This window comes from Ptychodera flava, chromosome 8 (genome assembly GCF_041260155.1).
Source record: "Ptychodera flava strain L36383 chromosome 8, AS_Pfla_20210202, whole genome shotgun sequence".
Lineage (NCBI taxonomy): Eukaryota > Metazoa > Hemichordata > Enteropneusta > Ptychoderidae > Ptychodera > Ptychodera flava.
Window position 1 is genome coordinate 37484803 of NC_091935.1, and position 262295 is coordinate 37747097.

Sequence of the window (262295 nt, forward strand, 5' to 3'; positions counted from 1 at the left end):
AATGGCAAGAACTGATTAGTTTTTGGTGGGTCTGGCTTGCATACTTTTTGCTCATTTTTATAATTAAAAAAATGGATATACATTAAAAATGACTGCACACAATTTGATGAGATTTGCTACAAATTTAAACACACCAAGATATATCAGCAGTGGGAACAATTAAGGGGTGATATGAAAGATAGTTGCTAATTTGCATATTTAATGAACTTTCCTAATTAGGGATATATATCTGATTTGACTCGATCAAAATTGACCAAACTTGGTATGTATATTGAAGATACTATGATTTAACATTCTTGAAAGTCATTAAGCATTTTTACTTCAGCCAATTCCGAATTTGCATATTTAATGAACTTTCCTAATTAGGGAGATATATCTGAATTAACTTGATTGTAGTTGTTGAAACTTGCTATAACATTATTGAAAATCAAAAGACATTTTTACTTCAGCCAATTCCTAATTTGCATATTAAATGAATTTTCGTAATTAGGGATATATCTGAATTGGCTTGATCAAAATTGATGAAACTTGCTATGTACATTAAAGACACTATAATACAATATTATTGAAAGTCATTAAGCATTTTCTCTTCAGCCAATTCCTAATTTGCATATTTAATGAACTTTCCTAATTAGGGATATATATCTGAATTGACTTGACCAAAGTTGACAAAACTTGCTACATATATTGAAGATAATATGATACAACATTATTGAAAATCATTAAGCATTTTTACTTCAGCCAATTCCTAATTTACATATTTAATGAACTTTGCTAATTAGGGATATATATCTGAATTGACTGGACCAAAGTTGATGAAACTTGCTATATACATTAAAGATACTATGATACAACATTATTGAAAGTCATTAAGCATTTTTTCTTCAGCCATTCCTAATTTGCATTTTCAATGATCTTTTCTAATTACGGATATATACTGGGATTTACTTGATCAAAGTTGGCAAAACATGCTATGTACATTGATGATTATACTAGGTTAAAACAATATTGAAAGTCATTTCACATTTTCATGTCAGCTAATTTATAATTTGCATATCTAATGAGCTTTCACAGTTTGGCATATATGGCTTGAAGGACTTGGCCAAAGGTAATTATACTTCCTATATAAAGTGGTGATACAATGACAGCAGTCAAAGAACTTTAATATTTTTTTCAGCTAATTACATATTTGTATACTTCATGACCTTGTAGAATGAATCGGCGATGAATACTGTTCATTATGTTGATCATAATACTTTCAATGAAGTTGCAAACATGTGGCAAAGGTTTAAATTTACACATAACTGCAATATATAATGAAACACGTGAGCATTTTCAGTTCATTGCTCGTTTTTGTCAATGGGTTTCTAACACTTGCCGAGACGCGTAAATGACCGGGCAGCATATTTTTGATTGACACCATTAACACGTATACCGTCTGTACTTCATATTTGGAAGTTTTGACCTAGACAAGTCAATGAAGACCTCATTTTTGATAGTAGAAATAATCGGCTGGTTTTAAGCTCACGTATTCAGACGTGTGTTCTTAGGTAGCACCATAGACAGTAGAGGGGGACCCCCTCTACTGTCTATGGAGCACCAATATCTGCCTCTTTGTGTATATTTGTCTGTCTGCCTGTCTGTTGGTACGATATCTCAAGAACGTCTTATCAGATAGGAAGCAATCTGGTACATAGATTCTAATGATTTGATTAGTTTTGGGTTGGTGTAGGTTTCACATTTTTGTTTATTTGTATAATTAAAAATTCATAAAAAAACATACTTTGAGGACGACTGATCGATCACACTTGGATGTATCAGCCGTAGAGGATGTAAAGGTGTGACATGAAAGTAAATTTCTAATCGGCATATTTATATATATATATATATCTGATATATATATAAATTATACTTCAGATTATCACTTATTTGCATATTTAACTATCTTTCTTAATTTGGGATATCTCTGGATTGACTTGATAAAAGTTGAGGAAACTTGCTGTGTACAGTATACATACTATTATATTATATAATGGAAAGTCGGCTTAGCACTTTCAGATCACCAAATTCTTAATTTGCACACTAGACTTTTTCTTATTCTGAATAGACTTGATCACAGTTGACAAAACTTGCTATTACTTTGAAGATATTATGATAAAATACTAATGAAAGTCTTTTAGCTTTTTTACATCCAGCTATGGTTATTAACTTGCATATTTTATGAACTTTCCCTATTTGGGACATAAGAGTGGAAGGACTTTACAAAAGTTTATGTAACTTACTGTGGATATATTTAAGAGACCATGATCAGTGAAGGACACTTTGCAAATTTCATGTCAGGTTATTGATAATTCACACTTTAAATGAACATTCGAATTAGATACATTAAACTGGAAGGATTTGACCGAAGCTGATGAAAGTTGCTGCGTTAGCTGAATGGCAAATTAATGATTGTTTTCAAAATAAATGATAACTTGACAAAAATGATGAAAGTGCTATCTAAATTGATGAATCGAAATTGATAAAATTATATAATAGTAGTGAAGGACATTTTACATTTTTGCATTCGCTAATTTATAATTTGCATATTTAGTAAGCTTTCAAAGTTTGGAATATATATAGTTTGATGGACTTGACGCCATGCAATTTTATTTGCTATATAAAGTGGTGATACAATGACGCAGTCAAAGAAATTAAGTAATTTCATTTCAGCTTAATTCATAGTTGTATACTTGTTTGTATACATAATAATTTTTGGAATTCATCTATAGTTTATTTTGTTTGTAATGTTGATCATAACAGTTTCAATGAAATTCAAAAGTTGTAGTTTGGAGACAACCGCAAAATATACTGAAGCACGGGAGCATTTTCAGTTTATATTTGTTTTTTTTATGTAATGAACGAACATGTACATGCGAGTTTCAAATTAATCACTGCCATTCATTGTTAAGTTCAATAACTACCAAGCCAAGTCATGCGGCAAAGATACCTTGGAACACTAGTAGATTTTGGCTACTCTGGTTGATGAAGTCTTCCATTTTCATTACGTTCAACCTTGAGTACAGACACTTTTGCACATTCTGCTTTCAGGGTCACATGGTGCGAAGACCTGTGGAAATGACGACTTGTTAAAAGCGTATCCGATCGATGCATTTGTTCATGTTAACATACGCGAGGTTCGTATACTGTTATATTATTTAAAGTCATTATTTCTTATGGACTCTTTCATCTCTATAAATGGGCTATTGGTTCTTCTTGTACCGACGGATAGGATAGTCGACCATGCAACAAATGAAATGAATGTTAATTGTCCGAAAAATTTTAATGATATATTATGTTGCATTGATTTTGAATTTTGATGGCCTTTGAAATGACTGCTATCTTGTTGTTGCAGGATGTCGGTCTAGGAATTCCAATTTTCAACGTCTCTGAATTTTTAGATGGCGAATATCTCAAAACCTTTTCCTCTGTTGAGATTTTTTTCGGTAACAAGGTCAGTAAAGTTTATTGAAGACACTAAGTGCTATGATATCTTCCACACACGAAATATTGTAATTCCATCTGGGATCATGGATAAGGAACCCAGTACTTAAATAAGGCCGAAAAAATATTTTTCCAATAACCCGGCCTATTAAACCGAAATCATTCTTTCTATCTAGTAAATATCAGGTACACGCTCAGATCTTTTAGGCGAAGGTTGGTACAACGAACTCGTAATGCTGGAATAAGAGAAAGGACATCGTGAACTCTTTTCTCCATGTTCTCAGTCGTTCTAGTTCACTATCAGCCACACCACGCATGTCGATTCAATAAATACCCATGATGCACGAATGTAAATTTCTTATTTCTGTACAGTAAATGTACAATATAATAACAACATAGCCTCTATAAGTTGATTCAGTTTACAAACAGCCACACCACCTTCGGTACATTAATTTGTAAAGTACAGTTCATCAAATTTTAGGAAATAAGACGGAACGAATGGCAATGAAGTCTTACACAGATTATTTGAAAAACTATAAGGTCCAATTTTATTTTTACCATGAAAATATTTTATCATATCGATATTTGCATTCAGCATATGACTGTGCGCATCTTAAGACCATTTAATGCATTTATCACTGCATTATAATGTGGTTTTGTACTATTATCGGGTGAATCCATCCAATCATGACAACTATTTCGTGCATCGTTACGGACATTTATGGAATCGTTTGTGCACATTGATTATGCCATTTTGTGCATTTGCCAAATCTATGTATGCATGTATCATATCTTTCTTCTCATTCATTATATCGTGTTCATTTGAAACATAATGTGCTTCCAACAATTCAAGATGTGAATTGTCATATCATCATGTGCATTTATCACGCCAATAATTGGGTTCGTCCGTCACTTTGTACGTTCATGGTGTTTATTGTTTAAACAAGTGCATTTGCGAAATCAATATTATGTTTTTATCAAATAACGGTGATCATTGACCACTTCGTTGTGTACATTTATTCTGAAAAGAATGACTACATCATCATATCTATTTAATCATTAAAACTCTCTGTGTAGTATTACATTAACATTATGAACTGTAACATTATTTTCTTCCAGGATTTCTATTGCCTTTTTTGTAATGAATATATTATTATGCACATTTAGAATGCACAATTACGTCTACTCATGTTATTTTGGCTTACTGTTACCCATATCATGGAGTGCATTTGGTTAAAATCATCTGGACCATTTGTAATTCCGTCTCTTTCCCGTTCTAGCTGCAGATAGCTATTTGCTAAATGCACGTAATGTTGTTGCCAATCATACAGGGATCGGTAAATACTCTCATCGATTTGTCAAATGCCCCTATTGATTTCACAAATGCCCAGTCTCAAATTGATTTAAGCAATGCAGATCATGATTTTCAAATGGCAAGAGTGGATATGGTAAACGCATATTCTGATATAGAAACAAACATAATGATATGATAAATGCACACATTTATATGCAATTATTATAATATAAAATAAAATATAATACATATGCAAATATTCACGTGATAAATGCACACGATGATATGACAAGTGCGGAAAGTGGAGGGATAAATGCATATAATAGGTTTTTAATTGAACATACCAATATCGTATGTAGCTGTAATGATATAAGATTGGTCATCGTCAAATGAAACTGGACATCATGACTTTAAGCTTGTATAAAATGGAGACAGTAATGGTGTTCCATAAAACAACAAATAACTGGAAATAGTTATTTGCCTCAGTGATTCGTCTAGAGTATAGAGCGTTCTCTAAATTTCTCTCAGGATGTCAATAGCTGGCACACAAAGCGGCCGGTTCTCCGACACCTTACGGTAATGGAACTAACTGACGTCAGGGGCTGTAATAGTTATGGGGGAGATATTTTATTCGTTAAAGTAATATATCTTATTATGGAAACAGTCCAAGACTCGTTTAGATTTAGCTACATTACCAATAATATCATTTTCTTGTAATTCCGAGAAAAGGGGTTTAAATCAAGGCAATATTTTATAATCCTGTTTTAAACTGTTGCAGTACAATCGCTTTGGTGTGAGCGAAGATAATAGCCGGATTATTGTGGCTACATTTCTGTCAGCAGACACTACCCCAGAGTTTAACTTGACAATACACACAACAGAGGTGGGTGCTCATGGTACTTCCTGCGATCATCCTTGACAGCTTGGACGCTTGTAGTTTTTCCTGCATGGTTTTAGTAGTTCAAATTGACATCAATATATCAACTAGTCGGTGAACGATTTAATCTTCCAGTTGGCAAGATATATACATGAAGTAAGACTTTGACACTCAAGGTAACCATGAACAAAGTCTAAATGTCAGGCTATGTTCAGATGTCAATTACTTTAATATCAAACAACATGTAGGCCAACAAGGGCTTTGGCCGAGACGAAATTGATCAGAAATCGTAATTTCCCGCTCGAGCAGGTTGTCATGCTTCTCCAATGCCTTTTCTATTTGTAAAACTATAGAACGGAGCTACGAAAGCGTTTAGGTTGAATATCCAAGTTGCTGATGTGGATCATTGGCCGCCATACTACAACAGGACGTGTGAATCACAAGAGAGGCCGACTGTAAGTTGTCGCTTAGTTGCTATACATTGCATAATAAGCAACCATGATTGTTTCTGAACTTGTAGACATCAGGTACTCGCGACAGATGTCGGGTGATTTCGTAATGACAAATTGAAAACGTAGTGTAGACACTAAATGGTATTTGTAACAGTGGAATTAGCGAGCATTCATTTTTACGGGGAGGGTCCGGTGACGGTAGAACTTAAGCGACAAATGAAATGCAAAAATCGACCCCTGCAAATGAAGTTTCTAAAATTTGACCCCAAGTCATCAATTGTAAAATGTGACACCCCAAAGTTTTTCATCTGATTTGATTCATTAACCCTTTGCATCCAAACGCCCTATAGGGTGAAAAATAGTTACTCTTCAAATGTGTTTGCAGAAAAAGAAAAGAGTGACCCTCCCCAATTTTCATACACAAAACACAGTGACCCTCATCCAGATGTCACAGTCGTTGACATATATTTTCTTATTTGACCTTTGAACTTTCAAAGAATCCTTTTTTAACTTCATAAATAATCACTTAGGTGAAATTCCAATATCATATTTGTTGTTCACATCTGGTCTTTCAAACACCCTATTCTAAAAACGTACATTTATATCAATTGTCAAACATTTATAAAAGCACAGATTTAGCTAGTTTTGCATTGGAAAAAAATATTCATAGTTCCCTCATAGACTACAATGTATAGTGAATCAACATTTCGGTGAAATTCAAAAGTCAAATATCTTTCAAACACATGCACTCGTAACCACCCTTGTCTAATAAGTACAGCAATATCTATTATCAAGTGTCTATAAATACACAGATTAAGCTATAGTTTTATTTTGGAAAAATATTGTTCATAGTTTACTTGCAAAATCGCAGAGAATAAAAACATAGACGTTTAGGGTTCAACCATTCGTCAGCACGAAGGGTTGCTGACGAAGGGTTGAACCTGAAACATCTATGTTTTTTTCTCTGCTTTCTCTGCTTTTTCATCAAGTATTTTATCTCCCGCTTGTCGGCCAGCATTTTATTAACGATTATGATGACTCTGCCTCCGCCCTGTTCTCGATGTCATATCTTATGAATAAGGAGGACGGTCCTCGTGCCTTCGACACTACGCTTGCGAATCCTCCCGTATAGACGGAAAAGGCACGAGGGACTGTCGACAGTCTAATTTGTGTCTACTCTACTATAGTAAACTTTGGTAAATCATGTGTACACTACCTTTATGAGGCGCAAACCTAATTTTAAGCACGGGCCACATGCCACGTGCCGCGTGCCAAATTTTCATGAGTCACGTTCAGCAGTTTAAGCCAGAAATAGATGCATTTCCAATTAACTTTATCGATCCTACTACAAAAATAAATCACCATTTGCGCCTTCTAAGGGACCGTTCAGTTTTTACGGCCGGGGGGGGGGGCAAAATCTTGTCGCCGGTGTTCAAAAAAATATAGACCCCCCCTGCATTTTTCGCGAAAAAATGATTGTCAGACGAAAAAAATTGATGACACCCCCCCCCCCCACTGAAAAATAACCAAAACCCATATGTCAAATTTACCCGCACGGTTTGGATTTGAACTCCGGTACGTGGCGCACTTTATTCGTGTAGCAGAGATGCCAGAGCACAAACTTCTCAGCCACATCCATGCAAACGTCTGTTAATTGGGACGACTGTAAGGCAATTTGAACTTCATTTCCATAGACAACTTATGTCCATGGACATTGTATAAAGTAAACTTTATTGGAGTGGTTCGCCAAAGGCAGCCCTCCGGTTAAGAGGGTCATGGGCCATTACGTGAAGTCAACTTTATTCTAGTGGGCAACCAAAGGTGGCCCGCTGGTAAAAAGAGGGTCAATCATGGCCATGGCATAAAAGTGAACTTTAATGTAGGTATTATGTTTTTGAAAATGTGGTGACCCCCTCCTTTCCTACCAGTGAAAAAGTGATGACCCCCCACCCTTCGCGGATTCCAAAATTATGATGACCCCCCCTGGATTTTGCCGGCCCCCGGCCGTAAAAACTGATCGGTCCCTAAATGCATGAAATGGTGACCTGCGATATGTGTTCACGAATTCAGCAATGTGCTGGGCTAGGTTATTATAGTAAGAGACTGGACAAAAATTAGAGGAAGGGAGGGCTGGTGATTTTCAAAATGATGCTGCTCGTAAAAAAGTGACCCTTCAAAAAGAGTTTGAAAGGAATCAAGTGACCCTCCCTCATTTTTACGTCAAACAAACATTGACCCTCTCTGTACATGTAATTGTCAACATCAGTATTTTATTTGACATATAACTAATGAGGTTCAGTATGTAATGCCTCATCCAACCAAATATTAAGGCTGGAGCACTTTTCTAATTGAACACGATTGGAACTAATTTGGGATATTTGGATCTTCATATTTTTCAAATTTCTCAAAAGTGTTTGGTGCCATATAGCTGAATGTTGCAATATTACAAATTACTCATAAAAACAAGTGTGCAACTTAAAGTCCCTGTAGCTGTAACTCTTGAAATTTGTGGACCTGAAAAAGGCTTTCTTTTTTCTCTGGTTTTAAATTCTACAAATTGAAAGGATATAGTCTTTTACCACTGAAAAATTGGACAAGCAAATTTAAATTTTAACCGTTATTTTGATTTCCCGCCATTCTTAAAATTGATGATATTACAACGAAAACAAAGCATATGGTGTCCCGGTGGAAAACATTCAGCACTACGCATTATATTGGACTACTCTGTTGTTTCTGTAAAGATTCCAATGCATATATGCACTGCGTACTGTGTTTTTGCTTTATTTGCATGAGGGCGCCATTTTATGTTTGGGCAAACATTTATTATTTATCTTGCTCAAAATTGCACATGCAGTCCCAGTGGACAATTTATTCTACCTGTATAAACACCCCTCAATGAGTACATTCCCGTGAACTTGTTTTAGTTTGGAAGTAAAATCACATAAATAATGCGAAAAAGATCAGCTATCGGGCCTTTAAAAAAAGCTTGCATTTGCAGGTTAAAACGACCTTACTTTACCATCCGATTATCCCAAATTAGTTCCAATCGTGTTATTCATACTTGTAGGCATATTTGTTGAATCAAGGTCAAAGATCATCCTGGTCATGTGACATTCTAGCAGAAGCTTAGCTCACATAATCATCCCCGTCCACAGAAAAATCAGGCATCTACCTTGTTGGTTAGCCCTCGATTGTATATGTACATAATTAATGAGGTACATACAGGATGAGTTGAGGGTCAAAGGTCAGTGGCCCGTACCGGCCATAGTTCAATAGACACCAGCCGTCTTAGACTCTTATAATGTAGGGTAGGATATAGCCACAGCTTAGCTGTAGAGGTCAAGGGCTGGTCAAAGGTCATAGAAATTCTGAATAATAATACTTTGTTTTTCAATTGACATGGCTTAACACCTTGACATTTGAAATGTAGCCTGGTCATATGGTCTGTCTGTCTGTCTGTCTGTCTGTATGTATGTCTGCATGCATACATGTATGTATGTATGTATGTATGTATGTATGTATGTATGTATGTATGTATGTATGTATGTATGTATGTATGTAGGTATGTATGTATGTCCACATAACAAAATTCCGAACCGGGAAGCCTACGGTCTTAGTATTTGATGTGCAGGTGCATCATAAGGTCGAGATGTGAAATTGGTCAATTGAACAGGCTTTTGTCAAAATATGCAAATGAATTGAAAATGGTAAAATTATTAAAATTATTAAAATTATTAAAACTCTTAATTCGTAGGTCAGACATAAGTACTTTTCACAATTCCTTTTCAAATGTGTAATTTCGTTTGAATACTTTTCATTTCGTATTTTTTATGAATATTTTTGGGATATTTGCTTCTGACTACGGTAAATGACCAATAGCAACATTAAACATGTTATTAATGTAACATTGTCATAATTGGTATCAATTTCAAGGTATATTTCGATCCCCTAATTATACAACTTCAAGTCCACTGTAGTCTCATCGGTAACCCTTCCTGTCGAAGTAACTCTGCAAAATTATATGTGAAGCGCCCTACATAGCCACTTTTCTTCTCATTTTCCATTATCACTTACTCAAATGGGCACAAGGCAGTTTCAAAATATTTCAACGCTTGTACCCTGACAAAGTGTATACGAAAACACACTTGTGACTATCTCCCACTACTGGACTTACGGTGACTTGAAAGTGCATTTTTTTCCAAACTCATTTCCACACCTTCATCGCAGTACATTTACAAAATTCATATTTGGCGGGGACTATGTCAATGAAAATGACTTGTTATATGTGTAACTCTTTCAATGTTGGCGGCCCTGTAGTGACCATCATGTGTGCGATGGATTCATCAATACAAATGAAGGAGGTTGGTACTCGTTGAGCAGTTTAAACCTGAATGTGTATTTATTTATTATTTATTATTCTTAAAGATTCCAAACTGGCCTTGGCTATTTGACTACAAAATCGTTGACGACTGGGCATCAAAGGTTGCGAACACAATAGCAAACGGATGGATCGACACTTACTTTCAGATAGAAGCCAGTAATTCCGAATGTAAGTATCGTATCAAGAAGCCGATTGATACGTTTGTAGTTTTAAGCAAAAATGAATGGCTTGTAGTGAAGGGGCTATACTACTTTGGAATGTTGACGCCCATTAAAAGATCTCGAGAACACTACAAATATGCCCGGAAAACATTTTTAAAAGGTCATTCAGGTAATAGTAGCCAATGAGTTACACAGTTTTACCTTTTTTTTGTATTTGAGAGAGATAGAAAGTGGCATCAGTATTAAAAGGCTTGTCTAATTAATTCTCCTTAATGTTATTTGTTGTTGTGATGTTCATTTCCTTGTATTGTTTGCTTTTGTTTGTCTCGTCGTTAACGTCAATGAACTGTGTGTCTTCCTATTATTGTTAATCTCTTGAATTTAATTGTTTCTGGTGTATTTTATGATGTCTCTACCTTCGTGAATAGAGGTTTTCATGACCTATTGAGTTTTGTAGGTTAATAAATAATCAAAGATGATAATTAATAAAAACTATAGTATAGAAATAAAAAATGCAATTATGTGTCCGATTTTTATGAAACTTACAGTATGTGGTAATTTTAGAAGCTGATATCAAAAACGCCATCCATTTTTGTGGACAAAAATACTACGGCAACCGTTTTAGTTACAATTGCAATTTTTTGAAATCATGATAAAGGAACTTGGATATTCATCAAACTTGCATAACAAATGTATTTAATGTTTCTTATTGCAAATATGGCATCCATTTTGTAAGCACTGTAGCCAGTTTGTGCCATCAGAAAATTAGTATCGTTTTTCTTGTTTTGTAGGCCATCACAATTACACAAATATTTCCAATATCACCTGATATTGTGAAGTGCAAAATGGGGTCATGTTTGTTTTCAAATAGCACAAGGGGATCACTTGATTAATAAAAAAATCCGTCCTGCTAAAGAGCCTTGTTTCAGTGTATAAAAACATTCCAGGAATTAAAAATGATCCTCCGTGTGTTTCATTCTCTCCATTCATGATGATAGGAATACAACAACTTATGTTACTGTATCAAAGTAATAGTTAACACACAATATTTATTCCAAATTTCAATAGTAACAGCCTTCTAATAAAAAAATGGGAAAATGTTTACTTATGAGGCACGTCTACCCTATACATTATACATTGGGCCCATGACGGTTATCTGCATATCCCTGGAACAGATTATATTTGCTCGATGATGGATTTATATCAAAGTATGATCTTAGGATGATACTCATATTGCACTATATTTAGTGAAGTTTGGATTTCAATTGCAATGGCTTCCAATAAAATAATTTGTATCACTACAATTTGTCTTTTTACATTTGTACTTTCATTATCAAAACTTAAGAGAGTAAGCATGACATTAAAACACTTGGAATACACGTCAAAGGTTAACGAGTTAAATGTGTTTGTAAAATTGCATATTTACATCATTAGGAGATTATAGTATTAGTAAGGTTAACATTTTTCCATTATTTGGTAACGACAAATGATCTTTATTGTGATTCACACCTGGTTCACTGTCTCTGATATTTCTTTCTGGATTACATAATTTGGTGACAAGAGATAAACTAAATGTTTTATTTAGGAAGAGTTAATCTACGGTACATGCCGGGGGTACATGTTTTACTTGTTTGTGTACATCTTAAAAAAGTAAAAGTTACTCAACCAAAACCAATATTTTTATATTTCATAACTTTTCAGTTATACAAGACCCACAACTTAACTGGGACCGTCATAAGTCCCATACACATTACAATATTTTTTTGTGTAAACTACATCTATGTAATGCTTAAGTCACCATTCCAGAGGCTGTTACTGTTCTTTTCTACGTTCGAGGAAAAGCTGAGAATTCTGAATAATCAATGTGACATATCCGAGTGTAGTTATTAACCTGCAGGCTTTCAGCCACGTCAACGGCCAGTTAGGTCCAGAATCAGTTACTCGACGAGGACAGAGGGCGCTGTGAACCACATTCTTTACGGATAATCCGATTTCCTGAAAATTCACTGTAAGCGCTGTTACCGTAGACACTCATTTCCGTCAAACTAAGGGATCGTCTCAGATTGTCGCATAAGTTCAAGAAACGAAATTCCTTCCTTAAGGTCAAAACCCCCTCCACCTAAACGAAAGTTCAAAAGTGCGAAAGGTTGATGTCTGCTTGCAAGTACAATGTGGCATTTTGCTGTAGCTACTGAAAAATATGTATCCCTGGCCACATTACATCGTCAAGTAATTTATCAAGTTTGAATACTAATGCGATGTTTTGCCACATAAAGAGTGTCATGATTTTATTTATTTCCCCTTTCTGCATCTCATGACTTTCCTTTTCTTTTTGTTCCCTTTTCTTCTCGCCATAGTCAGTCAAATATTTTTTCAGCTTTCCGGCGTCAAACATGTATACCCTATTCCAATCTTCCTGTGCATCTCTGTGCTTTTTCAGTTGTTCACAAGTAACCCTGGTGTACAAACTTGTAGGCTTCCACAATTTTTTTGTAGCCATATGCATTACGGTGCATTAGGAGAAGAATTGCTTTAAGGCAGCGACTAGTTTACAAAATAGAGTCATTTGTCCTGCTATATGGAGTGTTTTTACGATATTTTAAGTTAACTGAGCATTATGCGTCTCGTGAAGACTACAGTATTCAGTGATGTTTCGTCAACACAGTGAGAGTGAAATAACAAGGTGTGGCTAGAGCAAGCGGACGCTTATAGGGCATTTAAAAGATACTTTTTGATATCTTTATAATTTAATGAATGAAATGTTTGGGATACAATGTTAATGTGTTTGTGACACGAACGAGTTGGAAACAGTGTAAAATATGTTGGCACGAGTGTGCAGTTTTTTATTTATTTTTATACACAAAGAACTTGTGATCACAAAATAAAAGTGCGAAATCGAAGTTCACTAACTGAATAGAGGTCAAACCCCTTCCACCGTTAAAGAACGAATTTCACTTTTTGAACATATGCGACAATCGGAGACGTTCCCTAGGCGCGTTTTCATAAAAGAACGGTCGAGATTTGAGAATGCACTGGAGTCTAACCCAAGGCGTGACTGTGCGCACTGAACTCAATTGCGCATCCTAATACCAGCAAACTATACAAGACGCAGCTAGCGAAGTCATAGCATAGCGAGAACGCAACGCAGAGAAACTCAAAGTGGCTTACGCGTTCCGTCGTCGTCATCATCATCATCATCATCATTATCATCATCATCATCATCATCATTATCATCAAGATTATGAACTAAAATTTGACCTTTTTTCGCAGGTTCCCTCTTCATAAGCTCGGCACCTCAGCGCAGATATCCTCCCGATTTTGACATAATGAACACCGTAGCGACCGTGACAAACTTAGTTACTGGAGACGTGGAGGAATTAAGGATAAATGGAACTGAATCCGAACATTTCCGAGTAACTGCGTACGAGGCAAGCAAGATCGACCCAAAGATTATCAAAAGTTCGGCAAGCTTCCCCTAAATACAAACTGTTGCTCCAACAATTTTATCCTCAATGTCTCTAATCATGTTACGTCTGTTTAAACTGCAAACGACATGATGGCCCACTTAAAAATCCTTTAAAATGTGTATGAATGTTACCTGGCCAGTTAATTCTTACTATCAAACATAGTAAAAAGGGCCAGTAGCTCTCAATTTTGATGATTTTTTTCAATCAGTAACATGTGTTTTGTATGTCAATAGCAAATTATTGTTCTACTTCCAAAAGCATATTGAAATACCAATTATTTTACTCATCAATAAAATGCACTGCTTTTGTCGAGATTTGAATTCTAGTCTAGACCAGATTTTACATAATTTTGATAATAATGCAGTGTACACATGTGCTTGCTTAGCTAAACACTTCGTCTCTCCTCGTGCTTTCGGGAGTAAAACATGAAAGTGTATTTGACAGTGAAACACAAATATTGGGAAACATTCGAACGTTACAACTACTGACCCTTTGTCTTCAAAGTCTCTTAGTTTCATTGTTTTCGTAATATTCGAGTGTTTTGAAGCTTTTTTTACTCTTGCAGTGGAAATACCCGAAAGCAAACAATTTGATGAAACAAATTTTATCATCCGGAAGATTATCAAAGACCTATGATGATTATGCTTCCGAAACAATGTTTGTTGAATTTACTGTCAAGGGAATAGACGCTAATATTGGATTAAAGTTGAACGTTTTGCTAAGACAAGAGACGAACAGTCAGACCAATCCCTTGCCATTTTTAACAATTACATCATTACGAAGTAAAATCATCGGTGGGTATCGCAGACTCCATGAGTGTTATATCTTTCCAAAATATTGTATACCGTGAGAAGAACGGCACACTGAGCTTTAGTCTTTACATCATTGTTCACTTTTTTCTGGAAAAACTTTACTGATAAACGTTCTTTATAAAAAATCATAATACAGAAACTAGAAAATGGAAAAGCTGGTTTCCTTTCTCTTTATATATAGCATATTTGCCATTCATCAAAATGAGGACAAATGGAAAACGCCAGCGACAGACGACTCGATCAGACTCTTAAGACGCTTTTTGATCTTAAGCTATTACACAGATAGAACTCGCACAAACGCAAACAAACACACATACAAACATACACATACAAACACACGTACATGCACGCCAGCACACATTACACGCACGCAAATTAATCAAAACTATGGAAAATTTTGTTCTTTCAGGTTGTCCTCATGGTACGTTTGGAGCCAGATGCGACAGGAATTGCATTTGCAAGAACGATGCAACGTGTCATGCATGGAACGGTGCTTGCAAATGTTTGCCAGGATGGCAGGGAGCAGCCTGTGACATCCGTGAGTACAGAAGTGTCCGACACTTACCATAGTGACAGTGTGCAGCAATGTGCAAAGTATCCTATTCATGCCGGAAAATGCCGAGAGAGTTTGACCGGTTAAGAAGGGCTTGACTACGCAGTTTCTGCGTAGTGAAGCTTCATTACGTATTCATGGTGACCCCTGGCCAGCTGTCAATAACTTTGGGGGCTTTTGTCTTTTGGCCTGCTTTGCATATGCGTCGTTGGACCGACCTGCCAATCACACAGGTAGTCAATTAAACTATTAATTGACTGTTTACCGACCCAATTTACACTATCCAGATCAGTCATATTTTAATCGCGTGGCCCGGGTGGGCACAACGTAGGAACGCGTGTATTTCTATGTGTACGTTTCACTTGTGGTGTCGTTTGTATCATCGTGCGTTTGAAGTCCTTGTTTCACTTACAGTATTACCTTCAAGGTGACGGGCTTACTATTAATGTTCAGTATCATTGCACCGAGTTCTGCCCACGGTGAAAACCACCTGTTTTGCCTACTAATTACTGACCGTCGCTGCCCGTCCTGAATGTAGCCTATCATAGCTACAGTAATCAGTCAATATATAATACCCCGCGCCTTATACTTTCTATATACACTTGTAAAATCATAGTCCGAGCCGTAAAATTTTTGACTTTCGATCCGATATACAGGTTGATCGTTGAATCGCACCGGCGCATCCATGTTTACTTGCCCAATAAGCTTACTACTCTGCAAAGGGTGGGTAGATGGAATTCCAGGGCCAAAATGAACACCGGGGCGAAACTTTTTGTGAATCCATGTGAAAACACAAATCATTATCTGTTTTGATATATACTCCTTAATTGTAAGTTTGATCAAACCGAGACCACATTCAAGGGCTATGTAGACTGTCCATGTACGCACACACAGGCAACCAACGGTGAATATCAGCGTCAGCGGCATAACTATCGGGTCGTAAATCGATCGGCGGTTTGGGGGCCCTGGACTATGATTTTATTAGTTTATATCACAAACAAATGTTGTGGAATATTAAAATATCGACCTATTACTGTATTGAAAAGGCCAATTTCGTGACGGGCATTGCTTGAAGAATGAAGGGCAGGGACGGCAGTAATTAGTAGGACTGTTTCTTTGAATACTGTTCGATATTAAGTGACGGTCAAACTTTTGGGTGGTGCGCGTGACAGGCGGCACTGACACAAACTGGTTTGACAAGCATATAATTCAGGTTTTGTTCAGTGTTGTTACCATTTGTCCGTGGTGGAAAACATTGACGGAAAACCAGAGAAAACGGTCCCGCTCCGAGAACAGCCCCGAGACGGGGACGGCCACACACCAAAAACGGCCTCACAATAAAGTTTGGCAACGCAACTTAACCCGCCTCACTACGAAATGAAAGCCTCCCATCCGACCCTTGAAAACTTAGATTTGTATCCAAACATTCATCTTAATAATTATATTTTATGTGGGTGGCACAGCGGGAAAAGACGCTAGATCAAGTAAACCAAAGCGAGCTTTGTGTCTCCGCACCAGAGCCCTGTCGCCAGGGATCGCTGTCAAAACTAAGCTACACGTGTATTTTGCATACTCGATTGATTACTTTCTTGTCATCGAACACAGAATATAGTCTGTGCAGCTACGGCTTCGCTTTTTGCTATTACTTTTTATTGAAATTCGTTTGCCTGGTACAAGCAGGCTTTGTCATCGCGACGATTCACGTGCTGCCGCGGGGCCGTTTTCTCGGACGAGGCGTGGGGGCCGTTCTCACTTGTTACCTTATGACGCATATCAATAGCGGGCACTTAGGTTTTGGTCAAGGTACTTGGCAATTTATTCGAAGTTTGACACCAGAACTATAAAACCAATAACTTCAGGGATAAAAACAGCAATACTGCCACCGCTACCACCAACAATAAATCATCATCAACAACATTAACAAAACGGGTAGACATAAAAAGCCAAAAAATGGTTTTTGGATGCCGAAGATGGCTCTTGCCATATAAAATCACTGACAAACAGTAATTGAAAAAAAAAAACCAAACAAATGTAAAGGACGGGTGCGGCATGTGACGAGATAACGTATCGCATTTTTAAAGTGTACAATATCAACTTACCTCGCACTTTCGGTCGTGTAAACACTTGGGGGAGCCATTGAGCCATTGAACTCTTCTCTTCTCTTCTACCATAGACAGTTCTCGCTATACTGTCTATGTTTATAAAAATAAAGTCATCTGGCATTTTGAAATTTCTGTAGGCTCATATCGAAGTCGGGCGATTCCATGGCTCTTTGGGGCAATTAAGTGTACGTCGAGCTTGTTTTATTCGAAATTTATTCTAGGGCAAATGCACACAATTTATGCCGTTGGAAATACTGGCCGCTCATAAACAAGACAATAAACTCAATATGTGTGCATCTTTACTTTTATTGTCAAAGTGCCAACGACACCTACAAAATACAGAATAGTTCAGTCCAGGTATTTGCAACTGTGCCATCAGACTGGTCAACCAAAAATCAACCATAGGTGTCTTTTGGCACGCGTATACGCCAGACACCTAGGCGACGGTAATCCGCACCACTTATCACTATCTTGAAGGTACTCCTCCCCCTATACCACTGGCTATCCCGCCCTCAAGGCAATACGTCATTCGACCAAGCATTGTTATTGTAATTTCCTGCATAAAATTAACAGCGAGGTCAACCGGTCAAACTCTCTCGGCATTTTCTCTCATGTTACTTAATATATACCTTTAGAAAACACGACATTTACTCATATTCTCAATAATATACGCATAAACATTTCATAGACCTATGTGCCCACACACACACATACACAGATATATATATATATATATATATATATATATATATATATATATATATATATATATATATATATATATATAGTAATACTTTAGGTATAAAAAGTAATTACATATAGTTGCATGAAACTTAAAGAGCCATTATTTGTAACTTTTGACCATTTTTTACCTCGGAAAATTCCATGTTGGAGGCTCATATTTGTTGCAAAATGTTGTTTTACGAAGAAACAAACATGATTAGTGATGTTATAGCCACATAAAACTGCTAATTTTTGTTCAAACGTGTTGCCCTTCCGAGTTCGTTTGTTGACGTCTGGCATGTACAAGTTCACGCTTATTGCGGGATCAAAACAACATTGCGTTGTGGATTGCCAGACATCTGGCTACGCAACGTGCTCGGACAATGGACTACGACGTAAGTACCGGGCATAAGTAATGAATATTTATTTTGAAATTGCTGTAAATGGCTCGCACAGGTGCAGAAGAATGGCTACATTGCAATCCGCGTGTCAACAGAGTTTGTATTTCTGTCCGGACAAAAATTGAAATTTTCGTCGTAAAATCACATGTTATTTAGTTGTAGGGCACGTAATGTTTCCGAATAATATGCGATTCGCTGTTATTTGACAGGCTTTTCAACATGAGCCAGTGATCATTTCAATCAAAACTAACGGAACAATCGCCAGAAGATACAGCTAATGGAACTTTAACTAACAGATGTTATTACTTTGTACTTGAAGTAATTATTTCGTTAAATCGATATCAATATGATCCTGCACTTGCCTATTTTTCTGTCTTATACTTTCGACATTTAAAAAAATTATTTTACCCACCACAAATTTCAGCCGAAGCACCAGAAGTCAGATTATCTGTTACGTCGAGTGCAGTACCTATACATGGGGCCATCAGTTTGATGTGCGTCTACAAAAATATTATGAATACTTACAGGGATGTCGATCTGGAACACAACGGTAATTTACTTAACATTACCAGTCGTGGGGGAACAGTAACGAAGCCTTATAACAGGTAGGTACGCTAATGTGCTTACATCGAAATTCACATATGTTTGCTACCACTCGAGCTATCGTGCACATTGTGTCCGGTTCTATGGCGAGACTGACCTAGTCTGCCCAAATGTTTAAAGTTTCACATTAATATACAATAAAACAGTGCTTACATGTCAAATCTGTAGCCCGCTATAAAATATTCTGATAATGCATTTGGCAGGCTGTATTCTTTATCAAAGACTGTCAGACAGACCTAGTTAACGGTTAACTAGAGCTGCCGGGGCGTCAAGTTACTTACAGTTTGTATACTTACACTTTGTATTATCTGAACTTCAGAATGGTAACGATGGTCACGATACCAAATGCAACATATGAAGATTCCGGAAAGTACAGATGCATTGCGTATGGCTATGACAAAGACGCCTACTTCAAATCAAATTCATTACGGATTGATGTAAAAGGTAACATATACGATTTAAAGGGAAACCTAAGTCAAGCGACTTTGACAGTTTATCCCTTCCAAAATCACCCTTGAGTAAAATGCAGCTCAAATTTGCAACATAATTGCACGCGCTGACGACTACGGCGCGACGAAAAGAGAAGTTCAAGTAGACGACATTTATGGAAATGACCCGGAATACCATGGGCGCGAAAGGGCTCATGGGAGAAGCGTGCGTGACGTCATCGGCGATACAGACGATTGTAGCTTGCAGCTGGAGGAGTACTGTGAACAGTTCAGCGCGTTCGTAAGACGACTATGGAGAGTTCGGACAGCGATATTTCTGACATCGAGTATTACTTTTCCCTGACTGAAATCAAACCAGAATAATTTGAGCCTGTCCAAGATATGTAATAATTAGAAAGCATCTCAAAACATCGTTCATATCTTGGTTGCTTGCGTTTTGTGTATGATTCAGCGGAGGGAGTCACTGTGCTTGTACAGACCCCGAACTGGATTGGAGACACTGAGTGACCCTGCGATCCTTCAACGCTACGTTTCTAAAACAGAGTCTTCTGTATCAGTCGCTTAAAATTAATTTTTGGTTCGTGAATGATACGGAATGATTGACTGATTGTATGTGTTACCGTGCAAGCCGAGCCTGGCCAGATCTTTAAGGTTACGAAATCTCCGATACGTATCAGAAAATATTTATTCGCGATTTGACAAATCTATTATAGTGTCGTCTGTTTTTCGAAGCTGGTGTCGAACTTAGGAAGTCGGACTTACTCAGATCTACAAAGTGATGAAATCGCCGATATAATGAATATTTGCCCGCTATTTAAAAAATTAGTATCGTCTTAAAGCTTGTTGTAAGGACTGTGTTTCATACAAGACCAGCCCAAACTCCCGATGATTTCCGATATGTCCTCTGTTCAAGTCCCGATCGCCAAGTAAAAATGTTTACATGTAAAGAATGTAATTTGTGCAAGGGCCTCCCGAGTCCCGATGATATCCGATCGGCCCTCTCGACGAAGTCCCGAGGGACATTTAATGAAAAAAATGCTTTAGGCCTACATGTGAAAAATGTATTTCGTGCATTAATAATTAATCTAATAATGTAAAACATACAGTATTCTTGACTTCCGGCCATGGATGCTATTTTTGAACTAAGAGTCGGACAGAGGTATCAGGGTGGTCAGATCTGTTAGGTGGTGAAATCTCTGATATACATCGGATATTTACCCACAATTTGACAAAGTATCGTCCAGTATCAGAGTTAAAGTCCTAAGTCGCCGATATTTATCGGATAAATATCCGTGATTTCGTAGACCCGGCATGCCAACACCATACAGTGCAAGTAAATCTAGGATCGTCTGGTATCGATATTAGCCTAGGAGTTCCGGCGCAATTGATATTTATCGGGTAAATATAATATCGGCGGTTTCTCACACCCAGCGTGCCGATACACAGTAGGCAAAAAGTCATTCCAATATCTTGTAATATCAATATTACAAGGTATAGTCCCGAAATTGCCTATATTTATTGGTTATATATCGGAGATTTGGCAGACCCGGGATGTCAAGATAAGAGACGCTTTGTGTAGTTTCGTCTTCCGAGGATTTTAGAGTCCCGAAATCGCCAATATTAATATTTATCTGGTTAAAACCGGCGATAGTAGGCTGACTCAGCATGTCAAGATACGAACCGCATTGTGTAGTATCGTCTTGTATCGGTATCAGAATCGCGAAATCCCTTATAAAACAATCATCCTGAAAGAATTAGAACATAACGTTTATCTTTTACAGATTTTTAAACTCGCCCGACTTTCTTTAGCCACTGTCTTCGAAAAAGCTGTTCTGTGGGAAGACGGTAAAAGCTGACTCCGTTTGTTCTTCCCTGAGTGATTTTTGCACTCAACTGAACAACAGTTAACTATTTTTTATGCTATTGACAGTCGTAACGTGCAGAACTGCACTCCTGCAGTCATAGACTCCAATGCTTTGGTAGGTTGTCACACACGTTCGTGTATCGCCGATGACGTCCCGCACGCTCCTCCCATGAGCCCTTTCGCGCCCATGGGATTCCGAGCTCATTTCCATAAATGTCGTCTACTTCAATGTCTCTTTTCGTCGCTCCGTAGTCGTCGGCGCGTGCAATTATGTTGCAAATTTGAGCTGCATTTTATTCAAGTGTGATTTTGGAAGGGATAAACGGTCAATGTCGCTTGACTTAGGTTTCCCTTTAAGGTATTTCGCACCTCAAAACTGAAAACTTTTGCTAAATCATTCCATGAGGTTACCGTAGCTTTTGGTACTTGAGAAACAAATAATCCATTATTAACAATACTTGAAATTCAAAAATGGCCGCCACACCCGGTCAACTGTATGAGGAAAAATTAGAGTTTCAATTTTCACAAAACTAATCTGGTGAAAACTTTCAGCCCCCAACAGGTGGTAGAACAAAACCGTATTGAAAGGGCGCATCATCTTAACTGTCGGACTAAATGTCAGAACATCGTCTTACGAAGAAGACGATTTATTTGAAGCGTTCAGTCATGTAAACTGGTTAAAATGCGTCCTCCTTAAAGTATGAAAACATAACACAGCGTCTTTTGCCCAAAACCTCTTTTTTTGTAAAGATGCATTTATTCTCAAGAATTTCTATACATAACATTAAGTGAGATATTGGTTGGGTTCATCGTTTATCATGTCAAACAGCATTAAGTTGGATGTAAATTTATGTACATTTAATGACAATTACCCGATTTCCTGGCTTCTTTTTCTCTTGTTTTCAACATTTTAAATAGACTTCTATTTTAAATAAAAGCCATGTCAATTTTGCTTATCATGATTTTAATTACTGTTTTTGAATGTCAGCCATTCAACTTTTGTCATTTAAAGGTATACTGTCACTTGTTCCAATTTTGCCATAGTTACCATGGAAAGAGTAAATTTTAAGCGGGTCGCCGCTTTTTTAAAACAGCGCCCTCACATGGGCATTTTGAATACCAAGGACCGCCCCTTTGACCATATATGGGCATATTTAGATTTCAGGTGACTGTATACCATTAAGAATGAGAAGAGATGGTGCAAATAAAAGTTGTCGTTTTTGCTTACTTATACACAAGGTTAAAATGAGATATTAAACTTCATGAATTAGTATCAGGTTTCAGGTTTAATTAATATTCATCATAAATACCAAGATTGATCATTTCTACCCTAAATACGTACCTTTTTCCTCCTTTGTGTAAATTATTGCCACCATACTAAAACTTCAGATTCTCTGCTGTTTGACAAAAATATATATACAATGGGGGTTTTCATGTCATCTTTGATAAGAAATATTTATTTGAAAAAAAGTGTTGTTAAGTGCTTTTAAGTGATTTTGCAGACCACGTGATCGAGACACTGTGAAGGTAAAACACTTAGCTCCTCTACATTTTGAATTATCTGTGTACAGCACTTTAGGTATTTAAAGTTATAACAATTTTCTTATACCCTACTTACACTTACCCTAACATTTTAGTAGGAGTCACAAGTTAATTTAAACAGGAACAAAATTGCCCGTTAGCGACAAGGTTCTACTAGTTAGGAAAGAAACTTAGCTGTTGATTGTCGCAAAAAATAGTGTGGAAAGTTTTTCTTTCCGGTAGGATTCAAAATGAGTCTTTACGTCGACTATTAGCAGAATATATGATTTGAAATGGAGGGAAATGCGGATTGAGGATTTCAACTGTCCCGATGGTCCGTGCAAAAGTTACCCTTAAATGCATCGTTTCAACAGGTTGCCTGGACAACCTTTGGGGAGATAATTGCAACAAGAACTGTGACTGTGTTCATGCCAATAAATGTACACAATCGTATGGATGCCAGTGTATACGAGGTTGGACTGGAGCAAATTGCGACAGAGGTAAGTACACTCATATTAGACGAAAATAGGCTTTTCAAGTAAGAAATGTTTTCACAAAAGTTACTATAGTTTCAGTGTTTCCATTCGTATTGTGTAAGACTTTGTAATGGCATCAAGATTTGCTGTCTGGTGTTTTTGACTTTGTGTGTGAGGCATGTAATCAAACGTAGTTTAAACAAGAAGATTTAAACCGACCATATTATTGTACAATCTACTTGCTTTTTGAGCACTGTGAAAAGCATTGCAGTGTACGAGAGACCACTTTTCGTGCGCTTGCTTCTTCACATACGATTATATTTTACCAGACTCCCTGCAGCCGTTCATCCATAATTGTCCAACTATCATAACAAGATTGGTTCATAGAGCCTCCGACCTGACAAACGTGACCTGGCTACCACTAAGAGCATCTGACAACGGTGGAATAAAGAGTATTCAGTCTACCCATGAATCGGGTCAGCTCTTCCCTGTTGGCGACACTATGGTCGTTATCTCTGTGTTCGATCGTTGGAATAACTCAAACACATGTACTTTTATGGTGAGAGTCAAAGGTCAGTGATTTTACAAGTAAATTTCACCAGAATGATATGCTCTTGTGAAACAAATTCCTACCTGTCTTCGTTAGACAATTCACGATAAAATACTAACTCCGTTCCTTTAATTCAGCAACGTTGCTCCCTACCCTTGCAAAGTCTTTCAATAAACCAGAGATAAACTAGATGTGCCTCCGTTTTTCTAAAGAAAACTTACATCTTGCTGTGCTAAGAGGTTTAAATAAGTGACCTTCAAGAAGTTATAGCTGCACGGTGATTTTTACTGTAAACAAAGAAAAACAATCTGACGCTATTCGGTATTACTTAGATTTGTATGTTTATTTTCTAAAACACTTCTGTAATCCCCCACTTGCATTTGGACCGGAGACCTTGAAACGCAATAAACTGAACTCTGACCTCTATTTGATATGCAAACTAGTTTAAAGGGCCAGTAATGCTAACTTTTGATGATTTTTTTTCTTTGGTATGCCAATTGCAAGTTCTAATTCTCCTCCCAAATGATTGTAATATTTTCTTGTAGCTAAATACTTTGTACTGCACCGGAAAATTATTTCTCTATCCAGAACTTTCGACTACTACCCAGCCGACTTTGTTAAGGATGTTATCAGCACAGTTGATAAAGCTCTGGATGGAGAAATAATTCTCCCGCGCAGTACAAAGTATTTGGCTACAAGAGTATAGTATGTCTACCTAGATGAGTCTGCATCATTGGATTGTAATATTGACTACTTCAAATGAAATCGATAATTCTATTACAATATGAATGGGGAGAAATAGCTAAATCGAAGTACAACACATGCAAATTACGTGGAGAAGCAGTACAGATATTCTGACGATTTTTGGACAAAACATTCAAAAATAGAAAATTCAGTAGCATAAATGGCGTAGTTTTGACCAAAATTGACAATTTGGTAAAATTATTTAACAAGAGCAAAGTGAATAGCTTTAGATCAAAAGAAAGTAATATTTAGGGACAAAATTTCAAAAGTGCCATGTAAGTTGTGTCAGAGAAGAAAGCATTTGACGGAAAATTAGAAAAAATCTGTTAAATCCATGTTAAATTTTTTAGTTTATTTGTCTGAATTAAATCATCCCGAGCAACCTATTCACAAACCTAGATGCTATCACAAAAGCTGTATAGAGAAATTTAGATTTTCAAATTGTCTGATTAGTTAAACCTTCATAATCGCATGTTAAACCGAATCCAAGAACTGTCCTAGATTTGATTACAGAATAATGTTGAAGAAATCTCAAACATTCACATACATTTAGCATATTTACTCTATTTGTATAAATTCTATCGAAGACCATCCTTAGAACTAAAGCCATTTTGAAAGCTGTCGGAAAAATCATTTTAGTGCATCTGGTATTTTTACTCTTTTGTTTTCATAATCTGCTATTATATTTGGGGTTATTTGGTAAACACGACTGCACTAGCCACATCTAGTAAAATTTGTCTGATAGATAAATTTTATTCTAATCAGTATTCGAACCATATAAATGGATGTTTCACAGACAACTTCAACAAACATTACTATTATCTCTTTCTGTAGAACATGAAACATGAGTTTATCAGTTTGCATTGATGAGAAATCATTCCGATACAACAGACACACAAGCAGACAAACGGATAGACAGAGGGTTAGACGGACGGGCAGAGAGTATTACACACGGACAGACAGCTGTGGAGAGAAACAGACGTATCGCATCCGCTTAATATGAGAATAGGGGAGATGAGTAATTCTAATAGCATTTTTGATCTCCGAATAATGACATACCGACCCACGGCCATGTGCTTGATGCTTCAGAAGATTGTTTTAAATCAGATCACCTGATTTTATTATTTACAGCCACATCGAATAATAGCTTGGATGCTACTGTAATTGCCTCCATCGCTTTTGGCTGTGTGTTATTTGCTGTTGTTTCTATGGTGTGTGCGTGCAGTATACATTCACAAATATCAAGGCCTCCACGACACAAGTACTCCCGCATCAATAAAGTGAACTGGAAAAAGGACATGCCGGTATATAGTCGCCATATTTTCTTTGGCACATTACTTTTGACTTTTGCGAATGACATACTTTAATCAATTCTATTTTATCACCAGGCTTTTATACTTTTTTTTTACTTTTCTCTACGTTATCATTTCATAGGTTGATGTGAAAATAATTCCAAAAAGTCGGCTGATGATTCGTGATATACTCGGAGAAGGGGAATTTTCTAAAGTTCATAGGGCACGCTTGGTTTTGAGGAACGGCGGCACAACAATGGTCGCGTTAAAAGTGATCAAAGGTTTGGTGATTTACAAATATCAGTCACTCATATCTAAAGCGTTTACTCTTTTGAGAGTACACTTTGTAACTGATTAAAGATTTCAAACTATAATCAAGCAACGCATTCCTCCACGATGCATTTACAATTCGTTGCCATACAACACGATTGACAAATGCGCTGCTAACCATCATGGTTTATAAGTCAGAATTTGTGGTTCATTTTTCTCGAACAAAATATCATTGATCATCACATGCTTTCTTTTCTTTAATGCGATCAGACGAAGATGAATACTGGCACCAATACGTCCTCGAGGTCCAACTCCTGCACAAACTTCAAGATAATCCTAATGTCGTTCAACTCATTGGTGTAATCCAAGACCAACGTGAGTGCATGGGTTTTTATCGATGAAAGCATACTCCTTGTCTCTCTGTGGAAGTAGCGCTGTCTGTCTGTCTGTCTGTCTGTCTGTCTGTCTGTCTGTCTGTATGTATGTATGTATGTATGTATGTATGTATGTATGTATGTATGTATGTATGTATGTATGTATGTATGTATGTATGTATGTATGTATGTATGTATGTATGTATGTATGTGTGTCTGTCTGTATGTATGTATGTTTGTATCTATGTATTTGTTTCATCAAAGTTAGATTACTGTAATAGCTTATTTTATGGTGTACCTGCATACAAATTAAGCAAACTTCAACACATCCAGGATTCTGCTGCTCGGTTGATAACCAGGCGGAAGTTCAGCAGTCATATTACACCCATACTTAAGGAATTACACTGGCTTCCAATTGAACACCGTGTACGTTTTAAAATCTTGTGTCTTATTTTTAAAGTAATTCATTGTAAATCAGCGCCATCATACCTAGCAGAACTTTTAAGTGTTGAATGTCCAGTTCGTAATACAAGAAACAGTGCAGGTGTTAGACTCTGTCCGTTTTCAATCAAAGATCATGGAAAGCAACCTTCAAAAATATATGGTGACAGGGCTTTTAGCGTTTACGCACCTAAACTTTGGAATAGTCTGCAAATTGAGCTCCGGATCGTCAAGGAATTTGTTTATTTAAGAAATCTTTGAAAACTTTTATTTTTCGCGACTGCTACTGCTTATACTAGACTGTGTGATTTTGTATGGTTTTAGTCTATTATGCCAGTTCACATTTTTTTCTTATGATCTTAAATTTAATTTTTTTATTTAATTTCTTTCTGAATCGTTTTAATTTGATTGTTACACTTTCATTTTACTATTTTAATTTATCTTTTAATTTTCTGTAATGTACAGACCACTGAGACAAGGTGTGTATTGGTCTTTAAACAATAAATTATTATTATTATTGTACTTGGGCCTCAGCCCAAGTACATTTGTTTTCATTCCGTGGGAAAAAACTCTGTAAGGTATAACCATTTCTGGCTGAGACCAGGGAGGGCAAAATGTCTTGGCTTCATCTTTCTTGGCATAATAAATGGCGTAATGATGTTAACTGAATGGAAGTGCTGCTCTCAGCCAGTCTTGAATAAGTGAGATGTGAATATTAATGCTTCTCTATCTGAGTTTTTGCCACAAAATCTTCTGAATATAATCAAAATGTGCATCGAAATGCAACAATGAATGCACCCTCCGTTTCCTAGGCGATGGCACGACCCTTGCTACACCCACTGGACGAGCCAAAGTGGGAGGGGTAATTTCAGTTTGGTCGAACAAGAGGGCTCGAGACCAGAATTTAACATTTAAACTTGAAACATGTTTAATCGCTGACAAGATGTGGACTAGTGTTAGTCAAAGTAAAAAGTGTGAAAAGGAAAGGTTTTATATCCCGGACACAATGAAAAACATTACGACTGGAAACTGTACCCCCAGTTGAGAATAGTATTGCCCACAGCGATGAAGAACACTTATCCTTGAGCTGAGAAAACCAGACCATCATTTCGAAATAGAGCTGCAGATTCGAGAAGCTCGTTCAAAATAGCTAGGTACACCCCATATATAAAAGGGGTGGTTTCGAGTTTTGAGGGCAAATTTCGCCTCCTTCATATAGAAATCGTACGTTTGTTTTTCCAGGAGAACACACCATTTGACACAAAATTTGCATGTAAAGGGGTCGCCAGTAAGCACGCGGTCAAATCTGGCATAAGAAACAATATGAAATGTTGGGTAAAGCCAGTCCAAAATAAACTGATTTGAACTTTTGTGTTTTGTAATTTATACCACTGCAGTAACATTACCTTTTTTTGACAACATCACACAATGTAATACGTTTTGAAAATGAATACTCCGACGTATTCTGTGTCTCCTTTGCTAAAAAATACGGTATGCCGATTACCATGTAAGGAGATGATGACGTCAAGACAGATTTGTAGTGCGTTTGGTCCTGGATGGTGCACGAAGTTTTGTCAAGGTAGCTTGTGTATTTATTTCCTAAATGGGAGAGATTAGGGTCGATCTAAACGAAGGCCGAAGAATGTTATGATACTCTAAGCGAGCTGAACTCTAACGCGAATGGTTGGATAATTTGGAGGATGTCTAGAATGATCTCGTCTCATTAAGATTATTTGGCAGTCAGTATTGAATTTCGACTGCGTCACAAGTTTGCGAAATGAGTATTCCGTCGAACGGTCAACGAACGATATTTTAGAAATCTGGAGACATTGCACATTGCACTTTTATTTTAGTATTTTACATTTTACAAGAGATTTAAGAAGCAATGATTTTGTCGAAAATTCTGAAAAAAATACAGGAAGATTTGATCGCGAACACATTTTCACTTGGGGTCAACTAGCCCTGCGTACGATGCTGTGTGTTCCGCTACAGCTAATCGCCCCGCTCACCAAGCCCTGCAAAGACCCGTACGTAGGGCCAGTGACTTCAAATCCATTTTGGGACTTGACGTAAAAAGCCAAATTACTGTCGAAATTCAGCGTTCTTGGGCCCAAGTCGTATCCCAGCCTACCTCAGCTACTCGATCGCTTCCAAAAATGCCAGTCTTTTATTCACTTCTCGTAAATAACCGTCGATGTCGGCAACTCTCTCGCTAGCCCTGCGTACGATGCTGTGTGTTAGCTGTAGCACATAGCATCGTACGCAGGGTTAGGGGTCAACATGGGGTCGCAGCCATGTTGCCTCAAAACTTATTTCTGTCTGCACTCAAAACTCAAAAATGTCGGATATGAACCTGAAAAATCGATGCAATTTTGTCAAACTTCGACGAAATTTCAGCCTATAGACAAAATTTCATCTAGGTAAGGTAAATTTACTGAAATTTGATCGACAAATAATCCTGAGCTTGAACATGACAGCTCGCCTTCTCCGGGAAGTCAAGCATCCAGCTAGCTGCCCATACACAGTTGCCCATATGGCCAGGTTTATGAGATTGTTTTCAAGCGACGGCGGCAGACCGTACGCGGGGCTCTGGATATGAACCTACCGCCGGTGTAGCTGTAATAACTGTTGCGTTGTTTTTAGTGCCCACGGACAAAGTCCTGGGGGAGTTATAGGTTTGGTCATGTCAGTCCGTCCGTCCGTCCGTTCACGCAGATATCTCAGACATGCCCTGGTCAATTTCTTTCAAACTTTGCACAAGAATAGTACCCAACCCCATAAAGATGCACGTCGATTTGTTTCACAATGCGATCGAATTTGGCCGTGTTAGAGGACTTTTTAGTTTTAACACCTCCATAGACTCCCATGTATAAGGCAGTTTTCCATAGATTCCCATGTATAAGGCCAAGAAAAATAAAAATTTAGTTTCTCATCATATTCATATTGCCTAAAGGATGCAGTGACACAGTTTTTTGTCCCCACGGATAAAGTCCAGGGGGCTTATAGATTGGGTCATATCCGTCCGTGAGTCCATCAGTGAGTCCATCGGTTCACGCAGATATCTCAGACATTTTTACAAAATATCATGTGACCTTGGTGACCTTTGACCTCAAATATACAAGTGCTAAACCTTTCATATTTGGTATGATGGGACACCTTATGACGCCACATATTGTACCCTATTAATTATGCGCATATCTAATTTTGAGCGAGCCAATAGAGCTAGAGGTCTGATTTTTGGTATATAGGGATAAGTTAACAATATAATTTGTTTGACAAAACGTCACGTGACCTCGGTGACCTTTGACCTCAAATATACATATTTGTCCACAACTCAGTAACCACAAGTGCTACACCCTTCATATTTGGTATGATAAGACACCTTATGACACCACATATTGTACCTCATTAATTATGCGCATATCTTATTTTGAGCGAGCCAATAGAGCTAGAGGTCTGATTTTTGGTATATAGGAACAACTTAGCAATACAATTATTATGACAAAATGTGACGTGACCTCAATGACCTTTGACCTCAAATATATATATTTGTCCACAACTCAGTAACCACAAGTGCTACATCCTTCATATTTGGTATGATAAGACACCTTATGACACCACATATTGTACCTCATTAATTATGAGCATATCTTATTTTGAGCGAGCCAATAGAGCTAGAGGTCTGATTTTTGGTATATAGGAATAACTTAGCAATACAATTATTTTGACAAAATGTCGCGTGCCTCAATGACCTTTGACCTCAAATATATATATTTGTCCACAACTCAGTAACCACAAGTGCTACACCCTTCATATTTGGTATGATGGGACACCTTATGACACCACATATTGTACCTCATTAATTATGCGCATATCTAATTCTGAGCAAGCCAATAGAGCTGGATGTCCGATTTTTGGTGTATAGGGATAACTATAGGGTAGAAATCTAAATATGCCCATCTAAATATTAGACATCTACCATCGAGAACAAAAGAAATTTGCTGTAATTTGAATATTTAAGGAGTTTAAGCAATTTCCACTATAAATAAAGAACCCCTGCCTCAAACTCCACAAAAGTTGCTAGACATGTTTTGCCGTTGTCATGCCATTGCTTCGTTTAATAACCAGTTAATCAAATGCCTAATTGACAGGAGGAAATTCAAGACCATATTTGAATAGTAGTATATATTGTCCTCAAAATTACTCTATCACGGCCCAAGTACTCATTGCCTTCAGCAATACTGCCTTGTTATTATTATTATTATTATGTATGTATGTATGTATGTATGTATGTATGTATGTATGTATGTATGTATGTATGTATGTATGTATGTATGTATGTATGTATGTATGTATGTATGTATGTATGTATGTATGCATGCATGTATGCATGCATGCATGCATGTATGTATGTTTGTTGTATGTATGTATGTATGTATGTATGTATGTATGTATGTATGTATGTATGTATGTATGTATGTATGTATGTATGTATGTATGTAATCATTACGTAAGGATAAAGCTCATTTTACCACAGCAAGGTATCTTTGTACACAGGGCTAATACAGTTGTTCTAAAACAAACGGGTTATTTTTCTTCCTTTCAGGTTTATCTGGAATTATAATAGAACTCATGAAAAGTGATTTACTGGGTTTTCTGAAAAACTGGGAGAATATCAGAATTAATGTACATAACCTTAATGGGCATCTTTTAAAGTTCGCTTCTGACGTTGCAAGGGCGATTGAATATCTTTACAACAAACAAGTAGGTACTTGGTCTTGCTACTTTTAAAACATATTCGTATAATGATTTTTGTCCTATGACGTATGATTGTATTTATAATCTTGTGACACACTTCTGTGATTGTCAGCGATAAATGCTGATTGTAGTTGGCCAATCAGTAAAATACCTAAGAAAAATTAACTTTCAAGACACATCTTCATTGAGACTTTTCAGTGGAATGTACTGCTCGACATTAGCAAACCACTACTTTATCAGCATAAAACAAGCTAAGATTCATTTATCAGTTCTATTCTTGTGTGTCAAGTCATTTAAAGGTGTCATAAATGCTAACCTCAACGAATAACAGTCGTTGTTCAATCAAAGTGGCCTCAATCAAAAATATTTAATTAGGTCCCGCTTTGGTTTTACAGAAGTTTTTCTTTTGCTCCTTCTTCTTTGCTGTTAGTCTTTAAAATTGATTTGATGTCTTATTTTCTGTACAGGAGATCAATTTTGGCATTCAACGTTCGTTTGAAAAATATTCTTCTTCAATCTATTTCTTTGTCAGTCTTGATCTAGAAAACCGCTTTATGCAAGATTGTAAAACTTGACATTAAGGTCAGGGCTAATGATAAATCGTGCATCAAACCCTGACACTACGGCTGGTTATGTGATCTGGCGGTCATATTGGATTTTGTAGAGTGACTATGAATACATTTGTAGTAAAGCTCAGGTATTAAAGGGCATTTGACACCTTTTGACGATGTATTTTCCTCAATGACTGTTTAACCTGATTAATTAAATAGGCGAATTCATAAGATTCGTCCTCTTTTGGCCTATGTCAAAATAAAATTGCTTTTTGCCAACCTGCCTGGGCCAAGCATTGCTGCTTGCAGCTATATTTGTACTTAAAATGAATAAGTGCAGTTACTTTCGTATGGGCTAATGATTCTAATGTTGTAGAAAATGTTACGTCTCTGAATCGACACGTTGCCATTGATCAACACTAATACAATTCTGATGGCAATGTTATCTCAGAAGATATTTGAAGTTCATAACAAAATGCAATTGACGAAAATTTATACAGAAAATTTCGTAGAGGTATAATGAAAAAGACAATTAACGATTTCTGTACGATAGAAATTATTCTCAGTAGATTTGTATTCATCTACAGGTCGTCCACCGTGATATTGCAGCCCGTAACATTTTGATCTCTTTTGATGACGTCGCGAAGATTGCCGATTTTGGTCTCTCACGAGATGTCTACCAAAAGGGACAATACCACAAACATCCAAAGGTATGAAGAGAGAGAGAGAGAGAGAGAGAGAGAGAGAGAGAGAGAGAGAGAGAGAGAGAGAGAGAGAGAGAGAGAGAGAGAGAGAGAGAGAGAGAGAGAGAGAGAGAGATGATGATGATGATGATGATGATGATGGTGGTGGTGGTGGTAATGATGATGATGATGTTCTAGAGAAGTGTGTTATTATTCGTCTATCAGTTTATCTATTTATCTAATTGCAACAATAATTTGGTCTTGTTGGTGTGGTAATCATTTCTTTTTACCCACATATACAGCAGGGGATGTTGGTACCTATTCGTTGGATGGCCCCCGAGTCACTGGTGACTGGAGTGTATTCCTACAAATCTGACATGTAAGTGTTACAAAACAAATACTAATCAAGTCTGAATCTCTTCAGTCAAATGAGACATTGTGTTTAGTTGCAAGATTGTCGTACAATCATAAGAACATTCATTTGGACTACAGTCAAACTGCAAATACACTACCGATTCTCAGTAAAAAATCGTAAGGAGAATGTTAATTTGTTAATGACGTAGTGAGATGTTTGTAACGTACTTGTATTTTTTGCTCACGTTTCATTGGTAAATGAATTTCATCTATACTTATTTAATCTGTAATGTCGGCTACATGTATTGATTATTCATTAAAACTGGTCGCGTTTCAAATTAACCGGACTCACTTTGGCGTGTTCTTTGTGGGTTATTCGAGACATGACGTTTGTTTGAGGCTTAGTTTGCATAAATACCTCTGTATTTGAGGCTTAAACGTATTTGCAATGTACTGTAACTCCCTCTTTTGTAGAGATTTTGTAAAGATTCTATCTCGAAGGGCCCGTCACGTGGCCAAAGCGTGTGAAGGCTGGTTCAAGATCCTACGATAAGGAGATAGGAGATAGCGTCATACTTTTAATTTACTATTGGTAAAGATTTCAACGAGAACAATAGAGAATGGGATATTTCATGGTGTGATCTTGTTTAATCTTAAGACAATCAAAGACTGGCGGGGAATTTCCACGTAATGACCATTGTATAATGATGATAATTTTGTAGCTATGTAAGTTTAGAAACGTATACAACTTTGTAGAAAATGTACATTAGGGACACATATAGATCAGAATTTTAGACGTGGAGTATCACGTTGTCATCTACGAATAAAGATTTAAAGTGGAGCTGCAATCAACATCCTGGTGTTTGACTTCAGTTACTGAAAGCATGATTACGATTTCAGCTAGTACCTCAACTCGTATTCCCCTAGGTATGAGCGCAACAGCACATATAAACTTTTTCTTTCCTCTCGCAAAATTACAAACGTGTCTCGAGTTAATCAAAGAGTCGGTTGACATTGCGAACAACAGTTCTAGACTATGCATAAAAATCTGGCAGTCATCTCACAAAAAAACAGTAACACTTGTAATTCTAAACATTAAGTAATATAAAGTTCTTGCTCTAATCGGCCATGCTCTCCGTCACTTTATGGTACGCTGTCTATTGTGTGTACGCTGCGAATTTCTAATGCCGTTTGTAACTAACAACGAATTTGAAGAAAGGCCCTTGACTCGAGCAGATTAAGTAATTAAAATGAATGACGGTTTACTTTCTTCTCGACTATGCTTAGTGCGAAACAAGAAAACGCTGGACGAAATGCAAAAATATCACAATTTTTGTCTTTCCTCCACAGATGGTCTTATGGAGTGTTGTTATGGGAGATGGCTACATTGGGTATGACTTTAAATAATACGTTAAAATTAGTAAACCGCCTCCTACTCGTCCGCTTACCTTTAGTAAATAGTCGTTTACATTTGTCCGCAGATTTTTTATTTAGATGGTTAGAATGGTTTGCCATATTAATAGACTTTTCTACATTGTCAAATATCATTTCTCACTGAAACGTCTCTAAGAGTGCGTGTTTAAGGAATTATTATAAAGTTCCCGGGGGCGCTTCGTGTAAGATTAATATGAGCGATTAATTACCTTTATTAGGTAACACTCCTTATCCGGAGTTTCAACCGCTGGATTCTGACTTCTTAACTAGGCAACTATGCACAGGTTATCGAATGCCCAAGCCTTGTCACTGCACAGATGACATCTATGGTATGATGAGACACTGCTGGAAAAATGACCCCGAGGAAAGACCCGAGGCTATCGGCCTTGTCAACAATATATCAAGATTTGAAAACTCTAACAAGGTAACGCCTCAAAAATAGGTTACACTGCTACAGAAATAAAAATCAAGATGGTAATGCTAGTGTATCGGCCGATGGTGTATCAACTCGAAATTTGATGTTGTTACTTATGTGATGGATATGACAAAAGTGATGGGAACGACGTGGCATTAGACGGTATTTCCTTATCAGTAAAAAACAATTAATCTATCAAAACACCATAGTCGAATTGAACTATTGTGTTTTGGACTTTATTTGTAGGCATACTGCGATTATTGCTACCAAGGCATCGTTCATCTGCAATGAAATGTTTCGAAGAACTAGATTGTGCAGTTACTCATGACATTGTTACAATATCTTGCCCCGAAGTATGCATCGTCATTCGCGATTTTTTCTGAAATATCTCAAAGCACTTACTTTGAGTCGAGAAACTTTTGAGCAGGAACATTACATGAGAACAGAAAAATGGAAACCAAGATCTCAGAGGCATTGCAATTCATTAGTAGATTTTAAACGGTTTTGTCGATGAAGTCACCGGAGTTTTGAAGATAAAGATTATTTTTGTTAGTTACAATGGATTAAACTCGGCCTGTCTCTACATTTTGCTCTACAGGGATTTTTCGAGATCGACGGACCGTAGAACAGCGTCATTTTGTTCCTAGGATAACATCGTTAAAGAAGAAGTTGAGAATGCATTTGCAACTGCGGCTCACAAGGGCGACGAATATGAAACATATTTATCACTCACTAAACCCCTTAACAAATCAATTACAGTAACGCTTGGATATAAGAAGCTTCTTTTTGTCATGAATTAGTTTCCTCTATGCCCTTGGCTTTACCTTGTCAATGACGACAAAGAGTCACATTGGTACTAAATATAGTTTTTGTATGCGTATAGTTCTTGAGCACAGACATATTTTTCTGACACTGCTCGCTGAAAGCTTTCAAGTTGGTTTGTAAGTTTCTCATTTTGTCTTCTGTGTGATGAACATTCAAATCTTGAAGTTATTTTAACGACTTTTGAGTTGTCGTCATACTTTATTGCCGGGTGCCATTCACTTACTCAGATATTGTCCGTCATTCTGTATGCTGGCATTTGTGTCTTTGTTCAGTCTATATTCAGGGTCTTTGGGAATACAAGAAAACATAAAGATGGTATTACACGTAACGCACAGTATTTTGTTCTCAATTACTAGTTTGCAAAGATCCATTTAAATTCCACAAATTTGTTGACCAAAGATCAAAATATTGGTTGGGTTCACCTCATGGCATGGCAACAAGTCATAAGTTTGGTGAGAAAGAAGTGCAAATTTATAAATTGTTTGATAATACTGTAACGCCTTCACTTGTGAACGTTTTATCTCGGAGCGTCCCTCACTTTGTCAAGGCCGTAAAGATTGGCCTAAGATTGTACGAGAAATATATAAGAGATAGGGTCCTACTTTTAATTAGTTAATGGTAAAAACTTGAATGAGAACAATCAAGAACAGGATATTCCATGGTGTGATCAAAGACTGGCGCGAAATTTCCATGTGATGAACATCGTGTTATAATGATAATTTTGTAGTTATTGCACTATTGTTCAGTCAAATTTGTGTAAGTTTCACATTGTGCTTTTTAAATAATATAAGTAAACCAACATTTTGTTTTGATAATGCAGTTCTCTCATTTTGAATGACACTCATATCAATTTTGCTTATCATGAATTTAATTACTTTTTTAATGTAAGTTTTTCAAGCTTTTCCATTTAAGAATAAGAATAGAGAATTGCAAAATAAAATTATTGTTTTCCCCTAAATGTTAGTGTCAAATGAGAAATTGAATTTCATGAAGTAGTGTCGAGTCTTTGGACTCAAATTAAAAAATGCCAAAAATCGAGTTTTATACCCCAAATATGTTCCCCTTTATCCTTCGGGTAAAGTATTGCTACCATACTAAACTTTAGATTTTAGAAAAATAAAATATGAGGGGATTTATATGTCATCTTTGATAAGAAATGTTGCTTTGAAAAAAGTGTGTTGGTTAATATCTCAGTGTGGTTGTATCTTTGTCATGGTAACCTATCTCATCTCAAAATATACTAAATATATTACGACAACCGATACTACGAATTTGGCTTATAACTCGCGGAAATATGTTGCATAATGTTAAACAAAACTTAAGAACCTGGACATATGTTTAATAGAAGTACGATACTGCAAACCTGTACCAAAGTTGCATTCTCTTCACTGCATGTTCGGTTCGCACATTCGACACAGGCGTATTACATGTACTACACTTTTATCGCATACCCATGCCCACATCACTGCATCATGGACATGTGCACGCATTATCATTTGACAGTTACTGTAAACGTTGAGATAGTCATGTTTAAGCCTATACGTTCCGCAAACTACAAAACCTACTTGTGATGCGAATGAGAGGAAATGGCTGATACTATACATGTTGCCGACCCTTGCGTTTTAATACGGCAGAGGAACAGGTATAGCTTGGGCGGTTAAATGCTTTGAAAGTATCTTGTATAATATGCCTGTTTGTTTCATCGAAGACCTCGTAGCCTTGGAACACGATCGAGTAAAACTTTCAAAGTACGTGAATATGCGCGCGCGTTTCTTTAGGCCTAGGCCTACTGCAGTAGGGACATAAGAAAAGCCAACTTGTATTTAAATAAATATTTGCATATCTATGCGCACGGTTGAACGAAAATGAGCCCAAAATTTAAGGTTTTCCTGTTACTTGTTAAATTCTTGGCATTAAATCGATTCTTGCCAAATATTTGAGTCTCTTCCCTCGTGTGATATCATCATGAGGATCATGATTTCATTTGTGCTGCATAAGACACGCAATTAAAATTGCGCGAGGTGATTTTGCGACCAGATATTTTTCTAGTTTGGAAAGAGAAAACGTTTGTGTGTAATCGGCTTCAAATTGATGTTTAGGAGTGTTGAATAGCAATATTGCGCATGAAGTAGTTGGTCTTGTGCTATGTGTTCTAAGTTATGTGCTACAAAATTAAATTTGATTAGCACCCCCTTATTTCGGACATGCGATTTTCGATATTAGTTTTTGACCCGACCTAGTTTACATTATAGTAATGGTCCCGACAGATACCAATAGACGAACGTTCATCCGTGCCGCGCCTCTTGAATTGACGTTTTCATAGCTGATCACTAAAATAAAAGCGTTTCTTTCTGCTGACGTAATACTTTCTCAGAACTGATAAAACGGTAATGTCTATGCTGAGACACTGTTTACTCGGCCAGAGGCTGATCATACACTCTGTTAAGCGATTGAATTGCCGACAAGACTTCACTAAAGTAATACTATGATATTATTTTCTTCTCTGTTTGTTATGTTGACGTATTTTCATCAAATTCCATTTTCCTAAGCGTTCCTACCACTACAATAGGTATAACTGGCAGTAGCTGGCAACACTTTGCTTTATAGTTATACGATATTGTGCATTGGTTTCACTTTGTGTTAGCAATTTTCCTGAATACTTTGGTGAACATTTACAACACAATGATAATCACATAAGGACAATACACGCAGACCGTGAAGTGATGAGCATGCTGACATGAAATAATGTGTTGTTCAGTGCCGCATTGCCATGGGTTAGCAGTGCTTGTGAGCTTACAAGCTGAAGCCTTTGCAATTTGCCTCGTTATAATCAACATTTACCAGAAGCCATAAACGAAGCCAACACGAGATATATTTAGGGAGCCTTCAGTAATTACAGGTGGGATTGGGGGAGGGTCACATTTTAGAAAAGTGTCCAAGGGGAGGGTCATTTTTTCATAAAACTATCTTTGGAAGGGTCACTTTGAACAAAAGCTGATTTTACGGCCAAACCTTCGATTGTCCATGTGATATTTCCTCGATAGGAAATCACCAACGAAATTTCACATTGATTCCTTTAAATGCATACTGACATTACACATTATCGACAAGCTTCACAAGCAAAGAAGATGCAGTGGTATCCTACATTAAACAGCTTGAACAGTTAAAACTGATGAAAGACAAAAGACAAAAACATCTGGGACAGATGTCAAAGTGTATATCAATTATCAAATGTGTGTATAGGCACAGATATTTGTAGTTTTGTTTTATATTGGAAAAACATGTCCGTAGTTTCCTCATAGACTACCATGTATAGTGGATCAACATTTCCGTGAAATTCAAAATCCAATTTCTTGCACAAACATCCACTTGTAACCACACTAGTCTAATTAAGCACATTAATATAAATAATCAAGAGTATATAAGCTCAAATGCACAGATTTACCTAGTTTTGAATTGGAAAAAAGTTGTTCATAGTCTTCATAGACTGCCATGTATAGTGAATCAACATTTCGAATAAATTCCAAAATCCAATTTCTTATACACAAATCATACAAGTTTTACTTCCCCAATCAAGCAAGTCTAATTACGTATATTTCAAACATATATAAATGTACAGAACTGATATAGCTGGTTTTGCAGGGGAAAAGTGTCTATAGTTTGCCTGATAGACTCCCATGTATTATGATTTGATAGTTTTAGGTGAAGCACTATATCAGCCACAGCTTGCCTTCTTTTAGTTGCGCATAATATGGTGACCCTCCGACAAATGTATGATACTTAAAAGATGCTTGCTTGATAAATTGCAACCCGCCCTCCAAAAACGCCAGCCCTCCCCTGTAATTTCTGTCCCTAACTTACATAACAATTAAACCAATTGTTATGTAAATTAACTGGTGCTGGTTCAGTTATTCCTTGGAAGAAAATTGCAATGATTTGTGTGGGTCAAGGTTTAGAATGTCTGACAAGGGAGAGGGTCACATTTTAGACAAGAGGTCAGGGGGAGGATCACATATTACAGTACAGGTGCGCACGGAATTCCTACGGCCCGTCGCTGTGATTACTGAATACTCCCTTCTCATGCTGTTGGAGATATCTTGACTGAAAAAGTTGAGAAATGTTAAATCAAACGAAAAAGTGAAGTCATCAAGTGTAATAACCAGAGGAAAGAAACTCCGAACAAGGTACGAAGCAACAATTGACCCGACATATGGGTGAAAGGTCACTTAAACTGAAAGGAAATGAAATTATGTGAACAAGGAAGTTAAAACTGATGGGGACGTTGGAGCAAGATTGTGAGTTCCCCCATGGCAATTCGTCTACACCTGCTTTATTGACAAATCATTTCAGCAAATATGATGAGACATTCTGCGAAGATTAGCCATTTGCTGCTGTTCGTCTTCGTCATGCGACATCGACAAACAGGTAGGTAATACCTAAATGGGCAAGTGATCGTGCGCATTGCTGTCACAATGACTCAAGAGGAACAAACGTATATGGTGTTATTTCCGGGTGTAAAAGTCCTACGCAATACCAATACCAATTTCATAGAAAGGGAATGTGTGCAAGGGTTGAGCAAGCAAACCTATCAGTTCAATCTTAATCACCAGCTACTGCGTTGCATTCTGTAATGAACATGGAAAATGCATGTTTTCCTATGGCAGTAACTGTATCAATAATTATACCATACCAGTACATTGATGTTGCAAAACAGCCATCTTATTGGTCGAGACTAGAGTAAACTGAAAGAAATTTATTCTGGCAGACTGTTGCGTAGATCGTACGGTGGACGCGATGATCTTGCCAGAAACTGCTGCCGTGAAAAGCCAAGCGACTGGGACCAGTCACTTTAAATGTGTACTCGCTATCGATCATGCATGTAACCTATGTGGTGAATGGCATGGTCACAATGTCGTAAATTACCCGTCGCTCGGATGATGTCGTGCCTAAACAAACCAGTGACCGTGCACTACCAGGGTCACACTACGCAAAATCTAGTCTTGCGGCAAGACTATGATATTAATGTAGGTATTTTGCGTACTCTAATATATAGACGTGACACGAATAATAATCATGTTGTCTTCCCTTCGGCGGCCTGCTATAGGACGATACTGGCCAGGCTCCTGTTTTATCTGGGTACTTTTCGAATATCAGCTGAGAATGAGTAGATGTACATCATAGTTCGCTGTACGACGGGAGTCACTCTCGCGCCTCTGAAGCATATACGCTCGCACTATTAACCACAGACAAATAGTATAGCGAATCTGTCTATGTTTGTCTGTGTATTATTAACTAAGACTTTGAAGAATTCCAGAGGTCACGTGACCCGTGCCTTGCGGCATTTGAAGAACCCACATTCATATTCTAGTTAGAAAGCATTGATCACCCAGCGCATGTAACAGCTTGGTAGAGTCCCAGTGAACTCAGTGGTGAGGATGACAAAATCAATCTAGCAAGACTCTTGGTGGGCAAATAGTGTACATAGTTGAATTCATCATAATATATGCAAACAGATGACAATACGTTTCTATTGACATGTACAACAATATCAAGAGACGACTTCTTGGAGTTCCACCTTTTAGTAGTGCTTCCAGTATGTCTGCACCAAATGACATGTCACTTGGTGAAATAATTAGACAGAATATTTATAAGTATATATGCAGGATGGAACAGTCCACGAATAAGCTTCTGAAGGCAATATGTGAGTCAGATAGGTACTTTATGAGTAAGTCGCTACAGTTTTGGAGGAGGCAGCTGTATATACATGTAACGTATGAAACCTTAATTTTGAGTATGATTACCTTAGACTACACGGAGTCTGAGATCAGAGTCAACAATCAATATTCTTTGTGAGTTTATGATCTTTCTTTTTCTTTTCTATGGACTGTTTAAGTCTGAAATAAACATAATAATAACAAGGCAGTATTGCTGAAGGCAATGAGTACTTGGGCCGTGATAGAGTAATTTTGAGGACAATATATACTACTATTCAAATATGGTCTTGAATTTCCTCCTGTCAATTAGGCATTTGATTAACTGGTTATTAAACGAAGCAATGGCATGACAACGGCAAAATATGTCTAGCAACTTTTGTGGAGTTTGAGGCAGGGGTTCTTTATTTATAGTGAAAATTGCTTAAACTCCTTAAATATTCAAATTACAGCAAATTTCTTTTGTTCTCGATGGTAGATGTCTAATATTTAGATGGGCATATTTAGATTTCTACCCTATAGTTATTCCTATATACCAAAAATCGGACATCCAGCTCTATTGGCTTGCTCAGAATTAGATATGCGCATAATTAATGAGGTACAATATGTGGTGTCATGAGGTGTCCCATCATACCAAATATGAAGGGTGTAGCACTTGTGGTTACTGAGTTGTGGACAAATATATCTATTTGAGGTCAAAGGTCATTGAGGTCACGTGACATTTTGTCAAAATAATTGTATTGCTAAGTTATTCCTATATACCAAAAATCAGACCTCTAGCTCTATTGGCTCGCTCGCTTGAAAACAATCTCATAAACCTGGCCATATGGGCAACTGTGTATGGGCAGCTGGATACTTGACTTCCCGGAGAAGGCGAGCTGTCACGTTCAAGCTCAGGATTATTTGTCGATCAAATTTCAGTAAATTTACCTTACCTAGATGAAATTTTGTCTATAGGCTGAAATTTCGCCGAATTTTGACGAAATTGCATCGATTTTTCAGGTTCATATCCGACATTTTTGAGTTTTGAGTGCAGACAGAAATAAGTTTTGAGGCAACATGGCTGCGACCCCATGTTGACCCCGGTATCTGCTAAAGTGCGGGTTGCGGGCTGCGGGTTTTTAGAATTATGGCTAGATTTCTAATATATGTAATATGGCATTAGTATATAAGAAATAAAACCTTTAGAATGTGTCTATTATCAATAATGATGATCAGGTCTATCGTACAGTATCCCTTTTCCTGCGAAGTCCATATTTCACCATCAGGTCAAGATGGTTAAAACCCGGGTTAAAATTAATGAAACACTACTATATGGTGTATTTTAACGTAATACTGTATATTTGAAGGCTGTTGAAAACATCAATGCTGTAAACTTGATTTTTTGGACTAAAGATGCTATAACAGACCAAACCAAATGGGTGAAAATACGTCATGTTTCTGAAAAAAATCAAAATCTGCTAAACTAAAAGCGGCGATTCCGAGGACCAATTTATTTATTCCGAGCTGCCTGGCCATTACAAATAATTAGGGATCTGAATCACTTTTCTTTCTTGCCATGGATGTGAGTGAGAAATATACGTAATACCAGACTGACAAAAAAAAAATCGCGCCTCGGAAATGTCGCCACTTATCGCGGAATGAAAATTGTTACATTTCTAGTATCAGGCCATAGGAAGTAAATTCTCTGTAATGCATCCATTCACAATTCGGTTCCAGGGCAACTCATACAGAAAATTAAACAATGCCTAGTTAAATGCAATGCATAAGGAAAGATTTGACTTAAAAAAGCGTAGAAGTGATGTGTATTGTAAATGCCGTGTATTTTTCATGAAATCTTTAAAAAGAAAAAGACGTACAACAAAGGACTTAGTTTACTTTGCCGTTTCGGTTCAAGCGAGGTCGCGACCTCAGAGAACGACATTCTGCTAACATTTTACGCGAGAATTTCAGTGGGAAAAACACGCCGGTGCGTTGCCTTATTTTCAGGAATCGATCTAATAGGAATATTTTTGGATGAGTTTGTGTTCTGCAGCTCTCAATAATTTGCTCCTAATATCATGAACGTATGACTTGCACCTGCAGTATGATAGTCGCTCCATGCCGGTATGCCCCCTTCAAGCATTTGATCCAGCGTGACTTTGAAAAGTTTCCTAGGACTGTAATCGTGTTCACCACAATAAAATTATTTGAAACGGCGTTGAAAACGATTTTGAAAATTGTGCTTTTATCGGCGGTTGAACTAATCTGAAGTGTGAGAAGGGCGAAAATGATATAAAAAAACACACATTTTTTCATGCCCGCAACCCGCAACCCGCAAAATAGCGCATCCGGTTGACCCTGCCTAGCCCTGCGTACGATGCTATGTGCTACAGCTAACACGCATCGTACGCAGGGCTACCGAGAGAGTTGCCGACATCGACGGTTATTTACGAGAAGTGAATAAAAGACTGTCATTTTTGGAAGCGATCGAGTAGCTGAAGTAGGCTGGGATACGACTTGGGCCCAAGAACGCTGAATTTCGGAAGTAATTTGGCTTTTTACGTGAAGTCCCAAAATGGATTTGAAGTCAACGACCCGACGTACGGGTCTTTGCAGGACTGTGAGCGGGGCGATTAGCTGTAGCGGAACACACAGCATCGTACGCAGGGCTAGTTGACCCCAAGTGAAAATGTGTTCGCGATCAAATCTTCCTATATTTTTTTCAGAATTTTCGACAAAATCATTGCTTCTTAAATCTTTTGTAAAATATAAAATACTAAAATAAAAATGCGATGTGCCATGTCTCCAGATTTCTAAAACACATCGTTCGTTGACCGTTCGACGGAATACTCATTTCGCAAACTTGTGACGCAGTTGAAATTCAATACTGACCGCCAAGCAATCTTAATGAGACGAGATCATTCTAGACCCCGCTTCTAGACATCCTCCAAATTATCCAACCATTCGCGTTAGAGTTCAGCTCGCTTAGAGTATCATAACATTCTTCGGCCTTCGTTTAGATCGACCCTAATCTCTCCCATTTAGGAAATAAATACACAAGCTACCTCGACAAAACTTCGTGCACCATCCAGGACCAAACGCACTACAAATCTGTCTTGACGTCATCATCTCCTTACATGGTAATCGGCATACCGTATTTTTTAGCAAAGGAGACACAGAATACGTCGGAGTATTCAGTTTCAAAACGTATTACATTGTGTGATGTTGTCAAAAAAAGGTAATGTTACTGCAGTGGTATAAATTACAAAACACAAAAGTTCAAATCAGTTTATTTTGGACTGGCTTTACCCAACATTTCATATTGTTTCTTATGCCAGATTTGACCACGTACTTACTGGCGACCCCTTTACATGCAAATTTTGTGTCAAATGGTGTGTTCTCCTGGAAAAACAAACGTACGATTTCTATATGAAGGAGGCGAAATTTGCCCTCAAAACTCGAAACCACCCCTTTATGGGGTGTACCTAGCTATTTTGAACGAGCTTCTCGAATCTGCAGCTCTATTTCGAAATGATGGTCTGGTTTTCTCAGCTCAAGGATAAGTGTTCTCCATCGCTGTGGGCATTACTATTCTCAACTGGGGGTACAGTTTCAGTCGTAATGTTTTTCATTGTGTCCGGGATATAAAACATTTCCTTTTCAAACTTTCACTTTGATTAACACTAGTCCACATCTTGTCAGTGATTAAACATGTTTCAAGTTTAAATGTTAAATTCTGGTCTCGAGCCCTCCTGTTCGACCAAACTGAAATTACCCCTCCCACTTTGGCTCGTCCAGTGGGTGTAGCAAGGGTCGTGCCATCGCTTAGGAAACGGAGGGTGCATTAATTGTTGCATTTCGATGCACATTTTGATTATATTCAGAAGATTTTGTGGCAAAAACTCAGATAGAGAAGCATTTATATTCACATCTCACTTATTCATGACTGGCTGAGAGCAGCACTTCCATTAAGTTAGCATCATTACGCCATTTATTATGCCAAGAAAGAAAGATGAAGCCAAGACATTTTGCCCTCCCTGGTCTCAGCAAGAAATGGTTATACCTTACAGAGTTTTTTCCCACGGAATGAAAACAAATGTACTTGGGCTGAGGCCCAAGTACAATTAATTAATATAATATAAGTATTATATAGAAATAATAACGCGAATAGTAATAAGTTAAATTTCCTTGAAAATTTCACAATTTATTTGGGTCGAAAAGACCAAATATGATATTGATTTCACTGCCCCATGTTTCCATGGTAACCGTTTTAGGTGTTGAAAATTTGAGTTTTTCTAATATCCCATGAAAGTTACTTTGATTGATATGAAAATTATCTAGTGGGGAATCTAGTGGGGAAATTCGGGTCAGAGAACACAAAAACCAGACTTATTTTAATGTTTCGAGTTGCCACGGTAACTATTTTGGGATTGAAAATGTTACCTTTTCCCTGATTCATATTAAAGAACTATTGATTGATGTAAACAATTGATCATAAGGGCTTTTCTGGTTAGCACACCAAAAAATATCAGACTCATTTTAATGTGAGATGTTTCCATGGCAACCATTCAGGAGTAAAAATTACCAGTTTTTTAAAGATTCCACCTAAAATCCAGTAATCAACAGAATGTGTTATATCAAAGAGATATTTTTGGGTTAGAAAGACCAAATATCCAGTGTAAAAATCCAGTTATCAACAGAAATATTATACCAAAGGGTTATTTTGGGTTAGAAAGACAAAATATGATATCCATTTTTACTACCCTGTGAATCCATAGTAACCTCTTTGCGTTTTAAAATTTCTATTTTTTTTCCAAATTCCATTAAAAGTAATCCCAGTTACTATGAAAATGCTCTCCTAAGTGTATTTATCACAGTATGAACTCCATGTTCATTTTCGTTTCATGTTGCAATGGTAACCATTTTGGTAACCACAGTTTTTTTATTGAAAACCATAGACCCTGGAGAGGGTCTGTGTTAAAACATAATTAACTGTTTTTACCTCCCATTTGCCATACATATATGGCAATTTGGAGGCTATATGGTTGAAAAAAGTCTGTATGTGAGATGTCTGTCTGTATGTCTGTATGTATGTATGTATGTATGTATGTATGTATGTATGTATGTATGTATGTATGTATGTATGTATGTATGTATGTATGTATGTATGTATGTATGTATGTATGTATGTATGTATGTATGTATATATGTATGTTTGTATGTATATGTATGTATGTATGTATGTATGTATGTATGTATGTATGTATGTATGTATCTATGTATCTATGTATGTATGGATGTCTGTCCTTCCAACGCGAAAACTTACGAACCGCTGCACTTATTAAGCTGATTTTTGGTGTACTGATGCCATACATGGTGTAGATGTGCCGTTGTTAAAATGAACTTTTTAGTCTCATAGATATGCAAATGAGGTAGAAAAAACAGCGAAAATGGTCAAAAATCAATAACTCGGGAACTGCTCATCTGATCATTGTCATATTTGGGTTTCAGGTACCTTACGCGCAACTCATTTAAACATATAGATTTGATGTCAATATTTGATGTTTTCTATTTTTTATGATGTTTTTTTCTTTCTTTTTTTGCCATTTTAGTAAAATTATTTTTCTCTTAAACAAATGGTCGGATCGCTTTAAAATTTGACGTACAGGTGCCTTGTGATAACTCAAAATAGAATTCATCAAAATTATGGCAAAATTTTCATATTTGTATTTTTGGGCAATTTTTGCCAATTTTGGTTCAAAAAATCTTCTTTGAAACTGTGCATGCCATTAACTTTCTAATTGGGTGTACAGGTTCCTAGGAGTGACCTGAAGATGACTCTGTGAACTCAAGCTGAAATTTGCAAATTTTTGTGGTACTTTTTGTCATGCTTTCAAATTTGGTACATAGGTGAAATGTAGTAGGTCATTTATTCAAAGTCAAGTACTGCCTGTGTGAATGAGCAGATTATGATTGTGCTGTTCTAGGCTGAGGTGCTATTTATAGGAATGATGCAATTTTAGACGGTAATTGATGTTTTAACTGAATTTGACTGATATTGTATGTAACTCTTGTACTGTATAAACCCTATCAATTCACCCAGAAAAAATAATTCATATGATTTTAAACAATTGAATTAATTAGGAAATCAACAAAGCCAAAATAATTTTAGTGTAGAAATATTAGAAAGTTCAACTTTTTTGACAGTTCATAGTGAAATGCTTACCATCTCGGAGGATTAAAACATTTAAAGGCAACTTTCCTTAATCCCAACTTTGACATATTCTGAACCGTCATATATTGTGCTCTGTATGTTATCTAAAATTGCTCATAATAGTTTGTCATGATAGGTTGGTCAAATAAATAGAGAAAGTTCTAATTTCCATTTATGGCTGTCTTGGTGAGGATATAAAATTACTTTTTGAGGAAAAAAATAGAGTGGTCAATTAAAAGAGTGGTAAAGTGATAGGGTTTTTATGGTAAAGCTGGGCTGTAAGATTCCTCATGTGCTATTTATAGCAGTTATGCAATCTATGTAAACAGTGCAATGAAAGTGTTACATGATTCCTTATAATGCTTTTGATGACCTTGAACCTCTTAAGTTGCAAACATTTGCCTCTTCTGTGTGCTTACTCTGAGTACCTACAGGCTCAAATTAATCAACATAACTTACTTGCAATGTTAATTTGAAAGTTAAAATGTGCTTGGTTAATAGGATGAAAATACTGATAAAGATAGCCAGCTCAAGATTCTTTATAACCTGACAGATATGCTGTTTTTATGACGTAAATCTTGATAAGCAAGTCTTGTTTACTTTAATTAGAATGTAATTAACACTCGTTAATATTATTATAAGCAGTAGTATCAAGTTGAACAAGCTGATATTGTCGGCTGTTGGAGGTTAAAAGCTGTAAAAATAAATGTATGTATGCATACATGTCTATCTGTTTGTCTGTCTATCTGTCTGTATGTTAGTTAGTATGTGCGAATGTATGTCCGCCCACATTAAATACTCCTAAATCGCAGCACCTACCATCTTAGTATTTGATGGACAGATGCACTCAGGGGTGGAGATGTGACTTTGTTGAAATAAACATGTCAAAGTCAAAAATATGCAAGGTAAGAGAGATTATATGGAATCCATGGTCACAAAAGCAAACTTTGATGAGGGCGGATTATTAAGTTTGGTATTTTGCTCAATGTATATCACCGCCTGTTGCAGCGTCACGCTCCCCTCAAAAGAGGCTCCCTTGGAGTGGAGACGAGGGTGCAACCTCCATGTGATCCCACCCCCACTTACATTGTAACTGTTGTAGCCAACAAACAATGCACTTTTAAAAAGGTCCTTACTATGATAAGATATATTGTGCATGACAAATAATGTGAACTGACTAATTTAAGTCAAGAGGGTAATTAATTAGCTGTTCATAATTTGCCCTCCCACAGAAAATTTTTCGACTTACCCTCCCACACTCAAACTTCATTTTTACCCACTCCCCACTTATTTTTGCCTGTTCCCCCCCCACTGTGAATTTTTGAAGCTCCCTCGCCCTGTAGCGAAAACAACTTGCCAATTTTCCCTGCCCTGGAAACAATTCCCCTCAAAAAGTTTTTCGCCAAGCCCTGTCCCCAGGAAAATCAACCGATATCCGCCCTGCCCTACAAAAAAAAAACTAAAATTTGCTCCCCTACCACCTAAAAACATGTCCCCTGCCCTAGCAAAATTAAAATTTCCCCTGCCCTCAAAAATTGCTCCTGGAATAGCTTTTTCGATGAATAGCTCCGTTGGCTGCACCTGTTGTAAATATATCAATCATCAATTGCTGATTAGTACTGTTCATCAGGCGCATTCACTCACACAAGTGAACTGTACGGATGTAAGTGTTTGGTCTCATGTAATTGATCTGCTTAAAAAGCCAAGGTCAAAGACGACATTTATTCCGTATACACCATGCTCGCTCAGCATTTGGAACTATTCATTCAGCACTGGTGAACACCTATTACATGGTCATGAGGGCTACAGCGCCCTTCTATTACCCCGAGGGGCCGTGTTTTACCAGAAACACATTGCTATTCCCCGAGGCCGTAGGCCGAAGGGTATAGCGATGTGTTTTTGGTAACACACGGCCACGAGAAGTGATGAACGGGCGCTATAGCCCGAATTAAGACCAGATTATAGGGGTTTTACAACACACCACACGCTCATGTTTTATTATAACACGCCATATGCTCATTCCGTGTCGCGATTCGCCAGAATACGTCACGTGACGAGAAAATAGATACGTCTAGTCCCCACCGGATCGACAAAAGTGACGTCAGAGGGTATTTTTTGAAAAGCTATTTCCCTAGGGAAATAGTTTTTTGACAAAATTTGGAAAAGTACCCGGTCACGTGACCGTAGTGTCGTCTGCAGCTTTGCAACAATGGCGGGTGACTGGAAGGTGATGTGCGTCCGGGATAGGTAACGACACATTCTCTAAAACAGATTTTCCAACATTTTCCAACATTCCAACAGCGTAGGAACTTGAACAGCACATCGACGGAAAAGATTAAAGTGCAACTAAGGATGTCGCTAGGTATGCTTAGAATATTTTTAAAAGAAAGTGGTACTACGTAAACTGAAACCGCTGTGGAGACATCGCCCAGTAAACTTGTCACAATGGATTGTTGCGGTGCAAAATATTAAAACACATTAAAAATTATATAACAATACAACATGAGCATGTGGTGTGTTATAAAACACCTATAGCCTGGTCTTTATTCGGGCTATAGCGCTCGTCTATTACCCCTCGTGGCGTGTGTTACCAGAAACACATCGCTATACCCCTCGGCCTACGGCCTCGGGGAATAGCGATGAGTTTCTGGTAACACACGCCCCTCGGGGTAATAGACGGGCCCTATAGCCCTCATGACCAGGCAATAGGTGTTTATTATGTTATAGTTTTTAATGTGTTTTGATATTTTGCACCGCAACAATCCATTGTGACAAGTTTACGTGGCGATAATTCCATAGCGCTTACAGTTGAAAGTGATACCACTTTCTTTCAAAAAATATCCTAAGCATACCTAGCAACAATACTTGGTTGCACTTGAATCTTTTTCGACGTTAAACTGTCCAAGTCCTACGCTGTCGGAATGTTGGAAAATGTTGGAAAATCTGTTTTAGAGAGAGGCTAGTCGCTCATCCCGGACGCACACCACCTTCTAATCACCCGCCATTGTTGCAAAGTTGCAGACGACACTACGGTCAAGTGACCGGGCACTTTTCCAAATTTGGTCTGAACTATTTCCCTAGGTAAATAGCATTTCATAAAATACCCGCTGACGTCACTTTTGTCGATTTAATGGGGACTGGACGTATCTATTTTCTCGTCACGTGACGTATTCTGGCGAATCGCGACACGGAATGAGCATGTGGTGTGTTATAATATAAACTATGTCAAGTAATCAAGCAAGAGATCTATAAATCGTCCTATTAAAATAGGTCAAATAGTAGTAAAGACAAATTGCAGCCACTCTTTGGATATGATTTAACTAACCATGCGGAACGGAAACTTCTCGTCGGTTGAGTTCCTGTTGTGTCAATATAATGTCAATTCTACAACGAAAAGATATTCTATTGGATTAATAACTTTTAAATCCGTTAATTTTGTTTATCTTGCGAGTGTCATTTGTTCTGTGTTTAGCCATTCTTTAGAAAATATCGCTTTCAATCCATATTCCTTCAACAAAAGTGTTAATTAGATGATGCAAATAATGAATATGTAAATAATACTCAAAACCTTAGAAGAATACAGAGTAACAATGAAATGGGGATGGCGCCTTTACTGTCCTCTCAAGAGTGACTTTGCAACCGATATAACCTCAGTTCTTCATAGATATTGATTGCCACTGCTACCATTAAATCACAGGAGGACTCACCTTTTGACTTGTGCATTGTGCCATGGTCTGACATCCTCTGTAGTCAATGTAGACGTTAACAGTCCTGCAAATTGCCACACTTAAATATCACTAAATTGTTGCTAGAACAGCAATAAACCTGTTTAACCTCACGAAATCCTGGTTATTGACTGAGAATACCAGTGTCTCCTTATCCCTAATAAACATGAATACCAGGTTTTCCACGTCTTTCACTCCTTTATAAACAAAGATGTCGATTTTACAGTAACAGTGGCAAAACTATAAATAAGCTGATTTAGCATTCAGGAGGTCGTTTATGGAACAGAGAGGTTAACAAAACAAGCAAAGCCGTTCAACATGCGCCTTTCGGGCTTATGACGATGCCGTAAACTAGTGACTTTCCGTATTTTAAATACTAGTAGTCTGATAAAAGTGCTAATACAAGGCCATAATTTCATTTTTGCAGTCATTAAAAGTTGCTAACCGCGGGTTCACCTAACTGCAAGGTTATGAATGACACCAATTGGGCGTGGTACTCAAACCACAGAGAATTCCAACATAAAGCTGGTCTAAAGTTATTATCTCTATGGAGAGATGATTGGGAGAACGGAGATGTTGTGTTAGATATCGGCTGTGGAACTGGAGAATTGACAAAGATGATAGCACAGAGAGATAATGTCAAATCTGTAGTAGGTAAGACATGCGTAAGTAGACATACACAAGCGATTAGAACATGCCTAGTGAAATTAGATGAAATCAATATGTGAAGCCTTAATTTCAGGCTTCACAAAAGATAATATAGCTACTCCTCCTTTGTATGATCACTGTCTAAGAGGGGGTCTTCCGTCTATTGATATGTTGGCAGACATGTCAAATGAAAAACCAAATTAGCCTGCTTGTAGGGAAAAATCAAATCTAAACCAAGGAAGTGCAGATTATGTCCCTAGTACCTAATCTCGTTCTCACACACCAAAATAGCCATCACCATGATAAGATTCGGACACACAACTTGTTTTCCATCGAATGCAAACCCTCCAATTGTTCCTTGTCATACCAATTTATTAGATGGCCAGTCATGTTTACGATATGCTGCAGCATGCCTTTTGACCAGCGTATTAAAAAAATTCATCGTTATAGAGGGTTTGAAATATCGATTTACTGGTGGCATCGTTGTCACTTATTCCACCTGCCTGGTATAGTGTATTGCTCAAGCAAGGCTTATCCTAAGTCAATTTTCATCAGAGCAGAGACTCGTTTTATAGTAATATCAGGGCTTCAATAGAGAGCCAATCCAAGAATGTGAACACCATATATGAGAAAACAAAATGCTCGTCAAAAAAAGAAACACCCTACATGAGAAAAAAAACGTGTTGCATCGTGGCTGTGTTTAAGATGGCAGCCGCCATGACAGCCTACACTGAAAGCTATGGTGAGTACATATTTTAGTCACTTCAACAATGGAGAAGTATTATTTAGGAAAAAATCAAAACATCAGAGTATGCACCAGTGTTTCAAGTGTCTATGCACACGGTTCATTACATATCAGAAGCTCAAACCAAAAAGATTGCTTCAAAACACATTTTTTCATAGGTGATTGACTGCTATACTGATGTGTGCTGAAGTAGTGTACGGCGTAGGAGAGACAACTTGTATTGCCTCTGAAGCAATGCAAAAAGGTTTTCATACACCAAACAGAACACATGCGTGTAAATTTACAGCTGCAGTCATTGAAGCATGGTCCCTCAGGAATCATGGTAGAAGAAATATCTGTAGCTTGAGCTACATGCATTGCCTATGAAGCAATGCATGTAATCTCCTGTACACTAATCAGCCCGCACGTGTCGAAGTTCATAGCTGCAGTCATTCACCTGCTGAGGGTTTTGGTGTTAAAGTAATCTTTGTAGTTTGAGTGTCTGTGATGTAATGAACTATGTGCATATACACTTGAATGAACAGTGCACAGTCAGGTTTTGTCGACCATAGACATTTAGATGGTTTGGAAATACGTCACGTTTCCTTCAAGATAAAGACGTTGAAAAATTCTTTAATATATAAATGTGCTTCTATTTTTGTCATATATCACTGAATGTTTATGTGAACCTCACTATTTAGCAGAGAATTAGAGTACGATTGAAAAGATATAATTTCTATTATTATCAGGAATATTCAGTACTACACACAGATTCAGAAAGGCACAACACTACCCTTTCATTATTTCCAGCAATATTCAAGTGCCGGGCAAACGGTGTAGCTCCTACAGTTGCACTAGCCAGCTTTAACCACTCAAATATAATAACTATATTATCTGCAGTCTCTCGTGCAACACATGTATGTAAACAATATTAGAGAAGTATAACATTGTGATGATGATGGTAACCCTCACCCACCAATGTTAACGGGGAAATTTACCCAGACTTTCTTAGGTAATCAGGTCGTTATTTAGTGAAAAATAAACAAAATAGCGTTGGTTTCATTCACTTTCACTTGCGCGTATTAGCGCAGTGGCCACAAGCTGAACGCACGGAAACCGGAAGTGACGTATCAAACTTACTAGTCACAGAGGTAGTCTGGTTCGCTGACCCATTTCCCCGGTAGAGGGCGTGGGGAAATATAGGGTCAGGTACCGGGTAGCCATCTTGAACAGAATTTTGTTCAAGATGGCGGAGGTTAGTCACCTGACAGAACATGCTGCAACAAATATGGCTGCTACCATGAAAACGCCGGTCAAAATTCGACTGGATCAGAATTATGTTCGAACACTGGTATCCGAACCAAAAACATTGGCACACGAGACGGGAAATATAAACTGAAAGGATTAATCCAGAAGTACGGGGAAATAGAGGTGATTGAAGGCTGGCTGTGATATCGATATCGCAGCAGTACTTGTGGCGTGTATCGAATGCGCTAGGGTCATTGAGGTCATCGCCGACTGTGGCGTGACCCCAATGACCAGAGCACATTCGATACACGCCACAAGTACTGCTGCGATATCACAGCTAATTGAAAGCAAACTTTGTTGGAACTGTGAACGACGATTGATTTCGATGGATAGAATGGTGTCCGAATTTCGTGAAAAATGCCAGGCATCATGTCGACGTTCTAAAAGTATCAAGAGGTGTGCTAAATCACAGTGGCTAAATCATGAAGGTAAAAAGTCTTTCTTTCTACCTCCACGGCTTTGTGGTACAAACACGAAGTTGGTGTCAAGTGAGCCAGAAAGTGCGAAACCCAAGAAACATGAGAAAAAGTTACAAGTGTTACTTTCATCCAATCACAGCTTGTTTTATTTTAACCCAATAGCGTCCATGTTTACATTAGCCGGTACCTGACCCTATATTTCCCGATGCCCTCTACCGGGGAAATGGGTCAGGGAACCAGACTAGTCACAGAGGCTTCAAAGCGAGGTCACTTATAACCAAGCTCTTCTACGCCAAGTAGAGTACGCGTACGCGGTACGCAAACCTCAGCGCTCGACTGAAAATCATAATGGCGAAGATAATCGGTATAACTGCAAACCTGAACGAGCAATCGATGATCCAAGACTGACATCGTCAGAAAGTTACAGCGACTCGAGTTCGGAAAGTGACTATTCTAGCTCCGATGACGAAGTTCAAATTACTCTCGGCGATCAATCATGCCTGTCACGTCATTGTCAATCCAATCGCTGTGAAATCATGCCGAGACCGAAGTAAAGCCAATGCTCTAAAGAGATCGACATTAATTCTAAAAGTGCAAGCATTTTTAATGTGTTACAGAACACCCTGATGTAGCCATGATTAGTCTAGAACCATCGGTCCTGTCTACAACGTTCAGTTTCTAGTGCCTGAGCGTACGCACAGTCCCATATGTACAAGCAAAGCACTTGGGGCTGGATATGCCCCGGGCAGTTTTCTTTTAGGCTTGTAGTTCAGTAGTTGGACTTGCAACTTTCGCTAAAAGCAGCCCTTCTCAAAGTGGTATTCGCAGAAAACTTTATTTCTGCTCGACTTAAACATCGACACCGAGTGCTTAGCCCCTATATTCTGTAGTCATTCTATACACTGTAAGTGGAGAAGTTTACAGTTGCACACGTGCACACGTCGACTGCTTCAATGACCAAGTTTACGACGTCACTTCCGGTATTTTAGTACACCGCTGTTTGTTAGCCAGTGAGTGAAAGTGAATAAAATCGACTCGAAAGCCTTTCAATGACCATGTCAGTTTAATATTCCAAAATTAATTTTCAGGGTAAATTTCCCCGATGTAGCTAGTAAATTCAGGCAAAATATTCTGCTTCCACCTATACTTTTCCCATGTGTTTAGATCAATTGAGTCAACACTTCCATATTACCATTTATAATATCACCTTTTACACACAATGTACAGTAAATCGGAAATGATCTGACAAATCATTGGAGCCCACAGTAAAATCACATTTCAAATAATGAAGTGCTAACTATTATATAATCAACTACACTTGCCCCGTTATTTGTGCAACAGGTGAAATTACCATCACTGTCACTTTGGAAACGTCCATTTAGAAGATGTAAGTACGAATGGCAACAGAAATCAATTAAAGTTCGACCAAAATTATTTACAATACTATCTCGACACTTTCTGTTCATACAAAATCGTCAATCTCATAATCAAGTTGATGTATTTCATTCTCTTCTGATGAATCTACAGAGTAATCACTTAAGTTACCCGTTTTAGTGTTAAAGTCACCCTCTAGTATGAAATCGGGATTGAGATACCTTGCTTTAAGCTCTGGGATATAATTTTCTAGACTGACATTACCATTAGATTCATCATTATAAGTTGATGCGCCCTCAGGGGGTACATATATACTTCCAAAAATGATATCTTTTGGTATATGAAATGCTTTTTGATTTGAAGAAATACTGCATCATCAAAATCACCACGAACTCTTGTAAAATAATTGTTTAGGTTATGTGACACAAAAATACATATTCCACCAGAGTACCTACCACGTTTACGGATTCTTTTTTTAACATTGGAATAAGGTTTATGAGTGGGTTCAAGCCAATTGGTGAAATCACTAGTTGTTTTAGCCCACGTTTCGCAAATACTGACAATAGAAAATGTGGAAAAATAACGTTTCAATGAGCAATTTTGAATGTGCGACTTAAACCTCTGGCTTTCCATGTTACTATAGTATAGGAAACATTTTGGTTGCTACTGATACCTGGATTATCTCTCTGAATATTATGCAGTTGCCGAGCCTGGCCACACCTCTATATGCCCACCAAGTTGTTAGTTTCAGCATTGTATTTGAAATTTTTGTCGTCAATAACTAGTTTATCATAATTTAAATATGATTGTTTTTCGTCTTTACGCGCTTTCATTGTGAACGGAATCAAGTTCTTTCTTGTGCGACGAACTGTAAGCGGAAAGTCTTCCGTAATGAAAAGACCCGATTCTTTAGTCAAAATCTGACACGCGAGTTATAGAATTCTCGTACTAGCTTTAAACGACAAAAATTTAACAATAATCGGGCGCGGAGTTCCAGCCTTGGGTCTAAACTCGAGTCTATGAGCTCTCTCTATTCGTATTTCACGCTCGAGTTCTTCGCCAGATACACTGAGCTTTGCCTTTAAGACTTTGCGTACAGCCGTTTCGCACTCTTACCAAGTTTCATTTTGCTGCTCCTGAATACCTCGAAATATCAAATTGTTCCGACAGGTCTGTGAACGAAGACCGACTGCTTCTCTTTCCAACACTTCGATTCTTTCCGTTAACTTTTTATTTTCTCTTACCAGCTCGTCCTGTGTTTTCTGTATATTTTCAACAGTTTTTGTAACGTGCCTCATTTCTTTCTTCAAGTCTTTCATGTCCACCTGTATTGCCTTTAAAATTGTTAGAACTAATTCCGCACCCTCTTCTTCTTGTTCTTCGATGTTAATCAAGTCTCCACTTGTCGAAAGTTTTATTTGTCTTTTCTGGCGAGGGCCTGGATTCAGTTCCACGTCACCATCGAGTTGTAAAAGGCGAGGGACACACGGTGTGACTGCAGCATCCACATCCACGTCTATGAATTTTGTCAACCTTAATGTGGCAAATGTGCGGGTTTGCGGTTACGTAACTGGTATGCCATCCGTACATGTACAGCAAATTCAATTCTTCAGTTTCCCGCGACATCGAAATAATTTTCATTTGCCAACCTACCGCTAGTTTGTAACCAGTTCTGATATTGTTCAATACCATAAAGTAACGTAAATGTAATGTTCATTGTAAAATAACTTACAATCATGTGTTTTATGTAATGGTGGCTTAACAGACTATTTTGATCGTACTGTAGGCACAAGGCAGGGATGGATGCTGAGCCCTTTTTATTTTCCTAATTTGTGAACGAATTAGCTTCATATATGAATAGAGATTGTAACAGTGGTATTTTTTGTAAATAACGACATTCCTAATATAGGAATGTTGATGTATGCTGATGATGTGACCGATGTGGACGATTTACCCATTGACTTGCAAAGAAAGCTAAACCATCTTGAACGTTTCTATAAGCATTGGTGTATGTTCGTCAATCTCGAGAAAACCAAAGCCATCGTTTTTAGAAATGGTGGTATTCTGAAGAGTTATGAACGGTGGGGCTATAATGGAGCGGAGGTTAAAACAGTAAAACATTACAATTATCTAAGGATTTTATTGTCATCAAGGCTGTCTTGGTCACCTGCCAAACATCAACTAGTCACGAAAGGAAAAAAAGCATTGCATCAAATAAAAGTAGTTATAAAGAAATTGGGTGGTCTCCCTTTAGGGGAAGCGTTTAAGCTGTTTGACACTTCAGTTGTACCTGTAATTTGTTATGGGGCTGAAATCTGGGGAAATGAATACTCTCCCCATATAGAAAGGGTTCAGCTTGAATTTTGTCGTTTTTCGATGGGAGTTAATACAAATGTAAACGCTGAAGCTTTTTGGGGGGACTATGGTAGATTCCCCCTGTCATGTATTGATATGAAATGCCGTGTTTCTTATTGGTTGAAACTTTTAGAAATGGATAATGCACGTTACCCGAAAGCTTGTTACCTTATGCTAAGAAGATTAGATTGAGTAGGAAGGATAACATTGGTAACAAAGGTAAAAAATTTACTTCACAAATATGGCTTCGGTTCTGTGTGGATTGAACAGCAGGTTGGTGATAAAAAAGGCGTTTTTACTTTTGTTTCAAACAAGACTTCAAGACTGCTACAGACAAGAATGGTCAACTGCTGTACATCAATCTCGTAGACTTTGTTCTTATGTGAAATTCAAATCATTACCAGAACCTGAAATGTATTTATCTTCAATTACTATTATGAAATTTAAATCTGACTTGGCAAAACTTCGTACATCAAACCATAATTTAGCAATTGAAACAGGTCGTCACAGTAGACCAGTCGTTCCAGTTGTGCAAAGATTATATACTTTCTGTAAGAGTAAATGTATTGAAATTCTGGAGGATGAGTGTCATTTTGTATTGTTCTGCCCTTTGTATCAGCAACACAGAATAGAATTGATACCAGAAAAATTTCGACTGTGTCCCACTCACGATAAATTTATTGGTTTGTTATCTTCAAAAAAATCATTCTGTTTAGTACAAATTGTCTCTGTATGTGCATAGATCTTTTAAAGTGCGAGAAGAGTTTCTTCTTAAGACTGATACAGATTAGGAATTGTTCACTTGTGATAAATATTTCCCCATCTCTCTGTTCAGATGTATACATATTTTGCGATGGGCTGAGGCCCAAGCATTTGAAATAAAATACCAAAAAATAAAATACCAAAACTTGTAAAATTGTCAAAACTTGAAAATAAACCTTGTAAAATCAAACTTGAGGACAGTGTATTACATATAATACCAGTGAAAGCATACTGAGGAGATAATGCAACAGTGTCTGCTATGGAAGTTAATAATGTTTTTCTACTGATAAAGATTGTACATTGCAGAAATGATATGATCAGTGTGCTGCAGTTCTGATAAACATAAGTTATTGGTAGCTCCTGCCTTTACTATAATCATAACTCCAATCAACAAATGATCATATTCGGGTAAGCCAATTACATAATGTCCCTGGCGTGTTATCTGGTACCAGGTCGGAGACAATAGTGCGAGATGCTAAACTCAGACTACGTCAAGAAAACCGAAGATAGATACGTACTAGACTAGTTACATATAGAATGACATGAAACTGATTTCAAATATAGTGACTTTGCCACCAATTCACCAACATTCTCACATTTTATAGAATACCAGAAACTAGTATTATTTTATGGAAAGATTTTTCATTTATGTATTAAAATATATTTACTGCTTCCAAAGTAAATTAAATCATATTATAAAAACGAAATGATATGAAATAAACAGAAATAATAATGTAGAACAGTATTGAACACCAAGTGTAGCCCTTTCCTTGAAAGAACATCTTCATAAAACTACAAAAACTCAACTGACTTAAGCAGACTATGATGCTACAGAATAATACAAAACAACACTTAGTCTATGTTGTCTTTTACTCTATCAGGATAAATACAGCCCCGTTTTCGAAAGAACTGTAAACTATAAACAAAAAACACTAATTGAACCACGTTATGGTAGCGGGGTAAATAAAATCGTATATTGGAATGAAACATAAAATAATAAACAGAAAAAACATTTTCTCACGGTCTTTACCATACAGGACACAAAGCTCCTTTTTATACAAAGAGTCTCTCTATAAAAGTTTAGAAGTACAACAGTTGCAACCTTGATGAGTTTTTCGGTATGTTTGCTCTGTATATTTTACTACAGTATCTTGTTCAACTCCCTAAAGCATATTACAATGGCCATCGTTTAGCTTCTTAACACAAAGGATATCTGTAAAAGTGTTGACATTTGAATTTTAGTCTTGATTAAAATTCATTTTTGGACAATAAACAAGGACCGTTACACATACATTGGCTATGCTGATAAGCTTGGCGTTATAAAATACAAAACTTTAAGAAGATACTGAAATTAATAAATACAGAGGATAAACATAAGATAATCATCAAAAGTTGCAGCCACTGGCCCGTAAACAAAGTCACTGGCTGTATCACACAATGGTGATTACCTTCCTTGGTTTTGTGAGATAAATATATCCTTTTTTGTACGTGTTATTGCCTGTTGTGACTTATGAAAGTATATTAGGTATACCTTTATAACGGAAAACACGGAGCAAATTACAATTATGAAGATAAGTTATAAACTGATCACTCAATGCCGAAGCTGATTGAACTGTAAATTTCCAGTCTTTGTGAACGTATAGCTTTTGTGAAAAAAAACCAAAGAGATTCTTTCCTGTCTATTATTGTTCTGCTCTTTATCTATATAATAACGGGTGCTGCTACAAAGCCCTAAACATGTAAAATAACCTAGACTGTCTTTCGTGTTTACTGGATTGTTAGAATCACATCATTTTCATCGTACCAATAGCTTCATGAGCTATTACAGTTTTATTGTTATTGTTGTCATCTTGGTTTTTAGTGACGTTCTTATTGCGATGATCTTCACCTGACGACACATGATCATCGATTTCCAGCAAGGTATCTAGAGCCGCATGCAGTTGTCAATAAAGAAAAAGTTTAGGAGCTTTTAAACCATCGAAATGTGACAAATTTTGACAGCGTACAGAAAGGTTTAGCATCAATACTTGTGTTATGTAGGTCATTTCCCCCACACTCATCATGACCTGAGTTCAATTAGTCTAGAACATTCTCAAGGTCACTGCCCTTAATGACCTCACAACCTTGAATTCAATTAGTCATGTTTTGAATGTTCTAGAAATTTAGTTAGTTGTGTAAGAGAGATAATTTTAGAACAGTAATTAGCATGTCAATAAAAGTTCTAGATTGTTCTTATATGCTTATGTAAGCACATGAGTATAAATACTGGGACAGCAGGCTTGCAGTCAGACTTTTGGGATCGTGTCTCTTGTGTGTTACTAAACTCCAGCAGTAGTCATTCTCAAGACTTTTCAAGACCTTCACTGCCAACGCTGGATTTATTCTGTGGACTTTGTGCAGTTTCAAGCCTGCAAGCCAAAGGACTGTTCATTCATCCGACTGACTGTTACAACTCTGAGACTGGAGCTCTGCCGTCCCAGCTGAGATAAGTAGTCTGTACACTTTTAAAGCTTGTACTCTATCCCTGACTGAGCAATTAGTTTTATTTTCGTAATAAATTTTGTTTAAACGGAAACTGCTGAGTTCACCCTTTTGTTCGTTTTCTCTGCACGTAACACTTGGATAAAACAAATAGAACTATATCTACAAACGGGCATACGCACAGGCTTTGTACATAATTTGAATGGTCTTCAGTGGACTTGAGTTGTTGGAATTGACCAGTGGAGCTTAATAAATAAATAATTCATGCCAACAGTAATGAATGGTTTTGCCATTCTCTGGCCATATGGCATTCTCAAAACACATATCATGATTACATGTAATTATTCATTTTATAACAAACTAAGTTCATATAAACAAGCTCAAGATGGACACATTAAAAATAGAATTGACATATAAGATTTTGAAACTTCATTTCAAGATCTGTATCTTACATGAAACACGAGGTAATTTAACACATGGAGGAAATAACCTGTTTATGATCCAAAGAAATACCCGCAAACATGCACATGCTTCTGTTATGTAACGAACTATGTGTATAGGCAATTGAAATACTGCTGCATTCTCTGATGTTTTCATTTTTCTTAAACAATTCTTCTCAATGGTAGAATCTCCCAAAATATTTACTCACAAGGGATTTCAGTGTAGGCTTTCATGGCGATTGCCATCTTAAAACAGCCACGTTTTTTCTCATGTGGGGTGTTTAATTCTTTATTTTCTACGAGAGCGTTTTGTTTTCCCATGTAGGATGTTCACATTCTCTGTTTAGCGCTCTATGGGAATCCCGAATATGCCTCTTAAGTGCAGAATCGTACAGCCCCGGTATGACCTTATCCGGTAAGGGCATGGGTGATATGATTCTATTCATTACTAAAATTGCTATCGTTTTTACTAAATAAACGAAAATTAGAAAATGATCAGTTAGCTAAATTGCCAAATCAAAAATAATTTTCTCACGATGTAATTGTTGTTACCGTACCTACATGTCTTTTTAACTAACCTAACCTGGGTTGGTAGCTCTACTGGTGGACGAAGTAGTATCCGGTGTCATGTGATGTATTGTTAAGCGATGTATTTATTACAGTATGTATGTGCAACTTAGTACTTAATGTCCCCTACAGCACGTGAAAGTGCAGTCAGAAAATTGTAACAGTATAGGTCGGTTGTTAACCATTCTCATATAAGAATGAAGATTTATTGAGTGGTTTTGACTGTGATGTCGTCGCTAGGTAGCTACGAGGCGTGTGTTAATAATTCTAATCCGATCGAGAATTTTCTTAATTCAGTTAACAGCTGGAAACGTTTTTAAACCAACATATCGTTTATTCATATTTTCTCATTTCGGCGATCAAATAATTAGATTTAAATTTTCTTCACATATGAAATACTTTTTGTGACAAAATCTGTATGTATTGTTATTAACTCGCAAACTACAGTTTAAATTGTATCCATGTCATATTTATGGCAACATGTATCAGCGACCGGCATATCTGATTACCGGCTTACTGTTCAACTTACATAATACATATTTCTAATTTCTAGGTGTTGACATCTCCGCTAATGCTATCGATTTTGCAATTAAGAACAACTCTGTCTATGGTAAGACAAAGTATCTTGCTGCTGACTCTATGATACTTCCGGAGACCTTAAGTCACTTTGAAAATACTTTTACAAAAGTGTACTGTATGGCAGCTCTCCATTGGATGGAAGACAAACAGAAGGTATTTCAAAATGTTCGCTGGTGTCTGAAGGAAAATGGTTCATTTTAGTCGATGTTCTTCTGAGCGAAAACGTCTTGACGGATGTTTATTACAAGAGTATAGAACTGCCTAAATGGATGAAATACTTAAAGGTGAGAAACTTTCATTATGTAGACAATGTCAACGTTCATGAAAATAACTTCTTTAGCTTTTAGATTGATCTTTGCTGTTACAATTGTTACAATTTAAAGCCTTGGAGGAAATTTAATTAAATCCCTTTGAATTGCGTATGCGTTGAAAGAAACGAAGCTGTGCACAGTTTCATATGAATGAAAACTTAGAAATGGATTGCTTTAATAATCTTATCACAGTCAAAGTTGCCAAACAGGGCTGACTTATTATGACAATAGTTACAGGAAATGTAACATTTCTTTGCATTTCAAATTATTTTGTCGCTGTCTTTAATTTTTACTGAAATACAGGATTTTCAGCCAACGTTCTTTCCACTTGTTGGAACTTTAGAAGGTCTACACAATTTGGTTTCACAAAGTGGTTTCAAGAAATACCAACACATTATCGAACCATACAGCTACAGCCTTTCATCGAACACGAAAAACAAATACATAGGTAACATGTTTACGCTCTTTCTCACTTAGAACTCTCACTTATTCAACATATATATATATATATATATATATATATATATATATATATATATATATATATATATATATATATATATATATATATATATATATATATATATCGAAGTATACAGGTGTCCTCGTGGGAAATTACAGTGCTCGATGTTAAAGCAGAGCGTTCTTAATAATAACACAAAATTACTTCAAGTACAAAGTAATGATATCTGTTACTTAAGTTTCATGCATCCTGCGATCATCAGACAGATTGCAGGATGCATGAAGTGAAACTTAGGAATGATATCATTACTTTGTACTTGAAGTAATGTTGTGTTAATTTATATACATACATACATACATACACACACACACACACACACACACACACACACACACACACATATATATATATATATATATATATATATATATATATATATATATATACGTTGACACGCTAGTTATTTCGTCTAGATAAAAATTTCTCGCGTCTGACGTTCGCTCATTAGGAAGAGCTTCTTGTGAAGAGAGTGATAAAATAAACAGATCTCAGTGTGTTTGGATATTCCAACTTGACAGTGGAATGTATTCAATTTGGCGTACACACAATTGAATGCTTTTGAAAGCTGCAAAATATGCATCGCTGGTGCACAGTACTAGAGATTTCCCATAATACATCATGATTTGTACCAACGTAGATTCCCCTGTGAAGTCTACCATGTCTCCCATGTGTAGACAAATTCCTGGACTAGTTGTAAAAATTCTGAAAACGTACTTTTAAAAACACCTTTCTTCTCAATACCCGTTTTAAAGGATTAAGAAAACAGTGCTTGATTGAGAGAAGAGAAAGGATTTTTGTAAATTTTCTGCTGATTGTGTCATCAGCCATACATAATAAAGTGATAGAAAGTAGGGAGACTAGTTCCAGCTGTTTTATGAAACAAAAGGATATTGATTTTTTCCAAATAGAAAAGACAAGAGAAATTTACATGCTAACTTTTTTTCAGAGAATGACCCCTTCAGTTGGTCATAACTTGCTTCCCAAAACTGTGACATTTGTAGTACTTGCAGAATGTGACTTTTATGGTTATTTAATGGTTTCAAATGGTACAAATCAAACAGCATTGTGGGTAATTTATTGTACTGTGTGGTGTACAAGAAAATGACATTGCTTATGTAGAAGACTGAGAAAAAGTAGGAGTGGATTTGACTAAAAAATGTTTACATTGCAATCTGGGTCGGAAACAAATGTCTAGAATACAGAATAGATTAGAACGTACCTGATAAGTTATGGGACTTATCTTGGTGATACCCGGGTGATGGAAAAAGGTATGGTGAAGACAAAGGAAATCCCGAATTTATACAATTTGGTAGGGTGTATAGATGTCGTTTAACAGGTAATCGCAAAGGAGTGTGGGAAAACATTTTTTTGATGTTCGATCCTCTTAGTGTGATATTTTCAGTTTATGTATCCAGATGGTTTCAAGTTTTTTTGCGGAATTTGTCATCTTTTTTGTTAACCTGTATGATAAATATGATTGAAACATCATCAATACCATGCTCATTCCGATTAAAGTGTAATGCTACAGTTGTGACTTTCATGTGGCGTATCGTGTATTGTGCAGTCTACACAATTCTTTCCAACCCAGATTGCGATGTAAAAGTGTGTTTTTAGTCACATCCACTTCTAATTTTTCTCAGTCTTCTACACAAGCGATGTATATTGAAGCTTTCAAAAACATTCACTAACTTCCGTTTACGCTAAAGTGAACGAAGTCCACTGTCAAGTTGTAATTTACAAACATTCTGAGAACTGTAAATTTCATCACTCTCTTTAGATGTACGTAAGGAAGCTCTACCTATAGAACGAAACGCCGTACACCACAAGTTCGAATTCGTCTAAGTCCAGACGGAATGACCAGGGTGTCAGCATGATTATATATATATATATATATAATATATATATATATATATATATATATATATATATATATATATATATATATATATATATATATAATATTATATACATATATATATATATATATAATATATATATATATATATATATATATATATATATATATATATATATAATCTAGGAACTTGTAGTTGTCACTCTACAGGCTGTTTCATGCGCTAAGTAATCATCAGGAAAATATATATATATATATATAATATATATATATATATATATATATATATATATATATAGTTTTAAAAATTATATACAATTAATAAACCATATAAGAAAAAGAATGAATAAATTATTCGATGTCATATTTTGCATACTCCAACTGTGGCTTCGTATGGTTCTTGTTCGATTGTTGCCTGTCATGGGTAGATTAGGAGCATACATTACTTGCTGTCCTCAGCGTAGTTGCCCACGGAGTCGTGCTCATCTGTGCATTGTCCATTTCCATCACCATTATAAGTAGGAAATACATTAAATAATTATGTATATATATTTTAATATTTACCATGTACATGTTCAGTGGTAATAAGACCAGCGCAACAGAGAGCCACCATTAGTCCGAACATAGGAGGTATATGCCTTTTTACTGTTTGTATTTAATCGGCGAGAATGAAATCTCTCTGAAGATCGTCGCTAAGTTCTCAGGCAGAATCAACAGGGTGTCATACGCTTATTTCCTTACTTACTGAATTTAAAACATATACTGCTCCATGACTGGTTACAAGTGGATGCCGAATAAAATTGCACACATTATCCATACGCCAGGAAAAGCAAGTGAGTCACCAGCATTTGTCCGTTACGGGAGGTCTGTGAGATGCATATATAATTCAAAAAGAGAAACTGACTGAACCTGTCAGCCAGAGGCGGCTAACGCTTGCCGCCCTTATTACACACCTTTGATTAACAGTGGCAGAACTCGCTACTGCGCTTGCATACCACCACTTTGAATGCACTCGCAGCTATGAACGCAGTGGAGCAGGCGCAGACAGAGTTGGTGAAGCCGCAATCATAACTGACAACACAGCCAAGATTGTTGTGAGAAAGTTAACAGGAGTTTATGAGAAAGATGTAAAGCGGAAAGCTTCGAACTCCAGCTATAGTGAGTCAGGAAAAACAACTTCAAAGAAGCACTTGTGATTGCATTTCTATTTTACCAATGAAGCATAGCATATCTATATAAACCAGATTCTCACTTGTATCAGTATATATTGCAGTTGCATGTTCATTTCAACTTTTGCCACATGTTTGTTACGCAAAAGTGTTATGGTCAACATCATGAAAATGTTCGCCACAAATTAATTCCAAAGGTCATTAAATATACAAAATATGTAATTAGCTGAAAAAGATGCTAAATTTCTTGACAGCTGTCATTTGGATTTCAAGCAGGAAAGAAATTGTAAGTACAGTTTAAATCAGGTGAAAACACCTTCAGCGACTTTCGATAAAATCACTGTAGTTTAGCAATTCATTGATAGGTCACTTATTAATATTTCTTAGTATAGGCCAGATGTCTTCCACCTTCATATATGTAGCAAGTGTAATCTGATCAGGTACACTAATTTTGACTCATATTTCTAATTACAAAAGGTCATCAAATATGCAAATAAGACCTTAATTGACACGGCTAAATGCTTCACAGAAGAGTAAGATATCTGTCAGATCAATATCTGTAGCAGCTTCCATCAAGTTTAATGCTGTAATTCCAGAGCTATATCACTAATTACAAAGTTAATTAAATATGCAACTGGACCCTTAATTTATTTAACACTGCTGAGTACTTAATGAGACAACTAGATACTCATCAGATCAATTTCTGTAGCAGGTTACAACAAATTTGACGAGCAATAATTTCAGAGTTATATCACCAATAACAAAAGTTTATTAAAATGCAAATGAGCAGATAATTGACATGACACTTACAGTACTGTATCATCATAATGTCGTGAGATTGTCATCAGCGAAAATTTTAATGAAATTTTATGCTCTCGTTGTCATTAATGTCTCCATAGGAACCATTATATGAAAAAATTAATATTTCATAACTTAATAAATATGTAAGCCATACTAACCAAATCTAATCAGTTCTTGCCATTAGCATATGGTATCTTTCTACTAAATCTGACTTCAATCTGTTTAGGCGTTTTTGAATAATCATGTAAACAGACAGACAGAGAGACAGACAGAGAGACAGACAGACGTCGGTACGATATTATCTAATGTTTGTGAAACCGTGAGCTAAAAGGGCATTCTTTCATGCAACGTCTCCGCTGTTGTTACATATTTCTTCTCTAAATGTCTTCGTTGAGACTCTGAGTGGAACAATATAGCAGTCTTTCATCATGACAGCCCTGCCCTCTGAAAGTCCCTTTGAATGAAACATTTTTAAACACTTGTAAATTGTTCTCTACCTTTTGACACAGTCTACAATAATCATCTTTGATTAATTCCATCTAACAGCTTACTTGAAACCTCTGATGACACACTTGGACTTCATACCAGCTAATTTACATGATGAGTTTCTCGAAGACTGTTTTCAGATGTTTGGACGTGGGCCAACCAACTCAGAAGACCGTGTCTTTAGTTGGGTTTTTAATGGATTCAACGTAAAATTGATAAAGTAGTATCATACTGGACTAAAGTAATTCGAAATTATGAAATATGTTTATCAAAGCTCTTACAATCAAATGACTCGAAAGAAGCTAGTTAAATCGGCCAAACATTATATACAAGGAAGGAATAACATTGTTAATATGTATATATTAATGTTGACCAACAGTACTTGTTAGAGATGTAGCTGGTTATGTTTGTTTCCCAGCTAGTGATATGCAGACGTGTGATTATTATCATTCTTCAGAACTAATGTAATTGTATAAGTCTATATCTTCCCAAAAGATCGTCGCATACGATTTAGTATAGCGAATAGATATCAGATAAAGGAACCTTATTGGGCTTAAAAACAGATATTTTAAGAGCGATTGTTGGCAAGTTCAGTAAATAAGGAGCAATTCTGTTTGGATAGGATAACGTGTATTATTGTATTCCTGAAGTAATTTGACCATTGGGTACGTATCCCATATAGTATTAGTGATTAACAGCAGGAAACTAATGTTTCCATGTGCTTTTTCGCGACATGTCATATTAGGTTGTATGGGTTACTTTATTTGAAGACAATTATCTTGTAACACCTTGTCGATAAATTGTAAGGTTGTAAAAGTGGTACCTATTAATCTTTCATGAGCTGTTCATTTGTTTGTTGTAGACTTTCATTCTTTATTGTACCAGTAATTAAATAGCAACTTCACCTACTTTATTGCTTATTGTTTCATCCCTACAATATTTGACTGCTATCCAGCATACAAGTTTATTCCCTCCACCAAGTTATCGAGCCTTTTTTTTCCAGAGTACAACCATATAAAGGATTACTTTTAGATCTCTACAAGACAATTTCCATATTGTGGTAACCAAAACACTGTGTGAACGCCATTTTTGTCATAATTTAGCATATGATGGTTTTTCGATTTTCTATCGTTTTACGTCGATTTATGAGTTTCAATTTTCGTTTATATATATATATATATATATATATATATATATATATATATATATATATATATATATATATATATATATATATGATCGCTACAGAGAACACATGTAGCGTGAAATCTGAGTAACCCCTAAGTCCTGTTTTCTACTTGTTGTCATTTTTTGCCATATATATATATATATATATATATATATATATATATATATATATATATATATATATATATATATATATATATATATATATATATATATATATATATATATATATATATATATATATATATATATATATATATATATATATATATATATATATATATATAGGAAGCTGCGGAAGACCAAAACTCAAAACGTTTTTTTGGTCCATGATGAAAACTTATACTCCAGGACCATCCGAATCGATAACTTTTGAAGATTAGTTTATTTATTTTTATTCTTTGTTTAACACACCTGGTAATGTTGATGAAGGTTATAAAGATTTTTACGCCCAAGTCAATGTTTTTGTTAGCGAGTCATTTTCGTTACATAACTCTGTGAGTGATATTTCAATAGAGTGTGTTGATGTGTATATTAGCATTTTAGACAGAGAGATAACATCCGGTGAAATTGATTTGGCAATTGGTAAACGTAAACTTGGGAAAGCAGCCGGGGTTCACGGAATACCTGTAGAATTTTTTAAGTACAGTGGTAAAGATTTTCGACAAATTCTGTTAAATATTTACAATTGCATTCTTAACAGTGGCTGTTTTCCTTTTCGTACGATTTACAATATTTTTGTATTAGGTACAGCAATATGGAAATATCTGTCAAGACACAAATCAAGTTTATACTGTGCATTCGTTGACTTTGAAAAAGCCTTCGATAGAATAGATCACCATTCCATGTTTTATAAAGTGTTAAAGTTGGAATGCAGGGAAAATGTTAACAGTTTTAAAGTCTATATATACAAATGTCAAGTCATCATGTTTAAGAAAACCTCATGGCATCACTGAATTCTTTAACTGTACTTATGGTGTACAACAGGGTTCCGTTCTCTCTCCTCTTTCATTCAACATTACACAAATATTTCCATTATCACCTGAAATTGTGAAGTGCAAAATGGGGTCATGTTTTTTTTTCAAATAGCACAAGGGGATCACTTGATTTTAAAAAAATCCGTCCTGCTAAAGAGCCTTGTTTCAGTGTACAAAAACATTCCAGGAAATAAAAATTATCCTCCGTGTGTTTCATTCTCTCCATTCATGATGATAGGAATACAACAACTTATGTTACTGTATCAAAGTAATAAGTTAACACACAATATTTATTTCAAATTTCGATAGTAACAGCCTTCTTATAAAAAAAATGGGAAAATGTTTACTTATGAGGCACATCTTACCCTATACATTATACATTGGACCCATGACGGTTATCTGCATTACATTGGGCCCATGACGGTTATCTGCATATCCCTGGAACAGATTATATTTGCTCGATGATGGATCTATATCAAAGTATGATCTTAGGATAATACTCATATCGCACTATATTTGGTGAAGTTTCGATTTCAATTGCAATGGCTTCCAATAAAATAATTTGTATCACTACAATTTGTCTTTTTACATTTGTACTTTCATTATCAAAACTTAGGAGAGTAAGCATGACATTAAAACACTTGGAATACACGTCAAAGGTTAAAGAGTTAAATGTGTATGTAAAATTGCATATTTACATCATTAGGAGATTATAGTATTAGTAAGGTTAACATTTTTCCATTATTTGGTAAAAACAAAATAATCTTTATTGTGATTCACACCTGGTTCACTATCTCTGATATTTCTTTCTGGCATTACATAACTTGGTGAGAAGAGATAAACTCAATGTTTTATTTAGGGAGAGTTAATCTACGGTACATGCCGGGGGTTAATGTTTTACTTATTTGTGTACATCTTAAAAAAGGTAAAAAGTTACTCCACCAAACCAATATTTTATATTCTTATATTTTATAACTTTTCAGTAATACAAGACCCACAACTTAACTGGGACCGTCATAAGTCCCGTACACATTACAATATTTTTTTGTGTAAACTACATCTATGTAATGCTTTAGTCACCATTCCAGAGGCTGTTACTCTTCTTTTCTACGTTCGAGGAAAAGCTGAGAATTCTGAATAATCAACGTGACATATCCGAGTGTAGTTATTAGCCTGCAGGCTGCCAGCAACGTCAACGGCCAGTTAGGTCCAGAATCAGTTACTCGACGAGGACAGAGGGCGCTGTGAACCACATTCTTTACGGATAATCCGATTTCCTGAAAGTTCACTGTAAACTTAGAGATCGAGCTGTTACCGTAGACACTCATTTCCGTCAAAACTAAGGGATCGTCTCAGATTGTCGCATAAGTTCAAGAAACGAAATTCCTTCCTTTAGGTCAAAACCCCTCCGCCTTTTTGCTGTAGCTACTGAAAAATATGTATCCCCTGGCACATTACATCGTCAAGTAATTGATCAAATTTGAATACTAATGCGATGTTTTGCCACATAGAGTGTCATGATTTTATTTACTTCCCCTTTCTGCATCTCATGACTTTCCTTTTCTTTTTGTTCCCTTTTCTTCTCGCTATCGTCACTCACATATTTTTTCAGCTTTCCGGCGTCAAACATGTATACCCTATTCCAATCTTCCTGTGCATCTCTGTGCTTTTTCAGTTGTTGACAAGTAACCCTGGTGTACAAACATGTAGGCTTCCACAATTTTTTGTAGGCATTACGGTGCATTTCGAAGAATTGCTTTAAGGCAGCGACTAGTTTACCAAATAGAGTCATTTGTCCTGCTATATGGGGTGTTTTTTCGATATTTTAAGTTAACTGAGCATTATGCGTCTCGTGAAGACTGCAGTATTCAGTGCTGTTTCGTCAACAGTGAGAGTGAAATAACCAGGTGTGGCTAGAGCAAGCGGACGTTTGTAGGGCATTTAAAAGATACTTTTTGATATCTTTATGATTTAATGAATGAAATGTTTGGGATACAATGTTAATGTGTTTGGGACACGAACGAGTTGGATGGCACTTACAGGAGCCGTCAGTAATATCACATACCCTATTAGTTGGGCATTTACAAACTCCACGGCAGTTCACACCCCAGTTCCACTTTTACACTCACACCCGGAGACAGAATTACAGACAATACCATCGGGACACGAACACTTGTTTTCACAGATTTTACCATAGTAGCCCCCTTTACACGTACAAGACTTGAATATTCCTTCATCGTAGTTACATGTACCGCCATTTTCACATGGACACGTAAGTGTACAAACTGCACCATAATATGATTGAGGGCATACACACGACCCGTCAGTTTTATTGCAAATTCCTCCATTTTGACACGTACAGTAATACAAGCAGTCTTTGCCATAACGACCATCGTGGCACTCTGAAAAAATATTTCCTATATTTTACTGCAATGAAATATACACATCGATAAACACCCATACTTGGGCAAAAATTAACAAATATTTTCTAGTCCAAGGAGAAAACACGGTGAAAATTGGTTAGAATTAAAAAGAAGGAAAGGGACAAAAAGTGAAGAAAACGTATGTAATAATCTACAATATAATATTTCAGAAAATAAACTATTTATTCATTTAGTTACCGACAAAAATGGCGACAGTGTTTTAGAAATCAGATTCTATGTTCTTTAAGTTAAAATAAATTTTGGAGCTGTAAGGAGACAACAAAGTATATGTCACTACTTGCCTAAAAACGAAGCTTAGGATGAAAGTATTTCCTTTGAATGTAAATGACCTTCTCAAAAAGCACAGTCTCAAGATTATTCATAAAAAATAGATCAAAACGTCTATGTTATATGCAATTTTTTCATAAAAACTTGGACGGGTCTAAACTGTGCTATATATAGTTTGACAGTTAGAGAAATCAGATCTCTGAATTTTCGAGATCATTTTACCGGTATTAACATAAAGTAACGTGGCTATCGTAATTTGCTAACACTCAGTCACATGGCATATCTCGATTTGACGACTTCTGCTTAGTTATTTCACTAACTGCGCAAGAGATTGAGTTTTGCGAGCACCATATATTTTGCGTACAGCAAATTGCCTTGGAAGGGAACACGAACGCCTCCTGGCGAAGTCTAGCTGAATTAGCGACAGTTTGACAATAGAATCTGAAGACAAGTTACACAATGCTGTCCTCATTTATAAAAATTGTTCGACTTTCGATGTTAACGCGTGGCGATCTGAAAATAAGCCGTTCAAAAAACCGAACCTTTTGTTCTGTGCAATAAATTCAATAACTCATCATAGCGATGGTGCTTGTGGAAGTACCATTTGACGTATCAAAACTATTACCGTCACGAACACCATAACTTGGCCGGACAACAAATAGTAACCTTCCCATTAAAGCTTGCCGATACCATGTTTTATTCATTATACGATACCACCATGTTGATCGCGCAAATATTAATGATTGGCTCAGTAAATGGTCGACACGTGAACAGATCGTGAGATACTGGAGGTGGAACTCATGCAAGCTCTCAGCTAGACACAAAATATCGCTATCGCTCGTCCATAATTTTTTCGTTTAATGTTCAAATCCTCATTGTACACCTGTCGCTGGGTGTGGTTTACTGCTTAAATCTATCGCCTGATGATTTCAACGTTTGACTACTTACCAATACACATCGAGTTATTGAGAAAGTATCCATCACAGCATCTATATACCCTGTAACTAAGTGAAAATGAACATATGATGAAACAAATATTAACCGGACGATAAACAATGTAATAATGTACAATTACTCAAAAAATACTGTGTTTTTCCCTAGGTTCATAGTAAAACTGAAGATAAAAAACAAAATCGTGAGGACAATACCGTAGCATTATATATACAAGGACATAAATCCCTTTATTCTGTAAATAACCATATTATTATCCACACTTTAAGGTCGAGTTTACGAGCAACTAGGACAAAGTACCGTTTCAGAATATTATAATCGTATAGCCAGTTGGCCGACAGCGCGTGTAATCTAGATACCCGTCCTAGCTAGTGAAAATCGTAGTTCAGCAGACACATCAATACATTATTCATAGGCTTTTTCTGGGTTTCTTACACTGCTGGTGAAGTATGCATTTTGTATCAAAAAATGAAACAATGTCAGATTTTTTCAGTGCTTGTATAAAACAGCTTTCAGGTCAAAAGTCAAATAGCGTCCAACAACACCTCAACTTATTCGACCCATCGTCGCTGTTATAGTACCCGGCGTCTACGGAGAATAAGATTTACTGCACGGTAGAACTCAATAGTTTACAGAAGCATATGTATCACAGTTCTGCTTTAAATGCAGGATATGTTCGTCGCTTCTCCACTTGGCACTATGTTCTTCAAGTGTCTGAAATACTTACGGTTTTTCTCCGACGTAATAAGCAAAGCAAGCATGGGGATCACCCTGCTTCACGCTGGTAAGCTGCGTATTTGAATATCCACAGTAGAGGATAAACACAAGCAGATATGGAAAGGATACACGGAAAGCATGTCCTGATTTCATAGCTGGAGTTTTGAACTTTCCAGCAACGCCAACAATGACTTAACGCTGCGTGTAACGTGTATCAAGAAGGGTAAAGTCCAACAACCCTGAATAATCCTGAATGTGGCAGACAATCTGTAACTGCACGTCTGGCGAAGGATATTCACACGGACATTTGCAAACTCTAAATCGTTCAGGATTACCTTTGATGTTCCCCTATTGGTAAGTATGAACTTAAACAGTTGTCTTCACTTTTCGTGATCAATTTTGGTTTCGAAAGGTCAAAGTTCAACGAGGAAATGAAAACGAACTGTAGAACAATTGAAACCATACAATAATACATTCGTCTGGTGTTCCCCTTCAATGGAAGTTCAGCAAACAATGCACTCAGTTGTATACTACACCGCTAAAACGAATAAGATTTTACAACGTTTGGAATACTTCGGTTTAGTCAACAATAACCTGGTTTACCTAAAGTCGGTGAATGAAAAATTACATGGAAACACACTGTGACGCAATTGACCGGTTGCAGCACGTACCTTCAGCTTTTCTACAAAACGGTTTTATACTCGTGCATTAATTTATTGGTGGAATGTTTTCCAGTATGTGGTGGCGTATTTCAAGTAGCTTCAACATATGATGACGAAAAAAATGAATAGCCATATATGACAGAAATGCTGGTACTTCTTGTGACAATACCAATTAAAAGACATTGTCAAGCATTTTAGACAGAGAGATAACATCCGGTGAAATTGATTTGGCAATTGGTAAACGTAAACTTGGGAAAGCAGCCGGGGTTCACGGAATACCTGTAGAATTTTTAAGTACAGTGGTAAAGATTTTCGACACATTCTGTTAAATATTTACAATTGCATTCTTAACAGTGGCTGTTTTCCTTTTCGTACGATTTACAATATTTTTGTATTAGGTACAGCAATATGGAAATATCTGTCAAGACACAAATCAAGTTTATACTGTGCATTCGTTGACTTTGAAAAAGCCTTCGATAGAATAGATCACCATTCCATGTTTTATAAAGTGTTAAAGTTGGAATGCAGGGAAAATGTTAACAGTTTTAAAGTCTATATATACAAATGTCAAGTCATCATGTTTAAGAAAACCTCATGGCATCACTGAATTCTTTAACTGTACTTATGGTGTACAACAGGTTCCGTTCTCTCTCCTCTTTCATTCAACATTACACAAATATTTCCAATATCACCTGAAATTGTGAAGTGCAAATGGGGTCATGTTTTTTTTTCAAATAGCACAAGGGGATCACTTGATTTTAAAAAAATCCGTCCTGCTAAAGAGCCTTGTTTCAGTGTACAAAAACATTCCAGGAAATAAAAATTATCCTCCGTGTGTTTCATTCTCTCCATTCATGATGATAGGAATACAACAACTTATGTTACTGTATCAAAGTAATAAGTTAACACACAATATTTATTTCAAATTTCGATAGTAACAGCCTTCTTATAAAAAAAATGGGAAAATGTTTACTTATGAGGCACATCTTACCCTATACATTATACATTGGACCCATGACGGTTATCTGCATTACATTGGGCCCATGACGGTTATCTGCATATCCCTGGAACAGATTATATTTGCTCGATGATGGATCTATATCAAAGTATGATCTTAGGATAATACTCATATCGCACTATATTTGGTGAAGTTTCGATTTCAATTGCAATGGCTTCCAATAAAATAATTTGTATCACTACAATTTGTCTTTTTACATTTGTACTTTCATTATCAAAACTTAGGAGAGTAAGCATGACATTAAAACACTTGGAATACACGTCAAAGGTTAAAGAGTTAAATGTGTATGTAAAATTGCATATTTACATCATTAGGAGATTATAGTATTAGTAAGGTTAACATTTTTCCATTATTTGGTAAAAACAAAATAATCTTTATTGTGATTCACACCTGGTTCACTATCTCTGATATTTCTTTCTGGCATTACATAACTTGGTGAGAAGAGATAAACTCAATGTTTTATTTAGGGAGAGTTAATCTACGGTACATGCCGGGGGTTAATGTTTTACTTATTTGTGTACATCTTTAAAAAGGTAAAAGTTACTCCACCAAACCAATATTTTAATATTCTTATATTTTATAACTTTTCAGTAATACAAGACCCACAACTTAACTGGGACCGTCATAAGTCCCGTACACATTACAATATTTTTTTGTGTAAACTACATCTATGTAATGCTTTAGTCACCATTCCAGAGGCTGTTACTCTTCTTTTCTACGTTCGAGGAAAAGCTGAGAATTCTGAATAATCAACGTGACATATCCGAGTGTAGTTATTAGCCTGCAGGCTGCCAGCAACGTCAACGGCCAGTTAGGTCCAGAATCAGTTACTCGACGAGGACAGAGGGCGCTGTGAACCACATTCTTTACGGATAATCCGATTTCCTGAAAGTTCACTGTAAACTTAGAGATCGAGCTGTTACCGTAGACACTCATTTCCTTCAAAACTAAGGGATCGTCTCAGATTGTCGCATAAGTTCAAGAAACGAAATTCCTTCCTTTAGGTCAAAACCCCCTCCGCCTTTTTGCTGTAGCTACTGAAAAATATGTATCCCCTGGCCACATTACATCGTCAAGTAATTGATCAAATTTGAATACTAATGCGATGTTTTGCCACATAGAGTGTCATGATTTTATTTACTTCCCCTTTCTGCATCTCATGACTTTCCTTTTCTTTTTGTTCCCTTTTCTTCTCGCTATCGTCACTCACATATTTTTTCAGCTTTCCGGCGTCAAACATGTATACCCTATTCCAATCTTCCTGTGCATCTCTGTGCTTTTTCAGTTGTTGACAAGTAACCCTGGTGTACAAACATGTAGGCTTCCACAATTTTTTGTAGGCATTACGGTGCATTTCGAAGAATTGCTTTAAGGCAGCGACTAGTTTACCAAATAGAGTCATTTGTCCTGCTATATGGGGTGTTTTTTCGATATTTTAAGTTAACTGAGCATTATGCGTCTCGTGAAGACTGCAGTATTCAGTGCTGTTTCGTCAACAGTGAGAGTGAAATAACCAGGTGTGGCTAGAGCAAGCGGACGTTTGTAGGGCATTTAAAAGATACTTTTTGATATCTTTATGATTTAATGAATGAAATGTTTGGGATACAATGTTAATGTGTTTGGGACACGAACGAGTTGGAAACAGTGTAAAATATGTTGGCACAAGTGTGCAGTTTTTATTTATTTTTATACACAAAGAACTTGTGATCACAAAATAAAAATGCGAAATAGAAGTTCACTAACTGAATGTAGGTCAAACCCCTTCCACCGTTAACGAACGAATTTCACTTTTTGAACATATGCGACAATCGGAGACGTTCCCTAGGCGCGTTTTCATAAAAGAACGGTCGAGATTGGAGAATGCACTAGAGTCTAACCCAAGGCGTGACTGATTTCATGCGCACTGGTCTCAATTGCGCATCCTCATACCAGCAAACTATACAAGACGCAGCTAGCGAAGTCATAGCATAGCGAGAACGCAACGCAGAGAAACGCAGAGTGGCTTACGCGTTCCGTCGTCGTCGTCATCATCATCATCATCATCATTATCATCATCATCATCATCATCATCATCATCATTATCATCATTATTATCATCATGATTATGAACTAAATTTTGACCTTTTTTTCGCAGGTTCTCTCTTCATAAGCTCGGCACCTCAGCGCAGATATCCTCCCGATTTTGACATAATGAACACCGTAGCGACCGTGACAAATCTAGTTACTGGAGACGTGGAGGAATTAAGGATAAATGGAACTGAATCCGAACATTTCAAAATAACTGCGTACGAGGCAAGCAAGATCGACCCAAAGATTATCAAAAGTTCGGCAAGCTTCCCCTAAATACAAACTGTTGCTCCAACAATTTTATCCTCAATGTCTCTGATCATGTTACGTCTGTTTAAACTGCAAACGACATGATGGCCCACTTAAAATTTTTTAAAATGTGTATTAATGTTACCTGGCCAGTTAATTCTTACTATCAAACATAGTAAAAGGGCCAGTAGCTTCATTGACGATTTTTTTAATCAGTAACATGTGTTCTGTATGTCAATAGCAAGTTCTTGTTCTACTTCCAAAAGCATATTGAAATACCAATTATTTTACTCATCAATAAAATGCACTGCTTTTGTCGAGATTTGAATTCTAGTCTAGACCAGATTTTACATAATTTTGATAATAATGCAGTGTACACATGTGCTTGCTTAGCTAAACACTTCGTCTCTCCTCGTGCTTTCTGGAGTAGAACATGAAAGTGTATTTGACAGTGAAACACAAATAGTGGGAAACATTCGAACGTTACAACTATTGAACCTTTGTCTTCAAAGTCTCTTAGTTTCCTTGTTTTCGTAATATTCGAGTGTTTTGAAGCTTTTTTTTACTCTTGCAGTGGAAATACCCGAAAGCAAACAATTTGATGAAACAAATTTTATCATCCGGAAGATTATCAAAGACCTATGATGATTATGCTTCCGAAACAATGTTTGTTGAATTTACTGTCAAGGGAATAGACGCTAATATTGGATTAAGGTTGAACGTTTTGCTAAGACAAGAGACGAACAGTCAGACCAATCCCTTGCCATTTTTAACAATTACATCATTACGAAGTAAAATCATTGGTGAGTATCGCAGACTCCATGAGTGTTATATCTTTCCAAAATATTGTATACCGTGAGAAGAACGGCACACTGAGCTTTAGTCTTTACATCATTGTTCACTTTTTTCTGGAAAAACTTTACTGATAAACGTTCTTTATTAAAAATCGTAATACAGAAACTAGAAAATGGAAAAGCTGGTTTCCTTTCTCTTTATATATAGCATATTTGCCATTCATCAAAATGAGGACAAATGGAAAACGCCAGCGACAGACAACTCGATCAGACTCTTAAGACGCTTTTTGATTGTAAGCTATTACACAGATGGAACTCGCACAAACGCAAACATACACGCATACAAACATACACATACAAACACACGTACATGCACGCCAGCACACATTATTCGCACGCAAATTAATCAAAACTATGGAAAATCTTGTTCTTTCAGGGTGTCCACATGGTAAGTTTGGAGCCAGATGCGACAGGAATTGCATTTGCAAGAACGATGCAACGTGTCATTCATGGAACGGTGCTTGCAAATGTTTGCCAGGATGGCAGGGAGCAGCCTGTGACATCCGTGAGTACAGAAGTGTCCGACACTTACCATAGTGACAGTGTGCAGCAATGTGCAAAGTATCCTATTTACTTAATATATACCTTTAGAAAACACGACATTTACTCATATTCTCAATAATATACAAATAAACATTTCATAGACCTATGTGCCCCACACACACATACACACACACATATATACACACACACATATATATATATATATATATATATATATATATATATATATATATATATATATATATATATATATATATATATCTCACTGGGCAAAATGCTGGATATACAACAATATATACATATATACTGATTCTGTACATGTGTCAAATACGTTCAGTACACAGCACTTATGGTAATAAAATGCAAAAACTACTGTTTACACTTAGTGTGCAAAGATCTGCATTACGTATACTCATGATCTGCATAGAAATACGCTACGCATATCAACATATTGGAATGTTCCATTATACGCTGCTTATGCAATGAATATTGTGTTCCATATACATCAATATACGTAAATATGCTAAGCGCATATCAAGCATTTTGTCTAGTATATATACACACACACACATATATATATATATATATATATATATATATATATATATATATATAATAACAAAATACTTCAAGTACAAAGTAATAATATCTGTCACACCAATCTTCACAGAGAAATGACAGGTTTTTCAGCTCTAAACTCTCATTTTAATTGACAAAGCCCACAAGTTTTTCAGATCTGCGTACTTTTCCTTTTACAAGATTTTGATGTTCATCTCTGCTGAAATCCCTCAGAGATTGGTATGGGCGTTTGGGTTTAATATCGGCCACAGCGTAATCAGAAGTATCTTTCTTATCACTGTCTCTGTGTCTTGATATAGTTTGACCTGAAAATATTAAGGCATATTCAAAATAATAATACCTTGGACGTTCACAAGAATGCAAGGGGAGAGGCAAACATCGATGTTAGAAAACGACGCAAACATTTTCTTCTGCTACCAGAATTATTCAATTGAATTGGCTTAACACTCATATTCAGTAGAAAATGCTGCATGTTCTTGGGGAAAACACCATTACAGCAAATGCAGTCAGCAATGAGACAGATTAGCAGATTTGTAACGTATAATGTGTTTACCTAATGCTCTGTTCAGTGAGAGATTGAAAACTAAATAGCACGAAATACTACTTAGAAAATAGCCAATGCCAATGCGTGACAGCCGTGAAACACAGAGATCGTAACATCTAATGTTAGAATTTGTACTGAACACTTGGCTTCTTTATTGTACATTAATGCTCTTGGAAAATTTTGAAATTATTTCAACCGACATTTTTTTCTGTAGTATCAAAGAGCAATTTCTGGACCTCAGAGGTGTAAGATTGCTGTTCCTATGTCATCTTTTCAGAATTATTTATTTCTAATATGTTGTTCTATTTCAGTGAAAGAAAAATGTTTCGCAGAACCCAATCACAAAGTTTAACCATGAATTATGCAAAATTAACGCGGAAATCGATCGACCTTATAGTTTATCACAAAGATAGCAATTCCGAACCTTGATAAATACTTCACAGATTTCATACATTGTTTTCATGCATATGTCTGTGTCGTGTGTTCGACCCATCATTGTCGATGCTATCTGATTAGTGCTGGCTTACCTTTCTGTACAGATGCACTTCCCATTCGCATCAGTACAATTTATTTCGTTACCATCTTGAGGCAGGGGAAGCTCACAGTTCGTCCCTGTCCATCCTGGCACACACAATATACAGTCACCAGTGTCCTTTTTGCATTCTAAACAGTTCTCAGGACATGTTTGGTCACATGATGGCCCAAAGTAACCCGGATGACATGAACACCCTCCTGTCACATGATTACAACGTTCAAAACTTTCGCAAGGACATTTCTCAGAGCAGTTGTGTCCATAGTAACCAGTCTCACACGGCTGATCACATCGATCACCATGCCAACCAGGTGTACAGTTGCATTTTTTGTTCTCAGGCCTACAGTGATTTCCGTTGTAACAGTGTAGACACTTATCTTCACAATATTCGTTTCTCTTGCCATCAGATTCATAATTGTTACAATCTGTACAGTCTAGTCCTCGCCAGGTAGATAAATATTCACAGACGTTCCGATTTGCCCTACTACATTCCCCTCCATTGAAACAATTACATCGATGTTGACATTTATCCCCATAGAAACCTGGATGGCACTTACAGGAGCCGTCAGTAATATCACATACCCTATTAGTTGGGCATTTACAAACTCCACGGCAGTTCACACCCCAAGTTCCACTTTTACACTCACACCCGGAGACAGAATTACAGACAATACCATCGGGACACGAACACTTGGTTTCACAGATTTTACCATAGTAGCCCCCTTTACACGTACAAGACTTGAATATTCCTTCATCGTAGTTACAAGTACCGCCATTTTCACATGGACACGTAAGTGTACAAACTGCACCATCATATGATTGAGGGCATACACACGACCCGTCAGTTTTATTGCAAATTCCTCCATTTTGACACGTACAGTAATACAAGCAGTCTTTGCCATAACGACCATCGTGGCACTCTGAAAAAATATTTCCTATATTTTATTGCAATGAAATATACACATCGATAAACACCCATACTTGGGCAAAAATTAACAAATATTTTCTAGTCCAAGGAGAAAACACGGTGAAAATTGGTTAGAATTAAAAAGAAGGAAAGGGACAAAACGTGAAGAAAACGTATGTAATAATCTACAATATAATATTTCAGAAAATAAACTATTTATTCATTTAGTTACCGACAAAAATGGCGACAGTGTTTTAGAAATCAGATTCTATGTTCTTTAAGTTAAAATAAATTTTGGGCTGTAAGGAGACAACAAAGTATATGTCACTACTTGCCTAAAAACGAAGCTTAGGATGAAAGTATTTCCTTTGAATGTAAATGACCTTCTCAAAAAGCACAGCCTCAAGATTATTCATAAAAAATAGATCAAAACGTCTATGTTATATGCAATTTTTTCATAAAAACTTTGACGGGTCTCAACTGTGCTATATATAGTTTGACAGTTAGAGAAATCAGATCTCTGAATTTTCGAGATCATTTTACCGTATTAACATAAAGTAACGTGGCTATCGTAATTTGCTAACACTCAGTCACATGGCATATCTCGATTTGGCGACTTCTGCTTAGTTATTTCACTCACTGCGCAAGAGATTGAGTTTTGCGAGCACCATATATTTTGCGTACAACAAATTGCCTTGGAAGGGAACACGAACGCCTCCTGGCGAAGTCTAGCTGAATTAGCGAAAGTTTGACAATAGAATCTGAAGACAAGTTACAAAATGCTGTCCTCATTTATAAAAATTGTTCGACTTTCGATGTTAACGCGTGGCGATCTGAAATAAGCCGTTCAAAAAACCGAACCTTTTGTTCTGTGCAATAAATTCAATAACTCATCATAGTGATGGTGCTTGTGGAAGTACCATTTGACGTATCAAAACTATTACTGTCACGAACACCATAACTTGGCCGGACAACAAATAGTAACCTTGCCATTAAAGCTTGCCGATACCATGTTTTACTCATTATACGATACCACCATGTTGATCGCGCAAATATTAATGATTGGCTCAGTAAATGGTCGACACGTGAACAGATCGTGAGATACTGGAGGTGGAACTCATGCAAGCTCTCAGCTAGACACAAAATATCGCTATCGCTCGTCCATAATTTTTTCGTTTAATGTTCAAATCCTCATTGTACACCTGTCGCTGGGTGTGGTTTACTGCTTAAATCTATCGCCTGATGATTTCAACGTTTGACTACTTACCAATACACATCGAGTTATTGAGAAAGTATCCATCACAGCATCTATATACCCTGTAACTAAGTGAAAATGAACATATGATGAAACAAATATTAACCGGACGATAAACAATGTAATAATGTACAATTACTTAAAAAATACTGCGTTTTTCCCTAGGTTCATAGTAAAACTGAAAAAAAAAACCAACAAAATTGTGAGGACAATGCCGTAGCATTATATATACAAGGACATAAATCCCTGTATTCTGTAAATAACCATATTATTATACACATTTTAAAGTCTAGTTCACAAACAACCGTTTCAGAATATTATGATCGTACAGTTGGCCTTGGCATCGCGTGTAATCTAGATACCCGTCCTAGCTAGTGAAAATCGTAGTTCAGCAGACACATCAATACATTATTCATAGGCTTTTTCTGGGTTTCTTACACTGCTGGTGAAGTATGCATTTTGTATCAAAAAATGAAACAATGTCAGATTTTTTCAGTGCTTGTATAAAACAGCTTTCAGGTCAAAAGTCAAATAGCGTCCAACAACACCTCAACTTATTCGACCCATCGTCGCTGTTATAGTACCCGGCGTCTACGGAGAATAAGATTTACTGCACGGTAGAACTCAATAGTTTACAGAAGCATATGTATCACAGTTCTGCTTTAAATGCAGGATATGTTCGTCGCTTCTCCACTTGGCACTATGTTCTTCAAGTGTCTGAAATACTTACGGTTTTTCTCCGACGTAATAAGCAAAGCAAGCATGGGGATCACCCTGCCTCACGCTGGTAAGCTGCGTATTTGAATATCCACAGTAGAGGATAAACACAAGCAGATATGGAAAGGATACACGGAAAGCATGTCCTGATTTCATAGCTGGAGTTTTGAACTTTCCAGCAACGCCAACAATGACTTAACGCTGCGTGTAACGTGTATCAAGAAGGGTAAAGTCCAACAACCCTGAATAATCCTGAATGTGGCAGACAATCTGTAACTGCACGTCTGGCGAAGGATATTCACACGGACATTTGCAAACTCTAAATCGTTCAGGATTACCTTTGATGTTCCCCTATTGGTAAGTATGAACTTAAACAGTTGTCTTCACTTTTCGTGATCAATTTTGGTTTCGAAAGGTCAAAGTTCAACGAGGAAATGAAAACGAACTGTAGAACAATTGAAACCATACAATAATACATTCGTCTGGTGTTCCCCTTCAATGGAAGTTCAGCAAACAATGCACTCAGTTGTATACTACACCGCTGAAGGAATAAGATTTTACAACGTTTGGAATACTTCGGTTTAGTCAACAATAACCTGGTTTACCTAAAGTCGGTGAATGAAAAATTACATGGAAACACACTGTGACGCAATTGACCGGTTGCAGCACGTACCTTCAGCTTTTCTACAAAACGGTTTTATACTCGTGCATTAATTTATTGGTGGAATGTTTTCCAGTATGTGGTGGCGTATTTCAAGTAGCTTCAACATATGATGACGAAAAAAATGAATAGCCATATATGACAGAAATGCTGGTACTTCTTGTGACAATACCAATTAAAAGACATCCAAATACGAATTCTTGCAAAATTTGCAATGAAGACAACCAACATGAGCTAAAGAAATTATTAAGCACTGGTGTCAAAACTATAAAGCAATGATCCGAACTTGCTAAAGGGATGCAGTGAATGAGGTCGTAACAAATTGTATAGGAAGTTTTACGTAGATGTTAATATCAAGAAAAATAGTGACCACGAAATTGTTCTTGTTTATTTGCTTATGTACCATTAACAAAACAGAAGAACAGACAGCAACATCGAGACCCAGTAGGTCCTGAGAAATGGACTCATTCTCAGAGAACATGACGTTGTGCCCCTGAGCAAGACCCTTTATTTCTTATTACTCAATTCGGAAGTGGGCGATGGGTATTTCATTCTGTAATTGGGCATACGCCTGTTGGATGATGGATAAGTAAACTACAAAGAAACGAACTGGACAAAGCTAAATGACATGCTAATATTAATCAACTTTACAAAAACACCCTTCAATTACTTACTTTTTTATGAAAGCGGTTTTATTTCAACTGTTACAAAACTTTCGATCTTGTAGAGGGATATGAGTTAAAATTCAAACTTTCCTATAAAATATGGAAACGATCCATCGGAAAACTTGCATCAGTAATAGTTAGCCTTTGCATTGTATCAACGAGCATTCACAGAAACCAATATTATTTTTATAAAGTGCAAAGTGTAATTTCCTATTTCCAAAAACAAGCTGTTTTTATACAGTCCATATCCTTTTCATATATGTAGTTTCGGAAGAAAAGTTGTTTGACCTCTTAAACATGCTACCTAATTAATACACGCGTACTCAAGTCATTCTATAGCGGGTATATGAGTCCTAGATGTCATGTCTTAACAATATGGCTCTTGTGCGAAAGGGGATTCCTCCAAGCGTACTCTTGACTATACATGTCTGGCAGGGTTCGACGGATGCTGAGTATTATATACTGACATTACATTTACATTTCACGAAAAGCATGTCATAATCTTAAATGTGTTAAGTGCTACAGTTTTCGTCTTGTAGAACATCATATTTTTTCCAAAGTATTCGGATACATTCTATATTATTTGTTCAACGTATTCTCATTGTTATCTGTATTTCCTAGTTCGGACCTCTTCGAAAAAATGTGTAACACAAAAGTTGTGTTTCTAAATTCAGCTTGCATTCCCATGCCTTACACAATCGTTTAATTTGCATATAATACATGTGGTTTCTTTGTAATCTTACACTAATGGCTTTTCTTTCAGTCCTTGAGGAATACTGTCATCGGTTTTATCAATCCGTTCGTAATCATTGAAATAAAGTTATTTAGGACACAATATCTCAATGTATAATGTACAGGCATCGTGTTGGCTGTATTTCAGTCTTGAAGTCGGAATCAGAGTAATTTAATGAGTCAATTTTTTGCCCTAGTCACATATTTGAAGACGTTGATATCTAGAGTTTGTTGAACATTCTCTGTATTTCTTCCCTCGCGATGTCTACGTTACAATCTTTATTGCGTAGAATTCTAGTCAAGTTTATAAAATTGCTCTGATAAAAGCAATCATTGTCAGGTAATTTCTCGCCACCTCGTTTTCTGTCCGCCCACCGCTTTGACCATTCTGATAAGATATGTTGAGTAATCGATTTTGGAAAGGCTGTCTCTTCCCAGCCTGCAACTTCGGCATGTTCGAAACCCATTAGGTCTGCCATCATTCTGTAGTCTCCTCCGAAACTCCTCCTTTTATCCATTATGATTGAAAACTTCTTCAGTGTATCTCCAAGCATCCATTTAACATCACTTTGGTATCCAAGGCTTCGAAGAATTGTAGGATCACAACCGACGCAAAGTAAGCTACTCGTTTCTTCTACTTTATTTTCTCTTTCATCGAACACTTTTATGTTCTTACGTTCCGCTTCTATGATTTGACTCATACTGTAGTAGCTGACGTTTTCAGGGTCGCGGTGATTTTTCAGAGAATTTACACTCAGAATATGGACGTCGATATTGGTGCCAGGGCAACAGGTATTTATGACATCGTATACGTCATCGGTAACCGATTCAAGCATTTTGTAGCATTCTCCAATTTCTTCTTCTCTCTCTGCCCGTACACAGAGATGGATAGCTCTCCATCCTTTGGTCATGTAAATCAAACCCTCTACATTACAACAAATTTTAATGCCATTTTTCCAAATGCCTTGGGTGGGGTTTTCTAAATCCCTGAAGTGCCTCTCCAGCCTGGTTTGAAGTCGTGGAAATAATCCTGGGGAGAAACTATCTGTCTCATTCCTACATTGGAACCTTCTTCCATAGTAGATCTTCTTTGTTAGATCTTGTTTCCACTGATCTTCCGGTATCTCGTTTTCTAGCAAACCAGGGATTATATAGCTGATGTCTGTACCTGCAGCTGTGTTGATGGTAACCTCAAATAGAAGTTCAAGTTCTTGAAGAAGGCCTATCAATGAGTCAATATCAGCAAAGTCTTTGAAAACGACCTCAATGTCATTTCTTGTATACATGGTCTTCTTTTCCAGCCTTTTTGAGTACTGCACGAATATCTCGGGGGCCAGCATCGGGCCAATTACCCGTGTACATAGCCATTGAGGGTCGAGTACAATTATATCACCACTTTGCGTTAAGGTACCCTCGATGTAAAGAATCTAGTCAATAAAAATTGCGAAATGATTAAGGGTTATATAACCTTCAACAAAGATGAACAGAGAGATAGAAATGCTATAATATTATCGTAGGTAAGTGCTCACAAAGAATAGAGTTTGTGTCACAAGTATGTTATCAACTTCTGGTAGATACTAGTGTGTTAAGCTCAAAAGTTTAATTCGGCATGACAAAATAATGCAAGGTAACAAATTCTTAGCATATCAGAGCTAATGTCGAAGGAGTGAAAAGTGCAATGGTTTCGTTCACACTGATGTGTCAATTAATGAACCATATTCAAAATATACCAACATTACTCATGTTGTTGTGGTTCGAACTTTATCATAATATATAGCATTGGTACAAAGTTACAAAATACAGATTTGGAGAGATATGTGATTACTCATATTTTATTGAATGTCCTGAAAAACAAAATATTCATATGGTCTAAAGTATACTTATTTAAGTGTCAGAGAGAGAGAGAGAGAGAGAGAGAGAGAGAGAGAGACGCCCTATATAGCATGGCATTGATTACGTCTATAAAATGACTGTGATTATTTAAAGGTAACAATCAACACAACAATGATAGTTATCGTTGTAATGTGTTGCCCTAACCTTTATCCAAATGGTGCTAGTTATCAGCAAGTAAGTATAACTACAAACCTCGCCTACATAGTGCAGGAATCTTGTGATTTTCTTTACTGGCTCTTCATAGATGAAGGGTTTCAACTTTTGCACCTTCTGAAGATATGAATCCCATTTCATGACTGGGAAGTCGGTACGAATCCATCCCATTTTTTCTGCACTTATATATTCGCATATTTTTGGTACAATTTCTTCCCTCTAAAATTGCAGTGAAGACGTTGAATGTTAATTACGTTAAGTAGACTAGTTCAATTCGGTAAACATTCTTGGGAATGTTTCCACAACAACTATGATGAATGCTAAAGTAAGGTTCGTCCACAAAGAAGAAACTGTGTAGTCATTGTGTAAAAACGTATATATTCAATTAATATTCTTTCCCAAGTGAAATTTTTGCAACAAACATATTCTGCTTTTTAAATCTGGCCTGTAGCAATACCATTACCATAATAATGTAACAAGTACCTTTGCAAGTTTAAAGCATGCTCGCAGTCTCTTCATATCACAATGTTGTGAGTCGTGACAATTCAGTATAAACGTCTCATTAAGTATGTTCAGATACTCCCCAAACATTTCCTGAGCTGAGTGAAGGATGCCACGATATGTAGCCTCCGCTGTAAAACGAATATAAAATAAAATATCAATAATATATGGCCCGAGAAGGAATGAAACATTTTAATGACAATAGAGGGCTTAACTGTTCGTTAATTTAAAGATATATATATATATATATATATATATATATATATATATATATATATATATATATATATATATATATATATATATATATATATATATATATATATATATATATATATATATATGCAAAATGTATACAATGTGCCCTCCCGGTTATCACCATAATGACTTTATGGCAACCTCTGAACTTGGGCACAGAGAGTTCGTTAAATTAAAGTATATGTGTGTGTGTATTAGTGTGTGTGTGTGTGTGTGTGTGTGTGTGTGTGTGTGTGTGTGTGTGTGTGTGTGTGTGTGTGTGTGTGTTTAATTGGTCTGTAGATGATCATGCCAATGAATCTTCACCTACAGAATTATGAGGTATGAAGTTTAGAAAGTCCCTGCAGAGTTTGGCGTGTCTTTGCCAATATTGTCGCGGAAAACATATGCGGACCCACTCTTCTATTCGATTGACTTTCAAATTCAGATTTAGCAAAATCATGTGTGGAGTTGGAGTCGATTGGAAAAAACGCTAAGGAAACACAGCAGAAATGACCAGTTAATGGCCTTAGTGTTTTTAAGGTATATCTCTTTTCGGAGAATTAATATATGGTCCTGACAAGGACCGTTTGGCTTGGAGTTTTTAATGGTATATCTGTTTTTGTCCCCCTCACAAAGAAACCCAATTAAAGCGCTTATTTATTTTTTTAGCCCCTCACACATGTCAGCCACCCCTACAAAGTAACGGTGCAGTCAGTTTGGTAGCTCCATGACAGCATAACTTGACACAGTCCGCATTTGTCAAGTTAGTATTAATACTATCGAGGAAAAGCTTCATTAGTATCTGTGATATCTTTGTTCAATGTTGCAAACTATTCCTCCCTTCTTCCATATAGTTTTACAGATTTTTGTCTACTGGAAAATGTTTCCTAGGCTGTTTTACGGAAATTACGGAAATAATGAGAAAAAGCCTTTCATATTCTGGTGCTGTCCTTTGGAATGAACTCCCCTCGTCTTTGAAAAACAGCCCAAATCTGAGATCTTTCAAGTTGCAATTGTATAAATTTCTCATGGATCGGGTGTGATATGTTCTTGCCTTATGTTTTATTGTATTGTTAGTTGTCTGTTATTTTCTTGACCTGATTTTTGACTGGTTTGTTCCTTGTATTAGTACTTGTATTTTTTTCCTCGGTCATTCTGTAAATTTTTAATGTCGACCTTGTGGAAGATTGGCCATATTGGCCGAACTTGTTATCGACAGTAAATAAAGTTAAATAAATAAATAAATAAAGAAGTACCTTGCATCCTTGTCCCTTTTTTCAAAAAGTCTGCTCTACTCGCTATCAATATCACAGTTGGCTTCACACGGTCTTCTTCAATACATTTCATGATGACCGCTTTGATGAAAGCAAGCCATGAGGTAACCTTGGTAGAAATAACAATTTAACATGTATTCACTTATGGCGAAGAATACATTATAATTTTATGATTGAATATGTCCATTGAAACGTCCACACATATTTGCATTATTTTATTGCCTTCTGAAGCTCAGATCACTCAGTGTCAATTCTGCAATTTTTAAAACGTTTTATCGTAATCGAATCCGTGTTAACATTTTCATTTTAGGCTTGTTTTGATGTTTGATTTTGTGTGGCAAAAGTTAGAATTGTGAAATTATGCAGAAAGATTGTTTACGGGTTGCAAAGTGTTGAGCTGTGAGAACGTAGCTGTAGTTTATTCCGAATTCAATTTCAATTTTAAACAAGTTACATTAGGATAATGTCCAGTCATAAGTATCTTATGTTTCACTTCTATAACCGTTTGTGTGCATTGCGTGTTTAGTGTTAAAGTGGCACTCACACTTGGTAACATTTTTAAAGCATATTTCTTTAATGCCAACGATAGATATTTGACGAGGCGACTGCGCGCGGATCGCGAGATATCGATAAAAACATGTCTTCAAAAAAGTAAAAGTTTGAATTCCGGTGGCCCACTTAAATTCAGCTTCCGAACATCGAACGTTCGGCACTTGGGCCATTGTCAACTAAGCTATGGAGTACGAGTCTACGCTGACGCTGCTGTACGCCACAGTACCACTGGCGTCGGTGATCGGTCATGGCCTGTTGGAGAAAGCTGAGTCTTACTGACTAAGGCGTATAAACGAAAAATAATTTTTGCTGATTCCACAAGAATTGGCAAAGGTGACTAGCACAGTTACGTGCGGTTGATACATAGCGGCCGCCGCGTGATATGCATAGACGCATGCCACACGCGCATAACCACGCGCGCGGCGTACTGTGTGGCAGACGACAAAATGTAGTCATCGGAGGCGGCTAATATTTGACATGTAAAAACTGATGTTTATGTGGTATTGGTTAAAAATATAATACAACCGATTTAGAATAATGAAAACGACAAAAACTAAGGAGAACTTTTTAAAACTTACCTGAGGTAATGGCATAATATTATACATCTACCATCGAGAACAATAGAATTTAGCGTGCGCTAAAAAAGCCGTACGGAACTCGCGTCCGTTCCGTACAGCACGGTTTCAAGGCGCCCCATTCCCTGCGGCTGTATCTGCGCGTTCACTGTAGAACGGTTTCAAGGGACCCCTTGGACGAGTGCCAGAACAAGTCTCGCGCGCGCTCTGTACGTCAGTGTGTAGTGCACTCTCGAACCAGAGTTCTTATCACGCGTACGCTAATAAGTATCTCTGGCACAGGCAGATTAATATTCATGTGACCCCGAGGTCATTGGAACGTCAATGAACTACTTTTTTACCTGCCACGCACTGTAGCTATGGTATTGCCACAGTAACGCGCGGCAGTTTGAATTCGTTCCAGCACGCGCACAGTTATCTACAAATTGAAATAAAAACGCCATTTTCTCCTTTCAGTGTTAATTTATTGTTCTTTCTTGAGTATTCATATATGCGCCTTGGTAAATAACTTTGAGTGCAGGAGGGGTCACAATTCAAGAAAATACATCATCAGCAGACGATACAGGGGATTCTCACAAAGGTCAGAATAGGTCACAGCCTTGTTTCTTCCCGAATAATTGCACTATTTAAAAGTAGTTCCAATGGTAATTATATTTTTCCAGTTCGTGTTTTGCTATAAACTTATAGTAATTTGTTTTCAAACCGATGAACATTTTTGCATCGAGGATGGACTTCGTATTTTCGGCGAGATCGTATCGGTGTTGGTTTTCGAGGTGACTTTCGGTTTGCGGATCGGTATGTGGTGATTTACCACGTAAACAAGACACCTGTGGCAGAGTCATTATCGGCGACAGCGCAAGGAATTGTTGGAAAGACACGCCGATAAGAACTCTGCTGTGGAGATTGTGTGTAGTGCACACACTCCAAAACTTGCAGAAGCGCGTCCGAGGAAGCGTTCCACACTGGCGCGATAAAATCGGAAGAAAAATTGTTGACATTGCACGAAAACGGTCACTACTCCGACATTTTGATGCCCCGATCAGGAATGTAAGATGTATAATAATAAGGTTATTACGAAAATACCGCAAAGGATGCACGAGGACATTGGCGCAGCGTATCGCCCGACGCGAAGCGGAGGGCGATGCGAGGCGCCAATGTCCGAGTATGTATATAAAGTCTTTGCAGTGGGAAGTAAATTAATTGCGTAGTTCGAACTTATTGTAGACTCCCTAGAATATCGTCAATCAGCACAACAACAAACCTTCGGGGATTTCAAGTCAAAATTAGAACAATCGTAAAACTTCGGGATGTGAAAAATACGCTCTGGAAATGACATGTTTTTATCGATATCTCGCGATCCGCGCGCAGTCGCCAAGTCAAATATCGACCGTTGGCATTAAAAAATTGTGTTTCAAAAATGTTACAAAGTGGGAGTGCCTCTTTAAGAACCAAATAAAAATTTCTCTAGAGGAGATAATAAAGTTTTCCGAATCTGAATCTGATTAGTATATATTACAGTTATGCAGTAACACTATTGGAACTAATTTGGGATAACTGGATGGTAAAGTAAAGTAGGTTTAATCTGTAAATGTAAGCTCATCTGCTTTTCTTTTTACATTATACTCTTTTATGAATATTTTGTAATATTAAAACATTCAGCTATAGGGCACCTAACACTTTTGAAAAGCTCGAAAAATGTGAATATTAAATTATCTGAACTTAGTTCCGATCGTGTTTTAATAAACTATGTATGCGTTATTCAGTATATAAGCCTCTAGATCATGCCTCTTTGAACTTATAGCCAATGAGAAATGGAGTTCCGGGTCACCCAATAGGTTGTATGACGTCACAAGCACGCATGTGGCCAGAACTTTTTCAGAGGCAGCTCTGTACCTTGATGAGTGTAGGCGTTTATTTGTTGCCCGGCTGAATGTGATATATCGACATTGTATGCTACCAGAACGTATTGTATTGTCTTGTTTTTTTATTCCCGGTCATTGTGTTGCGTAGTCTATTGTATCAAGGTTGATCTGGACTACGCTTATAGGAATGTTTGCTGTAAACTTTTATTCGAGTGGATCTGAACAGTTCACGGGGGTTTGTTGTGCTCCGACTGGCGACACTATCGAATATATTACACGACAATATAATTTCGTCTTGGTTATAATATTAAAAGAAGCTTGCTTTGTGATAAGATCTTTAATTGACTGAGTAAAAGAATAAACAATCAACAAATAAATAAATAAATACAGAAATAAAAAACGAAATAAGCAAATAGACTTAATGAAATAAAAAGAACAAAAATATCATGTAAGGTCTTGCGGGATGTGTTGGTCTTTTACCACTCTTAACGCTGTGTCACTTAAGTTTCGACAATCAAGGAACGATATTAACCTATGTTGAAATGACCGATGTGTCGTTCATTCTATTATTACAACATTAAATTATCGATCTTGACTTAGACTTAGTCCCTTTACACACTTAAAAAGTGATAAAGTATGGAAAAGTAGGCTATTTCTCTATTGATTGCTGTGCGCGTATATGAGCTTTATTTGCGTTGATTTTATGCCTGGTGAGGTAATCTTACCGGTGCGGGGACGTGCCTACGTTTTATTCTTATATTATCTGCGCATAGTATATTTTAGTATATTCATGAAGGTCATACCAAGGTAATGGTATTATATTTGATTAAATCATACCAACATATTGATGACGCAATTACAGCGATCTGATTGGTGAGACAGGAAGGCGATCGTCATGGTTGTATATTCGCGATATTGCACGGCTGTAACTTGCGTGAGTTATCGGCAACAACTAAAATCCTTTTCTGACGCTCCATACCATAATTTCAATATACTGTTACAATATAATAGAAACAAATCACATTGGCGACGGTATACGCACTCGATATTGCTCGTGTATATGTCACAAACTGTTCAAAATCGCGTAGTACATCGTCGCTCGTTGTGGTCTATTGCTTACATATTCGACGCATATGGTCATTTTAACACATGAGTACAGGTGTATGCTATGTAAATTGTAATGAATCAGGTGACATTATAATTCAATTTAAGTGTTAGTGCCTAAGACTTTAAACAGACAATGACACATGTCACCAAAGGTAGCAATTTTTTAAGTGTTCGCGACGGTCATATTGATGACATCTCGCCTTCGTCCCAAGCATCATTCTATAAATACTATCATGAGCAACACATATTTGACAGGAACCAAATCATAATCTTGCACTTGCGATAATGTATTATTACAAAAAAAAATGTTCCTTCGCATGCACTGATCGAAATAGGCTTTCGATGATGTCGCATAACTTGGAGTATATTTTTCAAAATTGATTATTAACTCAAATTATCTCCTTTACTGGAAGTTTCCTATGTATGTACTGTTTAAACATACACCATAAGTAAGTGGACACTCACCTCTTTCTTTTGCTTCTCAGGTTTATCGGTGATTCTGAAAACAACAGCGAATATGGAATTTTCAGCCGAGAGGAACATATTGTGGGTGACATAATATTCCGTCTGTCCTGCGAAATCCCATACCCTGAATGATCCAGCTTTAATGATTGCAACCGTGACCATATCTATGCCAGGTGTTGGTTCATACTCTTCATTCCCAGAAGCGGGCGCTTTTTCTGTAGACCGTCTTAGAAGTTTCGCCTCAATGAATCCCTAGTTAAAACATGTGTTTGACAATATTGTTACATAAGTAAGCTCATTTAAAGTGACAACTACATGTTTTGTTACACTCAGTAACTTTTGTAGTTTAATATTTGGAATTTTCAGGGTTTGAAAGAACACCTTTTAGTTCTAAGCTTACCCCAAAAATTCATAGTGTACAGTTGTCAAATAAATTACTACTCGTTTTTTTTCTTGTAATATCTCATTACCTCATCTTTGCCTGCTTTTAATCATGGACTCGTCTTATCTTGCTGAGAGGTACTGATAATCTTCAATTGACTATTGAGATGTTCATAGTTCGTTGAAAATACATATACTTTATTTCTCTGTAGACAAGTTTGAAAGATGCTGTCGCCCAAGATACGCTTTTCCAATTGTCTAAATGCCATGGAATACTCTTTGGTCGTTCTGTCCTCCTGCCCTGTCTGTTTTTTTCTCTCTCTTGTTCTTGGTATTCCCTTTCCCGTATTATTTTAGAATGACATTTTAAACTTTATCTTTAAAGCTTGGTTTTGATCATATGATAGATGTGAATAAAATATACGTCCAATCGTAAACATCAATGCAGGTCTCGATCTTAAATGACATGTCATAATTATTAAACAAATGTCACTTAGACACGTTGCAACAGTGAACCCATTACGTGAAATTCTTATGTTCCTTCATTAAGTGCTGATTCAAATATATTTAGCTTTCTTCAAAACTTCGTAAACATCCTCGTAATACGTAATTTGTACCTTTTTTACATTTGTCGCAAATATGCTTTGTATTCATAATTGAGATCTTGTTATTTTAATTAATACTTTTACTAGTGCCTATGACCACCAAGTGCATAAACCTCCGTCCGAGACAAACTATAGATCTTCGTAACACAACCAGTTGATTACAATCACACTGTACATGTTGTACATTATGTAGTGGTAGTGTGTTTATTGCCATTATTTATTATGGAATGTTTGTTCAGACTCACAGTAACCTAACTCTAAGGATGCTTGTTGTACTTATACGAGTATAACCTTCGTTTCCAAGCATTGCTTTCAACGTGCTAAATGAAAAGCATAAGAAACACTGCATTGCAAATGTAACAGTTGATTTTTCATACTTGTGGGAAAGTTAAAGTTTATGCGATTGATCTATGTTGTGGTTTTTTCGGTGTTTGTTTGTTTGTTTGTTTGTTTTTGCTAGCTGGCTGGTAGGTTTTCCAAATATCAAAGGACGGCAAACAAAGAATTTTCTTTACACATTCTAAAAGGTGAAAACGTGTAAACTATTGCACACGTTGCAATTTGCTAACCATCCCCCTAAAAACAAAAACAAAACAACAAACAACCCCCCTACCCCGAAAAAAAACCCGATTACATGACTATCATGTAGGTAATTTCCCCAAACCATGACCTGAGTTTAGTTACACTAGAGCATTTTTAAGGTCATTCTCCTCCATAACCTTTAATTCAATAAGTCATGTTTAGACCTTTCGTGTTTACTACAAGTGAAGATATTTTAGAACAGTATTTAGTATATCAATAGAAATTCCAGAGTTTTTCTTTTATTTTCTAGTTAGAATAATTGAGTATAAATAGTGGCGGTGCAGTTTTCCAGTCAGACATTTTGATTGTGTCACTGACGTGTCTACTTCAAACCATAGGTCAGTTATAATTCCAAGACTCTTCAAGTCCTTCACAGCCATGCTGGATTTATTCTAATGAATTTGCAGAAGCCTGCAAGCCAAAAACTGCTCACTTCATTGATCTGTCTGAATCAAATCTGAAGCTTCGTGCCGTCCCAGCTGAGATACAAAGCAAGAGGACTTTTACAATCAGTGCCTTTATCCCTTGACTCAGTGATTTATTTTATTTTTGTAACAGATTTTATTTTCAAGAAAATCGCTGACTTCACTACTTTTTCTAACATTTAAATGAAACAAAAAATGATAATATGACCAGTATAATCAAATCGCATGTTAGAGCAATTCTCTGGGTAGACCAGAGACTGTCAAGCCAGGAGTGTCATTTACTATTCCAAAGTCTCAACAGGAGTCTTTAAGGAGGATGTTCACACAGACTTCACTGATAACACATTCAGGATACGCTTAGCTAATCGTTACAAACAATACAAAAAGTATGAGAACAGTACTGACATATCGACATTTATTCGGTCTCTCAAATATGTGTGCGTATTTGCGTCTGTGTTTGTGTTGTATATCCAAATAATCATCTACTGCCTACCCGCTTTAGAGCATTTTTTAAAGTTGTTTTTCCATTACCGCCGAATCCACACAGACAAATCTTCACGATATTACGTCGCACACCTGGTTGTTCCTTCATCAGAGTATTAAACTCTTGCTGCTGGCAATACCTCTGGGAAAATATATAAAAAATGGTATAGATATGACAGAAGATGGAACATTAGAAATCATTACGTCATATTTATCATTCAAGTAAGAATCATGTCAAAACAAACATCATTTTATATTCCCCACAGCTAAACATCGTCGGAAAACATATGAAAGTATTTTATGCTCTAAAGTAATCTTGTGTATTTTGAAGTGTTCTACTTTTCTTCGTCAGCGAATATGCTCCTATTATTTTTACTAATGTTGTCGAGCTCTTAACCTGTCAATAAATGTACACGGCAAACAATATTTTGGGTTTTGTCTCAGTTACATGGCGAAGTACGTCATACATACCTTGTGATGATTGGACATCTCGAGCCTGGTGTCTCTGTTATAGATCTCATTGAGGATAGTCTGTGGTAGTAATTGCAAACAAAACTACTTTATTCTCTCGTTGAAAACATAAAATAAAAACAGAAAAGTTGGTGTATCATACATCGGGAAATCTTTAATTTTGTGGAACAGCAAAGATTTTTCTATTTCCAGACATAATCTATCTAGCCAGTATGGCAGTCAAAATAAATTGCCTTCCGTTTTTGCAAGTATTTTTTCTAATTGTCTGTATGTCAATTCTTATGTTTGTTTCTAACTTATTGTTTACAAATTGTCGAGTGCACCCTCAATCAATTGTACCACCTAACATCGAACAATCAGTGCTGATGTACGTGTCAAAATCTTATTGAGGCATTGAGTATTACATTTGTGTGCGGTACACTTCATGTTTATATGTAACTCCTTAATGTTGGGTGAAAGAACTCTGAACTTCTCAAGTAGCACCTGCGCATATAGCACCATTGTATCACACATATAGCAACTTGTTTACACTAAGATAGTAGCAAATACAGTCTACACCGACGTGTGCTTTTATGTCCTCATGTTTTTATTTGCGCGACCATTTACCACTGTCATTTTTACTGATGAACTTTTGCCTGAACTGTAATTGTGAAAGCCAGCAAGGTCACCGTAATCCCTAAGTTATGTGGTCGAAATCTACTGAACCAAAGCTGGGATTGCCTATTATTTCTCAAGTCTACGGAGAAGACTGAACTGCAACTTTTTCCAGATTTTCAGATGACTCTAAATGTTTTGAACGGTAAATTTTCAGATATTGCCTTTTTATAAACTGGAATACTTACATTTGGTATTTGATGTTTGTCATAGAAATATTCCAGTAAAAATTTTGCGACAACTTTGTTGTGATCAGCATTTCGTCCCGCGATGGTCAGAGCTGTTTTACCATCCTAGATAAAGTACAGTAATCTATTGATGAGTTTTAAAGACCATTAACAAAGAAGTTATCGTAGTTCGATACAAAACGAAAAATAATTGTCACTTGTGAAACACAGCTAATGTCATGATTTGTGTGGTTTGGAACCAACACCCGCCAATTTGTTAGGTTTTAAATCTTGTAGTCTACAATGCATTTTACATCAAGTCAAATTTTATGAAAGATTCACGCAGCACTGTCGTTGCTTTTTTATGCTTGAAATCTTTCTTTCAGTTTTTCGTTTCGTACAAAAGAGTATTCAAACTAGAGATTGCAGTAAATCATCTGGGTCATTGACGAATCACGGTGTATTAATATTACTCAGTTATTGTATACACTTATTACCAGACATGTTAAGCAGTCTGTTCATGCGCATATGGTAATAGTCTTTGAATCGCATGGTCGATGGGAAGATTCAGCGATCACACTTACCGTTGTCTCTATGTCCGTTGCTGCTTTAGATTCCAACAGCAATTTAATGATAGGTACATGACCTTCATACACTGCATGGTGTAACGGTGTCCAACCATTCTATTTAGATATTAAGAAAACATGATTGAAGATGAATGTCACTTTTTTATTACATATCCCGCTTATAAGGAGCAAATGATCGATTTATTTGTTGCAGCAGAAAAGCTCTGCGCTAATTTCAAGTCTTTGACAAATAAGTTTAAATTTATAATGAAAAAGGAGACCACGGGAATCATTTTGGAAAAGTATATATTATCATTATGGAGTTACGGCAACAACATTATAGTTACTGACTGTATACGTTATCTCTTTTTATACATTATGTATGTATTGTCTGTTTTAAGACTTGAATGGGTCCTTGTATTTCAGTGAAACAACATCAACACTTTGTCAAAGTATCTTTTTGGAAATGCGTGCCTTTTGGAGACATTTGACCTCCTATTGAGCCCACAGCTAGTTAAAAAGTTTCTATGTTGGTAAAGAAATCAAAGTGAGCTCTTGAGTTGTAACAGGAGGGGAGAAATCGTACTCGATATTGATATAGAAAACGGTGATGGTCCTAACAAATGTTATCGAAGGGAAATGAGAATTGCCATAGTATGTTCATCAGAGAACTATATCCCTCTGACACATGCAATTTTAATTGCTAATGAGGACATAACAGCAATTATCAAATGATAGAGCATTCGACGAGAACTCAATATCGTCTGAAAAGTAGATTATGTCAGTCGAGTTGCTGTATTGTATTTGTCGATTTAAAGGTAGAACTAAGGGTAAGTTTATAAGAACTGACTACAAAACGTATGTATTGGCAAGAAATTAGCTGTCGTATTTTGAAGCCCTTCATTTGGATTCGGCAACGTATAGCCTTAGTGAAAATACATAGCCTTTGTATTTTGTGCGACATTTTTGATAGGCTATAAAAAGTGTTGTTATCGGAATCTAAAACTTTTTAAGATACACGTAAGTTATATTTTGCAATTCTTTTCTGAACGGCTAATTACAACATGATGACAATATAAAAATGCAAGTGTCAAATGAAAATCGGTGCAACGTTGCAACATGATAGTCAAAGTAACAGAATTACCAAACCATGTATCAATCAACACAGAATACGAATGATGACCGATGATGAAATATGAGCAGTCATCGTGCTGAATGAGTAAGCTCCTTCGATGAATCATGAGGTTTGCCAAACTCTTTTCATTATATATGAATAAGCAAAGAGGACCTTATCTTATCAGCAAACATACGATTTAGATAAAGGAGCCTCATTCTTTTTTTCATGACGTTTTTGATGTGCTTGTCATGTTATGATGAGACAGGACTGCATTACAAGTAGTAAAATACGATTTCTTTGATATGTTTCGGCCACAGTGGCATATACTGTCATTTTCTTACCTTATCCATAGCATTGATACGTGCACCATGTTTAATCAGCACCTGAGCTATATCTAAATGTCCTTCAACAGAAGCCACATGCAATGGGGTGGATTCATACTGCAAGAAACAATTTTACAAGCGAAAGAATAATCTTTTCAAATGTGAATGTGAAATTTCTTGGAAAAGACATAAAAACAGACTATCATTCTTACATAACAAGTCATGAAGACAAAAATACTATAATAACATTTCCTTATCTAATGACAGTAGGGGAGTTTTTATGTAAAATAAGACGACAAAATGATTCTGATGACCTCAAGACTTGGATTTCTCGATGCTTTATGCTCGGTAGAGTTGCCGTGTGCCTGGTGAGGAAAATACGTGAACTGTATGATTTGATAAACAGTCTACTAAACAAGGGAATGTTTAGCGTCTTTAATGGAATGCAGCATGGCGTCCCTCGAAGCACTGATTGACTGGGACAAATCTACATACATAGAGTGTACATACATCAGCTATGATGGCTATGTGTACAAGATTTTCTTTTATCATTTATTCATTCCTGATCGGGATATATGCAAAATCTTTAGCAAGCTCGATGAATGCACAATGTATGTCGATTTAGTACTAACTGTCTTTCGTGAAGGGAGTACTTTTGGCTTCGATACGTTGTCTGAGTAAAGTTACAGTATTCTGTTCATTTTAAAGGCTGTATTTGTTGTTTTGTCAATTTAAGCATCGTGCATTCATATGACAAACTGTACAAGTACCTTCAAAAGTGAAAACGATAATGACACCTGTGGTCATATTATCATAATACATTCTGTTTTTATACTCACTCCAACGATGTAATATGTTCCCTTTTTATTGACATCATATCCATCATCTATCAAAGACTGAATTCTGTGAACATCACCGTCCATTGCAGCATCGATGAGGTCCTGTAGTTTAAAACAATTACAGAATATTATCCTGCCTTCGCATTCCGTTGCAGTATTTAAAATGATAAGCAGGCAGTTCGACTGCTTTGCACAAACTCATAATTCTAAACCAATACTGGTTTAAATTTCTACATGTATAAAATTCATTCAAGTTCGCTTATGTATTTACATAATCTATTCGACAAGAGTTAGATTCGAACATCAGTATGAAAGAAATTTCAATCAGCCTACGATTGAGATTGTTTCAATTTGTGTTACAGATTTTTTTCTCTGATATCTATCCAACTGTCACTTCTATTTGCTTTACCAGTTCATGTTTTAGTCTTTTGATTATATTTCAGTCTAATTTTGCAGAATATGCTGTAGATGCACTGATGAGAAACAGGGTATACGAAATGGATACGCATTTTGTATTTTGATTTACAATGTCAAACTTTTCCAAATATTATTTTTTGTGAATACTAATCATTACATGATACTTACTACATACAGATATTTTACAAGAGAGCGAAACCCTTTCATGACGGTAAAGTGTATGAAAATTAATCCCAAACACAAGCTTTAACGTGTATTCGGATTAGCAAATTACTACAGTTTCATCCTTACCATAACAATAAATTGAAGGAATGATTAATTCCCATCCCATCTTTTACATTATCATATACTTTACAACCTTATAGCTTTTTGAATGGGGCTTTTATTTTTCAATGCTACATGTCAGTAGCAACGCTCAATAATAGTTAAAACATAATATCTAAATGTTGGTCAGGTCTTTTGCATTACTAATAAATTTCATCATTTAGGTTATATTATAGAGTCAGGTATTAAAAGGGTTATAGCACTTTTGGCTTTTACAGTTAAATAAGAGTTGTCTTATCAAAGGACTTTTTACCTCTTTTGTACTTAACAAACTATCCACTTTCCCTGAACATTCTTGGTGATCTATAACTCTTATACAAACAAAATCTACAAGAAACACGTGGGAAAGTTGTACTCTCTCTGATTCGGTAAATAACGTTGTTTCCTTTGATCAGTGGCCCATCCAATTCTAGTATTTTAAAATGCACTAACCTGAGGATTATTTTCACCGCCCGTAGCCATGGTTACATCACTGCTGACATTTCAAGGTGTATCTCAAGGGATGACGATCAGTCTATAAAGTTATACAGAATTCACTTGTAAACAGACATTTGACATTCATTTACTGTGCTTCACATTTGTTAATAAGTTGGCATTGGTTTAACCACTGACATTAAGTTGGCCAAGTAAACATGCAGCCAATTAAATACAGATGTGTGGAAATTCAGTTAATATTGCCCCCTTTATCAGGTGTTCTTGAATAAATCTTGTTTACTCTAATTTAAAAAAGTTATCGTTGATGACACAGTCCCCGCTTGTCCATTTTGTTATAATCTTTGGTGTCTAGGTAGCTGTGGTCTAGGTCGCTGTGGAATGACATTGATGCAACGGGTGCATCAGGCCTGTGACTTGCATAATAAAGTAATCTGAGGAACGTTCAATAAAATTGACCTATCTCTGCCAGTAATGACCATTGAAGGAACTTTTGATTACATCACACATAACGATGCCCTCACTGCCTCTAGTGTCATGACGGCACATACTATACACATGGTTTGGTAGAATTTTCGAAATGCTATGGGATTGGGTATGTTGTTGTAATCAGCCATCAGCCATTTCGGATCATATAATGAAACAATTTAATGTGCACAAGAATGCAGCCATAGTATTTTATCTTCGTATGACGTTTGAACAAAATCAGTCCATCGAGGGACAGTGACCCATGTTTATGTTTCAAAGACATAAAAAAATCACACCAAAATTGTAATCAAATGGCTGTCTCTTGACCATATGGATCATAGCACAAAATTAGTAGACATGCATATGTATGCCATAGTACTTTATCTTTGTACCAAGTCTCAACAACATTGGTTAAGGAATATTTGCATATAATTAAGCCTCAAAGACATGAAAAATTCAAAAATGACCATTGGGCAGAGATATTGGAAAAAAATTTACAATCTGGCAGCCATATTGGAACATGTCACGAAGAAAATTGACATGTATGCCATAGTGCTTGATCTTTGTGCCAAGTTTGGACAAAATGGGTGTAATGGCCTTTGAATTATGCTTCAAAGACATGCAAAATTCCAACAAAATGGCAGTTCTGCAGCCATATTGGATCCTATCGCAAGGTTAATTGATACATGCATATGCATGCCATAGTACGTGCTTTGCCTTTGTGCCAAGTTTGAACAAAATCGGTTCAAGGATGTTTGAGTTACGGTTCAAAGACATGAAAAAATCGCAAAAAAATGGCCACCTGTCAGCCATATTGGATCATTTCACAAAATAAATTGGTGTTCATATGAAGGGCATACTGTTTTGCTTTTGTGCAAAATTTGAACAGAATCGGTTCAAGAATGTCTGAGTTACGGTCCATAGACATGAAAAATCGCAACAAAATGGCCGCCTCACGCCCATATTGGATCGTATCGCAATATAATTTGACATGCATGTGTAGGCCATAGTGTTATGCCTTTGTGCCAAGTTTGAACAGAATCAGTACGAGGATGTTTGAGTTATGGTTCAAAGACACGAAAAATTGCAAACAAAATGGCCGCCTCGCGGCCATATTGGATTGTATCGCAAACTAATTTGACATGCACATGTAGGCCATAGTGTTATGCCTTTGTGCCAAGTTTGAACAGAATCTCTTCAAGGATGTCTGAGTTATGGTCCAAAGACATGAAAAATCGCAACAAAATGGCCGCCTCGCGCCCATATTGGATTATATCGCAAAATTATATGACATGGATATGAAAGCCATAGTGTTATGCCTTTGTGCCAAGTTTGAAGATAATCTGCTCAAGGATGTCTGAGTTATGGTCCAAAGACATGAAAAATCGCAACAAAATGGCCGCCTCGCGGCCAAATTCAATCGTATCACAAAATAAATCGACGTGCATCTGTAGGTCATAGTGCTATGCCTTTGTGCCAAGTTTGAACGAAATTGGTTCAGCAGTGTCTGAGAAACTGTTGATGACGGACGGACGGACGGACGGACGGACGGACGGACGCACAGACGGGACCCAATCTATAAGTCCCCGCCGGACTTCGTCCGCGGGGACTAAAAAGGTATACTTATTGGGTCTTTATTTACGTGGCAAAATAATCCTTAATTATTGAAAAAAAACCCATTTTATTGCAAAGTGAAGTTTTGGTGCTAAAATAGCAATATGTACCGATTATGTCAGGATGGCAAAAAGTTTAAATAGTGCTCAAGTTCTGGAAAAGTCTTGAACGGAATTTTGAATGGTAACGATCATTATCCCGTGTACACATATGCTACAAATCACTGCCTAACTGGAAGACTTATCAAGACATAAAACATACTTAGTCTAGATTATGAATGCTTTGCGGGTTTACTTTAGGGAACGTGGTCCAATGATGCAATGGAACACTGTCTAAGAAAACTGATGGTTTCCAAACGAGGGGTACCTGTCCGTTACAGGTACCGGTACGACAAGCCAAAGGACATTGCTACTTATTCTTGTTCGTAGCTTACAAAAAACGGCAATGCAATCGACAACGTAGACATATAAAGGCTGAGTTACCACAGAAATTTTATATTTTTTCAAATTTAAAAAGGACAGACACTAAGATTGTAAGCTAGTAAATTGTGATTACCACTGTGGTTGGCCCACCTTGGATCACATTATCATATACCTACATTTTACGTGCCTGTGTAAAGCTATGGGAGAAAGCGCCCTAGGTACCGTGCATTTTTTTACGTATCGCGCCCCGGCCCGGTGCCCAAATATAGGCAATCGCGTGCATTTCTGAACTGCTTTGATTCTGGTTAATACGCGCGTTGCTATCGGCAAACGTCCCATTCGTACACAAAGCCAGCGTGAGATTAGGAAAACGTCTGCTCGCTCAGATCGTAGTGGCTCGTGGCGATAGTGGAGCTGCGCATGTGACATCGGCTTATATTTTTTAATTCTGGTGAAATCCTGTGTATACTAAGTGCGTGCCTGTTCAGTATAAATTACAATAAATTGACATAAAGCTTTCCAGAAACGCCACAGGAAGCGGCCATCGCGTTTCTTGGAAATAGACACAAATGGTACGGCTTACGGGCCCTCGCACGCTCTGTCCCTTCCGCCGTACGACCTCGGGCCGTAAAAGCCGTATCAGAGCCGTAAAGATTATTGTTATGAGCTTTATCTATATCACTTTATAATCTACCCATGCCCATATTGCTTCATCCTAGTGACGTTCACCGTAAAATATCAGCCGTGATATTTCACGGTAAACATAGAGATATGCACGATAAACGCCATCAGTTTTTCCGAACTACATTAGCAGTTTTTTGGTAAACAACGTAAACAAACACTACGACCCAAAGGCGTCCCAACTTTTCGCGCACACATACGTCGAGTGCGCGTTCAGAGAGTCAATTGCACCTCCCTCGTCATGTTGAAAATTTCGCCGTATTTCCTTGCTGCACAGCTTAATATTGATGAAAGAGTAACAGGTTCTATTTCCCTTACATACTGCCCTTACAATTATAATATTTTGGAAGGAATTTTAAGTAGGAATTCCAAAAATATGTAAGCGATTACAGTCATATGCAAAATTAGGTAAGCTTAAAAACACAGTCAACCGCCAAGCGATCGTCAACTCTTCATTTCATAGAAATAAGAGGGAAACTAAAAAAAAAATGAAACAATAGATTTTTAGTAACCCTCTATGACATATGTCATACCAAATATTGTAAAAAAATAACAACTAAATGGAAAAGTAAAACCAACGGTTTTTCCAGATGTCTTTTCAATTTTACGTCGTGTCGAATTAGCTCGATTTCCAATAGAAAACAATGGCGTTTAATGGACTGAACAGACCGCACAATTCTCGCCGTTCAAATTTCTCGATTCTGAACCAGTGATAGTGAAAAGTGATACGGTGATTCTTTGATTGGTATACAGAACTCCTTTGGTTTAAGATTTTTGAATTTCTTGACGAAACTTGTTTTATTTGCATTTTATTTTCCGATCGCTGCTTTATGCTCTAGCCCTTAATTAAATGGTGATCTTTCGGCGTTTACATATGCAGAATAATCAGGGTCTTATATTGAAGTATTTTAATCGGTTAGCGACGGTCTCGTACATTGTACAGACCAAATACCTGTCAGGTTGTTATAATTTATAACAACTTTGGGCGAATATCAACTATGATAATTCCAGTAAACTGCAAAAATAATACAGGATGGAGGCGAATGGGCGTAGAGTCTCCACTGTAATCGTGCAGTGAACGATATCGATGGATATTCCTTTATCCGTAATTGATACATTGTTGTCTCGCTCACTCGCGTGTAGTTCCCCGTTCACAATGGCGAAACTACGCCGAAGTGCGCCAAAATGTGCTGAAATGCAAAAGTATCACCAAAACTGAAAAAAAGTGTCGTCGATTTTATTTGAGTACAAGAAACCGACGGATACGTTGATGTTACGGGTTATTGTGGAAATATTCATAACGTGACCTGAACACACTAGCGGCACCCAAGCAGATTCTCGATAGATAATCTATTAAAAGTAAATTAATACAATGTTCGCCGTTGTCAATAGCGACCAGCTGAAAGTGCTGTACGGTAGGAATTATGCTTCGCGGAATACCGAACACTCAGGCATACTTTTGGCCCGCAGTGAAACAAAATGGCTGCCCCTCCCTCGCCTGCGAAGCGATGTAGCCGACATAAGAACTGAAGGGCTTCGACGAACACTGGTATTTCTGGTTGCCATATACGAAAATAACATGTTGAGTCTTGTAATGTTTCCCCATGGTTTTCCCATTAAAGTTCTCATATTTTTGGCCAAGCTCTACCAAAAATCCTACCGTTCGCAAGGCGCCGACACTTTGCACGTTCCCGGTGGTTAGGGGAGTCCTCCCATAGAAAGGTGAACGGGTGTGTGCCGCCCAAATGGGTCACTTTTTCGTGGAAAAATCCCTTAATATGGGTCGACTTTTCATTGGAAAAATCCCTAAACATGGGTCGGAAACACAGCGAACGTCCCTAAAAACTTTACATTCATTAGAATAACGGTATAAAATCCTCAAGGCCCCCATCGGCCATCTTTCGGGCTGGCCGCGCCGACCGTGATAAGCGATGCGCGTACTAGTATGCGGTCATGTGGTGACGCAACCCTCGATCGAGAACCTTCCCTTCAGTGACCTGACCCAGGTTGACCGCACTGAAAGACTTTTACTTAGCAAACCATATCGTCAGTTCCTGTGCGTCTGATTGGAAGTCATCTGCCGTGGCGGCTTTTGGTGCTGGAGATGTTGCTAGTGGCATTCACACATTTGAGGTTAGGATTCCGTTTTTTTTTCTAAATGATCCGCATAGCTCAAATTATAATAAACACCCGGGAATAAACCTCGATTTTTTATTCAAATGTTACAAAACAGTTCGAAGCTGTGAAAGATATCGGGTTTTGATTTCATTCAGATGTTGTCGTCTCTACGGCTTCTCAGTCACTTGCTCTGCGCCGTGCGCCGGTAACACACAGCCCTGCCACGCAGAGCTACCCATTCACACATAGCCGAAAACATGAAATGTGCTTTTCCGAGCGAGCTCTGGGGATATACTGTGCAGTTAGTGTGATTTTGCCGAAAACATGAAATGTGCTTTTCCGAGCGAGCTCTGGGGATATACTGTGCAGTTATTGTGATTTTGCAGATTCTCAAAACTGATTACGGCTACACAGTGAAAATCCATTTCTGTTTTCGACTGGTTGACATATAGCACAGTGGCAATAACGACAAATTACATGCATGATAATTAAGGGACTGGTCAGTTTCTTCGGCCTACCTAGGGGGCAGGGGGTGCTTGTGGATTCATGGGAGGGTTCACCACTTTTTTGATTTTGGTGATGGGGTCACCATGTTTTTGAAATGCCAAATAGGGGTCAGTGTGTTTTTGGATTTTGACATGGGCTCATAATTGCGTAAAAATGCATTGCGCCAGCCTCTAATTTCATCATTCGGTTGCATTTTTCGGGCGCATACACAGGGTGAAAAAACTCATTTCTGCAGACCTAAATTTAAAGAAACGTGACGCAAATTGATGCTTTATGTCATATTTATGGCGCATCCCAGCAAACTTGTGGTATGTGTATGTGTGTCATTTATGGAATGACTGCTATGCGGAATTATACAATTTATGGAATTGACGGAAATGTTTTCAAACGCGCAAATACCTTATATATGTCTACGTAAACACAACACAAAATGAATCATATATATACAAAAAATGTTACGTTTATGTGGAATATATGTGCTAATGTTGTCACATTTAATACATTTACGATGTTTTTATGTCATCTTGAAATATCGGATATATGACAAATTTATTTTTACATATTTTTTGCGTATTGATTGGAAATGTAACACATAAATGTCGCATAAAGTATACCTATAATAGATATTTATGCCAAATTTATGCCAAATTTATCCATCATTACGGCATTATGCTGCCATAAATGGATTCTTTACTGTCGCATTTAATGAGCATTTAAAGTGGCATATTTGTGTGTGTGTTTGAGTTCTGCATTTCCATGGAAACTGTCGTAAGTGCAATTTAGTGCAACACTATTTCGGTAAAAATACTAATCTGATATTGAATATCACAATGTTATTTACATATTAGTATCCCGTTCGTCGTTTAGAAAAATAGTTATAACTCAATTTCCATGGAAATGCTTTGAAAAAACAGGAATAACATGTTTACATGGATAGCATTAAGTCTTTAATCCTAACAAAATCAAGAAAAGAATCTTATTTGCAATTGCGATAATGTCTTGAACATGGCCAAAAACGCATTCTATATATTGGTAAACCTCTATCGATGTTTGCATATTTGTAAACACATAAAAAATTACAATTAACAACAATTCACGATAATGTGTGTGTGTGGTGTACACACACACATACACCACACATACACAAAAACTCCAGCTATAGCTGTTGGAAAAGCACACATCACGAGAACACGCCCGACTTCCTGTGAGTAAGGTTTGAGTACCACGCCACCATGAGAATCGTTCAAGAGGGATATAACATATCAACGCGAGTGGCGCTCGTTCATAATGCTCAACACACAGCTCGAGGTGATGGTCCTTTTACAATATTGCATGCATCCAATTACTTTTTAGCATATAATCTTACACTTAAATCTAGATAAAGAGCGGCTTGGACAATACTATCATAGTTGTTCGGTTCAGTCTGAATGCTGGGGTGTAATTTGAACAGCGCCCTCAGAAAAATAGCCTCGTTTTCATTTCAAAACAAAGGTCGCAGTAGTACGCAGGGGACACACAAGCATGGGTCGCCTAAACATGCCTATATTCACGCATACCGCGGACCTGAGTGAATGTTATAGGTAATATGTGTTTTTTAGGAATTTGTTTCTGATATAAACAGTTTGTCATGTAAAAATAAACCTACCTTCAAAAGATTGTCGATGTGTATACTGAGTAGTTTCTGTTGCATAACACGATTTGGGTCTGTCTATGAAGGAGAAACGGGGCTAGTAAATGGTCTTCCGGGTCTTGAACACCGATCAAATTTCAGCAGTGTCTTTTTCAGTAACAATTGATTGTGTATACCAATTTTTAACTTCACAGAGCTATTTTACTGGAAATGGTACACTTTTCAATAGACCCTTGGCGAAACTTCGTCTAAAAATTTCACTTATGAATGCCGTTTTCTAGTACTTGTTACAGTGGGCATTATACATTCACCACAGATTAGATGGCCTCTACAAACGAGAATAATTTTGTTAACTACAACTACAGTTCTTTAGTATTTTTTTCGCAGAATTTTAGAATTTATAAATTGTTTTATGTATCTTGAAGTCTGTTTCTATACATAGGAAAATGAGAGCAACTTTACACATCGTTTTCTACCTTTGATAGTGATGTGGTTTAATGATATGGAGAAACATGGCGAGACACCGGTGAATCGATAGTGCTTTGACCCTGGTCATGTGATCTGGGTCCCCGGGAAAGAACCGGTTATGTGTTGGAGCTATTTATCCCACATATTAATTTGATAGTAGCGATTGTTCATCAACTAGAGATGCTAGTATGGATATTGTGGTCTGAACTTTGAGTGGTTTGTTGGTCAGACCGTTCGTGTTTATTTTATCCTCGTGCTTGATTTGTGCCTGAACGAGGATGTCTCTTAAGTTTTTATTCCTTTTGTATGCTATGATAGTTTTTTCTGGAAAAACTTTGACCAGTGTTTGATAGGCTTCTATTATTTTCCAATTTTTGTTAGACATTGTTTGATTTGCTGGTTTTGATGAATGGACTGAAGGTCGTTGTGTAAACCAGTTTTGTTCTTATGTCATATTCCTCTTATCTTTATCGGTGAGGTATCGTCGATGGTTGGTGAGATTAACATCTTTCTTTATACGAGATATATCTTTTTTTTCTATAATCTTGTTGTTGAAGTTTGCGTGTGAGAAAGTTGACCTTTTCAATGAAGTCCATGTCGTTGTTGCATGTGCAAGCATATCGGAGAAGTTCACCTTTAATGAAGCCTTTGAAAGTGCCGCTCGGGTGACACGAATTTCTCAATAAATATTGGAACGTGTCGGTTGGTTTTGTGTTGGTTAAATTAAAAAGAAAATTAATAAGTTCTGAATTCAATATACTGCAAAGACAACAGCTTTATTCTAAATAAACCTGAAGTTTGATCAATACTTAAGCCTCAGAGACTTGACTGCAACAAACTGAGACAAATCAGACACGAAAATTACGTCAAAAAAGTTAAAAGTGAACAACCATGAGGTCACATGCACAAGTTTTTCTATGGGAAGCCCCGGCTGGAAGCTTCGAAGCCATCCTCGGACTGTGATGACCCTGAAAAAAAAAAGAGGAAAATAATTAAAAACAACTGTGACACGAATTTTACGTATTACAACCTAAAAGTGTCACTTGATGATAGTTTCCCCAAAAAGTAACATTTGACCTAAAAATACGCACATTTTGGGGATTTATTTCACTATGAGCGTATGCGAGTACACAGTGTACGTGTAAACGTACAGTACACTAATGTTGATTTGGCGCCATATTGGATTTTCGCGGCAAAACACAGCGGCGAACTTTGCCGCCCAACATCAAATTCCTGGCATGAACAAACAAAATTCTGCGGTAAAAAGCTAATTTATAGTATAATTCCACGAACTATGCTTGATTTTGGGCCTTAATTTCATGCTACCGTAGTTGGTACAGCAACACAAGTCCGCGCTCGACATATAACATCGTACTATGAAAAATCGCAAAATTCACTTTAATTTTTCAAACAGAGCCCGAAAAGTCACTTACCTTCTCAGAAAATCCAATTGAAGAGATGAACTTGGTCTCCAATGATAATTATCGGCGAAAAAATGAGGATTTGGGAGCGACTGAAAAACTGTGTTAGACAGCCAACGGTCACAGTGTAGACTGAGTTGCTGAGTGCCGTTCGAAAGGAAATGGCATTTGCATATGCAAATTGCACCCCTAGCGTTCAGACTGTTCTTTGTTTTCGTTGTCTGTGGTTAACGCAGCTTTCAATCCCAAAACATGTTATCACACTTGTACCAGCCTGTGCTAAAAGAGTATCTTTACATATCATCGAGTGAAATCTTAAATTGTAATGATTTCCTCCATACTAATCAAAGCATTTCGGTAGTCAATTTCACGTCAAACAAGTTTAAAAATTACTGTAAAATTCTTTCAGTACGTAACATTCAGTTATGAAAGGAAAGAAAAGTGGTCGTGTCAATATTCTATTTGGTCATCAAAATATGCACAGAGACTTATAGGTTTGATACCTTTCTAACAAAATATTTGAACCTATTTATCATTCTCATCTGATGCTTGTAGGTAAGACATTTGATCATAATCTTTCGATACAGCCCATGAAGGTGCGTCTTTTGGAACCTGCCTTTCTGACATATAATTGTCAGGTTTTGATATAGTTGCCATTGATGCTCGGCGCTTAGGAGATATATTTTCTAAAAAAATGCTATCGAGTGCTCTTTTGTAAGTTGTCAACTTTTTTTGACCGCCATTTCAGTTTCCTGACTCTTCGGGGAAGAGCGCCGAATCCACTTTAGGGCATTGATGGAATTGCGTCTTTGTCGTCGTCTTCAGAACTCTGATACTCTGGCTGAAGAATGGCGCTGAATTTTTTCTTCTGTTTTTCGTTCCAGTCGGTCATCCCTAGGTCTTCAGTTCTGCACTTTAGTTTCTGAACAACAATAAAGGTATTTTTGATTTTAAGCCATGATCGCCAGGTGTGCTGAGTGTGTTCCAACTAAATTCGGTCATTAAGTTCGTTCTTATGAAAGAAATCATATTGTTCTAATATACATCCTCTGACATTAGAGATTTACAAATTAAGATAGTCAAGATTGTTCGCACATATACAACAGAGTTGTAGACTATCATGTGAGAAGACTTACCCTTTTGATTCGTTCATGACGACACATTTTTCTGTGTCGAGCTTCAGTTCCTTTTCTCTGCCTTGTCATTTGATCGCTGCGTGTTCGCCAGTAAGTGTAGCAGCCTCTGTTGTTTGAATAAGATAAACATACTTTTGTGATCAATGGGAACTAGATACTTGTAAAGGAAATAGTAATTGACAAATTCTTCTGAACAGTCAGGTTAATTTTTGTTGATCGCTGAATGGATTGATAAAATCCTAGCTAGTCTGGAGGACTCAGTCAGCCTACCTTCAATTTCTTGAGCACTCCACGCTTTCTCTTCATAGATTGAGCGTATTTCTCCCATGAGTTTCTTCATAACAGCGCGATTTTCTGGTTCGTTGAAACTGAAAGCGGAGAATAATGATAAGTTAATATCAATGAGTTTTCATGAAATTGAAAGCGGAGAATAATAATAAGTTAATATGAAAGAGTTTTCGTGCAATAATAAGTGGATGTTTCATTATTATTTCATTAGTTATTTGACAGGAAGTGTGGGTCATTTACCTTTTCTCAACGAAGCCCGTAAAGTCTTCGTGTGATAATAATTCCTTTTTCTTCACTGCTCTCTGCAAAACAAATTTAGAACGAAACAGGCTGAACCATTTTCAAACAAAACAACAACGAAACGTCACTCATTTTTCATCACAAAGAAACAAATTCGTTTCAAAAATACAAACGAAGAGTACAACGGATTTTCATTTAGGTCGCACTAAAAATTTTATACAGGACAATAATGAACAGTCACTATCGCTCCGTTTGCCAATTTGGCTTACGGTAAGGCCTGATGTTAGAGAACATGAACAAAAGCTGGTGGGCGTGATTTGAGAAGACAACGTGCCTCATTGAAATGCACACACATCGACCAATTGCGGTTTGATAAAATTTGTAGGCTACGCCCTCGCCATCCGGAGTCCGACGTAATACAGATTCAAATTTGGTGTCCGTTAAATAAGTACAGCATTTTGGACTTGTTGTGGCTCTTGCTGATGACTTACTACACGTTTTAAAGGTAAGATTGTTAAATTATTTATCTTAAACACGCGATTGGAACTAATTTGTGATAATTGAGGAATGTCGGTTTAATCAGCTAATGTAAACTAATCTGCTTTTCTTTAAAAAATGTACACTTGTTTTTATGAGTAATTTGTAATCAGCTATTGGGCACTTTTGAGAAATTTGAAAAATATGAAGATCCAATTATCCCGAAATAGTTCCAATCGTGTTCTTATTATAGATTCAATAGTACGGTTTCTGAAACGTAAAGGCATACTCCCATATCCCATTTCTCTCTCTCTCTCTCTCTCTCTCTCTCTCTCTCTCTCTCTCTCTCTCTCTCTCTCTCTCTCTCTCATTATCAATATTTGTTATGTAAATCTTGCAATAACACGAAACACCTGCTAAGGCAAAGTTACCGTCTTTGACAATTTTCCATGAGTATTATTTTACCAGAAAATTGCACTTTTGTGAGAACCGCGAAACGTGTTCAGGCCCGGCTTATAGAACGAAGTAGATTACTGTTTTACAATGACATGTTTCCAGCATCCATCAGATGACCGCTGTCACAAATAGCACAGTTCGCCATATGTCTCATGCCAGTTTCTCTACATTCCTTCTTGATATTAACCTTACTCTAAGGGGAAAGGTCATGGTGGCCATCATCAGTCAACGTGTGTCTCACACTTGTGCTCAGTGATAACAAGTTGACCCGTTTGTATATGTGAACAAATACTTGTACAGTGGAGCAGAAATTGGCGGGAAAGGATTGCCTTACCGCACATTCACAGCTAACGTGGATGTTATGTTTGCGTCTCCGGGATTTGCCGCTCGGAATTTTTGCCATCAACTGCTTTTTCTCCGCTTCAACTGCTTCAGTCTTTTGTTTTCATCATGTACAGCAATCGGGATCATATGTCTTTGCCAATGTTCGCGTTTTCTGCAATAAGAGGAAGTTCAAAATTGTATTTTGACATCCATTTTGTATTTTGTCTGATAGATAAGCAACAAAAGCCAATCAAAAGTCTGACGATTGCGAAGACCGCGATTTCATAGAAAACAGACATTAGCATAGCCTTCAAATTAGACAGGAAAAATTACGTGTCAATTTAAATTGTCAGACTTACCTGATGATATTGAACTGTTATCAGAAGTATCGACAGGATTGTTCCAGAACTTTGTACTGAACGAGTATCAGTCATTAAGGTCTCGTGGCTACTGAACTAAAAGAGGCAACCTCGGTCCCGACTGCGTGTTTATCATTTGTAGAATTCGACATTTCTGTGAATCGCACTAATGTAGGGTTCAGAATTTCTCAACTTGTGTGACTTGCAAGGAGCTTATTAAGATGAAAGAACACACAAAGTCGCTGTTTTTCCTATAATGTTGTTCCTAAGCCGAGAGCTATCGATATCTAGTTCTGAAGTCGTATTTCCCTCCACTTTCTGAGTAGGTCATAGCACATCCAATCAGTGGGCTGAGAATGGAATAGGCTGCATGTAACTTTCCCGCCAATTTTAACTGGGTTAATCCAAACAGTTTCCTGGGAGGGGCTAGCTGTTAGTTGCACTCAAAATTCAGAGATAACAATTTGAAGCCTTCATCACTGTACATGCTGTGTACTTTGCGTGATTACCAAAATTATACTTTCTATCAATTTTGATATGCCATTTCATTGAGCTACAGTCCCTAGTCGAATGATACCGTTATTTGATCCATGGTATTACTGCGTTATGCAATTATAATATTGAAATGTTCTGAGTGTTGAGCCAAAATGAGACAGCTAGAATTCCGACCTTGACTATATCTACAGATGCAGCTGATATAGTTCTTATACACACGTGTCCTCTTAAATGCAGGGAACTTTAGTGAATGATGCCAATCTGCTTGATAAAACCAGGCTTACTCATTGGCTTACCTCATGGCTTCCGATATTGACTTCGACTTACAAAAACAAAAAGTGAAACTCTGCCGAATCCGTGGAGCTAATTTATGTGATATGCCGGCCAGTTGCAAACTGTGAGGATTTCTAAGCCACAGTGCAACATATTGGTGTTCAATGTGCCTTAACAAATTCCAAGCGGTACGGAGGTTTCAACAATAAAATAAATTACAGCGGTTTTGAAATTGCATCATGGCCAAAACGAATGCACAAGACGCACATGCAAATGTAGTGAAATTAAAAAAGTGCATATGCGTCTTGTGCGGTCATTTTGGCCATGATGCAATTTCAAAACCGCTGTAATTTATTTTATTGTTCAAACCTCCGTACCGCGTGGAATTTGTTTAGGCACATTGAACACCAATATGTTGCAATGTTAAGATACTGGCTTGATTTTTAACACCTTCCTATAAATTCAACTGAAATTGTTGCCACGGTGCTAGCGCTGACATTGACGAATATGTACGGGAAAGAGCATTTTGAGGGTGTTCGATCCTATGTTTCAGATTCTGCATCATTTTCATTGGCACTTACAACCCATTTCTGTCAACTACGAGTTATCAAAACACACTGAAGCGGCTCTGACCCCGATTCTCTATCAAAGGCAATGACTGAATGACATTTAGAGACCAACGTAAAAGTTCTCCATACCTTGAAATACAATGTGTCAGGTTTTTAAATTTCCATATGGTTGTGTTATTTTTTCAAGTGATCTGAGTAGGAATCTCGACTTCACTTTTTCAACAGAAAAAATAATCTGCTTTGTATCGTGACCTATTTCGCAGGCAGGCATGAAGGAGTGAAAAGGTCGCTTGGTGTCGACTTTATACGATTAATGGCTTTATTGCCCCACTACTGACAGTACAATTGTAAACTTTTGTAAAGTTTGCGATAAACTTAAAATGTCAGCATACATGAGATATACGACAAAACTCAGATGTAAATCATCGATGCATTTTGTGCCATTTCCTAACATATAAGAAAGTCTAATAAGAATTATATTGAAATTTCTACATACAGGAAACACAATCCGTTTGTTTACATTCCAAGTTATGACCTCAAGGACACCATCCATCATGTCGTCAGGCACAAGACAAGAAGCACTGGCGAATGTTCGCAGTTCACACTCATTTGCAAACTATGCTAGACTTCGAACACACGAAGATGGTTCTGAAGTAGTTTGTGATATAATTGGTGATATAATTATCTCGTGTGTCCATGCAACTTTGATGGTAACGACGGTCATTACAGAAACTACATGGAAAATCGACATTAATCATGGTGCATGGCTGAACCTTCACATTTCACGTGCAAGTTTGTGGTGATGAGTGAGTGTCGAAATAGCAGGGAAGGCGAGGCTGTGTGGTTGTAGCGAAGTATCGGATCCACGAAGGTACCGAACTGCTGGAACTGCTACAAAACTACGGAACAGATCAATCAAACGCACCGATATGGTTGAAATGTGCTGAAGATTCATAAATAGATTCTGCACATGAGAACTACATTTTTCTTGATTTAGAAATACGTGCACACGAAGCTAGTTCAACATAGACAATTAGTATGTTGTTTTATCAGCACTTCAACAAGTCTTCTTGAAGAGTTCGGTCATGACGCATGCGTGAAGTAATGTTACTCGAGCAGACCATTCAGAACAATGTAACAACAACAAAAAACAAATAAGGGCTACCTGCTCGAAAAAGAAATGATATTAGACTTTGGAGTGAATCCATAAGAATGACCTCTGAACTTCCTCGTAGTTACCTAAACAGATTTCACTCTTTGTGTGCTGATATTGCGATTTCTTTCTCAACAAGATCCTGTGTCGAAACGGAACAAGAACTGTAAGAACCATGAACTCATCCATTCGAATTATCTTTCACGGAAACTGTTCTTCACTGTATTCTTTTGTCAAACAACATGATTTATTTCAATTACTCCCCCTGACGGCGCTATCGGTCCTTCAAAGTGAATACCGCACGTTTAGTAATACATGTAGTTTTTATCCACGTGCTGTTCAAATACTTTCAGATCGCAATTTTTATTTGCAATTGCATTTTCATACCTGTATCTATAAGATTTTATATTATGTTTTACTCATGGCTCCTTCGAATTACTTTTTTGGTTTTATAGTCAGTTTTTAAAGTGATTTTAGTTACATGTAATATATATTGTTGTTTTGTTTTGTGTGACGACAGCACAACAATTTCCTAATGTACATGCATGTGTATAATGGCAATAAAGTTATCTATCTATCAATCAATCAATCAATCTATCTATCTATCTATCTATCTATCTATCTATCTGAAGTGAAATATTAATGTCATAGGTCAATCAAACCGATTGTGAAAAAATCCTACGGTCGTATACTCGTAAATCAACAGAAGATTACACTATAGTATCAAGAATAACATTATAACTGTGTATTAATGGCGCAAATACTACGATCTGATTGGTCGAGACGGGAAATATCCATGCTATATTCGCAATATAACACATTTGGAAAATGCAAGAGCTCTTAGCTAAAGAAAATCCCCTTTTTGACGTTTCATTCCAAATTGATATTATGACATAACATTAATAAACTACACCAGCAGCGAGTATACCACTCAATTTTGACCAGTTCACTATCGGCGGCTCGTGCACATATGTACATTTCGTGATGAATTGGCCAAACCTCTCGTGGTATACCGTCACTGCGTCTTATTTATTTCTCAAACATTGAATGGATGTGTACAGAAGAACACTGCTCTTATGTAGACTTTTAAACCATTTTAGTATGTGGTCCGCATAGTCTGTCTTCTTTGATTTTACGAGACATTTCTTGTTACATGTATAATGATCGTTAAACTTTTTCAGATAGTTTAGGATAGTTTCTAACATTTTGTCATTACGGAGTTTGTTTGCATGTTCGAAAGAACAGTAATGCCATCGGAAGTTTACAGCTAGATTCATTTTTTATGCATTCATTTAGTTCTTCCCTTCTTTTCTTTTTCTCTAAATAAACAATGGGTTTCTCTCGTTTCATTAGACGATGGCATTGTGATCTGAACTTCTCAAAAATATCATAAACTGATTAAATTAGTTTTGAACAATACACCCTTCAAACAAAATCCGAACCGAGAATTAGTACAAATTATCATGCACACACATGGTTTCCATGGTTTCAAGCGATAGAGTACAATAAGTGTGACTTGGCGCACCCTACATGCAGACAAAGATAACGTATCAGAATGTAAAGAGTTTCGTGACAGGTTTTCACGTTCGTGTTTTAATTATCAAAGGCGCCGTATTGAATTGGCCGGAAGCATTGCATTGCTCTGTGAGTTTACTTTTTGAAATTTGATTTTAACACGCGTTTGCCCAACCAAACTTAATTTATGTATGCTATCAACCAGACTCTATGTGAAGTGTTTTGCTTTGACTATCTTGTTATGGTAGAAGGGCCAGACCAGTGCTCATAGAGTCACTCTTGGGATAAATGCTTAACTGCCGTGCACGATTGAATTTCCTCCGGAGAACTGAATTGTTTATTTAATTTCAACCACGGTCATAGAGGGACCTTGGTTCAACTCTCAACCTGTTTAGGAAGGGATGGAGGGAAAACATATGTTCAACGCATGCGTTGAGGGAACGCGCGAAATTCCACGAATAGCAACGGCGTGTCAGGACGTTCCTACTCTTTGTCTGTTCACTTTGGAAAAGTCAAACCACGGGAAGATTGCCTGAAAAAGGAGGTAAGTCTGTTAAAAGGTTTTGGTAGCGACGAATACTGTAAAGTTTAAAATGACAATCACACGCCTACTTTGAATCAAATACTATTGTTACTTTGTGTTTTAAAATTATCTTTAACCAAGGAACGCCCTTACTTTATGTCAACATATTGTTTAGCTCGAGTGTACCCATTTAATTTTTGCTAGAATTGGTTTAAAAGGCACGCAAATGCTTTACGCTTTACGCTGCTTTAAGTTTGTACCATGTTTTGCATTTCAATTGGTCTCTAATCGTTGCATTTCAAACAATTTAAACGTGAACGATGCGCATCGTGCATCATGTTACACTAGACATCAGCTATTTATTTAAAATCTGAGTCGAATCCGAGCATGCTGGAAACATGTCCATAAATTTGAAGAGAAAAATAGATATATAGTAAACGTTGATAAAGTTTTGTCACAGGTCATGAAAGCGCAGCGCTGGATTTCCCGCGCTTATTGCCCTACGCAGATCACATGCAAATTACAGAATGAGTGATCACTCAACGTCAACCTAACTTGCGGCCGATATAGCTCGGCGATCCGCGCAATGAATGGAAACGATGTACAGCATTTAACATCTAGCAAAGATTCCTGAAATAGTATATTTATCAATTATGACAAATGAAATATATCGTATATGCAAATTCATGCTAATGTCAACAGCACATCAAATTTAAGAGCCGTCAGACCAATACAAAGAAATTTAGCTACAAAATTTGCATATGCAAATTCCGTAATCATTTTAAGCAACTGAATAAGGCAATCCCTAGCAACTACCACTTTGATTGCTATTAAACAATTTCAGAGAAGAATTTCACATAAAAGTACATTGTGTAGTATAAATATTCCAGCACAGCAAAAGGAGCAAAAGGACATTTCCAATGGGAATGCTCAGTTTCATTTTTGAACAGGTTTGTTTTTTCTGACGACACAAAAACATTCTACAAGTTGAATTTGTTCTCATTTCGTAATGATTTGATTATACACGTCTGGGGGACTCACAAATGAAATTTCAAGTAAAATTTGGTAAACAATATCAGATTCTACCTTCCGTAATTATGGATTAAATATCAGAGCTACCTGACTAATGCTATTGTTTCACATTTTCAAGCTCATTTGAACAATTTTGGACTAGTAAATGTTTTTCTCCTCAGTGTGCAGAAGTATAAATTATACTGTCAATGTTCGCTATCATTTAGGTAAGGATACGAAAACCGTGAAGACATTTACAAACCAAAAAATGAAAGCTGTAATAGAAGCAGTTGCAGTAAGATACATATTTTCTGACTAACACTGGCAACGTTAGCTTTAGATTTCAATAATTTAAACCATATATGAAAATGTGTACAAATCTTGAGTAACATACCTATTAAATGTTAAAGCTACTCGGTGAAATTAAAGAAAAAAACTTTGAAAAAATGATGAAAAATGTACATATGCAAATGTATTATTTAATTTGAAAGATAAGTAATGACAGAAAAATGAGTGGTTAAACGTAAAAATTCACTAATCATAGAAACTATGTCCTTAAAAAATACCGCTGACCTTACAGGTCAGTCGTATTGACAAATACATGAAATGTCAATGAAATAAAAGTAAAAATTAATTGAAGAAATTCCTTACCTACTATTGGTTATACAAGCACCGTCTACAAATGTCCACCTTTATTGTAGATAATAATCAATACCTAAACAGGTCAACTTTGGTGCAGTGTCTTCAACTATGAGTCATAAGTCTATGACATATTATCAGATGAAGGCCTACCGCACAGATAGAAACTCAGCTACAGAGGATGGACGATGGACAATAGTGTAATCACTAATAATAGTGTAATAGTGTAATAGTGATACATAGCGGCCGCCGCCCTTTATTCCAAGCATACTACGCGGGCCGCGCCGCTATGTATCACTACACTCGTAACTGTGTGTAACCATCACGTTTACTGTTTTGTAGATAACACTGTAGATAGGAAGAACCGACTTATTCGAGTGTTTGGATAGAACACACAAGTATGTGTGGAGACTGAAGTTCATTGGGAGAGCACTCTAGCTGGACAAACCATGTATATGCAGACAGATACCATAGTCTGTTTTATGGACATACATGGATAAACAGTGGTATGTAGTGTCCCATGATAGAAGTCTGTTTTTGTGAAAGACAAGACTTACTTCAAGGTTATTCACTTCTAAGAAAATGCACGCCCTTCAACTTTTACACGACATGACGGTATATTAGATTTTTATTTGGCCGTCATTAGCCACGGACCCATGACCCTTGAAATCGGAGTGAAGACACTAAGAAATACATTTGAGTGTTTGATAGAATACACAACGGAAGTGTTAAAATTACTTATTGTCATGATTGTAGAGACTGAATTTGATTAGGATGAAGATAATTAGTCCCGGCTTCCTTCATATATATATACAGCAGGCTAGGCAGTGATATGTTGAATTTTCTGTATAATTTTGATTCTGGTACTCGTAATCATGACATGAAAGGCAATATGTTGTATGGTATCCATGACTCAGTGTTTTTATTTTATGTAAATATGTTTTCATCAAAACTTGCATATGACAAAGTAAAAACTAGTATTCGATAGACGCTTCTGTCTGACACAAATGTCGTAGTGGCTGCTTTACAGAAAAACTGATCAGCATTCGTCTGCATTCATTGTATCATATTTCGTCTACACGGAGTCAGCGGAGTGTTGAGTATTAACCGACACTATAAACTGTTCAGATATCATCAACATGATATTACAGTATTTCGGCACCTCAGCTCTCGTCGTCGTAAACTTAAAGCCTCTTTACGGCAACAGCTTAAGGCTGCCCGTTATGATTTTTGCGTAGGTCAGCGGAGCGGAAATTATGGTCTGACTCGCGAGAATTCTCAGTTCCGTGTTCTCCCCAAACACTCAAATGAGTGGTTCTTTTATTTACGATGTTATTTACAAAACTTGTGTGCAAAGAACAAAAAAGTAAACGTAATGTATACGCGACTGTCCATCCTCCGTAGCTGTAAATTGTAAATTATATTTTTCTACATATGGGCCTGGAAAGTAACCCACGAAAAACACACAAATATCTTTCACAATCTCATGTAAAACCACGACATATCCATTACTAAGTAACAGGTGCCTTACAGGTCGTTTCGCGAAGCTGTTATAATGAATTAGGCAAAAAATGCTACACAGGCCACGCGAACTGGCGTCACATGTGTCACAAACTCGCGCGCCTGCCATGGTCCGCTCGCACGGGTTGTTATTTGACTACTATCTCCCACTTATCCTTGGGGGGGGGGGTACTACCATAGAAAGGCTGTACGGGTGTGTGTCAGCAAATCCCTAACAATGGGTCATATTTTTGGAATATACATGGGTAACTGTTTTCAACTTAGGCGGCACACCCCGTATGAAAATATCAGGAGTATTCCTCTCGGGCCACCAATATCTGATTTCCGTGAGCATTTGGGCTGCTCGAACAAGAAATGGCAAGCGAAGATGAGGGGCTGTGCATTTGCCTGGGTTGTCTATTATTCCACTTTTATTTGATTGGCCCTGACCTACAGTCCTATGGCTGTACACAAAAAGAATCACCATGATTCCCCTTTTTCACGGGTAGCCCTCTATTTAAATGAAGGCATAATGAACAACATTCTGCTGTCAATGCAAGACGTGAAGCGACTGTTGCAAAGCTTCTGTAACCATGTAGCACTTTTCTTTCAGGTGTTGTTGCTAGTCACGATGATAAGCCCATGGATGTCACAGCTGCCTCTGCGGAAAAGGTCAGTAGGTCTACTACACTAATCACAGGGTATTTATAGTGCTGATGAATATCATATTCGCCATTGCTCGACAACAAATAACTAAAGAAATGATCTGTTCTATCGGGCTTACACTCAGTTGTATTATGTCTTTACTTAATCTACAAATATCACGTTTATGTTCTCAGTTTCATGTGTTGATGAGCAAGTCAACAATGGTCAACATATGAAATGGATTAATTTATACAATGCATTGTAAATCACAGGTGAAGACCTTACAGCTGTGCACATTTGCTTGTGTTGTGACGATGAACCAAATGCGATATTGATGTACAAAACTTTATCTTACAGAGAAGAAAATGGAAACCTCGAACAAAAGAATACACAAAGTTGAAACGTTGCAAGTTCAGAATGAAAAAAAAGTAAAAAGAAGAGCCATGGCTTTAGCGCGACAGGATTCTACAAGGATTCTACAAGGATATCAACGAGTGAAACTGTACACCGGGACCAAACTGCCGTGTCACAAAGTTATGCTCTCATGGTGATCGAAAGAATACGAAATCTTTAAAAAACAATCAGCAAATAAGTTGTCAGCTGGAGGATCACTTCTTACTAAACAGCTATCGGATGATATTTATATCACGAAATATCTATCGGATATTTCACACATGACTAATGGCGTGCCGCATAGGTACGCTTTATCACTCGTTGAAAAAATGGAGGGACTTGAAGAAATGCTTATAAATGTATCATTGGTCAATGAGAATATGTCCGATGGGGTCCCTTTGGATTTCTCTGATTTATCCAATGTAAAATCACATATTTCATCACCCATTACTAGTCGTTGCAATGTTGGCTCTATTGAAAGTGCATCACACTAATCCCGAGATAGCAGAGTACATCGCAGTACATTTAAGCTGAAAGACAACGGCGTCAAGCGCATAAGATCAGAATGTGCAAAGAAAATCATCAGAGTTAGAATTTTTTGGAAAAATCTGTTACTTTCAAATATTGACCGCAAGTGTGTATTAGTGAGAAAGGCGTGCAAAAAAACGCTTGACCTCTGTAAAAATTGATGTCAACAACAGTACTCTTGTGTTATCTCGGAAACAACGTCACGTATATTCTTTTTGAATTGAAGTCATCGTATACGTCTACAAATAAATGAACTTTATTCTGTAATCCTTGACATATCATTCCATATTTTCATTGTCAATGATTTGCCTGCTTCTGGGCTGCAATCATTGATATATCATTATATTTCCACTGTCAATGATTTGCCTGTTTCTGGGCTGCAATCCTTGACAAATCATTCCATATTTTCATTGTCAATGATTTGCCTGTTTCTGGGCTGCAATTCTTGACAAATCATTCCATATTTTCATTGTCAATGATTTGCCTGTTTCTGGGCTGCAATCATTGATATATCATTCCATATTTTCATTGTCAATGATTTGTCTGTTTCTGGGCTGCAATCCTTGACATATCATTCCATATTTTCATTGTCAATGATTTGCCTGTTTCTGGGCTGCAATCCTTGACATATTTATGATTCCATATTTTCATTGTCAATGATTTGCCTGTTTCTGGGCTGCAATCCTTGACATATCATTCCATATTTTCATTGTCAATGATTTGCCTGTTTCTGGGCTGCAATCATTGACATATCATTCCATATTTTCATCGTCAATGATTTGCCTGTTTCTGGGCTGCAATCCTTGACATATCATTCCATATTTTCATCGTCAATGATTTGCCTGTTTCTGGGCTGCAATCCTTGACATATCATTCCATATTTTCATCGTCAATGATTTGCCTGTTTCTGGGCTGCAATCCTTGACATATCATTCCATGTTTCCATTGTCAATGATTTGCCTGTTTCTGGGCTGCAATCCTTGACATATCATTCCATATTTTCATTGTCAATGATTTGCCTGTTTCTGGGCTGCAATCCTTGACATATCATTCCATATTTTCATTGTCAATGATTTGCCTGTTTCTGGGCTGCAATCCTTGACATATCATTCCATATTTCCATCGTCAATGATTTGCCTGTTTCTGGGCTGCAATCCTTTACATATCATTCCATATTTTCATCGTCAATGATTTGCCTGTTTCTGGGCTGCAATCCTTGACATATCATTCCATATTTTCATCGTCAATGATTTGCCTGTTTCTGGGCTGCAATCCTTGACATATCATTCCATATTTTCATCGTCAATGATTTGCCTGTTTCTGGGCTGCAATCCTTGACATATCATTCCATATTTTCATCGTCAATGATTTGCCTGTTTCTGGGCTGCAATCCTTGACATATCATTCCATATTTTCATTGTCAATGATTTGCCTGTTTCTGGGCTGCAATCCTTGACATATCATTCCATATTTTCATTGTCAATGATTTGCCTGTTTCTGGGCTGCAATCCTTGACATATCATTCCATATTTTCATTGTCAATGATTTGCCTGTTTCTGGGCTGCAATCCTTGACATATCATTCCATATTTTCATTGTCAATGATTTGCCTGTTTCTGGGCTGCAGTCCTTGACATATCATTCCATGTTTTCATCGTCAATGATTTGCCTGTTCTGGGCTGCAGTCATTGACATATCATTCCATATTTTCATTGTCAATGATTTGCCTGTTTCTGGGCTGCAATCCTTGACATATCATTCCATATTTTCATCGTCAATGATTTGCCTGTTTTAGTAGTATTCCTCAACGAGTCATGATCACTCCTCCGATACGTCAATTTTCAATCGTAAAATAGATTCTGGGTTGTTATTATTGGTGAGATACCTGATATTTTCGCTGCATATAAGACGCTTTTTAGAATGAAGTAACTGGTAGCTTACTTTTATATATAGTCTTACAGTGTATACAGTGTATATACAGTGTATATAGTGTGATTGCGGTTTTCTAAGGATGACAGGTAGAATTTGTCTGCACAAATTGAGTTGTTTCGTTTTGATACTTCGCTGAAATGTGTGTACTTTTCCAGTAAGAATTTCAAAGATTAGTGGATGTCGAAACGTTTTACAACCTGCTTATTTTGTTTAATGTGTGATGTTAGAAATGTAAAGTAATTGATGTGAATTTATAGGAAGATATCCATCGTATGATTGTGTGTCACAATGAAGGGATTCCTTGAATATGAAGTCCGACCAAACTATTTAATAATATACACTGAGATATTTCCATGTTAGAGAAAAGTCTCAGGCTGTATACATGTTTCTAACTTCAAAGTTATCACTCAAAACTAACATAGGTCATGTCGTTCTACCATCTCGCCGTTGCTTCAATTTAATTACCGAAAACATTATCAAAAATTTATCAAACTAGTCTTCCAATAGGACTGGGCATATATGACGTAAAGGTTTAGGTCACGACTAAGCGTTCAATGAGTTCGATCTATTTCTGCCTTGTACTAAAAGAAAGAAGATGAATATAGAAACTGCAATACCAGATACAAAAGAGATAGACCAAAGCCTTAAGAGCAAAAAAGATTTTTACCCAGTAATAGGACTACAACATGACTGAACGATCACAACCAACCAATTTATCGCCAGGTAAACTTTGAGGCAGGTCCTTACATGATTCAATGTGACCAATCCTTTGTCATACGATAATTTCAATGGCTGAAAACATGAGCATATATGAATTACAATCTTTCCTATAAAATAATTAATTAATATCGTCAGTGAAAGTGAGCGGTCACTTGCAGGTGCCACGCATATGATATACGGAAGAACGCTCAACGATAACTGAAAATTACAATATACTGCTGACGAGTGTTTGCCGTACAAGAGTTTTACTCTACAGCTTCCATCACACACGTGTTCTTCTCAACACTCCTGTTGATAACAATATATATTAGCTGTCCACTCGGGCCAGTAGCTGCAACTTTTAATTTTTTCACTAATTTTTTTGTCAATGTTAAGTACCGTAATATCTCTTTCAACTCTGGCGTTCTACTCACCAAAGCGTTTGGATGTACCATAGACCCTCGAGAAAAACGCAGTTTGAACATGTGAACTGCATTGTTTTTGTTGATAATTGAAGTGTAAACAATAATATAACGTATTTTACATCTAAAGACGCTATTTTGACAAGCTTAATCGTAAGTGTTTCAACATACTTTAGAAGAAATTGTAATTAAAATACAAAAACAAAAAAAAATGAAAAAAAATAATCAAAAGCCTAAGCTATATGCTGTCCCCTTTAATAATTGGTTTGAAAAGCACGATAATGGCACTAATTTTGCAAAAGATACTTCACTAATAAGTTATAAATTTTAATAAATCATAATGGCGGCTGGATATCTTTTCAAAGCACTTATTGAAATGTTAGTTGTTCCAGCTTTGCGGGAAAATGTTCAAATTACAACACTAGAGGCCGCCACAACTGATAGAAGGAATCGGCCAACTTAAACGAAAGTAAGGGAAAATACTAAGATAGGCGGCGGTAGTACGTAAAGGATTGGAGCCATGGCGTAATATCATATTTTCTCAAGTCGCTGCTTTCTGATTTTTGTTACTACTGTTATTATTATTATTATTATTATTATTATTATTATTATTATTATTATTATTATTATTATTATTATTATTATTATCATCATCATCGATGAAACGACATTTCTCTCTGTATACTTAATGATATCAACATAATAAAGTACGTTAAACAACCACACTTGTTATAGTTTACCATAATTTTGAGACACAAACAAGCTCCACACTGTACAGGAAAGAAATTGCTAATTCTATTCTTCGTGATTGTCAAATGTTATAAATAACTAAAAATTTATAACTTGTGATTTTATTGTGATAGAAAACTGTAAGTAGAAAGCAGTGTCAATCGGTCTACACAAATCAACAGTTTTGTATCCCTGAATGAACATTTTAAGAATTTGGAAACAGTCATTAAATAGAATTATGTTACGAACTGTACAAAGGTAACTCATTCCTTTGGCTCGAAGTTGTACGGCTCCGCGAAAAAAACTCATATACGATGACGTATAAATATATATATATATATATATATATATATATATATATATATATATATATATATATGTATTATATGTGTGTGTAAAACCGTCATTTATATATTTACGTTTGTGACGGAAACTTGCTGCTATCTATGCTGGTTTAATCATGTAGTAACTTATTTGTACATCGATAGCGTGGCGCAGCTTCATATTCTATCCCTATTTCCTATCGATCCGGCACGAAGAACAAAATCATACTTACAAAGTTCAGCTCAGATATTTGTCCATTAATTAAGCAATTTAATTTTTTTTTTGCAAAAATCGTGAAAGATTTTATTTTGACAGAGAAACTGATAGCTCCCGTATAGGTCTACATTAAAAAAGATCATATAAAATCTTGACAATGCAAACATGGAATACAAATTTATCACAAGTTTCGTCGAACTTTCATGACTAGTTTTAGAAAACATTTACGGTGCCTTTATGATCACTTTCATGAGACATATACCGAAGTACGAAACGAAACGAACTTGGATATTGTTATAAATTACCGTTAAAATTACAAACTTTAGGGTCTGAAAAGGAGAGAAAACTTTCTATTGTTTTCATTTCCGAAAACTACACGCCAAAAAGTAGATTTTGTATACAAATGTGCGTGAAACATAAAGGTCGCATTTATCCTCAACCTAGGATTTAATTTTCCACTTATATGCTGCCATATAGAAGATCTTTTTGGTTTGTTTTCAGAAATAACATCTTAAAGTATCATTTATCGTTGTCAATTTTACCATTTAATGACATAGGAAAATGTGATACTTGATGTTGAAGGTATTTTCATTACCTTTAAGAGCGCTACAAAGTTGTGCATTTCAGACTGTTTATTTAAGCTGAAAAAAATGTGCATAAAATTGTACTAAATGGGATTTCGTTATATGTTTGACGTAAATCGGACGAAAATTTGCATAAACGCACATATTACAATTTATGGATCATTTATGGGTCGACTTATACGGCATAATTCGTTTTTTCACCTTGGGCGCATAACTTTACATAATTTTCAGCGCAGCCGACTTAAATATATCAGACATTCACATATCAGAGATATATTATATCTGTCTGTTCAATATTTTTCAGTGGGCTCTTCGAGCGCATTACTTAATTAATATATCAGGCATTTTTCAGCACGCCCTTCAGTCTCATGACTGTAATATATAAGTCACAATATCAGAGATATAAGGATGTTTCACATTTTTTCGGCGCACCCTTCGGGTGCCATACTTTAATAAATCAAAGATATATGTCAGAGATATCTTGATGTTTGCTTAGTGAAAGTGTACCATCATGAAATCTGCTGCTCATATGAAAAGCATGACAAATTCCTGATACTTTTCTGTTTTCTCTATGAAAATTCAGTATGAGAAAGCAACATGCACAAATATATCACAGTATATATATTTGATACAGTGAAATATTTTAGAAATAGAACCAGATATGAACTGAATATGCTCACGTGTTTTACACCAGGTTCATTGATAGTAGTACGCTTCACAGAACAATGAGATATCTGTTATATCACTATATGTAGCAGGGTTTTTTAAACTTCGCACAGTACTCTCAGAGTTTAATCACTAATTACAAAACTTTATTAAATATGCAAATGAGCTGTTAATTAACTTGACACTGCTCAATGCTTTATGGGACAATTAGATATCCATCAGATCACCATTTATAGCACGTTTTATTTAATTTAATGCTGTAATTTTAGAGTAATGTCACTAATTACAAAGTTCATTAAATATGCAAATAAACCCCAAGTTAACTTGACACTGTTTAATGATTCATAGCACAATTAAATATTTATCAATTCAATATATGTAGCACGTTTCAAAAACTTTTGGTGCCGAAATTTCAGAGTTATATACCTAATTACAAAGTTTATTAAATATGCAAATGAATCCTTACTTAACTTTACACCACTAAATACTTTAAAACACAGTTAGATATCTGTTGTATCAGTATGTGCAGCAGGTTTAATCACATTTTTGCAGTTATTTCGGAGTTATATAACTAATTTTAAGACTTCATGAACTATGCAAATCAGCTAATTATTAGCTTGACGCTGCTCAATGCTTCTTGGTACAATTGAATATTTATCAGAATAACATCTGTAGCAAGTTTCATCAAATTTAACGCTGTAATTTTGAAGTAATATCACTAATTAAAAAGTTCATTAAATATGCAAATGAACCCTAATTAATTTCACACTACTAAATGCTTTGCACTACAGTTAGATATCAGTCGAATCAGTATCTGCAGCAGATTTCATCACATTTGGTACAGTTATTTTGGAGTTATATCAAAGGGTCCTCAGGCTCCGATGATGATGATGATGTTGTTGTTTTATTATTGTGTTGTTGTTGTTGATAGTATTTGCAGAAAAGAACAAAGTATGCGCTGCGAAATTCAATACAGCCTAACTATACATGTGCGTTGCAGCCTAACTAAACTATGCGTTGCAAATTCAATACAGCCTAACTATACATGTGCGTTGTTGCCTAACTATACATGTGCGTTGCAAATTCAATACAGCCTAACATTACCCAAGGGTTGTCACTTCATTGCCACACACTTTTTTTCAATCGCCAAAAATGCACCTAGCAAGCATCGAAATCGGTAAAATTCGACGCAGGGTCAAAGCACATTAGTCCTTCTCAATCATACTCAGACATTTTTACCTCTTGCCGATGAAAAGTCGACAAATCGGCAGGTTTTTCAATGCATCTAGTCGTCTCTTGATTCCAGATTTAAAAGGCAGCGCGAAAGATCTAGTCACGTGGGCGCATTTCAAATCGAACCAATAGCAGAGCTGGATGGGCCCAGCGTGAAAACCCGGCAGTAACGTAAGTTTCTCACGTCTTTGGAAAGAACGTTCTCTTGCTATGGGTGAACTGGAACTGTTAAAGTTACCAGAATTTCATACGCAGACGAACGCAGACAGTGTCACCCATAGTCTTCAAAAGACATGAGAAACTTACGTTACTGCCGGGTTTTCACGCTGGGCCCATCCAGCTCTGCTATTGGTTCGATTTGAAATGCGCCCACGTGACTAGATCTTTCGCGCTGCCTTTTAAATCTGGAATCAAGAGACGACTAGATGCATTGAAAAACCTGCCGATTTGTCGCTTTTCATCGGCAAGAGGTAAAAATGTCTGAGTATGATTGAGAAGGACTAATGTGCTTTGACCCTGCGTCGAATTTTACCGATTTCGATGCTTGCTAGGTGCATTTTTGGCGATTGAAAAAAGTGTGTGGCAATGAAGTGACAACCCTTGGGTAATGTTAGGCTGTATTGAATTTGCAACGCACATGTATAGTTAGGCAACAACGCACATGTATAGTTAGGCTGTATTGAATTTGCAACGCATAGTTTAGTTAGGCTGCAACGCACATGTATAGTTAGGCTGTATTGAATTTCGCAGCGCATACTTTGTTCTTTTCTGCAAATACTATCAACAACAACAACAACAATAATAAAAACAACAACATCATCATCATCATCGGAGCCTGAGGACCCTTTGGTTATATCACTAATTACTAAACTTCATAAAATATGTAAATGACCTATTTGTGACTTGACACTTCCAAATACTTCTCAGTACAATTAGATATTTATCAAAACAATATATGTACCCAATTTTACTGACCTGGTTGCCGTAATGTCAGAGTTATATACCTAATTAAAAAGTTCATTAAATATGCAAATGAACCCTAATTAATTTCACACTACTAAATGCTTTGCACTACAGTTAGATATCAGTCGAATCAGTATCTGCAGCAGATTTCATCACATTTGGTGAAGTTATGTCGGAGTTATATGACTAATTACAAACCTTCATAAAATATGCAAATGAGCTATTCATTAACTTGACACTGCCTAATGCTTCTAAGTATAATTAGATATATATCAGATCAATATTTGTTGCAAGTATCATCAAGTTTGGTGCAGGAATTTCAGAGTTATGACACTAATAACAAAAGTTCATTTAATATGCAAATGAGCAAATAATTGACATGGCACTGACAGTATCATCATAATGTTCTTATATTGTCATCTGTCAAAATTTTCATGAAATTTTGTGCAGTATTTCTTGATATATGTCTACACTGTCATTACCGTCTCCATAGGGAAACCATTGTACGGAAAAAAACGATATTGCATAACTTCATTAATATGCCAGCCACACAAACCAAAATCTAATCAGTTCTTGCAAGTAGCATATAGTACCTGTGTACCAAATCTGACTTGAATCCGTTCAGGCGTTTTTGAGTTATCGTGTAAACAGACAGACAGACAGACAGACAGACAGACAGACACACACACACACACACACACACACACGGACAGACAGACAGACATCGCTATGACATTAGCCACGAGTTTACACACGTGAGCTAAAAATGACAAGATTTTTTTTTATGTTCTCATTGATGCAACTATTTTCCTTTGTGTCACAGGTTTTTTGTAGTTAGATGTTTTTTATGACTCCAAACATTATTAGCTGTGCTTTTATAATGTTAAAAGAAAAGGTCCTCTCAGACACTGCACACATCAGATTTGGCTAAAATAGCTCTCTATGGATTCTCAGGAGATTTAATTTGATGGCTAGCAATTCTTAACAACCATCAAGTTTTTTAATTAACTGCTTTTTCCTCTTTGATATTAATGATTGACATCCATTTCTGTACAACAGATCAGGACATCTAGTTAAGTTTAAGTGTGAAATGCATTCACAGCTCATTGAAAATACTTTATCAAACTTCAACATTGACACTTTGAAATCCCTATCCTACAACTGACATGTCACAAATTTCATTAAAACACAGAATGACTGTTTAAAATAAAATATATATAAAACATAATATATATATATAATATGATTTTTATTCCACCTTTGTTTTACCGATGCCGCGCACAGGGGGGAGGGTCATCCTGTTTTTAAAATTCGAAATAGGGGGTCAGCCATATCTCTCATGAAAATAGCAGTTTCTTTTTGCTGGCAATAAATGTGGTAATCCACAGCAATAAAATAAGAGAAACTTATGACAGTAATTATTTGTATGGGTGAGAGTGTACTGTTTTATGGCAATACTTTCATGGTTGTAAGTTTAAAGCCCCTTGAGCTGCAACTTTAGGCAGAATTTTCAAAAATTTATTTTCAAACTAATATTACTCCATGCAGAAGTACTCACTGAAATATCTGAGTATAAGTTACACGAATGTGAGCACATATGTAAGTTTTAACAGATAAAGAATAAAGTGGTGCCACACCAAAATGTGGCCGCCCCCATGTGAATTTTCAAACAGACAGTGAAACAAATGCATAAACCTATAAGAATTTTACACAGACCAACATGATTCCATCAAATAGATCTCATGGGACTAAATATACTTCACTGAGACAAGGTATTCTCTATTTCCATTGTAATATGTGAAGTTTTGGAAAATTGCGGGAACTTTAAGATTAATTACACTATGTAAAATTTCCAGGCTGTTTTGTAACAATATTGTCTTTATGACAGTGCAAGGTAATATCATTTTACTGGTAGCAATAATATCTGAAATTATTGGAAATATTTGAACTTGAACAAATTCAATGACTTTGCAAATCACGGGCCTTTAATACTTTTGTTTGCTAGTATTCTACTTGACAACTGATCGGCTTATTTTGTGTTTTGCTCGCTGCATTATTCCCTAACTATCGGTCTGATTTTGACAATACACATGGGTAGATGAGGTACTTGGGTACATGGGTAGATGGGCCGCACACCCCGTATAAAAAATATTGAGAGTATCCCCCCGGGTGCACGGTCTACCCAGGTAGTGGCGTGACAGCGATGTCGCGCGCGCGACGGCTGTTGACATGGAAACTCTCAGGGTAAACAAACAAAATGGCGGCCCCTCTCCGCGCGAGCTCCGTACCGTAAGACGATCGAGCGCAATCGAAATCAGGATAGATTTAAAGCTTAGGACAGGATTTGATTGGTTGCAATTGTAATAGCATAATAAATCGTGCGTAGTGCTCATTTTGTGAAATAAAATATGACCCGAAAACAATTCGGTCAAAGCTTAAGTCACAAGTAAAAAAGGCTAACATGTAAAAAAAAGCTAACATTTCTTGACAAAATATCGATGTTTGAACAATACAGTCTTCCTCTGACCTACGGTCAGCTTTTGGAGAAGAAATAAGCTTAGTACTGTTGAAATTCAGTGACTGATATCTGGCGATATTTGCTGATTTTCTGCGGCCCCAGTTATTTTCCCACTGAAACATTGTCAGCGTGTTTGGAAAGAGCTGAATTGGATTAGAGTTTACCGAAATACACTTTAGCTGAGATATAGCTATACAAATGACGATCGCCAGTATATTTACCTTCTATTGAAAATTCTAACAAAGAAGATGTCCTTGCTTGACCCACATCAGCGCTTTTGCTTGATTTACTCACGGCTTTAATGGTTAAAATGTCGTCTGCTAAACCAGCCAATTTTCGTAAACCTGTTTAAATTTTAGCGGACGGAGCTGTTATGGTGGTTCAAGTCAATTTAATGAAATACAGATACTGATACAGATACAAATACAGATTTTTGCATTTCATCATCATGATGTTTATCTCCATAATGAAACAATTAAACAGTTCTCTAGATTATAAAACGTGTTCTATGACGTCGTTGTCTCACTCAGCCTCGACTTCTTACTGTAAGCTGCCACTCTTCATTCTATGAAGTCATGATTCACGCTCGTTGAAGAACTAAGTTCCGTTTGTATGGCGTTCGAGATATTATAACTTTATTGTAAGTAAGGGACGTCAAGTGTAAACCTTAGTTAATGACTGAGTAGAATTTTATCTGTATGATTTTGTACTCGTCTACAAATGCGAGTCTAATGTCTGCTTTTCTTTGCTTTATTCCTGTTATTTTCGTACAGAAATACCCGTCTAAAATCACTTTTCTGCATGAATGTATTAAGATGTTGCATGGCATGTAGAGTCTGCATCATCTTGCCAAATGTAGCCATACTTAATGTTGTTGTTTTCAATTCTATTAGAAAAAGAAAACTGGCAAGTAGCGAAGCCTATAATAAACCGTCTACTAACGCTTAGTTGTTGTCCCATTCCCCAAGACAACGATGTTTTAAACAGTCATAATAGCTTACACTGCATGAAAACCCGATAATTCAGATAAATTCACATTAATGAGTTGCCTGTATTATAGTATAATACACGTGAATTCACATGAATCCACATGAATACAGGCTTGCTGAATACAAAAAATGGATTCTTGACTGTATTCATCTGTATATGCACTCTTCAGCTAAAATGCAGGCAATAATCCATGTTAATACAGTAAGTATTATAAGGTTTTTATGCAGTGTTATTTGTTTGAGGCCAGCACATAATTCAACACAAGTACAGATTGTCTTGTGGAGTTTGCAGAATCAGCCATAGCTCACATTGCTTGAATAACAGCCTTCAGTAGTTAACAACCAAACTAATAATGCCATTGTGTTTTGAACAACACAGATAGAACATCGCTGTACAAAAGACTTGCGATAAACAATCCATCTTCTCTTGAAAGCTCTAACAAAGAGAATTACTTGCCATGACCTCATTGTAAGACATGTAATGTGTCGCCGACGGCTTCAAATTTTCAGACTAGTGTCGTCTGCCCATCGGGCCCTGAAGAAGTGAATTCCTTATCTCGTGTTCAGAACCCTTTTGACTTCAATCTCATAAAATGTACTGTACAAACACTTGGCATTAGTTGGGTTAAATGTTTCAAAAGGTAAATTTCTTCACCTGATGCTCAATGTTCAATTAACTTCAACATGAATTTTCAGTTCTAAATTTTTAAACCATTCCGTCAGTAATATAAGAAAAGACACATAAATAATAGCTTTATATTCTTCTGTCTGACCATTCGAAAATATTGTATCGAAATTCTTTGTTTGATTCCTTCGTTTCGTTTGCACGAGAAAAGAGTAAATATGTATAACTTGTTTGATAAAATCTTTCATTGCGACCCAAGATTACTACTATGCCACAGCGACTCACTAAGACATGCAAACTTCAGGTCAAATCTCACCACTGGGCATTATTGTGACAAAAGTGCAATGTCTTGTTAATATTACAGACATATATAACTCTAACTGGCCACTTTATAACGCGGCGCTAAATAAATTTACAAAAATTAGAAACACCAAGGTATTCAGGAGACCGATATTACATACGTAATCAAAGTGCATATCACATTATATGTAGCGTTAGATGACTAGGTTCCTCAGAAAACATTACAACAAAACTTGAGTGGCAACTTTCAGAGCAAAGTAGCAGCGGTCACTCTTCAAGAACAATGTTCGCTGGAACAAATACAAATTTACAAGAGTGATACGTTGAAACAGAGTGCAGTACCAACTCCATTGCTATCTGAAATTTGACCTTGAATGACTTTTATGGGGAAATAAAGTTTCTACTCACCTGAAACTTCTTCTCTCTGAATGAGGTATTTAGAGCATGCGCTGAGGATCCTTCCTTTGACACAAACAAAATGCGACCTATTATTATGTTAAACAGTCAATCCATGATTCACGATTGAATACGTTAATGGTTCTGATTTTTGTTGTGTGTGATGGCAACAACCCCCGATCAGTTCCTAAATATTTTAACTGATTCCTATTGAATCTTTCTCCCCACATCTATGCTAAAAGGACAACATGTCACAAATATATTCTAGAAGTTTAATTTTTTTTATTTATATTTTTAAACTTGTGTAAATATATATGCATCTTTAAATATGATTCACAAACGAATGTGTATGAGTATGTTCTAATGCACAGAACTAACTGCAAAAATATTTCTCTCTGTATTCCTCATTACGGCGAAAATTGTATCTAGCATTGACAGTCGCTCAACAATTTATATATGAGAGATGTCCAATTTAAAAAAATATGTACAGGGTTACATTTAGACTCAAATCATAGTACAGAATAAATTATATCAAACGATGGAGACAAATTCATGTCACACAGATAATCTAGGCTATTCCAGCAGAAAATCTTCACGCCTTTGAACCTACATCGTGAATGTTTGGGTCACTGGATAAGGCCGACTGACATTGCTGGAGGATGTAAGAGCATGGTTGAAAGTTCACCTTTTGTATATTGGTGTACACAAGTAGCACGCTTTGAATACCAACTTACAAAAGGCCACTTATGGATACTTTGCATTCAATCCAGATCTCGGACAAAAGGGCCTCACCTTGTATGACTGCGATGAGTGCGATAAGAAGTGTGACCGCGATGTGCAGTGCGTATTCTCTAATTCACCGATGTCATGTCTGGATTGCGACTATGTGCTATGCATATATGGAAGTTTATTGAAAATGAGCCACAGATCTATCAAATTAATGTCATGACATAACTTTCTTCGTCTGTCGCCTTAATGACTTTTCGCTCATTTATTTCTAAATGAAGTGAGAAAATGGGATATCGTCAAAATAAAGGCACAGTGTATTAATTACAACAATTTGGATGAAAGCGTAATACCTCAAAAAATCAATATGGTTGCCCGAAATCAATCGATATTAATTTGAAGTGCTCTAGCACAGAAACAACTTTGAATCTAGGCTGCCCCTGTATATAAAATAACTCGGCATTCTGCTCACTAACAAAACTGGCATAGAGAACAGACAGCTACGCACGATTCTCAACTACTAACAATAAATTAAGCAATCAGTGATCACGAATAATAGTTGCCATGGTGTTTCAAACAATTCATTTCGAATGTGGATTTATAAGCACACACCTAAGAACTGAAAAAAATTCAAAATCATTTGATGTAAATCAATTGAAAACCCTAACCAACAGGGTCACATTGATTGACCTAATTTTTGATATAGAGGTCAAAAATGTACTTTTTGTCGTTTGACTGATTCTACTTGGTACCCATAGCCTTTCTATGAACTCTCTTGCTCTCGTGCATTAATTCATTGTTGGAGTACTTTCGTTCCTGCTATGGCGCACAGAGGTGCATGTTTAATGAGATAACTGAAAGCATGCCAAAATATAGAGACTTGGTCTGCCCCGTTCAGTTTCAAGGAGTAGTCATGGATCTTCGTCAGAAAATAACACAAAGGTTCCGTTGGTTTTCAGGAATCCAATCTGTTTAAAAATATCAGTCAAACCCTGACGTTAAAAATGATCTTGTATGTTTAATTTAGTCCCTTTAGCCACGTGATGAGTCTTTTTTCTGCAAAGTGAACTTCAACTTTTTGTAAATTTTCCGGCTGAGTCACAGTGTTTGTAAAATGAATTTGCTTTTATTCTGTAAATATAATTTGTCCCGTTGAAGATTGAATCTGTATACGTGATACTATTGTATGCATAGTGTATGTGTCACCAGAGGGTTCTTTATTGTAAAGTACTGGCAAGAAAAATGGGATTATTCGTGTAGTAAATTACAATGATGACATGATTAGAAAGAAAGGAAATTTTGATTTGGTATTAATAGCAGGTAATTTTTATGCCCGTGATGTCGCTCTGTCAAGAACTCTTTGAATGCAGTTCGCGATCTGTGTGACGGTTACGACCTTTGCTTATTACAGAAGCACTGGTTGACGAGTGATAACATATCCTTTCTACAAAAGATTCACCAAGATTTTGATTACTTTGGTGAATCTGCTGTTGATACTTGTGAGAGTTTATTAATAGGTAGACCGTATGGCGGTCTTGCGTTTTTATGGCGCAAATCGATAAGTCATGTTGTTAAAGTCCGATCCTTTAATGATAACAGAATTATAGGCATTGAGCTCAACATTGCAAATTGTATAATGCTTATTATCAATGTGTATATGCCGACATGTAATAGTGAAAATTATGACGAGTTTATAGAGCGATTGGCTAAGGCTCACGCCATTGTTCAATCTAGTGATTGTTATAGTTAAATGATGATCTGTGATTTGAATGCCGACGGATTCACTAATTGGTACAGCTCTGCAAAGTTTCTGTGATGAGTATGACTATCTTATCTCTGATAAACTTTTTCTGAGAGATGATCCTTTTACTTATGTCAGTGACGTACATGGTACCACTTCATGGCTTGACCACTGTACATCGTCATTCTCTACTCACTGTGTATTAAAGTGTATGTCCCGCATAAATTCAAAGTTAATTTTGCTTAAAATGAGCCATGCTATATGATTTTGCCACCCCTACTTTATCAAATAAATGCATCACCCCAATGAAACGACGCGGTTAAATATTATTAAAATGCAATATGTTGCGCGACTTTGAAGTTAGATTAAACTTAGCAACTTGTGGCTAAAGGCTATGGATAATGGAAATATTAATGGAGTAGTGTTTTTGGATCTTAAGAAAGCTTTTGATCTGGTTGATCATAGTGTATTGTTAGAAAAATTATCAATTTACAGGTGTGATGGTAAATCTCTTCGGTGGTTTAAATCTTACCTACAAAATCGCATGCAATTGGTTCAATTTAGAAATTTTTACTCTACAAAGCAACATATTTTGACTGGCGTTCCCCAAGGTAGTATACTTGGGCCTTTATTTTTCATCATTTACATAAATGATTTGCCACTTTATATTGATAATAACATTGACATGTACGCAGATGATTCAACCATAACTACCAGTGCAAAATGTATTCAAGAAATTGAGACAACTTTGAACTCAGACTTAAATAATGTTCATAATTGGTGTAAGAATAATAGAATGGCCATTAATTGTGACAAGACAAAGACAATGATTGTAACAACGCAACAAAGACGTAGACATTTGAATAAACAAACTTTAGACTGTAATCTTGGTGAAACGGAATTGCAAGCAGTACACTGTGAAAAGATTCTTGGTACGCTTGTCGATGAAAACCTGTCATGGAAGCAGCACTGTGACAAGATTTTTAAAAAAGTAAATAGTAATATTGCTTTGCTCAAGAGAATAAGACAGTTTTTACCTATGAATATAAGAAAACTTTTTTATAATAGCTAATTTTACCACACTTGGATTACTGTTATCATTTCTGGGGAGCATCACCGTTTATGAAAAGGTTGCATAGGATTCAGAAACGTGCTATCAGAGTGATGTGTGATGCAAGGTATAATGCTTCGACCGAGCATTTTTTTAAAACAATGCATATAATGCCATTACCAGATAGAATAGTTTATAAGAATGTTTGTATGGTTTTTAAATGTTTAAATAATCTTGCACCGCAATATATGACAAGTTTTTTTACCGAAATTGATCATAAAAGAGTTACAAGATCCAAGATGCAAAAATTGTTAGTGGTTCCTGCAACAAATAAGGATTTTTATCGCAAAGGCTTTACTGTAAATAGTGCCAATCAGTGGAATAATGTCGATTGAAATATAAGATCTAGTAACTCATTAAGCAGTTTTAAAACTGCCTACCTGAAAGCTTATTGGGTATAATTTTTTGTGTTTGTAAGTTTTAGTTTTCTTGTTAAATTTGTTTTTGTTATCTAGTGTGATTGAGCATTTTTTTCCTCCTGTGTGCAGGTGGTGACTCCTGGCCACTTTTTTCTGTGCATTGTATTGTTCTAGCTTTGTTTGTCATGTTTCATGTTGTTCTGCTTTGTATCAGTTTGTATGTTCATTTGAGGGCCCTGGGGAAGATAAGCATCTTTACTGAAGCTTACCAGGCTACCCTCGTTAAACAAGGTTTAATAAATAAAATAAAATTCGGGTCGTTTCGGAATTAGCGGGCATTGCCACCGGAAATGACGTAACTAATAGAATATACGAGTGAGTGTGTTCACCTCGGCCATAGCGAATGCTTACCGCTGTGGCTTCAACATGGTGAGAAGTAAACGCCTTTGGTGGCTGAAGTAACTGCAGCCATTGTCAGTTTATTGCATTTTAGGATGATGTATTAGCCGAATTTGACAAAATTACAAGAAAGGGTCGGAAAAAGAGGCATTCAGACAAGCGTTTTCTGCGGTGCACATTTTCGAGTGCCGTGACTTAGAATAAACACGGTTCGGAAGCCAGATGTACAGTAAGATAGACTTTAATTCCTGGAGTTACTACATCGATTATGTAATCGCAATGCCGTACCAGTACGACCATTGTCCAGGTGCTGCCAACTGGTAAATTTCATGAATTTCGCAAAATCATCACAAAACATGTTTTGAAGGCTGATATACCGATTATTCGTATTGTTGACCTTGACCCAAAATTTGGAGGGGAAAGTAGAGCTGTTCGTAACTGCCCTCCCACTAGCATACACGGAAAATATGCCCTCCCACTGAATTTTGATGCCCGCTGCCCTCCAGTATCTATAGTCTGCCCGCTCCCCACTCCCCGCAACATTTTAAGCTCCCCTCTGCCCTCTTCCCACAACTGAAATTTCCCATTGCCAACTAGATGCTACTAGGCAACCCAGATCAATGCAAACCGTGGGAGCAGCTGGCAGTATAGCTTGGTACATTGCTCCCCTCTAAGTTAGGCGCTAAATCTCCCTCAAGTTCTATCAACCATGCCGCTTTCCCTCCCTCTACGTATGTTCCGGTGCCCACTGTCAAAAATTTTCTCCCCGGCCACTGAAAATAGTGAAATTTCTTCCCCGCCCACAGTAAATATAGATTTTTTCTCTCCGCCCGCTGGTTAATTTTGAAATTTGCCCGCCCGCTGAAAAACGTCGCACGAACACCTTTTTGCGCGAACAGCTTAGTTGGCGGCACCTGATTGTCACCAGAAAGCTTCGCATGTATCATCATAAACTGTGGACAAGAGCGAAAACAGCAGAAAGACTGCGACAGGTTGCCCAAAACATGTCAAGGATGCGGGGGCCGCGGAGAAGTATGGCCGTGTTCACATCCCCGTAGTCTGATCGCCGATTCAGATGTCAAAGTGATTGTAAATAAATAAATGAATACAAGTACTAGATCTCATGCATGTGTGACTCTATAATTAGTAACGTTAGGAGATATCTAATTTTATATACCTAAAAAGTTTACGTAGTGATTGACTGACTCTTTGCGAGACTGAACGATAGGTTGTGTATAATACAGCACGGCGCTGCCAGTAACAGTGACACAACGTGTAGCAAAGAAGTTTATACTGTTGACGAAGCAGTCGCGTTGTCGTCATCTGTTCCCTTCTGCTCGACTAAGTCTCCCCTAAAATATTTTAGCTTCTTTGAGAATTTCGCAGTCATGAAACAATGAACACTGTGCTTTATATCGTTGACACTTAATCAAGAAAAAAAACTGCGGAAGCGTAGCTGATCACTCCGTCACAGAAATGGCCGGCTGAGCCGCCCAGCCTCGGGTGCCAGTGTGCCCGATATTTACATCATGTCAATTTTAATTTATCTCTTCCCGAGAATTTGGCTAGACATGTCTTTACGGTCACATATTTTTAAAAGTGCCAATGTTCATGTGCGGCGAGAATACTACCTTTGGTGTTTATGCTAACATGACCCTCAGCCTGTTCCACTTCCAGCTGTTGATACTATGATAGGAAAGATGTGTGTTATGAACGGTGGACAATTTTCAACTTGATCTCTACTACATTTATCTACAAGCGTCATGGTGTAATTCAAATTTTTATATACAGATTTTGAACGAGGCAATTTGTGTTGAGAAGTAATAATAAGGTGGGATGGCAACTCTAGACTTATATTTATATTTTGTTAGCTTGCGGTTGTGTGTACGGTAGTGCACTGGTGTGTTTGACTGTTGTCACGGTGGGCTTGTCACTGACGCGACGGTCAACAAGAGTTCCGCTCTTGTTCTCGTTTAGGTTAAGGTTCCGACTGTTAAAATTTGCAGGCCTGTAAATTCTGAACAGCTTTGTCATATCTTCTGTGACGATGATATTCTCAGTTGCACTGCTTTCACTCATGAAATTATCACTATCTCCATAGTCAATGCACGAAGTCACCATCACCCGTTCTATTAGTGACGTCACAGCTACTTACGCCAAAACGGGGCGAGCTCGGCAATTTCCGGAAAATGTCGCCATGATGGAAATCGAAAAGTGCAACTTTTCCTGTGTTTTCGTCGCAATAACATAATACAACCGTCTAAAAACCGCCCAAATAAGCTTCAGTTTGTGTGTAAATGTTTGTTTTATTAATACCAATTTAATTGTCAACCAGAACTATAGTATATGCCCCAAGTCAAACGAAAAAGTCTCAAAATGTGGCAGGACTCACACTTTAATTCGATGTCTGTTTTATACGATGTAATATCTTCTGATAATTTTCCACTCAGCATAGTTCTCAATTCTGGTACATTGCCGTCATGTGAAAATCTCAATAACAACAATAAGCAGTATTCTGGGAAATCTTTAAATTGGTCTAAGTTAAACTGTAATCAACGTAATGAATATCGTAATATCTCTGACATGCTTCTTGCTGAGGTTCATATTTCAACTGATAGTCTTTGCTGTAAGGATGTACATTGCCAAACACAAATAATGCGCAGTGTTTTTCTCAGTTTTACGATGATATTATTGATAGCTTGTATTCAGCAGGTCTTCAGATTTCACCATGTATTCGTGATAATCCTGATCATACTGTGACAGGGTGGAATGATTACCTCAAAGACATCCATTCTGTTGCTCGGGATGCATTTAAACTGTGGCGTGAAAGTGGAAAACCCAGAAATGGGCCCCTATTTGAATTCAAGCGTCGTAAGCATGCGCAATTTAAATATGCTTTAAGAAGTTGCAGACGCAATGAGGAGCAAATCAAAGCTGATGCGGCTGGGAGTAGTTTGTTTGCTGGTAATTGTAATGCATTTTGGCAGTCCATCCACAGAATTAATGCACAAACTCCGCCTAGACCCAATACTGTAGTTGGCTACAGTGGTGATGTCAATATCTCTGAAATGTTGCGGAACCATTTTAGTGATCTCTTAAATGTGGTTCACTCGGTTAGAGACAAAGAATTCGTGTTAGATAAGGTTGACGATTGCAACCTTGATCATGTGAGTTTTGTATCATCTAGTGCTGTTCGTAATGCCATTGACAAGTTACAACGAGGGAAATCTGCTGGTCCAGATTCTCTCTCATCTGAGCATTTTTTATATGCTAGTAATAAGTTAATTGTACTTTTGAGAATGTGTCTCACCTCAATGCTTATTCATAATGTATGTCATCCTGGATTATCTGAAGTTTTGTTAGTGCCCATTCTTAAGGATAAGAACAAAAACGTGGGCGATAAGAACAATTATCGCCCGATTGCTCTGTCTACTATTACCTCGAAAGTTTTTGAATTAGTCATTTTGAATATGATTGAGTCGTTTCTTGGATCTTCACCTTACCAATTTGGTTTTAAAACGTGTCATTCTTTTGATATGTGTATGTTTGTCCTGAAAGAGGTAATTAGCTATTATAGAAGTCATGGTAGCAATGTTATCGTTACTTTTATGGGTGCTTCTAAAGCTTTCGATCATGTGAATCACTGGTCATTATTCAAGAAGATGATCAACCGTAATGTTCCTATTTGCTATGTGAGATACTATTTAACCTGGTACAGAACACAGAAAATCTCTATTCGATGGGGCTCCTGTATTTCAACACATTTTACTGTTAAAAACGGTGTGAAGCAGGGTAATGTCTTGTCCCATTTTTTTTTCAATGTGTATATGGACCATCTGAGCCATAAATTGATTAATTCTGAGGTTGGTGGCAACATCGGTGGTATTTTTGTTAACCATCTTATGTATGCTGATGATATATGTCTGATAAGTCCGTCAGTGAAAGGAACTCAGAAGGATTTAACTATTTGTAGCAATTATGGCGATATTCATGATATTGTTTTCAATACAGAGAAAACTGTATGTATATGTGTAACTTTCAAGCGATGTATGATTGAGCATATTCCGGCTGTTCATCTCAATAGAGTTAAACTGCGAGTTGTTGAAAAGAAAAAACACCTCGGTTATTTGTTGACAAATACTTTCAGTGACAATTCTGATATCGAGCGTCATAAAACCTCATAACTTTGCTCAATAACATAGCCTATTGTATAAGGATTGAGATGCGAGATACCATTTCGCGGCTATGTTATTCAGTGAAGATTGCAATCGTGTGGGTGAGAGGGTCAGCTCAAACCTTGCCACTTCCTATCTGAAATATTATCTTCACATTATCTTCACACCTTTAAGTGTTCACACTGATGTTCTTTCCTCTCCGACGTTATTGAGTGAGACAAAGAAATTTTGTCTTGGACTAATTTATATCTATCTTATAAATATTCATTATATGTGTAGTGATATCAATCTATGATTTGGTTTTTAATATTTTACTCACATAACCTGACATAACATTAATGGTCTATAGAACAGTTATGTTCATTTCTGTTATCATTTAGTGGGCGCGATTACTTAACAAGACAAAGGAAAAACGCTATGTGGGCGTGTCCCCAAACTCTGTCCAGTCGACTTTTTTCGCCTTTCCGATGTTTGCCCGACGCTGTATCTTATAACGAGAAGTGAGTATTTCACACCTTCGTAAGCTCCCCACGGGGAGTAACCTATAGAATTTTTTTTTTCACTTACGTAATTAGTATCATACTGATAGTTCATGTTAACCCTAGCCATACTCGCAAATGCGATGAAAACTTGAATGTGGCAAAAATTATATTAAAATGATTCGCCACGAGTGCGAATAAAAATTTTGACGTGAAACTTCGGTTTCGCCAGCCAAAGCTACAAGTTTTGCCAAATGATCGAAGCGAGCAACACTTCCGGGTTGAAAGCAGAACAATCAGGGAGAAATGCCCAGAGAGAGCGTATTTGTCACAGTCACTTGTGGTTCCGTATATGATGGCCGCTGCTGTGTGGTATGCATTATGTGTACCACCAAGCGGCGTTCATGTGTCGAATCACAAGTGACTGTGGTAGTGTCGCATTGGATGTGTTCATAGGCACTATCTTCTCGGGGTAGAAGTCCACAATGTATTTAAATCAAGACTGACAAATTCCCGCGTTTAACAAAGCAGGCGGCGCTTGCAGCATACTCTTTGGTTCGAGCAATATTCGCCGACGGGCGTAGCGCTAGCGGGAAAGTATACTGGTGAGGATCGGAAGGCTAGCGTGCGTAAAGTGCACTGAAAACATAGAGGGCTTTCTTTGTTATGTCAGCAGGTACGTAGAAGAGATGAAACGGTGTGGGACATCTGCTCGATGTAAATGAACCCGGCGTTGTGATGTCAGAGCGCGCCAACGAAGACCCTGCTGAGGGCGTGGCCTAAGTGCAGCAAAATAACCCCTACAGAAACCGCACGTAGAAATATATATATAAAACAAACAAACAAACAAACAAACATACAAACAAAAACAATTGCGCGTACGTTTATGTTGCAATTTTGTTGCGAGTGTAACAATATTGCGCCCCCTGGAAGTTATTTAGTCTGCGGAACCGGGTTGATTTCACCACACTTAAATGGGCTTGCTACTCACAGCAGAAAACGAATCACATCATTTCGTTTCTTATTCAGATAAGTGTGCATTCCCCTACCTTGTAAATATTTGACGTCTGTCTGTCTTCCTATCTTCTGTCCTGTATTCCTCTCTCTCTATTTGTCTGTTTGTGTGTCTGTGTTTCACTATCTCTCTGTCAATAATCGTCCATTTCATTGCATTCATAACTTACGTAAATTACAACTTTGCTAATGTTTTTCCCACACTTAATTTATAAATGCATACAAGTATCTCAGCAATGCTTATATAGCAATACTTATATCTATTGTAATGAATTTCTGTCTTTCATTTTAAAGAGAGATTGAAGGAGCTATGCATGAAATCCAACATTTCCTGCAAAACTGATATATATCTGCACTGACGCGAGAATGTCGAAAAAGAGTCCTTTCCTCCACTGTTCTCTGGCGCGTAAATAATAAATGCAGCGACTTACAACACATTACGTCCTATGTCTAACCCCAGTTGGACTGAGCCCTAGGCTAAATCTACATGACATTCTTAAGGAAAATATGGAATGTGATCGTTCTGTGTCACAGTGTCTGACTAGAAATTGCAAGACATGTGATATTCTGATCACTGCCACTGTGACACGGAGTAATCTGTCCAAAAAGTCGTACCACACAAAGGCATTTGAGTCCCTTTCAAGCCAATCTAAGAACATCATTTATGGCATAGAGTGCACTTTGTGTGGTCTTATATATGTCGGCGAGACCGGGGAAAACCTTCCTAAGAGGATGTGTGGGCAAAAGTCAGGAATTAACAACAATCTGCCAACCTACCTTTACACTCACTTCAATGGTCCTCTTCACTCAGTATTGAATATGAAAGTAAGAATATTAGAAAAAAAATACCATCCTTCTAATAGTTCAATACTGAGTAGGAGTTATTGCAAACAACGTGAACACCACTGGATCACTGAACTTGGCACAGCTATGCCTTATGGCTGTAATGATAACATACTAGGTGTGGGTAACCTATCTAGCCCCAGGGGAAATACTTTCAATGTCATGGGTTTGTTTAATTCTCACCAGAGAAGACGACGAAGTCATGGCCATCGACACAGCAATAACACCAGTAATCCCCAGTTCAGTGATCTACTACCCATGTTAAATCAACCTTTGGGTGTTCATAATGTAAGAACTGCATTGTTTGCCTGCTCCGTGCAGAAGTTAAGATCACTTTTTCTGACTGTTGAAGCTATAAATGTATACGACCCTCTGCTGCCCGAATACCGGTTAATCGCCATAATTATGGATATAGGCAAATATCGCCTATTCAAACCTGTTCGGACAGAAAGCACCAATAGTCAGCAGAGCTTGTTTTTCCCCTTGAGGTTTAATTTGTTACCAAAGGGATTGACATGATTAACATCAGCAATATCTTACACAACAAGGACGTTATGGACAAAGCACTACCTTATTTTACATTTCAGGACCCTCCTATAGTGTCCTATACCTATTCTAAGACCATAGGTAGGAAATTGTTGAATTACAATAGGGTCTTGAAAGAAATTGATATTAGGAACAATGTTCATGATGGTAATTGTGATTGCAGTCACTCAGGACTGCCCTTCTTATCAAATCATGTCTACACCAATACATCAATTGTATGTCATATCTACACGGCACCAATCCACCATTGAACGAACCTTGTCTGTACGTTGTCTAAGACGGCGGTTCTATGAACACTACACAGTACCAATAAAATGTTCAAAACACTACCTTTCACGGTTTGTTTGTTTTTTTCAGCAGCTGTCAAGTCTTCAAGGAATGGGACTAGGTCTGTCTTCACATGGTTCTGGTTGCAATAAGGCTGTTCACACAAAGTCTAAAGCATACTTCATAGATGGCGGCGCCGATACAATTTCACTTCTCTACGGCGACCGAATGCAGTCTCAGAAAATGTTCGAGTACCGATTAATACTGCATGGCTTTGTAGAAACTTTCTTAACAGAAACAGTAACATTTCCGGTTTTGTCCTTAACGCCTGGCACTCTACACGAAAAGTCTAGTACAGATAATTACAGTATCTAACGGCTACGAACAGTTCAGTTTCTGTCTTTTAATAAACAAGAATGGTTTCTCATTGACCGGTCTATGCATAGCAGGCGACAGTGCAAAGGAAATCCCCACATAAAAAGACAATAAAAACACTACAGATCATCAAACTTAATCGTTCAAGTGTTTAACACGTGTTACGTACAAATACTCGACTCAAGTTGCAATTTCATAAGGCCTCATAATAATTTTTTCTGTACAGTCAAAATGACCATATTGACCATCACTTCAGGCTACCACGTTCAAGTTCAAATGAACTGCCATCACATCACATCACATCACGTCACCGACCAACCAACCAAGGGTATAATTTCTAAGGTCCCTTTGAATTTTGGAAACCGAAGAAGTCCTTGAATTTCACCTTCCAAATGAATTGTTCAGAATATACTGGACTTCTGTCGCTAAAATTTTAACAAAATATATAATCCCTACTACCCAGTGATATCAAGCAAAGACTGCAATTTAGATATAATATATGTCATTTTCAGTCCACAATGCAAACATTTGGCAAACTTTGGTACATGAGACAATACTTTCACTCGCGTCGCGATTTAAAACAATGAATCTCCGATGATAACGACACCACGAACACCAAAATTAAATTCTCACAGAATGGGTTCTGAAAGGGTGCAATGACCTACAGAAATACCGTGTTCATTGCTTTTCTCAAATTGTACTATAGCCACATAACACAATGTGTATATTCTTGTTAAAGGTGTTCCCCAAGATTGTTTTTATTTTGTCAACTGTTTTGCATAATATGCAGAACAACAAAAACTGAGAGCGCCCTCTACAAGGGGAAACACAAGTTGGGCGATATAGCATTACAAAACTCTATAGGAGAGAACATTGAGAATGGCTGCACAAATTTGATTATAAGTGCTCCAAAAGTTGATCATACTAGGATATATCAGCCGTGAAGTATAACGGGTAATATGGAAGTTAATTGCTAATTTGGATATTCGATGAACCTTTATAACTAGGGATATATTCCGATTGAATTGATCAAATTTGACGACACCCGTGTACTTTGAAGATATATATATATATAAAATATATATATATATATATATATATATATACATATATATATATACATATATATACATATATTGTAATACTTTAGGTATAAAAATTAATTACATATAGTTGCATGAAACTTAACTAACAGATGTTATTACTTTGTACTTGAAGTAATTATTTTGTTAAATCGATATCAATATGATCCTGCACTTGCCTATTTTCTGTCTTATACTTTCGACATTTAAAAAAATTATTTTACCCTCCACAAATTTCAGCCGAAGCACCAGAAGTCAGATTATCTGTTAGGTTGAGTGCAGTACCTATACATGGGGCCATCAGTTTGATGTGCGTCTACAAAAATATTATGAATACTTACAGGGATGTCGATCTGGAACACAACGGTAATTTACTTAACATTACCAGTCGTGGGGGAACAGTAACAAAGCCTTATAACAGGTAGGTACCCTAATGTGCTTACATTGTCAACTCGAAATTCACATATGTTTGCTACCACTCGAGCTATCTTGCACATTGTGTACGGTTCTATGGCGAGACTGACCTAGTATGCACAAATGTTTAAAGTTTCACATTAATGTACGATAAAACAGTGCTTACATGTCAAATCTGTAGCCCGCTATAAAAAATTCTGATAATGCATTTGGCAGGCTGTATTCTTTCTCAAAGACTGTGAGACAGACCTAGTTCACGGTTAACTAGGGCTGCCGGGGCGTCCAGTTACTTACAGTTTGTGTTATCTGCACTTCAGAATGGTAACGATGGTCACGATACCAAATGCAACATATAAAGATTCCGGAAAGTACAGATGCATTGCGTATGGCTATGACAAAGACGCCTACTTCAAATCAAATTCATTACGGATTGATGTAAAAGGTAACACATACGATTTAAGGTATTTCGCACCTCAAAACTGAACGTTTTGCTAAATCTTTCCGTAAGGTTATCGTAGCGTTTGGTACTTGAGAAACAAATAATCCATTGTTAACAATACTAGAAATTCAAAAATGGCCGCCATACCCGGTCAACTGTTTGGGGAAAAATTAAAGTTTCGATTTTCACAAAACTAATCTGGTGAAAACTTTCAGCCCTCAGTGGTAGAACAAAAACGTATTGAAAGGGCGCATCATCTTAATTGTCGGACTAACTGTCAGAACATCGTCTTACGAAGAAGACGATTTGTTTGAAGGGTTCAGTCATGTAAACTGGTTAAAATGCGTCCTCCTTAAAGTATGAAAACATAACACAGCGTATTTTGCCCCAAACCTTTTTTTTTGCAAAAATGCATTTATTCTCAAGAATTTCTATACATAACATTAAGTGTGATATTTGTTGGGTTTATCGTTTATCATGTCAAACAGCATTAAGTTGGATGTAAATTTATGTACATTTAATGACAATTACCCGATTTCCTGGCTTCTTTTTCTCCTGTTTTTCAACATTTTAAAAATACTCCACTCTTGCTGGCTTAAATTTTGTGGAATTTTCACATTACGTATTCTCTAAATACTATATAACAAAACAGTTTTTTTTTTGCCATAAAGTAGACTTCTATTTTAAATAAAAGCCATGTCAATTTTGCTTATCATGATTTTAATTACTGATTTTGAATGTCAGCCATTCAACTTTTGCAATTTAAAGGTATACTGTCACCTGTTCCAGTTTTGCCATAGTTACCATGGAGAAGAGAAAATCTAACAGATCACATATTTTAAGCGGGTGGCCGCTTTTAAAAAACAGCGCCCTCCCATGGACCAAGGACCGCCCCTTTGACCATATATGGGCATATTTAGATTTCAGGTGACTGTATACCTTTAAGAATGAGAAGAGATAGTGCAAATAAAAGTTGTCGTTTTTTCTTACGTATACACAAGGTTAAAATGAGATTACAAACTTCATAAATTAGTATCAATTTTTAGATTTAATTAATATTCATCATTAATACCAAAATAGATCTTTTCATCCCTATATACGTACCTTTTTCCTCCTTTGTGTAAATTATTGCCACCATACTAAAACTTCAGATTCTCTGCTGTTTGACAATATATATATATATATATATATATATATATATATATATATATATATATATATATATATATATATATATATATATTATATATTATATATATACAATGGGGGTTTCATGTCATCTTTGATAAGAAATATTTATTTGAAAAAAAAAGTGTTGTTAAGTGCTTTAAAGTGATTTTGCAGACCACGTGATCGAGGCACTGTGTAGGTAAAACACTTAGCTCTTCTACATCCTGAATTATCTGTGCACAGCACTTTAGGTATTTAAAGTAATAATTTAAAGTTAAATTTTCTTATACCCTACTTACACTTACTCTAACATTTTAGTAGGAGTCACAAGTTATTTTAAACGGGAACAAAATTGCCCGTTAGCGACAGGGTTCTACTTGTAAGGGGAAAAAACTTAGCTGTTGATAGTCGCAAAAAATGGTGTGGAAAGCTTTCCTTTCGATAGGATTCAAAATGAGTCTTTATGTCGACTATTAGCAGAAATATATGATTTTAAATTGAGGGAAATGCGGATTGAGGATTTCAACTGTTCCGTGCAAAAGTTACCCTAAAATTCATTGTTTCAACAGGTTGCCTGGACAACTTTTGGGGGGAGAATTGCAACAAGAACTGTGACTGTTTTCATGCCAATAAATGTACACAATCGTATGGATGCCAGTGTACACGAGGTTGGACTGGAGCAAATTGCGAGCGAGGTAAGTACACTCATATTAGACGAAAATAGCCTTTTCAATTAAGCAATGCTTTCACAATAGTTGCTATAATTTCAGTGTTTCCTTTTGTATTGTGTAAGACTTAGTATTGACATCAAGATTTGCGGTCTGATGTTTTTTTTACTTTGTGTGTGAGGCAATTAATCAAACGTAGAAGATTTAAACCGACCATATTATTGTACAATCTGCTAGTTTTTTTGAGCAGTGTGAGAAGAATTGCCGTGTACAAGAGACCACTTTTCGTGCGCTTGCTTCTTCACATGCGATTATATTTTACCAGACTCCCTCCAGCCGTTCATCCATAATTGTCCAACTAACATAACAAGATTGGTTCATAGAGCCTCCGACCTGACAAACGTGACCTGGCTACCACTAAGAGCATCTGACAACGGTGGAATAAGGAAAGTTCAGTCTACCCATGAATCGGGTCAGCTCTTCCCTGTTGGCGACACTATGGTCGTTATCTCTGTGTTCGATCGTTGGAATAACTCAAACACATGTACTTTTATGGTGAGAGTCAAAGGTCAGTGATTTTACAAGTAAATTTCACCAGAATGATATTTTCTTGTGAAACAAATTCCTACCTGTCTTCGTTAGACAATTCACGATAAAATATTAACTCCGTTCCTTTAATTCAGCAACGTTGCTCCCTACCCTTGCAAAGTCTTTCAATAAACCAGAGATAAACTAGATGTGCCTCCGTTTTTCTAAAGAAAACTTACATCTTGCTGTGCTAAGAGGTTTAAATAAGTGACCTTCAAGAAGTTATAGTTGCACAGTGATTTATACAGTAAACAAAGAAAAACAATCTGACGCTATTCGGTATTACTTAGATTTGTATGTTTATTTTCTAAAACACTTCTGTAATCCCCCACTTGCATTTGGACCGGAGGCCTTGAAACGCAAAAAACTGAACTCTGACCTCTATTTGGTATGCAAACTAGTTTAAAGGGCCAGTAATGCTAACTTTTGATGATTTTTTTTTTCTTTGGTATGCCAATTGCAAGTTCTAATTCTCCTCCCAAATGATTGTAATATTTTCTTGTAGCTAAATACTTTGTACCGCACCGGAAAAGTATTTGTCTATCCAGAACTTTCGACAACTACCCAACCGACTTTGTTAAAGGGAAACCTAAGTCCAGCGACATTGACGTCACGTCTTTATGTTGCAAATTTGAGCTGCATTTTATTCAAGGGTAATTTTGGAAGGGATAAACGGTCAATGTCGCTGGACTTAGGTTTCCCTTTAAGGATGTTATCAGCACAGTTGATAAAGACGGCTGGATAGTTGTCGAAAGCTCTAGATGGAGAAATAATTCTCCCGTGCAGTACAAAGTATTTGGCTACAAGAGTATAGTATGTCTACCTAGATGATTCTGCATCATTGGATTGTAATATTGACTACTTCAAATGAAATCGATAATTCTATTACAATATGAATGGGGAGAAATAGCTAAATCGAAGTATAACACATGCAAATTACGTGGAGAAGCAGTACAGATATTCTGACGATTTTTGGACAAAACATCCAAAAATATAAAATTCAGTAGCATAAATGGCGTAGTTTTGACAAAAATTGACAATTTGGTAAAATTATTTAACAATAGCAAAGTGAATAGCTTTAGATCAAAAGAAAGTAATATTTAGGGACAAAATTTCAAAAGTGCCATGTAAGTTGTGTCAGAGAAGAAAGCATTTGACGGAAAATTAGAAAAAATCTGTTAAATCCATGTTAAATTTTTTAGTTTATTTGTCTGAATTAAATCATCCCGAGCAACCTATTCACAAACCTAGATGCTATCACAAAAGCTGTATAGAGAAATTTAGATTTTCAAATTGTCTGATAAGTTAAACCTACATAATCGCCTACCCCCTGGAATTGTGTTGATTTGAAAAATTCCGTGTGGGGCCAGTAAATCCGAGAACTATCCTAGATTTAATTTCAGAATAATGTGGAAGAAATCTCAAACATTCACATACATTTGACATATTTACTCTATTTGTATAAATTCTATCTAAGGCCATCCTTAGAACTAAAGCCATTTTGAAAGCTGTCGGAATAAATCATTTTAGTGCAGCTGGTATTTTGACTGGTTTTTTTTAATAATCTGCTATTATATTTGGTGTTATTTGGTAAACACGACTGTGCTAGCCACATCTTGTAAAATTTGTCAGATAGATAAATTTTATTCTAATCAGTATTCGAACCATCGGATAACAGCTTAGATGCTACTGTAATTGCCTCCATCGCTTTTGGCTGTGTGTTATTTTAGGTGTTTCTATGGTGTGTGCGTGCAGTATACATTTACAAATATCAAGGCCTCCACGACACAAGTACTCCCGCATCAATAAAGCGAACTGGGAAAAGGACATGCCGGTATATAGTCGCCATATTTTCTTTGGCACATTGCTTTTGACTTCTGCGAATGACATACTTTAATTTTTTCTATTTTATCACCTGGCTTTTACAATTTTTTTACTTTTCTTTCCCTTTTTCATTTATAGGCCGATGCTAAAATAATTCCAAAAAGTCGGCTGATGATTCGTGATATACTCGGAGAAGGGGAATTTTCTAAAGTTCATAGGGCACGCTTGGTTTTGAGGAACGGCGGCACAACAATGGTCGCGTTAAAAGTGATCAAAGGTTTGGTGATTTACAAATATCAGTCACTCATCTCTAAAGCGTTTACTCTTTTGAGAGTACACTTTGTAAGCGATTAAAGATTGCAAACTCTAATCAAGCAACCCTTTCCTCCACGACGCATTATTTACAATTCGTTGCCATGCAACACGATTGACAAATGCGCCATAATGGTTTATAAGTCAGAATTTGTGGTTCATTTTTCTCGAAACAAAAAATCATTGATCATCACACACTATATATTGCTTTCTTTTCTTTAATGCGATCAGATCTTTAATGCGATCCTCCACGACGCATTATTTACAATTCGTTGCCATGCAACACGATTGACAAATGCGCCATAATGGTTTATAAGTCAGAATTTGTGGTTCATTTTTCTCGAAACAAAAAATCATTGATCATCACACACTATATATTGCTTTCTTTTCTTTAATGCGATCAGACGAAGATGAAGACTGGCACCAATACGTCCTCGAGGTCCAACTCCTGCACAAACTTCAAGATAATCCTAATGTCGTTCAACTCATTGGTGTAATCCAAGACCAACGTGAGTGTATGGGTTTTTACCGACGAAAGCATACTCCTTGTCTCTCTGTGGAAGTAGCGCTGTCTGTCTGTCTGTCTGTCTGTCTGTCTGTCTGTCTGTCTGTATGTATGTATGTATGTATGTATGTATGTATGTATGTATGTATGTATGTATGTATGTATGTATGTATGTAATCATTACGTAAGGATAAAGCTCATTTTACCACAGCAAGGTATCTTTGTACAAAGGGCTAATACAGTTGTTCTACAACAAACGGGTTATTTTTCTTCCTTTCAGGTTTATCTGGAATTATAATAGAACTCATGAAAAGTGATTTACTGGGTTTTCTGAAAAACTGGGAGAATATCAGAATTAATGTACATAACCTTAATAGGCATCTTTTAAAGTTCGCTTCTGACGTTGCAAGGGCGATTGAATATCTTTCAACAAACAAGTAGGTACTTGGTCTTGCTACTTTTAAAACATATTCGTAATAATATGCATGATTTTTGTCCTATGACGTATCATTGTATTTATAATCTTGTGACACACTTCTGTAATTGTCAGCGATAAATGCTGATTGTAGTTGGCCAATCAGTAAAATACCTAAGAACAATGAACTTCAAAGACATATCTTCATTGAGACTTTTCAGTGGAATGTACGGCTCGACATTAGCAAACCACTACTTTATCAGCATAAAACAAGCTAAGATTCATTTATCAGTTCTATTCTTGTGTGTCAAGTCATTTAAAGGTGTCATAAATGCTAACCTCAACGAATAACAGTCGTTTAATCAAAGTGGCCTCAATCAAAAATGTTTAATTAGGGCCCGCTTTAGTTTTACAGAAGTTTAACTTTTGCTCCTTCTCTCTCTGCTGTTAGTCTTTAAAATTGATTTGATGTCTTATTTTCTGTACACGAGATCAATTTTGGCATTCAACGTTCGTTTGAAAAATATTCTTCTTCAATCTATTTCTTTGTCAGTCTTGATCTAGAAAACCGCTTTATGCAAGATTGTAAAACTTGACACTAGGCTCAGGGCTAATGATAAATCTTGCATCAAACCCTGACACTACGGCTGGTAATGTGATCTGGCGGCAATATTGGATTTTGTGGAGTGACTATGAATACATGTGTAGTATAGCTCAGGTATTAAAGGGCATTTTACACATTGTGGACAATGTATTTTCCTGAATGACTATTTAACCTGATTAATCAAATAGGCACGATCATAAGATTCGTCCTCCTCTTTTGGCCTACGTCAAAATAAAATTGCTTTTTTGCCAACCTGCCAGGGCAAGCATTGCTGCTTGCAGCTATATTTGTACTTAGAATGAATAAGTGTAGTTATTTTCGTGTGGGCTAATGATGCTAATGTTGTAGAAAATGTTACATCACTGAATCGACACATAGCCATTGATCAACACTAATACAATTCTAATGGCAACGTTATCTCAGAAGATATTTGAAGTTCATAACAAATACGAAAATTTGTTAAGAAAATTTCGTGGAGATATGATGAAGAAGCCAGTTAACGATGCCTGTAAGATAGAAATTATTCTCAGTACATTTGTATTCATCTACAGGTCGTCCACCGTGATATTGCAGCCCGTAACATTTTGATCTCTTTTGATGACGTCGCGAAGATTGCAGATTTTGGTCTCTAACGAGATGTCTACCAAAAGGGACAATACCACAAGCATCCAAAGGTATATATATATATATATATATATATATATATATATATATATTATATATTATATATATATATATATATATATATATATATATATATATACATATATATATTATATATATATATATATATATATATATATATATATATATATATATATATGATGATGATGATGGTGGTGGTGGTGGTAATGATGATGATGATGTTCTAGAGAAGTGTGTTATTATTCGTCTATCAGTTTATCTATTTATCTAATTGCAACAATAATTTGGTCTTGTTGGTGTGGTAATCATTTCTTTTTACCCACATATACAGCAGGGGATGTTGGTACCTATTCGTTGGATGGCCCCCGAGTCACTGGTGACTGGAGTGTATTCCTACAAATCTGACATGTAAGTGTTACAAAAAAAATACTAATCAAGTCTGAATCTCTTCAGTCAAACGAGACATTGTGTTTAGTTTCAAGATTGTTGTACAATCATAAGAACATTCATTTGGACTACAGTCAAACTGCAAATACACTACCGATTCTCAGTAAAAAATCGTAAGGAGAATGTTAATTTGTTAATGACGTAGTGAGATGTTTGTAACGTACTTGTATTTTTTGCTCACGTGTCATTGGTAAATAAATTTCATCTATACTTATTTAATCTGTAATGTCGGCTACATGTATTGATTATTCATTAAAACTGGTCGCGTTTCAAATTACCGGACTCACTTTGGCGTGTTCTTTGTGGGTTATTCGAGACATGACGTTTGGTTCAGGCTTAGTTTGCATAAATACCTCTGTATTTGAGGCTTAAACGTATTTGCAATGTACTGTAACTCCCTCTTTTGTAGAGATTTTGTGAAGATTCTATCTCGAAGCGCCCTTCACGTGGCCAAAGCGTGTGAAGGTTGGTTCAAGATCGTACGAGAAGGAGATAGGAGATAGCGTCATACTTTTAATTAATTATTGGTAAAGATTTCAATGAGAACAATCGAGAACGGGATATTCCATGGTGTGATCTTGTTTAATCTTAAGAAACAATCAAAGACTGGCGGGAAATTTCCACGTGATGACCATTGTATAATGATGATAATTTTGTAGTTATGTAAGTTTAGAAACGTATACAACTTTGTAGAAAATGTACATTAGGGACACATATAGATCAGAATTTTAGACGTGGAGTATCACGTCATCTACGAATAAAGATTAAAAGTGGAGCTGCAATCAACATCCTGGTGTTTGACTTCAGTTACTGAAAGCATGATTACGATCAAAGCTAGTACCTCAACTCGTATTCCCCCAGGTATGAGCGCAACAGCACATATAAACTTTTTCTTTCCTCTCGCAAAATTACAAACGTGTCTCGAGTTAATCAAAGAGTCGGTTGACTTTGCGAACAACAGTTCTAGACTATGCATAAAAATCTGGCAGTCATCTCACAAAAAACAGTAACACTTGTAATTCTAAACATTAAGTAATATAAAGTTCTTGCTTTAATCGGCCATGCTCTCCGTCACTTTATGATACGCTGTCTATTGTGTGTACGCTGCAAATTTCTAATGCCGTTTGTAACTAACAACGAATTTGAAGAAAGGCCCTTGACTCGAGCAGATTAAGTAATTAAAATGAATGACGGTTTACTTTCTTCTTAACTATGCTTAGTGCGAAACAAGAAAACGCTGGACGAAATGCAAAAAATATCACAATTTTTGTCTTTCCTCCACAGATGGTCTTATGGAGTGTTGTTACTATGGGAGATGGCTACATTGGGTATGACTTTAAATAATACGTTCAAGTTAGTAAATAGTCGTTTACATTTATCCGCAAATTTTTATTAAGTGGTAAGAATGGTTTGCCATATTAATAGTCTTTTCTACAGTGTCAAATATAATTTCTCACTGAAACGCCTCTAAGAGTGCGTGTTTAAGGAATTATTATGAAGTTCCGGGGGGGGGGGGTCCGCTTCGTGTAAGATTAATATGAGCGATTCATTACCTTTATAGGTGACACTCCTTATCCGGAGTTTCAACCGCTGGATTCTGACTTCCTAACTAGACAACTATGCACAGGTTATCGAATGCCCAAGCCTTGTCACTGCACCGATGACATCTATGGTATGATGAGACATTGCTGTAAAAATGACCCTGAGGAAAGACCCGAGGCTGTCGGCCTTGTCAACAATATATCAAGATTTGAAAAGTCTAACAAGGTAAGGCCACAAGAATAGGTTACTCTGCTACAGAAATAAAAATCAAGATGGTAATACTAGTATATCGGCTGATGGTGTATCAAATCGAAATGTGATGTTGTTACTTATCTGATGGATATGGTAGAGGTGATGGTAACGACGTGGCTTTAGACGATATTTCATAATCAGTGAAAAACAAGTAATCCATCAGAACACCAGTCAAATCGAACCATTGTATTCTGGGCTTCACTTGTAAGCATAGTATGATTTTTGCTATGAAGGCATCGTTCATTTGCAATGAAATGTTTCGAAGTACAAGATTGTGCAGTTACTCATGACATTGTTACAATATCTTTCCCCCAAGTATGCATCGTCATTCGCGATTTTTTTCTGAAGTATCTCAAAGCAATTACTTTGAGTCGAGAAACTTTTGAGCAAGAACATTGCATGAGAACAGAAACCTGGAAACCAAGATCTCAGAGGCATTCAATTCATTAGTAGATTTTAAACGGTTTTGTCGATGAAGTCACCGGAGTTTGAAGATCATAAGTTAGTTAAAATGGATTAAAGGTATATGCAATCACCTGTAATCTAAATATGCCCATATATGGTCAAAGGCGCGTTCCTTGGTATTCAAAAATGCCCTTGTGAGGGCGCTGTTTTAAAAAGCAGCCACCCGCTTAAAATCTGTGATTGGTTAGATTTTCTCTTTCCATGGTAACTGTGGCAAATGGGAATAGGTGACAGTATGCCTTTTAAACTCGGTCTGTCTCTACATATTTCTCTACAGGGATTTTTCGAGATCGACGGACCGTAGAACAGCGTCATTTTGTTCCTAGGATAACATCGTTAAAGAAAAAGTTGAGAATGCTTTCGCAACTACGGCATGCAAAAATATCTTAATGTCACAAGGGCGACGAATGTGGAACATATCTATCACTCACTAAACCCCTTAACAAATCCATTGAAGTAACGCTTGGATATACGAAGCTTCTTTTTGTCGTGAATGAGTTTCCTCTACGCCCTTGTCCTTACCTTGTCAATGATGACAAAGAGTCACGTTTGTACTAAATATAGTTTTGGTTATGCGTGTAGTTCTTGAGCACAGGTACATTTTTCTGACACTGCTCGACTGACAGCTTTCAAGTTGATTTGTAAGTTTCTCATTTTGTCTTTCTGTATGATGAACGTTCTAATCTTGAAGTTATTCTTATTGAAACACTATAAAAACTACTTTTGTAGTTGTCGTTATACTTTATTGCCGGGTGCCATTCACTTACTCAAATATTGTCTTTGTTCAGTCAATATTCAGGGTCTTTGGGAATACAAGAACGTAACGCACCGTATTTTGTTCACAATCACTATTTTCAAGTCGCAAAGATCCATTTAATTTCCATAAATTTGTTGACCAAAGATCAAAATATTGGTTGGGTTCACCTCATAGCATGACAACATGTCATAAGTTTGGCGAGAAAGAAGTGTGAATTTATAATTTTTTTCCACAATACTGCAACGACCTCTCTTGTAAACGTTTCATCTCGAAGTGTCCAGAGGGTAAGCCCCCCAGTAACGCTTTATCTCGAAGAGTCCCTCACGTTGTGAGGCGTGTAAAGGTTGGCCCAGGGTTGCACGAGAATGATATAGGAGATAGCGTCATACTTTTAATCGATTATTGGTAAAAACTTGAATAAGAACAATCGAGAATGGGATATTCCATGGTGTGATATTGTTTAATCTTATATAACAATCAAGGACTGGCGGGAAATTTCCATGTGATGAATTGAAGGTCACGTTTGCCATCTCGTAATAAAGATCTAAAGTGGTGCACACAATCAACATATTGGTGTGTCTGTTTCAGTTACTAACAAGCATTACGATCCAGACTGGCACCTCAACTCGTATTCCCCTAACTACGAGCACAAAAAATACATGCAAATCCCCAGGTTTCCTGGCCTCTTTTTTCTGTGTCAACATTTCGAAAACATTTAATTGCACTCAAATTTGTGTAAGTTTCACATTGTGTTTTAAGCTCACGTGTGTAAACACGTGGGCTAATGTCATAGCGATGTCTGTCTGTCTGTCCGTGTGTGTGTGTGTTAGTGTGTGTGTGTGTATGTATGTATGTATGTATGTATGTATGTATGTATGTATGTATGTACGCATGCATTCATACTTGTATGTGTGTTGTGTATGTATAAATGCATGCATGTGTGTGTAACTGGAAAAGATCGGGTAACAATTCAAATAAAGGTTAGTCATTTATATCATATAAGATGAAATATTAGAGACTTTCATGCGCTCTTAAACTGAAAATATTTATGAAACAGCATTTTATACGATGTATGAGTGATTAAATCAATGGTTTTCTTTACAAAAATGCATTATGAAAGAAATTTCAACATCGCCTTTAAAGGGCGCTCTCGCAACAGGCGGCCATTTCGGTGAAAGTCACTATAGGGTAAACCCCGGGGGCTAAACGCCGGTGAAAAATGTCAGATTATGAAAGTCGGGAGAAAAGACGTGTCCAGCAGTGAACATTTGTCAGGAAGCAGGCAGCGTATTAAGGATACTATTTTGTAGCAGGTCATCAAACGAAAAAGTCGTTCAACGTGACGTCAGGTCGCATCCATGTATCGTCTTTTAATGGCAGGCAGATATTTTTTTGTAATATTTCGTGGCCTCGAAAAAGGCCGTTTGCTTTGTGAGCGATCGAAATGATCACTCTGAATCAGAGCTTTGAGCCTCTTCTCAACTGAAACGTTGCTGCGAGCCAGGGTTTAGATTATACTATGGACAAATGGAAATTACTCTCGTGAACTTTGATTTGATTGGCTTCAAAAGAAAAGCCCTTGCAATTGAGCAAAACAACGTCATCCAGAATGAAATGAATTCTGTGAAAGTTGTTGAGGCAGCTTTGAAAATTACACTTTCTGGTCCACTTTTACGCAATCCGTGAAATAGTAATTACACTCGTATTTCAGGTTTTCACTAAATTTGGTCCAACTATTTTGGAAATGTAAGTTTTACATTAAGTTTAGGTGCTTCTTGAATTGATGAGTGTGTGTTCATATATTTAATTTGCATCCGCAAGGTGGTGATCCAAGAGTCATAAGATTACGTCACTTGATGGGGGAGCCGGTGGCAGAATTGAATTTACAGTGGTTCACTTTTTTTAAAACAATAAAATCAACTCATTACTTATGAGTTTTAATTTTGAGAAAGCATCATACATTTTTCTATTTGTTTTCTCTTTTATTACTCTAATGATGACATTTTTCTACAGCTACATTCAAAACATGCGATATCATTATGTAATTCCATTTGCGTAAATGGATATTATAATGTAAATCGGCTGCAAATTTATTGCTATCCTTCGAAATTTTAAGTTTTTTTTTAAATTTTAAATGCATGATTGCACAAAGACATAGTTGAAATTCGCAATTTGGTCAGGCTACGTTCGTGCCAACACCGTCACTGCAAAAGAGAGGTTGGCCACAGGCGCCCATGTGTTGGGTAGTCTGCTAAATCGATCGATTTTCTACTTGATCTATCGATCCCGTGCTCGATCTGCCCACCACTGCAACCACCACTTCAATCTAAATGCAGTAGCGGACAGATCGAGCAGGAAATCGATCGATCTAGGAGACTACCCAACCCACGGGCGCCTGTAAGGTTGACTGAGTACTGAGATTCCTGTGATAGTTTGTTTCGGCTGAAAATTGCAGGAATGATTCATGCGACAAGTTTTAGGAAACTTATCGAGCAATACGTAATATATAATACTTAGGGACTGGTCAGTTTCTTCGGCCTGGGGGGGGGGCGGTGGATTATCTTTTGCCGACGTCAAAAAGTGGCTGACCCCCCCTATTCCAAATTTTGAAAACAGGGTGACCCCCCTATTCCAAATTTCTAAAACAGGGTGACCCCCCGCACGCGACAACTGTAATATGTAATAATATAATACTGTAATATATATATATATATATATATATATATATATATATATATATATATATATATATGTTATATTTTACATGCATTTATATTTTAAGTCATTCTGTGTTTTAATGAAATTGTTGGCATGTCAGTTGTAAGATAGGAATTTCAAAGTGTCAATCTTAAAGTTTGAATACAGTACATTTTGAATGAGCTGTGAATGTATTTCACACTTTCTATGCTTAACCAGATGTCCTGAACTGTTGTACAGAAATGGATGTCAATCATTAATATCAAACAGGAAAAAGCAGTAAATCAAAAACTTTGATGGGTGTTAAGACTTGCCAGCCATCCAATTAAATCTCCTGAGGAACCATAGAGAGGCATTTTAGCCAAATCTGATGTGTGCAGTCTGAGATGACCTTTTCTTGTAACATTGATATTTGTGCATGTTGCTTTCTCATACTGAATTCTCATAGAGAGAACAGAAAAGTATCAGGAATTTGTCATGCTTTTCATATGAAATGTAGATTTCATAATAGTACACTTTCACTTAGCAAACATCAAGATATCTCTGGCATATATCTCTGATTTATTAAAGTATGGCGCCCGAAGGGCGCGGAGAAAAATATGAAACATCCTGATATCTCTGATATATAAGTCTTGTATATTAAAGGGATATAGTCGTCGGAACTACCCTCAAGGTCGTATGGGACCCATACGACCCATGGCAACAATGTATCCAAGGCACAATGGTGATTGATGTCAGTTAAAACATGTCTGTCATAATCTATCATCGTATAATTTAAATGTTGCAGCTATGATGATGAGCAGCATCTTGATATCGTGCACGAAATACATTGTTTGTAAACAAGAAACTCGCACAGGCGCAGTTCCGACGACTATATCCCTTTAAAGTAATGCACAGGAAGGGTGTGCTGAAAAATGTCTGATATATTAAAGTAATGCGCTCGAAGAGCACGCTGAAAAATATTGAACATACATATATCTCTGATATATGTATGCCTGATATGTTCAAGTTGGGCATGCTGAAAAATATGTCTGATTATTAAAGGTATGCGCCCGAAGGGCGCGCCGAAAAGGCAACTGGCTGAAATTTGTGGCTAACATGATGCATTTTAGGCAATGATGAGCCTGTGTCGAAATTCAAAACACACTGACCCCCCTAGTGGGCATTTCAAACATGGTGACCCCCCTATCACCAAAGTAAAAAACAGGGTGACCCCCCCGCTGAAGAAACTGACCAGTCCCTTAGAGTTGAAAAAGTGAAGCCCAGGCTGCAGGGATACAGAACGTACTCCCAGGTTCATGCGCCCTCTTGTGAGCGAGACTGTGCGAGATCCACTTGTTTATGTGAGAATAACATCATTTGTGTTCAATGTGTGCATGCTCATTCCTCTTTGTTCAGAGTCGCTGTACTTTCTCAGAGCGCTCACTTTCGCCTTTTTGAGCCTTTGTCCGTTTTCAACCTTCACATATTTTGTGAATTCAAGAATTCTCCTAGTAAGGTGACTTAGAATAGTTCAGAATTGTTTCTTGTCAAAATGGCCACTTCTGGACAACAAACTCGTAAAAGACGATGAGACAGAGCAGGAGGAGCAGCCGTATGAAGCAGCGCACGTGAGGCAATTATCCGGGGCTTCAACTTCAAGGGACTGTCGGCCTAAGCAGCCCGTCTTCAAAGTCTCGACACGTAAAAGAGTTACAAACAAGCGCTCAGACACTGGCACTAAGGTAAAGCATCAATTGGACTCTGTAACCTCCCAAGTGCAGGAGATATCTTACCAAATCGCCGAAGTAATGCGAATTGTCAAGACAAAGACTGTGCGAGATCCACTTGTTTATGTGAGAATAGCACCGTTGCATGTGTATGTGAGACCACCGCGATTATCCAAGTCACAACCGTTGCGCGTTTCAAGATTTCGTTGAACAATTTGCCGTGTACTTTTCGGACATTACTGATCTGTAATTTCTGACTTACATTGACCACTAGTAAAAGCAACTTCAGTGGTGTGGATGCTACATGCCTTTCGACCGGCCTCGCTGGAACTGTGACATCGAATGCTCCGAGGACTGGATCCCTACCTCTCCAAGACATGTCTCGGTAAGTTCTTCGCATCAAACTTTCAATTTTGATAACACAACATACTTTCTATTGAAAAATAGTAGTGAGTAGCTATATCTTTCGCTGTGACGCAGAGCTATCGTATCATGAAACAAAGCAACGTGCATTATGTATGTAAAGTGCTAAAGTATCTTTGTGCAAAGTTTGAAAGAAATTGGGTCAGTTTATATGTTTGAGCGTGGAGCTAAACAAGGACCTGCGTCGATGAAGTTGAATCTTTATGCCCCACCGGACGACTAACATAAACAACTATCCTCTTCAAACAGTTCCCAAGCTAATCTCCGCATTATTACATGTACATGTACTAGTACAACCATGGAGGCTACCTCCATGGTACAACAGATAGTGTCCAGTCATTCATTTCACCATAACTTATAAACAGTACGGTAGATTACAAACAAACATTGAGGATTTTGTAAATTGGATGTGTTAACGTGTATTGCAACCATTTAACTACATGCAGCTGTGGAAACGCAGCTATCTGTGGTGGGGTAGCATGCGTATACATGCGGGCCATCAAATTCAAAAGGTCAACCCCACAGTTAGCTGCCAGGTGCCTCGTAGCAACCAGATATGAACTGTAAATGCTCACGTTTCATTGTACTTGGGCCTCAGCCCAAGTACATTTATTTTCATTCCGTGGGAAAAAACTGTAAGGTATAACCATTTCTGGCTGAGACCAGGGAGGGCAAAACGTATTGGCTTCATCTTTCTTGGCATAATGAATGGCGTAATGATGTTAACTGAATGGAAGTGCTGCTCTCAGCCAGTCTTGAATAAGTGAGATGTGAATATAAATGCTTCTGTATCCGAGTTTTTGCCACAAAATCTTCTGAATATAATCAAAATGTGCATCGAAATGCAACAATTAATGCACCTCCGTTTACTAGGCGATGGTACGACCCTTGCTACACCCACTGGACGAGCCAAAGTGGGAGGGGTAATTTCGGTTTGGTCGAACAGGAGGGCTCGAGACCAGAATTTAACATTTAAACTTGAAACATGTTTAATCACTTACAAGATGTGGATTAGATTTAATCAAAGAGAAAGTTTGAAAAGGAAAGGTTTTATATCCCGGACACAATGAAAAACATTACGACTGGAAACTGTACCCCGGTTGAGAATAGTAACGCCCACAGCGATGGAGAACACTTATCCTTGAGCTGAGAAAACCAGACCATCATTTCGAAATAGAGCTGCAGATTCGAGAAGCTCGTTAAAAATAGCTAGGTACACCCCATAAACGGGTGGTTTCGAGTCTTGAGGGCAAATTTCGCCTCCTTCATTTAGAAATCGTACGTTTGTTTTCCAGGGGAACACATCATTTGACACAAAATTTGCATGAAAAGGGGTCGCCAGTAAGCACGTGGTCAAATCTGGCATAAGAAACAATATGAAATGTCGGGTAAAGCCAGTCCAAAATAAACTGATTTGAACTTTTGTGTTTTGTAATTTGACTTTTTTTGACAACATCACACAATGTAATACGTTTTGAAACTGAATACTCCGACGTATTCTGTGTCCCCTTTGCTAAAAAATACGGTATGCCGATTACCATGTAAGGAGATGATGACGTCAAGACAGATTTGTAGTGCGTTTGGTCTTGGATGGTGCACGAAGTTTTGTCGAGGTAGCTTGTGTATTTATTTCCTAAATGAGAGATATTAGGGTCGATCTAAAAGAAGGCCGAAGAATGTTATGATACTCTAAGCAAGCTGAACTCCAATGCGAATGGTTGGATAATTTGGAGGATGTCTAGACTGATCTCGTCTCATTAAGATTATTTGGCGGTCAGTATTGAATTTCAACTGCGTCACAAGTTTGCGTCGAACGGTCAACGGACGATATTTTAGAAATCTGGAGACATGACACATCGCAGTTTTATTTTAGTATTTTATATTTTACAAAAGATGTAAGAAGCAATGATTTTGTTGAAAATTCTGAAAAAAATATAGGAAGATTTGATCGCGAACACATTTTCACTTGCAGTCTGAAAGGAGCCTATGAAATTTGCATAAAAGTTCGTGTTAGAGAGCCTCGTTTTCGTTACGCTGACCGCCACTGCAGTGAGGGATAAAATACGGCGAAAGGGTGGTCTTGAAATATCGACGTGCAGCAAAACGTACAATAGCTAGAACTATAATTTTTGCTTTCAGTTGTAGCATACATACTAATGATCTGTTTTCCTTGGGTAAACTCACAAAAGTTGAGAAGATTTTATTTAAATCGCTACAAAGTGGGTGGCGAGGTCGACCCGCCAAATGCGGAAGTAAACTTCACCTTTTTCGTAAAACAGCTCGATAATGACCTTAGAGGTCTTAAGCCAAGCCGAAAATTTCAGAAAATATTCATTTAACTATTATCAACATTTGGTGAAATTTTCATGACCGTGCGACCATGGACATGTATTTGCGGCAGTGTTGAATGTTGGCATGCAGTTACCATATCGCTGTATACGTAGATCTCGAGGGTCTATGAGTATACGAACACCCGTTACGCTACGTACACTCCACGCTGTTTACCGCGACCAAACCACTTGTAGTTCACACGGCGCGGGTGTTACACGATTAATCTTTCATTTTTTCAAAGTTTACTCCTATAATCTCGGGTCACTGATGTTATATATAAATAAAGTATTTAATTAATGTCACATTATGACCATCAATACTTAAAAAAATTTTTGCTAGTTACATGAGTTATAAAATGTGCCAGTGTAGTTCGAGCACGCACGGTAATGCTAGCAGGGATGGCCGCAACGCGCAGCTGTTTACCGGCTATCATTCTAGCCGCATCTATATTCACGTACTCGTGTGCGGGATACAGAGTAGCCGTATTTATCCACGGAGATTTTTTGCAGTCGATGTTATTTCCTACAGTTTTTGTATGCTTGCTAGCTACTAGAATGCGAAAACGGAAAAAATCACTCATAAACGAAACAGCACTGCTAGTCAGTACGACGGGTGTCTACCACTATACTACGTGTACGGCCGCAGACAGTGATAAACGTAGCCCTTCTGTCACCGTAGTGTTTTTTTTTTCCATTTGCACTGTCCACGACTTTACCGAGAAGCCAGCCAGGCAGATTGTGTTGGCCAGTGAGGTAACACAAGCTTGCAGTCTTGCTTCCTCGTCACAATCATTGAAAACATAAACAGAACCGAAAAAATCTGCCAAGTTAGCCGGTGAGGACCGAGAAAGAGCTGAAAGAGTTTACGTGTACACTCACGCTGCGCTGTAGGTCGCCATGTTAGATTTAACACATGAACGTCGCTGCATAGTCAACTTCAACGAGACTTATTTCAAAAACGGAGGCTTAAGCCACTGAGATTTTTTCAGATCGTATGGACCTACTCAAGATACGTCCCCTCCCTACTTCTCATGGAAATTTGACTTTGGCTATGCCTTTGTGGCAGTGTTTAGTGAACGGCATTTTCGATCGCTCGAAAACCATGAAAATAAGGCAAATGCCAAAACGAATCAATAAAACCCCACAAAAAATCATCGGCAAACACCAACCAAGAGTACAATTCAGCAACTAACTGGAAATAGGACGGATGGTAAACGAAGGCTGAGATATCTACGGATAAAATTCTGGCGAAAAATGTCATAATCGTCACTCACTGACTAGACGGCGCAGTTCGAATTTGAAATAAATTCCTAATTATGCATGCAAATGAAGTACCCTCCTTTCAGACTGTTGGGGGTCAACTAGCCCTGCGTACGATGCTGTGTGTTCCGCTACAGCTACCGCCCCGCTCACCACAGCCCCGCAAAGACCCGTACGTTGGGTCGGTGACTTCAAATCCATTTTGGGACTTGACGTAAAAAGCCAAATTACTGCCGAAATTCAGCGTTCTTGGGCCCAAGTCGTATCCCAGCCTACCTCAGCTACTCGATCGCTTCCAAAAATGACAGTCTTTTATTCACTTCTCGTAAATAACCGTCGATGTCGGCAACTCTCTCGCTGGCCCTGCTTACGATGCTGTGTGTTAGCTGTAGCACATAGCATCGTACGCAGGGCTAGGGGTCAACATGGGGTCGCAGCCATGTTGCCTCAAAACTTATTTCTGTCTGCACTCAAAACTCAAAAATGTCGCATATGAACCTGAAAAATCGATGTAATTTTGTCAAACTTCGGCGAAATTTCAGCCTATAGACAAAATTTCATCTAGGTAAGGTAAATTTACTGAAATTTGATCGACAAATAATCCTGAGCTTGAACGTGACAGCTCGCCTTCTCCGGGAAGTCATGCATCCGGCCAGCTGCCCATATGGCCGGGTGCATGAGATTGTTTTCAAGCGACGGCGGCAGACCGTACGGGGCTCTGGATATGAACCTACCGCCGTTGTAGCTGTAATAACTGTTGCGTTGTTTTTAATCACCACGGACGAAGTCCGAGGGGACTTATAGGTTGGTCATGTCCGTCCGTCCGTCCGTCCGTTCACGCCTAGTACCCAACCCCATACAGATGCACGTCGATTTGTTTCACAATGCTATCAAATTGGCCGTGTTAGAGGACTTTTTAGTTTACACCTCCATAGACTCCCATGTATAAGGCAGTTCTCCATAGACTCGCATGTATGATGCCAAGAAAAATAAAAATTTAGTTTCTCATCGTATTCATATTGCCTAAAGGATGCAGTGACAGTTTTTTTGTCCCCAATAGATTGGCTCATATCCGTCCGTGAGTCCATCAGTGAGTCCATCGGTTCACGCAGATATCTCAGACATTTTGACAAAATATCATGTGACCTTGGTGACCTTTGACCTCAAATATACATTATTGTCCATAACTCAGTAACCACAAGTGCTAAACCTTTCATATTTGGTATGATGGGACACCTTATGACGCCACATATTGTACGCCATTAATTATGTGCATATCTAATTATGAGCGAGCCAATAGAGCAAGAGGTCTGATTTCTGGTGTATAGGGATAAGTTAACAATATAATTTGTTTGACAAAACTTCACGTGACCTCAATGACCTTTGACCTCAAATATACATATTTGTCCACAACTCAGTAACCACAAGTGCTACACCCTTCATATTTGGTATGAAAGGACACCTTATGACACCATATATTGTACCTCATTAATTATGTGCATATCTTATTTTGAGCGAGCCAATAGAGCTAGAGGTCTGATTTTTGGTATATAGGAATAACTTAGCAATACAATTATTATGACAAAATGTGACGTGACCTCAATGACCTTTGACCTCAAATATATATATTTGTCCACAACTCAGTAACCACAAGTGCTACATCCTTCATATTTGGTATGATAAGACACCTTATGACACCACATATTGTACCTCATTTATTATGCGCATATATAATTTTGAGCGCGCCAATAGAGCTAGAGGTCTGATTTTTGGTATATAGGAATAACTTAGCAATACAATTATTTTGACAAAATGTCACGTGACCTTGATGACCTTTGACCTCAAATATATATTTGTCCACAACTCAGTAACCACAAGTGCTACACCCTTCATAAAGCACCCTTCATAAATGGTATGATGGGACACCTTATGACACCACATATTGTACCTCATTAATTATGTGCATATCTAATTCTGAGCAAGCCAATAGAGCTGGATGTCCGATTTTTGGTATATAGGGATAACTATAGGGTAGAAATCTAAATATGCCCATCTAAATATTAGACATCTACCATCAAGAACAAAAGAAATTTGCTGTAATTTGAATATTTAAGGAGTTTAATCAATTCCCGCTATAAATAAAGAACCCCTGCCTCAAACTCCACAAAGTTGCTAGACATATTTTGCCGTTGTCATGCCATTGCTTCGTTTAATAACCAGTTAATCAAATGCCTCATTGACAGGAGGAAATTCAAGACCATATTGAATAGTAGTATATATTGTCCTCAAAATTACCCTATCAAGGCCCAAGTACTCATTGCCTTCAGCAATACTGACTTGTTATATATTGAAGTTATGTGTAAATTTGAACCTTTGCCACATGTTTGCAACTTCATTGAAATTATTATGATCAACGTAATGAACAATAATCACCGCAAATTAATTCTAAAAGGTCATGAAGTATACAAATATGCAATTAGCTGAAATAAAATTATTAAAGTTAATAACTGTTCTTATTGTATCATGACTTTATATAGCAAGTGTAATTACTGTTGGCCATGTCCTTCAAGCCATATATGCCAAGCTGTGAAAGCTCATTAGATATGCAAATTATAAATTAGCTGACATGAAAATGTGAAATAACTTTCGATATTGTTTTAACCTGGTATAATCATCAATGTACATAGCATGTTTTGCCAACTTTGATCAAGTAAATCCCGGTATATATCCTTTATAAGCAAAGTTCATTAAATATGTAAATTAGGAATTGGCTTTAGTAAAAATGCTTAAGGTAGCGGTAAAGGCTATTTTTGCACCAATTCTTTTCTCAGAGTTAATGTCAAGTTTCAAATGTTATAATCAAGATATTTAATTCAAATTTTTAGGATAAATCCCTTAGTTAATACTTTCTCCAAAGAATATAAAAATTGTATATTTGTAGCCATGATTTGAAATATGACACCAATCAATATTAAAATTTAATTTTTCATATTTTTTTTACATGTTTGAATTTAATAATAATTGGATAGTATTAATATTACCAAATTAGTTATAAATATGTTGACACTATTAATTGTAAGATTTGTATGGCAGGATGTGTAAATAATTTGTTTTTATTTTACATGGGTTTACATATCAAAAAAATTATTAAAAAAATTCTTTCAAATTTCAAATGTGATTTTTCAAAAAGTACTTCAAATACAGGAAAATTGTGCCGTACAAATCTTATCTGTAACCTTGTTAATAGGCTGTAAAAATTCCATGTCCATATCTCATTTCAAAGGTTGGATTAAATTGGTATAAAATTATGTACGAAAACTGTTATTCTGTCAAAAATGTTGAAAACAAGCCATATTTGCACCCCTCTTTTGAAGTCACAGAGCAGTCTTTTTGGTTAATCTCACTTTTGACACCTCTTTGACACTCAAAGAATCTAAAAATGCATTTACAATAGCAGTCACGCATTCTGAATGCAAGCACTGCCTTGTCAAACTTTCCTGAAAAACAGTAAAAAATGACTTTCCCTTTTCAAACATTTTTTTAAAAGCTAGGGGACCTCTACCATAGTTAATACACTAAGAACTCCCCAACTTCCTCTTATTTGGTCAGTTTTTCAGAAGTTTCAACGGGCTATAACTCTGCAATGCCTATGACCCCAAATGTCTAGTTTTTTTTTATTCCACAGAGAATGTTGACTACTTTTATGTTTTAATAGTTTTATTGAAGTTTATAACTGACGCTCTAGCCTTTACCGCCACCTTAAAGATTGTCAATAATGTTGTATCATGGTATCTGTAATATATGTAGCAAATTTTGTCAACTTTGGTCAAGTCAATTCAGATATATATCTCTAATTAGGAAAGATCATTAAATATGCAAATTAGGAATTGGCTGAAGAGAAAATGCTTGATGACTTTCAATAATGTTGTATTATAGTGTCTTTAATGTACATAGCAAGTTTCATCAATTTTGATCAAGTAAATTCAGATAAATATCCCTAATTATGAAAATTCATTTAATATTCAAATTAGGTTTTGGCTGAAGTAAAAATGTCTTTTGACTTTCAATAGTGTTATATCACAGTGTCTTTGATGTATATAGCAAGTTTCAACAACTACAATCAGGTTAATTCAGATATGTATCCCTAATTGGGAAAGTTCATGAAATATGCAAATTCGGAATTGGCTGAGGTAAAAATGCTTAATGACTTTCAAAAATGTTGTATCATAGTCAGTGGCTTCAATACATGTAGCAAGTTTCATCAACTTTGGTCCAGTCATTTCAAATATATATGCCTAATTAACAAAGTTCATGAAATATGCAAATTAGGAATCGGCTGAAGTTAAAACGCTTAATGACTTTCAATAATGTTAAATCATAGTTTCTTCTAAGATTTGTTAATTTTGATCGAGTCAAATCAGACATATATCCCTAGTTAGGAAAGTTCATTAAATATGCAAATTAGCATTTATCTTTCATGTCACCCCTTAATGGTTCCTACTGCTGATATATCTTGGTGTGATCAACATTTGTAGCAAATCTCATCAAATTGTGTGTAGTTGTTTTTAATGTATATCCGTTTTTTCTGAAATCATTAATTATGCAAAGGAGCAAAAAGTATGCAAGCCACACCCACCAAAAACTAACCAGTTCTTGCCATTTGCTAACTGAATATGTGAACCAGATTTGATTCTGATCTGATAAGCCGTTTTTGAGATATCGGACCAACAGACAGACACACAGACGGACAGACGGACAGACAGACACACATCGCTGCGACATATGCTCACGTGTGTAAACATGTCAGCAAAAAATGGGTAAATTACTACGGCCCACTTTGGGTCACAACATTGAACATCAAATTATACCAAAGTGGGTTTTTAGAGCTACTTTGCAAGACAGATCAGCTTACAGCAAAAAACAGGATGGTTGGACAGTCTCATATACATTACGTTTACTTTTTTGTACGTAGCATACAAGTTTGTAGATAACACTGTAGATAAGAAGAGCCGACTCATTTGAGTGTCTGGATAGAACACACAAGGGAATTGCTAAATTACTTGTTGAATTGATAGTAGAGACTGGAGTTAATTAGGACAGCACTCTGGCCAAACAAACCATAATACAACGTAAACGTACTGATGTCAATCTGTTTTTATAGACACACAAAGATAAACAGTGGAGTGGAGTGTTACATGATTGGTATTTCACTCAAATGAGTCGGCTCTTTTATCTACAGTGTTAACTACAGAACTTGTGTGGGACTTACAAAAAGTAAACGTAATGTATATGAGACTGTTCAACCATCCTGTTTTTGGCTGTATGCTTGAACAGATCTAATCATACTCTGTAATGAGACAGTGTACATGTACTATTGCCAACAGTTGTGTTCGTGTTTACATGTACTATATGATTGTTCTGTCCTGAGATGGATTTCTAGAGATTAGTATTAATTAACCGTCGTTTCGTGAATTTTTGAATTTAAAATAAAATCAGGTATTTTTAAACTTGCTCAGAGTGAACTCCTAGTAAAAATATATAGTGCAGATGTAATGACTTAAACATTTGAGCGCCAAAGTAAATTTTTGTCGCCTTTATGAAATGTAACCCCAGTCATATTTTTTCAGATTTTTGCCAAAATTTTGAAGAAAAACTGTAGCTGATGAAATGTGATGTCCATTCAGTCAAAAATTATCAAAATGATTACAAAAAAATCATAAAAACTGGTAAAATGATGCACTAAATTTTGTGGGAAATATTACAGAGCTCAAAGGGTCAACAAAGAATATACGGATAGTTTTCAATCGGATTCGAACCCACAACATACGGCATCAGTCGCCTAGCTGAGAGGCCTGAGACAGAACCAGTCGGCTAAATCTCCACTCCCAAAAAAGAGTGGTTCAATAGCCGGCTAAGTTGTTACATTTTTCTGACTGAGACCTTTCAACACGTTGTAGAGTTCGTGAAGCACTCACGTACGCATGCTCACTATCATAGAAGTGAAATCTATTGTTATCAATACAAAATACTAATTTGGGATTGCCCTGTGTTGAAGTTGGTTGACAGTTAGTCATCAAATATTAAGCAAGTAAGGAGAATGAAATCATGGATGTTCAATAATATTTATTTTTTTGCTTTTCCTTTCAGGGACACCATGCATAACATCAGCAGGGTAGAGACATGGTGCTGTCTATGGACTATGTACGGCATAGGGAATGTTGCCCAGGAGCCCTGGGATCAAGGTGGGTGGGTACCGTGGTTTGGGATGTGGGGGTAAATGATATGGGGCCTTGGAATTGTTACATGTATGAGAGATGGGGCAAGATTGGGAGGGGTGATGTTTGTGAAACTTACTTGAAGTATGACCGTTTCCTGTAAATGATGTTCTTGTTAATATTTCAAATCTATTCACTGTATTTTTTGTAAAATGACACAAGATGCCATCCCAATATTTTCTAACAAATTATTTGCCTGTAATTAAACAAACAAAAATTTATATCATGTGTTTGAGCACCATTCGGAAAATTTTCATAAACTCTCTTTTTTTGTATATTTATTCATTGTTTGGCATATTGAAACAAAATTCTATTGAAAGTGCCACATCATACTTTTACTTTTTTATGTCACTCCTCATAAATTTTTAAAAATTTGATATTTCAACAAAAATTACTACTGTCCGATTCAAAACTTTACCATATTACTATTTATTTGACCAAATTTGAAGAATCTCCCTTACACCAAAGCTTCCCCCGATTGATTTCTATGTGTTTGACCAAATTCCCTGTGTTATTTCTTTATTTATTCACTGTTTAGTACCAACACCAACAGACTGCCTGACAATGCCACATAATACCTCATTTTAAGCATCAATTGTCAAATATTCTTTCACACTTCAATATTTCCCACAAGAACTACCAATACCTAATTCAAAACTGTTATAAATTAATGTTTTGCTGTTAAAATTTGGAAGACTCCTCTATACCAAAATTTCCCTACTTACCCGGTCATTTGTCACTTCAAAAAACCAAATCATAACATGAAAATGCCACAAGATGCCTTATTTTATGCAATAATTATCACAAATTTGGCCTTTTTTTTCACAAGTGTAAAAAATAATTTTCATTGATTAAATGTCATGATCCTCCTGAATACCAAATTTCCCCACAAAATGTGACTTGACTTTTTCATCTTTATTTTTATCAAAATATAAAACCAAATTATAATTGCAATTCATGATTCATGATTGATACTACAAAATTACCCGTGAGTGTGTCATTTTCACAAATTCAGCTTCATTTTTTTAAATTTGTGTCATTAAACAACAAAAAAATATACATCTTTACTTCCAAATTTCATACTGTTGTAACAAACCATCTGTAATATTTTTTTCCAATGAAAATTGAAAACTATTGAAAATAAAATATTCATTGAAAATGTTCTGTGAAATAATTTCCCCTTTACTAATTTCATGAATTAAAATAATTTTGAAAAATGTTTTGAAGAATACCTACTACTATTATTTACAATTGGCATCATGAACAAAATAATTTTGGTAAGATTCTGCATCATACCCTTTGTTATTATTTACATTATCTTGACCATGTAACATAAAATTGTATCTGAAAAATTCTAACAATATGCCTTTAAACAATTGATGGTTAATGTTCTGCAAAATTCCATGCAATAATTGACCATAATCCTAATAAACTTCATACACATTTGAATAATATATTTTTATTTTTATAAACATTCTGGCAAAACTTCCCTGTGCATGTGGGCCTCATTTATCACAATTCATTGTTCATTGTCAATGACTTGTTGATACAGGGACATGTTTGAAAGTTTGCCTCGGTGAGATAAAGTCATTTATACATATACGCAGTGCAGATTTGAACGTCATGGAAAGCAACAATTGTTTGAAATCAAAGTCTGAAAACCATCTAGAGTTTGGCCATATTATTTTCACAACTCTATTCATACTCGATAATGGACTATCTGTCCTAGAACACAATTGTATATATTTTCAGAGTCATTCTCCTTGATTTGTTAGCTCACGTGTGTAATCACGTGGGCTATTGTCATAGCGATGTCTGTCTGTCTGTCCGTGTGTGTGTGTGTGTGTGTGGTGTTAGTGTGTGTGTGTGTGTGTGTGTCTGTCTGTCTGTTTACACGATAACTCAAAAACGCCTGAACGGATTCAAGTCAGATTTGGTATACAGGTACCATGTGGTACTTGCAAGAACTGATTAGATTTTGGTTAGTGTGGCTTGCATATTAATGAAGTTATGCAATATCGAATTTTTCCATACAATGGTTTCCCTATGGAGACGGTAATGACAGTGTAGACATATATCAAGAAATACTGCACAAAATTTCATGAAACTTTTCACAGATGACAATCTAAGAACATAATGATGATACAGTGAGTGTCATGTCAATTATCTTCTCATTTGCATATTTAATGAACTTTTGTTATTAGCGAGATAACTCTGAAATTCCTGCACCAAACTTGATGATACTTGCAACAAATATTGATCTGATATATATCTAATTATAGTTAGAAGCATTAGGCAGTGTCAAGTTAATAAATAGCTCATTTGCATATTTTATGAAGGTTTGTAATTAGTCATATAACTCCGATATAACTTCACCAAATGTGATGAAATTTGCTGCAGATACTGATCCGACTGATATCTAACTGTAGTGTAAAGCATTTAGTAGTGTAGAATTAATTAAGGGTTCATTTGCATATTTAATGAACTTTGTAATAAGGTATATAACTCTGAAATTACAGCACCCAAGTCAGTGAAATTTGGTACAGATATTGTTTTGATAAATATCTAATTGTACTGAGAAGCATTTGGCAGTGTCAAGTTAACAAATAGGTCATTTGCATATTCTATGAAGTTTAGTAATTAGTGGTATAACTCCAATATAACTGCACCAAATGTGCTGAAACCTGCTGCAGATACTGATCCGACAGATATCTAATGGGGTGTAGAGCATTTAGTTGTGTGAAGTTAATTAAGGGTTCATTTGCATATTTAATGAACTTTGTAATTAGTGATTTTACTCCAAAATTAAAGCATTAAATTTTATGAAACTTGCTACAGATGTTGATCTGATAAATATCCAATTGTACTGAGAAGCATTGAGCAGTGTCAAGTTAATAATTAGCTCATTTGCATATTCCATGAAGTCTTATAATTAGTCATATAACTCCGAAATAACTGCATCAAATGTGATGAACACTGCTGCACATACTGATAGGACAGATATCTAACTGTGTTGTAAAGCATTTAGTAGTATAAAGTTATAAAGGGTTCATTTGCATATTTAATAAACTTTGTAATTAGGTATATACTCTGAAATTTCGGCACTAAAATTTGGTGAAACGTGCTACAGATATTGACTTGATAAATATTTAATTGTGCTATGAATCATGAACAGTGTCAAGTTAATGTAGGGTTTATTTGCGTATTTAATGAACTTTGTAATAAGTGATATTACTCTAAAATTACAGCATTAAATGAAATAAAACGTGCTACAAATGTTGATCTGATGGATATCTAATTGTCCCATAAAGCATTGAGCAGTGTCAAGTTAATTGACAGCTCATTCGCATATTAAATAAAGTTTTGTAATTAGTGATTAAACTCTGAGAGTACTGTGCGAAGTTTTAAAAAAACCCTGCTACATATAGTGATAACATATATCTCATTGTTCTGTGAAGCTTACTACTATTAATGAACCTGTTGTAAAACACGTGAGCATATTCAGTTCATATCTGGTTTTCATTTGTTTGAGTAACAATTTTGTATTTGTTCTGTCTTGTCTATTTGTTGATACCGGTACACTTATGTATTATGAAAGAGAAGCAAACTGTAACCAATTTCCTATTACCGACTTTATGAAATAGAATTAGTTGCATAGAACAATTTATTTTGGGTCTGGGGTTTGGCGTTGGCATCTATAAAGTATAGTGTGAAGTAGACAATGTACATGAACAATATATACAACAAACGAATTTCAGATTTTGATGCGCATCTACATATAATTCACAATAAACCTTACAAAAAAATACAAATAATCCCTCGAAAACATTCAATAATTAAGTTCATTCACAAAATTTCACGACATAGCTGGAAGTGTGGCAAATAAATATATCCAACCATATAAATTAATTCAAATGCACTTTTCAATTACACGTGGTATGATTTAACTATGCACAAATATTTTGCAACAGTGTAAATTCAAAGTTGATGCAATACCAAGAAATATACAGAATTCTATATTAAGGAGTTTCTCAATATTCCGGTTACTTATTCAGCATACAATGAGTAACTAAATCCCAGAAACTGCATATATTCTCAATTGAAAGTCAATCAATATAATGAACTTTTCAATTACACGTGGTTTGACTTCAATATGCACAAACTTGGCAACAGTAGAAATTCAAATTTGATGCAATACCAAGAAATATACAGAATTCTATATTAAGAAGGAGTTTCTCAATATTCCGGTTACTATTCAGCATACAATGAGTAACTAAATCCAGAAACTGCATATATTCTCAATTGAAAGTCAAATCAATATAATGAACTTTTCAATTACACGTGGTTTGACTTCAATATGCACAAACTTGGCAACAGTAGAAATTCAAATTTGATGCAATACCAAGAAATATACAGAATTCTATATTAAGAAGGAGTTTCTCAATATTCCGGTTACTTATTCAGCATACAATGAGTAACTAAATCCCAGAAACTGCATATATTCTCAATTGAAAGTCAAATCAATATAATGAACTTTTCAATTACACGTGGTTTGATTTAACTATGCACAAACTTGGCAACAGTAGAAATTCAAATTTGATGCAATACCAAGAAATATACAGAATTCTATATTAAGAAGGAGTTTCTCAATATTCCGGTTACTTATTCAGCATACAAGGAGTAACGAAATCACAGAAACTGCATATATTCTCGATTGAAAGTCAAATCATTCAATATGCACAAAATTGGCAACAGTAGAAATTCAAATTTGATGCAATACCAAGAAATATACAGAATTCTACATTAAGAAGGAGTTTCTCAATATTCCGGTTACTTATTCAGCATACAAGGAGTAACGAAATCACAGAAACTGCATATATTCTCGATTGAAAGTCAAATCATTCAATATGCACAAAATTGGCAACAGTAGAAATTCAAATTTGATTCAATACCAAGAAATATACAGAATTCTATATTAAGAAGGAGTTTCTCAATATTCCGGTTACTTATTCAGCATACAATGAGTAACTAAATCACAGAAACTGCATATATTCTCGATTGAAAGTCAAATCAATATAATGAACTCAGGTGAATGTATTGCGTTATCAAATGTGGCAATTGAATATCTCGAAAAATACTGTATCACGTGAATTGAACACAAAAAAATATTACAGGCATAAAGAAAATATTCATAACTATAGGAAATGTTCACGACGACATTAATACAGCACAGGAACAGTCCAAAGGCCGCCTCTTCATACAGGATACTATGATGATTCAGCAATAAACGGTAGACCATATTCACTTCTACAGTTACCATTGATAATTATCAACACTGACGTCTACCATTACCACGTCCACACTACCGCTCAAACAGCAATACTGACATCGGATAATACCAATAATATTCACACTTTTACCATTACCACTTAATACACCATAGCCATACTCAAGTCCGTACACCATCACCATGAATACACAGCAATACTGAAGTCTGCAATTACCATTTACTGCTCGCCACTGCCACTCATATACAGCAATAACACTGTCTGTATTCACCATTCAAAGTGTAGGACATTAGAATACAATGGTCGGCAAATTCATGGCAGTCAAGTTGCAACTCACAGTAAACTCAGTAGGCTCTACATACAGTTTTACATCATATTATTGATACCAGTGTTGCAGCACTTACTTCATAAAATACTGTTCTGTCGGGTCAATAACCACACACGAACATAATTCCACTTGGAGGTAGACGCACGCTGCCATTGTAGGGCTTCACTCACACCCTGGTTTGGTCACAGTAGCTGCCTGAAGACACCTGTTGATACGTGTCCACTTGAACCCATGCCTTGGAAAGTTCCACTCACGACAAGACAATAGACCAGCTGGTTACACAGGACGCACACTAAACATGCTGCTATCTTCTTCAGGTCCGAGGCGCTTCTTCCTTCACAAAATAGTCGACTCTCCTTTTATACTCGCATCACCCAATCACAGCTAATTAATCAAATACATCCGCCAATAATTAATTCATTTGAATACCAAGGAAACTTCAAAGTTCTCTCCAACCACTTGAAACCATTTGACTGTTCAGTATACTTGACTTGATTCCAAACATAGTTGTGATCCACTGATGTTCCAATAATGAAATAAGTCCAGAACATCCTCTTTTATTAGGGCCTATATTTGCCTCTTTAGTTTCTGCATAATTAGTTCAGTAATATACATATGGTAAAGGTCACCAAAAAGGTCATCCAGGGTTCGTAAGTCACTGACCGGTTAGAACGCCACCATCGGCCAGAGCATGGATAATTTCATCTTGTTACACTGTCCCCTGGTTGGAGGAAGGTCGTCCCGACCTATACAATTCTTCTCTATCCTCGGCAAGTCTTCTTCGCCATTCAAGTACTCGTTGAGTCTGTCCAATAATCAAGGCTTCCAATTCTGCAAATTTAGTTCTCAAATCTTCACCATTTTGACTCTGGTCCTTCTCACCACATATATGTGCATAAGTTAGTCTGTCTGGAGGTCTTCTTATCCTTGATGATCTCCTTGGTAATTGTATATCACTTTCTTGAACTTCACTTCCCAAGTCAGGTTGCCTGCTTTCCTGCATTTTCTCCACTGTATTACTGGATTCCTCTTCTGTCTCCCTTCCTGTATGTAAATTATCCAATTTTGTGTTATCTGTTGAAATTTCCAATTCAGATCCGACTATTCTTGGTATAAACTCTGGTGCCTCTGCTGACATATTACTGGTCAAATCTTTCTGAGAAGTGGCAGTCTGCTGACCATTCTCAATTACTTCTTGCACTGTATCTTGAGTTCTGCTTTTATGTGATTGCTCTTTAGTATCGACTTCTCTGCCTGCCACTGTTGACGGTGAAGTATCTTCTGTCTCTTTGATCAATATTCTATCATCCATATTTTGAACTTCCTGTCCACCCTTTCTCAGAAACTCTCTTTTTGGCCTGAAAGTAGTTATCAATGGAACACCACATAATTCATCTTCCTCATCTGTTTCGTCATCTTGTCTTGGTTGTGCTGTTGTCTTCCTCTGGCTAGGTAACACCTGTTTCTTTTCCTCCTGATGCTGTTTTAAAGGTCGTTCTAGATAAGGTATTGGTAGTGAACTACAGGGCAACAAAAGGTTCCGATGGAGAGTTCTCTCTTTTCCACTGGGTCCTTCTGACTTGACCACATATACCGGTACATCAGGATGAACTCTTCTGATTACTCTATATCGTTGTGACTCCCATCGGTCAGCAATTTTGTGCTTCCCTCGAATGTTCACATTCTTTACCAGAACAATATCTCCAGGTTCAAGAACTGCATCTCTGACATTCTTGTCATACGCCTTCTTATTTCTATCTGCTCTTCCTCTGGCTGCTTCTGTTGCCAACCTGTAAGCTTCTTCTAGTCTGGTTTTCATATCTTCTACATATTGGTCATAATGAACAGGAAACGAGTCTTCTGATTGTAGTCCCATGTAAACATCAATTGGCAATCTTGGATGTCGTCCATACATCAAGAAATAAGGGGCAAAGCCTGTACTATCATTGCGAGTGCAATTATAAGCATGAACCAAAGGTGCGACATACTTTCTCCAGTTAGCCTTCTGTTCTTTGGACAGTGTACCCAACATATCAATTAATGTACGATTGAACCGTTCACACTGGCCGTTGCCTTGGGGATGATATGGAGTTGTTCTACTCTTCTCAATTCCAGTAAACTCACATAACTGCTTGATGACTTTGGATTCAAAATCTCGCCCCTGATCAGAATGTAGTTTCTTGGGAAACCCATAATGCATGAGAAAGTGTCTGTACAGATGTTCAGCTGTCGTCTTGGCCTTCTGATTGGCTGTAGGAATTGCAACAGCATATCGTGTGAAATGGTCTGTGATCACCAAGATGTTACCAACACCACCTTTACCATCTTCAATTGTCAGATAATCCATACACACTAGTTCCATTGGTTGTGTAGTCTGTATGTTGACAAGTGGAGCTGTTACTTTCTGATTGGTTTGAAGTTTCCGTTTTGTACACCGTTCACATGTCTTTATTTTCTGTTCCACATCCTTTGACATAAATGGCCAGTAGAATCTGTTTCGAAGTAGTTCAAGGGTACGTTCCTGTCCCAAATGACCAACATCATCATGGACTCCTTCAAGTGCTGTTCCTCGGAATTTGCTTGGTAAGACCAATTGATACTGCCATTTCCCATCATATCCCCTCCTTCTTCTGTACAAAACACCTTCACGAAAGCACAGTTTCTTCCACTCTCTCAAACCACTGATTACTGCAGCTGGTTCTTTAACTTTCTCAGCTCTTGTGGGTAACTTCTTTTGTTCTACATACTGATACAACCGTCCAATCTCTGGATCCATTTTCTGCCATTCCTTCCATTCCTGCATTGTCACTGCTGGTAATGTCCGTACCCCTGGAATAGATGGAGGATCCTTTAGTGTTGCTGGAATGGCATATCCAAGTCCTTCTATCCAAGCAGACTGACTGATTTGTTGCACTTGAATCATAGCTGTTACCACCTCTGTTGGCAAAGTAGTTGAGATTTCATCACCCTGCTCTATTCTATCCATCATTTGGTTGTCAACAACTTTTCCTGGTGTCTTCTCATGGAGCCTTGATAATCCATCTGCATCTTTGTTTTGTGTTCCTGGTCTATAGACCAAACTGAAATGATATGTTGCCAGAGCTGCCAACCATCGGTGGCCTGTAGCATCGAGTTTGGCAGAAGTATTGACATATGTTAATGGATTGTTGTCGGTTACCACAACAAACTTGTTACCATAAAGGTAGTCATGGAATTTCTCAGTCACAGCCCATTTCAGAGCCAAAAACTCTAACTTATGAGCTGGATAATTCTTCTCACTTCTTGACAGACTACGGCTTGCATACATAATTACTCTCTTCTCCTTCTTCTCTCCTTGGTAAAGGATAGCACCTAATCCTGCAAAACTTGCATCAATGTGTACTTCAAATGGCTTACTATAGTCTGCATATGCCAAGATAGGTGGTTTGGTCAGGTGTTCAATGACTGTGTCAAATGCCCTCTGATGTATCTCTGTCCATTTGAACTTTGGGACCAGTTTACCAGAGTGTACTTTTCCTCGTCTTCTAGACTTTGGCAGCATTCCTTGTGTGAGTTCATTCAGTGGCTTGACAATGTTGGCGTATCCTTTAACAAATCTCCGATAATAACCTGCAAATCCAAGGAACTTCTTTACTTCCACAGCATTAGTCGGTACTTTCCAGTCTTTTAAGGTCTTGATTTTATCTGGATCAGTTTCTATCCCATGTTCAGAGACTACATGTCCCAAGTATTTTACACGTTGTCTGAAGAGTTGACACTTTTTAGCCTTAAGTTTGAGACCTTTCTCTTCCAGTCGATCCAACACCATTGCTAACCTTTCTTTGTGCTCCTCAAAGGTTTTGGAGAATATGATGATATCGTCCAGGTACACCAAGCATACATTGTAAACCATATCTCCCAAACACTTCTCCATACATCGTTGGAATGTAGCAGGACTTCCAGTTAAGCCCATTGGCATGGTTGTACACTCCCAGAAACCCATTGGTGTCACAAATGCTGTTTTCTCGATATCTTCTGCCATTTCTATCTTCCAGTACCCGGATTTCAAATCTAATGATGAAAACCACTTAGCGTTACTCAGGGCATCCAGACTCTCATCTATTCGTGGGAGAGCATAAGAGTCCCGAATTGTACGCAGATTAATCTTCCTGTAATCAATACATAATCTGGTACTTCCACCCTTCTTGGTTACCACCACTATTGGTGCTGCCCATGGACTGTGAGATTCACGAAACACCACTTTCCTGCATACCTTTTAATACTTGACGTACTTCTTCATACATGGCGGGAGGAATTCGCCTAAAGCGCTCCTTGATTGGTTCGTTATTTGTAAGCCGGATTCTGTGTTTCTCTTCTGTACATCTGCCAAGATCATGTTCATGCAATGAGAAAGCAGCTTTCTTTGAAGTAGCAATTCGTGCACTTGTCTCAGCTGTTCATCATCAATTGGAGATTCTGACATGTCAAACTCTACATTTTCAGCAACAGAAATCTGTCTTCTATCTTTGACTTTTTCTTCCATTTTATTCTCATTCCTAAGTTTGTCTTTTAGTGCAGCTTCGCAAGGATGTTCATCTGGGTGCCCTAACCAGGTTACAGATTGGACTTTGGCAATAATTTCACCTGGACAGATGATCACTGGTTTTGTTGATACATTTTGTAGGCAGACAGGTACTTTGGATTTCTCACGTTGACACTTGAGAATTGTCACCATAGGACTAGTTGCCACTTGACTTTGTGTCAGATTATTGCTTTCGACAGATACCACATATTGATCTCCAACTGGACCTCTCTTTGCACGTCCCCAGATGGTTGTTGCATGTCCCGGTTCTATTTGAAGTGGATGACGTAGTAAAGCTTTGACATGTCCAAGGTTACCTTTAGGACCAACAAATCTATCTCGATCATTCAACTTCTTGAAAACACCTTCACCAATTGCAGATATTCTCATACATCTTCCCCTTTTCTGGTTTCTGTCTTTGACCATTCCTCTGGGGAAAAGTTCCAACATGTTTTGTCCCAACAAGGATTGGTACCTGAGTATTGTACTCATTACTGGGAACAACTAGTGCTGGAATGATATATTCACTGTCATCACCAAAAACCTCAGCAGAAAAGGACATTACTGTTTCCACAATCCCAATAAACGGTATCGGTAGATCATTTGCTCCTTTTATCATCAAGGTGTCCTCTGCATCTTGCATCGGAATTTGAGATAAGTGTTGGTCATAGAAGTCCTTGCTGATAGTGGTGACTTGTGATCCTGTATCTATGAGACATGAACTTTCAATACCATCAATGAATATCTTTGCTTCCAATGCACTGCCAATCAATCCAACTTTCTTTGGTTGTAACTGGAGTGATTTCCGGCCAACTCTACTGTCATAAATTGCACTCATGTTGATATGGGCTGATGAAGGTTTCTCATTCTCATCACCATCCTGGTGTTCCTTTCTCATATAATCAACTGCTGAACCTTTGTTTTTCCCTTGTCTTTTGCAATCTCTTGCAATGTGTCCTTCTTTTCCACACTTGTAACAGATGAGAGGTTTTCCCTGTGGTCTTGATCTTGACTTCTCTCCTCGAAACTGCTCATGTTCTAGCCTTTGCACCCGCTCATTAGTTCTCTTCACTTCCATTTCCAAAGATTGCAAAGATGCTGTTTGCGCTTTTACTGTTTCTGCAAGTCCTTGTATTCCTTCAACTGTCAATGTCATCATTTTCATAGTTTGGGTCAGTTGGTTTTCTCCTCTTTCCTGCTGATCTGTTTCTGCTGACTTTGTAACTTGCTGTGTCCTCCCAGATAACTGTCGTTTCATCTTTGGATTACCAATTCTCTCTTTTGTTTCTTGCTCAATATTTCTCGCAAAGTGTAGTAGTTTGTCGAAACTGACGCCAACCCTCATCTCGGATCGAAGAACATCATGTACTCTATCATCCCGCAGACCACGCCAAAACACAGTCTTTAGAGTTTCATCTATTACGTTTTGATGAATACCACCTCGCCTTCTGACTGTATGAATCTCAGCTTCAAGTCGATTACCATATTGTGCAACAGTTTCACCCTCTCGCTGTTGGTTGTTGCTGTAGAATTTTTTCAAGTAACATCGCTCCAGTTTCAACCTCACCAAAGCTAATTTCTAATTTCTCTAGGATCTGTTCAAATGTGGCATCTTTAGGCAGATTCATTATCATTTTAGCTGCTGAACCCTTCAGAGACTTCCTTACAGCTTGTTTAACCACTGTCTGTCTATATGTAGGATCCTGTCGCAAACAGTCAACTTCATATTTCCAGGTTTCAAAGTCTGTGTCACCTTTTCGATCAGGATCGCCCGAAAAAGTTGCTAACTTTGGAGGTTGGTACCATGACATTGGTGTTTCCTGCAAATTACTACCACCCATGTTGTTAGTCTGGTTTACATCAGGACGTTGTCCACGTTGCTCACTACTTTGATACCCGTCAGTACTTGTTTCAAACGAAAGTCGTTGAAGTTCACGTTTCATAGCTGCAGCCTCTGCTCTAAGTCTTTCTTGTTTCTGCACCAACTCTCTCATTCTAACCACTTCTAACTCCTGTTGTTTAACGGACTGTTCCATCTCCCTTAACCCAACTTCTGCAGAAGCTATTGTATTTCTTTTCTTAAGCTGTTCCTCTGCTTCAGTTAACCACTTTGGTGTCGTATCTAATGAAGTGAGCCGCCTTCTTAACTGGCCACGTCCCCGTCCAACACCCTTTTCAATACCACTTGATTCAGCTAAAACTTTGGAACCACTAAGGCCAGTCAGTGTACCAGAGGTTTCTAGGTCAACTACCAAATGTTCAGCCTCATCGATCAACCCATGTTCTGGTATTCCACCTTCAGCCATTTTTCACACTACTATTTGATCAAGTACCTATTCACTTAAATAAGATAAATTCTAAAGAAAAAATAGAAAGTCTTTTCATACATACTACTTTGAGTTACATGCAAATCTCAATAGTCAATAAACTCTATGGCAACACAATTTACTTGTACAAAAATACAATATACAAAATGAAATATGCTTGCTCCTAACCAACACAAATTCTCTTTTGTTCTCCAAATACCCCAGGCCCCACGTTGGGCGCCAAATATGTAACCAATTTCCTATTACCCGACTTTATGAAATAGAATTAGTTGCATAGAATAATTTATTTTGGGTCTGGGGTTTGGCGTTGGCATCTATAAAGTATAGTGTGAAGTAGACAATGTACATGAACAATATATACAACAAACGAATTTCAGATTTTGATGCGCATCTACATATAATTCACAATAAACCTTACAAAAAAATACAAATAATCCCTCGAAAACATTCAATAATTAAGTTCATTCACAAAATTTCACGACATAGCTGGAAGTGTGGCAAATAAATATATCCAACCATATAAATTAATTCAAATGCACTTTTCAATTACACGTGGTATGATTTAACTATGCACAAATATTTTGCAACAGTGTAAATTCAAATTTGATGCAATACCAAGAAATATACAGAATTCTATATTAAGGAGTTTCTCAATATTCCGGTTACTTATTCAGCATACAATGAGTAACTAAATCCCAGAAACTGCATATATTCTCAATTGAAAGTCAAATCAATATAATGAACTTTTCAATTACACGTGGTTTGACTTCAATATGCACAAACTTGGCAACAGTAGAAATTCAAATTTGATGCAATACCAAGAAATATACAGAATTCTATATTAAGAAGGAGTTTCTCAATATTCCGGTTACTTATTCAGCATACAATGAGTAACTAAATCCCAGAAACTGCATATATTCTCAATTGAAAGTCAAATCAATATAATGAACTTTTCAATTACACGTGGTTTGACCTCAATATGCACAAACTTGGCAACAGTAGAAATTCAAATTTGATGCAATACCAAGAAATATACAGAATTCTACATTAAGAAGGAGTTTCTCAATATTCCGGTTACTTATTCAGCATACAATGAGTAACTAAATCCCAGAAACTGCATATATTCTCAATTGAAAGTCAAATCAATATAATGAACTTTTCAATTACACGTGGTTTGATTTCAATATGCACAAACTTGGCAACAGTAGAAATTCAAATTTGATGCAATACCAAGAAATATACAGAATTCTATATTAAGAAGGAGTTTCTCAATATTCCGGTTACTTATTCAGCATACAAGGAGTAACGAAATCACAGAAACTGCATATATTCTCGATTGAAAGTCAAATCATTCAATATGCACAAAATTGGCAACAGTAGAAATTCAAATTTGATGCAATACCAAGAAATATACAGAATTCTATATTAAGAAGGAGTTTCTCAATATTCCGGTTACTTATTCAGCATACAAGGAGTAACGAAATCACAGAAACTGCATATATTCTCGATTGAAAGTCAAATCATTCAATATGCACAAAATTGGCAACAGTAGAAATTCAAATTTGATGCAATACCAAGAAATATACAGAATTCTATATTAAGAAGGAGTTTCTCAATATTCCGGTTACTTATTCAGCATACAATGAGTAACTAAATCACAGAAACTGCATATATTCTCGATTGAAAGTCAAATCATTCAATATGCACAAACTTGGCAACAGTAGAAATTCAAATTTGATGCAATACCAAGAAATATACAGAATTCTATATTAAGAAGGAGTTTCTCAATATTCCGGTTACTTATTCAGCATACAATGAGTAACTAAATCACAGAAACTGCATATATTCTCAATTGAAAGTCAAATCAATATAATGAACTTTTCAAGTGAATGTATTGCGTTATCAAATGTGGCAATTGAATATCTCGAAAAAAATACTGTATCACGTGAATTGAACACAAAAAAATATTACAGGCATAAAGAAAATATTCATAACTATAGGAAAATGTTCACGACGACATTAATACAGCACAGGAACAGTCCAAAGGCCGCCTCTTCATACAGGATACTATGATGATTCAGCAATAAACGGTAGACCATATTCACTTCTACAGTTACCATTGATAATTATCAACACTGACGTCTACCATTACCACGTCCACACTACCGCTCAAACAGCAATACTGACATCGGATAATACCAATAATATTCACACTTTTACCATTACCACTTAATACACCATAGCCATACTCAAGTCCGTACACCATCACCATGAATACACAGCAATACTGAAGTCTGCAATTACCATTTACTGCTCGCCACTGCCACTCATATACAGCAATAACACTGTCTGTATTCACCATTCAAAGTGTAGGACATTAGAATACAAGGGTCGGCAAATTCATGGCAGTCAAGTTGCAACTCACAGTAAACTCAGTAGGCTCTACATACAGTTTTACATCATATTATTGATACCAGTGTTGCAGCACTTACTTCATAAAATACTGTTCTGTCGGGTCAATAACCACACACGAACATAATTCCACTTGGAGGTAGACGCACGCTGCCGTTGTAGGGCTTCACTCACACCCTGGTTTGGTCACAGTAGCTGCCTGAAGACACCTGTTGATACGTGTCCACTTGAACCCATGCCTTGGAAAGTTCCACTCACGACAAGACAATAGACCAGCTGGTTACACAGGACGCACACTAAACATGCTGCTATCTTCTTCAGGTCCGAGGAGCTTCTTACTTCACAAAATAGTCGACTCTCCTTTTATACTCGCATCACCCAATCACAGCTAATTAATCAAATACATCCGCCAATAATTAATTCATTTGAATACCAAGGAAACTTCAAAGTTCTCTCCAACCACTTGAAACCATTTGACTGTTCAGTATACTTGACTTGATTCCAAACATAGTTGTGATCCACTGATGTTCCAATAATGAAATAAGTCCAGAACATCCTCTTTTATTAGGGCCTATATTTGCCTCTTTAGTTTCTGCATAATTAGTTCAGTAATATACATATGGTAAAGGTCACCAAAAAGGTCATCCAGGGTTCGTAAGTCACTGACCGGTTAGAACGCCACCATCGGCCAGAGCATGGATAATTTCATCTTCATAATTTCATCAACGTGGACACATAAGTAATTATTAGTTATGTTTGTATCATTTTAGTCCCTGCAGATGAAGTCTGGGGGAATGTTAAGATTGGGCTCTGTCCATCTGTCTGTCTGTCCACCCTACGCACATAGATATCTCAGACATTCCTGGCCCAATTCTTATCAAACTTGGCGCAAGGATAAAACATAGTGTACAAATGCACCTTGTGAGGCATCCATTTTCTTGTGATTTTTTAATGACCAGAGCCATTGCTAAGACATGCCCTGACAGTTGATTTTGTCAGTGTTGTTGTTGTTGTTGTTGTTTTGTTTGTTAGTCCCCATGGACACCGTCTGGGTGAACTTATAGGTTTAGTCATGTCTGTGCATCCGTCCGTTCACGCAGATATCTCAGAGAAGCCTGGAGCAATTTCATTTAAACTTGGTACACGGAATACTTCATATGTCATACATATGCACATTGCTGCCATTTAATTACGATTTTTCATGTACAGAGTCATAACTCAGACATATTTCAACCGATTTTATTCAAAGTTGGTACAAGGACATTGACCAATGTCACAGATATGCACATTGATTTGTTTTGTGATACAATCCAATATGGCTGCCGTGCGGCCATTTTGTTAAGATTTTTTATGTACAAAGCCATAACTCGGGCATATTCTCAATCGATTTTATTCAAAGTTGGTACAAGGACATTGACCTATGTCATAAATATGCACGTTGATTTGTTTTGTGATACAATAGAAAATGGCTGCCAGGCGGCCATTTTATTACAGTTTTTTTTCATGTAGAGAGCCATAACTCAGACATGTTTCAACCGATTTTATTCAAAGTTGGAACAAGGACATTGACTAATGTCATAGATATGCACGTCAATTTGTTTTGTGATCTGATCCAATATGGCTGCCGTGCTTCCATTTTGTTACGATTTTTTCATGTACAGAGCCATAAATCACTCACATCTCAACTGATTTTATTCAAAGTTGGTACAAGGACATAGACCTATGTCATACATATGCACGTTGATTTGTTTTGTGATACGATCCAATATGGCTGCCAGGCGGCCATTTTATTACGATTTTTTCATGTACAGAGCCATAACTCAGGCAGTTTAAACTGATTTTAATCAAAGTTGGTACAAGGACATTGACCAATGTCATAGATATGCATGTCAATTTGTTTTGTGATACACTCCAATATGGCTGCTGTGAAGCCATTTTGTTACGATTTTTTCATGTACAGTGCCATAACTGGGACATGTATCAAGCGAATTTATTCAAAGTTGGTACAAGGAGATTGACTAATGTCATACATTTGCACGTCAATTTGTTTTGTGATACGATCCAATATGGCTGCCATGCTGCCATTATTTATGACTTTTTTCATGTACAAAGCCATAACTCAGGCATATCTTAACCGATTTTATTCAAAGTTGGTACAAGGACATTAACCTATGTCATATATGTACGTCAATTTGTTTCATGATATGATCCAATATTGCTGCATGGCAGCCATTTTATTGCAAGTTTTCTTGTCCTTAGCCAAAACTTGGGCATGTCTCAACCAATTTTATTCACCGATTTTATTCAAACTTAGTACAAGGACACTGACCTATGTCAATGTCATACATATGCACATTGATTTGTTTTGTGATACAATCCAATATGGCCACTGTGTGGCATTTTTGTACGATTTTTTCATGTCCAGAACCATAACTCAGACACATGTCAAACGAATTTATTCAAAGTTGGTACAAGGACATTGACTTATGTTATACTTATGTACATCGATTGGTTTCATGATATGGTCCAATATGGCCACATGATGGCAATTTTGTTATGGTTTTTTCATGTCGAGAGCCATAATCTGGCAAGTCTCAACTGATTTTATTCAAAGTTGGTACATGGACATTGACTTATGTCATACATATACGTGTTGATTTTTTAAACAGTAAGATCAAATATCGCTGCGTTGTGGTGATTTTGTTACGATTTTCTCATGTACAGAGCCATAACTCAGACATATTTCCACCAGTATCATTCAAAGTTGGTACAAGGACATTGACCTATTTCATACATATGCTCGTTTCATGTCATGTAGCAGTATCATGTCAATTATTGAAGTTTCGTAATTAGGCTGTTATGTCAAGAAATACTGCATCAAATTTCATGAAATTTTGTACAGATGTTAAGCTCACATTGCTTTAACATTGAAAAAAAGCATTTATCAATGTCATTTTAATTAATTTGTAATCGCATATCTATTGAACTTTCCTAATTAGAGTGATATATCCACAAATACAACGTCAAATTTGATGAAACTTGATACAGATCTCATAGTGTTGATCTCATAGTGTTGTAAATACTGCATCAAACTTTATGAATATGGTATGGATGATAATCTGTTAGTGTTAGGATAGTATGCAAAAATGTTTTGCAACATCCTGTTCATTAATTCCTAGTTGATCATTTAATGAATGACCTTTAGGATGGTTGCTACATTGGTTTTATGTTTTCATCACCATGGAACTCATTCTTGGCCATTGAGCGCCATCTGTATCAAAGTATTTTTATCACAGACCTAATTAATGAAGAGGACTCTATCCTCTCTGAGGACTTGCAATCAAAGTACCCATTAACAAGTGGGGACTGTGTCATCAACGATGACTTGTTTCTTTCTTAGACCTCATGATTTACATGTCTTGAATGATAACGATTGCTGGAATTGATTTGATGTCATATTGTATACTCTGAATTTTACAAATTAAAAGCACTGTTCGCAATCCCTGGAATTGCCTTTGTTCAAGTCTGTAAGAGGATTATGGAGGTGTGATAGCCTTTTGTTTTCCATTGAAATTGTAATCTGGTGGGTACATTTTCTGATGAGACAATCTGGTGCCAACACAGGCCTTTAACAAATATATCTAATTGACGGAAACTATGTCATTGACAATGACTTGTCTTCTCTTTAGAAAGATGAGATGAGATGCAGTATCCATGGTAACACAATAAAATGAAGATTTAGAAATATATACTTTTACATGAAAGGGACGAATGAAATATTAACATGTAAGAGGACAGATATTGAAATTGAAAGTAACTTTTGCAACTTTTGATGTTTTGTATTTCTGGTTTGATTTTCTATGGCAAGAGTAGACATGAATTGTCATCTTATTTTGACAATGTAGTTGTAGATTTTGTATGAGACCTGATACAAAGTCAAATGCATTATTATGTTTCAATAAAATACCGCATATTAAGCTTTTTTTGAATGATTTTCGACAGATTGATACAATCGTTTGTCAACAGTATCAAACACAAATAATATGATTTCACCATAGCTTTACACTAACATGGAACACAATTTTTATATGAACAGGCTCTTGGATAAGTCTCTTTTGACAAGTTTCTGTTTAAAAATTAGTGAGGAAGTAAAAGCTATTTAATCTTTACCCTGCTTTTACTTAATGTTTTCAAAGCAGGAGCTGTAAACTCAGTGGCAATACTGTGTACAAATAGTGCTTTATGGAAGCAGCAGTTGCTATAAACGTAATGGTAATTTTTTCGAGAGTGCACGTAGAGGGCGTACATCATTGCAATACAGCCACTATGCTTGTCCCTTGTAAATATCAGCCATTAAACACACAGGGTAGACAGAAATGCGCAGTGTACATAGCTACCATATGCATTTTAAAACTAGAGAATTAAAATGTTAAAATAACAGGCATTTAATAGCTCATTATGATAACTATCTAAAGTTTTGCCAGGCCAATGCCGAGCGTGAGCGTCCAGCTTAACACCACCGTGCGCTGCCAACGCTAAATATGAAGACAGTCACGGTTGTGGAGCAAGCACACGTCCTTCATTTGCAGATGTACATATCTTCTCTGATGCTTGAAAATACTTCTGAAGAGAACAATAAAAATGGAATAAATTTACATAATCTTGTGAAGTTTGCCTTATGTCCGAGGGAGAGGACTCTTATCACCTCTTTGCCTCAATTTATAGCAGATAAAAAGCCGCATCGTTGAAGAAAAAATGCATTGTTACTGCTCTAGCGAGGACAGTGCATTTGAACGGTGATATCAGTTAATGATAGATTGTTTTTCAGAAACTACAAGTAAAGAATGCTGTTCTGGCCATTCATTTCGCCGCTTGTTGCCCCGCATTTAATGCTTTCCTTACTTTTACTCACCCCGGAGATCAGAAAAAGGTAGGAAGTTCCTACAACCTTCTTGAAACTGCAGCCCATCATGCTTCAGAGACGGTTCCTCATCAATGACAAAGGTATATATATATTATATATATATATATATATATATATATATATATATATATATATATATATTATATATATATATATATATATATATATGTGTGTGTGTGTGTGTGTCTGTCTGTCTGTCTGTCTGTCTGTCTGTCTGTCTGTCTGTCTGTCTGTCCGTCTGTCTGTCTGTCTGTTTACACGATAACTTAAAAACGCCTGAACGGATTCAAGTCAGATTTGGTACACAGGTACCATATGCTACTTGCAAGAACTGATTAGATTTTGGTTAGTGTGGCTTGCATATTAATGAAGTTATGCAATATCTTTTTTTTCCGTACAATGATTTCCTATGGAGATGGTAATGACAGTGTAGACTTATATCAAGAAATACTGCACAAAATTTCATGAAACTTTTCACAGATGACAATCTAAGAATATTATGATGATACTGTGAGTGTCATGTCAATTATCTTCTCATTTGCATATTTAATGAACTTTTGTTATTAGTGAGATAACTCTGAAATTCCTGCACCAAACTTGATGATACTTGCAACAAATATTGATCTGATATATATCTAATTATACTTGGAAGCATCATTGGCATATTTTATGAAGGTTTGTAATTAATCATATAACACCGATATAACTTCACTAAATGTGATGAAATCTGCTGCAGATACTGATCCGACTGATATCTAACTGTAGTGTAAAGCATTTAGTAGTGTGAAATTAATTAAGGGTTCATTTGCATATTTAATGAACTTTGTAATTAGGTATATAACTCTGAAATTACGGCACCTAAGTCAGTGAAATTGGGTACAGACATTGTTTTGATAAATATCTAATTGTACTGAGAAGCATTTGGCAGTGTCAAGTTAACAAATAGGTCATTTGCATATTTTATGAAGTTTTGTAATTAGTGATATAACTCCGAAATAACTGCATCAAATGTGATGAAAACTGCTGAACATACTGATACGACAGATATCTGTGTTGTAAAGCATTTAGTAGTGTAAAGTTAATTAAGGGTTCATTTGCATATTTAATAAACTTTGTAATTAGGTATATAACTCTGAAATTTCGGCACCAAAATTTTGTGAAACGTGCTACAGATATTGATTTGATAAATATTTAATTGTGCTATGAATCACTGAACAGTGTCAAGTTAATTTAGGGTTTATTTGCATATTTAATGAACTTTGTAATTAGTGACATTACTCTAAAATTACAGCATTAAATTAAATAAAACGTGCTACAAATGTTGATCTGATGGATATCTAATTGTCCCATAAAGCATTGAGCAGTGCCAAGTTAATTAACAGCTCATTTGCATATTAAATAAAGTTTTGTAATTAGTGATTAAACTCTGAGAGTACTGTGCGAAGTTGAAAAAAACCTGCTACATATAGTGATAACATATATCTCATTGTTCTGTGAAGCGTACTACTATTAATGAATCTGTTGTAAAACACGTGAGCATATTCAGTTCATATCTGGTTTAAATAATGTAAGTAAACCGTGTCAACATTTTGTTTTGGCAATAAAGTTCTTACATTTTGAATAAGAATCATCTCAATGAATGAAAACACGACTTGTGATATGAATGAGAGAAAATGGCTGATACTGTACATGATGCCGGCGCTTGCGTTTTAATACCGTAGAGGAACAGGTAAAGCTTGGGCGGCTAAATACTTTGAAAGTATCTTGTATTATATTTCTGTTTGTTTCATCGAAGACCTCGTAGTCTTGGAACACGATCGAGTAAAACTTTAAAAGTATGTGAATGTGCGAGCGCGTTTCTTTAGGCATAGGCCTACTGCAGTAGGGACACCGTATTTATAAGAAAAACCAACTTGTACCGGTATTTACATAAATATTTGCATATCTATGCGCACGATTGAACGAAAATGAGCCCCAAAATTTAAGGTTTTCCTATTACTTGTTAAAGTCTAGGCATTAAATCAATTCTCACCAAATATCTTCATCAGTTCTCTTCCTCGTGTGATATCATCATGAGGATCATGATTCCCATTTGTGCTGCATAAGACACGCAATTAAAATTGCGCGAGGTGCACGAGACATTTTGCGACCAGATATTTTTCTAGTTTGGAAAGAGAAAACGTTTGTGTGTAATCGGCTTCAAATTGATGTTTAGGAGTGTTTAATGGCAATATTGCGCATGAAGTAGTTGGTCCGGTGCCACGTGTTCTAAGCTATTTGCGCTACAAAATCAAATTTGATTTGCAGTCCCTTATTTCGGATATGCGATTTTCAATATTAGTTTTTGATCCGACCTAGTTTACATTTTAGTAATGAACCCTTCAGATACGAACCCTTCAAATACCTAATTGAAAAAACGTTCGTCCGTGCCGCATCTCTTGAATTGACGTTTTCATACCTGATCACTAAAATAAAAGCGTTTCTCTCTGCCGATGTATATTTTCTCAGAACTGATAAAACGGTAATGTCTATGCTGAGACACTGTTTACTCGGCCAGAGGCTGATCATACACTCTGTTAAGCAAGTGAATTGCCGACAAGACTTGACTAAAGTAATACCATGATATTATTTTCTTCCCTTTTTGTTATGTTGACGTATTTTCATTAAATTCCATTTTCCTAAACGTTCCTATATCTGACAGCAGCTGGCAACACTTTGCTTTGAAGTGATGCGATATTGTGCATTGGTTTCATTTTGTGTTAGCAATTTTCGTGAATACTTTTGTGAACATTTACAATACAATGACAATCACATAAGGACAATACACGCAGACCATGAAGTGATGAGCATGCTGACATAAAATAATGTGTTGTTCAGTGCCTCATTGCCATGGGTTAGCAATGCTTGTGAGCCTACCAGTTGAAGTCTTTGCCTCGTCATAATCAACATTTACCAGACGCCATAAAAGAAGCCAACACGAGATATATTTAGGGAGCCTTCTGTGATTACAGGTGGGGTGGGATTGGGGGAGGGTCACATTTTAGAAAACGGTCCAAGGATAGGGTCATTTTTTTTACAAAACTACCTTGGGAAGGGTCACTTTTAACAGAAGCTGATTTTACGGCAAAGCCTTCGATTGTTCATGTGATATTTTCTAAATAGGAAATCACCAACGAAATTTCACATTGATTCTTTTAAATACATATAACATTACACTTTATCGACAAGCTTCACAAGTAAAGAAGATGCATCGGTATCCTACATTATACACCTTGAACAGTTAAAACTGATGAAAGACAAGAGACAAAAACATATGGGACAGATGTCAAAGTGTATATCAATTATTAAATATCTGTATAGGCACAGATATTGCTGGCTTTGTTCTATATTGGAAAAAATTGTCCATAGTTTCCTCATAGACTACCATGTATAGTGGATAACATTTCTGTGAAATTCAAAAATCCAATTTCTTGCACAAACATCCCCTTGTAACCACACTAGTCTAATCAAGTACATTAATATCAATAATCAAGAGTACATAAGTTCAAATGCACAGATTTACCTAGTTTTGTACCGGAAAAAAATTGTTCATAGTCTTCATAGACTGCCATGTATAGTGAATCAACATTTCGGTTAAATTCCAAAATCCAATTTCTTGTACAAAAATCATGCAAGTTTTACTTCCCCAATAAAGCAAGTCTAATTACAGATATAGCTGGTTTTGCAGGGGAAGTGTCAATAGCTTGCCTGATAGACTCCCATGTATTATGATTTGATATTTTTAGGTGAAGCACTATATCAGCCACAGCTTGCATTCTTTCAGTTGCGCATAATATTGTGACCCTCCCACAAATGTATGATACTTAAAAATGCTTGCATGATAAATTGCGACCCTCCCTCCCAAAACGCCAGCCCCTTGTAATTTCTGTCCCTAACTTACATAACAATCAAACCAATCGTTATGTAAATTAACTGGTGCTGGTTCAGTCATTCCTTTGGGAGGGTCAAGTTTTAGAATGTCGGACAGGGGAGAGGGTCACATTTTAGAGTACAAGTGCGCAAAGAATTCCTACGGCCAATCCCCTGTGATTACTGAAGACTCCCTTCGTATGCTGTTGGCGATATCTTGACTAAAAAAATTGAGAAATGTTAAATCAAACGAAAACGTGAAGTCACCACGTGTAATAGCCATAGGAAAGAAACTCCGAACAAGGTACGAGGCAACAATTGACCCGACATGGGTGAATGGTTACTTAAACTATAAGGAAATGAAATTGTGTGGACAAGGAAGTTAAAACGGATTAGGGCCGTTGGAGCAAGATTGTAAATTCCCCATGACAATTCGTCTACGCCTAAACTGGTTTATTCACTGATTGCAACAAATGCTTTATTGATAAATCATTTCAGCAAATATGATGGGACATTCTGCGAAGATTAGCCATTTTCTGCTGTTCGTCTTCGTCATGCGACAAACAGGTAGGTAATACCTAAATGGGCAAGTGATCGTGCGCATTGCTGTCACAATGACTCAAGAGGAACAAATGTATATGGTGTTATTTCCGGGTGTATAAGTCCTACGCAATACCAATACCTGGCTTTTCATAGAAAGGGGATATGTGCAAGGGTTGAGCAAGCAAACCTATCAGTTCAATCTTAATCACCAGCTATAGCGTTGCATTCTGTAGTGAACATGAAAAATGCATAGTTTTTTTTCCTATATTAAACAGTAACTGTATTAATAATTACAGCATACCAGTACACTGATAGCGCAAAAACAGCCATCTGATTGGTCGAGATTATAGAATCGCCCCAAGTCTGTGGGCATATAAATATCAAGACAGAGTAAACTGAAAGCAGTTTATTCTGGCAGACTGTTGCGTGGATCGCACAGTGAACGCGACGATCTCAAAAACTGCTGCCGAGAAAAGCCAAGCGACTGGGGCCAGTTCACTTTATCTGTGATCATGCATGTAACTTATGTCGTGAACTGGTCACAAGGTCGTGGTTTACCCGTCGCTCGGATACGTGACACGAATAATAATCATGTTGTCTTCCCTTTTGCGGCCTGCTAGGGCGATACCGGCCAGACTCATGTTTTACCCGGGTACTTTTCGAATGTCAACTGAGAATGCCTGGAATGCGTTGATGTACAGCATAGTTCGCTGTACAACAGGAAAGTCACTCTAGCTCTTCTGAAGCATAACGCTCGCACTATTAACTAATTCTACCCGTCAATCACAAAGAAATTGCTAACAGAAGCTATCCATCAAGCACGGAAATACACCGACATCTCCGACGAAGAAGAAGAAATCATAATGCACTCAAGAAAATCCGCACTGTTCAACAATGATTCCGTATGGACCAAGAGAAACTCAGAAGACATGTTTGACATAACCATGGGAAGTTTTGACGGAGCTGACATATGTGAGCTCGTCGGATTGTACATCCTCTCCCACCTCAGCAAGAAACTCGGCAAAGAAAACACCGGTCTTTACCGAGACGACGGGCTCGCCATCACAAGCAGTAAATCAGCAAGGCAATGTGAAAAACTGAAAAAGGAACTCACTTCCATTTTCCACGCATTTGATCTCCGCATAACTACCCAAGCAAATATCAAGACCACTAACTTCCTTGACGTAACATTCAACCTGGAAAATGCTTCTTACCAACCATACAGCAAAACAAACAAACAACCAAACAGACAGCTTCTCTACGTCGACAGGCGATCCGACCACCCCCGCCAATCCTGGAACAAATACCTGCCCCAGTCAACAGCAGAATGTTAAACATCTCAGACTGAGAAGCAACATTCCAGAAAGCAGCCCCCGACTTCGAAAAGGCGCTGAAACAAAGTGGACACACATACAAGATGAAGTACGAGCACCCGTCACAAAACAACGAACACAAAAGAAAACGCAGCAGACGAATCATTTGGTACAATCCCCCGTTCAACAAGGCAGTGAAAACCAACATCGGCAGAACATTCCTGAACTTGATTAAGACCCACTTTCCAGAAGGCCACCGTCTACACAAGCTCTTCAATAAAAACAACGTGAAAGTAAGCTACAGTTGCTCAGAAACATGGGAAGTATAATCAAAGCCCACAACAACCAAATACTACATAAAGACAGGGAGCAAGAGAAGTGGTGCAACTGCCGCAAAAAAGACGATTGTCCACTTTCAGGAAACTGCCTCACCTCTTCAGTAATATACAAAGCCACTGTCACCACAAGCAACGATCAGAAACACTACATTGGACTCACGGACTCAACCTTCAAACAAAGATACACGTATCACAAGTACACTTTCAAAACTCCCAAGCAAAGAAATAGCACAGAGCTCTCAAAATTCATATGGAAGCTCAAAGGCAACAACATAAACTACGACATCAAATGGTCAATCATCATCGACAGAGCTCCCCCCTATTCAAATAAAACCAATCGCTGCAACCTTTGCATAACAGAAAAACTCCATATAATTTATTCAGATAGCAAATCAACCCTCAACAAACGTGCTGAATTCCTCTCAAAATGCAGACACCGCAGCAAATTCCTCCTCTGTAATAACTGACTTGCCATTGGCCACAACCGCTTATTTGAATATGCATGCCCACCTGCAACACAATATAAACAGTTCAATTGCCCCCAAACCTTCACTCCTGATGATTGCTTAGCGCATGAAACAGCCTGTAGAGTGACAACTACAAGTTCCTAGATTCTCAGTATATATATATATATATATATATATATATATATATATATATATATATATATATATATATATATATATATATATATAATATATATATCCCGAGACCCATTATACTTTATGAAGGTACACTATACTTTAAGTATTAACACAAATATTAAATATTTCAAGTCAAGTGATATTTGAAACAAAGCAGAGTGTGCTGACGACAGGCATGGAAGTCGGTTACTTTTGGACGGATGAAATCTCTCAACAGACATTAGTATTGCATCGCTGTTCTATGAACTCTGCTTGGCCAAGATTTCGGCATATGGTTATGGAAACATTATTTTTCCGGAAGAAATAACATAGATGGCGACAATTTTTAATTTCAGCTCTCTTTAAATGCAGGTTATTTATTTCTGTAGTACTAAACTTTGCACGGTGTCCCCTGATGGTGAAAGAGTGAACCTTTTAATTAAGAAAATTTAAGCAAAGGTTTGGGCGCATACTACCTTAGAGGTTCTTATTCAAGCGTTTACCCACGAGAACGGCCACTAACAGGCGTATTGCAACATACCACTTTATCTATACTGAGCTGTAAATTAGATTCTGCATCATTTTAGATATAACCGTCTTGTTTCTATAAATATAGCCTGCGACTGGACGGACTGGTATAACCGGCATGACAGCCAGCTAGATGGAGACGTCGAAAGGATTGAAGACATTCGTCAGGTGCATCCAAATGTTCTGTGTGACAACCCAACAGCCATCGATGCAAAAACTGTGAATGACATTCCAGCTCAGAGCACGGGAGATGTATTTCGACAATTTAATGAAACTGGTCTAGTTTGTATGGACGAAGACCAGGTGAACGGAAAGTGTTACAATTACAAAGTGCGTTTCTGTTGTCCAGGTATGCACTTCACTTCTGTCAAGGAGATTTCAATTTAATTTTCCCTTTATTTGTTTGCATAATCTATATTCAATTAATATATCCAATTCAAAAGCACGGGAGACAAGAAGAAAGTCAGGTTTGCTTATTATTGGGTAGTCAAGCATGGTCTGAAAATTAAAGAGTGATTACTATTGAAATAGATTAATCAAAGGCGAGAAACGATCACCAAAAGGTACGATGATGATGAGATGATGATGATGTTGGTTTGTGGTGGTGGGGATCATGATGTGGACGTCTATTAGGATGATGATAGCGACAACGACGACAATTATGATAAGAAGTAGGATGAGGACGGTAACGATGACGGCGATAAGATATCATGAAGGTGATGACATCAGCAGCCTTAATATATGCAGAAGTAGAAAATAGCAGATAGCCGGGGCAATAGCCTTATGCAGAGAAATGGTTTTTTCTCAGTTCTTTGTTTTTATTTTACTTTATGACATATACACTTTTGGCAACAATTTGATGCACGAAAACATGGAAAACAGGAGTTTAAGCTTAACTTGTGACCTGACGTCGTATACTTTTAGGATCACATGGAGCACTAACTTGTGCGACCGAAGAAATGTTGAAGAACCACGTAATCGTGGCAGCCAGCAGTATTTCCATTTCAGAGGTAGGTGCCTGTTGTATATTATTATAATAAGGTTCTGAGAGATAGCTCGGAAGGCTCATAGATCGTAGATAACGGTGTTCTATCATCTGCCCTGCTTTGCGCTCAATGTATTACCTAAAAGGCCACATTCTTATTCATTACAAAAGCAAATGAGCTTAGTTAGTTTATTTTATCGTTGACAAAAACATTGACGCCGAACCGAAGACATCACACATTTACTGTTACTGTGTTGGAAAGACGTTTTCGATTGCTTTTGTGAAGGAAGTGGCAGTTAGGAGAACTACGCCGGTAAACTTCTCAGATTGTATTGTCTTTGATACGTCTAATAAAACATATTAAAACTTATAACAAGATCCAAGGAACACAATAAGAACGTGGAGTGTTGAAAGAATCTCTATCAGTTGATATTTAGTAGGGGCTTCTGTAGCGGCCTAGAGCCTTTGGGAAAAGGAATACATACATTTCTGGTAACGAGTGGCACCTCGGGGTAATAAATAGGCTGTAGCCCTTACTACCAGTTTCTAGGTGTACGATACACATGTTATCCAAACTGCTTGATAGCAAAGGCATTCTTATTGGCCTTAGCCTCAGGACGGCGTCGAAGCGAGATTCAGTGGTGGTAGCGATAAAATTTGTTAAAAGAAAGTTATTGAGCAATCCTTTTCTAGGCATGAAGATACGAATGAAGCATTTGTAGACTTTACATTTCCACGCCAGTTGGCATGATGAGACTACTTTTAACGTATCCATTCCCTTATTTAGGATATTGGTGTTGGAGTGAAAATTTTCAATATATCCCAATTTCCCATCGATGATATTTTCACATCGTTTTCATCCGTCTTGATTGTTCATGGAAACAAGGTAAGAAGTCCCTGTCTAACGATTTTTACATTACACATGTAATTGATGAGGAAGTTACAATAAGCTGCACTTTGGCTATGTACGGTTATTTTGTGTACAAACAATGCTGTCCTAAGGCCGGAAAGACGTGTCCTTTTACTGATCTTTACTTTACTTTACTATGAAACAAGTCATACAGGCCCACCTTAAACGCAAAAAGCAAATTAGGTATAATGTTATAACTACTGTTGAAGTAATAATCATTCATCGTAATATCAGTTGCTTGATTTTCCAACGGATTCAATATAAACGTGTACGCGACTCTGAAAAAATACCTATAGGGTCACACACACACACACACACACGCGCGCGCGCGCGCGCATGCACACACATATTGTATATACGTGTGTGTGTATATATATATATATATATATATATATATATATATATATATATATATATATATATATATATAAAACACGAACTCTATTTCTTATTATAGCGAGGTTTGATACCTTTTAAACCAGCTCACTTTATGAGCCATTGTGAGTTTCCAAATTTCACATGGAGTTATTGATCTTTTTAATGCAAAGTGTCAAATTGACCCACCCAATAAAAACAAGGTTTGTGGCTGTTTTAAGATGCTAATACAACATCGGAGGGTAATTTTCCAGAAACTGGGTATCAACATGTGTGCCGCACTTTTGACACCTCCTCTATTTTCGACTTTTGACAAAGAAATATTGATAAAATTACAGGTATGAGCCCTATTTTTAACTCTTGCACAACTTTTGACACAGAGCTTACAATTTTGACCTATCGCTTTGTAGAATATGTACTTTTGACCTTAATTATACTTAACAGAAAATTATAGTTGTGCCTTGTAGTTTGAAGTGTCCAGTGTAGGCCTTTACCGAGTAGTGTCTCCCCCGCCCAGTACAACACTGTGTACCGAAGAACTGAGCCTTCTTCATTGCCGTCGGGAAGTTTCTGGCAATGTAAGAGTACAGATAAGGAATGGACAATTAATATAGACTAAATGAAACAAAGAAGAAGCACTTCTGTGTACCGACCGTAAGATATCGAGAGAACTATACCAACCCATCCTTTTGGACGTTCCTTAGCTGCGTAGCGATCGTCTACCTTCGTAATTATCTCAGTGTCTTTCTGCAGCACAACCGCTTTGGCATAAGCGAAGATAACCGTAAAATAGTCGTCGCATCTTTTCTGTCAGCGAATGTCACAACAGATTTTAATCTGACCATCCACGTAAAAACCACGGTGAGTAGAATCATGTTCAAATTACGTCCTAGGCGATCAATAAATAAAATCAATACTTCATGTAAACCTATGCAATTCCATATAATAGTTTTTTTAATTTTTGCCAATTTGTGATCTTAAAGTTTTAAAGTTTCATCTAACAATCTCCGCAGAAAAAGAATTCATGATTATGGACGATTTTAATCTTAATAAAGTCTTAAGAAATAAACAGAACTTGCCGCTGACGAAGAATTTGTGTCTAATCTTCTATGTATTTTACCCTTCCACCTTTTATGACGGTCAAACAATAGCTAACATGTTTACATTACTTTTATTATACAGACAGGTGATTTTAAAGCTTTTGGCTTGGAGGTTCACGTGAACGACGTTACGACGTGGCCTCCACACTATAACAAGACCTGTGAAACAAGACCTTCAGTGAGTAGTGCTTTTACTGAACATTGAACATTTTCAATGTGTGAAACAAGACCTTCAGTGAGTAGTGCTTTTACTGAACATTGAACATTTTCAATGGGTGCATGCCTAGCTGTTTCATTAGGCAATATAATACAAAGCATGCATCCATATTGGATCAACTTATTGTTTCAAATTTTCAATAAAAAGTTTTCAAATATCTTGGAAATAGAGATGTACCAAGCACGTTTATAGTTCCTGGAAGTTTGTAATGTTCCCGCCAGTCAAGGATATTTGCCTTTACATACCAATTGACAAATAACAGTAGCAACGTTAGGCACCCAGACACCTAGGGATGACATCACAGTCAAATCTGCTCGGCCAAATCTCCACCCTTGAAAAAAGAGTGGTTCAATAACCGAGCAAAGATGTTACAATTTTTCTGACTGCGACACCCAAGAGTTGTTTTCTTTTGAGATGGCGAAATGCAAAAATACATTGTTGGCCATGATCGTGAAACACTTATTATCTGTCTTTTCCTCAACTAAGAACAACGAAAGGTCCTTGGCTTTTGACGCCAAACTGTATGGCCACTGGCTGTCCGATTTGTCGTCGCATCATACTGCGAACCGAAATGACGTTTTTGACATACACAATTCAAAATGTAAGTACTTTCGAGAGATTCTATGTCTAGAAACATTTTCTTCCAATTTTTTATTATTTATCATTTATTAATTTATTTGTTGTTTACAATGAGTGACAAAAGCAAGTCCAACTTACTTATTAAATTCAAAATACATCTTTAAAATACACATACATGCCCTTCATCTAATCTCACAGTATATGACTAACCACACAGTCTTGTAATTGTCGGACAAAAATCATTTAGGTCTAACCATTGGAATCATTTTTCAGGTTCTATAAACTGGTACAGAGTGACTCCCATCATACAATATGGCTATAGCCTGAACGAATACGTCTTTAAAGCTACAGATAAGGTCACCGGTCAAGTTGAGATGATATCAGTGGGTAGCGTATCTGAACACTTTCGAATTGCAATGCACAGATTGGAGGTATGTCTTCGAGGTGCGCCCTTCACTAACTTCTAAAAGCTTTTCAATTTTGGCAAACACGTAAAAAATTACACCCGAGGGTAGGAATTGTTGACTGAATGCTCTATTCAACTTTCGATTCATAATTAATTGGACCTGATGTACTTTGATATTTTACACGCAAGAGGAATCCCCTCCAAGATAGAAAGCTTCGTTAAGAAGGTTAATATTTACAGAAAAAACAAACTTGTGAAAAATCTATTTTATGCCAATAACAATTTTTAATTTTTTGGAAACAACCATTTTTGTTCCTCCACGCCTCTATCAATATCATCCAGCAATGTTTATGTTTACATAACTTTGAATGATTTCACTTGCATGTAGTATGCGCCATCGTGTTTTTCATGTGCGTTTAAAGCGGCCGTCCATGCAGAATCACTGGTTTTTAGATAAGTATTTACTCCTCCTTATCGATCACGGGTCAGTTTCAGTGTTATATTTGTTTTGTCGCTGTCTACACAAATATAAGGCAAGTGTTAAGTACCATTGGTGTAAGTGAAATACCTATATGTATACTGCATACCAAACGTTTGGTATTGACTATCGGGAGTCGAGTGGGGTCCTAGCAAGCAATCAATCTCGAGACTGCTTTTTATATGACCAAAATTGCACTCGTCTTAGAACGTTTGCATTCAAAGTTGGCTATCCATAATGATCAATTGCCGAAGACAGAAACAAAAAGATAATAATAAAGCAAACACACACTAACTTTTCCATTCTCTCCAGTACTCTAGAAGTCCCAAAAATGTTGATTTGCACCAATGACAGGTTGTGATTCTCACAAATTCTCACGAACGTGATCGTGGGGCTGGATAGACGAGAAATGATATAGTAATTTTACGCCGCATAAAGGAATACGATAAATGCCATTTTCATAAAAATATCATCTGTGACGGCATCGTTTTATCATAGAACGGTACAATACTCGACAGCTGCGTAAGCGGAAAACAGCCCAGCAATGTTTGGATCTGTTTACAGAAACAACATGAATTTGGATGAAATACACGCCTGGATATTCACGCTGAGGTTTACACGACCATTTGATCGACAGCTATTTTCAATATACGAGATATCGTCTGGCTTTTCAAACGAAATAGGCGAAAAGTGGGTGTGAAAATGTCATATTTCCAGACTGGACGTTCTAATCGAACGTTGATGTATTTACGATGGCGTCAATTCATATTGATTATGGATACTTTTTTACAGAAATAAACTCAAAGAGCGAGATTTTCGAGAGCTCTGTCCCTGTGTTGCTTGGTCGGAGAATCTTGAATATGGAGCGTAACCGCCACATTGCTGGTTCGCAAGCATTCTCTCTCAAAATCAATAATTAAACTTTGGGGTTACCGTTTAAATTTTGGAATTAGAGAAACAAATCTTCCTATAATTACCGACACTGGAAAGTCAAAATGGCCGCCATCCCTATGTTACCTAAGACAGTGAAAACTTTACTTACTCAATGCACTTCAAAACGGTCTCACACAAGCCATAGACAAGAGAAGTATTCAAAAACTTTGAGAGTTAATATGTATATGTCCCCAAGGCGTAAAACCAATTTGGAAAATTCCGAGCAGAACTAAGTTAGATTATTTAACAACCATTATTAAGGTGTTGCTGTGCCAAAGAGGGTAACGAACCAGATCTACAGAGTTTATAGCTTAGGCTACATGTTCGAATCTAAAAAGAAATATTTCTTACTTCCGCAGTGGGACTTCGTTCCTGCTAAGCGTTTTATGAAAGAACTCCCATCAGTTGACAGTGGAGATAGGGATTATATCTCAAACCATGTGGTGTTGACACCTAGAAATCAAAGGGTTTGATACGCACAGAGACTGGATATATAGTATTTCGATAGAAGAACCCGACACGTCTCTTCAATTACCAGATAAGGCTATCCTCGTTGCAGCCATTGGTAAATATCTATTATATAATTGTTTATGAAGCTAACTAGATTTCATTCTCAAATGTTTACGGTACTCACTGAGTTCATAGCAGACATTTGTGTTACTCGTATTATTCTGCGTGCTTGCTTGTGTTCCAAAAGAGCATTGCCGTATTTTTATGTCTAAATAACAACAACAAAGCAAAGCATCTTGTCATTCAAGAAGATGTTTTGATCATCGTTAAGGCTTGAAAAACTCTCTTGTTCGATAAAGATCCATCATGTGAAAAGAGATAACCGGGGCATGTTTGATGTCACGATAATGAATTAAAGTATATGCTTGGGAAAGATGAATCAAGCAAAAGTAGAAACACTATAATAGAAAGCACAACCAAATTATGTTGGTTTAATCCCCCTTTATTATCTATCTATCTATCTATCTATCTATCTATCTATCTATCTATCTATCTATCTATCTATCTATCTATCTCTCTCTATCTCTCTCTCTCTCTCTCTTCTTCTCTCTCTCTCTCTCTCTCTCTCTCTCTCTCTCTCTCTCTATATATATATATATATATATATATATATATATATATATATATATATGATAACATGGCAATATTCCAAGGAAAGCTTTCACAGTTTGTAGCATTAAGATGGCTGTTCATTTGTTACTAGGTTGTCCGTATGGAAGGTACGGTTTTTGGTGCGAAATGGAATGCATATGCAAGAATGGTGCAACTTGTCATGTGTGGAATGGAGCGTGTATGTGTACTTTAGGATGGAGAGGACCAGCATGCGATGTTCGTAAGTTTGGCGAAGTTTGCAACACATTGACATTTAAACCTGCGGCTTGGTATATCGAAAACATTTCATATACTCATCCATTCACATGCTGAATAATGAATAGGCTAAAGTTATGCAAGAGATATTTCCCAATGATTTACTCTTGTGATGTATCTTGCTTGTTTACTGGAGACAAGACTAGAGACTAGGTCATTCTTGCATAATAGTTGTTTGATATAACTATTGGTAAGGAAAGAAGTAAACCATAGAATGCACGTAGACAGGTTTGTAATACCTGAATTTGAATCAACGACAACATAACTCATAATTTTGATAAGAATAACATGTTAATGTTTTATCATCGAGAATGTATTTTTTTTCCTGATGGGCAGCTGTTACCTCGCAAATCACCTTATCCATTGACAATGAAGTTGTCCCTCTTGGTGGCACCATCTCCTTCATAAGTGTATTTACTAACGTCGATCTAAGAGGTACAGTGTTGGAACTCGATGGCGTTCCATTGTACTCTTCGTTTATAAGCGAATCACGAGCGAATCGTCGTGTATATTTTCCGAGGTAAATGTGCATTTGTACACATCCTTTTCCTTCTTCTATGTTCAACAAAGCCTTGCATGCACAGGCGCTTGGCACATTTCTTGGATAATAATCGTATGTAATATGTAGAATTATACGACTTGAATTCAATAAAAAGAATCACATGATATTACTATACATGTCGGCCAGCATAACCGAGGCCGACTGGCCATGGCTGCCTTGCTTGGGCCCGGCGAACACACTGAATAATCAATGAAGTCGAATGTCTATATGACTTAATTATTCAATAAAGAATCTGTGTACATGATATTACTGTACATGTCGGCTAACTGCACTCGAGTGGTTATGGCTGTCGACCTTGGGTCCGGCGAACACGTGTAATCCACTGCTGCACAGGGCTTTCTTCTTCATGCATATGTTTGTCACATGTAACATCAATTTCATATCGAACTTAGAGAACTTACTTTGACTTGTCCGCGATACTCAGAAATTAATGGTATCATTTCATTTTTGTCTTCGTCAGCACAGTCGCGTTCACGGTACCAAATGCGACTTTCGCGGATTCTGGTAAATACAGATGCTATGGTCATGGGTATGACGAAAACAGGAAATACTTTTCAAATTTTGTTGAAGTCACTGTCAAGGGTAAGTTGTATTCTGTAAGTGAATAGGTTAAATTGGAACAAGCATCTCTATAATCGCCAAATCAGTTTGATATGAAACGTTGTGTGGCCAGTACCTGTAACATTACTGATAAAAATGATCAGACTACTAGACAAAATGTATTTAATACCAGACATTGCCACAGTAAAATATAAACGCAATTTTTCAGTAAATATTATCTACATTACAAAATCCGAGTGAAAATGAAGACTGCCAGGTCGTGACGCATTCGAACGGACTTAACTCGATAGTCACTAAAACAGTTACTTATCCCCCAAATAAATCAACTAAATATTATTCCCGAATGTATTACTGCGTCAGCGAAGGGTATCTCAGTAATACGTTCGTGGCACCACGAGGCAAAGACGAGCGATCACATGACACGACCATTACGTCACTCCTATTTTCTGAGCAGAACGATGAAACACGTCAGGGCATTACACTTAATTATATGCACAAGACAAGAATGGAGTTTCCTAAGAACGACTTTGAGTTTTAGCCGAACTACTTTTGTAATAGTATCTATACGCCATTAACAAATTATCAAGATTTCGAAGAAGCCGTGTCCACGTATCGAATGCTACAGACAAGAAGAAACCAGATATGAACTGAAAATGCTCACGTGTTTCATTATATATTGCAGTTGTGTGTAAATTTAAACTTTTGCAACATGTTTTCAACTTCATTGAAAATATTATGATGAACATCATGAACAATATTTACTACAGACTAATTCTAAAGGTCATTAAGTATACAAATACCGATAAGTAATTAGCTGAAAAAAAAATACTAAATTTCTTTGACTGCTGCCAACGTATCACCACTTATATAGCAAGTGTAATTGCCTTTGGTCAAGTCCTTCAAGCTATATATGCCAAACTGTGAAAGCTCATTAGATATGCAAACTATAAATTAGCTGACATGAAAATGCGAAAAGACTTTCAATATTGTTTTAACCTGGTATAATCAATGTACATATAGCATGTTTTGCCAACTTTGATCAAGTAAATCCCGGTATGTGGCCCTAATTAAGAAAGTTCATTAATGCATATTAGGAATTTGCTGAAGTAAAAATGCTTAATAACTTAAATAACGTAAAATCATAGTATCTTCAATGTACATACCAAGTTTCGTCAATTTTGATCAAGTCAATTCAGATATATCTTGTTGGATCAACATTTGCAGCAAATCTCATCAAATTGTGTGCAGTCGTTCTCAATGTATATCCATCGTTTATAAAATCATTAATTTATGGAAATGAGCAAAATGTTAGCAAGCCACAACCACCAATAACTAATCAATTACTACCATTTGCAAACAGAATCTATGCACCAGATTTAATTGTGATCTGATGAGCCGTTTTGAGATTTCGGGCCCACAGACAGGCGAACAGACAGACAGACAGACAGACAGACAGACAGACAGACAGACAGACAGACAGACAGACATCGCTGCGACTTTAACTCACGTGTGTGAACACGTGAGCTAAAAATGCCAGGAAGTCGTGCGATCTACACACAGTCTCCCCGTGGATAACCGCAGTCCACTCGCTCTACAGACTAGGAGCCACAGACAAGGAACTCCTTGTCTGTGCTCTAGCACATGACATGCTTACATTGAAATTTGCCTCATACAAAGTTACGCTATTTTCATAACTAAAAATCGAGTGAGTCAATGTGGCACGGACATAAGTTTTAAGTCAACAGCAGTTCGCAATATAATTGAAGATATAACCTGCAGTTACCAAATCTTATTGATACCAAATTAAATGTACGCATATGGTGACATAGTGTGACCTAATGACAAGTGGCCATTTGTTTCCGAAAAATATTCGTGTTCATTCTTCAATATACCGGGAAATTAATTTTATTCTAGGAAAATCAGACTTAATTTCTTTAAACAATTTAGGTTTTCTACGCTAAAAACATAAATGTTATACCATCCATTTATGAAAACAGTTCTTGTTCAGAAAAAAATTTAAAAGTTTTTAGTCGGTACTCTTGCACAATTTTCACTTATGTTTAACAAAATGAAAAATACTTTTGAGAAACAAATATTTTGTTAAAGTAAAAGTGTATTTTGTCAAAGTTAAATTTTCGTTTTTGTTAAAAGCTTGTAATTAAAAGTCTACCCAAATAAACTTTTCCGTAATTAAAATTGCTTTGGAGAAATTAATCTCTTACAAATATTAAAAATATTATCATGAAAAATAAAATTTCATATCCTCAATAATAATGTTCCGTGTGGCGTGTAGGGGCCACGATGCCTGTGCTCTTATTTTTAAGATTATTTTCGTAATATTGAAACGAAAATATATATGCCATGACGACTGTACATGCAGGCCCAATGTGCAATTCGGACGCAGTTGTAATGTTATTGTATCGGTAACAAAACTGTTCGGGCATAAAATACAAGAAGTGAATTTTTCCAAGTACTAGTGCACACCATTGAAAATTATGATCGCTATGACTGAACGTCACAACTTCTTCATGCCAGTCCTAAAGTTCATTCGCGTGAGAAATACTTTCCGTTTATGATTTGTTACTTCGACGCGCCCATAGATAAGCGCAAAAAGTTTCAAGACGACAAAAATAAGCGTGGGATGGAAATAGAATAAATCCTTTATTTTTGTTGGGAGAGGACAACCTTAGGTTGTGCATGTGAAGTAGCAATAAGTCGTTTCTGTTGAACAGGTTGCAAGGACAACGTTTGGGGAAAGAACTGCTCAAAGAAGTGCGACTGCGCCAATGCCTATGATTGTACACAATTCGAAGGCTGCCAGTGTGTGAAGGGTTGGACAGGAGACAAGTGTGAAAAAGGTAAAAGAAAATTTAAACAGTTACCTTTAAAGAGCAAGCAAAAATCATGCAAGGATTTAGACAAGGAAATGTGTATCTAACTGTGGTTTAGGGCAGGTAATGTGAGAACCGATGAATATATTGAGAACAAGTTGTGTAACAACTGCTATACAAAGTGCAATGGGGAAATGAGAACAAAACTCAAAGGTAAAATCGCAGTAGAATGTTAGGCACTGGGTTTGAATGGTCTACAATCAGGAAGAGCTGGAGGTCATTTGCGATACAAGCATTGAAAAATCAAGGGAGTGTTAGAAAGACTGTCTTTAGAGGGACTAGAATTTTCAATTTGCCCGTTCTGAAATGACGACCGTAAGTCCATGTGTCTCTCGCAATTACTAGAGAAGGGTTGTAAATATGATAACCGATCAATCTATTAACGATTTGATCAAATTTTGATTTCCGTAGAAATTATTTTTTACCGTTTTATTTCTTTTTAATTTCCAAGAATCACAGAAAGTGCTTTCATATTTATATAAAAATGTGAAGATCTAGTGATACTCATTGTTCCTATTGTGATGCAATCTCCCTTCAATCAAAGTTTTAAGTCTTAAATCGAAAGAAGGCTTTGCGTGGCTGCCTTTTTGGTAGTGCTCGGGATTCAGTGGAATGGTTTTTTGGAAACTTGATAATTAATGTTTGTTTTGAATTTGATGAAAACATGTAAATTTTACGACAAGTTCCGTGTGCTTTATTGACAGATATCGAGAAGCCAGTGATTCTTGACTGTCCCCCTGACATCGACAAGTTACTTCAGAACTACCGAGATATGGTGAATGTCACCTGGCAACCAATATCAGCAACGGACAATGATGGCATAGCCAAGGTGACATCGACATACGAATCAGGCCACCTCTTCACTGTCGGGACCTCAAAGGTCATAATAACCGCGTATGACCATTGGAATAACTCGGATTCGTGTGCTTTTACTGTCACTGCAAACGGTGAGATTACTATTTCTCCTCTTAAGGTAGTATACACCTGCAAAGTGAAAGACGTAAACATCTACTCAAACTCTCCTGAATGAAACTTTCGACCATACTCTTGCCAAATCAAGAATAAAAGGTCGGGGTTTACCGCGTAAACTTTGGTACCAGAGAAACAAATTACCTAGCATTTACCTATATTCGAAATTCAAAATGGCCGCCACTTTAACTCGATGAAGAAAAATAAAATTTTCAATTTTTGTTTCTTACTGCAATGAACAAATGAATCCCATCAAATGGTAGACCAGAAAAGCATCGGAAAAATTTAGAGTCCGAATATCGATCCCCAAAGGGGTCTTCTACCTAAAAACGTAACATTATTCAGAACTGACAGCTTTGTGCTGACTTCAGAAATCGCGGCCGTTTAACCATATGATTTGCATCAGTTGAAAAATGTGCTTGCTGACTGCAATTATATAGGAATCGTTTTGCATAATTTTACTTTCATTCAGGAGTTTTTGTGGACTCCGAGCTCAGCTCAGATTATTTTGTAAAATTTAAAAGATTTCCAAGAAAGCATCGATGGCATGACATAATTCCATATATTTACTATGAACCCCTTCTTTCGCCAAATTTGATTGATTTCACAGCGCCCTCAAGTCCGAACGGTGGTAACCCAGTGCTTCCTGTTGTCATCATATTACTTGTCTGTGGTTGTGTGTTTTTTCTGGCTGCTCTGTGTGTTATCATAAGACGGAAAAGATCGCATTCTGTACACAGATATTCTCGCCTCGAACTAGATACTACTCGGTGGAAAACACAAATTCCGGTATGTCGTTCAAATTTTTCTAATTTCTTGCCATCAAATTTCGTTTTGCTCGCTCATATTCCATAACTTTGCATCTGGAATGGGTGCCATGCGCCATTATTTAGCCACAGAAAGGAACAGACTTTCATTATGCTGAGCATTAAATTTAAACGATCAACGAAAATCATAGTCACACTGATTACAAGACATCGAGCTTCATCTGGTGAGAATCATGTCTACCCCAAGTTCAGAAATAAAAGAACGTACAGCAATATCAAAGGCGCCGGGAGTAATAGAGCAAAGAAAAACTGTCGGTAAATAGCCATAAATGAATGTGACTTTCATCCAGATTTCAAAGATCACCTTCACTTCATTTGTTTTGATGCTGACGAGAGAGACTTCAAATGTTTAACAACTGAACACTTTGACTGATTCTAAGTTAATAAATTTATTATTATAAACAATATAGTTGTCTGCAATCGGTGCACTTTTTGGTTTCAATAGATAACGAAGTGTATATTTTTATGCCCAATAGGTTGATGTCAGGATTTTCCAACCAAACCAGTTGCAAATTCTTGATTTACTCGGCGAAGGAATGTTTTCCAAAGTGTACAGATCGAGGTTGACTGTAACCCCAGAAGATGTTAGAATGGAGGCAGTCAAAATGCCAAAAGGTTAGAGCGCACAGGACAATTAAAAATTATATTGTATTAAACTTAGAAGATGTACGCAAAAATCTTGAAGTAAAAAAATACACCACCGGTCAAGCGGTCCATTTTTACCGCTGATGTATTTTGCTAGGTTAATAAGTATCATAGGTTGCTAGTTTGAAACCGATCGAGAATTTACTTAATTAGATTATTGAATATGACGCACCGGCCACATTATCGGATTGGGCATTGTATGGGACTTACTCATTTCTTACATGTATGTTTTCTCTTTCGACATTGAAAGCCTGAATTTTTTGCTCAAAACTTCCGCAAAGATACCTTAAACCATTCTAGGGTCATTGTGCAAAAGATGATACCAGGGAAACAAGCTACCCAATATTGACGGACACTCGAAATTCAAATTGGCCGCTATCCCTGTGTCAAGCCAATGGGTGAATTAAAGTTTTTCGATTTAAAAAAAACAACCCGGCGAAAACTTCATTCACTGCGTGAGCTTGAAAATGAACCCCTACTTGTGGTAGACCGCAAAAGAATTGTAAAACTTTGAGAGTCTGGACATTTGTCCTCGAGGCGCATTTTACCTTAGTGTTGTTAGTAAGACTACCATACTATGCTACGTGAATCTTGCCTGTGCCAACACGAGTGCGATGGCTTCATTGTTATGTAGATGATATACATGTATGTAGTACTTCTGGGGTGGCTAGAAATCGAACATCGTGCATGCTACTTTAAGAAGTAAACAATGATTAATCTCAGACTGTTTCATTTTCCCATTTTGCAAATCAGATGACACAGAATATTCGTACATATTTCTGCAAGAAATTCAGCTCCTAGAAAAACTCAAGGATCACCCAAACGTTATTCAACTGACCGGCGTTGTCTTGCAGCACGGTATGTGGAAGCGTGGTTGTCAGTCTGGTTTTTCAGTCTTATTTGTAACATGAGTCTCTGCCTATAAAAGAAGTAGTGTCACTTTTTTTTTAATTTTATGATTCTACAACCACATACAAGAGAGCATGTGTAAATGCGTACCCATGTAAACAAACACCCCCTTCTCAATTGTCAGGCACAGCGAACCCCCATTTTGCTCTGATGAAGGTCATAACATCATATACTTAGCATACAAATTTTCATGAATAATCATTACCATAATGATACTTGTATTGAATCAAATAAATTTCTACCAGGCTGAGAATAGTTTTAAAAACTACGGACAATTACGCGAATCTGATTAAAGTTACATGAACGTGGCGATATGTCCACCTTTTGCTTGAAAGTTTCGTTCTTCTGTTTTTCTGATAACAGTAATGAAAGGTGAGTGTTTGCAATGAAGACGAAATAGTTGCTCATACTTTGCTTCTATTTTGCCGCACTTCGTAACCGCTGGTCGTCTCACTCTCTCTGATTAATAGTACATGCGATACATATATCTGATTTTAATCAGAATGAGCGACAATCTGTGTCTTACTTGTCACAGGTCATTGTTGTATCATTACCGAGTTGATGAGAAAAGATTTACTCGCATTTTTGAAAGAACGGACAGATGTGAGGAAAGTTACCAAGCAACTTGATCAGCGTCTATTGAAATTTGCGTTACACATTGCAAGGGCCCTGGAACATCTTGAAAATCAACAGGTCAGATTTAATGAATATTTAATTATTTGTTCTATTGTGCTATAAACAACCTGCGCCATGATTATCCCACAGGTCCTTGTAACTAATGTTGATAGGTGTTAACGCTTCGACAGGAATGTCGATAGTTCTATTTCTCATCTAAAGCGCATGCTCATCTAGTCCTAACAGAGAAAGTCTACAATGTCGATGTAGTGCTTTGAACTGTTATCACAGTTCACCTAAATGTTTAGATAATTTTTTTTCAATTTCTCTTCTGGTTATAGAGCTTTTATTATGTCTAATTAAATCGGCCTATCAACGGTTTAAATACAAGCGTAGCCGCTTTGTGTCCTATTCACAGCACTTTTTATCTGTATTTATATTAGTCTCCTTTCCCGTCTCTTTGTTTGTCGATATCGTAGGATTAATCAACCGGCGAGTATCATGGAACGTCGAAGTTATAACTCTCTGTACGGGTTTTAAGCAAAGTAACATTGATAAGCCACAAAATCTTATTTCTAAATTGTTTTACGTTATTCAGGTTGTCCATCGTGACATAGCAGCCCGAAATATTTTGATTTCGCCGAACGACATCGCAAAGATTGCTGATTTTGGACTGTCCAGGGATGTGTACCAAAAGGGGCAATATCAAAGACATCCAACGGTATTGTAAACACCATAGAATACAGTTTCACGACAGGTCAAGGAAATGATAAATGAAAAATATCATTGTTGCGAACGGTTTAGACTTTATCAGATTGTAAACGACAAGCGTCTTCACCTTCTTTTTCTTTTCGTGAGACATTCTCTCAAATTATAACATACAAATTTAGATAACGTTGTATGTTTTGTTCATCACCATATTTACCATATAGCAAGGGATGCTTGTACCTATTCGTTGGATGTCCCCTGAATCGTTAGTGACGGGAGTGTATACCAAGAAATCTGACATGTAAGTGTCGCTATTGTATAAATAGATATGTTTGTGCATTCAACAGTGAACGAAAACATTTTTCCTTCTTAAAGCATTCTTTTATCAAAGACAGGCAATGCAGTGATACCGGTCTCTGGAAAAGTCCTGGGCACAAAAGTCTTTTTTTCGCCTTTGTTTTGTACAAAAGTCTCTACCTTTTCTCAAAATAGGACGTCCTTAAAAAGCTTCTTGATGCAAAGAGAATAGTTGATTACACAGAGTTTACACGTCATGACAGTATATTAACTCCGCTGCAGCGAGGGACGAGAACTTTTGCAGTCTCTCTCATCTTCCTTGCACTTAGCATACTTAGCGTGTGTACGCCAACATGCTGCCGTACACTTAACAGTCCGTCGCAATTCAGTACTTATTGTGTTGTGTCCTTTGTCTTTGTTAGACTTTGAGGCAAAATGGGACTAGGGATAATTTTACCTCGAATGGTGACAATTAATTTTTCGTCCAACAGATGGTCGTACGGTGTTATGTTGTGGGAAATGGTTACCCTAGGTAGGTATGATAGATAATACTTCTCCATCAATGTATAAGTAGGTCATTATTTAGTCATAATGTTCCTCACCAATGACACATTCCCGCCCGACAATTAGGCCTAACTATAAGTAATGTAGCTAAGCTGTGTGTGAACGGCGCATAGAGATCAAAAAATGGGTTCTTCGAACACCATTGTATCGAATAGTATCGCATCGTATCGTAATTGTATTGTATTATAATTGTCTTGTATTGCATTGTATTGCATTATTTTGTATTGTATTGTATTGTACTGTATTGGATTTGATTGGATTGGATTGTATCGTGTGGTGTGGTGTGGTGTGGTGTGATGTGGTAGTGAAGTGTAGTGTAGTGTATAGTGTATAGTGTATAGTGTATGGTGTAATGTAGTGTAGTGTAGTGTAGTGTAGTGTAGTGTAGTGTATAGTGTAGTGTACTGTAGTGTGGTGTATTATAATACATGCATTCTTGTAGCAATACAGAGATATTATCACGTGTTTCAAAGTACTGTTAATTTTATATCAATTTTCACTGCGATGTAAAAAAATCACCAAAGATTATCAACGTTGTGTGACGATATTCCTGGAAATACAAAACTGCAGATGGCATCTAATTTTGAACAATTTGAATTCGTGGAGTTTTTTGTGGTGATGGCGAACTGTTTTACTGTTGTAGATGATGACAATGTATCAAATCAGTATAATGAGCTCATGTTCACAAAAATGGATAATTTCTCAAACAAAAGCATGTCTCAGAAATAGCTCTGAACATTAAGGAAATGCCGCATTTGATCGTATCACAAAACAAATTCTTGTGCGTTTCTGTACAATGATAATGTGCTAGTGGTAACGTAAGCGTGTCAATTCGCTTTAATACGATCCAATACGGCCACCATGAAGCTATTTCTACGCAAATGGGATCCGGAATAATTAGACAGACATGCTTGAGCTTACTTTATTCAACCCGGCTGAAAGCATATATAAGAGCACTAGTCTTTTTGTTCAGAAATGTTAACCCAAAGGTCACTGCACAGCATTAATAATCCTTCGTTCGAATATGGTACACGGTTTTATTTGGACATTCATATCCATGATAATGTGTGTCGTGGTATAATTTGATATGGCTGTATTCTGTTTTTTAATGTTTACATGTTTATAGCCATTTTGTCAAGGTTCAATGAAATCTGGTAAGCCACGCATAATGGGGCTTGAGATTTCAATTTTATGACCAAACAGTAGCAGATTATACCTAGCGAAACAAATTGACATGAAAATATATTGTATCGTGTATATTGCTATCGTACCGAATGTGAAACAAATGTATTAAGGTGTGTCTTTACAATGGCACCGGACATGAATCTGCGTATAACCGACCGACAAACGTCCGCATGCATGGAGCCCTCTCCCATCCCGACATGCACTGACCCCATTCGCAAGTACTCTATCACACCCCTCCGACCAAATAATATCATGAATTCTGAATACTCTGCACGCACACCATGTTATGGTTGCACGGTTTTCGATCTTAACGTTTCCTGTTATACCACTGATTAGTTAGTAATCCTGTACAGGAAATGCACTGTTGCAGTAACATCTCTCGAAATTGAGTTTTTCAATCTTCTTTGTCTTAATATAGCTGCATAAGAAAAGGACAGGTTTAGTGGTGCTAAAGGTTGCAGCCGTGGATACTATACCTTTTCATTCTGAAATTCTTACTGAAAGCCATAGGTATTTTCGTTCTTATTAAATCTGTAATTATCGCGACCTTATAATAAATCATTTGACTTCGCGATTAAATTGCTTCTCAAAAGTCTTGGCTTGCACCGTGTATCATTTTAAATCGTGCGTGTTTTTATTCAGGCGATACACCATATCCAGAGTTTCAACCACTGGATTCTGGCTTCTTGACTAGACAATTATCCACGGGATACCGAATGCCTAAGCCTTGTCACTGCACGGATGATATCTACGGCATGATGAGACACTGCTGGAGAGACAATCCGGATGAAAGACCCACCGCTGCTGGTCTTGTGAACAATATAACCAGACTAGGAAGGTGTAACAAGGTATGATCATGTAAACATATGGCTCTTATTTTCCCATATCAGGGGGAAAGAAGATCCCCTTCCACATATTTGCGGTGACATTTAGTAAAACAGTGGATAAAGTCTTTGGATATTGAAACTCTAACGTTCCAGTTTAATAACAAATTAAGTTTAAAGTGCTACAATGAAAGCAAACATAATTTGTGAGGAAACGATAACGTTAAACTTTAATATTCCGATGACCCAGTGGAATATACAGTTCCAGTTGTACTCGATGGCCACGTATTCGTATATCGACTGTCCTGTAATAAACATTGATCAGAAAACGAATATGCAAACTCTCCGCGAAAATGCCAATCGCTCCATACCGAGTTACGAGTTTTTGGGAGACACGTTGATGTTTTGTTGTTTTGCCTTCAACGATGAGATAATAAATCTATTATCTGTAACCGTACAATTGTGTCAAAGTACTGTAGTCTTCCACCGATGTAAAAATATTCAATGCTAATCAATGTATGCAAGATTATTTCGATTTTTGCATGTAATACAATCGCCATTGGCCCGTTGTGAACGAAATAGTCTTTGTTCGATGTAGTGTGGATAAATTGTGCTTCAGTCCGTTGTGGATTGCAAATGGTTGTTACTATAGAATATACAAAGTTCGCTGGTTTTGACAAGGCTATAAAATAGTCAATAATGATTAACGTATATTCTTCTTTCTTTTTTTCAAGGGACTCTTCCTATTTTGTTGAGGAGATCATGCCCATTGTGTAAAGGTGTGTTGTAACACTAGATCCGATCACAATGCGGTGTCACTATTCAGTTGCAGCGTTCTTGCAACTTCACAACAAACGCAGGACGAAACAGAACAGATGTATCAAACCCACCGAGTTGGAAAACAGAGTTTGGCATTAAACTAACACAGAAATACTCCGTTTGCCAGGACTTATTTTCATACATTTACATTTCGATACCACTGCCCCTTAATAATACGCACAATATCGCCGTACAATAAGAGGTAATGACCATATATTGCCTGCTTCTGTGTCATATCAGCATGGGTCATTTTGTGCTGCATCAGACACAAGACGAAGTCGAGTGTATTGACCAAGCGTAAATAACACGAATGATGACACGATGATACGATTCAAGGAACAGGCGCTACTGGGTTATGACAGATCTATCATAGGCCCATGTCCAGAATTTCAAATATGATAGAAGAAATCTTAAATTATGGAGATTTACTTTTATTAAGCCACGCGCATAAGTATAATTTTTTTTATGTAAGCAAGACATCTTTTTAAAAAAATCAAAACCACGCGCTCCCGTGCGTGATTGATAATGACATTTGTTGTAAACATAAGACTTTTGGCACAAAATGAGTGTAGAAATCTAAACATTCAAAGGTTTTAACAGATGCAAGTCTAGACATATTACTTTTGGTGAGCGTCATATGATGAAGAAACTGCATTTCATCGTGTATCCAGTTGAACATGAGCCATTTTGCATGTCCATTAGATCAAGGTGGAAGTCGGAGAGAACTTCAAAATTGCAACAAGCATGACAGATGTATACTTGCAAGCTCTAGCAGTTCAAAGAAAGTAAATTGTACAAAGGAATAGGCGTACTGACGCAGCAGGGCAGTCACACTTCCATGAAATGTATTTCGGCTAATTTTATCAAAAGCAAAACCAAAGCTACACAAATACAAATAATAAAACGGCTTGACTGACGAGTCGTTGACCAATGGCAAACAGAGTCTCTGAAGAAAATAGACAAGTGATATAATTAGGCAAAATGTTACTTCGTTTCACCTGTTTCATGTCGGTTTTAACATTCATGGAAAATACCAGAAACTTATATAATGAAACTGGTCACTTAAGTTGGTTAGCACTAAGCTACATCGACAAATACACGTATATACCAACAAAACGGATATGCATACGTTTTGTAAAGAATTGTATTTTTATCGAGTGACTTGAAAGTAAACGTACTCACAAAAGATGTTTGCACAAACGGCAATTCCTCTAAAAATTACATTTCAGAGGTCAGGCCTCTTTTTCATCAATTTTTTTTTATCGAAAATTTGGAATAATAAATTCATCCTGGGGAACATGAATATTGACTTTCAGAGTGATCAGACGAGCGATTTCAGAGAACAAGATTTTCTGACTAAAAAACGGAAAAGAATACCCTAAAAATATACAAACATGCAAATTTCACCTAAATTTCTGCACACATAATTTAGAATACCTAAAGGAATCTGCATACTAAGTTTCAACCCAATCCGACCAATGCTTATTGAGTTTTAGCCATTTGCAGGCTTTTTCCTTTTATCCACTCATTTGCATATTTTTGGCACTGACATGTTCATTTGAACAAATTCACATCTCCACCCCAAGATGCACCGGTACACCAAATACTAAGACGGCAGCCATTGCGGTTTAGGAGTTTTTGATCTGGACGGACTAACATACATACATACATACATACATACATACATACATACATACATACATACATACATACATACATACATACATACATACATACATACATACATACATACATACATACATACATACATACATACATACATACATACATACACCATAGACCCTATGGTTATCATTAAAAATGCTAAAATATGGAAGGATTAAAAATGCGTAGCAGTTCCATGTCATTAATTGAACATTTGTATATTTACATTAATGATACCGTTCATTCAATCTATATTTGTAAGTAAATTAACATCTACGCAACATTAACAAAAAAACTCATATAGAAGAAAATTTGAAAAGCCATTTTTGGGCCTCCGGCCCATGGTTCAAAATACAGAGACAAGCTCATTTCAAACATTACAGGTTTTCCAATAATTTGCATATGATCTGGTTCCTTTCTCACATTTAATACAAAAGGGCCGTTAATATTTTCACAACCCTGTAGTCACTGACTAATGATAACTGTCCTTCCTTAACAAACTAAGATTTCTCTGTAACAGGTATGGATGTTGACCTCCATAAAGTTGCTTTGACGTCAGTGGTGATGAAAGTTTGTGAGCGTCTTGTTCATATGTTATAAAGCTTTATCGAATCTATATTACAGTTTGCGTATGGGCAAATATACTGATGACGCAATCTTATCGGTTATTATGACACCATTGTAAGAGAGATCATCGAGGAAAGAACTGAATTGCATATATTTTATTTCCCAAGAAATGCTAGAAGAAACAAAAGCAATACATCGGCCTACAAATAATTTTATCTAATTTGGGAATCACTAGCCTGCTGCAAATGAACAATTTTTTTATTTTATAATTTTGTTTCCATTGACACGTGTTCGTTCCAATTTACTCTTTCATTCAGCAAAACGATGTCTTCATGCAGTTTGGAAAAAAACGTAATCTGACTTTTAAAAATCACTGTAAAATTTCTGCGAGAATAAACAGCTACAACGTTTACGCCAAAATTCCTCTTCGCAGCGCCTGTACTCGTTCAGTTCGTATTTACTGCCCTCTACGGTATTTAACTTCACTTCTAAAAGCCCTTAAGTTTTTCCCTATTCACTGAGTTCTACAAGATATACGTTTTACGAAAACAAACACACGACGTCGACAGTCACTTGTTGATACCGTGTATATGTCTCCTACTAATCTGAAGCTACTCATCTTATCTTGGCTTATGCAAAGTATGTATCTTTTTAGGGAGCCATTAGTTGTATCTTCTGGCGATTTTTCCGTTAGTTTTGATTGAAATGATCACTGGCTCATGTTGAATAGCCTGTCAAATAACATGGAATCGCATATTATTCGGAAACATTACATGCCCTACAACTAAATAACATGTGATTTTAAAACGAAAATTTCAATTTTTGTCCGGACAGAAATACAAACTCTGTTGACACGCGGATTGCAACATAGGCATTCTTCTGCACCTGCGCGAGCCATTTACAGCAATTTCAAAATAAATATTCATTACTTATGCCCGGTACTTACGTCGTAGTCCATTGTCCGAGCACGTTGCGTAGCCAGATGTCTGGCAATCCACGACGCAATGTTGTTTTGATCACGCAATAAACGTAAACTTGTACATATCGCGTGATCGCGGCGTCAACATTATCTTTGTTCTCCCCAGCACGCTGAGCATGCCAGACGTCAACAAACGAGCTCGGAAGGGCAACACGTTTGAACAAAATTAGCAGTTTTATGTGGCTATAACATCACTAATCATGTTTGTTTCTTCGTAAAACAACATTTTGCAACAAATATGAGCCTCCAACATGGAATTTTCCGAGGTAAAAAATGGTCAAAAGTTACAAATAATGGCCCTTTAACAAGCAGATTGTTCAATGTATTTTAAAAAATCAAGGCCTTCAGTTTTGACGTGTTTTCCTAGGGGAAAAAAAGCGGTCACCTGGCACAGGGTCCTGGTGAAATTGCTGAGAGGCTCAAGAATTTGTAAAGTCAACTTATCCGAGTTACGAAGGTATTGGTGAGGACAACACGGGTCGTATCTTCATTTCTGTGGATTTGAGGGAGTAATAATACCCCTTCCAGGCCTTCCAGTTGACCCCATCGGCACCCGATGTATGCTCTCCCTTCAGATACTGGCCGTTCAGGTTAGAGTTGTGACAATCAGGGTACCACCAGGCACCTTTATATTGCGATGCACAATTGGATGTCTGGTGGCTGTCGTTGTCTCTGTCAAATGTGCTGAAGTTATGGTCTGAATGTGTGCTGAAAGAATCGCCTGCAAAATAAGTTTACAAGTTGTTCGTGACTTGACAGGAATGTCCAATGTAAGAGAGCATGCTTTGTGAGAGACGGGTGTACATGGTGTCCAATCCATGCCAAGATTACTACTTTCTATTCTGATATTCTGAATTCAATTTTACATCTCAACATTCTTTTTTTCTGAATTCAATTTTACGACTCAACATGTCTCTCGACTTTCTGAATTCATATTCATATTCAATTTTACAACATAGCTTTATGTCTCTGACAACTACCCAGACAACAAGCGCCTGTGAATCTACATATGAGAGGCTGAGGGGAGCTTCTTCGGTACCAGCTGATGAATAGTTTTCATTCATGGAAACACACTTGCATTTATTTTAAACAACATGATGTGTTTCAGTTCTTGGATCTCCCTGGGAGCTTCAAATACAGGATGGGCGTTGTTTGAAGGACAATGATACTGGAATGTGGGACAATAATATACTTTTGAGAAAGATTTCACGCATTTATGAGAGCGCTTTTTGAAAACAATTTTTTGCGACAGAGATTCACGCATTTTGAAAGCCTACAGAGTTTATTTTCAACTCCCCCCCCAAAAAGTGTTGGTTCGTTCGTTGAAATATAATATATGTATCATGTATGTAAGAATTGTGTGACACGTCGCGAAAAAGTAAGAAAAACATTTGATTGTTTCGTTCAATCAAACAGGGGTACAGTATTTCTATGCAACGTTTTATGCATCTGTCACAATCTTGATACCTCTTACCATCCATCCACCGCTATCTGTTTCCATGTCACAATACACCCGGAAATCCATCATATCATCATCTGGTTGTACAGCGTAACTACCACTTGTTGAATGGCCGGCTTGAAGTATATCGTAACAGTCACGTTTGTGCATGTCTGGTGTTACAAAAAACGCGTTTGTGGTAAGTTTTGGGGACTGCACGCTTCGTTTGGAACTCCAAAACTATATTTTAGTTTGTGCCAACAGCAAGTCATTCCATGATATGTGGACTTCCATCAATATTTATCTAATCTCCCTTCAATGGTTTGACGTTTTAAAAAATGTAATAAACCAAAATATGGATGAGGAAAGAGGTGAAATGGCAGAAAATTGTTTCATCACCAACTGGTACTTTCGAATGCTACAAACTTTAAAATGGTTGATTGTTGAAGAAATCGGTGAATTTTGCGAAGTTATGATGGTTGACTGAGATTACTTACGGCATAAACACTGTGTGAAAGTGTGTTATGGGTAGATGTCCTTGTCAGGCTTTCAACTCAATGCAAGCAAACCGTAAAAGCGCCACTGTTCTACTGCATAAGTGGCGCTTTTACGGTTTGCTTGCATTGAGTCGAAAGCCTATGGTCCTTGTCATGTACGCAACACTTACCGCGATCTTTTTTGTTGTCTTCGAGGGATTGGCTAATATCCGCAATACTCCGCTGCGAAGCCGACCTTGTCACCTCAACACGATTCAATGTATCGACAACTTCACGCAACGTCTGATTTTCCGAACAGCCCGGAGCGTTGAGGGTAATGTGATTCTGGGGGCTGCAGACCATTCCGCGGGATGGCGTCATTGTAGAGGCCGGTCTCGCGTTTTGACCTTCGCAAACTGGGAAATTTGGAAACACTACTACAATGAGTATTGAACTTATGGTCAAAAATAACATGGTCAGTGTTGATATTCACACACAAGTTAACGCAGAGTTGAATATACTGATGTTCCCGGTGCTTTGGATGAGCAGTTTGATAAGACCCGGATGTAAGCACAGCTTTCCGGGTTCTTGAATTCGGATAGTATGCCAACGGAGATGATATGAAGTAGAGTTACCATTGTACACAGATTACGATGCCGAAATATGCTAATTATGGAATGCCGAACAGATAAATTTCGATTTGTCTAAACAGCTTGTGGTTTTTGTGACTAGCTTTCGCCTTGCAATTATTCACGACGCATGGGACTTACAGGACTCATGTATGTATGTATTACTCTGCCTGCCTGAAGATGTTCGTGCGTAGATTTACGGGGGGGGAGGGGGCAAATTTAAAAACTCTTAGTCAGCGGGCGGGGAAAAAAAGTCAATTTTTACAATGGATGGGACAGAACTTTCAGTTTTTACAGCGGGTGGGGAGAACCTTTCCAGCGATGGGTCCCAGAAAATAGGTAGAGGGTGAGGAATAACGTGGTTGATAAAATTTCAAGGAAGATTAAGCGCCTAACATAGAGGGGAGCATTGTCCAAAGGTTAGAATAATCAGTGTAAGGCCAGGAAAATAAAAAGTGTGTTTCTCATATAGACATATTTTAAAAAATGACGCTGTGACGCGGTTTTTTTAACTCTCAATTTTTTTTTATTCTTCAATCAACGTGGAAAAAACATGAAAACAACATAGGAATGCACGCAAAGATAAATGCACAGCAGTGAGTGTACGTTGCTTTACTATTTTGTATAGCAACAGTGCTGCGGTTTGACTTTTAGTGCAGCGCGCCATGCAGAGTTTTGACAGCGTAATATAACAGTGACATATGTGTACATTTCCGAATGGAATGTTAGTGTCAATTATTTTGTTTACAGTTCTGTTTTATACAGCACTGCGTAATGCACAATCGTTCGCGTTTTCGCGATTATTTTTTATATTTTATTTCCTCATGAGCAGAAAAAAAGGTTGACGCGCAAACTTTGATGAAACTGTATGCATGTATAATTCATAACAACATACTAGTCAACTGAAAGAAGTATTGCGGTTTCATATCAATTGACTGGTATGTTCACAGTCATGATCAGACTCTCCCTCTGAGGCATAAACTGTATGTGGAGTTTGGAAAAGTGTTTGAAATTTGAAACTTGTCAGTTATCATTGACGATACTAATGGAAGGTTTAAAAATGCGTAGCACTTCATGTCATTTGGACATTTGTGTATTTACTTTAATGATACCGTTAATTGAATTATAAATCTTAAGTAAATAAACATCTACACATTAACAAAAAACTCATATAGAAGAAAATTTGAAAAGCTATTCGGGTCTCCGGCTCATGGTTCAATATACTCTGTATACTGTGACAAGCTCATTTTCAAACATTACAGGTTTTCCAATAATTTGCATATGATCAGGTTCCTTTCTCACATTTAAGACAAAAGGGCCGTCAGTATATTTTCACAACCCTGTAGTCGCTGACTAATGATGACTGTAATTCCTTAGCAACCTAAGATTTCTATGTAACAGGTATGAATGTTGACCTCCGTCCAGTTGCTTTGACGTCAGTGGTGATGAAAGTTTGTGAGCGTCTTGTTCATATGTTATAAAGCTTTTATCGACTCATTACAGTTTGCGTATGGGCAAATATACTGACGACGCAATCTTATCGGTTCTTATGACACCATTGTAAGAGAGATCAATGAGAAAGAACTGAATTGCATATAGCAATACATCGGCCTATAAATAATTTTATCTATTTGGGAATCAAAAATTAATGAAACATAAACGCTAGCCTGCTGCAAATGAACAATTTTTTTATTTTATAATTTTGTTTCCAAGGACACGTGTTCGTTCCATTTTACTCTTTCATTCAACAAACCGATGTGTTCATGTAGTTTGGGGGGAAAAATAATCCGACTTTGAAAATGACTGAAAAATTCCTGCGAGCCAAAACAGCTACAAAATTTACGCCTTAATTCCTCTTCGCGGCGCCTGTAGTCGTTGTTAAATTCGTATTTACTGCCCTTTACGGTACTAGAACTTCACTCCTCAAAAGCCCCTTAGATTTTTCCTACTCGCTGAATTCTACAAGATTTACGTTTTACGAAAACAAAGACACATGACAGTCACTTGTTGAATCCGTATATATGGAGTCCTACCAATATAAAGCTACTCATCAGATCTTGGTTGATGCAAAGCATGTATCTTTTTCACAGGCAAATTGTTCAATGAATTTTAAGAAATCAAGGCCCTTAGTTATGACGTGTAAAGTCACCTTGTCCGAATTACGACATGGGTCGTATCTTCATTTCTGTGGATTTGAGGGAGTAATAATACCCCTTCCAGGCACTCCAGTTGACCCCATCGGCAGCTGATGTATGCTCACCCTTCAGATACTGGCCGTTCAGGTTAGAGCTGTGACATTCAGAGTACCACCAGGCGCCTTTATATCGCGATGCACAATTGGATGTCTGGTGGCCGTCGTTGTCTCTGTCAAATGTGCTGAAGTTATGGTCTGAATGTCCGCTGAAAGAATCACCTGCAAAATAAGTGTCCAATGTAGGCCTAAGAGAGCATTCTTTATGAGAGACGGGTGTATGTGGTGTCCAATTCATGCCAAAATTACTACTTTCTATTTAACTATTCTGAATTTAATTTTACAATTCAACATTCTATTTTGAATTCAATTATACAACTCAACTTTCTGACTTTCAGAATTCATATTCTACGTACATTCGATTTTCTGATTCGACTTCATTTCTCTTTCTACATTCTAATTTACATTCTACTACTCGAATTCCTACTTCATCATTTAACATAACAAATTCCCATCGTTTCTTTTTCGAAATTCCATGTTACACTCGTCATGAAGATTGGAGGATTGGGATTTTGCAGATTATTTCGAATTCTTCATGTTAGAGCGACCTCTATCACTTTTCATAACCTTCGACTAAGAATCAGACACAGGTATAGATCTCGCGCTTGGCACATTGCTGGGATAATAATCGTATTTAATATGTAGAATGTCTATATACGACTTGATTATTCAATAAAAGAATCACCGTACGTGATATTAGTGTAGGCCTATAGGCCTACATGTTGACTGGCATTATATACGAATGGCTATGGCTGCCTGGCTCGGGCCCGGCGAACGCACTGCATAATCATCAATGTGTAGAATGTCTACATGACTTGATTATTTAATAAAGAATAACGGTACGTGATATTACTGTACATGTCGGCTAGCTTAACCGAGCGGCTGTAGAGCTCTGCAGGGCTTGGGCCCGGCTTGGGCCCGTTGTCCACTGCTGCACAGACAGAAAGGAACTGAAAGGTCTGAAAGCTTTTCACCGCCCGATTTCATAAATCAGCGAAATTCACGAACTCTGAGCGTTCCCTGTGATAAAAACTGGTCAACGGTCAGATGGTTGCATAAACAATCGATCGACTTGTCTCTTTTGCCTAAAATCATACCTTACCCTATGCTACTGGCGAGAAATCGTCCTGAAATCGGCTGGGCACTCCACAGGCGCACGGAACGTTTCGTAGATCTTCGGATGGGAAGTGACTGACACTATGAGGCCGAAGGCCGAACCTCGGTACTATATACAGTACAGTATACAGTACAGTATGACGATTTCTCGCCAGTAGCATAGGGTAAGGTATGATTTTAGGCAAAAGAGACCAGTCGACCAGTCTGTGCAGCAGCGGACAACGGGCCCAAGCCGGGCCCAAGCCCTGCAGAGCTCTACAGCCGCACGTACCGTTATTCTTTATTAGACAATCAAGTCATGTAAACATTCTACACATTGTTGATTATGCAGTGCGTTCGCCGGGCCCGAGCCAGGCAGCCATAGCCATTCGTATATAATGCCAGTCAACATGTAGGCCTATAGGCCTACACTAATATCACAGGGGAGATTTTAGGTATATCTTTAGATGAAACCTTATCCTGGGATGTTCATATTGATAATTTATGCAAGAAATTGAGTATGCGCATTGGATTTTTACGTAAACTTCGTACTTATATTCCTTTTGATCAGCGTATAGTACTGTACTATGGTCTATTCCAGAGTATTCTTGATTATTGCTGTGTAGTTTGGGGGAACACAACAGTTAAGAATATTGATAAAGTGTTTATACTTCAGAAAAGAGCTTTACGTACGCTTTTTGAACTTCCGTTTGATTTCCCTTCAGTGGATTTATTTTCATTACTTAATGTCATGTCTGTCAGACAAAGAATATTTTACTTCACCGCAATTGAAACATTTAAATGTTTGAAAGGGTATGGTCCACAGTATTTATCTGATTTGTTTACCGCTCAGAGTGATGTACATAGTCATCATACACGGTCTACTTCTCGCCAGGATTCTTATGTACCTAGATGCTTCTCTAAATATGGTCAACGTAGCTTTCAATACCGTGCTGCCAAACTGTGGAATGCTTTACCAATTGAAATCAAACAAACTACTGTTCTGTACACCTTTAAATCTGACTTGAAAGATTATGTGAAAATGAATGTTCCTTTGTAGATGTAATTATTGTAATTTTGCTTGAGCCCCGATGAAAATTACTGTACAAGTAACTCGGCCGTTCAATAAAAGTGTAAATAAATAAATAAATACGGTGATTCTTTTATTGAATAATCAAGTCGTATATAGACATTCTACATATTAAATACGATTATTATCCCAGCAATGTGCCAAGCGCCTGTGGATACAGGTATAGATCTCGCGCATGAGACCTTCAGAACCTTATCCAAAGCTCTTCTCAAGACGTCCTTCGATTTGTGATCGTGTTTGTGCCGTTCCGAGTATTTTTCACGATTTGAAGTATTCTGTTTCTGCAAGTTGCCGGAACTGTAAATCAGCTCGACGGAAAGCATAGATAGCCGTACTTTCATCCACAAAGCATAGATAGCCGTACTTTCATATGTTCTATTTTTAAGCAGACCAATTTAGCTGTTTACCTGACGAGCCAGAGTATTCTCCAACGACAAGTTTATATTTACTGAACTCATCGCCAACTCGGAAATACCCGTACAGGGCAAAGGCAGTATTTCCGTCCATGTCCTGCATATCAACACGCAATTGGTAGTTTCTCTGGTTTGTTAGGCGGAAAAGCTTGTCATTGCCCAGCCAGAATTCAGCATTGACGATACCGAAGCCATTCTTATAGGCGTCCCAGTTTCGGTAGAAGTCCATGCTGCCATCGCTGCGACGTTGGAATACCTGAAAGGAGAGTTGATCACGGGAGCTCGACGGCTAGACGACAGCGTACAGAACGGACAAAGGGATCTGACTATTACCCAGCCAACGAGCTCCCTTTTATCTACATGTGAGAGGCTGATGAGCGGCTTTGGTACGAGTTGATGGCCGGGGTTGATGGTTAGTTTTCATTCATTGACACACTTGTATTTGATTTCAGTAGCACGATGGGCCTCCCTTGGATACAAAATTAGCTTTCCAATACAGGATTGAAGGAGAATGAAACTGAAATTTGGAACAGTCATAATTTTTAGAAAGATTATAAGCATTGAAGAGAGTAATATTTGATAAAGTTCGTTGCGACAGAGATTCAAACATTTTGAAAAACTAGAGAGTTTACTTTCAACTTCCTTTCCTACCGTTTTGGTTTTGTTGACACATAGCATAGGGCATAAGTATGTAAGAATTGCGCGACACGATGTTGAGAAAAAGTAGGCAAAATATTTAGTTGTTTTGATCAATCAAACAGGAGTACAGTATTTCTGTGCAACATTGTATGCGTCTGTCACAAACTTGACGCCTCTTACCGTCCATCCACCGCTATCTGTTTCCATGTCACAATACACACGGAAATCCGTCATGTCATCATCTGGTTGTATGGAGTAACTACCGCTTGTTGAATGGCCGGCTTGAAGTATATCGTAACAGTCACGTTTGTGCATGTCTGTTGGTACAAAAAACACGTTTGTGCCAAGTTTTGGGGACTGCAAGCATCGTTTTGAACTCCCCAACTACATATTAGGGAGCGTTCAGATATTATGCCCGGGTAGGGCCGGCAAATTCTTCCTGCGCATCAGTCAAAATAAGTGAACCCCCTACCCACTGTACCAAAATATTGATGACCCCCCTTTTAAGATTACAAAAATTTCTTGCCCCCCCCCCCCCCACATTGCTTGAGTAAAGTTGCACACAAACATGGCGGGTATGGAGCGATAGAATAAAAAAAAAGGATCTTAGACTTTTTCAAATGACCCTCCTTACAAAAATCACAAGGTGTTCATGCACAGATTTCCCCTTCTGACTTGCTATAATTTTGAAATTACCTTATACATTACATGGTAATGTATGAGAAAACTCTGTAATACTTTTTAAAATGCAAAACTATATCTATGCATTTATAGATATTTTATAATTTACATAAACGTACTTAAATGAAATATGGTTGTTAAAACTGGTACGTGGACAAAAAGTTTGACTTTAGAATTTCACCGAAAATGTTCATCCCACTGTACATGGGAGTCAATGATAAAATTGTGAATAGTTTTGTTTCCGATGAAAAACTTCCTATACTTGTGCATATACAGACGTTTAATAATTAACATAATTGTACTTTATTAGAATATGATAGTTCAAGGTGCATATTATGTGTTCAAGAAATCTGATTATGGAATTTCACTGAAATGTTCATTCACTATACATGGTAGTCTATGAGGAAACTGTCATGTTTCTATAATTTGTACCGGTTACTGTAAATCTTCATTCTAGTAATTCGCCAAATTTCAACATTTCGCCACTTGGGCTTGAATTCCCACGATTTACCGGAGGTTTAGTAATTCTTCAAAATTCGCGGCAAATTACATTTTCAAGTCTCTTTTGTTAAATTCAATGGCAGCGCCACTGATTCCAGGCACCCGCGTGTCTCGTAAATTCCTATGATTATACATGGAATGTCTCACGCAAGATTGGACAATAGAAAGACAATGTAGTCGAACTTTTATCAGAACTGTAGCTATTAAGTATCGCTTTTCATATTTTCACAGCTTGGATTGAAAACAATGGTGTTGTGACGTGTCTCATACATACTACGTTTATAAGTTGTGAAACAAAGTATTGTAAATTTGTGAGTCATACTTTGGGGGCCTTGGAGTGAGCATATCTCCAGGCTCTCGGAGCTATAAGAGTTGCCTCGGGCAGCCATTAGGCTGACCTGGGGAAATAAAGTTTCGAGCGCAACGTTAATTCCTGTGTCGCCTGATCTATATATTTACTCCATCTACGCGTACTGTCGTCTGAAGTTCCCCTTAATCCTGATTCAGAACAGCATGAACAATTCCTTTACAATTTGATAAAACTATGATAATTTTTCAAATACAAAACTATCAAATCTGTGTATAGACATTTGATAATTCATTCAAAGTACTCAGTTATCCTAGGATGGTTAAGGGTTGATATGTGTGCAAGAAATTGGATTTTTGGAATTTCACTGAAATGTTGATTAACTATACATTGGAGTCTATGAGAAAACTATGAATAATTGTTTACAATGCTAGACTAAATTAATTTGTGCTTTTATAGGTGTTTGATAATTGATACAAAAATACTTGATTCAAATAGGGTATTTGCAAGTTCAGATGTTGACAACAATTATGATATTGGAATTTCACCTAAAAGCATAATTTCACTTTTCACGGTACTAGTAGTCTACAGGTAACTGTTAAATAATTTCCCTGACAAAACTTGCTATATCTCTAATATGTAAGTAATAGGAATTGTTCATTGCCCTCAGTGAGCTCGATTTACAATAAGACAAGCCTCAGAGTTGCCAAGTCAAGATGTTCATGTGACAGATAATTATACTTTTGTTCAGATTTACAGTTGAATAACTTCAGAGAATGAAATCATGCAACGCATCATTTTTATCTCCCAGAATATTTCTGAACACTGGTACTGCTTTTTGACGGGACGGATACTTATGAAAATTAAGTGACCCCCCTCTGAGCTGTTTGAAAAATACATGACCCCCCTTTGCAGTTTTCAAATTTGAGGTGACCCCCCCCTGGATTTTGCCGGCCTACCCCCGGCCATAATAACTGAACGCTCCCTTAGTTTGAACCAAAAGCAAGTCATTCCATGATATGTGGATAAATATTGAGCAGACTTCCTTCAATGGTTTGATGTTTTAAAAAATGTAGAAATCAAAATATGGATGAGGAAAGAGGTGAAAATGGCGGGAAATTATTTCATCCACTTATACTTCGGACCAACTGGTACTATCGAATGCTACAAACTTAAAAAGGGTTGATTGTTGAATCTTTGAACTTGAAAAACATTGGTGAATTTTGCGAAGTTAAAAAGGTCTGGTGAAGAGTAAAAATGAAATCGTTGAAAAGATGATTTTCACTCGTTAAATAATAATGGAAAGGCACAAGCAAAATAATGGTTTAAGTGCGTATTTTACGGGAAAAAATGTGTTTTCCGAAGCTCAGTCACATTTTCCCGCGAAAAAATCAAACCGGAAGTGTGACATCACTTTAAGAGCAGCCTATCTGTACTTGCCTTGAACACGATGGCGACTTCTGTCGAGTACCGCGACCAAGACAGTGTTAGAGGACGAACAACAGCTGGATTTTGGACTGTACATGGTAGCTGTAGGTCTCTATCAAATTGTGTCAGTCATACTGACAAAACGCTCGCCGGCTCTATCGTACAGTCGTCCACTTTTATGTAGGTCCTACTTACAAAACGCTCGCTCGCACTGTCCATGTATTATCCATGGAGGTAAAACTCTTCTGGTACCTCAATGGGTCGCTTTTTAGCGGGTTTTGAATTTTTTAAAGCATATAAAAACATTAAAATGACTTTTAATTAACAAACGAAATAAAAAATAAGAGTTTTAATTATTTATCTACAAAATAAAAATACTTTTGACAAGCTGAATCATGCAGCTCAAAAGCGAACGATCGATGTTTTTGACGAGTGTGAGCGATTTTCGCGGGGATTCCCCAGACCTATCATTCATAGCTGCGGCGTTCGAAAACGCAGTGAGTTTCTGTAAAACGGGATGAAATTTTCTTTCAGGCGAGGCGTTTTAGTCTCTCTTGAGAAAAATTACCTATTTATCAGTTGTTGTTTTACTGTTTTATGACACATTTTTTTATTCAATCACTTGTTGACCTGAAAAACAACGATATTTAATATTCGTTTCTAACAGACTTTAGTAAGTAGCTGCCGGTACGGCTGTCAAAATACTATCGTTTTCAAAGTACATTTTGAGTGAACTTTGTAAATGAACATTCTGAACCATAATGTAATGTTATGCTTGGAATTTTGTTGCTTTTGACGTTTGTTCGTAGTTTTTTATCATGATTGTTTAAGTTAGTTATTTTTTGTGTTTCTTTCCATGTCAGTCCTGACAAAACGATATGGGCTATGGGTTGCTCCACTGATAAAAGCCGAAGGCTCGGCTGTCATCGCCGAACAAACCGGGGTTGTGAACATTACCGGCCGAAACAATTTGGGCTAAAATCTACAAGTGCCGAAACAGCTAGTTAAACCTGTGGAAAGTTGTGTATCATGTATCTGTTTATGATATGTTGCTAGCTGTGGAAACGCAGCTATCTGTTGGCGGGGTAGCGTGCGTCGCTATGCGGGTCATCAAAAGGTCAACCCCGGTTCTTTTGATGACCCGCTGGTCATCAAAAAGTCAACTCCGGTTGACCTTTTGTTGACCCGCAGAGCGACGTCAACCCGCCTACCCGCCGCTACCCGCCAACAGATAGCTGCGTTTCCACAGCTACATAGGTTGCAAGACAGTGCGCGAGCTGCGGTGTTTTCGAATCATGTACACCTGAAAACTTCTAATCTTTGACAGAGTTTTGACGTGAGATTAAGAGCCCGTATAAGACGAACTGTCTGATACCGGCAACCAAATACTGTGAAAAACAGCAAAGAATGAGCTACAAAATCACTATCAGTTTTAAGTTGCAGATAGAATAAGTCTGTGCCTTTTTATAAAATACCCGTTATTACGGCTATAACGCCGGTAGCACATAGCCTTGCCATGCAGAGCTAGCGATATAGCGTTATACGACAGATCGTCTACAGTCTATGTAGCCGACACGAACACGAACTGTCTGATACCGGCTACCAAATACTGTGAAAAATAGCAAAGACTGAGCCACAAAATCACTATCAGTTTTAAGTTGCAGATAGAATAAGTCTGTGCCTTTGTATAAAATACCTGTTATTACGGCCTCCACGTATAACGCCGGTAACTCATCAGCCCTGCCATGCAGAGCTAGCGCCTGACTACATGAGTAAAATTAAACCGCTTTGCTTTTACAAATTTGGTCCATTTTCTGGCCAAATCTTCATCCTTTGGCCATTAAAACAATTTTGATACTGAATGAGAACAATGTATAGCGGACACAACGCGTAGGCGCTGTTACAACTTTTACGATGCGGATTGCTGCGGATCCGTAGCCGTACCACTCCCTTTGCTTGTTGTGTTGAGCCATAGACCGTTTTTCTCGAGGTCAATCCTATTCGTCCGCTTGCCTCCGTACCTCCGACCCGAGTGGGTCGGAGGTACGGAGGCAAGCGGACGAATAGGATTCTAGGTAGGGCTCGAAATTAACTTTTTTCCCTGGTAGTCCCGTTGGGCTACCATTTTCTGAAGTTGGTAGCCCAGTGACAATGGCTGGTAGTAGCCCATGCATGAATGAAGACTTTTTTGTAAAGGATATTTTTATTTATATCTTGACAGTGAAAGATTTATTTTGCATGATTCTATCAAATGAATTTTCTAGTCGTTTGATATCAATACCTGCAGATCATAGCCTTAGGAGAACGGTAACGCCTCAAAGATTGACGACCTATTCATACATACGCAGAGCTTATATCCAAATGTTGGTGTTCTCCATGACAACTTTTCACTTAGCACATGTAAACATAACATGGCTAAAAATGGATTGGTTATGAATTTCAGGATGACAACTTGGTACAGTCATGTTTCTAATACTTTCGTGGCAATTTTGGCTATATTTCTCCACCATAGTACACTATCATGGCATGACCTCGTACACTTCGGAAACCGTCATTTGTGGATGGCCGGACAGCTTTTTCTTTGCAGTGTGGATAATTTTGTGTTTATTGATTGATACATTGTGATTTATACATTGTGATTAAATGACTATGAAAATAGATTTTCATTGGCCATCATTTCCCGAGCCTCTCATCCAAGTACATCAGTTCAGACCATGATATTTCATTAAAAGTTTGTCGCAACAAATTCGACTGCACTGTCGTCTTTTAATTTGCATAACAAAGTCATAGTCTGGCCTTTCTGTGTCCAGCTGGGTTGACTGTATGAGCGTCGGTCATCTCACAGCGATCAACATCATGTCGCCCACTAAGTAATTTCATGTCTCAGGCTTTGGTAGTCCGTGTGGGCTACCATTTCATGGGTTTTGGTAGCCCCAGGGAAAAGTTGGTAGTCTGTGGACGCGGGACTACCGCTAATTTCGAGCCCTGCTAGGCTATGGTTGGGCCCACTCCCCCAACACAACAAGCAAAGGGAGTGGTAGGGCTACGGATTCCATAGACCCTCGAGAAAAACTCGAGGGTCTATTCGGATCTGCAGCAAACAAAAGCACTGACGTGGATATCGCCGGCGTCAATGTGCTGTAAATGACGTCATACCCGACATTTGCCGAAGTGTACCGAAGATTTGTATCTTTGTTGCCAAGGGCGTCGCTAGGGCCTTTATTCGGAACTTGGAGCGCAGTTGTGAAAAATTCCAATGCAGATCTTTTTTGACCATTTTATTCGTCAAAATAAACAAGCAATAACAATTTCATTTTTACTCTTCACCAGACCTTTTAATGATGATTGACTGAGATTACGTACGGCAAATAGACTGCGTCAAAGTTTGCCTTTGTTATGTACGCAACACTTACCGCGATCTTTTTTGTTGTCTTCGAGGGATTGGCTAATATCCGCAATACTCCGCTGCAAAACAGACGTGGTCACCTCTACACGATTCAATGTATCGACAACTTCAAACATCGTCTGATTTTCCGAACAGCCCGGAGCGTTGAGGGTAATGTGATTCTGGGGGCTGCAGACCATTCCGCGGGGCGGCGTCATTGAAGAGGCCGGTCTCGCGTTTTGACCTTCGCAAACTGGGAAATTTGGAAACACTACTAGAATGAGTATTGAACTTACGGTAAAAAATAACATGGTCAATGCTGATATTCACACACAAGTTACACACGCAGAGTTGAAGAAGATTCCCTTTCAGTGCTTTGGATGAGCAGTTTGATAAGGCCCGGATGTAATAAAAGTTTTACGGGTTCATGAACCCGGAAAAGTTCGTACCAAGAAAAGGCGAGAATATGGTGTGCTGATACCTAGTATGCTTAATCATGGTGAAAATTGATAATAGGGTGTAGACGGTCCGTGGCTAATGACGGCCAAATAAAAATCTAATATTTCCTCACCTGAAATCGGCGAATTCGATTTTAGGCGTAATTTCAGTTTTCGGGGTTAGTTTTCATATAGATATTGTGTTTTGTACTTATTACTAAGAATTTAGAACGATTTCCAAATTTGATTCTGCAGTGTCGGTCTCGAATTACAAACTTCGTTTTGAAAATTCAGAAACCAGAATCGAGAAAACAGAAACGAACAATCGTATCTTTCTTTTGGATGCTAGGGAGTCTCTCGGTCCTTGGTACCTACAGTGTAGGGAAGATGAAAGCAAAACGTTACAAATGTTACATGGTCTGTCTGCCGAGTTGTCATGGCAACAGTTTCCCGACCGGAACTTCTCTTGCCCTTGTGACCTTCTCTTGTAACGTTTGGACTCCTAAGGGACGGACCATTAGATCTTGGGAGGGGGTGGTCAAAACAGAAAAAAAATTTCAGAGCAGAAAGTTAGGAAAAAAAAATCTTCAAACTAGTTTGCAAAATAAAAAAAAAATAAATAAGAAGACAAAGGCATAAAAAAAAAATCTGCAAAAGTCTTTAAAATTTTGAATTTTTTTTAGATTTTACCGACAGGAAGCAACTTTCTGTATTTTAGTACATCCTCCAGGCACATTTTTAATTTTAATTTATACATTTAGAGTGACTGTATCCCTTATACTGGAAGTTGTGATTATCTTATCTTTTCAGGACTTTTGTATTCTGATGAGAAAATGGGGGGGGGGGCACGAAAAAAAAAGAGTGTTCTTTGGGTGGGCATGAAAATTCCAGGGAAAGTAAGGGGTGGGCCACCAAAATGTTTTACACCATGACAGACAGAGAATATTTTTCAGCATTTTTGTTCCTTGTTGAAGCTGGAGTTCCTTGTTAAACTTCTTGTAGCATGATGAAATACCAAGTCTTAAACCTCACAATGCAGTTGTTATGTGTAAAATGAGCAATATTATTATTGAAAATGGACTTGAGCTTGTTAGACTAACTTGGAGATGTGCAGTGAACACTGTCATCATTAAAAATATTCATGTCTAAATCAATGCTTCAACTATAACAACTATAACAGCACTGAATGAACTTGTAGATTGTTTATAAGGTATTTGGTAATTTCATCATCTTTGAGATTAAAATAGCACAACACAATACTGAAAAAGTAGCTGTAGGTGTTACAAGTAGAAAAGCTTGAACATATGTTATTTTGTTTGTTTATTTATATATTTATTTGTTATTATTTATTTCAAGAATGCAAGAATGTTGTTTTCACTAAAGCATATATTAAAAGTTATAAGGATTATATATATGTGTACAACTTTGTACCTATGTAATCTTTCTTTTTGTGGAGAGGGGCCACAAAAATTTTGTTGCCGGTGATGGGGAGGCCACTAAAATTTTTGCTGGTGTTAGGGTGGCCTGTAAAAATATATGCACCACATATTTTCTCTTCAAGCCTCCCCCCTGCCGTTAATTGTGCTCGTTCCCTTACACTGTTACCATATTTCGCCCAAAATTGCCTGTGCAATTCCATTGACTTTTGCTATGTATGTTTTTAGAATAGAATAGAATAGAATAGAATTGATCTTTATTGAACTGTATGCCACTCTGGCATATTAGCACATACAATAAAGATTTTCAACTTCAAGTTGAACAAGTCATAATTAAAGAGAAAACTTCCAATTCACTTAGAAATAATACAAAATTTTCTCTTTCAAAACAACAATAAATAAATTTTGCTAAAGAAACAGCTGTGTTATTGTTTGTCATTATTTCAATAAATGTTTCAGTTAAACTTTGTTTCTTGTCTTTTAAACGGAGGATTTGTATTCTTTCTTTGTTATATAATGGGCATAAGAGTAAAAAGTGTATTTCATCTTCTATTTTGTTACTCTTGCAACATGGGCAGAGACGTTTTTCTGCTCCCATTTTACGATGTCTACCTGTTTCTATGTTAAGTTGATGTGCACTTAGTCTAAATTGTGTTAGAGAAGCCCTTGTGCGTGGATTTTTCACAGTATCTAAGTAAGTTTCATAATGTTGGTGTGTTTTGAATAAGCGGTATGTCCTTAATTTATTTTTCATATTGCCCTGTTTATTATCATTAAATAATACATTATGTATTTTGTGTCTAAAATGTTCTTCTATTTTGAAACCTATGTTTTTTAAATCTGTTTTGTGTACATATTTTAAAGTTCACTCTGGAAACATTTGTTTAAATCATTAAAACTGCATGTTTGTGTGATTTCAAGGCTGTGTAAAATAATCAACTTATTAAAAAACTGACATCAGCAGTCAATACCCACAGAAATGGGTCATTCATTGAACATTCCACAAATAACATTAGTTTCCAAATCATAGGCCTCATGCAATTTGCATCAAGGTCATTCCACCGCAACCAAAACACCAAAGATTATAACCAAGCAGACAAGCGGGGACTGTGTCATCAACGATGACCTGTCGATACTGTCCCGGCATAACCTTAATTTTTTTTTCAAATCTCCCCCCGTCAATTCTCCCGCCCTGTAGATGTGTTTGTCAAAACACTATACTATCAGCCTTCAAATGAACTAGTTTTAAGCGAGAAATTTTCATGATCGTGGGCATTGTAGAGTAGATTCGTCAGTGACTGATGGCATTACGATGAGTATTTTATTGAACCGTATAAAATCGTACGCCAAGTGCACTACGTAAGGGACTTGTAAGTTTCTTAGGCCGGGCGGGGGGGGGGGGGCGGTGGATCCAAGGAGGTGTCACCCTGTTTTTGACTTTAGTGATGGGGAGATCATCATGTCTTTAAAATGCCCAATATTGGGGGGGCGTCAGTGTTTGTTTTTTTTTAATTTCGACACGGACTCATACTTAACCAAAATGCATCGTGCCAATCACGAATTTCATCATTCAGTTCCATGTTTTGGCGCACCCTTCGGGTGCGTAACCTATCAGACATACTTTTAGCACGCCCTTTGTGCGTGCGACTTTCATATCACACACACACACACACACACACACACACACACACACACACACACACATATATATATATATATATTATATATATATATATATATATATATATATATATATATATATATATATATATATATATATATATATATATATATATATATATATATATATATATATATATATCACCCTTTTTTGACTTTAGTGATGGGGAGATCATGTTTTTAAAATGCCCAATATTGGGGGGGGGGGGCGTCAGTGTTTTTTTTTTAATTTCGACACGGACTCATACTTAACCAAAATGCATCGTGCCAATCACGAATTTCATCATTCAGTTCCATGTTTTGGCGCACCCTTCGGGTGCGTAACCTATCAGACATACTTTTTAGCACGCCCTTTGTGCGTGCGACTTTCATATTACACACACACACACACACACACACACCTACACATACCTACACACACACACACACACACACACACACACACACACACACATATATATATATATATATATATATATATATATATATATATATATATATATATATATATATATATATATATATATATATATATATCATGAACAGTCTTCTTACTTTTCGTTTGATGTGGATGGATCAAAATTATAATCGAGGATTGCAAAAATATTGTCGCGATCTCGGTGTTATTTCCCGGGATTACTTTCAATTATGAGTAAAACGGCCAATCGCCCTGGAGATATGCAAATATTACTCGGTAGTTTCATTCATAAATCAGATCAAGTCGAAATTTTGATACACCGAATGCCATCTTAACCAACCAATCAAACATACGAATTTGGTCCCGACGCCAAAGGAAGTCTGCCGTGGGCTGGCAAAGGGGGCTTCACCGCGCTAGCGCCCGGAAGCCATACTAACATAACCAGAGTTATTTAGAATAATATTTTCAAATATATTTATGAAGGGAAGGCAACAACAAGATCGAAACGGTAGTTCTTATTGTTGGAGGTGTCGTGGCTTTCAAAATATCACGATCTTGGCGAGCCCGAAAAATTCAGTTCGATGGCACCCACTGATTACTGTGACCCAAATCTAAGCTTAGGGTCGGACCATTAGATCTTGGGAGGGGTGGTCACAATGAAATTGTGAAATTTTTTTTACAATTGTAAATTTCTAAAAAAAAAGTTTTTTTCCAAATGAGAAAAGCTGTGCTAATTTTTTTTTCTGAGTAAATTTTCAGATTTATAATTTTTTAGTTCGACGCCGTCTGAGGATACAATGTAATTCCATATCACTAGCGCAAATAAGATTGTGTGCTGTAACCCCAACATACATATGGCCTAGTGATTTATATTGCTGATAGATTTCGCGAAATGTTGCAGATCATCTTGCGCACTGAATGTCCAACAGTACTGCCTAATACTGGAACAGAAGGAAATGAAGAAGTGGTGGAATCAGAGACTGATCTTTGCACAACCAATGACAGTCCATCCGTCACTCCTGGTTCTGTAAACTATTCTGAACAGATGATTCATATAAATGAGACAAATCAGAAAAAAAGACAATGTTGGCAATGAGTTTCCCTCCGTAGGATTTTTCAAGAGGGCGAAGATGTGGTGCAAAGCACCACAAGCTACCGCGCCAGCGGTCACGGGGGAAGGTCAGGAGGGGGTGTCCCCTCTCCTGCCGTTGGAGCTTTTGAAAAATAGAGATTAAAATGGTGTTATTTGGTGGCACTTGGGGATTACACATCTTCCTCTGAAACATGGTCTTCTTGCTCCTCAGTTGCTTCCTATAGTTTTGAAAATTGACTATTTGGGTTTCCTGGCTTCCCTTTCTACTGCGTGGTGAAATGCCTACATTCACCCCGCCAAACATCATGCATATCTCATGATTTACAATTGATTTTGACAAGCTGAGAAGCTATTTGCAAAATATAGTGAAATTTGCATATTTGTGTTTTTTGGGGCAATTTTTGCCCTTTTTTGATCAAAACATCTATTTCTCTGTAGCAGCATGTCCAAATTGATTGGATGTGTATAGATGTGGTGAAATTTCAATATTTGTCTTTTTAGGGCAATTTATGCCATTTATGGTCAAAAAATCTGTATTCTCTGAAAGGGCTTGTCCAATTTCTTTGAAATTTGCTACATAAGTCATGCTCTTTTTTGTGGTGGAAAAATTCTTCAGATAATTGTCATTCAGCATTTTCTACACGCAATTGATTAGTCATGCAGGTTTATTCAGTATTTACTATACAGAAACCTTCAAAGTTCATCCCTTTTGTGTGTTTTTGTGTTAGAATTTGTTGGATTTTGAGTTGGCATTCTACGTAGTGTATTGTTGAATGTTAAAAAATGTGTTGCTGTTGTTTTAAGGCTGTTTTTTGAGAAAAAAGAACTGAAAATGCCTTTTTAAAAGCAAAATAATACATAATGACTTGATATGTTGTTTTATCATTATTGACATGTTTCTACTTGTTCACCCATTCTTGCATTCATCATTTCAATAAAATGCTGTGAAAAAAATGAACCTGATGTGGCCTGCATCTTTTCACCTTGATCTTAAAAGGCAAATATAACTCTCTGTTTTTGACAACCATACCATAGTTTCAATGTTTTACCTAGTGTACCTGCTTGGTTTGTACGCAGGAAACAAGTAGAAAACAGGCTCTATAATTTTATAATTTTCAAGTGATCAGAATACAAAAATCCTGAAAAGATAAGATGATCACATCCTCCAGTAAAAGGGATACAGTCACTCTAATTGTATACGATAAATTAAAACTGTGGCTGGAGGATGTACTAAAAATACAGAAAGCTGCTTCCTGTCGGTAAAATCTAAAAAAAATCAAGATTTTAAAGACTTTTGCAGATTTTTTTTACACATTTGTATTCTTATTTATTTTTTTTTATTTTGCAAACTAGTTTGAAGATTTTTTTCCTAACTTTCTGCTGTGATTTTTTTTCTGTTTTTGACCACCCCTCCCAAGATCTAATGGTCTGTCCCTTATGTGGCCACAAAGGACCATCACCACCGGTACCAGTCTCCGCCGGTGTCAACTTGTCAGTCCCGATCCCAGTCGTCAATGTTTATGTCTTACGAACTTTGATGTTTGCAGTGACACATATCTCGCCCGTAGATACCCCCAATTTTGTCACTTGAAGGAAACACTGTTCTATTGTCCGGGTCAACTTTCGATAATACATCCGTTATAGCGCTGCACGGTGTGCACTAAAGATTTCATGCTTCAGGCTACAGCTATACCTGACTGCTGATGTCTCCGCTACAGTGCTACGCTTCGGGCAGGTTCGATTCCGATCGAGAATTTACGGAATTTTTATGTGATGAAGGAAATTTATTGTTGTTCGTCGAATGATTTGATGTTTTTTGCCTTCTATGTCGCTTTCCGAAGATCATACGGTACTATTTATTCAGTTGAACTTACGTTGAGGCGCAGCTTTCGGGTTTATTGCCACACCAGGTTCAACGGGTAGCGCCTATCGTAGCTCTGCATGGCGTTATACGGCCTCCCTCGGTGGGAGGCCGTATAACGCCGGTAACACACAGCCCTGGGGTGGCCCTAAAACGAAGGGGAAAGGGGGAAGGGGGATACGAAGGGCTTATGACCCTAAAACGAAGGGGGAAGGGGGATACGAAGGGCTTATGACCCTAAAACGAAGGGGGAAGGGGGAGGGTTAGGATGGGATTATGATATTCACATTCTAAGTAGATAACCCTTGGATAACACTATGCAAAAATAAAATATTGTCCTGACTATGATAAAAATATGAAAAAGAGAAATAGTATAGTCACACTTAAGGGATTTATGTTAGTGGACAAGACGGGGTGGCTTTATGTACAATTACAAGAACCATATACGTGATCAATAACTATCACTGAAGCAGTGAAGTGGGATATGATATTCACAGTAACAGAAGAAAACACTTTGATAGCGATATGCAAAAATGAAATATTGTCCATACAATTAAGGGAGTTATGTTATTGGGTGACCCCAGGGGGAGCGGGCTTATGTACAATACACTATATACAGGCACTCACGCCATGCTTAAGGCAGAGCCTATAACTATCACTGCAGCCATGAGCAGGGACATGATATTCACAGTGTAAGTAGAAAAAGTTTGATAAATAAAAGCAAAATGAAATATTATTCTCACGCTTAAGGGACATATCTTTTTGCACGGGGGAGGGGGGCCTAAGTACAATTCAATCTTAAAGTACTACCATCATACACATCGGGGCCCTATAACTATAACTGATGCCATGAAGCCTGGGAGCATGATATTTTCAGAAGTAATATTGAACACATTTACAACAAGATTAAAAAATGAAATATTGTCCTAAGGCATAAGGCATTTATGCTATAGGACGAGGGGGGACTTAGTATATAATGTACAATATACAAACACTGATGCCATACTGAAGACGGGGCCTATAACTTTAACTTTTGCCACGAAGGGGAAGATAATATTCTCAGTTTCAGTAGAGAACACATTGATAACAAGATGCAAAGGATTTATTTATATTGTCCTTGCGCTCAAGGGACTCATGTTATTAGACAAAGGGGGGGGGGGAGCTTAGTGTACAATGTATACTATACAGTCACTAGGTCATACTGAAGACGGGGCCCATAACTTTAAATTATGCCACGGAGGGGACATGATATTCACAGTGCCAGTAGTGAACACTTTGATAGAAACATGCAAAGTTAAATTATTGTCCTCCTCCATAACAGACTCATGTTATTGGACGAAGGGGGAGGGCATAGTATATAATATACAATACACAGGCATGGGCACCATACTGAAGACATGGCCTATAACTTTAAATTATGCCACAAAGGGGGACATTATATTTTCAGCGTGAGTAGCGAAAAGTTTGATAGAAACATGCCAAGTTAAATTATTGTCATCGGGCGTAAGGGACTTATGATATAGGACGGGGGGGGGGGAGCTTTGTGTAAATGTCTAATGTATAATATATATTAGCACTAGCACCATACTATAGATAGGGCTGATAACTTTAAATTATGCTACGAAGGGGGACATTATATTCTCAGTGTCAGTAGAGAATACATTGATTGCAAGATGCAAAAATGAAATATTGTCCTCACGCTCAAGGGACTTATGTTATTGGACGAAGGGGGGGGGGAGAGCTTTATGTATAATGTAATATAAATAGGCACTAGCACCATACTGAAGTCATGGCCTATAACTATCACTGATGCCACGAAGGCGGACATAATATTCACAGTGTTAGTAGTGAAGAGTGTGATAGAAACATTGAAAGGTAAGTTAATGTCATCAGGCATAAGGGACTTATGCTATTTGACGAAGGGGGACAGTGTTTTAAGTATAATACACAGGCATTAGCACCATACTGAAGACAGGGCCTATAACTTTTACTTTGCCACGAAGGGGGACATGATATTCTCAGTTTCAGTAGAAAACACATTGATAACAAGATGCAAAAATTAAATATTGCCTTAGGGCTTAAGGGATTTATATAATGGGACGAAGGGGGTGGGGCTTTGTGAATAACGTATAATATACAGTCACAAGTGCCATACTGAAGACGGGGCCAATAAGTTTAAATTATGCTACGAAGGGGGACATGATATTCATAGTGTCAGTGGCGAACAGGTTGACAGAAACATACAAAGTTAAATTATTGTCCACCGGCATAAGGGACTTATGTTATTGGACGAAGGGGGGACAGTGTTTTAAGTATAATACACAGGCATTAGCGCCATACTGAAGACGGGGCCTATAACTTTAAATTATGCCACGAAGGGGGCATGATATTCTCAGTGTCAGTAGAGAACACATTGATTGCAAGATGCAAAAATAAAATATTGTCCTTGCACTCAAGGTACTCTTGTTATTGCACAAGGGGGGGGCTTAGTGTATAATGTATAATATACAGTCACTCTAGGTCATACAGAAGACGGGGCCAATTACTTTAAATTATGCCACGAAGGGAGACATGATATTCTCAGTGTCAGTAGGAACACATGTGATAGAAATATCAAAATGAAAATATGTCCTCAGGCATAAGGGACTTATGTTATTGGACGAAGGGGGGGGCATAGTATAATATATAATACACAGGCATTGGCACCATACTGAAGACATTGCCTATAACTTTAAATTATGCCACGAAGGGGGACATTATATTTTCAGCGTGAGTAGCGAACAGTTTGATAGAAACACTCAAAGTTAAATTAATGTCATCGGGCATAAGGGACCTATGTTATTGGACGAAGGGGGAGGGCATAGTATATAATGTATAATAAGTAGGCACTGGTGCCATACTGAAGTCATGGCCTATAATTATCATTGATGCCACGAAGGGGAAATAATATTTACAGTGTCAGTAGCGAGGTGTATGATAGAAACAATGAAAGTTAAATTGATGTCATCGGGCATAAGGGACCTATATTATTGGACGAAGGGGGAGGGCATAGTATATAATGTATAATAAGTAGGCACTGGTGCCATACTGAAATCATGGCCTATAATTATCACTGATGCCACGAAGGGGGAAATAATATTTACAGTGTCAGTAGCGAGGTGTATGATAGAAACACTCAAAGTTAAATTAATGTCATCGGGCATAAGGGACCTATGTTATTGGACGAAGGGGGAGGGCATAGTATATAATGTATAATAAGTAGGCACTGGTGCCATACTGAAGTCATGGCCTATAATTATCATTGATGCCACGAAGGGGGAAATAATATTTACAGTGTCAGTAGCGAGGTGTATGATAGAAACAATGAAAGTTAAATTAATGTCATCGGGCATAAGGGATTTATGCTATTGGACGAAGGGGGGGGGAGACTTTGTGTATAATGTTTAGTACATAGGCACTAACGCAATACTAAAGATAAGGCCTATAACTTTTCATTTTGCCGCAAAGGGAGACATGATATTCTCAGTGTCAGTAGAGAGCACATTGATAACAAGATGCAAAAAAAGAAATATTATCTCAGGGCTTAAGGGATTTATATAATGGGACGAAGGGGGTAGGGCTTTGTGTATAATGTATAATATACAGTCACAAGCGCCATACTGAAGACAGGGCATATAAGTTTAAATTTTGCCATGAATGGGGACATGATATTCACAGTGTTAGTAGCGAACAGGTTGACAGAAACATACAAAGTTAAATTATTGTCCGCCGGCAAGGGACTTATGTTATTGGTTGAAGGGGGAGGGCACAGTGTATTGTGTATAATACACAGGCATCAGCGCCATACTGAAGACGGGGCCTATAACTTTAAATTATGCCACAAAGAGGGACATGATATTCTCAGTGTCGGTAGAGACCACATTGATTGCAAGATGCAAAAATAAAATATTGTCCTCACGTTCAAGGGACTCTTGTTATTGGACAAAGGGCGGGCTTAGTGTATAATGTATAATATACAGTCAGCAGTGCCATACTGAAGACGGGGCCTATAACTTTAAATTGTGCCACTAAGGGGGACATGATATCCTCAGTGTCAATAGAGAACACATTGATAACAAGATGCACAAACGGAATATTCTCTTAGGGTTAAGGGATTTATATAATGGGTTTTTGCGGGTTCTGGGATATTTGTTTTTGGCAAAAAGTTGTCACCAATTTTATGTGTTCGTGTATACGATCGCGTACAGTGACCTAACAGAAGGGACTTAAGAATTATGTGTTTGTGCATACAAAGATTTACATTTATCAGAATGTTTACTTATATAACAGTCACAACAAATTGCCTACTTTCATGTATGCCTTTTATTTCAAAGTATTACTTCCAATAATCACACTGTTAACAATGTTGTCGCCTCTCGTTCTGTGGAAATACAGATAAACACATAGTGCACTCATGTTATGCACAGTTATGCATTGAATTATTAGGACATCCGACTGATTACAGTTCTGTAATTAATGTAATAAGATTACGCTATATATGCTATAGTCCCCATAATGCTTTGTGGCTTCATACCTTTTGATATTTACATTTGCTGCATTAAATATATTTACAGGTACATTGCATACACTTGTAATACACTGGTAAATTGTTTAGATTCAGTGAAACACAACTAATATGATACCATTCTCTGCATGAACAACACATAATCTCCTCCACAGATGATAATTTCCCTGGGCATATTGTTGCATGACAAACAGATAAATTTCTTGCCAGCATAAGGTCGTCGGTACTTTGGGTCAATTCTTTCCTTTGGGGCCTATTTAAAATTCTAGGCTCTTCTCCTACGCGAAATAGCTCCTTCAGTATCGTATACATATCGCGTAATTTATTTGTCGTGGTATGGGCCCTTGGAGGTAGATTATGGGACTTTAGAATGTGATCATATTGACGTATTACTAGTGTCGACACCCATCTTCTAACTGTAATACTGTCAATAATGTCATACAGCCTTCCTGTGATGACACTATATGCATTCAAAATTGTGTATATTCCACAATCGTAACCATTTGGCTGTCGAATGGTGTCATTACTTACAACGAGTTGCCATTCATTTTGATCATAGGACAACCCTGCAACAACATTACATGTCAACCATCGACTTCATACAAAGATTACAACAGACAACTTATAAACACAGAAACAATTCCTGCATTTTGACAGAAACGCACAACATTAAACAGGTTGACGATCACATATATCTTTCTCTCAATCCAGTAAACACAATACGAACACGACCTTGAACACAGTAGAACAAAATGAGATAGCTTCCAGAATGAAAGAACAAACTTCCAGTGGGACAACATAGGAATACATACAATCTGCAAATATACCACACAATTTATCCACTGAAGTTGAACTTGAGGCAATTGATGAAGAAAGTCTGGCAAACTTCCAAAATATAGCGTCAAAGAATCGTAGTGTCTTACACAGTCTCTCCACTCTAGAGTACAGACTGCACTGACACGCAGATTACAGCCGCTGTGTCTCTCCGTACCTAATCGGCCCTATACACAAGACAGTGAAACAAAAAATACACACTACTATACATTAAACGCAAAACCACCAATATATGAACGATGTGTGGAGTTGCTTTCCCTTTACTGAAAATTTAAAGTTATAGGGCCCGTCTTCAGTATGGCGCTAATCCTATAATAGTAAACGTTATACACTATGCCCCCTTCGTCCAATAACATAAGTCCCTTATGCCTGAGGACAATAATTTAACTTTGCATGTTTCTATCAAACTCTTCGCTACTGACACTGTGAGTATCATGTCCCCTTGGTGGCAAAATTTAAAGTTATAGGCCCTGTCTTCAGTATGGCGCTAATGCCTTCATATTATACGTTATACACTACGCCCCCACCCTTCGTCCAATAACATAAGTCCCTTGTGCCTGAAGATAATAATTTAACTGTGCATGTTTCTATCAAACTCTTTGCTACTGACACTGTAAATATCATGTCCCCTTCAAGCCAAAATTTAAAGTTATAGGCCCCGTCTTCAGTATGGTGCTAATCCTTTTATAGTAAATGTTATACACTATGCCCCCCTTCTTCCAATAACATAAGTCCCTTATGCCTGAAGACAATAATTTAACTTTGCATGTTTCTATCAATCTCTTTGCTTCTGACACTGTGAGTATCATATCCCCTTCGTGCCAAAATTTAAAGTTATAGGCCCCGTCTTCAGTATGGCGCTAGTCCTTTTATAGTAAATGTTATACACTATGCCCCACCCCCCCCCTTCGTCCAATAACATAAGTCCCTTATGCCTGAGGACAATAATTTAACTTTGCATGTTTCTATCAAACTCTTTGCTACTGACACTGTGAATATCATGTCCCCTTGGTGGCAAAATTCAAAGTTATAGGCTCCGTCTTCAGTATGGCGCTAATGCCTTCATATTAACGTTATACACTATGCCCCCACCCTTCGTCCAATAACATAAGTCCCTTGTGCCTGAAGATAATAATTTAACTGTGCATGTTTCTATCAAACTCTTTGCTACTGACACTGTAAATATCATGTCCCCTTCGAGCCAAAATTTAAAGTTATAGACCCCGTCTTCAGTATGGCGCTAATCCTTTTATAGTAAATGTTATACACTATGCCCCCCTTCGTCCAATAACATAAGTCCCTTATGCCTGAGGACAATAATTTAACTTTGCATGTTTCTATCAAACTCTTTGCTACTGACACTGTGAATATCATGTTCCCTTCGTGCCAACATTTAAAGTTATAGGCCCCGTCTTCAGTATGGCGCTAATCCTATAATAGTAAACGTTATACACTATGCCCCCCTTCGTCCAATAACATAAGTCCCTTATGCCTGAGGACAATAATTTAACTTTGCATGTTTCTATCAAACTCTTCGCTACTGACACTGTGAATATCATGTCCCCTTGGTGGCAAAATTTAAAGTTATAGGCCCTGTCTTCAGTTTTGCGCTAATGCCTTCATATTATACGTTATAAACTATGCCCCCCCCTTCGTCCAATAACATGGGTCCCTTATGCCTGAGGACACTTTTTCATTTTTGTATATTGTTATGAATGTGTTTTCTACTGACACTGACAATATCATGTCTTCCTTTCGCTGCAAAATTTAAAGTTATAGGCCCTGTCTTCAGTATGGCACTAATGCCTCTATATTAAACATAACGCACAAAGCCCTCCCCTTTTGTTCATGCATTTAAGTCCCTGAAGCGTGAGAACAATATTTCATTTTTACATGCTTCTCAAAGTGCTTCTTCTATTAATATGAATATCTTGTCACCTTCAGGCCATCAGTGATAGTTATGGGCCCGATCAGTATGATGCTGGTACTTGTATATTGCACTGTACCAAAGCCCTTCCCTTCGGCCAATAGAAACGTACTTTAAGTGTAAGGATAATTTTTCTTTTTTGCATATTGTTGTGAAATTAGTCTCTACTAAGACGGTGAATATCATGTCCCCTTTAAGGTAACAGTGGTAGTTATAGACCCCCATCAGATTAGTGCCAGTGCGTGTATATATTTCATTGCGCATAAAGCCCCCTCCTCCTTGGTCTACTAACATAAGTCCCTTAAGCGTGTGGGTAATATTTCACTTTTGCATATTTTAATCAAAGCCAGGACAATATTTCATTTTGCATGGTGTTGTTAAAGTTTTATGTACTTACAATGTGAATATCATAGCCCTTCGTATTCCCCTTCCCCCTTCGTTTTAGTTTTTCCCCAGCCCTGCCATGCAGAACTATGCCTATCGACACGATCATTGTGTCGTCTATACAGCCAGAACGGGTTCAACGTGTCACGGTGACGTTGAGCCGTCCGTCCGAGTTGGAGCACTAGCCGCGACGGCACGTCCATTCTATTCTTTGGAATAGCTACAATAGCTTTAGAGACTCGAAATTTCGTTGGACATGCCTTCCTTGTTTCCATGTCTGAATTTATCGCATTAGCTCACGTAGATCACGGCATCGATCGCGACAGACTGGTCTGTGCATGAAAGCGTCACGGCGAAGTGCAGGGAAAAAAGTTCCGGTTGTTGACGTAGGACAGGGGTAATTCGGATTTCTTATCCGTCGCTATGTCACACAGGTGGCGGATTCGGGCCAGTTCATGTGATAATGAAGATCATTGCCATTAAAACACGACAGATAGGCCTAGTATATTACAGTAATTAGGATAGCTTTTCTCTGATCTTCGCTACACTGTTGCTATCCAAATGTGACAATCTGTCACGAGACTCCCTAGCACCCTTGTAAAATTTAACGTTGTTCGTTTCTGTTTTCCCGATTTTGATTTCTGAATTTAAAAAACGAATTTGAGATTCGAGATTATAACGACAAAACTAAATTCGATAATCTTGTCGAATTCTGAATGGTGAGAACAAAAACATGAACTCGTAATGCTTGAATGAGAGAAAGAAAAACGTGACCTCTTTTCTTCAAGTTGTTTCGGTTCAATATCAGCCACACCACGAAGGTATATGATGACGATGTTGTGTTCTGTCTATACAGCAAATGCTAGGAACACGCCCTGGTTTTTCAAACTCTGGCTGGGACTATTTAGATGTAATGTGAAACATAACACACATAAAGACATAGCTCTATAAATTAATTCAGTTTACCAACAGCAACGCCACTTTCGGCAAATTAATTTGTAAAGTACAGTTTATTCAAATTTGGGAAATAACACGGAATGCCAATGCAGTCTCATACAGGTTATTTAAAAAAAATTGTGTCCAATTTTATTACAACCATGGATATCGTTACCATTTTATCATATTACTGTCCGCATCTAGACATCATCTAATCACCGTCCCTCCACCCACGGTGATCTAATAAATATATCACTGCAGTGTAATGTGATTTTGTCCCATTATCGAGTGAATCCATCGAATCATGATGAACATTTAGTGCATCGTCATGTATATTTATGGAATCGTTTGTGCACAGTAATTGTGCCATCTTGTGTATTTACCATATCTACGAATGCATGTTTCATATCATTGTTCTCATTCACTACATGGTGTTCATTGTAAACATAATGCGCTGTCAACATTTCAACATTGTCATATCAGCATGTGTATTTATCACGCGAATAATCGGGTTTATCCGTCAATATGTGCGTTTATCGTGTTTATTGTTTTAAACAGGTGCATTTGCGGTATTACTATATGCATTTACCAAATCACGGTTAGCGTTGATCACATCGTCTTGTACATTTATCAAACTATTATGTAAAATTACCAGATTATAAAGGAACAGGCGAGATAGGGATTTAACTGATTATAATAGGCCCATGTCCAGAATTTTACAAATGATAAAAAAACCTTAAATTATCGGAATTAGGTTTATTTAGCCACGCACAAAAATATGAATTTCTTTATGTGAGCGGGCTTCATTTATAGGCTATAAGAAGGCAACTTTTTAAAAATGTCAAAACCACGCGCGACAATGACATTTGTAATAAACGTAAGACTTTTGGACACAATGAGTGTAGCAATCCAAACATTCAAAGGTTTTAAAATATGCAAGCCTAGATATAACAATACTTTTGGCGAGCGTCATATGATGAAGAAACTGCATCATTTCATCGTAATATCCAGTTGAGCATTAGCCATATATATTTTCCATGTCCATATTAGGCTCAAGTGGAAGGAGACGGGGGACCTGCAAAATTGCCACAAGCACAAGATGATGTACACTTGTGAGCTCTAGCAGTTCAAAGAAAGTAAATTGCACAAAGTTAGAGGCGTACTGACGCAGCGGTACAGTCGCACTTCCATGTATGAAATGTATTAAAAACAAAGCCAAAGCTACACAAAAACACACAAAAAAACGGCGTGACTGACGACAAGTGGTTGACCAATGACAAAGACAGTCTCTTAACAAGTAATAGACAAGTGATATAATTAGGCACTCAGTTCGTTTCACCTGTTTCATGTCGGTTTTATCATTCAAGGAACATACCAGCAACTTATAATGAAACTGGTCACTTAAGTTTGTTAAAACTAAGCTACGTCGACAAAAACACCTATGTACCAGCAAAACGGAAGTACATACGTTTTGTAGAAAACTGCATTTTTATCGAGTGACTTGTTAAAGTGGTCTTATCGTCGCTTGTCAGTTCAGATGTAAATGTTCTGTTCAAATGGTTTTCAATTGTTGTTTTCTACCAGGATAAGGGATCCATTTGTGTCACCTTTGTAGCAAGCCATATTGTGCATTTGACTTAAAAACACGCCCGTGACAGACACATTTTTGTGACCCCATCAGTCATATTGGGATACTTTTGAAATTGCCATATACAGTTTCAGGGGCCAGGCCTGTTTTTCATCAAATTGTTATTGGAATTTGAAAAAATAAACTTCTCTGTAGAAATTAGTTGTGGAGGTATTCGCACGAATTTTTGATATAAAAGGGGAAAATGTAAAAGTACTGGTTTAATGAGTGAAATTAGGCGAATGATTGATCGATGTTTATGCTATTCCCTACTGAGCGCAATGTGGTCGCTATAGGGGATTTTGTCCCCCCCCCCCCGCATAAATTTATCAAAATCGATTCCTGTGGTAGTATGTATGTATGTATGTATGTACGTATGTATATGTATGTATGTATGTATGTATGTATGTATGTATGTATGTATGTATGTATGTATGTATGTATGTATGTATGTATGTATGTATGTATGTATGTATGCATGCATGCATGCATGCATGCATGCATGCATGCATGCATGTATGTATGTATGTATGTATGTATGTATGTATGTATGTATGTACGGGCGAAACGTCTTGGCCAGGAACATTTCCCGATTTTAGGCTATATATTTATATATTTATAAGTTTCCTTTTAAATAGCGGACATTTGCATATAATCGAACTCTTCCCCATAAATAGCTAGCTAGCTAGCTAGCTAGATAGATACATAGATTGATAGATAGGTGGGTAGGTAGGTAGGTCGGTAGGTAGGTAGGTAGGTAGGTATATAGACAGACAGACAGACAGACAGATAGATAGATAGATAGATAGATAGATAGATAGATAGATAGATAGCTAGCTAGATAATAGATAGATAGATAGACAGACAGACAGATAGATAGATAGATAGATAGATAGATAGATAGATAGATAGATAGATAGATCAATTTAACTGGAAATGTACACATGGACAAACTTTCCCTCTTAGGCATTAACTTTATATCTGGAGTTCTCGGAATTTTTTGAAATTTGAAACTTGCCACTTGTTATTGAAGATGCAAAAATATAGAAGGATTAAAAAAATATGTAACAGTTCTTTGTCATTTAATTGCATATTTGTATAGTTACTTAATGATGCCGTTAAGTGAATGCATATATGATGTACGTAGCGTAAATTTTTATTAACCTTTGTTCATATATATTGCTCACACTGTAAGGTAATTGATAGGCAGGTTGGTATTCCATTCAACTGACTAATAAATTCGCATAATTCATGAACTTTTCAAATATTGTTTCTGTTTTATCAATGAGTGCATAAAATTTATTGATCTTTGCTAGTGACGGTAACCATAATAAATCTTCGGTGTGCGATCTTAGGAAGCACATTAAAAGAGTCATTTTTACGATTGCATACACACAACACATACTGAAACACTTGAACATTCTCACATTTACACCTGATTAAATATTAGACCTTTCATATTGACACAGTATTAAATCAAACTGCATCACATTACAATTTACATATTGATATCAGCGGCCAATTGATCAATGAAACTCAGGAAATAGTACTGGTCCTGTATGACTGTGCTTCAGGTCGCATAGAGGACAGACTTGTAAAAGTGAAAATATATTGAAGCCCCACTAGCTGTATCTTTCAGCATTACTTTTATGACTTTTACTTTCAAATAAGTATGTGAAAATGTACTAATTTAGGTGTGTGTATACACCTATTATTAACTACCAGCTGGGACTGTATGTGCAATTTTGAACTGTATATGCAATTTTAAAGATACCCTGCGATGAAATGTTTGCCCAAAAATTAAATTGCAGCCCATGCAAAAAAGCAAAATCGTGAATACTGTGCATATCTGCATTATCTTCATATAATCTTCACAGAGTGAATGCATTCAACTGTGACATTGCATGTTCTTTTTTTTTCTTGCACGCACATGCACGTTTTACTTCCTAATTTAAGCAAAGTACATTTTCATGTATTATTAAACATATACAAAATTAATGTACAGATATAGCTTTTTTGCGCGGGAAAGTTGTCAATAGTTTGCCTGTTTTACATTTTTGGGTGAAGCACTATATTAGCCACATATTGCCTTCTTTTAGTAGCGCATAATATGGTGACCCTCCCGCTAATGTATGATCCTTCAAAAATACTTGAATGACAAATTGCTACCCTCTCTCCGAAAACATCAGCCCTCCCCCATGTAATTTCTGTCCCGAACTTAAATAACAATTAAACCAATAGTTATGTAAGTTAGCTGATCCTGGTTCAGTCATTCCTGGGGAGAATACTCCAATGATTGATTGAGGGAGGGTCCAGTTTTAGAATGTCGGACGAAGGGAGGGTCACATTTTAAACAAGAGGTTAGGGCAAGGGTCACATTTTACAGTACGGGACATTGTAGTTCTGTTTCCTTTGTAATATTACCAAATTTTGAAAATGGCGGGAAATCAAAATATCTGTTAAAATTTATATTTACTTGTCTAATGTATCACAAAGGAATGGTTTCCTAATGTAGTAAAAACCCATATCCCTTCGATGGGTAGAATTCAGAGAAAACCATGGGAGAATACGAAGACATTTTGAGGTCAACAAATTTCAAGAGTTACAGCTAGAGGGGCTTTAAGGCTAACTCCGACTACGACAATTTTCAGCATCAACGTTCTAGAGACGCGTAGGTACAGCCTCCTTGGTCAGAGTAAGTTACAATAATATCACTCCACGAGGTAGAAATGGCATAAAGTCGGCAAGGACGTATTTTTTCAAAATAAATTGACGCATCAAACGTCACTCAAAACACGGACATGATCGCTGCAGGTTTATCACAGTTTGGCACAGTATCACCCCTGGGACGATGTCGAACATTGATGGGTTACTTTTGACCTGAACGTGGCATTCTTAGCGTTCAAGGCATGCACTACGTGAACAGAAGAGAAGGTGTATAAGTCAGGAATTAGGAAATCCGTCCATCTGGTTCAACCGTTCGTAATTTGCCTCGTATTCAGAATTTCTACGACATCAACAAACAACTTTACTAATAATTTATACCCAATTGTACACTCTTTACGCAAAGGGGTGAGAGACATGTATTTATTTATTTATTTATTTATTTATTCGGAAGACCAACAGGAATAAAATCCCAATTACAGGCTCCGCTCGACATAAAAGAAATACAAGCACAATCACACAAAATAAACAATAAAAATAATATATACAATAAAAACAGACAATTGCGATTCACAAACGAGATCATGTATAAAAATAATTCTTTACACTATTTTTAAAAAGACTAAATCTGTCAAAAATATCAATATTTGGATTATATTTTGCAATTTCGTTAAAAGTGGACAGAGCACGTGGAATGAAAGAGTACTTGCGAACATTAATTCTGGTTGCTGGTACCCGAAACGGACAGTTAAACCTTAAAGTTCGTTGAACATTCAGTGGGATTTGTGTTAAATAAGAACTGTTAACCACAGAATGAATACATTTGTATAAAAAACAGAGATCAGAAACTTTTCTACGATTAAAAAGGGGAGGTAGTTTGAAAAATGTGCATAATTTTCTATACTCTGAAGAACAGTAAGGTATGTTTTGTTTAAAGCATAAGTATCTGATAAATTTCTTTTGAACACGTTCAACTTTATCAACTAGGTTCTTTTGCCATGGATTCCATATAACAGAACAGAAATCGAGGCAGCTCCGTACCAAAGAAATGTACAAGGCCTTCACCGACTTTACATTATGGAAATCTTGACAATTGCGTTTTAAGAAACCTA

At 37.1% G+C, this 262295-nt stretch overlaps 7 protein-coding genes and 5 long non-coding RNA genes across 14 annotated transcripts; 8 read left to right on the plus strand and 4 right to left on the minus strand.

Annotated features, from left to right (window-relative positions):
- The first annotated feature begins 5559 nt into the window (after positions 1–5559).
- LOC139139242 (insulin-like growth factor 1 receptor) lies at positions 5560–162477 on the plus strand. Its single transcript, XM_070708086.1, has 19 exons — positions 5560–5660; positions 6008–6109; positions 10532–10655; positions 13919–14076; positions 14681–14909; positions 15337–15465; positions 19131–19311; positions 19629–19753; positions 23518–23643; positions 23949–24191; positions 26045–26217; positions 26348–26486; positions 26746–26850; positions 31897–32054; positions 33187–33309; positions 33585–33661; positions 34987–35027; positions 160800–161005; positions 161775–162477. The coding sequence occupies exons 4-19, from the start codon at positions 13975–13977 to the stop codon at positions 161799–161801; spliced, it is 2184 nt and encodes a 727-aa protein (XP_070564187.1). The 5' UTR covers positions 5560–5660; positions 6008–6109; positions 10532–10655; positions 13919–13974; the 3' UTR covers positions 161802–162477.
- Positions 40557–69653, plus strand: LOC139139240 (uncharacterized). 2 transcript variants are annotated; one of them, XR_011553759.1, is made up of 5 exons: positions 40557–40735; positions 52370–52596; positions 63574–63883; positions 64214–64358; positions 66868–69653. It is a non-coding gene; the product is annotated as an uncharacterized lncRNA (long non-coding RNA). The 2 variants fall into 2 exon arrangements; XR_011553760.1 differs by lacking the exon at positions 52370–52596.
- On the minus strand, positions 86364–89473 carry LOC139137973 (death-associated protein kinase 1-like). The gene is made up of 2 exons (XM_070706203.1): positions 89320–89473; positions 86364–88661 (listed from the first exon to the last, which is right to left on the minus strand). The coding sequence occupies exons 1-2, from the start codon at positions 89449–89451 to the stop codon at positions 87456–87458; spliced, it is 1338 nt and encodes a 445-aa protein (XP_070562304.1). The 5' UTR covers positions 89452–89473; the 3' UTR covers positions 86364–87455.
- Positions 95824–102182, minus strand: LOC139139445 (uncharacterized). The gene is made up of 7 exons (XM_070708360.1): positions 102141–102182; positions 101649–101747; positions 100209–100307; positions 99646–99750; positions 98804–98863; positions 98343–98474; positions 95824–96108 (listed from the first exon to the last, which is right to left on the minus strand). Exons 1-7 carry the CDS (start codon positions 102180–102182, stop codon positions 95824–95826), a joined length of 822 nt encoding a protein of 273 aa, XP_070564461.1.
- Positions 112308–114139, minus strand: LOC139139241 (uncharacterized). The gene is made up of 3 exons (XR_011553761.1): positions 114108–114139; positions 112984–113893; positions 112308–112518 (listed from the first exon to the last, which is right to left on the minus strand). It is a non-coding gene; the product is annotated as an uncharacterized lncRNA (long non-coding RNA).
- Positions 122697–125760, plus strand: LOC139137974 (uncharacterized). Its single transcript, XR_011553519.1, has 3 exons — positions 122697–122935; positions 124543–124601; positions 124932–125760. It is a non-coding gene; the product is annotated as an uncharacterized lncRNA (long non-coding RNA).
- LOC139137975 (uncharacterized) lies at positions 151454–154460 on the plus strand. The gene is made up of 4 exons (XR_011553520.1): positions 151454–151628; positions 151939–152063; positions 153800–153925; positions 154224–154460. It is a non-coding gene; the product is annotated as an uncharacterized lncRNA (long non-coding RNA).
- Positions 156158–157568, plus strand: LOC139139446 (tyrosine-protein kinase SRK3-like). Its single transcript, XM_070708361.1, has 4 exons — positions 156158–156320; positions 156449–156587; positions 157027–157131; positions 157408–157568. Exons 1-4 carry the CDS (start codon positions 156225–156227, stop codon positions 157566–157568), a joined length of 501 nt encoding a protein of 166 aa, XP_070564462.1. The 5' UTR covers positions 156158–156224.
- LOC139139243 (uncharacterized) lies at positions 158704–160748 on the plus strand. The gene is made up of 3 exons (XR_011553762.1): positions 158704–158820; positions 159123–159199; positions 160523–160748. It is a non-coding gene; the product is annotated as an uncharacterized lncRNA (long non-coding RNA).
- A 3878-nt stretch (positions 162478–166355) lies between the features above and the next one.
- Positions 166356–210540, plus strand: LOC139139249 (uncharacterized). Its single transcript, XM_070708093.1, has 11 exons — positions 166356–166675; positions 166935–167045; positions 176821–176915; positions 204131–204391; positions 204967–205052; positions 205815–205913; positions 207066–207173; positions 207495–207590; positions 208116–208230; positions 208482–208652; positions 210385–210540. The coding sequence occupies exons 2-11, from the start codon at positions 167038–167040 to the stop codon at positions 210402–210404; spliced, it is 1059 nt and encodes a 352-aa protein (XP_070564194.1). The 5' UTR covers positions 166356–166675; positions 166935–167037; the 3' UTR covers positions 210405–210540.
- Positions 210456–225589, plus strand: LOC139139248 (angiopoietin-1 receptor-like). 2 transcript variants are annotated; one of them, XM_070708091.1, is made up of 15 exons: positions 210456–210590; positions 211239–211367; positions 211739–211922; positions 212425–212546; positions 215258–215383; positions 216121–216363; positions 216996–217174; positions 217689–217827; positions 218611–218715; positions 219302–219459; positions 219980–220102; positions 220314–220390; positions 220878–220918; positions 222778–222983; positions 223694–225589. In XM_070708091.1, the coding sequence occupies exons 2-15, from the start codon at positions 211274–211276 to the stop codon at positions 223712–223714; spliced, it is 1818 nt and encodes a 605-aa protein (XP_070564192.1). In that variant the 5' UTR covers positions 210456–210590; positions 211239–211273; the 3' UTR covers positions 223715–225589. The 2 variants fall into 2 exon arrangements, 1 of the variants encoding a protein (XP_070564192.1); XR_011553763.1 differs by lacking the exon at positions 220314–220390.
- A 5020-nt stretch (positions 225590–230609) lies between these two features.
- Positions 230610–241749, minus strand: LOC139139250 (techylectin-5A-like). Its single transcript, XM_070708094.1, has 4 exons — positions 241351–241749; positions 235201–235337; positions 234376–234637; positions 230610–231945 (listed from the first exon to the last, which is right to left on the minus strand). Exons 1-4 carry the CDS (start codon positions 241631–241633, stop codon positions 231692–231694), a joined length of 936 nt encoding a protein of 311 aa, XP_070564195.1. The 5' UTR covers positions 241634–241749; the 3' UTR covers positions 230610–231691.
- Positions 241750–262295: the final 20546 nt, after the last annotated feature.

Excerpts from the sequence above, each read along its gene's own strand:
- LOC139139446 (XM_070708361.1), top strand. The coding sequence starts at position 156,225 with ATGGTGTGTGCGTGCAGTATACATTTACAAATATCAAGGCCTCCACGA. Across the intron at positions 156,588-157,026 it reads CGCGTTAAAAGTGATCAAAG|ACGAAGATGAAGACTGGCAC; the intron begins GTTTGGTGATTT and ends TAATGCGATCAG. Across the intron at positions 157,132-157,407 it reads TGGTGTAATCCAAGACCAAC|GTTTATCTGGAATTATAATA; the intron begins GTGAGTGTATGG and ends TCTTCCTTTCAG.
- LOC139139248 (XM_070708091.1), top strand. The coding sequence starts at position 211,274 with ATGGAATGCATATGCAAGAATGGTGCAACTTGTCATGTGTGGAATGGA. Across the intron at positions 212,547-215,257 it reads TGTTGAAGTCACTGTCAAGG|GTTGCAAGGACAACGTTTGG; the intron begins GTAAGTTGTATT and ends TCTGTTGAACAG. Across the intron at positions 220,103-220,313 it reads AATATCAAAGACATCCAACG|CAAGGGATGCTTGTACCTAT; the intron begins GTATTGTAAACA and ends TTTACCATATAG.
- LOC139137973 (XM_070706203.1), bottom strand. The coding sequence starts at position 89,451 with ATGGGATGGATTCGTACCGACTTCCCAGTCATGAAATGGGATTCATAT. Across the intron at positions 88,662-89,319 it reads TCCTGCACTATGTAGGCGAG|ATTCTTTACATCGAGGGTAC; the intron begins GTTTGTAGTTAT and ends TTTATTGACTAG.
- LOC139139249 (XM_070708093.1), top strand. Across the intron at positions 207,591-208,115 it reads CCTGTGAAACAAGACCTTCA|AACAACGAAAGGTCCTTGGC; the intron begins GTGAGTAGTGCT and ends TCCTCAACTAAG. Across the intron at positions 208,231-208,481 it reads TGACATACACAATTCAAAAT|GTTCTATAAACTGGTACAGA; the intron begins GTAAGTACTTTC and ends ATCATTTTTCAG.
- LOC139139250 (XM_070708094.1), bottom strand. The coding sequence starts at position 241,633 with ATGTTATTTTTTACCGTAAGTTCAATACTCATTCTAGTAGTGTTTCCA. Across the intron at positions 234,638-235,200 it reads CAGATAGCGGTGGATGGACG|GTATTCCAACGTCGCAGCGA; the intron begins GTAAGAGGCGTC and ends CTCTCCTTTCAG. Across the intron at positions 231,946-234,375 it reads AGAATACTCTGGCTCGTCAG|GTGATTCTTTCAGCGGACAT; the intron begins GTAAACAGCTAA and ends CTTATTTTGCAG.
- LOC139139445 (XM_070708360.1), bottom strand. The coding sequence starts at position 102,182 with ATGATAAAAGAAAATCTTGTACACATAGCCATCATAGCTGAT. Across the intron at positions 98,864-99,645 it reads ACAAACATCAAATACCAAAT|ACTATCCTCAATGAGATCTA; the intron begins GTAAGTATTCCA and ends TTACTACCACAG. Across the intron at positions 96,109-98,342 it reads TAAAAAATGCTCTAAAGCGG|GGATTCATTGAGGCGAAACT; the intron begins GTAGGCAGTAGA and ends TGTTTTAACTAG.
- LOC139139242 (XM_070708086.1), top strand. The coding sequence starts at position 13,975 with ATGAACACCGTAGCGACCGTGACAAACTTAGTTACTGGAGACGTGGAG. Across the intron at positions 14,910-15,336 it reads ATTACGAAGTAAAATCATCG|GTTGTCCTCATGGTACGTTT; the intron begins GTGGGTATCGCA and ends TTGTTCTTTCAG. Across the intron at positions 23,644-23,948 it reads TGGAGCAAATTGCGACAGAG|ACTCCCTGCAGCCGTTCATC; the intron begins GTAAGTACACTC and ends ATATTTTACCAG.